Source organism: Acomys russatus, chromosome 4 (genome assembly GCF_903995435.1).
Source record: "Acomys russatus chromosome 4, mAcoRus1.1, whole genome shotgun sequence".
NCBI lineage: Eukaryota > Metazoa > Chordata > Mammalia > Rodentia > Muridae > Acomys > Acomys russatus.
Window position 1 is genome coordinate 16011595 of NC_067140.1, and position 256113 is coordinate 16267707.

The 256113-nt window shown below is 50.9% G+C and overlaps 3 protein-coding genes and 1 pseudogene across 3 annotated transcripts; 3 read left to right on the plus strand and 1 right to left on the minus strand.

Moving 5' to 3' along the window:
- The first annotated feature begins 18498 nt into the window (after positions 1 to 18498).
- LOC127188524 (60S ribosomal protein L7a-like) lies at positions 18499 to 19074 on the plus strand. The gene has a single exon (XM_051144961.1). The coding sequence runs from the start codon at positions 18499 to 18501 to the stop codon at positions 19072 to 19074; it is 576 nt and encodes a 191-aa protein (XP_051000918.1).
- An 8006-nt stretch (positions 19075 to 27080) lies between these two features.
- Prex1 (phosphatidylinositol-3,4,5-trisphosphate dependent Rac exchange factor 1) lies at positions 27081 to 179052 on the minus strand. Its single transcript, XM_051143817.1, has 40 exons — positions 178768 to 179052; positions 113636 to 113707; positions 110918 to 111040; positions 103350 to 103454; positions 97664 to 97765; positions 85746 to 85907; positions 82352 to 82485; positions 77346 to 77464; positions 75967 to 76116; positions 73985 to 74132; positions 67768 to 67868; positions 65242 to 65345; positions 65081 to 65130; positions 63159 to 63234; positions 59827 to 59899; positions 57165 to 57307; positions 55971 to 56063; positions 55268 to 55416; positions 53095 to 53180; positions 50648 to 50784; positions 50175 to 50280; positions 48086 to 48273; positions 47657 to 47818; positions 46879 to 47089; positions 46209 to 46485; positions 43825 to 44031; positions 42662 to 42750; positions 40782 to 40864; positions 40582 to 40672; positions 38189 to 38317; positions 37220 to 37261; positions 36152 to 36372; positions 34679 to 34778; positions 33728 to 33871; positions 33523 to 33637; positions 31998 to 32064; positions 30593 to 30765; positions 29617 to 29719; positions 29347 to 29414; positions 27081 to 27948 (listed from the first exon to the last, which is right to left on the minus strand). Exons 1-40 carry the CDS (start codon positions 178969 to 178971, stop codon positions 27906 to 27908), a joined length of 4950 nt encoding a protein of 1649 aa, XP_050999774.1. The 5' UTR covers positions 178972 to 179052; the 3' UTR covers positions 27081 to 27905.
- Positions 179053 to 209180: 30128 nt separating this feature from the next.
- On the plus strand, positions 209181 to 209658 carry LOC127188525 (60S ribosomal protein L32-like). The gene has a single exon (XM_051144962.1). It carries the CDS (start codon positions 209243 to 209245, stop codon positions 209648 to 209650), a length of 408 nt encoding a protein of 135 aa, XP_051000919.1. The 5' UTR covers positions 209181 to 209242; the 3' UTR covers positions 209651 to 209658.
- A 33992-nt stretch (positions 209659 to 243650) lies between these two features.
- Positions 243651 to 247123, plus strand: LOC127188526 (EKC/KEOPS complex subunit Tp53rkb-like; annotated as a pseudogene).
- Positions 247124 to 256113: the final 8990 nt, after the last annotated feature.

Consider the following 256113-nt stretch of genomic DNA (forward strand, 5'->3'; position numbering starts at 1 on the left):
TCCCCTAAGTTGCTTTTGGCCAGAGTGTCTCATCCCAGCAACAGAAAGGAAACTAGAAAAGTCGGCCTTTGTGTAAAGTTGCTTCGAGATTCAAAGACAGTCAGAAGACAGTCGCGGCTTTCAAGGAGCCCAAATACTGCCCCCCACCCCTCAGGCCCCATGCGCCCCCATGAAGCCAGTCTAAACTGCTCTCCATGATTTTCAAGAACACCTTGCAAGGCAAGGGCAAGCACCCATTTAACAGATGAGAAAACTGAGGCTCCGAGCGGAAAACAGAAAAACAAGCAGAACCAGTCTTTATCTTCTGCTTCTGTCATTCATAGTCCAAGTCACTCAACTCAACCTGTGCGTGAGTGGTACCTGCTCCAGGCACTGGGCAGGCGGGTGCATGTTGGTGGACAGATGTGCATTCACATGTGGAAGTGAGCGTGTGTGGACACAATCAGTAGGGCTGTGTGACCATGGCCTGTGTTTGTTCAGCACCTGCTAGAGGCTGGGCCCTCTCTTGAGCTCTTCTGATATGACTCTCAGGCAGTTCTGGCGGAGACAGGTCCGTGGTCTGGGAAAACGAGGGTCAGATGAGTTGAGCCACTGGTCCTCATCTTAGCCACACCACGCAGGCCACCTGGCTGAGTGAGGATGAGCCAGGAAGCAGAGACAACAGCAGTTCAGTTGTTGGCATCCCTGGAGCCAGCGGAGCCCAAAGCCCTTACTGCCAAGCTGAACTGCACAGACTAGTACACCCCCTCTTCATGTACCCATGAAGACTGACTTTCTGGGACGTTAGAGCATGCCAACCAACCAAGCTGAGTTCACCCCTGGTCACCTGGGCAAGCCACTCAGGGAAAGCTATGGAAAGGACAGCTTCTTCTTCACTGTCCTCTGTGTCCTCTGCACACGTAAGGACTGAGTCTCTGTGGGGCAGAATAAGTTGTTTGTCTTCTTTATTTTTAAGATTTATTTACTTATTATGTACAGTGCTCTCTACCTGCGTGTATACCTGCATGACAGAAGAGGGCATCAGATCACATTATAGATGGTGGTTGCTGGGAATTGAACTAAGGACCTCTACAAGAGCAGATAATTCTCTTAACCTCTGAGCCATCTCTCCAGCCCAAGTCCTGTTTGTCTTAAGTTACTCTGCCAGGGGTCTTGCGACAGTAACTGAAAACTAGTCATATCAACCCTCCCAAGCTAGAATGTAGCTGTCTGAGGCTAGGGACAAGGGCCACTACCTACTCTACACCAAGGGCCTTTTCTAGTGTGACAGGTGATCCATAGTATTCTCTCCCTCTCTCTTCTGGACACGGCACTGATTGCTTTCCACATTTGGTTCATAAGCCTATGTGTGGGTAGACACAGTGGGCCAGCTGGGCTCCACACTAGGGCTGAGCCCCACGTAGCTTCATCTTCTTGTTCTAAGGCCCAACCTGCCAAAGGCCCCGAAGGAGTAGCCCTGGCCCTGAGTAAATCGCACCACCTTACACCCTGTGTTTGAGGAACATACGAGAACAGGTGGATCTAATCAGGGGAACCCTGATAACCATGGGGCAGCAGGAGGAGCTCTGGGGGTGGCAGCTCTGGCAGGGTCCTTCCCCATCAAGGGAGGAGAGAGAGCAGCTGCCAGGCTGAGAGAAGCTGGCTGTGTCCTGGGTGCAGCCTGACCTATGTGGCCCCATTGCCAGATTTTGCACACCGTGTGGCGTGCTCCCTTCTGTTTCAGGCTCTCAGGCTTGGCTTCCCAGGCCTTTCCAGTGACTTTAGGCCTGTCTGTCCCAGCGGTCAGGGAGCAGTGCCTAGGCCTGACTGGGCATCAGGGAGTGGTGCCTACAGGGGCACACAAACTCGTGTGCACAGGAGGGGCTGCCAGGTTGCCTGGGGAAGCCTCTATGCCCTCCCCTAGGGGCTCTGACTGCTCACCCCCAAACCCCCTCTCTTTCTCGGTATTCAGCCTCCACATTTCTCATCTTGAACGATAGCAAGCTGAAGCACTTAATTTTCCTCCTCCAGCCCAATTAATATGAAAGTGCGCTGGGCTGACGCGACAGTGAGAGGTAGGTCATTTATATCAATTAGCAAAGCCTGCTCTGGGCACAGTCTCTGGGGACCAACAGCAGCGGGATGGTACGCTGAGGAACTGAGGCCCTAGGGGAGAAAGAAACAAGGAGCCCGGGTGCCCTTAGGGCTCCTCTCTGCTTCTCATTAAGTCTGTTTCTTCCTCTCTCATCCTCCATCTTTCTTCTTTTCCTTCTTCCCTCCTTCCTCTCATCTCCTTTTCCTGCCTTCCATTCCTTCTTTTCTTTCCTTCCTTCTTTTGTTTCTCCTTCCCTCTCTTCTTCCTTCCTTTTCCCTCCTTCCCTTTTCCTTTCTTCCTTCTTTCCTTCCTTCCTCCCTCCTCCATTTTCTCTCCTTTCTTGTCTCTTTCCTTCCCTCCCATCTTTCCTCTCTTCCTTCCTCCTCATCCTCTTCCTCATTGGGCTGTAAGCCACAGGCGATTTTTCTCAGTGTCCTTCACTGGCATTCCTGGAGACAGGGCTTGGCACGCAGAGCTCCATAAATATGCATCAAGTGGGAGACACCCTGTGCTCTTTGGGTCCTGGCAGGTTGTAAAGCACCTTGTCAGGGTCAAGGTTAGGGAACCTGGGGCAAAGCTGCAGAAATGCGGGTTGAAGTAGGGAGCAGGTTCACCCCACTGGCAGGGATCACATGCAAAGCTCAGTCCAATTCCCAAGCCAAAGAGAGCGGAATTTCAAAGCACCACGTTGAAGATGCCTTGTCACCCTGGCCCTGACATCTAATCAATGTGCTTTAATCTCGGGGCGGGCGCTCCTCATCTGAAGCATTGATGGGCATGCAGCAGAGTCGGCCAGGGGATTCTGCAGAGCCTGAGGCCTTGAGGGAAGAGGTGGACAGATGCATGACCAAACCACAGTGCAGGCTTCTGATTCAATGACTCCTGAGTCAGCCAGTTCAATGTGCGATTCTGTGGTGATTTTCATGAGAACGCCCCCCCCCCCATAGACTCATGTGCTCGAATGCCTGGTTCCCAGTGGGTAGAACTGTTTGGGAAGAGCTGAAAGAGGTGGCCTTGTTGAAAGAGGTATGTCACTGAAGGTGAGCTTTGAGGTTTCAAAGGCCCACTCTGTTGTAGTTAGTTTTCTCTCCGCCTCACAACTCACAGGGTCAAGTCCTATTATTTCCATTATGCAGGTGACAGTCCTGAAGAGCAGAGAGGGTTTTTTTCCCCCAAGGCCACACAGCTCTGACCCAGGACTAACTGACCCTAAGCCAGGATGGCTGGCCTTATCCCAGTGTTCCCAGGACCACCCCAGTCTGCAAACAAAACCCCACTGTGTGGACAGCTACAGAACTATAGGTTGCATGGTCCATGGCATGCAATAGAAACAGCCCTGGGGACTTGTGACACTTTCTGTAACCCGTAAAATACTGCAATTGTTTTGAAAACAAGAAGGAAAATGGATGGGAAATGGCCTGGGTGTGTGTGAGTCTCTGCAAACCCTACAGCCAGCAGAAACACGATCTGCAGGAGGCAAGAAGGAAATCAGGCTCGGCAGGAATTAGCAGGGGTTGGTTCAAACTTCTAGAGTCTGACCCCGGCTAGTGTATTGTAGACATATTTAAGTGCAGTACAGTTTTGGAAAGAAAGTTTCCTGGTGACAAATATCTCAATCCCACGTGCACAGCAAAGCTTAAGGCGTGACTGCATCAAAACTCCTTTGCAAAGTACAAGTGACCTCTACCATAAAGACGGGTTCCGTAGCGTAAGAACCTAGGATCTGGTGCAGTCTCCGTCACACAGTGTAGAGGTCAGCAGGCCTCCCAGTACTTGTGATGCCTCCCCTATGGGTGGGCTCGATTGAGTGAGAAACAATGCTCAAGATAAAGGTCTAGGGAGGGAGAGTCTGGGACAAATATTCTGGGGGATTTGGGTGTGGCCTGCCCTGCAGATAGCACAGATCACCAGGCCATTTATTATCCACTCTCAGCCTTCTGGGTGGAAGACAGGCGCACCGACCCCTTTTGTTGAAGAGACAAGCGGCATGTTGAACAGTCCTGGTTTCCCTAGTGCTTGTCTCTGAGCGCGAAGACCTTGTGCCCTCTACGTGGATAGAGCTGCTTCCACCAGTGCAGCCCCAGGAGCTTGGGAAAATGGGGAAAATAGGACTAGGCATCAGCTTGAGAGATGGCTGGCAAGCTCCCAGGACTCTATCCCAACCACCACAGGGAGAGGGGACAGCATGACATCAGTCACCTCAACCCACAGCCGTAAAAACAGAGCAGGGACTTCAGGGTTTGTGGGCCAAAGCTTACATCTGTGCTCCTGGATAGAGGGCTGCATGAAAACCCCAGTCTCGGCCCTGCACCCCAGTCTTGGCCCTGCACCCCAGTCTCAGGCCTGCACCCCAGTCTCGGCCCTGCACCCCAGTCTCGGCCCTGCACCCCAGCCTTGGCCCTGCACCCCAGTCTTGGCCTTGCACCCCAGTCTCAATCTCTGTCCCCCATTATCAGCCCTATACCCCAGTCTCTGCCATGCCTCTCAGCCCTGCACCCCAGTCTCAATCTCTGTCCCCCATTCTTAGCCCTACACCCCAGTCTCTGGCATGCCTCTCAGCTCTGCATCCCAGTCTCAGCCCTGCACCCCAGTCTCAGCACTGATCCCAATCTCAGCCCTGCACTCCAGTCTCAGCCCTGCACCCCAGTCTCAGCCCTGCACCCCAGTCTCAGTCCTGCACCCCAGTCTCAGCCCTGCAACCCAGTCTCAGCACTGACCCCACTCTCAGCCCTGCAACCCAGTCTCAGCACTGACCCCAGACTCAGCCCTGCACTCCGGTCTCAGCCCTGCATCCCAGTCTGTTTTAACCCTGCCCCAGGACTTGGCTATGCAACTTGAATCTTATCTGTGATACAATAGAGATTCAAACAGTTAAGTGTGGGATTTATGGTGTCCGGGTCTTAGATTTGAGAAACCTAACAGCAGACTTTCAGAATAATATTAGGGCAAGAAATGAGGTGAACAAAATGACGGCCCACAAGATCCAGGGAGCAGAGAGGGCAGGAGACAGAGCCAGGGATGCCCAACTTTAGGGCCTGTGAAGAAAGAAACAGCAGAATCCAGGCCGTGGGGCCTTGCCTGTCAGAGAGGGAAAGACAAAGTGGAACTGGAGGTCAGCACCAGGCTCAGAGAGCCCTAGTGAGCAGCCCGGGGTGGGGGGAGGGGGAGGAGACAGACATCTACGCTTTCCTGACAGTTTAGAGGCTCTTTCCCTACCATCTTAGGGGTTCTATTGCTGTGAAGAAACACCATGATCACAGTAACTCTTACAAAGGAAAAGACTTTATTGGTGCTGGCTGACATCTTAGAGGCTTAGCCCATTCCCTTGTGGTGAGAGGCATGGCTGCATGGAGGCTGGAGAAGAGAGAACACTGGGCCTGGCCTGAGCATCTGAGCCCTCAAAGCCGGCCCCACAGCAACAGCCCCATCCAATAAGGCCACAACTTCTCATAGTGGCACTCCCCATGAGCCCGTGCGTGCGGGCCCGGCCGTTTTCATCCAAACGACAACACGAATGCCAGTCATTGTTGGTTTCTTCGTTCATTCTAACCAGTTCTTACTGCTTTCTTTCTGTGAGTGCCATACAGGCTGTCGCTGCTGCCACAGGCCCTCCAGAGGTCCCCCGCCCCCCATGCCTGTCTCTCAGCCCCTTCTCGCTACTCCGTCAACCCTTTTGTCTCCTGTATGACCCTTCAGCTTTAGTTACCCACTCTTGTTACTGGGCAGATAACTGAAAGCTCACACACTGCCACCTCCCGCCCTCCCCCAGTCCCGCGCCTCCCCCCACCCCCAACACACACACACACACACACACACACACACACATACACACTATACAAAACAGACTCCTGGATCCCAAGACCAACAGAGCTAGACCAACAGAATAGTTGAAGCCTCCCACAGTGTGTGTGTATATGTGTGTGTGTGTGTTAGCTTTATTTCAGATTTTATACATTTTTACTCTTCACCATGCAGCCTGGAATTTACTGCCATCTTAAGAGCATCAGAGTTTAATTGCATTACTTTTAAATATTTACAGAGCTTTAAAGTTCTATCTTGGCTTTTTATGGCATGCGGTGACACTTACATTCTATCTGCGATTGCCTGACACCAAGTCCTTGGGAAGGGTTGGGGGAGCCCCCCAGAAGGCAGCCCTAGCCCGTGGGGGAGGTGAGCAGCATACTGCTGGCCCACCATAGGGAGGCAGCAGGACCAGATGGGATGGGACCTGGAGAGCAAGGGAGGCCTCCAGGTCAGAGGCAGGGTGGAGCCTTCCAGGGAAGCCCTGTGACATCGCTCCCTGGAGGGCAGGGCTCCACTCCAAAGCTGCACCATCCTGTGGTTTTTCTCGCTGTGTCTCCACAGACTCAGGGGGCAATTAAGAGGGGAGGATGGAGCCTTGGAGACAGAGTGAAAGCCTCCAAAAATGGCAAGGGAGGGGAGAAAGAGAGAGAAAAGGGTGGGTGGGGGAGGACTCCTCTAGACAAGCAGCAGGTTCTGAGTCTGCAGAGGCAGCTGGCAGCCAAGGGACACACCTTTGAAGCTCTCCCTGGGACCTGTGCTGCTGGAGGAGTCCCATTTCCTGCGAGGACCAGGTCAGGCATGTGGGAGCAGACTGTGTGATACGGGGCACACCGCTCTTGTGTTCGCTCAGTCAGTATCTATGGGACATGATTCAGCTCTGTGTCTCAGTCTTAGGGTTCAGCAGCTCATGTGCCAGCCAGGCAGAGGCTGAGCAAGCCAGGAGCTGTGCCCTGCGATGGAGTTGCACAGCAGGGAAAGCAGGCACCACACAGACAGGAAGGAATGTGGGCTTCTGAGAGGTTGACAGTGACCCTGAGACATTTCAGTCTCCTCCTCAAAGTGGCAGCCAACAACCTGGCCTCCCTTGCCCCCCCCCCCCCACTCCCACCCCAGGTCCATATGTCCAGGTTCTGGTCCTCTTGTCCCAACCTGCCCTTTGCTGCCTCAGTCTGTCTTGGCTGCACTATCTGCCTCAAGGTGGGAGGAGCCTGCAGGGGAGGAGCTGGGGGAGGAGCTCTTTGCAGAGGGAGCAGAAATTACAAAGGCCCCAGGACATGACAGCTGCTTTCCTAATGGTGTTGTGGACACTGGCTCTGAGCATGGCAGCCGTTACCATCTTCATCTAAAGTAGTTAGGACTGCGTAGAGGAGATCCTCAAGATCAAGGCCTGTCAACAAAGAAAGGGTTCAGGAGGGTCATCTGACCCTCACCTAAAATTCCAGCTACTTCCTCCTGCACCTGTCTGCCAGTTATGCACACTTCTGTCCCCGGAGCACATGGCCTTGTGGCCTCAGGAAGTGATGGTGTGCAGACACTATGCACAGTTGAGTCACTGAAGTTACAGGGAAGCTGTGGGGACGCTGCATCTCAGCTGGAGTGAAACTTTTTGGTGCTTTTCTGCTTTGGGGCACCCCACACCCCCATAACCTCTCATCCATTCTGCTGTAAGAAAGCCCAACAAAACGCTGTTTCGCCAAGTTGGATTTTGGTTCAATCGTTACTTCAGTTGGCTCTCTGGCATGAGTGGACATTTGTTTGTCCCCAGAAAAAGCTCACATGACAGGACAACAGAAAGACTTCCTTTGGGGTTCAGTTCCAAGTGACCCCCAAAGGAAGAAAACGTAAGAGCTGGCCACCCAACAACTGTACCTGTGACCTCCTTCAAGGGCTTTTACTGGGTGCACAAAGCCAGAAGCAAGGAGACCATGATGTGGGTCTCCCAGACAACACTGACAGTCACAGAACAAGGTAGTTCCAGACCAAGAAAGATGTGTGGCTCAAGCCACAGCCAAGGCCAGGGCTATGGTTTCACCTCAGAGACAGGACTGCAGTAGTTAGCAAGGTGACAAGGCCTAACTCATGTGTTCAGAGTCCTCTGCCATAGGAACAAAGGACAAAGCCTCACCTTAGAGGTGTCCGCAGTGACTCAGGAAGTGCCTCTAGCTTGGGAGGCTGTAGTTTTAACTTTTTTAACTAATATATTTTATTACAACTTATTAACCAAGTGTATGTCACTTATAACCTAACTAAGCAAAAGAATAGGAAATGAGGATTAAGGAACACAACAACAAAAACCGTAAGGATATCAGTTCTGAGGAACGATTCTCCTGGCGTAATCAGCAGGATTTCTTCTGCTGGAACCTGGAGTAACCAGAACCCAGAACCTCAGCAGGAGCCCAGAGCCCCAAAGCCTCCCCTCGAGCAGCTCTCTCTAGGAGCGTCTCAAAGTGGAGAGATGAACAGGCAAAACTATCCGAAGTCTCCAAAACCCCGCCTCCAGTTCTGGGCTCATTTATATATCTTCTCCCAGAGTCTGTTCACGGGATCTTTTCAGCTGGCAACAATCAAGCTCCCTCAGGAGGTGGTTGGTCTTCTAGGGGATTAACCTCACCTGTTCTCTCACAAGACCGGTCCAATCTCGCACTTGGGATCCTAAAAAACAGGTTCATCTCTCCTTCAGGGGGCAGGAGATGTTCAGCACACCTAGCTAGCAATCAAACACTAGGCACCACTCCAGGATATCCAGGTGGTATAAGGAACAAGGGAGGCTCCCACGCCTACCTTGAACAGACACTAAGCCAGAGCAGGCAGGTGTCTCTGTGTGCAACAATAGGCTTCCCAGGCATTTGAGCTCTCTGATATAAGCCAGAAAAGAGAAAACTGCATTCCTGGCTGACAGTGCTCCCACAAGAGCCATAGACCGTCTAACAAAAACCTTAACACCAAGCGTGAGAAACCCTCTTTTGAGTTGTTGGTCAGGATTGTCCAAGAGACCTCCAAAACATTACAGGCTATTGCTATTGTCCCCGGTTCCCTCTCAGAGAAGGAAGGTAAATCCCTATTGCTGGGGACATTATATACTTCAGACACGGGCCTCAGAGGACCAGAGCCTCCTCCTCCCTGAGGACTGGCTTTCATGGTACCAGAAGGAGGGAGACAGTCAACAGTTTTACCCAACTGTAACTCCTATGAACCACAACCACCAGCCCAGCGCACTAGCTCTGAGGGTGCAGCAGTGGCATGTGTAACTTGGTGGTATATCCAACGGCTCCATCATCAGTCTAGGACCCGCTCAACGAGAGGGAGAAGAAATGCTTGGTACTGGAAACCTAGTCAACTACGCAGGGCTAGTGAAGTCTTGGGTCTTTAATGAGAACCTACAAGCATCACTTTACTAAACCAGCATTGTTGACTTTTTGCCAACCTATGTAGATCTGTGTCTGCGAGACCTGGCATCTGAGGACCTAGAAGAATGGGTGGGGGCGGGGAACTACAGTCGGATGCTCTAGACAAGTTTATTTTAGTTTCAGTGGACTTCTATACACAAATGTAACAAAGAAAGCAATGACCCAGGGAAGGTTGTTTGAGTTCAGAAAAACATGATGAGAAAACAGGTAAATAAGCATCAGCAAGCACACACTAAATATTGACAGAGCAGCCCTTTCCCAGAGCTTTCTCAGGACAGAGCAATTTAAACACAATTGCCTGGTGTGCACTATAGATCTGGGAGAGCATGAGAGCAAGGCAGAAGGCTCCATCCAGATTCAGGGTGCACTGACCATGTTGGGTTCTATAGCTATGATCTGACATGCAACAGAAATAAACATGTCCTGTAAACTGAATGTAAAGGTTTAACACAGGAGGCACAGAGTCACATCCACGAACAATCCGGGGAATAAAATGCACCTGAAGTAAAAAGCCCTCTGCCTTTTTCCTGGAGCTTCTCTCACAGTTCCCCAAGGCATTGTGCACGGTGCGGCCACATTCCAAGTATTTGTCTTTGTACCCACTGCGGTAGTTTGAATGGCCCCCATAGGCTCAGGTGTTTAAATGCTTGGTCCCCAGGTGGTGAAACTGGGAAGGATTAAGAAGTATGGCCTTGTTGGAGGAGGTGTGTCCGTGGGAGTGAGCTTTGAGGTTTCAAAATCCCTCTCCAGTCCCAGTTGGCTCTGCCTCTGCCTTGTGCTTGTGGACCAGTGTAAGTTCTCAGCTACTGCTCCAGCACCATGGTCCCTCCCTTCCTCCCTCCCTTCCTGCCTGCCTCCCTCTCTTCTTCCCTCCCTCCCTCTCTGCCTGCCTGCCTCCCTCTCTTCTTCCCTCCCTCCCTCCCTCTCTGCCTTCCTGCCTGCCTGACTCACTCACTCACTCACTCACTCACTCACTCACTCCCTGCCTCTCTCCCTCCATGCCTGCCTACCTGCCTGCCTGCTTCCCTCCCTCCCTCCCTCCCTCCTTCCCTGCCTGCCACCATGATCCCCACTGTGATGACAATGGAAGCAAACCCTCTGGAACTGTAAGCCCCCTCCCAAAAAATGTTTTCTTTTATAAATTGCCTTGGTCATGGTGTCTCATCACAGCAATAGAAAAGCAACTAAAACATCTATGGATAAGTGTGGTCCTGCCCCCTCATCAAGGAAGCTTCTCTTTGCAACAGATAGAGAGCATTACAGGAAAACCACAGCCAATTAAAATGAAGAGCTGTGGAACCCAGGTCCAACTCCTACAGCTGCAACATAAGTCCTGCACCTTTGATTCAGTGAATGTTGTGGAAGGGGGCGAAAAGAATGTTAGAGCCAGGGGAACCGGAAGCTGGCTGTGAGAATGTATTTCCTAGAAATGTCAGAGAAGATACACCCATAAAGTCTCACACCAACATGACTGCCTAACTGTGGCCTGAGCTGATGCTAACAGGACCAGGGCAAAGGCCTCAACCCTACACAAAGAACTACAGAGAACTGAGGAATGCTGAGAGCAGGATTTCCCAGGGAAGAACACACCAAGTGGCTCAGTACCAAAGGGTAAGCCCTAAAGACATACAGACTGAGAGGGTTGTATTTATGTATTTAGAAATATATATATTGAGAGATATAGACACAGATATATGACACACATGCATTTTGTATATGTATATGCATATATAACAACAACCAAAGTAAAAGAGGCCATTAATTTGGAGAACCAAAAAGAGGGAGGGAGAGAGAAAGAGAGAGAGAGAGAGAGAACACTGCTGTACCCACTGTACCCTGTAACCCTGAGGCTCTGTAGGCCAGACCAGCCCCAGAAAGGACCTACTTGGCCACTCTGGGCTGCAGAAACCACAAGGGCTGCTTCCTCCCTAGAAGCTGGCCTGGCCCAGCTACTCTAGGTGGCACACAGCAGGCAAAGGATCTAGAGGTCCCATCCTCCCCTAAGGCTGAACTGGAAAAATCCCCATCACTTCTTGTGTCATGTCAGAGAGAGTCAGGGCAAAGTGACAGAGTGGAAGCTCTTGAATTGCCAGGCCCTTGGTGCACAGGGTGGGCCTCAGCAGGACCACTGCCACCAAAGCAGCGAGATCCTTGGGCAGAGGTTACACCAGAGCCTTCCAGCCCCGCCTCACAGGTGAGCAGTCAGGACAAGCAAGCGGCCTGAAACCAGCGCCCCTCCAGCAACTGAGCGCAAAATGGACCGAGCCAGACCTCCAGGATCCACGTGTCACGGCAAGGCAAGGCAACGGTTGAGGGAAAAATACCTGCTTTGCTGGGTTGTAAGTGCCATAAAGAAAAGGCTGGTAGGGTGGAGGACACAGCCCTGTCTCTTTGTACATGTACAGACAAGTCTACCACAGCTCTAAGGGGCCAGTGTCTATATTCATCATCAGAGTTCCTTCTATGTCCCCTCCTGGTCATGTCTGCAGGGAGTCCACCTAAGCCAGGATAAGGAGGGAAGGGAGCCTCTCAGAGCACAGCCTCGGAGCCTGGCTGTTTCCTGCAGACGCTACTCAGTCCCGGCTGTTGAGAAGCCAAGCACCGTCGCCAAGCCCCTGCGGTGGACTTTGGCCTGGTACTGAGATGTGCTGAGTCCTGAGCCCCCTGGGAAGGGCTGCACACAGATGGAGACAGGGGACCCCAGCCCACCCTCAGTTTTCCTGCCAGCCAGTCCTGCTGTGTGGCTGGGCCTGCCTGGGGTGGCAGCTCTCAGCACAAAGCCTCCAGAGCAGATGGTGCCCCAGCCCTAGTCAGGTCCCGCCTGCCTTTCACATGAAAATGGGGCCGGGGGGGGGGGGGGGGGCCTGGCCAGGCAGATGTCCATCACATCCCTTCCCTAGGCACTGTGACCTGAGGTCACATCTACACCTGGCAGCTGAAACAGCCACGGTCAAACAGCCTTTGCTGTCACCTCCCACCATGCCTCTGTTCCCAGCCCGCCAGCCATCTTCCTTAGCAGAATTGCAGTTATCTTTCCGCCCTATGAGGAGGTCCTGGTGCCTGCCTGGCTCCTTCCCCAACGCTTCGCCCTCTCAAACATCCCCTCAACACTGGGAAATCGCCTTCTTTCCTGGAGAGTTTCTTAGTTTCCATGTTCCCAGAAGAACATGAGCCTTAAGAAACAGAGAGCCTCACTAACTGTAGCCCCTACAGGGCTCTCATAGTTGCTACAGTGAGGCCTGGCTCACTGTCCAGTTGCAAACAACATTCATGTCCATTGAGTGAATGATAGGGATGTGGGTGGATGGTAGATACAGGCATGTGTGCATGGGATACATGCATGCATGCATGGATGCTTGGGTGGCTGCCGGAATGTATGGACCATATACAACCGTGGCCCTGCACATTGGTACGCATCCTCCACCTCCCTACTCACTCACACCGGCCATCTGAGTTGTGGTCATTGTTTCTCTAAAATGGAGATTTTTTTTCTCTCCAGCTGCAGGACTGGTCCTTCGTGCCTGTGTTGCTCTTCCAGAGATGCCTCACATCTGCCCACACCTCTATGAGGGTCCGGTACAACATGTCCTCAACCACTCCGTCTAAAACTACCAGACGCACGCACGCATGCGCGCACACACACACACACACACACACATGCACGCACGCACGCACTCCTGTCCTTTCCTACCCTTTCCACTAACTGTCATGGCTTCTGTCCTTCCCCCACCTAGTGCCTCCTAATGCATTGACACCACACTTTGACTGCTCCCTAGACCGCCTCAGCTTCAAGAGGTCAAGGGCATCATCTCCCCCCTCCAAGCTCACCACATGCCTGGCTCACAGAAGACAGTCAGTCAGTGCTCACTGTTACCTGGAGTCAAAGGAGCTGGGGCAGGTCAGCTGGGGTATACAAGGAGTGTTTCCAGAAAAACCTGGGACCTTTAAGTAGGGACTTATAGTATGTAGCGGGAGGGACCAAAGCTTGGTGGGAGAGGATTCCAAGTGCATACAGGATTCCATAACCACCGCCCAGAACATACACTTCAAGTGTTGTCTTGACTTTTGAGGCCAGCAAATGCTCAGATCTTAGGCCATATGACAACAGCCTTTTGAAAATTAACTCGATGTTTTATTCATCCTTAAATTCTTTAAAATTGCAAATCAAACAGTCACTGGTGCTTGGCTAGCCTTGGCTCTGGGCTCTTGTGTTGCAAATAACGGTGCTTTCCTGCATACCAAGCGGACCTTTCTACGTCCCAGGAAAATGAATCTCTTTTGGTGTTCATTGCTGCTAATTGCATCCACAACGGAGGCAGAGCAAACATCTTTCCTTCCTGATTTGCATTATGCAAAACCTTAATCTCCCCAAGTTTCCTAAAGCCTTGTGAATGATTCACAGCCTTCCAATGCCTGGAACAGCTCGGCTCAATCCGATCGGCCATATAAATTAGATTTACTGGGAGAAATAAAGGAGGCTTCGATACTATAAACTATTGGAAATGATGACCCCCCGAGTGTGGATGCCCCATAAATTTGTGTCTTGCGGGGGGGACAATGAGATTGCTGATCACACACACATTGCTGGATTTGTCTCTTTTGGGCTATTATTGACATGAAGAGGATAGTAGATTGCCATTGGGAGCCACTGTGCTGTCTGGGGGAGGGGCTGGCCCTCCCTGAACTGGCTAAAAGAGGCTTAGAGAAAGCCAACCGGAGACAAGAGGCCACAAACAGAGGACTAGTGGTCGAAACAAGAGCATGCCTGAGAGGCTGGTTTTGAAAACAGCTGTGTGCAGTCTGTGACATTGCGTAGGCGAACCTCCCTTCCCCCCCCCCCCCACCCCCAATCTTTGTTCCCTCACTTCCTGTTGGGGAAAACAAAACCTTCCAAACATCAAGGGCTAAAGACAGTCCCAGATGGAATCTCTGTTGGACAAGTTCAGTGTGCCAGGTCCCGGGGCTTCATTCTAGGAACCAGGTGCTAAGAACGCTGACCGGATGAGCCCCCACATGACAGCATCCATGGTGGTGCCTGGAGAGGGTCATGGTAACGTTAGCCAGATTACAGGCTCAGACCCATCACTGTGACAGTGTGCAGGTGTGCAGGCCTTTTAACAAGCCACTCCAGACGCCAGTGCCTGTTAGTGCCATGAGCATTCCACCTTGGCGACCAGAGGCACCAGCCATGACCGCGCCAGGTTCTGATGATGGGCATCGGTTCATTACCTCTGTTATTATTGTTGCATGGCATTGCCCAGATGCCAAAGCTGAGTCCTACCTTAGAATCTAAGACCACAAAACAGCCCTAACAGACACACACTCCATCTTCCATCCCTTGTCCCCTAGAGTGGGACCAAACAGGGGGAAGATGGATTTTCTAGTGTTTCTACTAACACCCATCAGCTGGGGGCTTCCACTCTGTACTGCCTTATGGTAAGATCAGGGTCTCTGCAGTCACAGTCCCCTTCCCCTGAGACCTCTCCTTGGCCTCTGCCACGTACCCCCTGCTGGCATTGCCAACAGGAGCCCGGAGGAAGAATGTGGAGTTGGAGGAGGCAGACAGGACTCAAGCTTTCTGTCTGCCTCTTCCTGTTTCTGCTAGTCCCATCAACACCACAGCAGCCCCTCAGACACCCCCACATCCCCAAGCCCAGCTATGAGACTTGTCAGCCCCACCCCCACTCAGTAGCATAAAGCCCAGTAGCTGTATCTGCAGCACCTCTGCAGTTCAGGGGTTGGCACGTTTCCTCTAAAAGTGTCGATAGTGTTCCCGAAGGCGTAGCTTGCAAGCCCCTCTCTGCATTGTATGAGGGCAGTCAAAACCAATTTCCAGACTCGGGAGCATAGCTGTGCTCCATGCAACTCCATTTACAAGCCCTCGGTCCAGCCATGGGGGATAGCTGCCTGAGCAGGAGGATGAGGGTCCACCTTTGTCTCAATGAGACACACTGTGTGCTTGCATCTTGCATCTTTGGGCTCCAAGTAGCCCCATGTCGTCAACACGGCAGGCCAGTATGGTGCTCACAGGATAGAAAAAGGAAGCCTCTGACATCTGAGAGGCAGCACAGGCTGAGGCAAGAGTGTGGGCTCGTACCTCTGGCACTATGAGCAGACACGAAACACTTAGATCTTATAAGCTGGTCCAGAGAGGACGATGCCACAGGGGCCCGTGAGGTGTCAGTGGGCGTGTTGATTGGTAAAAATAACACACCTGGAATGGTGGTACTAAGTGACTTCACCACCCGACTGGATTTAAAATCAGTCTCTGTGAGCCCTACACCTTTCCACAATCCAAACACACAAGTTAGATGGATGTGGTGAGGTATCTCCGTGGGGGCACTGGGCATCTACATGGGGGCACAGGGCAAGCTGGGAGCAAGTTGTCTGATGCACTCTGTCTCTGATACCTTTGAATGTCTTCCTTTACATGAGTTGAGAAACACTGTGATTCCAACTGACTGGAGCAGGCCACTAAGCAAGTAGACAGAGACAATTTCCCCTTTGTGAAATGACCGTTAGATTCAGGCAATCTGGGCCATTGAGATGACTTGGCTGGCAAAGGCCCATGCCGCCAAGCCTAATGACCTGAGTTTGATGCCCAAGGTTCACATGGTGGGAGGAGAGAACTGACTTCAACACACCAGCAGTGATGCCTGCACCCACAAACACACACACGTAATTAAATGTGATTTTCAAAAACCTGAAACCAGAGCCCCCAGCAGGTACCCCAGATAAACACATCCTCGGTCGCCTGAGACACACTGTCCTTTGGCATTCCACACAAGCTCCCCAGACTTCCCCATTGTAGACTGCAAAGTGCTGCAACCATTTCAATGCAGTCTCTACTCCCCCAAAGTCAGAGACTGTCCCTGTCCATGGTGCATGTGTCTGTGAACAGTGACAGTGAGTAGGGCTGGAAGAATGGACAGAGTTTCTTACGAGGAAGCCTTGCCTTTACCTTGTAGGGATACAAGAGGTGGCTGCTTCTACTTGACTCCTGGTCCATTTCCTATGTTCACGTGATTTCTAGTGCACATGGTGGAGTGCGTACTTAGTAGATGCACAGTAAATATTCCTTGTATGACTAAATATACTGTAAGGTTAAGAGACAGGCATGTAGCGTTTGTCCCCCTTTGTTTTATGTTGTTTTAAAGGAAGAAAATCTTAATCATTATATTTCACCAATAAAAACTCAGTAGGACAAAAGCCTACTAGCACAGAGAGGCAGAGAAAACACCCAAATGACCTTCCTACTCAGCTCACATGCCAGAGGGAAAAAACAAAACAAATCAAAAACCTTTCCTCCTTCTCCACACTGTCTTAAATAACTTTCAGCTCAATGTGGGATCGAATATCCTGCAAAAGTTTTATTTTAAATTTTTTATATTGTACTTTTTCATATGTTTTGGTGTTTTGGCTGCATGCATGTGTGTATGCCATGTGAGACCAGAAGAGGGCGTTAGAGTTCCTGAGTCTGAGAGTTACAGACAGCTGTCAGCTGCCCTGTGGTTGCTGGGAATTGAACCCAGGTCCTCTGGAAGAGCAGTCAGTGCCTTTAACCATTGAACTATCTCTCCTGCGCCTGTTTTGTTTTCAGATTTGCTCATTCATTTATTTTATGTATGTGTGGGTGCCTTCTTGAGTATGTGCACTACATGCAAGCAAGGCTTGCAGAGACCGGAAGAGGACATCAGCTTCTCTAGAACTGGAGCTATAGGCAGATGTGAGCCACTGTGTGGGTGCAGAGAGCCAAACCTGGGTCCTCTGCACCTCAGAGAGAGGTCTTTATCTCCAAGCCATCTTTCCAGCCTCTCCATTGTATCCATTTTGAAGTAGAGCCTTTTCCTCCATTAACCCTCACCGAAACAGCACTCGGCTGTGTCTGTCCCCACAGACATAGTCTTGGGCTTGACAGGAGCTGCTTAGCTAGAGGCCAGGTGATGAGCTGACACCCTACACCACCACACTTGGATGCAGCAGATGCTATGTGGCTGAATAAGAACGGCCCCCACAGGCTTATATGTTTGAATGTTCAGTCCATAGGGAGTGGCACTATTTGAGAGGGATCAGGAGGTGTGGCCTTGTTGGAGTAGGTGTGGCCTTACTGGAGGAAGTGTGTCACTGGGGGGTGGGCTTTCAAGTGTCAAAAGCTCAACCCAGGCCCAGTGCCACTCTCTTCCTGCTGCCTGCGGATGTAGCACTCCTGCTACTTCTCCGGCACCATGACTGCCTGCACGTCACCACACTTCCCACCAGGAAGACAACGGACTAAACCTCGGAACCCTAAGCCAGCCTCAATGAAATGTTTTCCTTTATAAGAGTTGCCGCGGTTATGGTGTCTCCTCTCAGCAATAATAGTGGCTAGATGGTGGCATGAATTCAGGTAGCCATTGCTTCTAGAGGGCTCTTCTAGAACCATTTGTCTCAGTTGGTGCTGGTCACATGTTGCCCTCTGTCTTGACAGTCACCTCTACCGGCAGATTTCTGCTGTAAATCAATGCCATTCCGGAAATTAGCAGTCAGCAGCCGCGAGCGGTTGCCACCACCCAACCCTGCCCTGCTGGTCTAGCCGTGGAGGCAGCTTCTTCCCCAACACCCACTATGACTCAGGGGCAGTGCAGATAACTGTCAGAGATCTGGGTGTGTTTGTTGTAGTACGAAGCCCATCAGTGCTAAGTCAGTTGCCACGCCCACCCTTCGGTTCCAGCTCAGCACCAAAGCAGCCTTGCGTGCCGTTGAGAGCTTAGGCTCCCTAACCCCCAGGACATGGATGCTGGTGGACTCAAGCCAAAGAGTCTCCACCTTGTCTGACCCCACCACATCCAGAGAAGTGTGCTTAACAACTTTCTCCAGTGCCCTGAAATGAAGGCCTTAAATAATTAACCTATAGTATGGCACACCCACTTAAAAGCTCATTAGGGCACCCTAAGTGGATCACAAGAAGGAAATAAAAGGACGATCATTTGCAATGAAATACATCATCATTCAACATGCAAATGAGCAGTAGCAGACACAGAGTCTTAGGCCCTGCTCACCCTGAGTAGTAAGTTCCAAAGGAAGAGAAGACACAGAAGGAAGGAAAATAGATGCCTCTATAAAATATCCTCCTCTTTCTCTCTTCTCTAGCCCAGCTAGATGCCCATGGGGAAGAAGGTGGCCCTGCCCCCCCGCCATCGTGAAGAAACAGGAGGTCAAAAAGAGGTCAATCCTATGTTTGAGAAAAGGCGCAAGAACTTTGGCATCGGGCAGGATATTCAGCCCCAAAGATATCTCACTCGCTTTGTTCAATGGCCCCGCTATATCAGGCTGCAGTGGCAAAGGGCCATCCTCTATAAGGGTCTCAAAGTCCCTCCTGCCAGTAACCAGCTCACCCAAGCCCTGGACCGGCAAACAGCTACCCAGTTGCTTAAGCTTGGCCACAAGTACAGGTCAGAGACAAAGCAGGAAAAGAAGCTAAGGCTACTGGCGCGTGCTGAGAAGAAAGCTGCTGGGAAAGGGGGTGTCCCAACTAAGAGACCACCAGTCCTTCAAGCAGGGGTCAGTACAGTCACCACCTTGGTGGAGAACAAGAAGGCTCCGCTGGTGGTGATTGCCCATGACGTGGACCCCATTGAGCTGATGGTCTTCCTATCTGCCCTGTGTGGAAAGATGGGGGTCCCCTACCGCATCCTCAAGGGAAAGGCCAGGCTGGGGCGGCTGGTCCACAGGAAGGCTCGCACCACTGTTGCCTTCACACAGGTTAACTTGGAAGACAAGGGTGCTCTACTAAGCACACTGGGGAGGTAACAGCTTAGGTCCTAAATCTGTGGCTCGCATTGCCTAGCTGGAAAAGGCAAACAATTCGCCGCTAAACTCAGCTAGATGTACACTGCTAAGTTTTCTGTACATAAATATAATTACAAAAGTTTTTAAAAAATACAATAAAATAGCATCCTCACAGTGGAAGGAGGGAAGTAACCCCTTCAAGTTGTCCTCTGAGCTCCTCACGGTACACACGTGCACACATGTGCGCATGTGCACACACACACACATATGCAGACACACAGATACATACATGGAGAGATACACAGGCACATCACACACACACACACACACACACACACACACACACACACACACCGAGACACACAGAGACATACCATACACATTGTCTCCAAAAGCTGACAAATCACAATTCTACTTTCTCTTCAAGCCACAGGGAAAGGAACCCACGTGGTTATGGAAGACGAGGCAGTGGAAGACAGCAGTGGGGGCTCTGAGGGGTGCCCTGGCTTGCTTACAGTGGTTATGGGCAGAAGCCTGATGGTCCCTGTCTGTCTCCGGGTATTGCTACAGGAGCAAGGTGGCCAGAGCTAGGGAATTAACCCCACTCAAGCCTGCACAGATCAGCCAATCTGAGAACCAGCTGCCCTGGACCAGTGCCAGCTCTCCCGGATGAGCTGCAGGCTCCTGCATGTGTCAAGTTCATTGTCCTTATTCTGGAATTCCCTTCTATTCTACTCAAAGATCATCCCCTCAGTGGCAGGTAAGGGCCCTCGCTCACTTCCATAATCCCCACAGTTTGCTGGGTCAAGACTTGGCACTTACAAAGTAACAGACCTGGGGCCGTAACATCCCTGTGAGGCGTCCATGGCGGTCCCAACTACAGAGGTGACTTGCCCAGTGGCAGACTCAGGGGAGGTGGCTGAGCAGATCTCACCACCCCTGTGCTGCCCTCAGGAGTGTAAAGGGAATCTTCTGCTTCAGTCAAGAGACATAGACAGGAGCGGGGTGTGGTAGTGCACACCTTTAATCCCAGCACCTGGGAGGCAGAGCAGGCGGATCGCTGTGAGTTTGAGCCCAGCCTGGTCTACAAAGTGAGTCCAGGACAGCCAAGGCTACACAGAGAAACCCTGTCCTTAAAAACGGGGGGGGGGGGGGGGGGGAGTTGGAGCAGACATTTATGTATCAAAGCAAACACAACAAAAAGGCACTGGAGTGGCTACCCCAAGGTTCAGTGTTACACATTGTAGGAATGTTTTCATGAATATTTATGAAGTGGGTGTCATATTCAGGTAGTAAGGTAAACCTTGGCCAGCCATTTTGGGGTATTTCTTCCCATGATCCTCTGAAAAGGCCCATAAGGAAGTATCAAATCCACTACCAGAGTGACAGTATGATGATGTCGGGTCGTTGGAGGACGGAGACCCTTCACCAGGCACACTGCACACATGCGGGCCAAGGTCCTGGAGAGTCGCCTTCTCATGTCGGATCAACCTAACAGCAGCTTCGTGATGCTTAAGCAGGAAGAGGAGGGCATGTCCAACTCCTCGCCAGCCCAGCATCAAGCACCCCTCCCCTGGATCTGGGGCAGCCTTAGCCGGTCTGCAATTCAATGCCTCCAGGGGCCCTAAGTATCCCGCCACCCTCATCATCACCTTACATTCTCATTATTGGGGTGATGTCCCTGGATTTAAAATCTGTGTCTCTAGACACTCCTTATTAAAACATGCATAGCTTGTCCAGGAAGAAGTAATACATATTCATCAGAATAAATAAATTCTCCATCAGCCCTCAGATGCGCGAGGCTGTGAGAGAGATGGTAAGTTTGAGCTGAATCTGCTCTTGGTGTCAGAGTGAGCTTTCTAAGTGTGTGTGTGTGTGTGTGTGTGTGTGTGTGTGTGTGTGACGCATCTGTCTGTATGGAGAATAGGTGCATATGTATGCATGAGTAGAGTATATGCATGTGTTTCTGAGTACTTGTTCATATGTGTATGATGCACATGCAGGCACATGCGTGTGTATGTGCACATGTGGAGGCCGGAAGTTGATGTCGAGTATCCACCTCTATTAGTTTCCACCTTTAGTTTTTGAGTCAGGCTCTGTCACTGAGCCTGGAGCTCACCAGTTCAGTCAGGCTGCCTGGCCAATGAGCTGAGGAGATCCACCAGTCTCCACCTGCCATAGCACCCATGGGGTTTGGGGGGGTTGGGGGGTTGGGGGGCTTTTTTTGTTTACAGTGGTGCTGGGGATCCTTGTGCTTGCATGGCCAGCTTGCCACCTCCCCGCCCACAGAGCAAGCAGTTGTTCCATCATTCATCCCCTTGGCAGGTACTGGAGAGTCCTGGGCTGGACGCTGCTTTGATCTGGCCCTGGCAGCGTTGACCTTTGTCCTTGTTTCATTTCTGCTGCTGTGATCAAACGCCCTGACCACCGGCCACTTGGGGACAGAAAGGGTTTACACTAGCTCACAAGCCCAGGGGATCCCCTCCATCGCTGTGGGGACGGCAGGATGGCAGGAGCTTAAGACAGCCTGCCACGCCACATCCGCAGAAGCATCACACCTCCGAGGGCCAGGGGATACTGAGACACTGGAGTGAGCTATGAAAGCGTGTAAAGCATGTGCAGACAGGAAGATGCACAGACACCCAAGATGCAGCGGTGCATGTACATGCACACACACACTTTCACCACACTCTTGCCCCTGTGTTCCAGTGAGGTCATGATACACTAGCTCGTATGATGGGCACAGAGTCCTCCTTGTGTAGACAAAACTTTGTGGAGCTGCAGTACAGATGGAGCACACATGCACACACACATGCACACGTGAGTCCATGGTGAGGCCATTATTCACTAACTGCGGTGACGTGCTCAGGGCCCCTCCTCTTCCTGCAGCAGACGGAATCTTCTGGAGCTCTATTTAGACTGAACCTGATTGTCACTAATCAAAAGAGCCCAGTTTTCTCTCCCTTCTGACAAGGAAAGTCCTGTGATGTCATCCCTGGTTCAGGAGATCTGGGAGAAGCAGCTGGGAGGAGGCATGAGGCTCCCGGAGGTGTCCTGGTGATCCCATGCCCTGAAAAGGAGAGCAGAGTGGCCAGTGTGCAAGCCAGAGAAGAAGCCAGCCACCACAATGCCCATGAGGGTCTTGGGCAACTGCCCTGTTCTCCCCCGAAGTTCTGTCTGTCCATGGTGGCCAGGCCACAGTAGCAACTGTGGCAGGAGCATGCTGCACCGGTGACATTTGTCGGTGCCTCAGGCTGGGCCTCCTCAGTTGGCCAACTCCTGAGTTCCCTTCAGCCAGCCAAAATCAAGGGTGGAATTCAAACCCAGGACCTTCTACTTTGTGCCAGGCTCCAACTCAAGTCATCTCATGCAGCCCGGGGATGCCACACAGGGAGGGCAGCATCAGACTTCACAGGCCTGTAATCCTGAGCTCCCACGCTGAGGGAAGGTGATGCCCACTGGCCCTGGTTCTGTGTGGCCCAGAACATTCCACACTGTGTCTTTGGCCTAAGAACAGCATACCCTAGGTGAAGCAAACCCACTGATCCACCCCACACAGTGCCTCACTGTGCGCAGAGAGAGAGAGAGAGAGAGAGAGAGAGAGAGAGAGAGAGAGAGAGAGAGAGAGAGAGAGAGAAATGTCACATAGGAGGTCAGCAGGGCCTCCCCTGTGTCAGGCCTGCCCAGGTGGGCCTCTTCCCACACACCTAATATTCAGACTTTAGTCATCTCTGAATGACTCCTGCAGCCACAGTACAGATGTCCAGCCACAGATCCAACAGGAAGAGCACTTCAGGGAAAACCAAGGCACACAGGAGTCAAGATGCTGGCCCAGACACCCTGAGCCTGGAAAGTCCAGTGCAGAGCTCCTGGGCTTCAGCAGAGGCCAGGCCTCTGTCACCCCTCCTTGACCTGCCGAGCATTTGGGTTCTCATTTCCTGAGCGCCACCAGGGTGAAGAAGTGTCACCGGAGCATGTCAGACACCTTTGCTCTCCACAGCCGGGCTCTGCCTGTCTTCATGTTGAAATACAAGATGTCCTGGGTCACCTTGTACCATCCATTCTGCTCTGGCTGACAGAGATGGGTTAGGACTCAGGCTCTGTACCCAGACACCAGGGGTTCAGCTCTTGACTCTAAGGCTCCTTAGCCATGGAGGTCAGGGCTGAGTTCTGTCACTGTCCCCACAGGGCCCCTATAGGGTAATCATGAACATTTACTGAGGGGATGGGTGCCATCCATGAACACTATGGCCAGCACAAATGGGTGTTCAGCTTATGCTCACACCCTGGTGTCTCCCGGGCTCTAGCAGGGCCCTGGGTCTACCTCATCTGCTTCCTGGAAGTAGGTGTCCCCTTGCCCCCCTGTCTCCTGGTCTCCTTGGGCCCTTTGACTCCTTCTGCTTGGCCTCAGCCATGGGGACAAGTCAGCTGCAACAGAGGATGTGTGGTGAGGGTAAAGTCCTCCTTACAGAAGGAGAAGGAAGGGCAAGCCATGGGGAGCAAGCCAGTAAGCAGCACCCCTCCATGGCCTCCGCATCAGCTCCTGCCTCCAGGTTCCTGCCCTGTTTGAGTTCCTGTCCTGATTTCAGTTGTTGATGAACAGCAACATAGAAATGTAAGATGAATAAACCCTTTCCTCCCCAACTTTTTTTTTTTTTTTTTTTTTTTTTTTTTTTTTTTTTTTTTTTTTTGGCCATGGTGTCTCGTCACAGCATCATAAACCCTAAGACAAGAAGTTTATTTTTCCCCCAGGACTCTTCATACCCGGAGCATCCATGCTGGGGGACGGCCTCTGTATCCCCTCATCTCAGTTCATCCTTCTGGGACTACCCTCACAGACCCACCCAAAGGCAGACTCTTAGTTGATCCCAGATCCAATCAATTTGATACTAAGATTAACCATCACCCTGGAAGGGTGCACCTTCTGTTTCTGCTGACGAGCCTGGCCCCTTTCCTTTGCAAAGTGACCCATTCAGGTCTTTCTTCTCCTATTCTCCTCTGTCCTGTTCTGGCTCCAGGCTTAAAGCCAGGCTCTCCCATGACGTATCTGGAGGAACTCAGTGAAACCCAATGGCGCTGGTGCTTCCCGTTAGGTCATATGCAATGCCCCTGCCTCTGACTTGGAGCTGCACCAGTTCACTCTCATTGTGCTGTTCAAGCTCATGTGACCATCTGTCCCTTAAGCCAACTGAGCCCATTTTTTTTTTCTCTGTGGGGTGGTAAGAGTGTCCTTCAAGGGAGCTGGAGAGATGGCCCAATGGTTAAGAACACTGACTGCTCTTCCAGAGGTCATGAGTTCAATTCCCAGCAACCACATGGTGGCTCACAACCATCTATAATGTGATCTGATGACCTCTTCTGGTGTGCAGGAGTACATGCAGGCAGAGCATTGTATACATAATAAATAAATAAATAGTGTCCTTCAAGCCCCCAAGCAGCATGCCTAATACACAGTGTCTGGGCATAACTCAGCATGTCACAACTGGCCCTTCAAAGACGCTGGACAACTGGTCTGACTGACTGGACAGGCCAAGGTTCCCTCTGAGGGACTGGCCATGCTCTCTCGCCACAGGTGGAGGTCAGGTGCAGAGAGAGACAGGGACATACTAAGTCACATGCTTCATGGGCAATCTCTACCTTCAAATCACTCCTAAACACCTCTCTCCCCAACGACCCCACTGCCTGGCCTCTAACACTGGAGCAGCCAGGGGATCCCTCTCGAGACAGCTTGGCCCACACTGCCACCTGGTGGACATAGTTCTAAGTGGTTCCAGGGGGGAAGGATTGGGTCAGCGGTCACATCCCTCACAAGCACCTCTGTAGTTGACAAAGGTGTTCTCCAGACCCAAATGAAAAAAAGACAAAAGGCAAAGGAGAGAAGAGATTGGGAGAGGAGACAACAGAAAAACATAGTGACACCCAAAGACCCACCACAGGACAAAGAGAATCAGAAAAGGAGGAAGAGAGAAAAAGAGAGGGAGGGGGAGAGAGAAACAGAGGAACCAGTGAAAAGATGCTTATATGGAGTTCAGCCTGGCGGCTGCTTCCCTTATCCAAACAGCCTCAGCCACACCTCTAGGCAGGCACTGCCCCCAACATGGGCACCTGTGGCACACTCCCTATTATGAAGAAAGCCCCTATTAAAGACCCAACCAGACAACTGCAACCTCTGGACATCCTGTGGTCTCTTGATGCCCCCTGCTGGACAAACTGGGCTCTGCATGCCTTCAGAAAGTTAGTTCAGGGCCAATCAGTGTCTCTATTGCTTGAAGAAAGAAACTGGGCCTCTCAGAGAGGTGGTGACAACCCTCCCAGCAAACACCCAGGGCTGCAGGGTCAGGGAGACAGGTAAGGGTGTTGACCTCCAAAGTCACAAGACAGGCCCTCCCAGCCTGCTAAGTCCCACCAGTCAGAAACCCAGGCGGCTGCATCCAGTGGTGTCAGGTGTGCCATTTCATGTTCCCAGTGGCCTTCAGAATAGACCAGGGACAGGTGCAGACGATGAGGGATTCATGAGAAATGGACACGGGTGTCAGCGTTCTCCAGTGTGTGGGAAATGGGGAAAGAGATGAGGAAGAAGAGGGAAGAAAAAGGGAAGGAGGAGGTCACAGAGGGCTGGCCAAAGCCTACAGGTCAAATTCAGCCTAAGAAGAAACAGACTTGGCTGGATCTAAAATCCTGGCAACTCATGAAGATGACCTTGGCCTAAACAGATAAAATACCACCAACAGCGTGGGACTCACCTGGGCCCAGGCCAGTGTGCAGCAGGTATATTCTGGTTGGCCTACGTCTAATCTGTTATGCCTGGCATATTTGTCGTCAGCTTGGATTCGAAGCCTCACTGTATTTTTAAAGACTTATTTATTTTTGTGTCTGTGAGTGTCTTTGCTTGCAGCGTACATGTGTTTACCACGTGTGTCCCTGGTGTCCAGAGGTCAGAAGAGGGCATCCCTGGAGCTGGAGTTACAAATGGTTGTGAGCTGCCACACCGGTCCTCTGGGAGAACAGCCAGTGCTCTTACTCCTGAGCTGCCTCTCCAAGCTATGATTGAGGATTTAAATTCCACTTCTGCTCAGATGCGATGGTCCAAGATACTGGGCAGACAATAGCTCTGTGGTGCTCTGCAGACTTGTCCTGGCCCCTGAACACATGGATAACACCCAGGACAGGGCAGGAAATGTCTAGAAAAATAACAATCACATTTTCCCACTATACAAAGTCAGGTTGGAGTTCAATATTAAGCCTGTTCGTTGTTGCACGGGAGCTGGTCTCCATTCCTCAGGAGGGAACCGAGGCACGGTGGTTAGTAAGGTTGGCGGCTCAGGGACAAGCAACAGCCAGAATCTAAGCCAGCTTCACGTAGATGTCTTACCTGGAGCCCGTCCTACACCACTCACCACCAAACAAGCAAACCACACCTTATCTGTATTATATACTGACTTTTAATAATAATAAAAAAATTTTATCATGAATTTAAAGAAAAGCATCTGTACATTTAAAATAAACCAGGCACGATGCCCTGGCCCTTGGGGCCCTTCCCCCACTCCCGTCAGCAGGGTTAACATACGGCCCTGGTTCTCTGGACAAACAAAACACATCAACAAAGATGACTCCATATCAAGAGAAAGGTGGCTCCTAGGGAGCAAGGAGACCAAATCCCCGCAGCCCAGCCTTACAGCCAGCCAGCGGTGAGGAGGCACCGCCCCTTTCCACCTACATGCTAGCATTTCCCTGTAGATATGTTGGGGAGCAGACAAAGAGCCTAGGGGGTCCCCACGTGCAGCCCCCTATTCAGAAGGTAGAACAACAGGCTCCTACCTTTCTGGTGCTCTGAGACGGCAACATCAAACAAATGACACAGCGTGCCTGCCACCTCTCAAACCCTGGTCCAGCCATTCAAACAACAAAGTCCACTGTGTCCAGATGCTGGGGTGCTGAGGCAGGGGAGGGAAGCAGTGGACCCCATAAGCCACATCTCACAACCTTACGGTTTAAAATGGAAATAATGACGTCTTAAAGTCTTTCAATAATTTAGTTTCTTTTGTTTTTTTAGTAGAACTGAATAAAGTTGATACTACTTTATATTGGTCCCATTAGGCAATAAACTTTTCTCTGAAATTTAAAGTGTCAAAGACATAATCATAAATCCTTAAGGGAAGGAGAAAACTCTTGACAATACTAACAGTAACAGTAAGGGAAAAAAAATATATATATAAACCACAGAGATGTCACATCATATAAATTAACATCAGAGCCAATCTGGTGCCCAGAGCTGGCAGCTCAAATTCCGATGGTGGTGGGTCATGTTGGAAGCCAGCAGGGCTCTCAAGTGTCCACGAGGTGATGGCTGCTCAGCCCGGCGTCCTCTCCTGGCAGAGGCCAGGCTGTCCAGAGCTTACTGAGCCGGTTAGTAAGGGGCAGGGGGCATGTCTGGAAGCTTCAGCCAGGACAGGAGACAGGCACGGTCTCCTGGAATGTGGCCCCGGGAGGAACCCAGGTTCAAAGTGCAGCTTTGCCATCTGAAGAGCAGGGTCCACCGGCCTCCACCTACCGGACCCAGTGACCTTTCCCTGTGTAGGGGACCTGGGTGAGTGCAGGCATCCAGGCCCCAGCTACATTCATGAGCTCCAGGGCCCCAAGCAGCCCTCAGGCCTTAGGCATACACATGGAGAATCCGCCAGCCCAGCAGGGAGAATATGTGCACAGAGGCTTGTCCTGGACGGTGGCAGCAGACTCAGCTGGGTAGATCTTGACACAGCTGTGGCAGAAGCCTCAGGTCACCTGGTGGCCGGTCCGTGTCCTCCCACATTGCAGGTGCAGAGGCAGTGGCCGAGCAGGGGACATGTTGGTGTTCAGAGGTCTCCATCCACTGGAGGCTGGCAAAGGCGGTACAGCCTGGTGGGGAGAGGTGGCAAGCATGAGGAGGGGCTGCGTGGCCGCCACATGTGGCTATTTACCCTTTTATTGGGACAAGTCATTCACATGAGGAAAAATACACGGACTGGTATGTACTGAAGCTGTCCTTGATACCTTGTACCCTTCTCAAGAGGCAGATGCTGTTCCTTTAGACCAGTGGTTCCCAACCTTGGGTCACGACCCCTCTCGGGGCCAACTATCACCTATCCTACATGTCAGATATTTATACCATGATTCATAACAGCAAAATTACAGCTATGAAGTATCAACAAGATAATGTTATGGTTGGGGTCAGCACAGCATGAGGAACTGTATTAAAGGGCACAGCATTAGGAAGGGTGAGAACCACTAATGCAGAGGCAGGCGGGGTGTTTCCAAATGGTGTGTGTATTTGGGTGCATACAGGGAACAGGCAGTGGGTGGCAGACCTAAGTTTCTCCCCATCTCACAGATTTGAGCCTGTCTGCTTGTAGCCTTGATAGCTCCTTGGCTTTAGAAGGCTGTGGAGGAAGGACACTGCCGGATCCCTTCAATGGAGGCTGGAGGCGTGTGTGCTGAGCTTCAAGGAGAGGGGTAGGGAGACCAGACAGATAGGGAGGCCACTGTGGTGAACTGGAGTGCGCAAGGCCATACTATGGCACGGTGGTGAGTTAAGTCTAAGCCTAGACTGTCGGGTCAGCATGCCAGCTCAGCTGTTAGTTGTGTGACCTTGGGCACGACACTGAATATCTTTAGGCCTCTGTGTGTGTGGCCCTCTGCCAATGGGGATCTCAGCAGGACCTCAGCTGGATCTCAGCTGGGTTCACCAGAGGGCTGCTGTAGGGGTGCAGCTGGGTTCACCAGAGGGGAGATGGCACCATAAAAGCATAAGGAACAGTTGCGAGCAAGAAAACATGGTAGACCAAAGGACATAAACAGGCTGCAGGAAGTGGACAGCAGCACACCAAGACCCTGACCAGGGGCACACCGGGGTTCTGTGGGACATTGTCCCTGAGAGACGCCACCTGAAGCTACCACTTCAAAAAAAGAGTTATTCCGAACTCCTAGGCAGCCATCGTACCAGAGGGCAGGGGCTGAGAAGTCACGGCCCCTTCAGGGCCTGTAGGCGATAGCAGCTGAAGATGACAGAAGGCTGCCACCACAGGACTGAAAGAATCACCACCAGGGGCGGGGGAGGGGCTCAAACACCACTCAGGGGCTGGGTAGGAAATCAGGCAGCAGGCCAAGGTATGGTTGTGGCTCTCAGAGTTGCCATGGTGAGCGGTGGCCCCACAGGACTCAGTTTGGTGTGAGATCATAAGTCTGATGCCAAGCAGCAGGTTTTGGCCTTCCTGGAGAAAGCACGGGGCTGGGAGGGGGTGGTGGGTGGCCACTCACCGTGGTGCACCTTGTGGCATTGGATCCTTAACGCGAAGGTTTTTGGCCAGAATCTCCACTCGGGGGCCCTAAAAGGAAAACCGGTGTCAGGCCTAGGTCCTGTAGAGCTCAAGGCTGGCGGGGGGGGGGGGGGCGGGGGCAGGGAGCGGGCTGGGTAACAAATGTGAACAGTTGAGACTGAGCAAGGTGTCTGGGGCTGAGGAGGGCCAGTCCCGAGCTGAACCCCAGCCCACGGGGCCTGGCCACGATGCCCACTGTGGGTGGCCTCACCTGCTTACGCATGATGTCTGTGGCCTGCATGACACACTTGGGCAGCAGCCCGTGACTCCGTGCCAGGATGGCTGCCTGTTCCAGGGACACGCTCAGGGTGCTCCTGCAGTGGGTGAAGAAGTAAGCAAGGACCACTTCCTGTGCACCATGGCCTCGCTTCCTCCCACTACCCTCAGATATCCTCTTCCTCTCAGGGAGGTTCCCTGGACTCTCCATTAAGTCCTCCTGGCAGCCATCATGCCTCAATGCATGCTACCCACAACCCCTGAGGGCAGTACCATGATCTAGGGGCTTCGTGGAGCTTTCCATGAGAGGCCAGAGCCCCAGGCAGAGGCTGTGGTAAATACCTGAATGAGGGATGGCCCTTGGAGACTCTCAGGGGCTCAGAGAGGAGCACAGAGGTGTGTGCCCTATGTCAACTCCTGTGACCGGATTGGTAGACAGATCTCTTGGATTCATAATCTGCACCTCCACGCAGTAACCCTGTGCCCTGTACCTCAGTTTCCCTAATTGTAACGCACCATGCCTCCCCTGCCTCAGTATGCCATCCTGGCACTGTAAGACACACACAGCAGTTTCTCTGGCTTCCACCTGCTGTTTTTCCCTCCTCCCTTCCTCCCCACAGTCCTGAAGACCACAGATGAACCCAGACATTGCTAGGCATCCCCAGAAGAGGAGAATGGCCCCAGCTCAGAACTCTGGGATAGCTTCGCAGTGGCTCGATAGTTACAAGCTACTGGCAGACCTGCTCAGGGTGTCTCCCTTCTGACTTGGCTAGGATCAGGACAGTGCACAACCATCTCAGGCTCACTGACCCGGGCCAACCCACTTCACAGACAGGTAGGCCGAGGCCCGGACCACGGACACTGAAGTGCTCAGATTTGAACCCAGCCCTCCCACCTCTGTGGGCGAGCCCCCAAACTCCCAGAGCCTACCCAGCCCAGCTAGGTCCTATCCGGCCTTGGCTCAGGCTCACCGCTGCATGCCGGTGCCACACATGGTGATCTGACACGCCCCCAGGCGATAGCAGAGCTCAGAGGAGATGGGGATGAGGCCGGCACCGAGGCTCCCAGCAGCACCGGCTTTGGGGTGCACGAATAACTTCATGAGGCGATAGAGCTCATCCAGAGCATTGATGGGCCGTATCAGCTGCAAGAGATGTGACACGTGTTCAGGGGAGGCCTGCGGCCCTGAGGCCTCCACTGGCCTTCTCTGTCATCCTTCTAATCCATCAGTGACACAGCTGCCTTCCCAGTACCCTTCTCAGAGCTCAAGGACCACCTGCAGCTCTCACTACCCTCTAAGTTGACATTCAGCTGTTCCTGTTTCAAGTCTAACCCTCCAACAGGGCTCTTCCCCTGCCAAGCCCAGCCCCACCTAAGCCTCAATGGGCAACCTCTTTTATCCTCCCTAAACCTGTCACAACTAGTTTAAACGGCCTCTCCCGATGATAAGCCTTTCCTTATGCTGTCTCCCTCAACAATGGACCATTATGACACCCTGGTCTGTACCTAACAAGACTACAAAATCCCCAAAGATGGTGCCCACACTCCTCAGGGCTCACAGCCTCTGGGCCCTATGGCCAGTTCCTCAAGGCCTGCCTAGACCTAGGGAACCAGGAGGCCAAGAGAGATGCATTGTGGGTGAGAGGCAGAGGGACAGAAACCACTCAGATCCATCCTGACACACTAGGTCCCAGAGCATTCCATTTCTTGTGAGCAGCTAGAAGCCTCTATTTTGTTGCTGTTGTCCTTAGAGGACCGACGAGGCACAAAGCTGGTAAGAACAGACAGGACACTTGTTCTTAGCCAGAAGGCGAAGAAATGGCAAAGCCTCTAGTTTTAGGTTTTTGGTGGGGGTTTTTTGTTTTTGTTTTGTTTTGTTTTTGGCTTTTTGAGACAGGGTTTCTCTGTGTAGCCTTACTATCCTGGACTCACTATGTAGATCAGGCTGGCTTTGAACTCAGCGATCCACCTGCCTCTGCCTCCCAAGTGCTGGGATTAAAGGCGTGTGCCACCATGCCTGGTTGAAGCCTCTTTTTTTATGGAGAAATCTGATTTCTAAGTGTCTGACGATGACGTGAGGCAAAAGCGACACCGTGTGAATCCACACCTGGTGTGGCACCCTTCACTCTGATCCTTAGGGGGGGTCTCAGCTCAGGAAATGTGACAAAGAAAGTATTCCTGAGGGAGACCCCCAAGGAGGAAAGGCCAGCAAGAGCATGTCACCCAAGAAGTCCTGGGAGGAGGAAGCAAGCTGGCAGGGGCTGCAAGGGCTGCAGGGGGCTTCTGGGCCTGATTCTGGTTAGGGCTGACTCAGCCTGCAGTGGCCCTGGCCCTCGTGTCCCCACCCCACCCAAGCTTCCATGAATAGCAGCACACCTGGTCGATCTTCACAGCTGTGGTACCCGCATCTGTAGGGAGGTTGGACCGCTCCAGGTAGAATGCCCTGGAGGAAACAGATGGGGAGATGGGAATGAGGATCTTGCGCACACACACACACACACACACACACACACACACACACACAAAACACACACACAACACACACATACACACACACACGCGTGCGCGCGCGCACTCTGCCCTGCCCCTGCCCCAGGTCCCAGCCCCTACAGGCCTGTATCCTGGCCAGACTCTCTGAAGGAAGTCACTGAGTACCTCTGAGGGGCTGCATGTGCCCACTGTCCTGCTCCTCCCGTAGCCCCAGGGAAGGAAGACAGGGTCCTCGGGGCTTCATGCCACCTCTGCCCGCCTGCGCTAGACAACAGCCCGCGCCCTGCTCCTCCATCCCCATTCCTATTCTCTCCTCTGAATATTGAGCAATTAGCACAAAGCTGTTGTGGGTTTACCAGCTTGTCACTCTCTAAATCCTTCTATACAGGGCATCAACCCTTTTAACAGAGAGCCTTGATCTTCTGTCTGTCATACACAGAGGGAGGGGGGGGAAAGCCACAAAAATTTCAGGAAGAACTTATCTTGGCTGTATGTGAATAAAACTTTATTTATACACAAGGGGTGGCCATATTTGTCGGCCCAGCCTTGACAGAACAAGTGTTCGTGAAGAACGGGACTGTTTCCCGAGTCCCAGGGCAGTGCAGGACCCACGGAAAGTCTCCATGAACACTCTGCACAAATGGAACAGGCGGCTAATCAGACAAGGGACAGGGAGATGGCAATGACAATTGTAAATCGTGTGGGTCTTATTGCTTAGTAAATTCACAGGAACTTCATTTTCCAATTTGCAAATGGTCAGAGAGGACCTGGGAAGAGAACGCCCCTCTCCACGGGAACCCCGGCCCCTATTCATCGCCTCTTCATACTGCAGGGAGGGCAATGAGACGGAACTTAAGTGAGGTCAAGGTTGGGAGTCTGTTTGGGGGTCCGGTGAAGGCGAGACTGTGGGTGTGTTGCAGGGTATGGCCAGGGGGAAGGCACGGCTGGAGGTGGCTGGAGTGGTTATGTCAGATCTCAGCTGCTTTCCTGGGCCCAGCTGCAGCTCCTCCAGACAATGTTCTGTCTCCTGCTCTTTCCTGGGCCCAGCCGTGCTTCCCCGGGACAACGTTCTGTCTCCTGCCTTCTCCCACTTCTCTCTGGAAGTGGTTCTCAGAGCAGGACCCAGTGCGAGGAGCCAAAAGACCCCAGAACTCCTTACTCAGTTCTTCCCTGCACAGGGAGGTATAGGCCAAAGAGACTGGGCTGGGCTCATTGGCTGGGTGACCTGGGGCAGGCTGCATGGGCCTCAGTATACTCAATTGTATAATGGGTTAGCAGTGACCTCTGGCCTCCACTGTACAGTGTGTTATGTGCTCTAGAGGATGATAGGCTCAACAGTGGCTTTGCAAGATGCTTCCTCACCCTGCAGGCAACCTGCCCCCAGCCACGCCCACCAGCCCAGGGCAGCTACCTGAGCTTCCTGTAATACTGTTGCACCTTCTCTAGGGACTGCGCGTTGATCTCCTGCTGTAGGTCTTCTGCAGCCTGGCTACCTGGGGGTGGTGGCCCTTCCACAGTCTCCAGAGCTGGGAGGGAAGAAAAGGGAGGATCAGTGCTGGGCCCCACTCAGGCTCAGTGGTCTTGCCTCCGCCCCTCCCCTCTACCTAGCTGCTTACCTTTTGTGAAGAGCACTGTGTGCAGTCTGAGGCTGGCCCCGCCCTCCAGGCGAGAGGGCAGCCTGGAGAAGTGGAAGCCGTCCAGGAAGAAGATTACCTTCAGCGCCTGCCGGCTGCCTTCGATGTGATAGAAGACGTTGGTGTCTGTGGAGGGTGAGACAGAGCAAGGTGGCTCACTAAGGAGGCCAGAGGGGAGCCTGGGCACAGCCGCACCAGAGCAGTGTAGGGCCTCCTTCCTCAGGGCCCAGAGTGGCACTGCAGGGGGCTAATCTTATACCTCCATCCCTCTTGAGTCAGAGGATAGCCTCAGACCCTCTTGTCTTTCCAGCTTTGGGATGGCATGCTGAGACATCTCTATGTTTCCACAGAATGACATCTGAGGCCTTCCTGCTCAAACATCCCAGAGGGAGAGCCTCAACCCCACACCACCCCCGTCACTCAGCCAGCCTATGATGATTTGCCCCTTCCCTACACCTGCTCCCACAGCCCCTGGCTCCCCACAGCTTTTACTCTTGGCCCTGACATTGACTCTGCTCCTGGGGAGAGCCTCCCCAAACCCATCCTGTGACTTTTTTGTCTGGCAGCTCAGAGCCCCTCTACCTGGCCAAAGCAGTTCAAAAAAACAGACCCTGTAGCTTATCAGCAGCCCTAAGGAAGAGCTGTGGCTAGCAAATGTGACTCAGAGCCCTAGGCATACCAGGCAGGCATCACTTATCAATCACGGCTTCTCCCTGAGTCCATCTCAGCCTGCACGTAGGTAGGTGCTGTCAGCTTAAGGTTTGGCCAGGTCTTATGTGGCTAATGCACCCCTCCTGTTTCCATGTGCTCTGAGAGGCACTGGGGTGGGAGGTTTGGAGCACTGGAGACTGGCCGTTTGGACCGCGAGCCTGCAACAGGAGAGAGCCAGCGTGGCTCTGAGCAGCCTGGGGAGGGAGGGCTGAGCTCACTCACTGGCCACAGAATTCTCATCCAGCTGCTTAAAGGAGAAGGTGACGTTGTCCAGCTCTGACAGTGTCACCCAGATGTCCTCCAGCGCCGTCCGTTCCTCCTTCTGCAGGGAGAGCATGTAGTGAGGGAGACCCAGATGCCACCCTGTCCCGAGATGCCCTGCTTCTCGCCCATAAGGCTGGGTGGCCTGTGGGTTGCCTGGGTGTGGCTCTACGTGTGACATCATGGTTCATCGCGCCGCCTGTCCTGTGCCCCTTATGGGTCAGAACTCAGCTCTGCCCCAGTAAAGCCAAACCAAGTACCATCCAAAACACAGCCTGAGCATCTGCACTTCCTTTCTCGGCCCTGTCCTCAAGCCTGCACAGCCCCATCCAGCAGCCGTGACCAAGCCTGATAGGCAACTGCCAGGACACACTAAGTTAGCCTCCCTCCGGCCTCCTAGCCAACACTCAATTCCAGTCATGGCCACTCCTCACCAGGGTATCTCAGAGGATTCCTTCCCCATCCAGTCCCCTAATTGGCTCTCCCCAGGGCTCCACACTTCCTTTTAAAACTTAGGCTGAGTTACATGAGCCCCCTGCCCTGTAGCTTCTGAGTTGCCTTTTACCTGCCCACCACCCCACCAACCTTGATTTCCCTGCCTGCCCCCACTGGCCACACAGGCCTCTCCCCAAGGCCTTTGCATGTGCTGTTCCTTCTTGCACATGCTTCCTCAGATCAACCCTGAGCTGGCTGGCAGAGGTCACAGCTCGAGAGCAGCCTTCCCAGAAAGTCTGGCTTTGACCACTCCTCCCTCCAGAGAAATTCCAAGGCCTAGGGCTTTCCTGAGTTACCTTTCTGCTTGATGCCTCCCTCCCTCCTCTCAGTCTACCTCTCTGGCTAAAAGTGAGCTACAGACCCAGCGGCCAGATCTGTGCTGGTGCCATCGGTGAATAAGCTGGGTCTAGTGGTCCATCCTGAGACGAGGTTAGTGAGGTTGGCATATTGGGAGGGGTAGGAGGTGGGAGAGTGGGAGATAATTTCTGGCCTAGAGGCAGATCTCAGAAGACCAGCAGCAGTGCTCATCAGTGGCCGGCAGGGAGCGCTCTGAGGCTGTGCTGCCCGTGGGCCACCTGTGGCAGTCTCTGGAGTTTCTATTGGATGCTGAGCCAGCACCCCTGTCCTCTACATGTGCAATAGATGAGAGTAATATTTTCTCCCCTCCCTGGACTACTCAGTTGCCACAACTCAGACTGTCACAAGATGCCTGCTTGTGGCTCAGAACCATGGGACTATGCTCTGGGCTAGTCCTTTTCTGTGTGTCTGTCTCCCTTCCCCAGGACACAGGGCACATAAGGACTACTGTTCATCCACAAATTCCCACCTATAACAGTAAATGCTCAGCAAATCACTACCATATGAACCCCTGGGTGAACAGGAGCAGAGAGTGCCCATAACGACGTTCCTCCCTTGCTGCCACCCACCCTGGCCACTTACCACAGTGGCTGGTGCCAACAGAGACTGACAGTGCAACAGGACGCCCGTGGCCGCCACCTGCTCCAGCCACTTGCGGCTGGCATCTCGGCTGCTCTCGTCATATTCGCCATTGTTGTTGTAGCGGTAGTCTAGGGCAGCCATCAGCTGCTCTGAGAAGGTGCACACAGCGGCCACCAGGGCCTGACAGAAGATAGCATCCCGGCGTAGCTGCAGCTCTGTATCTGTGGGATGTGCAGGAGTCTCTGAGTGGGTGGTGCTGTGCCAACAGCATCTCCACCCTCAACACCCACACCCAGGACCCAGCACACCCACAGGGGGACCCATGGGGAATTCTGAATGGACAATTCAGTTGCCAAAAACCAGTTCCACAAAAATAAATTCTTCAAAAGCAGACAGATCCACCCCAAATCTCCTATCCTACTGGCCAAGTGTCTGCTTCCTAAAAAAGCAAATGTGTGGTCCTTCCCAAGGCTGTGTCCAAACCCTGCTCCATCTCTCCTGACATGAGGTAGAGGACCTCTCAGCCTCAGTCACATGAACACTAGCAGCACTAAACTACATATTCAAGACCAGTCAGTCTTAAGAATGTTCTCCTCTGCCTCACCTCCCTTGTCTTGCCCCCAACTGGCATGATAGATGGACGAAGGACCTGGTCACCTGGGTGAGAGAAGGCGCATCTGGGACATGGACATGCAAGCACACACATGCGCATTCATACACACATTCACAAGGCCTCCTACAGCTGCACCCTCCACTCTTCCAGGGCTAGGCTCTACTAACGCAGGGCCTATCTTCCTCACCCTCCATCTTCTGCCAGTATCCCTGCCAACACCCGCCAAGCCTCGTATGTAGCACTGAATAGGGCTCCTGCGACTAGGCCCCCGCCTGGCCCCAGAGGAAGCAGTGACGTTCAAGCAGTTCCTGGTGAGGCTAGGAGCAAAGGCCGCCTCCACAGAGCAGATGCTGAGGGCCCCAGTGAGACGCCATTGACCAGCAGGATATTTCCTCAGCCTGTGGTCACAGCACCTGCTGTGACTCGCAGTGGCCTCTTCAGAGCCCTGTTCTCACCTGTGCATTTCAGCAGAGCCAGGAGCAGCTGGTTCTTTCCATCTGGAAGGAGGAAGGAGAGAGGAAGAGGATGATGAGCAGGGCTGGCAGAGGCAGCACACCAGTGCCTGCAGCACATGGGCTCGGGCCCTTCACAGATGTGGTGGTGCTTCTGCTGTGCTCAGGAGCAACAATGCATGCTAGGTAAGTTTCAGAGCCCCTGTGGGTCACATGGACCATGCCACCACAGGAATTGGCATGGAACTGACAAGGCAGAGTACATTCAAACCCTGGAAATCTCAAGCTTGAGAGAGAAAAATCTCATCCTGAGAGGGGCAGGAGTGTGACAGCTGCCTCCCGTGTCCACGCCTATCTCGGAGCACGTAAACCCTGACCCTTAACCAGGTGGTCACTGGTAGTCAGGCACATAGCTTGTCACCTGGAACCAGGGTAGCCTGGCTTGAGACAGCAGTGCCTTTGTAATTCCTCACTCGTGCTCCTGGCCCTGGCCAGGGCCCCTCTACCCCAGAGTCCCTGACTAAGGTACCCGAAGATTCAAATAGGTAAAAGATATGTGGGGTAGACACAAGTCCCCACTCAAGGGTGGGTGGCCACAGGGCAGCTGGCCACTAAGGTGTCAGGACATTCCCATACTGTTGATAGCTCAGACCAGTGAGCTCCAGTCTGTGACCTCAAGGACAAGGACCCAGATGGAATCCAAGTTTAGAAGCTGGGAAGGAAGGAGGCCAGCCTCTTGACGGCAAGAAGCCTCAGCAGGAATGGCCCATGTCCTAGGCTCCTCCAGCCACACAGACAGCCCGGGGCCTCACCAGGTCTGGACATCGACTAGGAAATGGCTCCACTGCTCGGTCCCTCCCTAGACTTGAGGACAGGGCCACATAGATGGGCCCATTCCAGACAATACCACAATCTATACTCTGAACCAAAGGCCACCAACATTTGTGACACCCAACCAACTGACCGACTGACCTTCCACATATCTCTGGATGTTGTCCACCAGGGTCCTGATGGAGCTGGGCAGGTTCCAGGGGTCCTCCTGGATGCTGATCTGGATCAAGTTCCGCCCACGGACCGTGCATTCTTCTTTCTGCTTGAACTCTGGGAAGGCAAAGTGGCAAGAGGGTGTGAGGTCAGGAGACAAATGGAGAATGGTGGCACAGATACCTGTGCCCTGTCACCAGGTAACAAAGCTCACTACCCTAGATCAAGGAACCTGACAGGACCAGAGCATCATAGTAGCACACACACAACAGACACCATTATTCAGTCTCCCCGCAGCTGTAACCAACCCAGCACAGACATTACTAATCGATCATGCCTGGCTCTCCTAGAGCCAGAAGCTGTTGCCACAGGCTCCTCAGATATTACCCTCATAGCCACAACCAACCGAGCCAGCAAATAAGTGGTAGCCCAGCAGCCTTTCCCTACATAAAAGCAGAAACCCAGGCTTGGAGCAGGGAGAGACATACCCAAGGTCAGGCAGGCAGGCAGTGAGGCTACCGGACCGTGCATCTGCCCTGGGCAGGACCAGTCAAAGGTCAGGCAGGCAGTCCACCCTGTCCATTTACAAGTTCAGGTTTCTGAGACCCCTGTGGTTGTTCCCTCTATGTGCCCTCTGCCTTCAGGGGCCCATCACTGAGACAGTCCAAGGGTCCCCTGATTCTTTGTCACTGCTTACCCTATGGGAAGATAGCTGCCTATCTGAACCCTGTCTCCTATACACAATGGTAACCCCAGAGGTCAGGAAAGCACTGACTCATCTCAAGGTCAGTGTCCAGAGTAGGCCTGGAATGAGCTGGAACCAGTTACTGGTGCCTTCCTTGATGGACAGGCAGATGGGTGGGGTGAAGAAGCAAATGTGGGTTTGTGGGTAGATGGTGACCATGGGTGGGTGGATGGTGGATGTGGGTAGTGGATGGTGGATGTGGGTGGTGGATGGTGGATGTGGGTGGTGGATGGTGGATGTGGGTGGTGGATGGTGGATGTGGGTGGTGGATGTGGGTGGTGGATGGTGGATGTGGGTGGTGGATGTGGGTGGTAGATGTGGATGGTGGATGTGGGTGGTGGATGTGGGTGGTGGATGGTGGATGTGGGTGGTGGATGGTGGATGGTGGATGTGGGTGGTGGATGGTGGATGTGGGTGGTGGATGTGGATGGTGGATGGTGGATGTGGGTGGTGGATGTGGGTGGTAGATGTGGATGGTGGATGTGGGTGGTGGATATGGATGGTAGATGTGGATGGTGGATGTGGGTGGTGGGTGGTGGATGGTGGATGTGTATGGTGGGTGGGTAGTGGATGTGGATGGTAGATGTGTATGGTGGATGTGGGTGGTGGATGTGGGTGGTGGATGTGGGTGGTGGATGTGGGTGGTGGATGTGGATGGTGGAGAATGAACAGGTAGGAGGATGTAGGTAGGTGGTGAAGGGAAGATACAAGTGCATAGACGGAGGGTAGAGGATGGTGGGTTGATGGACGGGCACAGAATAGGTAATGTGTATAGATGGATGGGTGGGTGGATGGATGGATAGATGGATGGGTGGGTGGGTGGTAGGTGACTGTACAGGTAGACAGGTGGATGTGAGTGGATGGGGTGGTAGGCAGATGGGTGGAGGGTGGATGATGAGGGAGGGAGGGTAGGTTGGTAGGTAGATGTGAGGGAATGTTGAGTAAGCAAGTGGATAGAAAGGGTTATAGTGGATGGATGGAGGGGTGGGTGGTGAGTCGGGAGATGTGTGTAGATGGAGGGTGGGTGGGTGGATGCAGGGTGAACGGAGAGTGAGAGAAATGCCTACATGGCCTGAGTGTGTGAGTAGGAGGGCTTGGGATGCTCACCTTTCCCCCTCCCCATCTTCAGTCCTTCTCTCCCTCTCTAGGAAGCTCTGAGCAGGCACCAGGAACAACTGTGTGCGGGGAACATTTTGGGGGTTGTTTCCACCATATTTGTGGGTTTGGTTTATCACTGATTAGTGAAAAGTTACATTGGTTTTTCAACTATATGGAGCTTAAAATGCTACTTGTGAAACTAAATTTCTAATAGGGAGAGTTTCGTTTAGTTTTTAAGTTACATCAACAATAAAACGACCACAAATGAAAATGATTAACATTGTGATGTGGGAGGATTCTGTGAACAAAGCTCAGTGAGGACAGCACGAGGACTGAGGCCACGCGCCACCCCTAACTCCTCACCCCACAGGCTGAGGAAAAAAAGAAAAAAAATCCAGCTACATCTGAACAAACACAGGAGTGCTCTGGCTCTGGCCCACAGGTTGGAACTGGCAGGATGAAGATTCCCCCCGCACAGCTGTCACACAGATGAGGGACAGAGCCCAGCAGACAGCCATGTCCATCGAAGTCCCCTCACCTTGCCAGCTGTGCTCCATGGGGAAATGCCTGGTCTCTTCAAACGCCCTGTTCATCACAGGCCCCTTGAGCAGAGCATGGATGGAGTCCACCTAGGGACAAGAAGCTCCCGTGAACACAGTAGGGGCCTGCCACCCACGGCGTGCCGCCCTACCCCAGGGTGATGAGGGTGATCCGAGGAACAGTGGGCAAAGGGCCTACCTGGTTAAAAAGATGCTCCAGGCAGCCGTGAAGCTTGTCCTGCTTGTCAGATGGGATGCGCATGTCACAAGGCAGCTCGTCCCCTGGCACAAAGGAGGAAACACAGGCATCAGGCATGCCGTCCCACCTCGACCCTTCCTGATGAGTTACCATGGCTACAGAGCACAGACACTTGGGGGTCTGTGGATTTGACATGTCTAGCCCCTAGCCAAGGGTCTGGGCAGTGCCCTCCAACCCTATGAGCCTCAGTTTTATCAACTGCAACTCAGGTCATGGGCACTGAAGCCGTGCGGATTGGTGGCAGGTGACGGCATCTATTCCGAAAGCCACAGAGAAGGACGGATGCAGCTCCCCCATCCATCACACAGCCAGTCCTTCCTTCCCCGGATTTTCTTTCTTTTTCAAAAATTACTTCAAAAATTACATTTATTCATGTTGCTGAGGGTGGCTGTGGAGCTCCTGTGGAGGTCAGAGGACAACTTGTGGGAGTCAGTTTTCTCCCGTCATCATGTGGGTCCAAGAAACCAAACATGGGTTGTCAGACTGGACAGCACTGAGACATCTCACTGGCCCCCTTTCTTGATTTTTCAAGATGGTCTCACTCTGTACACCCCGCCTGGCCCCTTCACTCAGTATGTAGGCCAGGCTAGCCTCAAATTTCCAGCAACCCTTCTACCTCAGCCTTCCTGAGTGCTAGGATTACAGGCACGAGCCACCAAGGCCACCTTCAACCCAGCTTCCCTCACAGGAGCCCGCTCCGCAGTGCTCACAGGACAGCCTTCCCGTCTACCACATAGCTCACACGCCACGCAAGGTGTAAGACCTGCCCTGGCCTCCGCTCCCCCTCCTCCTCCTTCTAGTAAACTGATGCAGAACTAACACTACATTTTCACGTGGAGACTTTAATGGACACACAGGAGAGTGAGATCAGACACGGCAGCCTGAGGCCCAGGAAGCTGAGAGCTCCTGGGGGACAGGTTCTCAAACCCTCGAGGGAGGTTTCAGTAATGTACTGTGTGGTCACAAAATGAATTTTTCCTTCTTTTTTTGGGGGGTGGTGTTGTTTTAGGGCTGGGGATGGAAGTAGCAACCTGCACATGCTAGGCAAGTATTCTACCCACAACATTCAGTGTTTTGTTACTATTTTTGTTTTTCGTTTGTTGCTGTTATTGTTGTTAAGTCTGAAGCAAATAGACTTTAAAAAAAAAAAAAAAAAATCAGCAAGTGTCTGGCTTTGGCTCAAAGCTCCCAGCATCATATACCACCTAGCTCATAAGGCAAGGCCAATGTTGGTCTAGTCACCTATCACCTGCCCACCTTCAGGGACCCACTCACTAGTGGCCCCCAGAGGAGCAAAGGCCACGGACGGGCACAGGAGGAGAAGATAGACCTCCACACACTGCTTTGAACTTTCTGTGCTGTTTGGATTTCAGCCAGAATGGTGCTTGTTTTTTAGGGAATTCCATCAGCGTGCATGACTTGAATGAGATCAGTGAGATCAGGTCTCCCCCAGGCACCCAGCATACACAGCAGTTCGTGTGTGTGTGTGTGTGTGTGTGTGTGTGTGTGTGTGTGTGTGTGTGTGTGTGTGTGTGCGCGCGCGCGCGCGCGCGCGCGCGCGCGCGCGCGCGCGCGCCTGTATGTGTTCACTTGTTCCATGTCCCTGACTCTTCATTTCACTGGCTGCTGCATCACCGGGACTTGGCTGCTCTTAGGTATACAGTAAATAATTTCTGGGAAACTTGTCCCATTCCATGACACTGTGGAGTGTGATAAAATACAGAACAGCCCCCCTGGGTCCCCGCTGTAACCTCTCCCTCACACCCTCGCCAGCAAAGCCTTTGTCCAAGGCCACGCTCTCATGGCCGCAGCCTGCTCACCTGAGCCCATCTCATCACTGCCCAGGTAGGAACTGTTGCTTCTCACACTGGTGTATGACAGGACGGAGTCACGATTGCTGTTACACTCACTGCAATGGGACAAGAGACACCCTGAGTCACCCTCATCCCAGATCCTAGAACCCACAACCTGGGATGTAGACAAAACACCTAGCCTTGGACAGATGCCCAGCTAGCAGCGTAAGGCCAGCGCAGCTTGGCTGGTGTCCCATGTAGGGTCAGAAACCCGTTCAGGTCTCAGCTCAGAAACATAGACGGGGCTTTCTTCACTGAAGTGTCTTAGTGTCCCCCAGGTTTCTGAGCACCTCATGGCTCTCTTGAGCCTGCACACCTGCCCACACCATACCTGACCAAAAAGAACTCAGCAGGATGAGGGAACAAGAGGCCACCTTGCAAACACTGCTCCAACAACTTTTTGACAAAGAAAAATCACACGTAAAATGAAAACCGAGAGGTGGGGGGAGTCTGAGACAGTGCCCCAAGGACACAGAGTGCCAAAGCAACCACAAAATGCTGCCATAGAGACACCGTTTAAAGTGGCCATGGGGACCAGGCAGATCTGGGGAACACAGGGAGGGCGCTGACATGAGGCGGACTGGCAACATCAACCCCTCAGTCCTGTGGCTTCAGCCTTTGCCCACACACTGCAGGGCGAGACAGATACGGACCCCAAGAGTCAGACACTGTGTGTGTGATTTTTCCACTGGGGACCCCACACTTCTCTGTGGTAGTGAGGGTCACCCGTCACAGCACAGGAAGCCCTGGTTTTGTCTGGTCATGATTAATACCCTGCTGGTACTGTCAGAGTAAATCTAACCCCAGAGGCAGGAAAACAAGAAAATGTCTGACTCCATGGATCCACAGAAGCACCACAGGCCACAGAACCCAGACTCTCTTCCAGCCTGCGAGTATATGAAGTAACACAGAGAGAGTGCAGTCCATGTGCCAGGCTGGAGCTCAGGGAAAGGGAGCCAAGCAGGCATTCCGGAGTGTTCTCTGAGAGCCTCAGATCCTCCCTGACCGTGCACCTCCCACCTCTAAACACACAGTTAGCCCCAGAGACTGACCCCACCCCCTGTATCTTGGAAAATTTCCCAGTCTTGACTTTCCCACAGGTCTGGTGGCCTCCTTTGGGTCGCACACACCTGTAGGAGTCACGATAGCTCATGGTGTCGTGGCCCGAGTCTTCCTGCTCATCCTCTGACACCTTGAAGCACACCTTCTTGATGCCGCCATGGTCAGTCCTGTCCACTTCGCTCTCCTCGCTGACCGGTGGGGAAGATGAGGTCTCCTCCACCAAGGGTGGGTCACAGGGTCCCCCCGAAGTGGGTTCTGTGATGGTGGAGAGGAGCCTGCCAGAGCAAGGGGAAGGCTTTGAAGGTGAGGACACAGGCCGGCAAGGCATCACCACACGGGGCTCAGCAAAGACCAGGCTGACTCCACAGAGACAAAGGAAGCTACCCAGCAGCGTTCTCCCTCCCTTGAAGTTCCACCAGCAACTCCACTGACCCCAAACGCTACCTCCTGCTGGACTCAGCTATAAACACCTCAAAGGCTGCGAATGTAGTATAGCTCAGAGGATAAACCCTTAGACTAGTGGTTCTCAACCTGTGGGTCACGACCCCTTTGCACATCAAACTATCCTTTCACAGGGGTTGTATATCAGATATTTATTAATTTTATGGTTAGGGGTCACCACAACATGAGGAACTGTATTAAAGGGTCACAGCATTAGGAAAGTTGAGAACCACTGCCTTAGACTAGGAATGGAAGCTCACCTGTAGTAGTCCCAGCATTCTGGAGGCTGGAGTATAGGATCAAGAGTTCAAGGCCAGCCTCAGCTACATGAGACTTTGTCTCAAAAGAACAAAATAGTAAAAGTAAACAAGAACCCAGAGTCCGCAGGTCAGAGCACCTGAGTCACAGCCACCAACTCCACCAAATGCAGCACACCATTGGCAGGTATGTCCACAATAAAACTTCATTTTAAAAGTAAAACAGGCTGGGCAGTGGGTGCACGCATTTAATCCCAGCACTTGGGAGGCACAGACACGTGGATCTCTTTAAGTTCGAGGCCAGCCTGGTCTACATAAAGCGAGTCCAAAACAGCCAAGGCTACATAGAGAAACCTTATCTCAGGGGGGAAAAAAAAAAAAAAAGAAAAAAGAAAAGAAAAGAAAGAAAGGAAAAAAAAGAAAGAAAGAAAGAAAGAAAGCACAGGCTTTGCAGTTAGTTGGGGTCCTACTGGCCCTCTCACACTGACATTTCCTAGGTTAGAGTCATGTTATTGCCTTCTGAGGCTCTGTTTCCTCCTCTGGGAAGGGGCTAATATCAGAATTCAAACACCAGGACGCTGTGAAGATGAAATATATAAAAGACACAGGGTATCGCCTAGTCCCTGTGAGTGGCAGGCCATTAAGTCTGCAAGAATTTTAAATAAATGTGTCCACTGTCTGGAGACAGTCTGGGCTGTCAACTGGAGAATACCATGGTCCTTGAGCAAGCAGAAGCTAGGCATGCTGCAAACATCCGACATACCCAGGAGCCCCACAACACAGACCCGAATTACCAGACCAAGGTGGGAAGAAGCCGTTCTAAAACTTGACTGCATGGCTCCCACTGCACCAAGCAAAATTAATCCCCCTTAGCATTATCTGGTACCAGGCTATGCACAAATGGCCCTGATTGGTTCCAAAGTGTTCCTTCCAAGTAGCAAATATAAAGCAGATCCTGGGGGCCTGGAGAGATGGCTCAACGGTTAAGAGCACTCATTGGTGGCTCTTCCAGAGGACCCGAGTTCAATTCCCATCACCTAGATGGCAGCTCACAACTGTCTGAAGCTCCAGATCCAGGAGATCCAACACCCTCACACAGACAAATATGCAAGCAAGACACCAACGCATACAAAATAAAGATAAATACATTTTAAAAAGAGAAAAAGAAAGCAGGTCCCTATATTGATGCAGACACTGAACCTGTTTCTCCTCCTCCCCCTCTTCTACTTCCTCCCCTTCCTGCTGCTACTCCTTCTGCCCCCCACCCCTTCCTGCAGCCCCTCCTCCACCCCCTTTCTCTACCTCCTCCTCTTCTTCCTGCTCCTCCTTTCTCCCCTGCATCCACAGCCTGGCCACGTACTTGTTATGTGCTATACAGAACTGCTTGTCCCTGATGTTAGCCAAAAGCAACTTAAGGTGGTTTAACCGACCTCTGTCCCCGCTCCTGAGGCTGAGCAGTGACTGGGAGCTACCCCTGCCCAGAGCTGGCAGCTGCTCTTACACCACAGTGTCCTGTAGTTAACAGGGACACCTTTTCAGCAGCCCACTTTGCTGCAGTGTCACAGACTTTAACCTCGTGAGGACACTGGCTGCCCCTCCCCCTTCCTGACAGCTGGCTCTCCTTAGGGAAGAAGGCACTTTCTATGGCCGCAGATGCTCAAGGCACCTGGTGGGGAGAGCCCGGGGAGGCTGCACAGGAGCACTGTGAGCAGTGACGTCCAGACTCCAGAGAGGACCCCGGGGCCAGGCCTTACCTATTGATCTGGGTGACATACTGCTTCATCTCCTTGAGGGCCACGTCTAGCTTAGTGAAGAGCTGCAGGTACGCATCCTGTATCTCACGGTCTTCCTGTTTGAGCAGGAAGCTCAGGCCCCGGTCTTGCTGGCTGGGGGCACCACTGGCTGAGCCGAAGCTGCTGTCATTGAGACCCTGGCCTTGGGAGTCGCCGTCTCCAGCAGATGAGCACTTCCAGGATGGGGCAGCCATGGTGGTGATACAGTGCTGGGTGTAGGCCATGGGGTTCAGGTGGCCTGCAGCAAAGGTAGGGGAGCTTACTCAGAAACAGGCCCAGACTTAGACATAGGGGACCCTGCCTACACCTCTGGACAGAGAGGTACAAACAGCAACTTTGACCTTTTGACACTCTTAGAGCACTATTGTCATTTGTTGACAATACATTTGAACTGGTGAGGTCTTTTCTCCTACCTAGAGTGCAGACATGATGGCAGGTACTCTGGCAGCCATATTATACATGAGAGACATCATGAAGGAGAAAGACTCAAACTAAAGATGGTAATATACAGAAAGATAGGAGCCTGCGTCCTTGATGACTAAGCGGCCACTAACCCCGCCCTGGAGGTAGCCTTGGACATTTTTCTGTAAGGTGAGCTCTAATACAATTTCTAATAGAAACATGTAGGTACCTTGTTCTGGGTCAAGGCCGATGAGGGAGGGTTTGCGTCCGAAGCGGATGCTGAAGGACCTGCCCACCGAAGGGGTGGTCTTGGGGTAGGACACTTCCATGAGGTTGATGTGACAGTTGGTGGGGCAGAAGTCCAGGCCACACAGCGGGTGGGGCTCCAGGGGTGCCTGCTTGAAGGGGGGGCTGACCCTGCTCTTCAGCTGGACTGCAAACTGAGAGGTGGGGACAAGGGAGTGTGAGGTGGCATCAGCGGGTCCTTGAATACCCCTGGAGCCACTCTGTCCTAGCCTAGCCTCGACATTCCCAAATCGGAGAAAACAGTAATAGCTGCAAATGGAGCGGGTCCTCTGAGTGCCTCTCAGGGGACAGCCTAGCAGAACCCGGGACACTGAGCACTGACATGTACTCTTTTCTCTATTTTAGCTGCTGTAGCGTCTTAGAAACCATGTCTCCTGGTCCTCAGTTACAGGGTTCAGGCATAGTCGCCTCCTCATTCTAAAGTGCTTGGGGCAGGGCAAGGCAAGGGACACTCGCAGAGCCTGGAGCACCCTGGGAGCCCATCTTCACAGCAGATGCTACAGCTGGAGCCACAAGGCCATCTGGTCACCCCAGGTGAAGGTCCAGCCTCAGAATGAAGCTGGGCTGCTTAAGCACTTGGATATGGCTGGGCCTCAAGTCCACCTGTATGTGGCCTGGCCAGTGACTGAGCCCATGAGGTTTAGTCTCACTCAGATGGAACTCAGCTGAGAAGCCGTAAGCAGAGCGTAGGCACCAAGTACCTCCTGGTAGCAGGCGATCCTCTGACTGATGCTCTCCAGCTTGGTGTCGCAGATGTTATGGAACTCATAGTGCGACATGGTGATGATGGCGCTACTCATGGCCATGAGCCGCCCACAGTTCTGCACAAAGATGCTGTCATCCACAGCAAAGGCCTCAAGGATCTGCGGGAAGAAGGACAGCCACTGAGCATGCCTGTGTACCATGGGGACATTGAGTCCTTTCCTGTGGACACCCTAAGAGATTGGGGCTGTGCCACACACCTATCTTCCCCAGTTCCATAGCTGATGACTACTGAGGTAAGGACTAGATGGGCTCTGGGGCAGATCGGAGCCTGACAGGGCCTGACAGAGCAGGGCTGGGGGTGGGACTGGGTACGGTGCAGGGTTGGGTAGGGATGGCTAGGGTGGGACTTGGAAGCAGGGTGATACCTTGGCAGCCAGGCGGAAGCAGCCTCGCGGCTCCACGATCTTCTCCAGCACATGGCATTTGGCCCCCGCCGTGCTCATATACTCGTAAACCACGCCGTGCTCCAAATGCACATTGTCCAGAGTCAGGCTGACCACAGCGCTGTCCTCATGCAGGCTCAGCTGGGGACCCAGGGACAGTAGGGGCAGGGCTGGAAGCCAGAGGGGCAAACCACACTGAGAACAGCACCGTGCCCTAGGCATTAGTTTGCCGCCAGCACCCCTGAGCAGGCCATGGCGGGGACACACACACAACTCGACTCGTTTGCTGGTACATGGTCCCACCGACAGAGGAGCCCCTCCTGGAGCTGACCCTAGTGCCACACTCCTAGTGGAGGCTGACCCCCACCCTGTCCCCTTCAGTTTCACAGACAGCTGGAAACAGCCAGTCTGAACCCCCACTGGATCCACAGATGGGAGGAGACAGTCTCTCTCTCAAGTAGATCCACTGTGGCCAGGGCCACCTTGTAAAGAGGCAGCTGCGAGGCTGAGAAGTGAGGAGCGCTAGACTGTGCCAGCCCTGAAGCTTGCTTGACCCTACTCAGATTTCAGTTTGCTGAGCCCAAACGTTCTTCTGTGATCCAGCTCCGGGAAGGACTTGTGTATTTAGGACACTCGGGGTGACCTCGGAAGAGGCGACAGCTGAGCAGACAGCTGAGTGAAGGGAGGGCAGTGGCCCAGGCAGTGACACAGTGAGAAGCTGGGGTAGATGGCAAACAGAACGCAAGTAGGAAAGGGGAGGGAGGTGGTCCTGGCCGCCAGGTTGGCCCAGAACCCCGGCTTTGAAGGCTGTGGTTGTAATTTCTTCTTCTCCCTGAGAAGGCCACCAGAAGTCTCTGTTCTCATTTCCTCAGAGAAGGGGGGGGGGGGATCAACCAGGGGAAGGACAGTGAAAAAGTTGCTGCAATGATCCTGCTTTAAAAAAAAAAATCCTTAGCCGGGTGTGGTGGAGCACGCCTTTAATCCCAGCACTCGGGAGGCAGAGGCAGGCGGATCGCTGTGAGTTCGAGGCCAGCCTGGTCTACAAAGTGAGTCCAGGATGGCCAAGGGTACACAGAGAGACCTTGTCTCGGAAAAAAAAAAAAAAATCCAGTTGAGGGCCAGGCGTGGTGGCGCACGCTTTTAATCCCAACACTCAGGAGGCAGAGGCAGCCAGATCACTGTGAGTTCAAGGCTAGCCTGGTCTACAAAGCAAGTCCAGGACAGCCAAGGCTACACAGAGAAACCCTGTCTCAGAAAACAAAACAAAACAAAACAAAATTCAGTTGCAAACTGAACTGGTATCAGTATAGATGATGGGGACTGGTCAGACCGTGGATGTGGGAGGAAAAGAAGGAGCGAGTGAGTGAGTGGACAGGGTGTTGCAGGAATAGGAAGTGAGGAAAGACTTAAAAAGAGGCCCGAGAATCTGGAAGGATAGAGAGAGACCAGGGGTAGGCTCTGGAGAAGAATCATCTTCAATCTGGGCCACAGCAAGTTTGTGATGCCCGTCAACAGCGAGCAGAGGAAGTGAGCTGACTGATAAGGGACCAAAGGTCCCAGAGGGGACCGTGACATGTTGTGATAGAACAGTGACCCACAGAAGACACACTCTTCTGATGTCAGCAAGGGAGAATGTGGGCCATTGTCGCACAACTAACTCGATGAGCCAATGAAAAGCAAACAGGAACAGAATCGTAAGAGCCCTTTGTGGGCAGATGGAGACCAGGTCACAAAGATGGTGAGCTGGGAAGACTTGGACCAACTGCTCTGGGCTATCAGCCAGCAAGAGAACCAGGAACCAAGGAGTGTGGGAAGCTTCTAGAAGCGGAGGCAAGTCAGTGGACTCCCCAGAAAGAAACACAGCCCAGTGAGATTCATTTCTGGGCTGCAAGGCCTCCAAGGTGAGCGACTGAAGACAAGAGTTCTACACTGCGATGATGGAGGTTACAATACCAAGGAGGTGGACCCAGCTGCAGTCCTGATAACCACCTGGGATGGAGACGTGGCAACACAGAGGGCCAGCCATCATGGGAGCCTCACACTGATGCTCCTCACATTCCCTGTCCCTTACCTGAGTCAGGCTGGTCATCTTCCTGGAGGTCGTCATCAGGGGCACCCTGGCTGGCCCGTGCCTGCTGGGCATCCTCATGGCTGTGGTAGACCCACCGGTACAGACCCTGCGAAGAGCCACTATCAAAAATCTAGCTTCACAGTGCCCAGAAAGGAAGGGATGGGCCAAGACAGGTGGTGCTCTAAGTCCCATCCATGAGGTCACCTCTGAAGAGACCTCCGAAATGTCACTCTGGAACCCGAGGGACCACTGACCACACTCACTCCTCAGCATGGAACATGGGCTCCAGATGGAAGCATCGGAGCTTGTTGCACACGGTGTACAGTACACACTGCAGTCACAACATTCCCATTTGTAAAGGGGCCTTTTCCCACCCAGCTCAGCAAGAAAACCTAGGCTGGGAGGGTTCCTGCTCAGCTCAGAGTTCCTAAGAGGCCTCCAAGATGGTGGCGCCTACTCTCCCGAGTGCTCACCAGGGCCTCCTCCCGGCGGCTGCGGAAAGCCTGGAAGTGTTCCAGGACTTCGAGGGCACCATCATTTGCCACGCTGTTGCCATTGACTTTCAGGACGCATTGTCCGGCACAGAGCCCAGCAGCCACAGCCTCAGAGCCTAGGGGACAGGAGCACTTGAAGCCAGAGCCAGGCAGAGGAGCTAGGTTTTGGTTACCTCAGCCTGCCAACGGCTGCATCCAGAGTTGTCCCTCCTCCCACCTGTCAACCGGAGAGCTGCCGCTGACAGCTGCAGTGTCCCCACTGCAGAGGCAATTAGCCCAATGTGGTGTCTCAGACCCCTGTCTTTCAGAACCCTGCATGGCCTCATAGTGATGGACTGAAGCCAGGTGGCAGAGAGACACCAATCAGGGCACGGGTTCAGAAAACCCAGGGCACAATACAGCTGCCCAACTTGAGTCCCTCCCTCTCACCTTTACCACAAGGCCCAAACAGTGGGTCTTGACCCTGGGTTCCTGTGGGTTAACTCACAGGTCTAGAAACAGAAACAAAAGGCCAGCTGCCTCTACCCTAAGAGATGTGCAGGCCTTGAGGACCTTGGCCAGTGCAAGCCCCAGTCTTAGGGGCTTCCAACGACATCTGCCTTCTGGCCTAAAATGCGCTACTTCACCTCGCTAGGCTTTAATGTCCTCGTCCATGAAGCTTGTGAGCATCTAAGGACTCTGGAGAGACTCCGGAAGTTTGGACATGGGAAATGGCTGGCACTTACTAAATGCTCGACAAACGCTGGCCCCGTCTTAGTTCCCACTGTCTACCTAAGGCTCTAGCCAAGGTCTCACACACACAGCCAAGCCATACCGGTGGCTGGACTCCTGGGTTGGTGCTGCTGAGAGGCTATGGAAACTGAGAAGTGGGGGGGAGGGAGGTGCCAGTCACTGGTAGTGTGCCTTTGAAAAAGACTGAGCTCCTAGCCTCTTATTCTTTCCCCTCTTTCCAGGCATGCCTGGGTGGCTTCGCTCTGCCGGATGCTTCTGCGGTGAAGCTTTCTCCAAAGGCCAGAGCAACAGTGCCTGTTGGCTTCAGAACCCTGAGCCACAACGAACTTTTCCTCTTTCTTTTTTTTTTTTTTTTTTAAAGATATCTTTATTTATTATTATGTATATGGTGCTCTGCATGCATGTACATCTGCAAGCCAGAAGAGGGCGTCAGATCACATTATAGATGGTTGTGAGCCACCATGTGGTTGCTGGGAATTGAACTCAGGACCTCTGGAGGAGCAGTCAGTGCCCTTAACTTCTGAGCCATCTCTCCAGCCCGAACTTCTCTTTCTACATCTACCAACTCAGGCATTTTCTACAGTCTTACAGTATCTTACAGGATACCAGCAACATCATGTCTGTCCACTAGATGCTATGGCACACCTTCCCTCACGGTGACAACCCAAAACTGCCTATAGACAATGCCAGGTGTCACCCAGAGAGGGAAGAAACTGTTCCCACTAAGAACTACCCTTTAAAAGGTGGCGCACACCTGGAATCCCAGCACTCTGGGAGGCAGAGGCAGGAAGATCTCTGTGAGTCAAGGCCAGCCTGGTCTACAAAGTGAGTCCGGGATAGCCAAGGCTACACAGAGAAACCCTGTCTCAAAAAAAAAGCAGAAAGACATATGTAATGCAACCCACTGAATAATTCCAGTTGCCTTCACTGACATGCATGTTTTGTTAATTGGTAGACATTAAAAGATATAGCTTCAGGGCAGGAGCGTTGACTCAGCGGTTACCAGAGAACCCGAGTTCCACTCCTAGCACCCACGAGGCAGTTCACAACTGTCTCTATCTCAATTCTAGGAGATGCAATGCCCTCTTCTGACTTCTACAAATAACACACACACACAAGGTACATGGGCATATCTGCCGGCAAAAATACTCACAGATAAAAAGAAATATAATTAAAAAATAAAATAAAATAAATATAAGTACAACTCTATAATAAAGTGCAAATGTTAAAAGGGAGGTCGGGAAGGATGTGGGGAAGCCCAATACCATGGGTGTTCTTGGCCACATAGACAAACAGAGCAGAGCCTTAAACAGTAGCCCTGCCCCACCCCACCCCCTAGAAAAGCAGCACAGACCATGGGGGCTTGAGACTGGTTGCCCATGAGCCCAAGTGGCACAGAAGTGATTTTGTAGGGCCCCAAATTCAGAGTTCTGGTGCTTTTGGGTTCCATGTCTGCTGGCAAGGGGACATCCAGCCCATCTGGATGACTAGGGCCTTCCCCACCCCCACCCCCACTCCCACCCCTGTCTCAGTCCCAGTGCAGCCCACATCTAGTTGTTCCCTCTCCCACTTGCAGCTGGCCTCTGCAGGCCTCAGCTAGAGGAATAGGTGCAGGGCTGCACTAGCACTGAGCATGTGCCTCCTTGTGCACACAAGGCAGCCCTAAGAGGCTTTGCACACCAGAGCCAGCTCACCTCTGCCCACAGCAAAGACACATGGTGGCGCTGCTCCTCGAATCTGGAAGGACAGAGCCTCTGGGTGGTCAGGGATTTTGATGGTCCTGGCAGGCACAGGGTCAGGGTCAGACCATCAGAAAGGGAGTGTGTGGCTTCCACTCCCCCAGGAGTCCCTTTCTACCACCACTCTGCCCTGTCTCCAAGAATTCTTGGAAATCAGCTCTGAAAGAGATGACACCTAAAATCACAGTCAACAGAGTCCCTACAGCACCTCGTGAAGAGCCAAAGGCCAGACACCAAAGCAGAGAGGGGCAGCACCAGCTGGGGGTGGCAGACACCAAGGAGAGGCACCGGCTGGAGGTGGCAGACCCCGAGGGGAGGCACCAGCTGGGGGTGGCAATGTTAAGGGGAGTCACCAGCTGGTGGGTGGCAGTGTTAAGGGAAGTTACCAGCTGGAGGTTGGCAGTGTTAAGGAGACTCACCAGCTGGGGGTGGCAGATATCAAAGAGAGGCACCCGCTTGGGGGACAGGGTTAGGGGTACAGGAATCAAGGGAAGGCACTGGCAGGGGAGTCTCAGGTGTCATTCATTCTGAGGTGGCAGAACCACTCTGAGGGCCTATGCTCAAAGTCTTAAGCCCTAGGGACTTCTGTCTCTGGCACCTAGCAGCCAAACCTTGCCTGTCACTTTTCCCCTAAATCTCCTCTTCTGATAGAAATAGAGTCTAAAGCCAGGCATGGTGGCACAGGCCTTTAATCCCAGCACTCGGGAGGCAGAGGCAGGCAGATCGCTGTAAATTCATGACCAGCCTGGTCTACAAAGTGAGTCCAGGACAGCCAAGGCTACACAGAGAAACCCTGTCACAGAAAACAAAATCAAAACAAAACAAACAAACAAACAAAAGAAAAAGAAATAGAGTCTAAACCAGTGGTTCTCGACCTTCCTGAAGCTGCGACTCTTTAATACAGTTCATGTTGTGGTGACCCGCGACCATAAAATTATTTTTGTTGGGGCTGGAGAGATGGCTCAGTGGTTAAGAGCACCACCTGCTCTTCCAAAGGTCCTGAGTTCAATTCCCAGCAACCACATGGTGGCTCACAACCATCTATAATGTAACCTGGTACCCTCTTCTGGCCTGCAGGTAAACAAGCAGACAACATTGTATATATAATAATAAAATAAATCTTTTTTTAAAAAGTATTTTTGTTACTACTTCATAACTGTACTTTTGCTACTGTTATGAATCATAATGCAAATATCTGTGTTTTCCAATGGTCTTAGGTGACTCCAGTGAAAGGGTCATTTGATCCCTCAAAAAGGTCATGACCCACAGGTTGAGAACCACTGAAAACCCTCTACAGCTTGCAGCCAACATTTGCCTCGAGTTAACAGGGACTAGTGGCACCAAATACTTAATCTTTTTTTTTTTTTTTAAAGATTTATTCATTTTATGTATATAAGTACTCTATCTGCATGTACACCTGCAGGCCAGAAGAGAGCACCATATCTCATTATAGATGGTTGTGAGCCACCATGTGGTTGCTGGATATTGAACTCAGGACCTTTGGAAGAGCAAACAATACACTCTTAACCTCTGAGCCTTCTCTCCAGCCCCAAACACTTCATCTTAAAATAGAGGTATGCCCACTGCACCTACATCTAGGCATGGCCCACCCTGACCCTGCAAGCTGCCACCTGCTTCCACCTGCGGCCCCAGGGAAGCAGCCATCCCCAGCAGCCATCCACACACGGGTCCTTCACCTCTCTCCCACCTGCTCCAACTCCTCACGGCCTCTGTTGCTCCCACATGCCTTAAACAATGTGACCTGGGGTCTTTGCATCCTTTAGAGCCCTTCAGAAACCTCTTAAGCCTGTCATCACTCTATTCCCAGTGGTGTCGCTCTGGCCACCGATTTTGTGCACACTCTGGCTTCCTTCTCCAACCTCATATTCACTCCCACCTGACTGACCACCACCACCAGCTCAACACACGCCCCTCACGCCTGTCCAATGTATGGCTGTTCCCTGTTCACTCCCCGACTTCATCTGAATCTATGGAAGGTGGGAACTGTGGGAACTGGGTCCCCAAGCAAGAGATATCACTCGCAACCCTGCACAGTAAGCACTTGGGACACCCTATTAGTCTAACAAAGGATGATTTGCTGAGTCGGCCTGAGGGTCACATTACTCACTCTTTAGCCTTGGTGGCCACCAGGAGGCGCAGTGGGCGTCGGGAGCAGAAGGACTGGTTAAGGATAGTCTCCACCTCAGAGAAGGGCCGCAGGAACACCAGGTCCTCGTTGATGGAGTAGACCTTCCTCCCCACCTGCAGGCCAGCCATCTGGAGGGACAAGCACATGTGTCACTGGCCTCCTCCGTCTTCACCGAGGAAGTTGGAATGTTCTAGAAGCACCAGGAGGCTGAGTGGTAAGAGGTAGGTGAGCCCAGGTCTCCTGGCTCTGAGCTGTAAAGGAAAGCCCCAAGGAGGCAAGGATGGGTGGCCATACCCTTGAGAAGAAATGGCCAGCGCCAGCCTTTGTGAGAGAACAAAGGTCAATGGGGTGGCGACTTTGTGACCACAAGAATGTGAACAAGAATGTGGAAAAAAAAATCAATAGAATTCAAGCCTTCTCCTTGCAACCCAGTAGGCCACAAGATGCCATAAACCGGGGGTGGGGGGGGGGTGGGGGGGTAGGAGACAGACAGTAAGAAACCGGTTTGGCTTTCTGTTTTCCCTGCACATCCCCAGAAGCCCAGCAGGTGGCGATACTGACACATGCCAGGAAGGCAGCCTCATTCCCCTAGGGGGAGGGGGCCCACCACAAAAGACTTGGAGAGGCCTCAAAAGACTTGGAGACACGCCCAGCTGGGCACTGGCCCATCTGTGGGTCTCACCTCTGCCAGCGAGCCCCTCTGCACAGACTTCACCACCACGGCCTTGTTCTTCTCCTCAAGATCGAAGCCATAGTCGTCTTCCTGAGGTGGGATCTGCAAACAGGAGATGCACTTAGGGAAGCCAGAGAGGAGCAACACCACCTGCTCCCCAAGTACTAGGAACCTACAAGTAGTTGAGGGCTGCACTGCCCACCACAGGAACTGAGTGAAATCAGAGTGTAGTGAGACACATAGTAGGTCAAAAACATAATTATGTCAAGTGTGGACGCGTTGCTCTCTCCTCCCCAAGGCCTGTGCTGAGCACCTATCTGCTTGCTTTTCATAGCCCATCTCCCCTCCCCACAGCCCAGAGACAGTCTCTCTGATGGCCCTCACAGTAACCCTTTGATGGAAGGAACAGGGTCTTAGTGAGAAACACCAGGAAACTGGGGTAAAAGGGAACTGGAGGGGACACTTTCTCTAGACCAGGACGGCCAGGATTGGGATTTGGAACATGTACACCCACACTCAGCCAGTAGGCACTCCACGGGTACTGGGAACACTACCGAGCAGCCCCACTCGTACTGCTGTCTGTGTGTGAAAGAGCCAGTCTACAGTGTGACGGGGACATCGCTCCAGGCAACAGGCTCAGCATGTGAGAAGGCCCCAAGTGATGGCCCCAAGGTAAGAGTGATGGGGTGGCTCAGGTAGAGTGACAAAAGCACCGCCCAGGAGACGAAGCTGGGGAGGCAGGAAGAGTCACTCAGGACAGACTATGGTGTCCACTTGTGGTGAGGTACACTGGAGGGCTTTAGGGACACCAGAGGGAACCTCTGTCCCCAGAGGTGCCATATGGAGGCTGGAGTGGCTATGGGCAGACTTCCTCCAGCTAGCTCACCATCCGCCCAGCCTAAGAAGTCAGGCTAGGTGGGCTAGGATGCCAACATTCCTGACATTCAAGTCTCCTGAATGTGGGTAGGACACAGACTCCTGAAAAAGTGACTGGCAAAGCACTGCTAAGCTATGGGTGTGGGCAGGGGCTCCTACAACCCCAGTGCATCATGGGGAATGGAGTCCTGGCTGGCACTGTGGCCTGGCTTCTGTGAGACTCCCGCTCAGAGCTGCATGGCCTCCCTGCTCCGGCCACTGTCTGAAGCTGCCCATTCACAGGCCACAGGAGAGTCAAGGAAGAAGCAGCCCTTAATGTGCTCCTACCAGCAGCCGCTTTGCTAGAATGTTCTCCACCAGCTTGAAGTCATTGCGAAGCTGTTTGTTCTTGCTGCTGGTCCCCTCCATCTCCTCATCAGCGTGGAAGCGGAAGTACTGTGACTCATCTTTGAATTCACTCTTCTCAAGAACTGTAAGCCATGGAGAGGCAGTACATGGTCGGATGACAGTGGCTCGGCTGCCTTTGCCAACCCATGGCCACAGGCTAGAAGCAGCCCCTGGACAAGTATAGCCTGGCTGAGAGAGCGTAGCCGGGAAGCAGAATTGTGTGCCAGTGCTAACGTGTGAACGCCACATGTAGGGTTAGCTATTTGACTCCTTCAAAAACATGACATGGCTCAGTGGTTAAAGTGCCTGCCACTCAAGCATCAAGTCCTGAGTTCGGATACACAGACACCATATAACGGCAGGTGCAGCACATGTCTGTAACCCCAGCTGTGGGGAGACAGAGACCAGCAGATCTTCAGAGCTGGTTGGTCATCTGATCTACCCAGTCAGATAGAGACCCTGTCTCAAAAGTTAAAGTGGGAAGCTGGAGAGATGGCTCAATGGTTAAGAGCACTGACTGCCCTTCCAGAGGACCCAGGTTCAATTCCCAGCACCCACATGGCAGCTCACACTTGTCTGTGACTCTAGTTCCAGGGCTTCTGACACCCTCACACATGTAGTAAAAACACTAATGAACATTTTAAAAAGTGGAAAGTGACTGAGGAAGATACCCAGTGTCCACCTCTGGCCTTCACATGAGTGAGTGCACCCACATGCATACACACACATGTACACCCAGGTCGGTTCCCAGCACCCATGTTGGGCAGTTCACAACCACCTGCAACTCCAACTCCAGCTCCAAGGGTCTGATACCCTTTCTGGCCTCCATGGGCAACTATACTCACGTATGTGTGTGGGCGCACGCATGCACATACCAAAAAAAAAAAAAAACTTTTTTAAAGGAAAGAAAAGAAAGAATAAAAGAAAGGCACATCAAAGTGCAGATTTGACGACTGTCTAAGACCAATGAGGCCCCAGGACGAGATAGCTGGGTGCTTTAGCCTAGAGTCCTCCAGACCCCACTCTCTTCCTCCTGCATGGAAACCACCTGGTTCTGAGCGTGTTTCTGGGCAACCTCCATTACCTCTTTGGAACAAACAGACACACAAATTGCTACTTTCATCAGAGCAGGGCAGCCAGGCTCCAAGCATCCTGCTTATTTAGCTCCCATTGTAAACACGGGATTAGAAGATTCCAGAGCAGTGATGGCCCAGCAGACACAGGGTGAGACTCCTGAGTCATCAGCCCAGCCAGGCAAGGCCCCACTTCCCTCTCCCAGCCAAGGCTGCTGCTGGTCTAGCTTTGAGAGGTTCGTACAGCCCTGGGTTCAAATGCCCCCATCTAATACTTTAACCTCTTTGCACTTCTATTTTCTTCTCCAGCAGAAGAACAAGAGCACCCGTCCCTGAGGTGGCTCTACAGGGGCAGTGTCGAGCCTCGGTTTCCCTGTCTGCCTAAGACCTTCCCTGCAGACACCCTGAGGCTCGAGGCTCAGTTCAGACGTGGCAGGAGGTGCCTTCTCCCCCTTCACTCTGTGCAAACCCTGCCCTTTGCCACAGCCACACCCCAACTTTTGGCCCTTTCCTATTTTAGCAGATATTTAAGTTTGTGGTAAGGTGCGGGGTAGCTATGCAGCCTGCAATTTCCCTCCCCGAAGGACCCTGAGGGCATCTCGGCTGCCCAAGTCCCCCTCCTTGTGCAGTCTCCCCAGATAGCTGCCTTCCGGGAACAAGGCTGAGGGGACCACAATTATCCTCACCCACAAATGAGAGGCTCCTGCAGAGGGCAGGCGGTAGGGCCAGTGCTATCGTAGAGTACAAACGGCTTCTGGGAAGGAGACAGGCCCAACGGGTAACCAAGCCTGGTTCCTTCTTGTGAGGAAATCGGAAGTAAAGGGGCAAAGACAGCAAGGCCTCTGGAGAAACCAGAGAAACTGAGGCCACAGGGGAGCTAAGTCTAGAAGGAATTGGCTAACATGAGCCTAGAGCCGAGCCACGGACACAGACAGGCAAATAGCCTTCAGCATGCTATGGAACCATGGCCAATATTCCTAACTACAGTTTTACTGGCACCTAGCCATACTATTCCAGTATTGTAGCAGCTGCTTGGCCCTTTTCAGAGCAAGTCCACTAACTCTTAAGAGTAAAGCAGAGACCTGGGCAGGGAGATGCCCTGGGGCCTGCCAGCATCAGTCTCCTGACACCAGCCCACACTTCTGCAGCCTGTATCTGTGTCCAGGCCTCAGCACCCCATCCCAGCACCTGCTCATCAGCATGCACAAGATGTGTAGGGTCTCCCTGATACACAAGGGGGTGGACATGTACATATATATGCCAGACCCTGAACCTTAAGCCCAACTGTGCTACAATGGGACACCACGCCAGACACACAGTGGCCATTCGCTGGGAAGGAGTCAGAACTAGAAGGCAGAACACAGTTTCTCCAAGAGGGGAGAGGTGGCCACCAAGGCTGATGGGATGCTCATGGGGGCATCATGCTACCTGGGGGCAGGGGAGGCCAAAGCATAAGCCATCAATGCTGACACCGAATACGCAAAGCTGGTTGTCCAGGCCCTAAGCAAAAATCTAGGCCCTGCACTTACCGTGGTGCATGAAACCGTTGTTGCATAGGCCCACACCCAGCGCCACAGCCTCCTCCCGTGTCTGACAGTCCCCCTGAAACGGAACAGAAGCAGGCGCTGTGAGGGGAGCCAGCACTAAATCAGCTAAGTGCTGCCCGAGACAGGCTACCACCCGAGATACACAGGCTGCATGAGGGCAGAGATTTTCATACTGTGTACCAAGTCTCCAAACACATTTGGAACTATTCCTAATTAACTCCTAAAAGGGGAGTTATTCTTTTAGATGATGCTGGCCACTTAGTAACAGTTCTTTCCTGATCCCTCCCTAATACTCTCCCCTCATTTCATAACAATCCTAGCAGTTAAAGTGGACAATGAGATACAAGCAGAACCCTGCAGTAAGAGCACCGCGGCAAACCTCCTGTGCCCATTGGTTGTCCCTTTCTTCCCAATTCACTCCCTGCCTGGAACAAAGGTGTGATGCCTAGTGCTTCTGCAATCATTCTAGACCACAACATGACCTCAGGGTAAAACACTGTAACGGCGGCAGTGCAGAAAGACTCAGAAAGTGTGGTTCTTAAAGACCTCATGAGACTGCCCTAGTTGCTCTGGGCCACCAGCCTCTGTGCTGCTCTCCCAAGAGACACAAATCCCAGATTGTTCTGGCTCTGTGCATCTGTAGACATGTCCCTGGAGTTAGAAATAAAGTCCACGGTGCCTGGAAATCCTGCAGGGGGCATCTGCAAACCTCAGGAAGGGGACACACCACTGCCCCTCCCACCAGGGACAAAGTCATGTGAGGAAGTGATGGTGAGGCTGTGGTGGCCTGACCTGAGAGAGGATGATGGCAGGATGGCAGAGATCTGATCCTTGTAGGTGCCACTGAGGCCACTAACTGTCCTAAAAGTCACCTGGTTCTGGATATGTGGCCTCTGACACAGTCATCTTTCACGTTGGGACTTGGCTGATCTCAAGGGATGAGGACCGGACCTAACTCCTGCTGTTTGCTCTCTTAGGGGCCTGGCTTCAGGGTTCCCACCTTCTCCCACCAAGTCACCTTCTCCTCATCCCAAAGTAGCATTTTTGTGTTGCTTGTAGCCCAAGGAATCTGCAGCTCAGGAGAGCTTTAACTCTGGAATCCCTCTGCCTCAGCCTGCCTGGAGGACAGCCACCAGCTATCACAACAGACTTAGAACCCAAAAATCTCCCTGCTAGCCAGGTTAAGAGAGGCTAAAACCTCCAGGAGGGAGCAGGGCTGGCAGACTCAGTCACAGCTGCTGGCTGGATCAAGGGCTGTGATGAAGGCACCTCACAACATCCAGGGGCCAAGCTCCCAGACACACAGGCAGCCAGCCCTGCCTACAGCCCTGACAGTACACTGAGGGGAAAGGCTGCCAGACGCCTACTAGCCAGGCCTGGCCCTCCTGCTGGAGGGTGGAGGAAGGTACTCCCAGCCAAAGGGGCCTGATTGCTTTTCCAGCAGCCAGGAGGCCAGGCACAGGACCAGGTGTAGGGATTCTGGCAGTGGCTGTGGGGCAGGTTGGGGACGCTAGGGAGGGGCTGAGGAATTCTTGGCATTAGTGCTTACTGTATTACTAGTTGAGGATCACAAGGAAAACAAACAGCTCCTAAGGGACCCTAGGCCAGAGGCAGGGGGATGACACAAGTGGAGTGAGGGCAACAGGAAGGGACACGCCACACAGCCAGGACAGCTGCCCCTAGCCACAGAAATGGAGGGAAGTGACTGCCAGTCTAAGTGGCCTTGACTGGGCACTTGGTCTAAGAGGACCAGCGCATTCTACTTGGCTTGCAATGCGCTCAGAACCAGCCTAGCCTGTCTGTCTTAGCCCCAGAGAGCCAAGGCAGTGGCCAAGAAGGCTCCTGAGGACACAGGGCAAGCCCAGGGTCATAGTGACAGGCCAGAGTGGCCCAGAGGAAGATAAGTCAGGAGAGGGAAGGGGGGCAGTTTGGACAGTACCCTCTAATTCCTCTGGTTGCTTCCATCTCTAACTTGGGAGTCATGGCGTCCCCTTAACAAGTCCCTGGGGTGGGGGTGGACGGTGTGCACACCCCTGCCTGGCACACAGCAGCACAAGAAAGCCACCACCATCTTGCCACCTGACTTCCCGGGGGAACAGTAGAAGCAAAGCAGGGCTGGATGCATGCAGGAAGGGTACGAGTGACTGAAGGCCACAGGTAAAACGTGGGCTACCTCTGCCCACCGTGCCAAACTATCTATTGTTCCACTGACTGATTCCTTGGCAGCAGGGGAAACTGAGGCACAGGAAGAGGGCTGACCCAGGCTTCCCAATGACAAGGGGGCCTTTTGAGGTGGGCTTTTCCCAGCTACCACGTAACAGGTAGAAAAACTGAGATTCCAAGGAGTAGTCACTGGCCCCAGGCTGTGGCTCTGCCACACTGCATTTATATGCGCCCCCTCCCTGAATGGTTCATGTGGCCCCTCCTATGGTTAATGTGCCCAGGCCCTCAGCAACACTATCTGCTGGGACCTGGTAACTGATACAAAGAGTTCTCAGGGTACCCCAACCACCCACCTTCTCTGTCCCAGTTGCTGGCACTGTCCCTGAGGTCCAGGAGGCATGGAGGAAGAAGGGCAGAGCATGTGTTTTCCCTGGTTGCCATTAGCCCACAGCTGGGTTGTTATCAAGGCGTCCCATCCCCCCCACAGCACTCCCTACCTGGCTGTGCACCCTGACCAAGTTATATGCCTTAAGCCTCAGGCTTCCCACCCATGACACTGGGACAGTAACCACATCATCTTAGCTTGTCCTGAGGGTCAAATAAGACAACACGCCATTGTCTGAGAGCTCACAGTTTGCCTAGCTGGGTACACCTGACCTTCATAGTCTCGACTCTAACGTTTCACCAAGCATGGGCCCCCATCTCCAGGCACCTGGGGGTGGATCCTGAGACATCTGGGGTCCCTCTCAACACTCCTGGTCTCGTCATACAGACCAGTTCACCCAACCAATGACACCTGAAGGGGAAAACTACAGACAGGGGAGAACTTGAGGCATTTCCTCCCTTGATGTTACATGAAATAAAAAGGCTCCATCTTCCCCGCTGCTTGCCTTTGAAGTAACCAATCAGAAGATTATACAGTAGGGTATCAGAAAGGCAGAAGGCTGGGTGTAAACACCAGCCCTGGGCGTCAGGATGCCACACTATGTAAAAGGGACAGCTACTACAGATTCCTCTTCTGTGAGGCCATCCTGTGGAGTCGCACTGTAGACAGAGGGCAGAGAGGAGCTGCGTCTGTCCCCAGCTATACTGCTATCCCCAGCTCCATGACTACTCTCAAGCCACACAGAGTGTGGGCTGCTCATGCTCACCTGTGCCAGCAGCCAATCCACCAGCTTGCTCCCGGGAACCACGGACTTGTAGGTCTTCAAGTGGTAATCCCGGTCCCTGGGGAAGAGGTGGACCATGAGTAGTGGCATGGGGGAGGGGGGAGGAGTAGCTTCCTGAAGTGCGGTCCAGCAGGAAGAGCCTCAACAGACCCAGGCACAGACCCTCTCCTGACTTATGGGCCAGCTGCCCACCAGCAGTGGAAGGAGAAGCCCGCAGGCTGCGGACACTCTCCAGCACAGGGAACTGCTTCCTGCACCATGCCTCTTGAGGCAGCTTCGCCTGCATGTAGAAAAGGGTTGTCATGGGGTGTTAATGCTACGCTGCGGACCATGAGGATCCCACAGCGCCAGATGTCCCCCACAGCCAGGACCTTTCCTAGCCAGATGTCCACAGTCCACAGCAGAGGATCTCTGAGTCTCTAAGGAGAGGTGAGGTATGCACTCCACCTTGCCTGCCTTTGGGCTGTGGACCTGAATAGCCAAGCTGCAAAAAAGCTCAGCCTTAAGCTGACAGAGACCTACAGGCCTGGGTGGAGCCGCTGACATATAGTTCGGAATTAAGAGGGGTCAGTTTTAAGGACCTGTCTCACCTAAGCAAGGACCCTGGGTAGATCCCCACCACTACCTAAAAAAAGCTGGAAGGCCCAGGGAAAGCCACTAGGGAACAAACAGGAAAGAGGCCACAGGGCCCAGGAGGAGGCTGGCCTCCTCTGTCACTACCTCCTAGAACTGGCACAGAGCAGCAAGTTAGGGTGAGTGAGGAGGCAGCGCCGAGGGTGAACAGTTCCCAGGGCCTTACCTCACAGACCACAAACAGGCTGGATGAAGTCCCTGAGACAAGAGTCATGCAGCCCTGTTCCGGTCCCTCCACGACTGCAAGCTGCATTATAGAGACTGCCGGGAGCCTGGGAGCGTGCTTCCCATGACTTTAACCTTCAGGGCACTAGAAGCACCAGGAGGTGCAAGCTGCTACTAGGCACATTTGGCTGGAACAGAAACAGTCATTTGACAAATACTGATCCAGTGTTGCTCCACTGAAGGCCAATGCCTTTCCACAAAGCCATTTGAAGTCATATGTAAGCCACCAATAGAATTAAAATCAAAGTTCCATTCAATTGAACTAAAATTCAGACTCCATCAGGCGTGGTGGCATGCCTTTAATCCCAGCACTCACGAGGCAGAGGTAGGTGGATCGATAAGAGTTCAAGGCCAGCCTGGTCTACAAAGTGAGTCCAGGACAGCCAAGGCTATGCAGAGAAACCCTGTCTCAATAAAATAAAAATAAAAAATAAAAAAATAAAAAATCTCAGACTCCATAGCCTGGAGCATTTGAAAACCTCATAGAGACAGGTGGCTCCTGAGAGGGTCAATACAGGCACAGAGCACCAAAAAGCACAGCTCAGACAGGAAATATGGAGAGCTCCTGGGTGGGGTGGTAGGGAGTGGCCGATGCAGGCTTGAGATAGAGCTCAGTGATGGAGCGCTTGTCCCATCCCAGGAAAAACAAAATGTAAAAGGCATGAGGGAAGCCCTCCTGACAGGGCGGCACTGGGGGGACAACGCAGGAGCTGAGGGTACATAGGAGCAAGCACCCTATAACAGCTGCGAGCGCAAAGGCCCTGGATACAGCCTACTTTATCATCTGCCTCAGACAGAACTAGTGAGGAACAGAAAGGTTGAGTGACTGCCCAACGTCACACAGCTGGAAACCAGCAGGAGGCCCCAACATTGGCCTGGCTATGCTGTCCCTCAATATGCTGCAGCACTTCCCACAAATTTGCTCACTTCATCCTGACAGACTGACGGAAGAGGTCGGTTATTAACCCTGTCTGATGGAGAAGGAGAGAGAGGCTCAGAGAGGTCAGGATGTGGGTGGGGATGCCATGGGGGGCAGGGGGACTCACTTGATCACGGGGGTGTAGAGGCTGTGCAGCCGGCAGTAGAGTCTCACGCCCTACAAGCAAGAGCAGGGTCTGAATCAGCCACACCCTCTGGACCACTGGGAGGCTGCAGGGATGGAGGGCCCAGCTGGCTTGGGGCCACAGGTTGAAGGAGGACGTCCTACCTTGGACATGATGTCCTCCAGCTCGCTGCGGGCCTTGTAGGTGCCATCGTCGTAGCGGAAGCGATACATCACCTGCTCGTTCTTGAACTGGTGCTTATCAGAGACTGAAAGGATCCAGACACTGATGAGTCTGGGAACGCCCTCTGCTTCCACCCTTTGGTCCCACAGTACATCGAGAGATGTGAGGTCCACGGCCTGTGAAGACCTGGCAGAGACTGGCAACCTAGCTAGCCATCTGTGGGTACCTCTGATTTGGCCCATCCTTGGAAACAATGGGAACCAAGCACTGCAGGGTAGAGACCAGCCCGCTGTGATCTTGACAGCTACCTCTCAATTCTGTTGGAGACTCAGACCCAGAAGCAGATCCTGCAGCCAAAAATCCAAAGCTCTAAAAACAAAGACTTTTCCCTCCCTTTCCTCCCCCAGGGACACTCAGTAGCTCCTGGCTGGCTCTGTGGGCCCACACAGCAGCCAGGGCTGGGCCACGGCGCAGTGTGGCAGGTCCCTTCTCTGCACAGCCAAGGCCATAGTCTCTATAGCCACTCTATAGTGACTCCTTTGAGCTCTCAGACCCCACAGCCAAGCCCCTTCTCCAGCTCCAAGCTGTCTGATCTCACTCCCTGTCCACCCAGGAGGCAGCCTCACTGCCTTCCTAGCACTCAGCATCCTCCCTGGGCACTTGGCCATAACACCCACCTGCTTCCCTCACTTGTAGGGGAGGCCTCACCAAACCCCCAGGTCAGAATTGACCTCCTCCACACTGATCGCCACTCCCTGCTCTCCCCAGCACCACTGGCACCATCTACTACCTTCTTCAGCTCCCCTCCAAGCACAAGGTCAACTTTTGTGAGGACAGGACTTTTTGCCTGCCCTCCTCACAGCTATGCAAGCTGTGTCTGCTGTAAGAAACATGCGACAAACAACTACAAATTAGCTAGTGCTTAAACGGAAGGCTTGCTCTTTCTGAAAGGGCAAATAGAAAATTCTACTCCCTGGCCACCTGCTTTCCTATGAGTCCTCCCATGCTAGTGCCCACGTGAATACTGATTCTGCCACCCCAGAGAAGCATTATGAGGCAGCCACAGTCCTGGGTCACTGTGAGAGGGACCAGGCCAGCAGCTTGCAAGTGTAGGAGCAGATTTCTGGGAGAGAGCAGTGTCACGACATTCAGCCTACCATGCCACACCTGCTCCCACTCACCATGTCACACACCTGCTTCCACTCCCATGCCACACACCTGCTTCCACTCACCATGTCACACACCTGCTCCCACTCACCATGTCACACACCTGCTCCCACACCCATGCCACACCTGCTCCCACTCCCATGCCACACACCTGCTTCTACTCCCATGCCACACCTGCTCCCACTCCATGCCACACACCTGCTCCCATGACACACACCTGCTTCCACTCATCATGCCACACACCTGCTTCCACTCCCATGCCACACACCTGCTCCCACTCCATGCCACACACCTGCTTCCACTCCCATGCCACACACCTGCTTCCACTCATCATGCCACACACCTGCTTCCACTCCCATGCCACACACCTGCTTCCACTCATCATGCCACACACCTGCTTCCACTCCCATGCCACACACCTGCTTCCACTCATCATGCCACACACCTGCTTCCACTCCCATGCCACACACCTGCTTCCACTCCCATGCCACACACCTGCTTCCACTCATCATGCCACACACCTGCTTCCACTCCCATGCCACACACCTGCTTCCACTCATCATGCCACACACCTGCTTCCACTCCCATGCCACACACCTGCTTCCACTCATCATGCCACACACCTGCTCCCACTCCCATGCCACACACCTGCTCCCACACCCATGCCACACCTGCTCCCACTCCCATGCCACACACCTGCTTCTACTCCCATGCCACACCTGCTCCCACTCCATGCCACACACCTGCTTCCACTCCCATGCCACACCTGCTCCCACTCATCATGCCACACACCTGCTTTTACTTCCATGCCACACCTGCTCCCACTCCATGCCACATACCTGCTCCCACTCACCATGTCACACACCTGCTTCCACTCATCATGCCACACACCTGCTTCCACTCATCATGCCACACACCTGCTCCCACATCCATGCCCCACCTGCTTCCACTCCCATGCCACACCTGCTCCCATTCACCATGCCACACACCTGCTTCTACTTCCATGCCACACCTGCTCCCACTCCATGCTACACACCTGCTTCCACTCCCATGCCACACCTGCTCCCATTCATCATGCCACACACCTGCTTCTATTCCCATGCCACACCTGCTCCCACACCCATGCCACATCTGCTCTCACTCCCATGCCACACCTGTTCCCACTCCCATGCCATACCTGCTTCCACTCCATGCTACACACCTGCTTCCACTCCCATGCCACACCTGCTTCCACTCACCATGCCACACCTGCTCCCACTCACCATGCCACACACCTGCTTCCACTTCCGTGCCACACACCTGCCTGTCCCCACTCCCATGCCACACCTGCTTCTACTCACCATGGTGGATGATACCGTTCTCCAACAGGGCTTGGCCCAAATTGACCCCTTCTTCTGTCTTGCTGATCTCACCAATTTCCAGGAGCCAGGAGACAAACTCACTGCCAGAAACGAAAGATGCGATGAGATGGTCCCCAGCCCTGGAACCAGAACCAAGCTGGCCTAGCCCTGACCAACACAGTAAATACAGGCCCAGCAGCCATAGCCTAAGAAATCGTGACAAGGCTTGTTTGTGCCTTTCAGGTGGCTAAAACCAATCACAGGTCTGCCTCATCCACTCATGAATGGAAGTTGGGTGGGTGGACGGATGAGTGGATGGGTGGCAGGCAGAAGAATGGATGGGTGACAAACAGATGAATGGACGAGTGACAGGAAGATAAATGGATGAATGGCAGGCAGATGAATGGATGAGCAGATGGGAGCATGTTTAGATGCATGGTAGCTGCTTGGTAGATGGAGGAATGAGTGTGGGAATGAATGAATGACAGACAGATGGGTGGGTGGGAGGATGATGTGCCGGTGGGTAGAGAGATGCTTAGATAGAAAAGTGAAAGGATAGACAGATGGTTAATGAATGAATAATGGATGGATGAGTAGGTAGGCTATGGATGGATGGATAGATGATGAGTGAATGGATGATGGACAGAGAACAGATGGTAGACAGGTAGTGGGTAAGTACGAGTAGGTAGACAACTCCATGCTGCATCTGTGGATGGAGGATAAGCCAATGGATGTATGCTGGGTTGTGTGGCATTTAGGTAAATGTAAAGAATGGACAGATGGATGTACCATCAGAGAGATCAATGCTGGATGGATGGGCAGATGTGGAGGTTGTGGGGGATGCTGAGAGCATGGTGGAGTTAGGGTATGGGTAGCTAGATGGGGGGTCTAGATACTAGATGTGTGTGTGTGTATATGTGTATGTATGTATGTATGTCGATGAGACACACAATAAGCAGGGGACAATCCCAAGCCTGGAAAGTGGACTGGAGAGTCAGGGAAGGCCAAGTGGCTCACATCTCATCCTCTCTGTCCTCGCAATGCTCCGATAGGCATCCCCATTACTCAGAAGGAAATTAAACTCTGCCTCAACTATCCCACACATCTACCCAGAAATATGTACCTTCATCAGCCACTCCCAACTCCACGCCTAGAACACCATCCCCAGACCAGTTTTCTCTGCTGAATCCCCATACTCTGTGCTTTAGATCCCTTGCTCTCTTCTCAAATCATAGCAGCAGCAGCACCAGCACCACCACCACCACCAGCACCACCACCCTAGACTCCATCATGCCCTTGGGCCTTTGCAATCGTTCTCCCGTCTACCTAGCAATGGCTTTCCCTGGCTCTTCTTTCCATGCGTCCTCTCCCAAGGGGCAACCATCCATACCACACCCAGGGAAGCCCCTGCCCAACAACCTGCCCATCCCAATTATGCTTCCTTTTTGCACCAAGTCCTCTGCAGTGATGGGCTCACAGATTCATGTGTGTGTTTATCAGCCCCCTCTCCACAAAGACACCCAGAATGTAACCCGTGGATGACAGGCGCTGGCCTTACTCATGGCTCTTTTCCATGCTACACTTTGAGGCTCGAGAGTCCTGCACTCAACAAGTGAAGAATGAGCAAGAAGGGATGTTCTGAGGTTGGCAGGAAGATTGGGGGCACAAATGAGACAACAGGCAGCTTTTCTGGCTCTAAGTGATGGCCCAGGGGTCAGACTCAGCCAGGCCTCTGAGGTCCCAGCCTCTGTGGCCTCTTGAGCTCAGCACAGATTTCAGCCCACTGGAGTCAGCGGAAGAGGGTGAGCCTGGAGCAGGCAGCGCCCACCAGCGTGGCCAGCAGTGCCCAGCCCCCTTTATGGAAACCAGCTGTCCCACCTCCAGTTACAGCAGGGAATGCTATTTTTAGCTTTTCGTGCTGGCAAAGGAAGGGCCTGCCCTTATGTAGGTAGCAGCCTTGTGAGGTATTCAGAAAGTCCACGAGGTGGGAAAGAAACAGGTACATTTCTGGCACCCTGTGTGGGAACTTTCCAGGTTCTGTGTCCCCTTAACCACGAACCCCCACACCCCCACTCCATTGTTCTCAGAGTCCCAACTCTCCAGGCAAGGCGGAAACTGCCAGCAATCCCAAAAGGCAAACAGATGTTGATGTGCCCACTCTCAGAGGCTGAAGGCCGGAGACCCAGCACAAGGCTGCTCACCAGCTGTCCTATCCAGGGCCACCTCTGGCAGGGATCAACAGCCTTGTGGCCGGAGTGGGAACAGGAAGTATCCCAGAGTGGCTGCAGGGGCAGAAAACAGGCAAGGAACAGAAGAGAGCAGTTGAATCCCACGCTGGATCTTGCTACCCTTTAGCTTGTGGGGCAAAGTAAAGCAAAAACAGTCCCTATCTGGGGAACAAGAGGCGGCCAGATGCAGCTGGACAGGGCGCAGCTGGCAACTGGTTTGCTTAGGGACGCCTGGAAGTAGTGGGTGGACTTCTTAATCCTGTGAAACTTTAAGCTGGGACCCAGGAGGGAAGCCAGATAAAGTTAATCTCTTCTGACGCAGAAACCTCGAACACTGAGCAAGGGGTGCTGGCCAGGAGTCGAGTGTGCCAAGCCAGTCAAAGTGGAAGCCATTGCTCAAAGAGCCCACCACGGCCCTGTGGGCCCAGCTCTTTAAGAGAGACGAAGAAACTTGATATTTCCTAGGAAGCTCCCAGCTGTTAAAATGCTGGTGTCTAACACACAATTTTCTGAACCCCGGCCCCAGGCTTCTACTTGTATTGGACCAGCAGGGTCTCAAGTGGAGGAGGGCTGTGCCAAGCTGGACATCAGCGTGCACGGAAGAAAGCTAAGATTTGACAGTAGCTCTGGGTTGGGTTATGAAGGACAACAAGGCCGAAGCTTCCAGGAAGATGTTGCTATAGCAGTGGGAGGCACTGAGACAAAGCGTGGGTGAGACCAAATGGAGTCCACTGACAGCTAGGCCATGGCAGCTTCCCTTTTCCCTCTTTCTTGCCCAATAGACACCGTTGACCAGTGCTGCAGGTCAAGGCCAAGGCTGGGTACAGAGGCAGCCTGGGCACATCTCTGCCACTCTTGCCACCTGATTGGATATTCCATGTACCACACAGTCCCCAGAACAAACATTTTTCTGCCTGTCACCTACATGAGCCAAGACCACCAGTGCCAGGGGACTGATACACAATCTGTGAGCCCCATGTACAAAGTCCTTGCCAATGTCCATGGTGATTTAGAGTTTTACGTGGGTGCTGGGTATCTGAGCTCAGGTCCTCCTGCTTGCACACTGAGACACCTCCCAGGTCCTGACGAGTCTTTATGCATTTTCTGTGGTTGACTGGTTACTCTTTGAGACAGGATCTTGCTAAGTCTCACAGGCCTACCTTGAACACTTACTGCTCATACCTCGGCTTCATGAGTGACAGGATTGCAGGTGCCTCTGTAGCTGGTCTGATCTCTGTTGCATGTGACTGTGCACACAGAGCTGCTGCAGCAAAGCCTCCTACTCCGGAGCTCCGGATGTGCAGATATTAACAAGCTCTCTCTCTAATCGCCATCAAGGGTGGCAGCAAATGCTTTTACCTTCCAGGAAACTTTCCCAAACTGCCTGACATACCTTGTCTTAAGTGGTCGCGAGCTCTCACAACCCATCTCTCACCCCTACTGAGCCTCCCAGAGCACCTAAAGCCTGACCCCTGACCCAGTGCCGCCAGATGCAGCATCACTAACTTCTGGACCTTGTGTCAACACTTGCCGACTCAGGACTCCTGCCACTCCAGTGCCATGGCTCACAGAAGCCACCAGACTCTTGCATCTGCTGTGCCCTAGCCAGGCATGCTGTTCCTCAGGTCTTCCTGTGGCTGATGCATCTCATTCAGGTCTTGATTAAAACGTAACCTCTGATAAGAGGACTATCTTACCCATCCTGGCTGAATCAATTCCACAACTCTCTGCTTCGCAACACTCCACAACTGCCTTGCAGCATTCAGAGGCCCAGTGGGTCCTTCCTTAAACTGTCCCCTTGCCTACTGACTGATTCCTGTAGGAGCAGTCATCTCCCTGTGGGCAGGAAGTTTGTCTGTTCACTTCCCTGCTGCCTGCTGGCAACAGGAAGAAAGGACGGACGGAAGGAAGGAAGGAAGGAAGGAAGGAAGGAAGGAAGGAAGGAAGGAAGGAAGGAATTTTTGTCTCTTTGGCTAATCTGAGGATGCTGGAAGGTTGGTGCACAGACACACACACATACACACACACACACACACAGAGACAGAGTCAGAGACAGAGACAGAGAGAGTATGCTCTCCCACAGTACACAGATTTTAATCACTAAAATGTAAAGTCTATTTGTTTCTGAGTAGGCCACAAACTGGCCACTTTACACCTGACCGCATGGCCCAGCAAAAGTCCTCACCGCTCTGCGAGCACCATGCTGAGCACCTCTGCATTCATGCTGCATTCCAATAGGGCCCTCCACCCTTTCTCCTTCCTTAATTATTATTAATTGAGACCCAGGGACATAACTCAGGGCCCAACATTATGCGAAAGAAGGTAGGGGAATATGACATGGGGGTCCCAGTCTGACTCAAAGCTCGGCCTTAAAATGTTATGAAAATAAACACGACACTCGGCAACCAGGGAGTCCCTGTCCAGTAGCAGACAGGTGAGGAAAAAGCAGGAACTGAGGAACAGTGAAAATGCTAGAGCGAGATTAAAATGAGCCAGGCACTGAGGCAGCGAAAGAGAACACCAGCTCTGGAGTCACACCGTCCTGAGTCCTGCCTCCCCACTGCCTCAATGTGACTGTGCACAGAACCCTGTCCTCTCTGTGCCTCAGTTTCCTCACCTTTAATATGGGGACAATGGCAGTGGCCTGCCTCATGGCAGTGTGTGAAATTAAAAGCTATGGCCAAATGCAGGTGCCATAGATCAGATTAAGGGCGGGAAGGAACTGTGTCCCAGCCACTTCTTGTTACAGAAGGCTCCTGGAGCTGCACATTGGTAGGGGAGGGGTGTTGAGGAAAGCCAAGCCTGAAGAAGCACATTCTCTTAACAGGAAGTCAGGTCCTCTGGGCCCGTGGCTACATGAGCTGTGCTGCTGGCTGGAGTACAAACGGGCAGCAAGAGAATCTTCTCTAATCCTTCCTGAGGAGCCAGCCTCAGAAGCCTTAATCACAGACAGGTTATCCCTTCCCTTCCGCTGGGCTGGCAGGAGGGCTCTCCGGTACACGCCCCCAGGCGGAAGGGGGAGGAGCTGCTAGAGAAAAGGTTCCTTTGCAGTGGAATCAGGGATTAGCAATGAAACAGCCTTTCCAGCCTCTCAAACTAGCTCCCACAGGCCTCCTGGGCCCAGTTCTCTCCTTTCCACAGAGCCTCAGAGAGGCAGAGCCAGGACTGCTGACCCCCAAGGACAATGGATGGAACAGTCCAAATACCCTGGTTTCCCCATTCCCACAGCCCCCCCACCTCCCTCACCCCTGCCCCCTCCCAAACCCACCCCTGGACTGTTTAACACCGGGCCTCAGGGCCTACCCTGGGCTATCTCCTAGCTCCACAGCCTCCGATGGGCAGCCAACCCCCATGATGGAGATGAATACACAGCAGGGCTTTGTGCTTTCAAACATCTAAAACCAGTTTCCTGACATCCTGCCTCCTGCCTTCCACGCCATCACCTTGATTCCGAGAATTCCCTACCCAGGGGCACCCACCTCTCTAGCAAAGGGCCACAGAGCCTCTGCTCGTCCCTTCCCCCACACTACTGGCCCACATTCCTCTGTGCACATGGTGGCCCACAGGACATCTAAATGCCTGTCCCACACATCAGTCCCCAATCTAGTCTTTTTCTCCCAAGACAATCAACATTATTTCCAGCCTCCTCCAGACTGTGCTGGTCACCGAGCTCCAGCCTGCCTCAGACCTACCCTATCTCATCTCCCTCGTCTTCCAAGTACAGCCCCAGCCGCCTCTGCCTTCCGTGGCAGAACAGAACAGAGATGGGCAGAGTGTGGCCAGCCCACCAAGTCGGTAAGATCCCAGATCCGAGGGAAAGGGAAAGGGAAAGGGAAAGGGAAGGGAAGGGAAGGGAAGGGAAGGGAAGGGAAGGGAAGGGAAGGGAAGGGAAGGGAAGGGAAGGGAAGGGAAGGGAAGGGAAGGGAAGGGAAGGGAAGGGAAGGGAAGGGAAGACGGCCACCTGGGATTGGGACGCAGAAGCCACTCACTTGCCAAGGAAGCACTTGGGCACAGTGCTGAGCTTCCGCCGGCGGTCTTTGATCAAGTTCACCTTCTTGCTCATCATCATATGGTACAACTTCTCCCCCTTCTCCGCAATCATGACGTACGCGTCTCGCTCCATGCCCAGCTTCAGGCCTGCGTGGGGACATGGTTGCCATGGTGGGTACAGAAGGCAGTTGGGGGTTTCTGGTATCCATGCCTCCCACCTCTCACCCTAGCACAGCCACAGAGCACTTCCTGACCCCTGGTCAATGCCACACACACACACTTGCCAGAGACTGCTCAAAAGGACTGAGTGGGGGACCCATGGAGGCTAAGTCCTGGGGTAACTGGTGGTACCTTAATTCAGAGCCAAGCTCCAAAGCCTTGTTCTAGCCCTCCATGCTGCACACACATAGCTCTGGCCCACCATGCCATATACGCTGGGCCCCATCCGTATCTGGACTCATGTGCTCTCTCGGACCCCCATGCCATCCAGACAATAATAGCAACTGTACATAGGTGCTTCACAGCCCCAGATACATGCCCCATGCCCCTCAGAAGAAGAGCCACGGGATTCCCATTTTATAAACGAGAAGCCAGGGCCCAGGGGATGCATGTTGCCTAAACAGAGGAGGTGGTACCAAGTTTTTGCCCCAAGATGCTTGGCTTCGGATCCCGATCTGGGCTCCTCGACCACAGACCACAGTGTGAGCCCGTCCCTGGGTGCCCAGCCCTGAGGTTGAACTTGAGACAGCATTCACTTCTAAGGACAAGGCCCCCTTCGACCACACACACCTCTTAATGACACACACAGTGCTAACCACCTCTCTTGATTCTAACCACAGAAGTACAGATCAGTCCCACCCAGTCAGGCCAACTCCCTGCCCCTACCCCAGTACCGACCCCACCCTGAGCAGTTTCAGAGGTTGAGCCCTTACCTAGCCAAAGGCCAAAGCCAGAGCTTATCTGGCCTCCTGCCATTTTAATATATTCCGCCTTGATATTTTAGATGGGGAACTGCTACCTAAAGGCTCCACTTTCTCTAGAAAACTAGAGACACTGCTGGGAACAGTGACTTGAGGGGTGTGAGGTGGGGAGAGAGGCAGATGGCCTGGACCATGTGTGTAAAGGGCTGGCTTGCAGGACCGTGATGACCTCCTGAACGGAGAGCGGCAGTGAGGGGTTCAGAGGTGGCGCCAAGGGTGTGATTCAGCACCAGGTGGGTGCAGAGAAAGGCAGACTCAAAGGGTGACCGGAGCCATGGCAAACGTGAGGTGTCTATGACGCATTTACCAGCTGAGGTTTCAGGGTCAACAGGATGTGCTTTGGGGGAAACTGAGGCCCAGTTTACTCCTGTGTCAAACCAGGAGTCGGAAGTAGAAACACATGTTGAGTTTGCAAGGCTGGCCAAATCCAAGGCCTTGGGCAGCAGGAAAGAGTCTACTGAGGCTCAGGTGTCTGAAGCAACTTGGCCCAAGCACACCCAAGGCCCTCAAGTTCCCAGTCTGGCAGGCTCTGTACAGAGGCTCAGGGCACAGACATAGCTCAGAGCCCATCCATCCCTGGTCTCTCACCTCAACCCCTGAGCTGTCTTTCTGTGAACCACCTTGGTGACTGTGTTCTATGCCTAACAGGCACCCTGAGGACCATCCCCCAGATTCCTTTTCTTTCTTTCTTTCTTTTTTTTCAGATTCCTTTTCAAGGGACCAGCAAACAGAAACTTGGGCAAGCGCCTGAGCAACAGGGGAAAGAACATGTTGTTTCCAGATGCTCAGGATGAGCAGTAAGCCACCTGGGGTCTGTGGTACAACTGACTGGTCCCTCCAGGTCCCAACACAGTCACAGAGGTCTCCACCTGTCAGGACATCTGCTATGTGTAACCCCAACTCTTCTCCAAGGGACGCAAGTCCCTGCCCTAGACACAGTCCTCCCCCTGGAAGATCCCCGCCATCCTCCTCAGCAGCCCGGGGCCCGTCCAGGCACTCACTCTCACGCTGTTCCCGCTCTCGGATCAGGGCGTCCAGCCACTTCTGCTTCTCCTCCGCCGTCTTGGCCATACACACAAACCACTTGTTCTTGGCCGTGTTGTGGATCTTCCAGCCATTTGTGACAGTGTAGCCATTGCTGTGATAATCGGCTGGTCAGGGGCAGTAGGCAAACGTTGGTCAGTACACAGACAACTACGGAATTCTCAATAGCTCGCAAAATAGCCAGGCTTGGGGAGCTAAACCCCCAACAAGTGCTCCTTCCTGGGTTCCTTATCATGGGCAAAGAAGTCCTGCACAGACTCCTTCCAACATCCTAGTAACACAGGTGTCCTGACCTCTTACGTAGGCACAAACGTAGTAATGGCAGGAGAGGCTTGCTCAGACCTCAGGAAGGCAACCAACCCTCTGTGAAAACATAATGGGGAAACAGCACCTAGGAATATGGGATCCCACCACACCCTGAATCTAAGGCAGGGCCTGCAGATGTGTCAGGGCTCAAAACCACATTAGAACAGGCTTCCACAGACAGGCTCATGAAGCATCTAGAGAGATCCCTGGTCCCAGCAGTGAGTAGCGGAAACTTCCCTAAGCCTGGCCGCCTGCCTATGGGTTGTTCATACAGAAAAAACTCTCCAGCCACAGCAATTAGACTCTACCCAGAGCCATGTGAGGCACGGATGCATCCCAAGGTCAGTACGCTGAGCACAAGAGCAGTGTAAACACAGGCAGGGCACTAGGACCACCTAACTATAAGCATAAAAAAGCATGTACACATAGCCACATACATCTAAAGCCACACTGACTCTAAAAACCAGAGAAATTGAAAGAAAAACTAAGGAGATAATATTTTATTTTTAGACAGTGTCTCACACTATAGACCTGACTGGCCTAGAACTCATTATGCAAATCAGACCAGTCTCAAACTAACAGAAATTAACCTGCCTCTACCTCTCAAGCGCTGGGATTAATGGTATGTACCACCATACACAACATTGTAAAGTAGTTTTAAACAGGAAAAAATAAAATAAAATAGCCTGCATTATAAAAGTACAGATGGTATGGGGCTACAAAAATGGCTCAGCAGTTAAAAGCAATGGCTGCTGTTCTGTATGACCAGGGTTTAGTTCCCAGCACCCACATGGCAGCTCGCAACTGTCTGTAAGAATAAAAAATAAAAATAAAAATAAAAATAAAAATAAAAATAATAATAATAATAATAATAGTAGCCACTTGGTGGAGATGGGGGTGGCACTGTTCTGAGTCCTCAGCTCCAGGGCTATATTTTAAAGTTACACTCAGCTATACAAGAAACGCTCCACATGACACACAGAGTGCCCGGGAAGGAGGGGGAGGGCCAACAGAAAGCAGCAAGGCCTACCTGTGCCATCCTCCACATTCTCCACTTCCATGACTTCAGTGTTGATCCGGCCCCTGAAGATGTATAGGGAGCCATTGATGGACTTGGTCCTCTTGGTCGATTTCTTGCTCCCAGTGACCCTGAAAGACAACAGAAAGTCAGCATTCCCTACAAGGGGCAGCAACACAGAGGGGTGCCCAGGGGCAGAAAGGAGCTGTGGGCTAGGGTAAGGAACATGGGGGCGGGGGTCTGCTGGTGGACAGGTGGCTCGGACGAGTCTCTTCTCTGCTAGTCATGGTTTCTCATCAGGAAAATAGGCCAATAGCTTTGTTGACCTCACAGATCAGCTCTTCAGTTAACAGGGACCTCGTGGGAGACCAACAGGAAGAACAGAAACACAGCACACTGGGCTAGGAAGCAGGAGGGGTGCCCCTGGCACCCATATAACAGATGGTACCTCCTAAATTGAAACGAGAATAATGGAAGGCAGTCAGCCATCCATCTACCCATCTATTTACCGTCTGTCTATCCGCCCAGCATCCATCTATCCACCCACCATCCGTCTATCCACCCACCATCCATCCACATACCTGCAATACATACATCTACCATCCACTTACCTACTATCCATACCTCCACTATTCATATAGCCGTCACACACGTGTGTGCACGCATACACACACGCATGCGTACAAACTCCATTTACTTATGATCTATCATCCATCTACTGACTCACCCAACCATCCATCACCCATCCATCTACAAACCATGTATCTATAATCTACCCACGCATCTAAATCCCATCCGTCCGTCCATTCATTTACCCACAAACTCATTCATTCATTCATCTATCTCATTAACCACCTATGTATACTCTAGCCCTCCCATTCATCCATACAGCCATTCATTCATCTACCTACCTTCCAGCCCAACTCCCCACCTACGTTATCCATCCGCTCACACAGCCATCGCCCCGCCCATCTCACTCACGCTTTCACCTGGGGGAACTCTGTTGCCCATACATTCAGTCGCTGCTGCAGTCTGAACATGGTACACTTCCCATCATCCACTGCCTTCTAAACCCTGATGTTAATTAAGAGTTAGGGGGTTAGGCCTTGAAAGTGGTCTGACCACAGAGGCTGGTGGTCTCACAAATGGGATTAGTGTCTTTTACAAAAAGGCCTTAAAGAGGTACCTCAACCCCCTCCGCCATGCCAGGACACTTTAGAGAGCAGAAGGAAGCCTTGCTGAGCACCAGCCCCCTGTGCCTTACCCTTGGTCTGTTTAGTTTGCATAACTGAAGAAATATGCCCTTTAAGATACCTGGTTAACTTGATGAGCTGGGGTGGGTGAGTGGGGGGTGGGGGCTCGCCTTTTCTGAGGAATAGGGGAGGGGACATGGAGGAGGGACAGTGGGACTTGGAGGAGAGCAGAGAGGGGGTTATAACCTGGATATAAAGTGAATAAATATATAAATTAATAGAACAGATGCCTGGTTAATATTATTTTGTTATGTTCTCCCAAACAAATTAAGGTATCCAACAAAAACCGTCTGGCCAGGGCTTCCTATGGACAGGGTGCCAAGTGAGGGCCCACACATTTAGCAAGTGCTCAGAAATGGCCATTAGGAGCCAGCCACTCTGCTAGGTGCTGGCTCACAGGAAAGCACATAAATCTTGGGGACCTTGTCTTCTGTTGGGGGAAGCAGTATAGAGCACAGAAACAGGCACCAGTCACAGTAAAGGCCCTCTGAGGCTCCTTGACCCAGCAGGTGGACTGCCTTTACCCCGAGCCTGCGAGGACTGTGACAGACCTCTTCTCCACCTGAAGTGAACGTACCACAGCTAGGTAAACAAGACAGTATGTGCACAGAACAAGCTGAGGATCCTGGACCACAAGGTGGCCAGACTTCCAAGGGAACGTAGCCGAAGGTGGGAGTCAAGTGGTGAGGGCTTGAGCAGCAGGGGATGTGTGTGACTGCCGGACACAGGCTCCATGGGCCTGCAACAAGGGACAGGCTCTGTAAGAGAAAGGGACTGTGTGCTTCATCAGGCACTGCCGCCTGAACTCTGCTTTATTACAAACTTACAAGCATGTGTCTATTTGTATATATGCATGGTGAACCCCAGTTCATCTTCCTGCTTCCATGTGCACATGGGTATGCATGTGTGTGCAAGTAGGTATCTGTGTATTTCTGTGTGCATACCTGTGTGTGCAGGTAGGGTGAGGAGTGGGAATGTATGTGTGTACATATGTGTATGAGCATGTGCATGCCAGATATGCGTGTGTGTGTGTGTGTGTGTGTGTGTGTGTGTGTGTGTGTGTATGCAGGTACAAAAATGCGTGGGAATGCATGGGTGTACATGTGTATGGACATGCATCAATTTTTACACAGTTATCTGCTTGTGTGCGTGAGCAGGTGTTTCTGTCTTGTCTGTGGGCACGCACGTGAACGTGTGCACACATATACATCCTGCCAGGTTTGTTTCTCAGAGAACCTCAACTGACAGAACTTTTGATGTCACTTACTGGCAATGAGGAAGAACTGAGGAGATAAAAGTTTGGGACAGGAATGTGGTCATAGAGAAGAGACCTAGCCCTAACCCTAACGTTCAGAATGAGCCTGGCACCATCCCAGCCACTTTACAGTGGCGCCTGGACACATCTTGTTCACTCTGTGAAACACACCCACGGGACAACAGTGCTTCAGCCCCATGTAACAGACATGAATACAGCACTGGGCCACACAGCAGCAGCTTGGCCTCTCAGAACAGAGTGGGAAGCAGTGGGGTATGAGACTCAGCTCCTCTGGGCCTCAGTTTCCCCCACTGTGGACCACCCCTTCCTCCTTTGGTGGTCAAAGGGAGGCCCTGTGCTTTTAACTTAACATGAACAGCCTATGTCACAGAATGTTCCACCCAGACTAGGACCAAGACAGCCAGCAGCTGCCCAGCCACATCAGGTACTTCCTGTGGCCACTCCAGTCAGTCAGGCTCCATCCAGTGGCACCTGACCCTGCCCACAGGGCACTAAGCCTTCTGGCTGTTAATCTAGAGGCGGGACCCTGGCCTCCTGCCTGGTCCTCTCGGGAGATGAATGTGCCCTTTCTCTTGGGCCAGCCCCATATGTCACTAAGGAGGGAGCGGCCTTCATAGAACTTAGTGTGGTCACAGGAAGGCCAGAGACAATCCCTGCAGACACCAAGATGGTGGAAATCACTGCTGTTCCTCCCAGGACAGGTGGCGCAGAGAAAGAAGGGCCTTGCAAGGAAACCAGGGGCTGGGAGTTGTCCAGAGTTGTGAAGGGACATTCTGTTTCCCAAACCCTAGTGCTCTGGGAAAAGTGCCTGTCTCTAGCAGCCAGGGCGGTGAAAGACTGGGGGTGACATTTCACAGCACCCTTAGAAGTGTCAAAGGAGGCCTCTGGGCTAGCCTCAGCAGGATAGGAGACATAAGACAGCAACAGAGATGATCCTTACAGAACAAGCAGGGAAACACACAGAAAAGAGGCAAAACATATCTACACTGGGAAATGACACAAAGGGAGACAGAGGCCTGTGCTGAGAAGGACCAACCCCCAGAACAGAGAAGATGGGACAGTATGAGGGGCCCTGTGTCCTAGGGCTGCCCACCGGTGGATGGTACCAGAAACCCAAGGGTGAGTGCAGGGTCACATTCAGTAGCATCCTGTGTTTTACAAACAAGGAAACTGAGGCACAGGCAGGAGGCATTGTGGAGCTAGTGAAGTGTGGTCAAACTCTGAACTAAACATACAGAGCACAGATGTGGCTCCTGCTGCAGATAGGAAACCGAGGCCACACAGGGCATGTGGAATGACCACCCCGTCCCCTGTGGACAGCTTTGGCCACCATGCCCCCTTGAACACCACAGTCAACGACCCTGACAATGACCAGCCCATACGCTGACCACTATCCACCAGGCCCCAACCTCCTCATACCTTCCCTGTTAGGGAGCCATCCAGCCATCGACCCAGCCACCAACAAACTTGATGCTCAGGCCCCACGCCAACATCAAACAAACCTGCGCCCACCCCACAGCCTATCTCCCCTCAGCTCAGCACCCACACTCTAGCCAACCACCTCCTAACCTCTAACCGGTCAACCACCACTCCCGCACCCCCTATCTACTCTCATTCCCTTTCTCGTCTCCAGCCTTGGCTACACCCTCATCTTCTCCGTCCCTCGTCCTAAGCTCAACAAATTCCTCATCCATTATCCTTCCAGCTTCAGCCTTTCCAACCTCCCTCTTTTTTTGTTGTTCTTTGGGGGGGATTACTTGTTTGTTTGTTTGTTTTTTCGAGATAGGGTCTCTCTGTGTTAGCCTTGGCTGTCCTGGATTCACTTTGTAGACCAGCCTGTCCTCAAACTCACAGAGATCCACCCACCTCTGCCTCCCGGGTGCTGGGATAGAAGGCATGCGCCACCACTGCCTGGCTCCAACCTCCCTCTTTTATCCCCTCCCAACTTCACTCACTCAACTTCAGGCTCAAGAGATCCCTCCTCCACTTCCTCCTCCACTCCCTCCTCCACTCCCTCCTCTATGCAAGCACCTCAGGATGTTGGGGGACTTCCATGACCGTCTAGAGCTATGCAGTGTTCCCAGGTCACAAGGAAAACATGACTGGGACCCTCTGTGGCATAAAGCTAATTCATGAACCACTTCAAAGGCTGAATGTTAATACGCATATGGCAAATTACCTCCTTATTACTTTCTAAAACTTATTCACAGTCACATCTAATTATAATTAGATACAACATGTGTCTTAGGTTGAATTCATCACTAAAATCCAGTTCACCTGTTTCTCTTTATCTTTCTTTTAAAACGTTAATTAACATATACAGCTTATACTCTACATTGATGTAAAATATCTCCCTGAATACTCAGAAGAAAAAGCAAAGCCCGGAGAGGAACATGACAAGCCTGAGGTGTCACCTGGAGGAAGGGGGATTTAGCGTCGGCCTGCCCCAGTGGGTCCCCATGGCAGCCAGCCCCACCCCAGCAGCTCACCTGGATTTCCGCTTGCAGTAGACAAGTAGGTTGTCAAAGAGAAAGAATGCTCTCTCCTGGATGTTGCCTGCAGAGATCTTCAGCAGGGTGCCCTGAAGGAGGAGCTGGGTGCAGATGTCTGTGAGGTTGGAGCCCTGGGAAGGCAATGGAGGGCAGGAATGAGCAGCTGGGAACACCCCTCTTAGTTTCTTCCCTTGCTGCCCAGGAAAAATACCAAATCAAGGGAGAAAGGGCTTATTCCAGCTGCATAGTTCATGGCTACTGTCCAGCGTGACTGGGTGGCCATAGAACAGGAGTCTGAAGCAGTTGGTTGTATCACATACACATTCAGAAAGCAGACAGCCATGGGTGCATGCTGCTGCTTAGCTCTCTTTCTCCATCTGCGCAGTTCAGGATCCCGACTGACCAGGGAAGGGTCCTGACACACTGCAAAGATGGATCGCCCCACATCTGCTAATCCAGGGCAACCTTAGAGGCATGCCCAGAGGCTGATAATTGTTCACAGATTGGAGGCTAGGAGTTATCCCTGTCTCCTAGGTGATTCTAGACCCTGTCAAACTGACAACGCTAACCACCAGGCACCCTTTTCTCCACAGCCCTAAGTCCTTCTCAGCCTCCACAGGCGGATCTCTCAGCAGACAGAAATCAACACAACTTAATGGATCGCTGTGTGGGCCACCTCCATCAGTGGGCTGCATGCCCTTTTACAGGAGACACTTAGGGGTGCAGGGAGCTGTCACACCAATTCATGTGGCTAAAAGCAGGTTCAGAGGTCAGCATTTAGCCCTACGGGGGTTGGGTTTTGTCTGGGTGTCCTACTGTCTGTCTTTCCCCGACAGGTCCAGCACTTCTGTGGGATGCATTGAGATTTCCTGCACCTGACGGCCTTCCCTGGGATGTGGTAGGGGCTCGGCAGATGCCATGTGGGAATGTTAGGGCAGGACTAAGGGAGTGTTGGGTCCAGCCAAGGCTGTAGGTGCACAGGGGGACAGCCTTGGGCATCACCAAGGACTGTGGGATGAGTGCCACATGTTGGAACAACTAACACAAGAGAGTGCGCTGAGCAGCAATAAGTTTGGGACAGAGAATCAGGAAAAGTGTTAAGGAGGGGATCCACAGACAGGGAATCCTCAGAGCCAACACCTAGTGGGTCTGTCTGGAGTCCTGGGAGGGCCATGCCAGGCCACACAGACCCCACGAGTTGAGGAGAGGGAGCTAGACAGAATCATGGCAAGCTCACAGTACCCATTGAGGTAGCCTGGATCCTTGCTCCCCTCAGTTCATCTTAGGGAGCGGGTTTCGCAGACGCTGGCTGCCTGACCAATGAACTACATTCCCCAGCTCCTTCAGTGCCAAGTATGGGCTTAGTGACCAGATCACACCAAGGAACAGGTGATGTGTCACCGCCTCAAAGACGGTTCCTAGCCCCTCTCCTCCCTCCCTTATCTCCTTCCACAGGCGAAAGACAGCCATCCAGGTAGGCAAGGGTGCTGGTGGTGCACATGTCCCAGGCACAGGAAGGAAACAGGCCTGTTGGAGCAAAGCCACCTACCTAGTCCAGCTGGCCACTGGCCACACATCCTCGTCTACACTGCCCACAAGCTGCAATGTGACCCTCCCACTTGGAGTCACCCCCTCAGCCCCGTGGCAACCAGTACATGCCAGTGCATGTCTAGATGCTTCAGGGAGCTGAGGACAGTGGCCTGTGACACAGTAGGAAGGCAGGCCACATGGCCCATACATCAGGCAAAGCCATGAGTGGCTTCTACAGCCAAAGGAGCCAGATGCCACCTTGCCTATTGATCTCACCAACCTACCAACTCAGGCCAACGACTGAAACCTCTATGCCCAGGAAGCTGGAGGAAGGGGGATGGGGGCGGAGGTTCTAATGCCATGGCCACCAAAAACCAGGCCCTCCTGTGGCAGCCCCTCCCCAACACAAATGGGAACCTTATCTCTCCCACCTTCCAACTTGATCAAGGCCAAACCTCAATGCCCATTCCAAAGTTCATCTGCAATGGACTCTGGGAACTAGGGCTCTCCCAGGGAAGATGGCCAGCAAAGGAGAGTATAGGGGACATGTCACCCTCTACTCTCTGAACAAAGGCCCAGTCTTCTCTGCAGCTGGGTCCTTGATCCAGGGTGGGAGAGTACAAAAAAAGAATATAAGTCCCAGACATCCGGGGCCACCCAGGGCCTGGCAGGGTGGTGGGGGAGGGAGTCTAAGACAGCAATGTCTGTCTCAGAACCTTTCATCTCAGCTCTTAAATGTCTCACTCCAGCTGAGCTGGCCTTTCATATTTGTTGTATTTTCCGTTGTCTTTCTGTAGACACATGAGAAACTTTCAATAGCGTACGGTGGAGGTAAGGGTTAAGAAAGTCAACTGGTTACAGGCTGAAGAGATGGGTCCGTGGCTAAGAAGGCTTGCTGCCAAGCCAGACAGCCTGAGTTCACGGCCCAGGTCCCACAAAGTGGAAGGAAAGAGAGTCAACTCCCACATGTTGTCCTCTGACCTCTATACGCATACTGTGTAGCACACTGTGCTTACACACATGCATACACACACAAATAAGTGTGATAAAGAAAGTCAGTTACATACACTCTGGAGCTATTCCCCACTAACAATCCTGAGTGCAGTAAAATGTTGCTCCTACCGATGCAGACAAAGGAGAGAATACTGAGGGTCAGAGGCGTTAAAAACAGGTACCCAACCAAAGTCACCTTCCTGGCAAGGATGTGTCAAACAAGAATGCTGACCTGGGTGGTGTGACAAGGTCTAGAAGCACCTTCTAGGCTTCCAGCTGTAAGGAAGTTTCTATACTGTTTACTGAGGTAGGAAGATCCACCTTAAACAAGGGCAGTATCATCACCTGAGCTGGTACCCAAACTGAGTGCAAAGAAGCAGAAAACGGTATCATTTCTGCCTGCTTCCTGTAGGTGTGATGTCACCAGCTGTGTGAAGCTCCTGCACCAAGTGATTTCTACACTGTGACGGACTGTGCACCCTCCAACTGTGAACCAAAACAAGCCCTTCCTCCCTTCAGTGGCTTTTGTCGGGAATTTGTCACAGTAACAGGAAAATAAATTAATGAATACGTAAAAAAAAAAATACGTTAAAAAATAAATTAATGAATATGTAAAAAAAAAATACATAAACAAGGGAGTGTGGCCCCTGGTGATGGGGCTAAGGACATGGGAGTCTCAATGGCAGGAACTGTGAGACACAGCAGCGTTACCCATTTTTCTATAGAAATTTGAAATCTGGGATTTATGTTTCAGTGAAAATCTACCAGGCCATTTGCAAGGAAACACAGGCACCAGGCTATGATCTGCAGCTGTAACTGGGGCATCAGCCCCTTCAGCCCGGGGCCCTCCTGGAGCCTGACCACACACCTCCCAGCCCTCAATGTGAGACTGCAGCTGCTCCAGGGCCTCCAGCTTCTCCATCTGCCTCTTGGTCTCATTGATGTTGGAGCAAACAGTCTTCATGGCCTGCAGGGCACTCTGTACTGCGGGGTGGTCAGGGTGCTTGCCGGGGGTCCTCTTGGCCAGCTCCTAGTTTGGGAAAGGACAGAAAAGAGAGTAATTAATTCAGGTATACCCTAGCCAGAGGTGAAGGCATGCTGAACCAGTGTGCCCAGGAGCTGGGGAGCAAAGCTCACACTTGCTGGCTCATTCATATGAGTGTCAGTCTTCATAGTGAGCTAACCAGATTTAGGGTCACCTAGAAGAGACACCTCTGAGTGTCTATAAGGGTGTTTCCAGAGAGGAGTAATAGGGTAGGCCAGCCCAAAATACGGGTGATGCCATCCCACAGGCTGGGCTTCCAGACTGAACAAATACGAGAATGGGAGCTGAGCCCCAGAATTCCCTTCTGTCAGCTCCCTGACTAGACAGGAAGAGACCAGCTACCAGCTAACGCCCCTCCCTGCCCCTGGTGGTCTGCACCCTAAAACCATGAACCATAATAACCCCTTCCTTCCTTATGTTGGTTGGTCAGATATTTCATTCCATGGACTAGAAAGGTTATCTGCAACATTCGCTGTTCACTAATTCTGTGGGTATCATCTGAATGTCCTTGAAACTAGAGTCAGTATACAAGAAAACAGACAAAAACACCTTGCCTGGTGGGTATCAATAGCCTAATACAAAAGATAGAGACCAAAAAGATGAAGAAAACAAAACAAACACAAAAACAAAAAAAACAAAAACAAAACCCCTCAAGTCTCTATTACAACAGCCAGCAGTAAGCAACACTGGGAGGAGCTGGAATAGACATCAGCATATGAACTTCAAACAGGGAGATTGGGGACAAACTGAGGGAACAATGTGGCTGACAGCAAGAAGAGCAGGTGCAAAGGGCATGTGCAGGTGACTGAGGGTTCGGGGAAGATGAGGAGACCAAAAGATAGAACAGGGAAATGGGCAGGTCACAGAGGTTTCTTAGTGAAATGGGGGGAGGGAGGGGGCAAAGTCGCCTCCCGGGGCTCATGTGATGTGTGGTGACCAGTTGCCTTACGTGCTCAAGGCTCACCTTGGGTTCAGTCTTCAGGACTGAAAGATAAATAAATGAATAGGTCTCTCCCTCAGAGGACACAAGACAGAGGGCATAAGCATCCAGCCATCAGGTACCATCAGCTGACCCTTGTCTCAGACATACAAAGGGACATTATCAAGGCTGGTGGTCTGTGCCTCATGTAGACCAGGCTAGCTTCAAGCTCACTATGTAGTCAAAGACTCTTAAACTCCTCATCCTCCTGTTTCTGCATCCTGAGAGCTGGGGCTGAAGGTGTGTGCCACCATGCCCAGTTTATGCAGTGCTCAGGGTGGAAGCCAGGGCTTCTTGTATTCTAGGCGACACCCTACCAACTGGCCTCCTGGCTGATCTCAACCAGGTGTGGTTAGTGAGGTAAGGTGGTGACGATGCTGAGGTGGCAGTGCCTGTGTCAGGCCCTGGCCTTCCTCAGCCAGGGCATCAGGACAGCATCCGAGAAATCTCCTAAACCAGACAGCCCAGGCTCTGTCACCTTGCACTTCTCTCTTCCCTGTATTCACAGTTAATGTCCCCTCCTCTCAGGCACTAGGTGCCAGAGTGGCTCTGCGCACTAACTGGATGGGCTCGGGCTGGTCCTTCCTCAGTTTCAGCATCACCCCCATAGTCCCCTAGCTGGGCTTGAGAGACAGGTTCCAGACTGTCTAACAGAGAAAACTACAGCAGCCAAAGCCATCGGGAGGAGGAGCTGGGAACCGAAGTCAGGCCACCAGCTTGTCTACAGACAGGATATCACAGGACTAACCAGAAACCAGCTGCACTTTGGTCAGGCCAGCAAAATCCCAGGAGGCCAGAATGGCCAGCAGCTCGCTCACAAGACAGCAGCTGTCTCCCACTCATTGCAGCCTGAGCTAGAAGTGCAGCCGCACCTCAGAGGGGTCCCTACCGGCAGCCCATGCCCAGCACCAAGTCAAAAGGAGGAGAGCTCAGTTCCCTTTCCCAGCTGCCTGCCCCTACGTCTATTTCTGCCTGAGGTCAGCAATGAAGGTGGGAACAGAAACCAAGCATAAAGGCCAGACTTGTAACTGGCGCAAGCTACAGGAGGAAGTGGAGATTTTGGTGTCACAGGGGAGCGTTGGCTCCACTCCACCAAGTTCCAAGAACCCTGCCCCAAGCCTTTGCACACATGGCTTCCTCCAGGCACTCTATTCAGACTCTCACAGGGCAATACCACACCGTGTAAGAGCAGGCAAGGGGTGCAGTGGACGAGAACTGAGCGGCGGGAGAGAAACCCACAGGTGCAGTCTGTTCACTGTCAACCTCACTGCGCACTCCTGGGGAAGGGAAACCTTCTGAACGCCGGAGCAGGACAGCTACACATCCCTGTGCAGTCTCCTCTACTGAGCCAAAAACCCAGTGCACTGGATTCCAAGTGGGAGAAGAGAACAGAGACGGGAGCCCCTGTCACCTAGGTCAGGCAATATACACTCGGGCACACTCACACACCACAACCAAACACCAAAAAGACAATCCGAGGCTGGGGAGGTTGGTGAAGCACGTGACTTGCAAACATGAGGACCTACTTGCATGAGGATCCCCAGAGCCCACCTAAAAAGCAAGGCGTGGTGGTGTGCACCTATCAGTCCAGAAATGGTGAGATGAGCAGTGGAGACCGGTGGCTCCCTGGAAGCTTGCAGGCCTCCAGCCTGGCCTACATGATAAAGACCAATGAGAGCCCTATCTCAAACAAAATATGGAAGGTACCGGATAACAGACACTAAGGGTCATCTTTTGACCTCCATACATACACCGTGCATCACACACACACACACACACACACACACACACACACACACACACACACACCCCAAATAGATAAATAACAAGGTAATTTTAAAATAGGTGAAGGGGGATGGAGAGAACACAATTGACACTTGGTGTTCTTCCAAAGAACCAAAGTTCAGTTCCCAGCACCCATACCGGATGGCTCAAATACCTGTAAATCCAGCTCCCAGGAATCTGGCCCCTCTGCCAACCACACTTGCATGCACGCATATACGTTCTTGTGGGCTCACGAGCGCGCGCACACACACACACACACAGAGACAGACAGAGAGAGAGAGAGACAGAGACAGAGACAGAGAGACAGACAGACAGAGAAACAAAGAAACAGAGAATATAATGCATTAAAAATAAAATAGGTGAAGCAAACCATCGAAAAGGCTCATCAGACACAGGAGGCTGCTCCACACCCAGCCACCTGTGTTTGATCCCTGAAGCCTATGACCTATATGGTAAAAGGTGAAAATTAGCCGGGTGTGGTGGCACACGCCTTTAATCCCAGCACTCGGGAGGCAGAGGCAGGCAGATTGCTGTGAGTTCGAGGCCAGCCTGGTCTACAAAGTGAGTCCAGGATGGCCAAGGCTACACAGAGAAACCCTGTCTCGAAACAAAAACAAAAACAAAAAAGGTGAAAATTCCCTGCCCAGTTCAGAACTCAGCTGAACTCAGGTTGCTCTGGGTGAAGTCAGAACAGAACCAGGTTCCAAGGAGTCAGAGTCCCATCCTGAAAGCCCAGGGACCCACATCCAAAGTGACACACCTGTGTAAATGTACAGGACCCAAAGAGCTATTTCTGAAAGGAACTCAAGATCTGTCTGCTAAGCATCTTGGAAGGGCTATGACAAAAAATCTACTGGGCCTCACTAGAGTTCAGAGGGTCAAGTAGGCAGATGCTGGGGACAGCAGCTGGGAGGAGCAATTGCATCCTTACGATCGCCAGAACTTTCCATGAGAAAGAGGTCTGCCTTATAAAGGAGTGAGCACTCCATCACCAGAAGCCTCAATAGATCCGGGTCTCATGTACATCACGCTACCCAAACAGTTTCCAGGACCTGCTGCCAAGCGATGGCCGCAGCCCACTTCCACCCTTCTCTGCTGCATGACCTTAACAAGTGAACTGATCTCTCAGAGGCAGAAGGTGCTCACAGAGAAATCAGGTAGCATCCCTGCTGACCCACCAGCAGATGCAGAAGCGAATGTAAGCTGCTTGGCAGACAAAGTGAGCACAATGTGTTTATCGCTGTTACCATTGTTTCCATGGTAACAATGTCTATACAGTAAGAATAACAACAAGGGTTGTTCAGATGGGGGTAAAGCAACAGCAGTAGTGAAGAGTGCTGACTCTGCACCCAGTGTAACCAAGCATTTCCATCCCAATAAAGAAACTGAGGCATGCTCAGTAGGACCTCTCTTGTCCAAGACCACAGACAGGAAGTGGGGCATGGTAGATGCTAACTATGGTTACGGGCCTCCTCCTATTTCGCTCTTACAAAAAGTGTTTGGAAGAGCCTGGCCCCGGGTGAGGGAGGGTAGTGGGCCACCACACAAGCCAGGCTGTGGCCCTCCCCAGCATCCGTTCCAGCCCGTGTGGTTTAACAAGCGGCCTGGGGTTCCTGGAAGAGAGGAAATAGGGCAGAGGGCCTAGGCGTCTGCAAGCCACCCCTTGTAATCACTTGTACCAAGATGATGCCCACAGGTACAACTCTGAGCACCTCCATCCTGTCCCCAAAGTAGGAATGGCCCTGCCACACCACGGCTACATAGTACAACCCAGAACATGAGCTTCTAACACCAGACCCAGCCAGGCAACAAGCAAAGATGGCACGCACCTGCTCGCTTGCTCAATGTCCTTGGAGCCCAAAAGACTTATGAGAAGGCCCACTATACCTGACCCTCTCCAGGCTCCCAGTGTGGGTCCACATCAAAGCCTCCACCTCAGGAAGCAAAGCCTTTGGCTGGGATTCCAGCTGGGAGGATCAGAAGGACAAGACTTCTTTTCCCTGAGGATGTGAGCCTCAGGCTGCTGGTGCCTGGGGCAGAGCCACCTGAGGGAAGAGCCCACTGAGCTGAAGGAACAGCTGGAGACACTGGCCTGAGGATGCCTTGCTGCAGCCCCAGAGAATGTTGTGGCTAAAGCCAGCCCTGCCGGGAGCCCTGGCTGTTTTCCAGTCTTCTGAAAAAGCAAGTTTAAGTTAGGTTTTCAATGTGTGGAGGTGGTTACTGACATAAAATGATAAATTAGGTTTTCAGTCACTAGTGGGATAGAGCCATCAAACTATAGCGTAAAGACAAAGCTGCATTTGACTCTGGGAGAGGCAACCTATCGCTGCCTGTACCCTGGCATTGGCAGATGCCTGAAAGCCAACACGAGGCTAGAAAGCCATGCCACCATCTACACATAGATAAGGGGGGCCTAGAAAGGAAAGGGTGCCAACCATAGGCTAGACCACACAGAGCAACACCTCCACTTTCTGGGGCTGAGTATAGAACAGGCCTTCCTACACGAGCTCTGTTCGCAAACGCCTCTGCACCAGGATTCTCTACCTAGTTCACAGAGCCTGGCGCACTCCAAACAGTGCATCAGGTGTCCCCTCCGGTAATGCTGAGGACAACAGCTGAGCACAAGTGGAGAACATCTAAGGGTTGTGGTGGCTTGAATGACGATGGCCCCCATTTGGCTCCTGTGTCTGAATGCTTAGTCATCGGGGAGTAGAACTGTTTGGGAAGGATTAGGAGGTGTGGCTTTATTGTAGAAATCACTGGGGAAGTGGACCACTATAGTCAGTCAGTCAGTCAGTCAGTCAGTCAGTCTGTCTGTCTGTCTGTCTCTCTCTCTCTCTCTCTCTGTCTGTCACCACACTGTCCACCATGGTGATGATGGACTAACCCTCAGAAGATGACATCAAGCCCCTAGTTAAATGCTTTCTTTTATAAGTTGCCTTGGTCATGGTGTCTGTTCACAGCAATAGAGCAGTGAGTAAGACAAAGAAAAGGAGGAGCTAGGGAAATGGCTCCATTTCAAAAGTGGGATCTAAGCTAGAATCCTCACACTTAGTAAAAAACAATCAGAGCCAGCGTGTTGGTGCATGTTTTAATTCTCAGCACTTGGAAGGCAGAGGCACACAGATCTATAAGTTTGAGACCAGTGGGGTCTACAAAATAAAAATGGAGACCAACAGATGAAGACATTAGACACTGACCTCTGGCCTCCAGGCACATGCATGTGAACACATACATACACACACCCACACTAATGAGTACATAATAACACACACGCACACACACACCATATACACACACCAAAAAAAGAAAAATGGGAAAAGAAAACAAGAAGTGAAAAACTTCTAGAAGAACTTGAAAAGATGCCCATCACAGCAGAGAAAGTCTTGACACAGACAAGCTATATGCAAACTCCATGCAAATATCTTAAGCAATTCTTCCGTGTGGGGATCCAGAGACCCAAGCCTCCAAGATGAGCCAAGAGACAAAAATAGTGATGTTGATGCTGGTTGGGCCTATTGTTGCAGGAACAAGGGATGCTGGCTGCTCAGGTCCAGTGCTGGCTGTCAGGTCAGTGTAGACGCACAGCTGACCTTCCCCAGCGTCCTCCCAAGCCAGCCTCCAGTCAGCATAGCTGTGGCTTTGCCTGCACTAGCCTGCGTCTCCACCTGACAGTGACCACTGGCCGGGGTACAAGGTGGCTACACCTTAGCAGGAGCACATGCCATAGCCCTCACCAGCTATGCCAAGGTCTATGCTACCTTAATTCATTTGGGAGGAGGAGGTTGTTGCATACATGCCCAGATCTGCAGGACATGGTCAGGAGATCTCCACAACCCTCTAGATCCCACCAGTTAGAGAACTGGAGGGCTCTACCACAATGGTGACATCTCCAGGTTCTACAGAGAAGGTGCTCCAGAGACAACAGGGAAACTGCCAGACACTGGCGACACTCCCTCAGACAGCTGCAGCAGGAGAAAAGGGGGATTAGGAAACAAGAAGGACTGAGCCCCAACAGCAGCATGAAAACCATCCTAGAGAGAGATGAAAAGAAACAACAGCAAAGGGATGAACAGAAGACAAAGACAGGACAGGACAGGACAGGCCCAGCTACTTGGGAGCTGAGGAAGGAAGATGGAGAGTTCAAGGCCAACTTGGTCAACTTTGCTGAGACCATGTCTCAAAATAAAAGAGGGTGGGGTATAACTCAGTAACCAGGTGCTTATCTAGCATATGGGAGGCCCTGGGTTCAGTTCCCAGGAAAGACAGAGAGGCAGACACACACACACACACACACACACACACACACACACACACACACACACACACACACACACTGACAGGTCACATCAATACACAGAATAAACAGAAGCAACTGAGCTAGGGTAATATCATCAGATCAGACTGTAAACATGGGCTTTCTAGTGCTTCTCAGGGCTTCTTAAACCTAAGGACAAAGACAGCTCAACTCTAAGAGGTAAAACACAGGCCAAAGTGAGTGATTCAAAAGGTTGAAGGAGACCTGTGTCAGTCAAAATAGCTCGTTAACTGAAGGATCTCCACTCGCTCTTTATACACCCTCTTTACAATAACTACGAATAGCACACTAACACTAGGAAACTGAGACACAGTGCTTCAGTCACTTCAAAGAGGCATCCAGCAGGAGCTGGGTGGGGGAAAAAAAATCCCATACCAGCCTCCTCCACGACAGCATCAGAGAATACTCTCCGGGTGAGACTGTGGCACGGGCAGGTGTTAGCACAAGTCCCCTACACACTGTCCAATCCACACCCAGCAAAGCAGGGTGGTAAACACCATCCCCACTGGGGAAGAAAACACAGACAGCAAACTCTCTGGTCACACAGCTAAAAGGAGGCAGAAGCAGGAGTCTGGAAAGGGTGATCTGAGCACGCCCCCAGGGAAGATGCTGCAGGACAGCACAGGAGGTTGTTTCCAGTGTAGGAGGGACGGGGAGCTAAGGCCCACAGCAAAGGCTGAAGGTGAGGGCAGCGAAACCTGCTGGAGCTGTGGCAGCCTCAGGAGAGGCAGAAGGCAGTTTCAGCAAGCAGCCAGCCCCGGGCAGGCTCCGCGGTGGAGCCAACAGGGCTTCTTCACCAACCCGAGTGGAGGGAGGAAGAGTGAGGAACATAGATGACCCAAGGTTTGGCCTGAGAAACCACCAGGATGAAGAGGCTGATTCCTGCAATGGAAACAAGAGGTAGGCTAGCTAGGAGGGAAGCCATTCTGAGGAATATGAGAGGCAGCATGCAGGAGGGCAGGAAGTGGGTGTTAAGAGCTGTAGATGGTCACAGCAGTGTCACTCCTAAGTGTCCACCAGCCAATGGATGGACAATAAGCTCAACTTATAGGGAATATTACTCAGCCATGAAAAGGAAATGAAGTATGAACCCAGGCCACGACGCGACGTGCATGATGCCAAGTGAAAAAAGCCATTATGTGCAGGGTTGAAATCTATGACTCCAATGTAGACCCACCGAGATCTGGGAGACTCAAGACTCAGGTGGGAGTCTGTTGCTCTAAGGCTGTACCAGTAGCCAGGATAGAGCAGAGCCACAGCAAGGGCCAGATACCATCAGCAGACAATCAAAAGGGCCAATAATATCAGCCAGGCTCCCATTAGGGACCTGCTTGCTACATATCAAGGCGTCACCCCAACTCTGAATCATCTCCCTGGAAACATTGATGGAAAACTCAATAAAGCTTGAAAATGCCAACTGTCTATCCTGAGCCCAAGCTGAAGAGCCAAAATAGAATGTTCCGGCTATTCTTAGGCAGTGTTCAAGTTCAGCTTTTGGGGCTGTTCCCAAAAGGCTTTCACTCTTGCCTATTCCTCCCCCACCCTGGGCTCCCCAACCCTACAGCCTGTACCATTGGGAATTCAGTGTGGGCAACAAGGAGGCTCATAGAACTGAGGACATCTGGGGAGCATGCTTGCATGGCTGAGGGGACAGGCTGGGGTCAGAGTCAGCTGCTGAGCTCACAGGGTCATCTTTTAGAATGCCCTGGATACTGTGAGCAAAGGAGGAACCCCCCCCCAGGAGGGTGTAAAAAAAGGCCCCCACTGCTCACTGATACAAATGTTCCAGTGGCAGGCGCCAAGGCAGGGACACTGAGCAGTTGTCTGTCGGAGCATGCATGTCCCCACAAGAATCTCAGGCCCTGCTGGCTGGTCCCCAGCAGTCTCCAGGCTCCCAATACACACAGCTGGAGAAGGAGGAGAAAGCAGCAGTGTGCACAGCTGTTGAAAGGGCAAGGCCAGACTGCCACCACTTCCTGTGGGTGCTTCCTGCAGAGGCAGCCAGTGGTTTGTCCCAGCTGCTTCCACCTTCCTAGGAGAGGAGCCCTGTGGGACTAAAGCCCAGACCCTGGAGAAAGGGAAGAGGCGTCAGGTCCACCAGGCTTTGAAGCTACTCCCTCGTGTCATGGAATCTGTTTCTCTGCAAGCTCCTGTGACCCCAGACTTAGTTAAAACCCAGAAACCAAGGGGTTAACAGTTTAGCTCATTTCTGGGGCTGCAAGTGAGGATTTTTTTTTTCTCAAAGGTCAGATGTTCAAGGCTTAGAACCCAGAAAAGCAGTCTGGCCACTGGGCCATGAAGGCATCAAGGTCCTCAGGCCTCATTTAGGGAACTGACAAGGGTTGCAGACTTCACCCCCAAGCATAGGGGAGACTGAGCTCCCAAACATGCTTCTTTAACAAATGCATGATTTTGGAGCCAGGGGTAAGACTCTAGAATGACACTGGTCAGCAGTGGCTCCCACGGTCCTGGGGCAGCCACATATTTCCCTTCTGTGTCTGACAGCCTCAACTGCTCTCCTGACTAAGCTGCAGGGAGTGTGCGCTCACTTCGTAACAATCCCAGAAGCACCACTGTCACAAGTTCTGTATCACAAAGGAGAAACTGAGGCACAAACAGTGGCATGGCTTACTCAAGAGCTGAGGCTAATAAACTGCACCCCTACAAATCACACACAGGCGGCCATGGATACAAAGCCCAGCGCTAAAGCAAGTCCAGCGAGATGCCTGGAACGGCCAGGGAGAGCACACCAGCTCCGCCGCCAGCAGCAGCCGCACCTCGAGCACACTCCGGTTTGTTTGGTCATTTGTTTTGGTTTGGGGGTTTCTGTTTGTTTGTTTCTCTGTTTGAAAGCTTTGCAAAACTGCAAGCCCATTCCTAGTTCACCAGTTGCACAAAGAAACTACTTGCCAGATCTGGCCACCGAACCCTGGTCTCACCAATCCTCTCCCTAAACCCAACAAGCTATGTCTGCCTGAGTACTAGGGAATTGGTGTGAATGCAAAACAGGGGGTGAGCAGATCTAGAAGCATCTCTGAAGATTCCAGGTCCACAGCCACCTGCAGCTTCTGAGCCCAGAATGTCCACTGCCTGTGTGGTCACCGAAGCCACAGGAGGGCACAGTTGAGCTTCCTGTGGACTCGGTGCCTCAGCTTCCTATTACAGCATAGTGTCCTCCTGGGCTGGGCTGGGGAGATAGTCCAGTCCTGCCGTGCAAGCACGGTGCCCTGAGTTTGAGCTTTAGCACTCACATAAAAGCCCAGCATGGTGACACATGGCTGCAATCATAGTGATGGGAAAGGAGAGACAGGTTCCTGGAGCTCAACAGCCAGCCAGTCTAGCCCAACAGAGCATCCTGGATCCCAGTAGGATGCTCTACCTCAAAAACAGGCGGACAGTTCCTGAAGAACATACCCAGGTTGGCCTCTGGTGTCCACACATACGTACCCCAACACGTACACCAGAATCATGAGCCCGACAACGCCAACACTTCCAGGGTCTTGTCAGCTCATATGCTTAAGGTCGCCCACCTTGTCCAATACAACGTGAAGGTCATGGTTTCCCCAGCACCTTTCTTACCCTCCCTCTGGTTCATGGAACAAGGAAATAGGTAATCCCTGTGTGTGGGTTCATGAATAAGACACCAGCAGTTAAGATTAGCCTACCAGCAAGGGGCCCAAGAGCCAGCTTTCAGACAGGCCTCAGGACAAAGGCAGGGTCAGCCGGCACCAGCCAACAGCCATCATTTGTAAGGGCTGGGAAAGCAAGACCAAGCAGCAGATGGGGACAGAGCCATGCATGCAGCATGGGACCTGCCCAACTGTCGATTCTGAAGCTGAGGACGAAGCTGTCTAGGGTGAGATCTGCCCTGCACTGCTCAGTCAAGGCCAGGCCAAGATGGCTAAAAGGGAAGGTGACAGCAGGTGCATGGATGGTTGTGCCAAGTCATTGCATGCCTGCCAAGAAGAGGCCAGGTTTTGGTGCCAGCCTGTCTGTCCCTCCTTGGGGCTGTGGCATATGGATTCCAGTGCCTGGCTTAAGGTTCAAGTCTGAGTAAAACATAATTGGTTCAAGAGCAGAGCACCTCAGCCAATCAGAACACAGTCCTGCTCTGCACACTGTCATTGGAGCAGAGCAGAACATGGCGGCCCATTTCAGCCAATCAGAGCATAGCACTACTCAGTGACTAGTGACAGGCTCAAGGGAAAAGCAATGGTCTAAGCAGGTTGGAACATGATCAGTGGTCCAAGCCAAAGTTTCCTGTGATTGGCTACTCTCAAACCACATGACTCAAATCCAAACCATTTAGAATATACCATTCCCATGTCCACAGATGGCTGGCTACAGCCAGAGTGACTCTCAGGTTGTCCATCAGAACTCCAAGAGAGACACTCACTGTCTCCTGCTGACTTTAAACTTGACAGAGTGTGAGTCCAGATGCCTCCAGCCATCTGCTGCCCCACAAAAGATAATGCTAGTTGTGGAAGCACAGAGAACAGCAGAGAAAGAGGCAGGAGCTGGTGTGAGTCTGGCCTGGCCCTGGACCAGCTCTGCCACGAGATGCCACAGCTCCTAAAAACTAACAGCTTCTCTTGTCAGTGGTAGCCTGGCAGGATACATCACTTTTGCCTGGGGACAGGAGGACCAAGTTATTCTCACCTTGAGCAGGAGTGGGTACTTGCAGATCCTCTGGATGGGGGACAGCAGGTAGCCCTCCAGAGGGATGTCCGTGGTCTTCCGGCCTCCCAGAAGCATGCAACTCTATAAAGGTACAAGAGACCATCATTAACATGGACTAAGGACCACACGGGAATATGGGAATTCTCGGAACGTGGTGCAGATAGGCACTCAGGAGAAGCGCAGCGATCCTAGGAGAGGCAAATTTTAGAGCCCTGCAGGAGTCCTTATGGGGCCACATGCTACAGTCAGGTGTTGCCTCATAGGGCCACACCACACATGGTAGTACCTCAGCAGTTAAGGTGGATTATAGAACTGCAAATCCAAAAACACTGACTGTAGACAATTTTGCCATTCTGGTCTAAAGAAACTTCTCTCATACACACACACACACACACACACACACACACACAGAGAGAGAGAGAGAGAGAGAGCATACATATATACACACATACACAGAGAGAGAGGAGACAGGAAGACAGGACAGTCAGACTGCCTTATTGAGGCTGGCCAAACCTAAGAAGCGCCCTGCTTGAGAAAGAAAGCATCTGCATTTTTGTTTACACTGATTTGTAGCAGATTCATACAACAGCACCCCAAACCTCAGGGAAGATGGGATAATCAGGGCCATGCACCACAACACAGATAAACCCCCAAACCTGCTGGAACAAGAAAGAAAACCAGAAAGTCATGTACAGGACAACCCTATTTATAAACTTTTTAAAGGCATGAAAAAGAAACGCAGCTGCTGGAGCTTTTTGTTTGTTTGTTTTTTCATGTACATGTATGTGTGTCTGCATGAGTGTATTCCATGTAGATGTCCATGGTGGCCAGAGCCTCAGATCCCCTGGACCTGGAATTACAGACAGCTGTACCCCTGGAAGACCAACATGAACTCTGAACAATGCCTCCAGCCCCTGAAATGGCTATTTATAAAGAACAAAGCAAGATTAAGCAGAGACAGCCCAGATTCCAAAAGGCTGGGAACTGAGATCTTACCTCTAAAATGGGGTCACGGTGGTGGCCCGGGAACGCCTATAAGCTGGTAGAGTCTAGAACCAGGACTCTACAACGGTTCCCGTACACACCCAGCTCAGTCTGGACTGATGACCTCAAAACCAGCAGCAGCAGCAGCAGCCGCCCTGCCTCCAAGCAGCACCCTTGCTTCTGCTCATTCCAGGCCCAGCCCACAAAGCCTTCTCCTGCCTCAGCGATAATTTTTTTTAAAATCATGGTCTGCATATATGATGACAGCCCAGAGCCTGACACTCAACCAGCCAAGACCTGGAAAATGCTACTATTTCAATTCACAGCTCAGGCACTGGAGTTTGGGGTGTCTAGCCTTAACTCCCTAACCTGTACACACACATAGGGATTACAGGTGTGCATGTCCCTGCGTGTGTGTATGCAGGCCAAAAGTCAGTATCAAGTTGTCACCTTCTATTCTATTTACTTATTTGAGGCAAGATCTCACTATAACATAACTCTGATTGTCCTGGCACTCACTATGTAGGCCAGGCTGGCCTTGAACTCTCAGAGATCTACCTGCCTCTGCCTCCTGTGTACTGGCATCAAAGATGTGTGCGTCACACCTGGCTTCCACCTTATTTTTTGAGGCAAAGTCTCTCACTGAGCCTGGAGCTCACTGGTTTGTCTAGACTGGCCAGTGAACCTCAGGGATCCACCTGCCTCCAAGTCCCCAGGGGTGACAGGTGTGTACCACCACACCTGGTTTTTCACATGGATGCAGAGGTCTGACTTCCTTTACTATCTCCCCAGTCCCTGTCAAGACTCCTTCCACCTAGTTGCTAACACAGTAGGCCATTTATTCCATGTCACAGGCAATGTCCTCCCCCTTTTGAGGGCCTTCGACACGAGAACTCACATTGTAGATGAGGGAAGTATAAACGTCATGTCTGAGGCGGGCGGTTCTAGTGCCTAAGGCCCACAGGGTACAATGTATACACACGTAGATGAGTCAGCAGACAAAGGAAGGACAGCACAGCCGACACCTCAGCCTTGCCTCTCTGCGGACAGAAATGAACCTGGACTCTTGGGAAACAGGACGCCCTCACAATTCACCATGATCCCAGCATGTCCTAGAGATACATGCACACAGCCTCAGGAATGAGGGTGCCGGCTGTCTCCCATTTCCCATAGGGAAACCATGGCACCCAGAGTAGGACAGAGAATCAGGGGTGCCCAGCTGCCCTACGGGCACCATCACAGGCTACCTTCTCTGAGAAGTGCAATTCTGCACCTTGGGTCCCGGCTGTGGCTGCTACGTGTCCTCAACCTCTCCATCCGTCCCTGGCACAGACGAGGGGACTTCGGCAGCTGGGTGATGCCAGATCCCACACTGTGCCTTTGTACTCTAAGCCAGCGCTTGCCACAAGCTGCCTGGGTGAAGTCAGTTCCAGGAAAAAGAGAACAGAGACCGAGGATAAGAGAAAAAATTTCCAGAAGCCAGGAGACTGGAAAGAAAGGGCCACAAACCCTTCAGATTCAAATAGGATGGCCATACCCACTACCTGTCCCATCGCTCCAAAACCCAGATTTTGTCTCGCTTTTCCTCTTTTTTTTTTTTTTTTTTTTTTTTTTTGAGATAAGGTCTCATGTACTGAAGGCTAGCCGTGAACTCATTGTTAAGAAAGGATGGCCTTGAGCCTCTAATCCTCCTACCTCTACCTCCTGAGTCCTGGGATTACAAGTGTGCAACATTATGCCCAATGTACACAGCGCTAGGTATGGAATTCAGGGTTTAGTGCATGCTGGGCAAGCACGCTACCAACTGAGCTACATCCCCAGCCCTCTTTTTTCTTCATTTCCATGCACTCCAGGCTCCAGGCTCCAGGCTCCCCAGTATGTCTCACCTCTCACATAATCGGGCATTCCTGCTCATCTGGCCTACCTGCTCCCTCACCACCTGAGGGCAAAACTACCTCAGTCCACCAATTGCTGTGGGTCCTGTGATACTTTTAATTGTCCACTTGGCGCAGCCTAGAGCCACCTATGAAGACTGCCTAGATCAGGCTGGCCTATGGGCATATCTGTAGGGCATTGTTTTGGCTATGCTAATTGACATGCAAAGACCCAGCCCAGTGTGGGCAGCACCAGTCTCTAGGCTGTGCCCCAGACCGCGTAAGAGTGGAGGATGTGAGCTTGGCGCTGTGTTCATTTGTTCTTTCTCTGCTCTTGACTGGGGCTATAATGGCACCAGCTGCTTCTACTTCCTCCTTGACTTCCCCACAGTGATGGGACTGGAATCTGGAACTGTCAGCTGAGGTACATCTTTCTCCCCCTTAAAGTTGCCTCTGTCAGAGTATTTTATCCTGACAGAAAAGGAAACCAGAATAGAACCAGTGCTCGTGCTGTCTTGGGGCCCACTGCCTCACTGACAGCCTGAGAGCAGCTCCCAGGCTTTCATTCTCCACAGACACCCGACCAAGCCCTGGCCCCAGACACTGGTGCCTCTGCCCCATTGTTGCAGTAGCTTTGAGGTGAGATGAGTGATGTTCCCCCCAAAAATGCCACATCCACCCAGACACCAGAATGTGACCTTATTTGGACACAGGATCTCCACAGGTATGACTGGTTACCTAGTGCCTCCTCACAAGAGGAGGGGACACAGGGAGACCATGGAAGAGGGTGGTGGGAATGGTGTGAGGGGCTCAAGAAAAGGACCAGCTGGGGCTGGAAGGAGGAGGATGGCTTCCATGGAAAGCTCTAAGGGAGCAATTCCTCAAACACACACCTACCATGGGGCCTTTGCACTCCAGTTGCTCTGTGTGGAATATTCTCTGGTGACAACCCCTGCCTCTCTCCCACCACATCTGCAGCTCGGCTTCACTGTCACCATGGATGCCATTATCTTAAAGACAAAACTAAAACGGCAGCCACCCCTTCCCTCCTGCATGCACCCTTCCCTCCTCGGCACAACACCTCCTTCAGGGAACTTAAGGCTACATAATACACCGTTTAGGATTCCCTGGCTGGGCTATCTCTGTGAAAACAGGGACATCTCCCCTGTCCACTACTGTGCCTGGCCAACACTGTTCCCCTCAAGATGACAGGCTCTCAACACAAAGCCACTGACTGAATTCATGAGCCAACCATTTAATAGGAACAAAAACATATAAAGTCAAAATCGCCAAGTCCCTCCGCAAGTGAACAGCCATCTCAGAGAGCCAGCTTGTCTGTTCCCAATGCAGTCACCTCCCATAACACCCATGACAGCTCTTTTGCAGGTGGCCAGAAGCTGTGAGATGCCAGCAAGGAAGGAGACAGATGGCACATGTACAACACGCCACACTCCTCCCTGTCTACACAGCCCCCGGGCAGCTGCTGCCAGAGCGTGGCAACCTGGCCCACCAGGAAAGCTGCCTGAGAAGAAAGGGGGGGACCTCTTCCTTTACAATGCCCCCTCACTTTCCTGGTTTCTTCCTGCCTCCCAGGACCCCTTCAGAGGCAGGGAACATCCTCCAAGGGTGGGGCCTGGGTAGCGGGGACTAGGGTAGGACAATGTTGCTGAAAGGCACAGACCAGGGTGGAGAGTGACCTCCCTGTCTCTGTTTTATGAACACAAGAGCAAAAAGCAAAGTTCAGAGTAGGGAAGGAAGGACTAGACAAAAAAGCTTGAAGGACTAGACAAAAAAGCTTGAAGGACTAGAGACAAAAATGGAAAAGTCGGCCAATTCGTCTCCCTAGATGCTCACTGGCCCTGGAGGCAGTATGAACTGGCCACCGAGGGGAAACATGGGCAGTGTTCGCATCAAAGGCCTGGGGAATGCTTGGCAGGGGGCTTGTGCACAGAGGAGGAAATGATGGCTCAGGGGACCTGTGGTGCAGTTTAGATCCCCAGAGCCTGGCTCAAGCTCCTCCACCATACCACCCAGCTGTTGACTCCATGCGCTGAGCTCTGTACTCCCATGGGGAAATGGCAGCACAGGGTGTCCCTGGCCAAATGTGCAGGTACTCGGAGGTCAGAGTGTAGGACTGCTGCCCTGATGAGCACCCTTTTTCTTTTTCTATTGTTTATTTGTTTACTTTTTGCTTTCAAGATGGGGTTTCTCTGTGTAGCTCTGGCTGTCCTGGAACTTGCTCTATAGGCCAGGCTGGGCTGGAGAGATCCACCTGCCTCTGCCTCCCCAGGAGTAAAGGTGTGCGCCACCACGGCTTGGATGACAAGCTCCCTTTCTAAGCACAGATCCTGAGAGATATTTGGCATCGTGAAGTCCCCAAATCTACTGCTGGCAAAGATGCGAGGTGACTAATGTCTTCTTTAGCTGGTCACAGGGCTAACCAGAATAAAGCCTACCTTTTACCAAGCATTGTGGTATGTATCTCTTATCCCAACACTATGGAGGCTGAGGCAGGTGTCATAATAGTGTGGGCGACAGAGTAAGATCCCATGTCAATAAGTGGGAAGCAGGGCAAACAAAATGGCTCGACAGGTGAAAGCGCTTGGTGTACAGCCTGAAGACCTGAGTTCGATCCCCAGAACCCACCTTGATCCCTTACATCACTTTAGAGCAGAAGTTGGCAGTTGACTCTAATCTAGCCATTGTCTGTTTTTGTAACTATCCCAGGAATTCCCAGATGGGGGCTGTAGGCAGTTCAGGCAGGCTGGGGATGGACAGAGCAAGTAAGGGGGCTGGGGGGCACTCACCAGGAGGAAGGCACGCACAGCAGGGACCTTGTTGAGCTCCACCAACAGCCGCAGGGCCTTCTCATGGTTGCTGCAGTACTCCTCATACACACAGAACTTGTCCTTCTGCGAGACAAGAGCAGAGCTGTGAGATGCAGGACATAGGCCGAGGCAGGAGGATGGGACAGCCTAGGGTCTTCCGGTCAGGCCTCCAGATGAGGTAGCTCTAGCTTGCTTTGGGACCCGGTTCGGTTGCCTCACGTGTTTCTAGAAGCCTGAATGGCTTTCTGGGAATAGGGTGCAACACATCTCAGGGGTCCAGGACATGGACTAAGCAAGGGACCCCAGGCCTGGACATGAGCTCTACATTTATCACTGTGACCCTGAAGTGCCCCTTGTCTCAGTGTCCTCAATAGCGAGGTGGTCCTAATAAATGTTGGAGTTCTTACAGCAAAAGGCTAACTCTGGTGACCTCTAAGTGACCCTGAGCCCAAAGTTGGGACTCCTTCCAGCCCAGAGGTCACGAGAGCCCCTACTCATCAGTCATTTTTCCAGACCTGGACACAACACAGCCCTTTTAGCAGGAATCTTTGAGCTAAGCATTCTTCAACCCAAAAGGGTCGCAGAACCAGCCAAACCCCAAACAAGGATGTCCTGGGGAGGCCCCTGGGGGATGGAGGCCTGCAGAGTCTAGACCTCAGGTAGAGGATGGACCAGAGACCCTAGGAAACTAAGGAAGGAAGAGGTGGGTCTGCAAGGCAAGTGGCTCATCCTGTTTCTAAAGGGGCCCCACTGTCCATGCTTCCTACAGAGGGTACAGGAAAGAGGAAGCCAGAGGAGCAAGAGGGGGGACCATTTCCTCCACAGACGCCTGGGAGGGAGACAGAAGAGGGAAATGAAGGAAGGACGGGGGTTTCAAGATCAACAGAGGCCCAGCTTGCCACACTCACGCCGGCCTCCACAGATCTGAGCACACATCCTGAGGGTCAGCACCCACAGCCAGAGGGATGCGCCAAGCGCTGGGTTAAGGCCACTCTGCTCTCTCGACAAGTGTGGACAGTCACCTCCCCATAACCTTACAAGGTCAGTACTGACCCATCCACCCAAAAAGCAAGAAAAAAAAAATCATCACACAGGGCCTGATGGGGCAGAACCAGAACCTAAAAGCTCATAGCCCTCCCTTGCCAGCACCTTCTCAAGGTCATAGCACAGGACAGGGATGGTAGCTGGGGGCAATGTCCAGGGTTCTAAGTAACCCCATAGCATCATGAGAAGGCAGCAGTGATGCTAGCCAGGCAGCTCCGCCTAAACCTTGGGTTCTATGACTAACAGGTTCCTGACACCAGGATAGACTGACATGTGTGAGCTGAGGGGAACAGCCTATTTCAGAGGGCGGGATTCCTCCTCCTTTCCCTGGTTTTGGGACTCCACTCCCTAACTACTTGATGGCTATCTTCTCGAACGCAACACTGGTTGATTGTTGAGTCTTCCCTTCTGGTTGACATAAATGCTTCCTGTCATTCTTGCCAACCTACATTTAACCCTTTCATCCAGGACCTTCTCCACTGGTGAGATCTCCCTCTACCAGCACAGTTCCATCTCCCTCCCCGTTTCACTCATGTTTGAAATCCTAGCACTGTGTCTCTGACCAGCGCTGATGAGCTGCTGGAACAGATTCCACCAATTTCATCGAGTCAAACCTTGCCCTGGTGGACGTCCCAGTGGGTCACTGACTTCTATTCTCCCCATGGGAACAGTCCATTCGCCATGCCTCCAGGATGCTCTGGGATGCCTTCTGCAGAATTTCAAATCCCTGAGCCCTCATGAAGGGCTGTTACACGCCTCTGCAACCAAACTTGGACGGATCCAAAAATGAGACCTTTTTAGTTACTGCCAGCAATCGAGTAAAGTGGAAGGAAGTTCCCCATGTTCAAGTTTTTTCTCTTCCTTGCTCCAAAACTTCTGTCTCTGTTTGCTTTCCCAAAAGTTTCAAATGTACACCAAAGGGAATTTTCTCCCTAGCCTACTAACTTTGTTTTCTGCCCATACATATGTTCCAGCATCCTGCCAGATTTCCTACATCCAAGACAGGGCCAAAGCAGCTACCCACAGGTGCTCCAGTCCAACCTCACAGACTGCGCCAGCTGGACCTGCATTGCCCCTCCTAGCCATAGATATCCTCAGACCTCGGACAGCAAATACAACAGCCTGCTCTTCCTGGACTTGGCCAACATTTCAGCCTTTTGACCACCTAGCACCACCCCAGTGTCAGCAGGAAGCAGCCAAAGATGATTAATTTCTTCATCCCGTATCCATTTATTATCAACAAAAGGCTAGAATGATGTGCTTCAGACCCCAGACAGACAGCTCCAGGTTCTCCCAGCATTCCCCAGTCCCCATCTGCTGCAGAACATGGCTGGCATGCCCTGAACTTTCCAGGGCAGGGGCTCTTCCCTCCCCTTCCCCATACAATCTGGACATTTTGTTGCTGTTTCTCTTCTCCCCTCCCCACTACGCAGCCGCCAAGAGCTTCCAATGAACCTACATTTATATACTTTAACTCACCTTGCATGAAAACTAATCCAACCAACATCCTCATTTTTTTAATGTCAGCATATAAGCAGCTTCACAAGCCTGCCTTCAGGTTGCTTAGCAACCTCTGACACCATCACTTGCCTGCTACCAGGTGTGGGCCCAGGATAAAAAAGACAAACCCACCATCCCTCGCTCATTTACTCTGGCTCTCTTACTCTTGCACTTTCTCTAAGGGCACCCCCTTTTCTGTCTCTCTCTGTCACTGTCTCTCTACCCTCATGGTCCAGTCAGGTCCCAACTCTTCTCTATCCCCTTTCTCCCCAGATAATCTCTTCATATTTATATCTGTTGTGAGCCATCTCATTTTTAATATTTAACAATAGTATTCTGGGAGAGAGATAAGGCCTACCTCATGTACCAAACACCAGCTGGAGACCAAGTATTTAAACATATGATCCTGTGGAGGACATTTCACATTACACCTTCCTGACCCTTACTTTTGTCTGTCAGTATCTCTGTGGGCCGCACAGGCTCAACATAATGAAGTGACACTTCCCTGTCTACCTCCATCTACCCGACCAGGAGTCAGGCCAGAAGACAAGAGAAGGTCTGGCTCTTCCCACACGCCAACCACAGTCAATGGCAATGAATCTGGAGCTTTCTGGCAAGCACTGAGGACTTCTAAGGACTCAGAGACAGGACACTGATTGATTAGTAATGTCTGCCATGGGTGCAGAGAGGGAAGTAATGGATAGGATACTCTATCTCTGACAGTCTACAAGGGCACCCCTTCCTCAGCCTTCCAGAAGGGCAGGGCTCAAACTTGCTGCCTAGAACAGCCAGGAATAGCAAGTAGCACTGTGGTGGTTAGAGTAAGAACAGCCTCCATGGGCTCATAAGAATCAAATACTTAAGCAGAGGCAGGCGGACTGCTGTGAGTTCGAGGCCAGTCTGCTCTACAAAGCAAGTCCAGGACAGTCAAGGCTACACAGAGAAACCCTGTTTCAAAAAAAAAAAAAATCATCATCATCAAATACTTAGTCACACTGAGTGGCACTACTTGAAAGGATTAGGGGGCGTGGCCTTGTTGGAGGAAATGTGCTGCTGGGGGTGGGCACTGAGGTTTCAAAAGCCCAAGCCAGTCCCTATGTTGCTCTCTTCCTGCTGCCCGCAGATCTGCATGTAGAACCCTCAGTTACTTCTCCAGTACCACGTGTGTCTGCAGCCTGCATGCTGCCATGCTCCCCGCCAAGGAGAAAATAGATGCAACCTCTGAAACCATGTGCAAGCCCCCATTAAACAGTTTCTTTGATAAGAGTTACTGTGGTCATGGCATCTCTTCAGAGCAATAGAACACTGGCTGAGACAAGCACACTTCCCTCCTCAGTCCCAGCAGTTGAGTCACCACTCGCTGCCCAGCCACTGTTCAGGCCTTGGTCTGCAGATGATAAAGCCCTGCTCTGACAGCATCGAGTCCCCGTGTGTAGCCTGTTTCTTCCCGACGGGCAAAGGAGGTAGGTGTCTGCCGGGAAGGAACAGACATACACATGGCTGTACACACAGTGGGGACATACAGCTACCATGGGAGCCTTGCAGATTGTCACAGCTATGAGAATATCCAGGAGAAGATACCATCAGCTCCAAACCACAGCCAGGAAGACCTACAACGGGGCAAGGGCAGGAAGCAGCTGAGTCATACAGACGGACCCTGAAATGGAAGGGAAGAGACAGGCTCCACCTGCAAGGGTCCTCAACCTGTCACCTGTTCACACATTCTGTAGGCAAAATGGGTCCACCAGATTCAAACTCACCACCCCTCAGCCAACCACAACTCTCAAAACAAAACACAACATCCTGGGCTTGGTTAAAAGCTCCACCGGGCGTGGTCCATGTTGTCCCACTTCTCCACACAGCCTTAGGGCCTCCCTCTGCCCTTGACCAACCAGAACACCTCCCTCAAGGCCACGCTACCTCAACCCGAAAGAGTGACACTCAGGATAGGCCCAGCTGAACTCCAATTTCACATGCACAACTGGCCATTATACAGTGCCTGTCCCCAATACTGCGCGTGACACTAAAGAGACCTGGATGCTTACCTGAAAAGCCAGCCACCCTATGTCCTATGTTCCTGTTTGCTATATCCAGCAACCCAGACCATAAGCGGCTCCCAGAAACACCCTGGTCACTCAATGACGCCTGCATCTCATATCCATCTGAAATTATCTCTGTCACTCTTCACACTGCCTGCCTAACAGGATGCCAGCAGAAGAGAGCGGCTCTGCCCTGCCTAGTGCCACAAGCTCACACTGATGTGCCTGGCACCCAGATTTCTACATGTGTTTCAGGAGTCAGTGTCACTTTCAAAAGTGGCAGATCCCAGCATCAGAATGTCTCAGGCCTAATCCCAGGTCTGACACTGACTAGTTACCTAAACATAAACTGTAACTCGGTCTTTCTGGGTCTCTGTTTCTCCATCTATGAAATAGGTAGTGGCAGTAACCACCTTCAAAGACTACTGTGAAGTTTTGAGACACAAGAGTCCCACTCTTTAGCCCAGGCTAGCCTTAAACTCACTTCATACTCCAGGCTGGCTACACACTTGAGGCAATCCACATGCATCAGCTTTCCCAGTGATGAGAATACAGGTGTGTGGCATCTCCTTAACAATCCTGCAGTTTTAGCAAGCTGGTATGCATGGAGCACTCAGAACAGCACCCTGCACAGAGGAACGGGTCACTCAGTGCTGTTGATGAAAATTCAATACACAGTGGTTGGCTTGGGGGACTCCAGTTCTTTCTAAGGACTGAATAGGTGGCAGGAAGATCTGTGCCCTGATCAATTCCTACTCCCGCAGCCTAGATGCTCCCTTGGGTTCCCAAGGAGGTAAGGGATGAGGAACAAAACTGGATGTAGCCTTTGGGGCTAGAGTGGATGCCATGCCGACCCTGTGGGTCCACCAGTCACAGCATGGTGCAGTCCCCTAACACTGACAACCAAATCCCCACTCAGAGTCCCAGGTCTAAGAGAATGACTGCCTGCCCCAAAATGGGACCCCTTCACTACCACTGTGCACAGCCCCCAAGGCTGCCCTGATTCTGGCACCCTCCCAGATGGGACCACCTTAGGTCTAGACAGGTGTGACGCTTGATCAACTTCATCTGCTGCCCCCATGAAGCCACCTGCACACCTGCCTCCAGCTACTGTAAAAGTCCCAAGGCATCGTGACTCACCCCTCCCTCCCGGCGCATGGGGGCAGAGAGGGTGACAGTGCTACGTTTTAAATTGAAACATGATTTGAAATTAAAAACACTGACTCACGTTGAACAGCCTGGAAGCAGCAGCTTTCTCAGCTGCTGGCACGGCCCCAAGGAGGAGTTCAGCCAGGTGTGCCGGCAATGTCAGCGTCTCCTCCGTCCTGTTGTCTCTATTTTTTTTCCCATTTTCTGAGACACAGCCTAAATAGCCCAGGCTGGCCTAGAACTGCTCCCCCTACCTCAGCCTCCCTCAGCCTCTCAGAGACTGAGTTTACAGACCTGCACCCCACACAGACCTGCCTTGGCCTGAGGCAGGCAGGTGAGTTTCTGGCAGAATGCATGAACAGAAGCTTCCCACTATGCAGGCTGCCACCTGAGCACCTCCTGTCTGCAGTAACAGCCACCCACTGCCCCCTCCAGCAAGGACACTACGCACCCTGCTAAGTATATTTACTCAAGGAAAGAATTTCTGCAGTAACCCCAGCAGGCAGCCACAACGGAGGCCTCAACCTCAGAGCGTGACTCTGCAACCTGAGGAGCGCTGGCTGGGTCACTGCTCACAATCCAGTTCTGTTGTCACTCACAGGGAGACAGCCTTAGGTTGGCACTTCCTCTGTCTGCTGGCCCATGTATCGGGAAGGTGAACTTGGGCTTGTCTCTTATTCCTGTTCTCCTTTTTTTTTTTTTTTTTTTTTTTTTTTTAATTTTATTTATGGCAGGGTGTGGTGGCCCCACCTTTAATCCCAGCACTCAGGATTGGACAGATCTCTGAGTTCAGAGCCAGCCTGAGCTACACAGCAAGTTCCAGGCAGCCAGAGCTACAGAGTGAGACCCTGACTCAATATAATAATAATGATGATGATGATGTGTATATGTGTGTCAATCTGTGTCATAGCATGCATGTGGAGCTCAGAAAACAATTTACTTGAGTCAGGTCTCTCCTTCCCCCACATAGGGATCAAACGATGGCTACCAGGCTCGACAGCAAGTGTTTTTACTTACTGAGCCATCTCACCTGCCCTGTAAGGACAGAACATCAAGTGAGCCATAAGATCTCTACCCCTGTGTGACCAGCACTAGAAAAGGGGGCCTGCCAAGGGGACAGCTTAAAATGTTCTAGGTTCTCAACCTAACGCTGCGACCCTTTAATACAGCTCCTCATGCTGTGGTGACCTCTCAACCATAAAATTATTTTCATTGCAACTTCCTAAATATAATTTTGCTACTGTTACAAACTTCAATGTAAACATGTGTTTCCCGATGTTCTCAGGTGACCTCTATGAAAGGGTCATTTGATCCCCAAAGGGGCCATAACCCACAGGTAGAGAACCACTGTTCTAGACCAACAAAGAGACTGGCGTGACTGGGTGAGGGATTAGGTTCCAGGAAGTGGCAGGCCTGCAGGGATGTGGGGGTTTTATTATGGGGAAGTGGAGCCATGGAGAGTTCTAGAAGAAGGGAGAACCAACCAAGTTTGTATTTCCAAGGGGTCTCTAGCAGCTCAGGAGACAGTTTCCAAACTCTTCACCCAGGGTGGAAGATCAGCAGCTACTGAGGCCCAGGGTGTCATAGTAAGTCCCCAAAAGCCTAGAATGAGGCCCAGCAGGCTAAGGACAGGGAACTCTGCCCAAGTCCATGGCCCATAGACTCTTGGGAGGTAGCTGGGAGAGCTAGACCACAGGAATGGGCACGCGGAGGCCACGACCGAGCTGGTGCTGACTGAATGCTCAAACTCAGGTCCTACAGTTAAAAGGCAAGCATTCTTACCCACTGACCCATCTCCCCGGGCCCCATACTCACAAATTTCAAGAAAACATTCCCAAGTTCGTGCTGAGATTGAGGCTCGGGGTGCAAGCAGTACTCCAGAGCAGCCAGAAAGTCCTTATGGACCTCCAAGATGTCCTCGATGTTAGAAAAGAGGACCTAGACGGAACCAAGAGGCCAGAGTCAAGCAGGGCTTGGAGGGAGCAGGGCCCTCCCCAGAACAGCCTGCACCTCAGGGTGATGGGCAGGCATCAAAGGGTGAGGTTTCCCTGGGCCAGGCAGCTGCTGTGGGCTACAATCCTACCAGCAGCTGCGGCGCAGGCCAGTGGTACACCTGGGCTGGATTGCCACATTGGTAGCATCCAATCTCCACAAGCAAGAAACCATTCCTGGTCCCCGCTTTATCCCTACGAACTGGAGGTTCAGAGAACAAGAGTTGACATCCCAGCCAGCCAGCTAGCCATGGCAGTGCCAGAGCATCACTCTCTGTATGCAAACACTGCCATACCTGGAAGCTTCAGACATATCTAGCTACAGGGCAGCATGCATCAACAAGAGCATTTATGTGGCTCTGCTCCCACAATAGTGCATGGTGGAAGGAGAGGGCCAGGGGACCAGAGCCTACATCTCCGTTTCTGCCATGCCTAGAGCAGCCAAAAGCCTACTCCCTCCTCCACTCCAGTGGGGGCTGCTTGACACACAGAGAAGGCCAGGAGAATCATGTGACCATCATTCACTTTCCCTATGGCCATTAAGTTCACATGGTTGAACCTGGTTATGTTGAAGGTAACATTCTAGACCTTGCTGTTATATTTACTTTGTTTTCACAAAGTTCCAAGACATCTAAGGTTACACAGAGAAATCCTGTCAAGGAAAGGAAAGAAGAAAGGATGGGAGGGGAGGGGAGGGGAGGGAGGGAGGGGAGGGGAGGGAGGGGAGGGGAGGGAGGGGAGGGGAGGGGAGGGGAGGGGAGGGGAGGGGAGGGGAGGAAAGGTTGCAAAAATAAAAATATAAAAAAAAATAAATAATAAAAAATACCTGTCTGTCCCTTGAGTGTATACCCAAAAGAAACCAGAAATGCCTGCTCAAAAGACATACACAGAAATGGTAATAGACCCAGAGAGGAAACAGCTCAAACATTAATTCCTAGTTGACTAGACTGCCACGGTCACAGTGTGGAATATTACAGAGCCAGCGAAAAGCATGGGCCAGGACTACACACTGCAATACCAATAAATCCCACAGATGTACGATGGCAAAAGACACCAGACACAGAAGACACTGTCACAGAAGTTTAGAAGTTTAAGAACAGGCAGGAGAAATAGGGTTGGGTGAGGCAGTGCAGACCTTTGAAAGCTGCAAATGGTAGGCAGGGGCAGGTGGATCTCTTGAGTTCAAAGCCAGCCTGGTCTACAGAGTGAGTTCCAAGACATCTAGGGTTACACAGAGAGATCCTGTCAAGAAAAGGAAAGGAGAAAGGACAGGGGAAGGGAGGGGAAGGCAGGAGAGGACAGGGGAGGGGAGAGGAGAGGACAGAGGAGGGGAGGGGAGAGGAGAGGAGAGGAGAGGCGAGGAGGGGAGGGGAGAGGAGAGGAGAGGAGAGGAGAGGAGAGGAGAGGAGAGGAGAGGAGAGGAGAGGAAAGGAAAGGAAAGGAAAGGAAAGGAAAGGAAAGGAAAGGAAAGGAAAGGAAAGGAAAGGAAAGGAAAGGAAAGGAAAGGAAAGGAAAGGAAAGTCAAAGCCAATCAATGGCAGTGGGAGCCTCACAGCTGTGCTGGGGAGGGCTGGCTGAGAGGAGCAGTGAGCATGCTGGGTATGAAGCTCCCTGCCTTCACTGCAGGACCCAGGTGTGGTGCAGGCAAGCCCTCAGGACTTGTATCCCTTGTTGGGTGGAGGTTAAGACCTGACAAAAGGCAATTTCTTAAAAACTAACAAGGCTCAATTTTAAGTGATAATAACAGCTTCCAAGCTCTAAATAGTGTGTGATAAATCAATATAATGAACTGTAGGTGCTCAGTGACTACCTGTTGAATGAATGAAGAAATGAATGAAGGAGTGAAGGAAGGAAGGAAGCACATAGGTCCCAGCAAACAGACATACCTTCCCCATCTCTGCCATCTCACCCCCCCCCCCCGCCCGCCCCGCACCAGCTGTGCAGCGGCATTGCCTTGCAGTAGAGCAAAAGAGCGGGCTTAGAATTATCAACATTTATGTGACTGGCAAGAGCCAGGACATCAGGCCAGGGTCATCCTTGGCCATATCTATGGTAAATGCTGGGGACTTCAGATGCACATGTCCCCTTGTATCCACCTCCCCCTGAACCAGGCCATTCACGACACAAAATAAAAAGGTTTCTAGAAATTGAGGTCAGAGTGCTGGCCAGGACGGGCCTCAGAGGCACACAGGCAGCCCATTGATACTGCCCAGACTCCCCAGCGCCACAGCCAGAACGAAGCTGGCCCAAAGACTCCCGGGCCTGTCTGATAGCTCCTGCCCACTGCAGGAGTATGAGGGGAGCAGGAGGCACCAGGCTCCCAGGACACTTGGGAAGGGATTTTCCAAATGCACCAAGCTGGACAGGAGGCACACTGAGTCTAAACTGGAGAACAGAACCTGGGGTGCACCCTCCCCACTGCCAGTGGAGTCACTTGTTCCAGGGCTGCTGAAAGCAGGCCAGGAGTGGGGTGCCAGTGAGTGGGGTCGCCTGGAAGGAGTAAGGCCAGCAATAGCAGCAGCAGCAGCAAGGGCCCCCTCACCTTGACATTTTCCTCTGTGAGACCCTTCTCCACAGAGTCTGCCACATTCTGCCGGATCCGCTGCAGGAATGCCTGTGAAGACAAAAGCAAGTGGGGATGAGTGGCTATATCTCCGATCCTGGATGCTCCTGCCAGAGGGACATGGGTTCAAATGCTGCCGCCCAGGATCTGAGAGGTGGCACAGTCCAGGTACAGGGACAAGGACTTAAAAAGCTCCTCTGCTGAAAGGCTATTTTCCTGGGCAACCCAGGAAAACCGTGTGTACACACACACACACACACACACACACACACACACACACACACACACACACACACACACACACACACACACTCCCCCCTCCTCCCTGCTGGTCAGCCAAAGGCTTACTGAGTATCTACCTTATCAGCAATGCTGTATAACAACACAAAGCCCACACCCCACAGAAACCAACAGCCCAAAGAAACACACTCATACTTGCTTCTTTACCCAAATACCTCACAGAGCGCTCAACAATGACAACCTTTCTGTGGTGTTTTCCTTTTTATGCTTTAAGACATTATATGACTTAAAAGAAAAAAAAACATATATATATCAAGAACATGATGCATCTCTTTTATACCCCAGTCCTAGCCACTGAGGCCCTCACTGTCCCCCAGGGTAACTTCAGCTCCTGGTATCTCAGAAGGCCACATGTACAAGTGTGCACACACAATATTCTCATTGTTTCTTCTCTTTAGCACACTAAAACTGCAGCACACAGGATACTCCAAGCCAACTGGGCACTATTGTGAGTACAGAGTCACTGCCTGTCCTCTGCACATGGGGCCAGGTGAGAAGGTGGCTGGCCAGTGTTACAGATGTGATGATGGGGATGGGAGGGGCTGGTCCTGAGATGATAGTCCAGGCTAGACAGGCACCCTACCACTGGGCTGCATCTCAAGACCAACCCTCCTTTTCTGAGGAAAACAAAAACAAAAACAAAATTAGGAGTTTTTACATGTCTCCCAATTCACTCTCCTTTCCTCTCTCTCTCCCTTCCATTCTTCCTTATATTTTGACCTAAAACGCAATCCTCCTGCCTCCACATGCCCAGAACTAGCATTACAGATGTGTCTTTTGGAGTGCAAGAGAAAGGCCCTGTGATTGGGGGGAAGTAGATGTCATAGGTCCACTGTAAGAGTGGAGAGACCACAGGGCGAGGAGTCAGGCTGTAGAGCTTGAGTAGGAGACAGAGAGAGAGAGAGAGAGAGAGAGAGAGAGAGAGAGAGAGAGAGAGAGAGAGAGAGAGAGAAGAGGAGATGCTACTGTGGAGGCCACAGGGTGGCCAAGGATAGGAAGGATATGAAAAGAAAGAGACCCAAGCAAGCACCTAAGGGAAACTGAGGCCAGTCCCCCCAAAAGACTTCCGGCTCAGGACATGAGGCCTGGCCCAGGCTGACTGGGCAGGGGTCACATAGAGACCCCTGGGAAAAATGAGTTCATGGGCTTGTTCCAGCCCAGGGGACCCAGTCAGCTATCAACCTGCCACATCTGGTTACAGCGAGGGCCCAACAGGACTGAGCCAGACAAGCGTGCGGTCTCCCTGCCTTGGGTTAATTGAGAGTGTGTCCCATCCCACCACGCTTGTCTAAGGAGATGTGCCAGGGAAGTGGCAGGGAATGTGCTAGTCTCAGGGGAGGCAGAAACAGGCAGCCGAGGAGTGGCTGGCCCTTCAACTCTGCTGTCAGATCCTTTTCTGTCACCTAGAATGATACCCATAAGGTCCTTGTAAGCAGGGCTTTCATGCCGCAGCACAGGCTGGTGTACGTGGACAGGCCACATGTGGAAGGCACCTTTGATTCCACCCACAAGCCAAGGGGCCATGGGTAGAGCTGGACTTTAAATGCCATCAGTTTACTGATGAGCCTGGGTTTACAGTTCCGCCTGGCTCCAAGGAGTACAGAAATCAAGAAGCCCATCTACCAGGGCCACATGACCCTCATGGTCCCTCAGAGTCCCAGCCCGCCTAGTCAGTGACACCTCTGCCTTTAGGGGTTTAGGGCTTCTTGCCCCTCAAGGTCCCTTTAAATGTACAGACCAGATCTAGTCAAAGATCAGCTTAACCCTCTGTGACTCCCACCTATGAAGCTTAAGACCTTGACTTAAAAACCACCAAGGAGCCACACTCACAACCCTCAGTGAGGGTAACACCATCCATGGGCTGGGGTGCCAGACTGAAAAACCACCAGAAAGGGAGCTAAGCAACAGTATTCATCTCTCTCTGCCTCCTCACAACAGGTGCAGTGTGACCAGTCCTCATGCTCCTCCCACCATGCCACACCCACCATGATGGACTGTGTGCCCCTGAACTGGGAGCCAAAGCAAACTCAAGTTGTTCTGGTCAAGTCTTGCGTCTCAGCAATGAGAAAAGCAACTAAGACTCCTGTGTTTTTTTAAAGTCCAGATCTTCTGTGGCACTCCATCCTCCCACATTGGAGTCACACTCTCAAGCCTGTTCGTCCTGCTGGTGTGTTTCCCCTCCAATTCGGTCCTGAACCAGCTCTATCTTACCCATCAGGCTTTAGCACTAATCACCTCCTCCAAAAAGCCCTCCTGGCCTTCTGCAGTCATTACTCCTCACCTTGAACTATTAAAAGCTTGAGCTCAAATAACATACAGCAGCGTTTTTAAGAGTCAAACTGGCCACAATAAAACGGGAGTGGGGCTAGGAATCTTAACTTTTACAGAGGTCAGGTATAGAAACCACTAGGTTTTGGCTTAAACCACAGATCTTCCTCCATCCTGCTGTGTGATCTCAGGAAAGTGAACCAGCTTCTCTGAATATTAGTTTAATTTCCCCAAATATGAGGATCAGTGTGTGTGTATGTGTGTGTGTGTGTGTGTGTGTGTGTGTGTTATGCATATGTGTATGAGAATATTGTGTCAGAGTGCTCAGTGTGCGTATGTGTGTCTCAGTATGTATTGGACTGTGTGTGTGTGTGTGTGTGTGTGTGTGTGTGTGTGTGTGTGTGTGTGTGTGTTGTAATAGGATAAAGAAATGGTAGGTCAGGAAGGCAGGGACTTCACATCTTTTCTCACAGTTGGGCCCACATGGCAAAGAGGAGTGCCTGGCCCACAGTACACACTCAGAAATCAAAGGCAAGCATAAGGGGCCTGACACAAGGCTGGAGCCTCAACTCAAGTGCCTGAAACAGTTGAACTTGCTTTTTGAAATGATATAGTCGGAATAGTTGCAGGCGGGCAGAGGTTCCTAAAGGATGCAGCTGCCAAACCTGGGGTGCCTCGGGAAGCCAGTCTCCAGCCACCCAGGCAGACAAAGGTATCCCCGCCCAGCACAGGCGCCCAGGCGGGCGGGCAGGAAGCATGAGTGCCACTGGGCTGACCTAGATGCAGCTTCCTGTCCCGGTTTCTTCACACGAGCTGGGCTACTGCTATTGTGCTGAGACAATGAGAGGCTCTGGCCACCCACAGAGGACGTGCACACAAGCCAACATGACGGGCACTGGGCACCAAGAACAGCTCGTGACCCGGAAAGAATGGGCCAGCAGGAGCTCTAGGCCCAGGCACAGCAACCCAGCACCGCCACCCTCCAGGTGATGCTGGCATCCTCTGTACTGGTGGGGCTGCTGAGGGAGCCTCTGAATGACTCTGCCCAAGGCCTGATGGCAGTGGAACACTTAAGATGGCTGCAGTTCACATCTTGGGGACCTCCCTGAAACAAGACATCATCCTAAGATGCTCCCTGTGGCTCCCCAGGGCCCTGTCTACTGCTGGACCACCCGGTCCCTCAGCATCCATCCAGACCTCTCTTCCCAATAATGACAGCAATTACTACATACATCAAGGATGCAGGCTCGTCACTACACAGCCTAGGAAAACTTTAGCCATGCAGGGCTCCTCAAAGGCCAACGATGGAGCCAGGAGTGGTGGAACAGGCTGACCAGCTATGTTTAGAAACTTGGGGTACTGAGAACAGTGTATATCCTGGTCTGAGCCGCAGTCAAATGACTGAGAATACAGGGTCCCAGCAGCATGCACAGGATGAGTCTGTGTTAGTCATCTGACTGTGTGCCTATAAACCCTGGAGCAACAAGGCAGCTCACCTCTGCAGAGGCCTCCTCAGTGTGCGGAGCACGCTGGGAGCAGCAAGTCTCAGCCATATCTGGAAGGAGCTGACCCACAGACATAAAGAACCCAACCAGGACACACTCTCCAGGGAAGTGGGAGATGGTAGAATAGAAGCTTGCTGGAGACAGAAGCCCACAGTCTACGTCCTACTCTCCTGCCGCTGTAGCAGACATCACTAATCAATCACACTTATTTTTTCCTGCTCAGCCACAGTTCTGGGGACTTTGAATATTTGTACATCAAGAGCCTTGCTTCCTAGAGCCTCCACCTCTGGTCCTATTGACCAGAACATATGCTCCCATCTCCCCACATGGCATGAGGCTTGGGTGGACCACCAGGTGACTCACCCCACAATGCAAGTGGCTGTCTCCCTCCACACTCCCATGCTTTCTGGTAGGCCTACTCCCAGCTAGGCCACTTCTCTGAATAACTTAAGTGCGGTTCTTGGGGACCATGGCTGCTCCTTTCCTTGTCGAATCACAAACATGAGGGACTGCCATACTACCAGTAGTGCACCAGTGTCAAGTGTCCTACTGTCAATAAGGCCTCCGTGAACACATCGCCAAGGTGCAATGTGGTGAGTTCTTTGGGAAAGTAGCTCCATGTGTCAGGCTCGGCGTGTGAGTCCCCTTGGGGACAGAGAGGCTGCTGACTCAGGTGTGCAAACTGCTCCAGGGTAAAATGGCTAAATGAAGATTAAGGACACTGACTCTGACTAAGGAGGGTCCAATAAACCTACAGCTCAACTGAGCCAAGTTCAAGCTGTGTGAGAGAGCTCCCCTGACCCCCACACCCCGAAGGGGGCTCACAGGCTCTCAATGGTTCACACACCAAGGCTTCAGATGACAAGGGAGGCTTTCCTGTCTGTCAGCTCTAGAGATGAGGTGGCCTGAGTCCTGGAGATGAAGAGACAGCAGCGTGCCTGAACCAAAACCACAGAGCAAAAGCCTGAACAGGGACAGTGGCTCCCACATACTGTTGGGACACACAACGCATGTGTCTTCAAGGTCCCCAGAGCTAGGACCCAACGAGAGGATAGGCATGAGAATGAGGTCTCCCACAGCTGCAGGGCCAAAAGAGCCTTTCTCAGAGGAGGCTCCCATCACAATCCAGACAAAAGCCTGACGTGTAACCTTGGGAGAATGGGATCTTCTGCTCCCATGATAACCACTCAGCCCCAGCCTCACGGCCTCCTCGAAGCCTATCTCTACCAAGGCCTTGTCACTCGCTGTCTGATATATCCTGCCTTTAAGACACTCCCATGGGAGCCGTGCATGCTTGTAATCACAGCACTCAGGGAGGTAGAGGCAGGCAGATCTCTGTGAGTTCAAGGCCAGCCTGGTCAACAAAGTGAGCCCAGGACAGCCAAGGCTACACAGAGAAACCCTGTCTCAAAAAGCCAAAAAGAAAAAGAAAAGAAAAGAAAAGACACTCCCATGGTCAGAATGACTGGATAGTTCAAAGAATGACTGGATAGCTCAACTGATAAGCCTTTAGACTTTGAGCCTAAAGGTCCAGGGTTCAATTCCCTGCTAACTCTTTGGGCTGGAAAGATGGCTCAGAGGTTAAGAGCATTGTCTGCTCCTCCAAAGGTCCTGAGTTCAATTCCCAGCAACCACATGGTGGCTCACAACCATCTATCATGAAGTCTGGTGCCCTCTTCTGGCATGCAGGCCTACATGCAGACAGAACGCTGTATACATAATAAATAAATAAATCTTAAAAAAAAAAAAAAAAAAAAAAAGACACCCCCATGGTCAAGTGAATGGGAGGCATCCCTCAGAATGGCTGGGACTGCATGGATGTGCCATCACTAGCAACCTATCTCTGAACTCCAGGAGGAGTTCGGCTCCAGGAGGGAAACCCTCTCCTATGTGCCCATTTTACAGAACAGGGAAACTGGGGGTGCCCAGCTATAAAACGTTCATTCAGAGCCACAGGGCTAGGATGTGGTGGTCCAGCATGGTCATGAGAACACAGCCCAAACAAGCATTTCCAGTGTGTAGCTGCAGGCCACAGATGGCCCTGGCTTTCAAAGCAGCCAGCAGCAGCCAGCAGTTGCCTGGGGACCCATACCATCTGTCTGGAGCCACGGTCACCTCCCAGGGAGGTTACATCTCTCCCTGGAGATGCAGAACAGAGCGGAGCCTTGCACTCAGTCCTCGAGACAGACAATGGCAACTTGAGCTGCTGGGAGACAGGGACCGCCGTCCCCAAGGATACCCACACCTCGGCTGCAGTGACCTCATCAACATATGGTGAAACCTGAGAGGGCTGGGGGGGGGGCACCCCATATCACACCAAGTACATAGAAAACAAGATGCCCATGGGACCCGGTCCCCACTGTGATCCGCTGGCCAAGGGTCTGAGCAGGGATCACAGACCAACAGTACCCTGTAGGCAAAGTCAGAATAAACTATCCCTTTAACAACAGTCAGCAGAAGGGCTGCGCAGCCTGCTCCCTACAGACCCCCTTAGCCAATCATGGGGACGTTCCCCCCTCCAAACACCCAATGAACCCCACAAAGGTCCCAGTCCTATTTACCACCCACTCACAATCCTGGTTTGGATCCTAGGAGGATCAGGGACTTCACGCATAGCACAAAGATATTACTTCCACGAGTGACCTGCTATCCCATCACTCCAGATAGCAGTGCCTCCTTCCCCCACCCCAGCCCAAGACAGCTATGCAGTACAGACTTCATGACACAGAAGTCCATTTAATGACCTGGAGAAAAGTCACTGATGATCCCTTAGCCAGGACAATGACCGAGGACAGGGGAGCTCACAGGGTCTCGGCTCATTTTCGGCTCAATAAACTGCCAGAGCCTTACACATGTGTGAATGGGACCAGGCAGGGCCAGGAACAAACGCTGAGCAGTGCAAAACGAGCTGCAAAGGTCTAGCTTTGCCACTGACTCTCCCTGCCCCACCCCCACCCCAGGCCTTAGTTTCCTCCTCTATAAATCAGGGAAAGAATGAGTGCTCTAGCTGCAGGGAGCACTTCAGAGGCCGGTGCATGACACACAGGAGTGTAGCAGGCACATAAAATGTACAAGACAATGGGAGAGTGGGGGGGTGGGGGGGCCACAGCCCCATCTGCAGACTACAGGGTCAACAGGGAGCAGGAATTGTGTGGACAGGCTCTGCCACTGTGTTTCCTGAGAAAGCTTCAGACATCTGTCAGCCACCATTACAGAGCTAGACACCCAGTGTGGCCACGCCACCAGCACAGACACACACACCCCATCCTTTGGGTACTTGTTTGCAGGACTGGACACTGAGCCTAGGACCTCATCGCGCTAGGCAAGCACTCTACCCCTGAGCTACACCCCCAGCTCTCCATGCGGTCTTCATCTTGTCACGATGTAATGGCTACTCTACTGTTGACTGTCAACTTGACAAGATCGCCTTAGGAGACAGGTCCCTAAGCATGCCCAGTTGAGGGCTTACTTAGGTCAGGCTGAGGTGGAAAGACCAGTCCTGAATGTGGGGGGCAGGCACCATTCCACGGACTGGGGTGCTGGACTTAGAACTTGTAATCTTCCTGCCTCAGCCTCTCAAATAGCAGGGATGACAAGCCCTTACCACTAGGCCTGGACTATTGGTACCTTTTGTAGTCTGTGTTTTTCAACCTGAACTTAGATACATTTGTCTCCCCGAGTCTCCTACAATGACAGAGGACAGTGTGGCCTGTCATCAGCAAGAAAGCCATCTGCCACACCCTGCAGCCCCACCTGTGCCCAGCAGACTGTCCCCACTGCCCTATCTCCCACCACTACCCCGGCCTTGGGAATCACCCAGCACCTCTGAGTCAACGCTGTCTCTTTAGCAAAGGTGACCTGCTCGCTACACGACAACTTCCTGGAACCAGTAGGCTGGCTGTGCGAGCAGACAGGCAGTTGCTCAGAGGACATACGAAGGGGGTGGTTGGGACAAGCTGTGTGAGAGGCTGGTGTTGGAGGGACGAGGAGCTCTGTGAGGATCTGGGGGAAAGGGCTTCTAGGCAGGGGCCCTGGGCTTCCTACAGTCCTGTCTAAAGCACCTGCCCACCCACTGTTTTACTTCCTCTACAGCCACGATGGTGGACAGCCCCACACCAGGGACGCTACTTGTGTTCACCTAGCAATCCACTGGTTTGTCCACTTAGGCTGCTGTGGTGTATAAGAGCCTAGGGTGAAACCCTCAGCACTTGTGTCAGACCTGTCAGTTGATCACGCAGCCCTGTTATCTCTCAGCCCCTCCAGGCCCTGAGGAGAGACGCTCACTCCGTACCCCACCAAAGAGGAACTTGAGGCAAAACCCTGAGTTGCTACAACCTGTTGTGAGCCACGCAACTGTGGGGGAGGGGAGGCCACAGAGGGGAAGCAACCTCTCCCACATAGCCCCACCCATCCCTCCCCTGCCAGTCCTCACCCAAGGCTCACTCATCACCTGCTCTACCACACACTAGCCATCCTATAGCAACCCACACCATTCTGTTGGGCCTGCAGAGGGCTTTGTGCCTGAGTTTGAATATCAGATACCCCATTAGTGCCCCAACCCTAGCTTCTTTTGGGAAAATGGGTACATGGATCTTTAAGTGTCCATAAAGCTGTAGGTAGCTCCAGGGCCCCTGTAGCTACCACCTTCCCCCAGGGCAAGCTCTCTTATTTTCCCATCCAGCACACTCACTACTGCCTTCCCTTTCCTGCCTACAGCAGTGGGCATGAGTGTGAGACCCTCTCCTGCACACGGACATAGCTTCCCAAACCCACACCCAGGGCAGACATCACTAATGGAGCACAGACCGGTCTGTGCCTGCTAAGTTTCCTCATTGTTATCCCCCTAGATTCATAACCTACCATGAAGTCCCTCCGACTCAGACCCCAGCTCCTCCCTTTTCCTTTGAGCTCTTCAGTTTCTTTTTCCTGTGAACAATAGGGTCACCACAGTTGGATTAAGACAGGGGTTCTCCACCACAGATCCCTTGACATTTGATTGTTTGGAGTTTCTGCAGAGAAAGGGGTGGAACCCATGCGTGGGGCACACTGCCCTGATAAACAGCTGGGCAGATCTCTGCAATGGGGGCCATCTGGTAGCTTCCATAGCTTCCTGCCTCTAACTAGACAACCAAAGCTGCCTCCAGATATTGCCTAGGTACAAGTCACGGCCAGCTGACCCAGCTAACACAACTGCCACTAAAATGTACATCTGGGCTTCCAGTGCTAGTTGTGCCTCAGCCTGCTGTGTGTTCCAACAGCCTTTCTGGGCCATGCCTCCCTTCTCTGAGGAATGGGAACAAGGAACAGTGCCCTCTCTCCATCTCAGCTCCCGCCTCTGGGAAGTAGTGCCATTGAGTGACTGCTTTTCAGGAGACGAACTATCCTTGCATCTGGCACGGTTGATGATGGCCAACTCTGACTGCTCAAACCCAGGAGCAGCATACTCCCCCTGAGTCCAGAGAACTGTGAGATGCAGAATACAGTGCTACACTGTCAAAAACAAAAGCCAGGCACCCTGCCTGGAGAAGACAAAGTGGGAAAAAGTGCCCTGAGAGCCTCCGCCTTGGCCATAGAAGCCTGCATGGCAGGTGGCTGGGAGCAAAAGTGACAAGCCCACAAGGCAGCAATGCCTGGGAACAGGCCTGATTTAGGTGGCATTTCCTGCCAGAATGCAAGGACAAAGCAGGGCCAGTCACTCAAGGACCTCAGAGTACAGGGCGGGGCAGCTGGCCTCCTGGGTCCCACAACTCCTGCACTTTGGGACAATGGATGGGATGTGCTATTCTCAATGGTGCTGACACTTGACATCTGAGACAATAGCTCTGGGACCCCCACACACACCCAGGTCCAAGGGTTAGCTCTCCCTCCCCCACATCTCCCCAAGCAATTGTCCCTGGACAGGCTTTAGTCCAGCCCCTCACTCTAGAAGGTACTGGGGAAAACCAGGAAACAAGGCACAAAAGAAAGTGGTGCTCCAAACCGTACAGGAGGGGGGCAGTGGCGTACAGGAGGGGGGCAGTGGCCCACGAGGCTGGAGGCTTTCTTGTTTGTTCTGTGCAGCAGCAGCTGTGACCCTGAGGAGGGGATTCCAAGGCAGCCGAAGCTCCTGGACACAGGGCGGATCTCAGGAACAGACCCACAGGGTTTCTCTGCTGCCGCTCGCACATGAGCAAAGCTGCCGAGGCTTCCTTGGCACTACCTTCTTCCCAGCCTCACCCCACTGCACAGAAAAAGAGTGGGGCTCTCAGTGACTAAGGTCACAGTTCTAGAACATCCTGCCTAGTGGACTGAGCTGAGATCCAACCTCTGGGCTGTCCAACATCCAGGCAGCGGCCTTCTGCAGCGTCCACTCTGGCCCAGTCTCATGTCCCAACTGTCACTCATGTCCCACTCCTGAGTCCTCGTGGTAATGGCATATAAAAGCTTTTTCCCCAGGCTCTGTAACAGGTTCTTTGCCCCCAGGGTCTACACCAGCCTAACCTTCTACAACCAGGTGAAGCGAAGGACACCTTTCAGAGGGGATTGAGGGGCCCAGAGACTGCTGTCATCATGGAAGCCTCAGGAAAGCCCACTTGGACCACTGAGGCAGGCTGACGGTGAGATGGAGGAAATGACCTTGAAATAGAGGGTGCACCTGGACTGTCTGTGGGCCCAAGGTCATCCAAGGACCTGGAGGAATGAGGCAGGCAGGAGATCAAAGGTCAGATGCGGATTTGGCCTAAAGACACAAACTGTGGACTGTGAGCAGCTTCTAGACCCTGGAAAGGCAGGTCACGGGCGCCCTCCTACCCTAGAGGCTCCAGGAAAACTGGACCTACTGACAACTTGACTTCAGCTCCCAGGGCACAGTTCAGACTTCTGACCTCTTGTGCTGTGCAAATAAGTCTCTGATGTCATAAGCATAAACTTTATGGTGACGTTACAGTCACGGGGAAGGAAGAGCATGGAGGTGGATGGGAGATGGTTGTGGTGCAGGCCTTTAACCCCAGCACTTGGGAGGCAGATGCAGGTGGACCTTTGTTAGTTTGAAGCTTTTGTTGAGGCCCACTTTTCTTTATTCCCAGCCCATTTTGACTTTAGTAGGATCCCTTCTGCCCAGTAAAATGATTTTCTGTGACAGGGTTTGAGTTTAAATACAACTTGTTCAAGACCAAGCGTCAAACCTTTTGTATTGTTTTGTTATATTTTCTTGGTTTTTGTTTTTTTTTTTTTTTTTTTTGTTTCTCAAGACAGGATTTCTCTGTGTAGCCCTGACTGTCCTGAAACTCTGTAGAGCTTGCTAACCTTGAACTCACAGATCCTGCCTCTGCCTCTCAAGTGCTGGTATCAAATGTGCATACCACCACCACCTGGCTCAAACTTCTCTTATCTTAAAGCACATTCTTACACAGAGAACCTGGCAGGCCTGGTCTACAGAGTGAGTTCCAGGCCAGTCAGGGATACACAGAGAAACCCTGTCTCAGAAAATAAATAGATAAATAATATTGGCCAGCAAACAAGGAAAAGGCTGGTGTGCCAGTGAGGTGAAGGCAGAGATGGGGATTCCCCACAGGATGAGACCAGCGTTGGCCATGGCAGAGTGTTTACATCTCCGTTCACCACACGGCCACACACATATGCTTTACATTAATAGTATTACCAGGCTCACCTGTGCCAGCTTCACATGAGACGCACCCACACAGAACAAAGACACTGCTGCTGTGTGTCGCTTCCCCCCAGCAATGGCCACCACAGTCTCTCAAGCCTTTGGCTCTCTCTCTCTCGCCACCATGGAACATAACGTGGCAGACACCATCTCAAGGCTTTGCACTGGCTAGCCCCTCTGTGCGATTCTAGGCACCAATCTTAGTTCCTGCTCAGGTTTTTGTTTTTGTTTTTCAAGACAGAGTTTCTTTTGTGTAACAGCCTTGGCTGTCCTGGACTCTCTTTGTAGACCAGGCTGGCCTCGAACTCACAGAGATCCGCCTGCCTCTACCTCCCAAGTGCTGGGATTAAAGGTGTGCGCCACCACACCCGGCTAGTTCTAGCTCAGGTATCGGCTCACCAGAGACCCTTCTCCATCTTCCCCCCATGCCGTCCAACCATCACCTGCTAAGCCCTTGCACTCTTCTCGGTATCGTCACGTCTTACTCCCCAGTACAGTGAGGAGGAAGGCTTTGGTCTGACCGTGTACTGCTGTACCCTCCACACCCAGGGAGGTGAACCCTAGTAGGGGTTCCGCTTTGATTTGGGGTTTGCTATTATTATTGTTTCCCTGGCTGGTCTCGAACTCACTATGTAGACCAAGCTGGCCTTGAACTCACGGAGATCCCCTTGCCTTTTCCATCTGAGTCCTGGGATTAATGCCGTGTGCTGATATGGCTGAACCTTAAACCTTATCATAGCCTTAAAGGCTTATCATAAAATAACATTAGCAGTTCCTGAAATTCTATAAAAGATAAGTATTCTCTTTTCTTCCTTTTTATTTTTTGTTTGTTTTGGTTTGGGGTTTTGTTGTTGTTATTGTTGTTTTGTTTTTGTTTTTTGAGGTTTTTGAGGTATGGTTTCTCTGTTTCTCTGTCCTGAAACTCACTATTAAGACCAGGCTGGCCTCAAACCCAGAGTTCCACCATGTCTGCCTTCCAAGTGTTGGGATTAAAGGTGTATGCTCCCACCACCCAGAATTTTCTTTTTCCATTCAAAAAGTATAATTAAAGGTTGGGCAGGTGGCTCAGTAGGAAAAGTAAGGGCCTGAGTTCAAATCCCCAGGGCCCACTTAAAAAGCTAGATTCTGTAAGAGTCTATGTAACCCCAGGAGTGAGGTTAGGAGAAACAAGAAGCTCCCAAGGATTTGCTAGCCAGCCAGACTAACTGAAAGAGTAAACTCCAGGCTCAGTGAGAAACTCTGTGTGAAAAGCTAGTGACAGAGGACTTGAGAGAGGCCCTGGATGTGAGCTTGACATGATGTAGCTAAGCGGGAACAAAGAGAAAACAAAAACAGGAGCCTCCAAGCTGGACCCTAAATGAAACTGAAGAATCAGCCTGTGGGCATCGAGGGAGACTGCTCCTGACACAGGACAAGCAGCAGGTGCAAAGGCACAGAGGCAGTGGCAGCCCGCCTGCGGTGAAAGTACAGTGAGGCAGAGCTACAGGGCAAGAAATGAACCCAGAAACCCAGCAGGAGCCCAGTGTGCAGCACCTCATGGGCCAACAAAGGGTCTTTGACTTTCTTCTGGGTAAGGTGGGAGTCACAGAGAGTTCTAGGCAGGCAAGGGACCAGGCTAAGTGGCGAGGAGGGACTGGGAGGAGGTGGGAGACGATAGCAGACTAAAGAACAGAGCCCGTGTGATTTACCACAGTGGAATGTGGGAGAGGAGAGGGGCACGAAGGCTGGCTCCTGGCCTCTGGCCTCCAACGCAGTTAGGTCAGAGTCACTTTTACAAAACCAGGGCAGGCTGTGGTTTGGAGGGTATGTGGTATGAGAGTCCAATCTGAGGCATTCTTCAGTCTGGCGGTGGAGACAGGCCCCCTGTCAGCAAATGCTTGCCTAAGATCGATTTGGCTGCAAGCATGCTTAGAAGAGGTTTGAGCAAGGGGACTCAGCAGGCACCATCAGGGCAGGCTGTGTAGAGGAGCCAGCTGGCAGCTGAAGCCAGGAGACCAAAAGGTAGACTGGGTAAGCGAGGAGCGGGGTAGGGGTGGGGGTAAGAACTGCTACTAGGGCTTGTTCTCTGCCTTCCCCATTGTGCCACTCCCTGTGCTCCATCCAGCATGGATGAGGCCCAAAAGTAAAGGCAGGTAGCTTCCTGGCTTCAGAGCGCCTCATAGCATAGAACTAGGTTCGAATCCCAGAGCTGTCTCTTCTATGCTAAGGGACCCTAAATGCTAGCCTTGTCTCTCTAGCTTAGCTCCTGCCCCAAACAGAGGGTATTTAGGTCAATATCATCTCTTCCCACACCCAGCCTCACACGGAAGCTGGAGCGCCAGGAGCAAGTTTAGCCAATGGGCTAAAAGGATAGGCCAGCCCAGGTCCCAGTACAGGCTGCGCTGCTGGGATTTTCCATGAGGGTCAGAGTAGGGCTCAAGGGAAATGTGCAACCTCCTGCTACTATCCAAGAGGTTGGCACTGTGGTCTCAGCCCTGGGGACAGAACTTGAGCAAGATGCAAAACTTTCACTCTATAGACAGGTACAAAGCAGAAGAGGGACAGAACGAAAGAGGTGCTGCTTTCGGTGCTGTGACCAGGAAAGACCCCAAAGAGACCAAAGAAGGGAAAGAAACCCAGCAGAGCAGTGGAAAGCCCAGGCCAGGCAGCAGAAAAGCAAGTGCAGAAGCCCTGTGGGAAGGACCTGCTTGCCCTGTGAGCAGGGCTGGCAAGCAGGACCGAGGGGCAGCAGAGGGCACCAGGAATCCAGTTCAGGAATGAAAGCAGATTTCAGACCATGTGGGGAGGAAAAAGAAGTCTATACTAAACAGCCCTAAGGAAGGAGGCTATGTTCCAAATGGCATGGAGGGGCCCCCAGCAGGGAAAAAAAAATGCCCCCAACCCTACTCAGAGTCCTCAGTGTTCAAGGCAGAGCGTACCTCCCACCTTGGGCAGAACCAATGATCCCACAGCAGTAAACAGGGACCCAGCCCTCCTCCCCCACCCCATGAGCCTTTCCTGTCTCCATCTATGGAATGAAGACTGTCCATCCTTGCTTGGATGGGGGTGTCTAATGAGCAACGCTGGAGCTGGGCCATTCAGACCCCAAGCTCAGGGCTGCTCAGACATCACCACCCAAAAGCTTCCTAGGCTACAGCATCTACTAGGACAACCATGTGGGCCCCATGTGGGCCCCACTCTGCAGCAGCCCCATACAGGCTATCTGGCAGCCAAGGGGTCTAAGGAGGTGGCACCCGGCAACCAGACACCTGCCTAGCAACGGTGTGATGGGATGACAGCTGGACTCCATGGCAACTGCAGCTGGGGCCCCAGAGGCCACATACGGCTTTTGGAGGGCACGGGAAGGGGTTCACAGACTCAACTCTAAGGCAGCAGGGCTCACAGGGCCTCACAAGCACAGCAGGTTCCAAAATGCAGGGCACAGAGCATGGGACCAGGCTGAGTTGCATGCCTCATCTCGGAGCTGTGCAGTATTGGGCCTTCACGGTCCACGTGGCGTCCCTCTGTGGAATGAAGACCAACACATCCAACCCAGGGACAATGTCCCATCTCCCTAGTAGCACGCGCGCGTGAGCACGCACGCGCCACACACACACAAAACCAAAAAAAAAAAAAACAATGCCAGCAAACACAGGCTGTAGATTCTGAGAGCCAATATCCCATTTAACTCTACCAACAACTTCCTGTGGTACAGACATGGTAACGTTAGTGCTCTATGCCAAAGACCCGCGGATAGGCCTTCCACCAGGGGCTAAGCAACGCCACAGGTAAGTCCTGGTTGACAATGGCAGCTCCCATCGTCCTCCTCTTCCTCTTGGCTGTCCACATTCCACGTCCCACAGCCAAGACACCCAAGGAGTCCCCAGGACTTAGACGCCAATGCTGGTAGAAGGCATGTGATTAGGGACCGGAAGAGGCCCAGCCAGGCTAAAGACAAGAAGGGGGGACAGTGGAGACAGCAGACACTGGTCTGAAAGGGTGGCCAACCGCTCTCCAGTCCATCAGGCAAAAAGATGCAGAGAGGCAGCTTCTTCATAGGATTTTCCAACTTCAAAAACCCCTTGCTAGTTAATATTATAAAAATATCTAAGAAAAGGCAAAGAAACTAGAAAAGCTGAAATGATTTTGAGAAAGAACACTGGGAACTCCCACGGCCCAATCTTCAGAATGACTGCGGAGTCATAATAATTATGACGGCACACGGTACCAGGGGAAGGGCGTGGGTCTGTGGAAACGAGCTGACATGTACGCAGCCTCTCACAAGGGCAGGATGCAGCTAAAGCAGAGATGTGGAGGGAAGCCAAGAGAGAAAGGGGGTCTTCAACAAACAGTACCCCAGCAAACAGACACAAGGTGCAGCGTAATGAACCTCCCCCAACGACATGCTTCACAAAAGAAACCTGAGAGGGACCACACGGGCCAGGGGCATGACTCAGTGAGCAAAGCGTTTGCCACACAGCACGAGGACCTGAGTTCAGATCCACGGCACTCAGGTGAAGAGGCAGGCCTGGTGGCCCACGCCTGTAACTCTAGCACAGCAGTGCATAGATAAGCAGGTCCTGGGATCTCGCGGACCAAGCAGCTGGCCAAAATGACAAGGTTTGCGTTCAGGGAGAGAGACTCTCTCAAAAAATAAAGTGGAAAGAGATAAACTAAGATAGTCAATGTTGATCTCTATCCTCCTTAGGTAATGCAGAGGCAAGCATCCCCCCACATACATGTACATATACCATACACATATACACATACCACCCATGGCACACACATACTACACACTACATACATACACAGCACACACATTCAATCACACATTTAAATGCAAATTTTAAAACTATGAAACTTGAGGAGGAAAACAAATGGAAAATATCTTTGTGGCTTGAGGTTAAGCAAAGTGACATCAACGTCACTTGTAAGTGACATTCAGAAGTACAGAGGAAGACAAGTGCTAAATCAGCACAGAAACTGTTTTCAGCTATGCAGAAGGCACAGCTAAAACAATGGAAAAATAAGCTAGGCATTGGGGGCAAATATGCATAAATGACGTTCTGGCAAGGGACTTGTCTCCAGACTATAACCCTAGCCCCAACAAAGCAACCAAACAACCCAGCTTTTAAACTAGTTTCTTATGTGACTTCTCCTGGGGTTACACACAGAAATTTCTACCACTCCAGACAGGCAGCCACAGGCCAAAGGAACACCTCACAACCTAGGCCCAGCCTGGTGAACCAATGAGTTTATCAGAGTTTGGTCCAAGAGCATGGTGACCTCCAACACCCATATAATGCAAAATCCCCATCCCATGACAACTCACAGAAACTGTACCACAACAGTCCTCATCCCAGCCACCCTCCTATCTCTGTGTGCTGTAGCACCCCAAGACCACATGCATCAGAAGGAGGCAGGACAGAGCCATGCCTAGAATCTTGGAGGTGGGTCTAGTGATCCTCTCTGATCTCATGATGGCCTTGTGCAGGCAGTCACAGCTATTAGAGCTTCTCCCCCCCCCCCATTGATTTGTTTTACTTGTGGGGAGCATGAATGCAAAGGTGCAGCTGTGGAGGTCAGAGGACAGCTTGCAGGAGTCTGGGACTGACCTCAAGTCTGGAGGCTTGGGGACAAGTGCCTTTGCCCACTGGGCTAGCTCACCAGCCCCAGCTACTCTGACTCCAAGATGGCAGCAAACATGCATATCAGGCCTGGAGGTCAAGGTTCTCACCTCACAACATGAAAATTGTAAAAAGATACGTGAGTAGAAAGCGGGCACATGAAAAGCACTCAACACCGTCAGTGAGGGAGCAGCCAAGGGAGAAGCACAACCTGGCGCTTCTACACGTCTGTCAGAACGGCTTAAAAAGCAAATTGACAATGCCAAGTGGTGTCGAGGATGTGAACCACCATCCTCTCAGATCCTGCTAGTGGGAAATTAAAGTGACGCGGCACCTTTGCAAAGCCACCTGCAGCTTCACAAGCTGCTAAGCACGCTTTCTTCACAGCCCAATAGCTGCACCCTGGTGTTTATTCTGAATAAATGTGAACTCATGTCCACTTGTGAGCTGCGCATACACACTTAGCCGAGGATATGCAAGTCAGCCAGTGATGGAAGAAGACACTGTGCCCTTGGACAGATCGAGAAAGTAAACACATTGAACCATGGGATGTTGTCAGCTCTAAAAGGAACACTCTTGACACACAGAGATGCTGGCTGAACCGGAAAAGCTTTACTGAGACTCAGAAGGCCGTATACCACACAAGTCCCCTGGTGTATAGGCTCTTTTTCCCCAGCTCAACATCATCCTCGGTGAAGCATATATGTTCTAGAAAAGACCAAACTACAGGGCACAGGAAATAGATGAGTGGCTGTGGGGGTGGTAACAGACCAGAGGGCATGGCTCCCCAGAGGCAACAGGAGGTTTGTGGAGGGCAGAGTTGCTCTGTACATGGGCTGCTGTGGGTAATAGCTCCATGCATGTGATACACACACATACATACATACACACACTTTAACCCAAAAAGACATCGTTACTATTTGTAAATTGTAAACGTTAACTATGTTTAAAATATCTCATTCTGGGCTTTTCTAGATACACAGATACAGTAGTAAGCAAAGATAAACATAATCACAAGTACCCCTGTGTGCTATGCAGGAGCACCCGGTAAGCCAGGAGCACACAGTCGCCTTGATCTTGGTTGCTAAGCACCTCAGGGATGAGCTGGTTACATCACTAGGGCAGGTGTGCCTAACAAAGAAACATGGAAGGGAAGTGAGAGGAGAAACAGTGAGTAAAACCCAAAGAGCCCTTGGGCCAAGGCAAAAAGTCCAGATGCTAGAGTCAGGAAAACACGAACCAGCCCAGAAGAGCATACAAGGTTGACGCATTCTTGTCAAACAAGGGCTAGGGAAGGCAGGCCTGAAGGGGGAGTTGTCTGTGACAAGGGTGGAGATCTAGTGGATTCATGGCCGGATGCTGGGGAGCCAGAGTGACGGCAAATTCCTGCTGTGAGCAAGGGTGAGAAAGGAGTTACCTGTGCGGAGAGGGGCAGGCTAGGAAGAAGGGTGCTGAGGATTGGCTAAAGGGCAAGTTTGAGGCCTCAGATGTACCCAAGACAAAGACAAGAGAGAGGGGAAAGAGAGAGGAAAAGAGGGAGTGAGGGAGGGATGAGTCATGTTCTGGCCTGTTGTAACCCAGCTGCCATGTTGTCCTTCCATGGACCAGTCCATCCCTCCCCACACTGCCTCACTTGGAAAAACATCCTTCATCCAAGAATAAAAGAAACTCCAGGAACTCAGCCACTCTCTGGAACAAAGGCTCCAGCTGACTCAGACGTTTCCTCCAGGGTGACAAACTCAACCCTCAGTAAGCCCTCTGGGGCAGGCATGTGACTGGAAAAGGGCAACTCCTGGCACTCACCACTAAATCCAACACACAGGCACCAGCTCAGGCTCCGAGGGAGGCTTGGGTGATCGGGGCGTGGGGGCGCACACCTGTAATCCCAGGAGGCAGAGGCAGGCGGATCTCTGTGAGTTTGAGGCCAGCCTGGTCTACAAAGCGAGCCCAGGACAGCCAGGGCTGCACAAAGAAAATGGGGATGGGGTCGGGGACGACTCTGAAAATCGCCCACACTTTATCAAACATAAGCCATTTCTACCCCTGATGGCTCTCAACCCAGTGGCTGTTGAATTCGCCGGTTCCCTCCAATCAGCAGAGCAGCAGGTTGAGTTTCTGCAAGGGGCTGCCAGTAAGGCTGCATCTTTCCACTTTCCCAGCAGGTGTGGCGAAAAGGATGGTGAAAGCTCCAGCTTGAGACCAAGTCACTTGCTCGCACCAGCGTCCCTTCCTGCTGCCAGAAGTCCAAGAGCTTTCAGGGAATCAAAGTCACGTTTGCTGGAGAAGCCAGCTGACTACCCTGAAGACAATCCTAGCAGGAAGGGAGCGATGTCACTAGCGGCTGCAAGTACTGTTTGCAAATCTGTGTTCTCCACTAGTGCGCACAGAATCTGGGTATGTTTGTGACAAAGGTGGAAGGAAGGCAAGGGCAGGGGTGGTGCAGGACTGAGTCCAGTGGCCAGCTGGGGACTCTTGCACTCCATGCACAGAATCTGGCTTCCCATCCGGTCTCTAGACTGCTTCAAAAGAAGTTGTGGGGGAACTGAAGAGATGGTTCAGCAGGTAAGAGCATTGGCCTATCTTGCCAATTGGGGGAGGGGATAACTGGGACAGACTAAAAGCCCTTGAGGAAATGGCCATCAAATCCCTCACTACAGGCCAGTCAGATGGCCCAGTGGGGAAAGGCGCTTGCTGCCAAGCCCAGCAACCTGAGTTTGGTCCTCAGACCCAGTGGTGGAAGCTGCTCTCTGACTCCAAACACAAGCAATGATTCAAGTGCACATTCACAAATAGAAGGTAGGTAGATAGGTAGATAGATAGATAGATAGATAGATAGATAGATAGATAGATAGATAATAGATAGATAGATAGATAGACAGGCAGATAGATATGATAAAAGAAAAGACCTTCTTGCAATGACTCTTATCAAGGCACTATGAAGGGCAATTTCCATTCCTGTGCTGCCCCACGCTCTCCTGCAATGTCATAGGAGAGGTTGGAGAGATTGCACATCCCCAAGGGACACTAATCAGCACTGATTCTCCGCTAATTCTATGCAAAAGTGCCTCCTCCTCCTAGACACCACTAATGGCAGCAAGAGACCCTGCTGTTCTTAGGACTTCGGCTTTCTTCCTCAAGGTGAAGGCCTCACGGGAGCCCTCCCCCATCCAACTTGCTGGGCCCCACCCAGACCTCAAGCACTCCCTCCTTAGAAGCCCCTCCCCTGAAGACAAAAACTTGACTTCCCTCAGGCACTGGGAATCCACCAGAAGAGTCTGAAGTGTGGACCTCAGCAGAGAAGCTTATCCCTTCCCAGCCTCGGCTGAGTGACCCCGCTCTCAGCTCCCTGCCTGCAAAGCCATTAGGTGTACACTCAGATGTTAGGATACATAAGTCCATCTCAGGGGAGTTCTCAGCGTGATGACTGCTTTGACTGTCAATCAACTCCTTGCCCAGACCTCCTGCAACCAGGCAGCTGAAGGTAGCAGCAGGCAACAGCATGCAGACCCTGTCCCTATCCCTGTGTCTGGTGACAAGACCAGGCAAAACTCTCCAGAGACCTGCACCACTATCTGCTCTGCCAAAGAACCTGCCTTCAAGGTGCTCCAGTCACCAAACTCACCACCCTCACCCAGGCTTTCAGAGCACAGGCCAGGGCATTCAGCTCAGGCTTCTGAGACTGACTCCCTCCCTCCCGGGACCCCAGCCATTCCCCTGGCTGGCTTCTCCCAGCTTTCATTGCTCAGAGTTAATCAACCAACTCCTTCTCCTCACTGGACAACAAACATCTCGAGCCCGCTCGCCTGCATCTGTCTATCTGTCTGTGTCTGTGTGTGTTGTCAGTGTGTCTGTGTCTGTAGGACCTCAAGTGTCAGCCCTCATTCTCCACTTTGTTTGAGACAGGCCTCCGCTGTTGCTGTTTTGCAGCTGTGTATGCCAGGTTAGCGGCCCCTCCCCACAGCTTCCACAGATTCTCCCAACTCGGCCCCACAGACACTCACGCTACAGCGGCTGGTGTTTACAGCGGCCCTTGGGGTTTGAGCGCAGGTTCTCAGACTCCTACCCACTGCACTATCTCCACAGCCCATCCTCAGACTTTTCCAATCTAATGCATCAACAGGAAAAACAGGAATTGAGAGAGAGAACAGGAAGAATGAAGCTTTCTGAGGACAGAGCGGGCTGTGAAGAGAGAGGCCTGACAGGGCAGGTGGTGGGAGCTACAGCAGCTGGGACTAAGGGGCCCTAGGGACAGGGCTGCTCCAAACAAACGGAGGGGCAGGAGGGAGGGGCCAGGTGGGACCCAGGAGCAAAGGCTTGCAAGTAACTCTCTGAGGAAGGAGCCTGGGGCCACACTGGAGGTGGCAGAGTTAGAGGTTGGACCCTTTGCAAGGACCAATGAGCAATGACTACCCAAAGCTCCACTCTAAGCAGATTCCTCCTGCAGACCCCTCAGCACCTGGGGCCCAAGGTGTAACAAATGATGAAGGGTCTGGCAGAGAAGTGAGGCTGGGGAGGAAGAGGAGAGAGGTGTGAGGGAGAAGAGGGGGAAGATAGGGGCAGGAAATGGACAGGTGAGGGGCAGAAAGGCAGGTCACTGTGGTGGGAGCGGGGAGTATCTCTAGCTGATGACCCTGACCTTTCCTGCCCCTCTCCCACAGTATACTTAAGACCTCAGCAGCTAATTGAGTACTGGATACTGACAGCCTCTGAGGCTTCCTCACTCCCTGGGCCTCACTGGGGTCCAGAAATACCCAGCAAAAAGCTGCACAGGGCTGGCAGAAGGCCATTCCCATGGCCTCCTTCCTCACCATGGTGACGGATGGCAGGGCTTGCGCTGCCATTTCAGCCCTGGACCCTCCCTGAGGAGTCTGGGTACATTCTTCCTTCCCATTCACCCTGGAGACAGACTCCAGTGCTCCTGTCCGCTTCTAAGCCCCACTCCTCCGCCATTTGTAACCTTGTGAACATTAACAGTCTTCCAAATGCAGTGAAAGCCAGTTCTGTGTGTCCAGGGACATTGGTCCACACATTGTAATAATTTTTATCTCACAAGTGTTTGAAGGGCTGGTGAGATGCCTCAGTAGGTAAAGGCACTTGCTACCAAGACTGACATGAATTCAACACCACCACCCCCATCCCACAGAGTGGAGGGAGAGAGCTGACTCCTGCGCGCGCGCGCACACACACACACACACACACACACACACACACACACACACACACACACGGGAAAAGTTTGAAAATAAAACAACGGATGCAGAGCATCTCAGATTAAAGCACTGAGGATGCTTGAGGGCCCGCTGGCAGCCATGGCTATGATTCTCAGGCCCTGCACCTTCTAGCCACTTCCTCTTCTTACTGCTCCAAAGTACAAAATTTATACGAGAGAACAAACTGCCTGGTGGTGATGGCGCACACCTTTAATCCCTGCACATGCGAGGCAGAGGCAGGCGGATCTCTGTGAGTTCGGGGCCAGCCTGGTCTACAGAGACACTTCAGGACAGCCAAGCCTATGCAGGGCTACAGAGAACCCTGCAGAGAGAGACAGAGACACAGACAGAATATTAATCTTCTTATAATGGGGGATGGGGGTGGAGAGTCGGGGTAGGGGCTAAGGGTTTGGCTCGGTGGAAAGGGTGCCCGCCATCATGCAGGAGGCACCACATAGACAGGAGGGGGCAGCCAGAGCGTCAGGTGGTCAAGGTCCAGCCTTAGCTACAAAGCAAGCTTGAAGTCAGCCTGGGCTAGAGACTCTACCTCAAAGGGGGGAAAAATTTTGTAATTGTAAGGATTTTATGGGCAGATATGGAAGCTGGGAGAAACCCTGAAAAGGCCCCTAAAGGAGAGCTACTTGCAAATGTTTTTTTTTATTAATTTATTCAGATGCAAATATTTTAATAAGGAAAAAGGCCCAGCAAGTCGACACCCAATGGTACATTTCTACAGCCCAATTTCAAAGAAGGATCAAAACACATCTTTTCCCAGACATCACAGATGACAAGTGGCCACCAGATGCTGGGGACAGGAAATACGGCTATGGTTTATTTTCTTTGTTTTCAAAACTTAGCAATGCCATTAAAAAAAAAAAAAACTGCAAAGAAAAGTAGAAACAATGGAGGCTGTGGGTTATTTGGAAGGGCAGGGGGTGCATTCCTTGTAGACTGCTGTAGGCTTGATGTCGGACATACCTGAAGCCAGTACCAAAGGAGAAGAGACCCAAACAGAACTTCCGGTCAACTTCCTGTATCTGAGAGGCTGTGGGAAAGTTTCTGGGAGCCAAGAACCCAACACCTGAGCCCAAAGAGCTTTCTTCAAGGCACAGGACACATGTGATATGTGTGATGCAAGTTCATCCAAAGAAACACCATGAAGGCCACCTTCAAGTGTCCTTTGGAGTCTTAGCTGCTACCCCAGGGCTTAGACCCCAAAAATCCTAGGTCCCAGAAGCACCAGCCTGGCTATGAGAGAAGGCACCCCACCTTTCATCACACACTTCTATTCCTCCTCCAGGGTGAGTCTCCTCATGCTGCCACGGGAGCCACCCAGCACCCCCAGATCCTGCACACCTGCAGTTCATGTTCTAGCTTCAGGGACACCAAGTCCACCCTGTTTCAGCTGCTCTCGTCTGGACTGTCATCAGTCCCTCACACAGAAAGCCACCAGCCAAGGATTCAATGGGGTCCTGACACTGGCGCCTGAAGTCCAGCTGTGCCCACCCTTCAAATCACCTGTGCATTCAGCATGGATAAGGAAGGGTCCACTGTCCACAAGTCTCATGGAACTGCTCCTTCGGACCTCCACCCACTCTGCGCTGGACCAATGAGCTCCAGGCCTACACCGCTCCACTCAGCAGGGCTGGTACGGAGGATGGTGTGACTTGGACTGATGCTGCTGCTGCTGCTGCTGCTGCTGCTGCTGCTGCTGGAGGAAATGGTGGTGGTGGTGGTGGTGGTGGTGGTGGTGGTGGTGGTGGTGGTGGTGGTAATAACAACTGTAGAGGAATTTTAATTCAGATCATGGCTGCTCTGGCAACAGGTCACATCCAAAGAACCTTCTAGGTCTGTGTGAGCTGGCTGGAGCACAAAAACTACTTTAATCCAGGAGACAGAGGCAAGCAGATCTGAGTTCAAAGCCAGCCTGATATAGAGCAAGTTTCATGTAAAGAAGAACTTCAGTCCAGTTATGTGGTAAATGCCTTTAATCCCAGTCAATGGAGGTAAAGTTAGTCTGTAGAAGAAAGCACCCATGTTTGGAAGTGATGTTTGAGTGGCAGAAAAAGTGACGAATCAGAGAAAGATTTGACAGAATAGGATCTGCCCAGCTCTCAATGAGAACAGGAAGGACAGAGAAGCTGCTTAAGGGAGCAACAGAGAATTAGAAAGAGAGCAGGCAGTTTTACCAGCAGAGTTTTACAGAGAGAGGTTGAATGAGAGACAAGCTAAAGACAGGTGAAGACGAGAGTCAGAGAATGAGAAAGAGCCAGGAGATTAGAAAAGGTTGCTGGAGTTAGAGAGACTCAGAGGACGAGAGAGAAGCCAGATTGAATAAGTCAGCTGGGAGAAGACTTTGAGCCAGAACAGCTGAGCTGAACCAGCCAGCCCAGAGCTCAGAAAGAACAAGAAAGGGTAAGCTCATTAAGGAGTATCAGAGGCTGAAAACATTCTAGGCCTAGGTTAAATTGGATGGAAGATAGACGCTTCCAGGACTAAGCCTAAGTTAGCAGACGGAGGGAGTATGCTTCCGAGACAACAACTGTAACAGTCCAATAAAAGTTCATTTTACCAGCAGTGGTGATGCTGGTGATGACGACTATGAGGATGAGGAGAGGATGAGGTGGTGCTACTGCTGATGATGCTGATGCCGTTGAAACTGACAGTGCTGATGATTCTGCCTATGACCACAATACCATCAAGAGCTTCCTGGGCTCCCAGAATAAACATCAGCCACACCCCAAGTGTCCTCACGAGGCACCTCATTTAACAGGCCATTCCCAAAGGTGAGCATTTCCTTCATGCTACAGGCAGGGAGGCCATAAGAAACAGAAATGTGGCCTGCCCAGGATCACACACCCGATCTTGGCTAGTCCTCTGGTCAGCCCTCCCCAGCTACCTACAATGCTGATGCAGCTGGTACTTGTGAGGCCCCACACAGGTGCACCCCTTACTACTTGTTCCCCGTTCAACCGGCTCCAACCTCAGTACCCCCAGGCTCTTCAGCTCTTGCCCGAGAACTGCTATTTAGTTATTCCCAGAATTTTAGGTGCCAGCACCAACAAGCTAGGCTCAGTCACTGGTCCCTAGCAGACACAAGTAATAGTGAAAAGACAAGAAAGGATTTATTCATTTTGCGTTTAAAGACAAGAGGTCTACATAACTAAGCAGTGCTGGTAGAGGTGTAGTCCTGTCCAGCACTGACTCATCTTTGTCTTGGCTTTGAAATGCTCTCCCAAGAGGCAAGTTTCTCCTCTGGCTGTCACCAGGTCTTCAGCCTGTCCCTTCTCCAAGCGTGAGATTCCTGGGGTGATTTTAATTCTTCAGGGCCTATGTTTGAATGCCCTGGTATCGGAAGTGTCTCAGTTTAGAATGTCGCCTCTCCTGCAGCATGGTGACAGAGTCAAGTTCAGGCTTTAGCCTCTGTCATACCGCATCCCTCTTCACTCCTTCTACCCCAGCATCTTCTACCCCACTGGGGCCCAAACGCCATGCTTTCACCTCCCGCGCCCTTGCCACAACACGGCACCAGCCTCACCAGCCTCCACGCTGGTTTCAATAGAACAGAAGGACCAGCACTCGTTCCTTCCGCCACCTGTAGCTAACGCTCCCCCCTCAGACCTCAGCTTGGCGCCAGCCCCAGTCTTCTTACGCGCTCTATTCCAACACCACTCTCTGTGCGGCCACACCTCCCTCGGCCGAGAGAGCACAACTCACTCCTCTCTGTGCCTCTCAGCCCACCGACTGTCTTTCTGTATGTTGTCTTGCTTGTTTGCTGTCTGTCCTCACCCAGGACCTTCAGGCTTGGCCACTGTCACAGCACCTTGTGACCACAGCACCCGAAGGTAGGTGCTCAAAACGTATTCATGAATGAATAAGTAAGCAAATGCATGAATGAATGAATGTGTGAGTACGGAAATGAATGAGTAGGCAAATGAATGACAAGTGGGTAAGTGAATGAACAAATGCTCCAGTGCATGAATGAGTGAGTAAATTACTGAGTAAATGCATAAAAGAATGAATGTGAAAATGAATGACTGAACAAGTACAAGAGTGAACAAATTTGAGGGATGGATGGATGGATGGATGGATGGATGGATGGATGGGTGGGTGAAAGTGCTGCAGTGTCTTGATCCACTCAAGGCTCCTCTAACTCAGCCTCCTTCATGCATGGATCTGTCTCAGTAGATAATTCTGATCCTCAAGAGAAACAGGACCAGGGTAAGCCCAGTATTCAGAAGTAGCTCTGTTGACCCACCATGACCCATGGTGCATGGCTCCAGGAAGGCAGGTGGCATGGCCACCTAGGGAGGCCTCCTTCTTGGAGCTGGGGCTGCAAAAGCCTAGCTCTACCTGGGACACAGCCTGAAGCTCAGCTCACAGAGCCCGACCCTGGGGATAGGGATGGGATAGAAAGGACAGTGCTCATCCTCAGAGTGGGACAAGGGTAGAGGCCACAAGACTGATTCCCTCAACTCCTGTCCCTCCCTGATATCCAACCATCCTTCAGCTCCAATTTCACACCCCCCAGGGAACAGCCAGGTTTACTACTGCCTCCTCTGAACCACAACCTCATCTTCTACCTGGCTTTGTGCAGTACCTCCCCTCACAACCGACCCGCCCATCTACATAGTACCAGAAGTCTTTTCAAGACAAACTCCCCTTCCTCTGCTCAACACACACATAGCCCAGGGGCTAGCTTTCCACATATCTAGAGAAAAAATATATATATAAGCCACAGTTCCCACATCACCACATGTCCCCACTTGACTCTACCACATACTCCCGCTTGTCAGGCCCTCCAGCCTCCTCACTCTCACCCACCTTGCACCCCAGGGCCTCTGCACTCACCACACCCCCTACACTGGCACCACAAGGCTGCTCTTTTCCCTTTGCTCACTGACAAAGCTAGCCCTTGTGAGGCCTGCCCTGACATCCCAGGCTAAGGCAGTCCATAAGGATCTGCCTCTGATGCTATAACCCACACTCAGAGCTTCAGGTATTGCTAGCCCTAGTCACAGTCTGAAGTGAGTCCTGCCTCACTTCTTCAGTCTCTGCCTGCCTCCCATCCAAAGCTCCTCAAAGGGAACCAGGGGTGAGAACTCTGTTTCCCAAGATAGCAGTACCCAGCTCCACCAGGAACTTGAAAAATATTTGGCAAATCAAAAAGGAAAAAAAAAAAATCCTATTTTGGTTCAACGTCACCCTCGGGCCAGAGAGTTCTATGGTACCCTCACAGGGTCCTGTAATGAGAGCTGTGCACAAGGCACAGGGCTAGCCTAGCCACACGTGCTCTCACGGGGGAGACCACACCGAGGGGCAGTCAGGGCACCTGGACCTGGTGCAGAGCTGGCAGTCTTGCTTCCTTAGCAGTGGGCCCTGCAATGCTGGGGAGGGACAACCCGGCAGCAATGCTTGCAAATTCATCAGCATCGATGACTATCACACTAAATCCAGAAGCTCACGAATATTGTTAAGATGGGATAAAGGTTTCAAAGCAGAGGGAGTTCAGATTCAGTAAAAATATCAGAGTAAATAAAATGGTGGTTAAGCGGATGTCATGAAAATTCACAGGGCTGATACTACAGTGAGTAGACTCAGAAAACACTGATTGCATGGGTGGAGGACAGATGAATGGACAGCGGATGGGTAAATAAATGTGTAAGTGAGTAAAGGGTGGATAGAGTGGGTCGATAGATGAGTGTCAGGATGGAGGGAGGGTAGATGAGTGGATGGATGAGATGTGTGGAAGGATATATGGACGGGTGCGTAGATGGCTAAATGGGCATGTAAGTGGCTGGGTGGTTGGGTGGGTGGGTAGACATACAAGTAGACAAGAGAGGTGAGTGGGTGTGGGTGGATGAGTGAGTGTGTGAATGGATGGATGGATATACAAGTGGATGGAAGGGTGGGTGGGTAGATGGACATACAAGTGGATAGATGGACCGGTGGGCAGGGATCTGAATAATGGAAAAGTAGCAAAGTGAAGAAGGTGGAGAATAGAGGGGAAACATGGGCCCAGCACACAGCCAGCACTCACAAGCCCAACAGCAAAGGGGCGGCACAGTGCTGTAGTCACACGCACAGGCCCTGTGTGGGCGTCTACCTAGTTCAGCCTTTTCCTCATTGAGGGACTCTGTGAGGACATGATACAAAGCCTCTGGCTCAGGGTCCTTGCCAGCAAGGCAGGAGTGAAAAACGAAAGCACTGAAGTACACAATGCTGAGGACCAACAACACACAGCCCTCACACCCGACTCATGTCATGATGATCTGGTGACCCAATGATGGCCGAAGCCAGCCTGGGACGGGGACAGGAGAAAGCCCCAGGCTAGACATGCCTGCTCAGAAGCAACAGGAACAGCTCATTGGCTCAGGCCTGTCATCCCAGCTACTCCAGGCTGAGACAGGAGGATAGTAAAAGGTCAGCCTCCAGAATGAGCTCAGGGTCAGTGTGGGCAACTTAGTGAGATCCTACTTCAAAATAAAAAGTAAAGAGGGGACTGGGGCACGGCAAAGCCCTGGATTCGACCCTCAATGGGGGCTTGGGGGCGGGGCAGCAACACTGAATTGATATCCCCCAGAAGCTCTGTGGAAAGAGGGAGAAAGCGGGGAACAAAAGGTCTCTGTGGTGAAGGGTGCTCATGGAAAGAGGGGAGAGAGTGGCAAGGTAATGTAAGATCCTAGGACAGAGGGCGGGAACTGGGGAGGAGAGTGGGGAGGCTGAGAAGGTAGGCAGGCCTCTGCTGCACTGGCTCTTGCCACTTTGCTCTGTCTCAGACTCCACAGAGCTTGGGCCTAAATGACATGCCTGCCGTATACTGGGGAAAAGAAACAGAAGGTGTAGGCAAAGTCAACCGCGGTGGCCCACACCTGTAGTTCCAGCACTCTGGGAAGCAGAGGCAGGTGAATCTTTGTGAGTTCAAGGCCAACTTGGTCTACAAAGCGAGTCCATGACAGCCAAGGCTACACAGAGAAACCCTGTCTCAAAAAAAAACAAAAAACAAAACAAAACAAAAAAGCCAGAAGATGTGGGTAGCGGAGAAAGGCTCTGGGGCCTGTCTGGCAGAACTGGGGAAAACTGATTCCCTTCATCCAGCCAGAGCCCAGCGCCTTTCCTACAGCCACTCCAGCAGCTGGGGGCACTCCCAATATTCACAACTGAACCCTGGGGTCACATAAACATTGCCCAACCAGCCTAGCTCAGGTACTTAATTCCTCCTCACACCACCTCCCCTGTCCCCTTACCACCCAGCTGAAACATCCCTGAATGCCCAGGGACCTGTATTCTCTGCCCAAGAATCCCAAGGTACATTTATTTCTGGAGATGTGGGAAATCAAGCTAGGGGGAGTGGGTGTGGAGCCGGAGCATATACACGAATAATCAGACACTCATACACAGGAGACACACATGCAGCTAACAGCCCCCACCCTAGCAGGCTCTTACTGTGCAGTGCCACGTGCACGCAGGAACCCCACTTCCGCACAGAAAGACAGTGCACATGGGAGACTAGCCACCTTGGCACCCCTTCTCCCTGATGGTAGGCAGCCTGTGCACGGGCATACTAACAGCCATGGCCAGTGCCTCTGAGCTCTCTCTGCGTGCCACACAACTCCAGAGGGGTACCACTCAAGAGATGGGGACACTGAGGCACCAGAATCATACCGCTGATGTCATACAGGAAGCATTCATGATTTTAGGACCTGAAGAGGTGACGACGGATCCCCAAATGACCTCACTCAGTGAGGGTCACCTTAGAACAGAACAGGAACAGGCTCAAGCTAGAATTATGCTGCACCCCCAAAAGAAGAGTCCCTGATTCAGTCAAGGCCCTCGCCTAGCAGAGCACCTCCCTCTTGCCAGCAAGTCGCCAGAGGGCAGAGTACGAGCTGGCAGCCTGTGTGGACCACAGATGTGTTGTGTTTGGCTCCTGAATTGTTTGTTGCAAATGTGACTGACTTGCCAGCTTTTAAAAAGCAAATGATTTCATACCAAAAAGTTGCATTTCCGGCTGTTGGAAATCTTTTGCAATGCTAAGCTTGTGAACTGTGGCTGTAACCATGGCTGGGAACTGTGGCTCCGTCTTGAAGCAGCGCTTCATTCCGCTGCGAGAACACACACTCTCCAGAAGCCCCAGATGCACGTGCATTGGGGACACAGGCTCTGCAACAAGGCTGCCAGGCCTAACCAAGCTCTGCTGTTTCTTGGCCATGAGACTTTGGGCAAGTCACGTCATGCTTCTAAACCTCAGTTTCCTCATCTACAAAACAGTGGTCAGCCCACAGGACTGGTGGCTGTGCCCCGTAAGCACACAGTGTTAAAGAGAACTCTGGTCTCCCCAGTGTCCAAGCCAAGGCTCAATTCCTCTATCATATCAAGAACTAACACACAGGTAGCACCTATCTCATTTGACAAATACACTATCCAAACTCAGTCCACCCCAAAACCTCCAGACCACACCTGCGTGTGTACTCAGAACAATGAAAACACTGATGTGTAAATGCCACACACAAAGGACGCTCACAGCAGAATTTCTCACAACAGTGGAAACCCAAATATCAACAATTGAGTGAACTAACAAGATATGGTACATCCATACACTGGAATATGACTGAGCCAGGAAAAAGAAATGAAATTCCGACCCTTGCTGTAATGACCTCTAAACACATTATAAGTGGAAAAAAAAGCCAGACACAAAGGACCACATCTTGTGAGATATCATTAACATGTGATGTTCCAGCCAGATAGAGAAAAATTAGATCTGTGGTATCCATGGGTGAGAAGAATGGAGTGGCCATAATAGGCTTTAGGTAGATTTCCAAAGTGATTAAATGTTCTGGGATTGATCCAGGCAGTGGTGACACACACCTTTAATCCCAGTACTCAGGAGGCTGAGGCAGGATCTCCGTGAGTTCAAGGCCAGTTGGATATTCAGAGTGAGGAGTGAGTTCCAGGACAGCCAGGGCTACACAGAAAAACCCTGCCTGAGTGGGGGTGGGGGTGGGGATCTGGGATTATGGGCCTATAAAATGGTTCAGCAGATAAAGGTGCTTGCCATCAGGCCTGGCCACCTGAGTTTAATCCCCATTACCCACATGGTAGGAGAACACTATGCCTTTAAGCTGTTCTCTGGTCTCCACACATGCACTCACATAAACAAAAAATAAACAGGTTAATAAATGCAAAAGAAAAATTTAATGTTCTCAGATTAAAAAGCAGGGTGGCTGTGGCACTCTGTGGAACTACGAAAAGGAAAATCTACTAGATAGAGTGAGTTACACAGAAAGGGTCAACTTCATGCTACGTGGATTCTATTCTCAATAAAAATGGGCTGAGAAGGTAGCTCAGTGGGTAAAGTACTTGCCAGGCAAGTGTGAAGATGTGGGTTCAAATCTCTAGAACACTCTTAAGCCAGACACAGAAGTGCACACCCATAATCCTGATACTCCCACATGGAGACAGAATTCCTGAAGCCCTAGACAGTGGTGAACAAGAAATCTGGTCACAAACAAGGTGAAGACACATAGGCACATCTGGGAGACAAGTGTTCTATAACCTGTTTTATACATTAGGAAATCAAGGCTCAGAGATTTTAAGGGGAAACGAGTATTTTCCATAGCCACTCTAATACTGGAAGTGGGGCAAAGGAGAGAGGATAGGGTCATATGGTTTTTTTTTCCTCAACCTGGATACCTAACCTGCTGAGCTGTGGGCATTAGGGTCTATGACCCTTGCTCAGGAAAGTCACTTTCTCTCAAGTGAGGGTCAAAGGCCACACTGGGACACCTCTTAAGCGCAATCTCACCAACATCTCCAAAGACCCCCCCCCCAAGAGCAGCACTCTAGGTGGACACATTACTTATTTGCAGCTCCAGAACAGCTGCGGCCATCGATAAATGACCTTAACGACCCACAGTGGGGACTGTCCTTGTCAAGGCAGATGGGAAGAAAGCATGTAGGCTTTCCTAAGAGATTAAGACTGGGTCAGATGTCAGAACACAGATTCTGCAGCCCCCCACCCCCACAAGGGTCTGCCCAGGGCTTTCCCATGAGGTAATCCTTACTTGCCAAAGACCCTTCAGGACTAGAGAATCTTCTCAAAGCCCAGTGTGTCCCTCACTCACCAGAAAGACTCTCCATGGGGCAAGAGGACTCCCAAGAGACACCCCTTCCCCTTAAGGATGGCTGGGGATCCCTGCACTGGCACAGGGCTACAGATGAGTGGCTCTAAAGCAAGGGCCTGCCTCTGAGCAGAGAAAGGGGCCTGGATGTCAGACAGGCAAGTCTCTGAGCGGACCCATCCTCAGATGCAGGAGCCATGTGTGAAGTATTGGGACCCAGCCAAAGATGGGGAGGCACCGAGAGGCGCAGCGGGTAAGGAAGTCCAGTGTAGGCTGGCAGAGCCCCAGAGCTGAGGAGGCTGTGCAAAAAAGGAAGGGGAGGGAAACAGACCAGCCAGAGACTGAAATCAAGAAGCAACCTCAGAGAGAAGGAAGAGACCAGAAGGTGGAAGCCCTATCCAGCAGCCCCTAGCAGTGAGGGTGGGAGGTGACTCCCAGGCCAGAGCTCCCAGGACAGCTCCGTGGGAGGAGGAAGCTGCTCCAGGCTGGGGGCTGGGTCTGAAAGTGCCAAGCAGCCGGCCAGGTTGCCATGGCCACAGAGACAAAGACAGGGACTGAGGAGAGGCTAGGACAGGGGCCCCAAGAGGGGCCTCAGCTGCTGGTGGTCCCTGGGGAAGCCCAGCTCTCTGTACTAGACAGGAGTTCAACATGGCTGATGGGCAAGCACCCTTTCAGGAGGGCATGCAGGTTCAGTTCTGTCCAGGCGCCTGCTCCATGCGTCAGGACCTCACCTGCCTGAGCCTCGATCTTCTCCGTCTGTTCAGTAGGTGGAGACCCTCAGCTGTCCCAGCTTCTGGGGGACAAAGAGCAGGCATGGGAGGGACACAACCAACTTGGCTACCGATCTGTTTCAGGTACGCTCTTCCTGAGACAAGCTAGCTCCCAGAAGAACAGCTTTCTCTCTTTTAACACCTAACCCATTTGAGACTGGTACTTTTGTAAAATGCAATAAAAATGAGTTACCAAAAACACACAGTCAAAAGACAAACTACAAAACTAATGGTTTCTAAGCTCTGGCTGCAACTGGCACAGACCTTAAGCTCTGGCTCTGACTTCTCACTGCCCACGACCCGCAATGTTCACCTGATCAGGGGACTGTCAGAGCTCCCTAGGACAGGACAATCAGTGGACCTACAGCAGTAGCTCTCAACCTTCCTAACACTGTGACCCTTTAATACAGTTTATCATGTTGTGGCGACTCCCCCAACCATAAAGTTATTTCATTGCTACCTCATAACTGTAATTTTGCTACTGTTATGAATCACAACATAAGTATCTGATATATGGAATATCTGCTATACAGGATATCTGATAGGCGCCACCACCCACCTTCCCCCTACAAAGGGATTTTGACCCAGAGGTTGAGAACCACTTGCCTAGAGGCAGCATGACAGAGAATTCCTCCCCCCCTTTTGGTTCTTCAGAGAGAGTTTCTCTGTGTAGCCTTGGCTGTCCTGGACTCACTTTGTAGACCATGCTAGCCTCGAACTCAGAGATCCGCCTGCCTCTGCCTCCCAAGTGCTGGGATTACAGGCATATGTCACCATGCCCGGCTGACTTGAACTCTGTGACTTCCTGGCAAAGAACTTAACATCTTTGTGCCTCAGTTTCCCTATGTGCAATGGAAAAATAACATGAGCAGCAGCGTCTCACAGGTGGTTCAGCAGCAACTCTATAAATTAATCATGAGGACTCTTGAGTGCCATCCTTGAGGAACCAGAAACCCTCCCATACCCACTGTCATTGTAAAATACCATCAGATGTCGGGTGCTTCCACGGCTGCAAATTTCCCATCTCCTGACCCTCACTCACTGGTCACTTTCTGACACATCGTGTGGGCGTCTGACGTCTGACATCCTGCCTCAACACTACCTAGAATGTTAGGCCCAGCTGATTTTGGTTTTTGGTTTGTTTTTTTGTTGTTGTTTGTTTGTTTGTTTGTTTGTTTTGGGGTTTTTTGTTTTTGTTTGTTTGTTTGTTTTGCTTTTGTGAGGTGTATGTGCATGTCTGTGTCTGTGCCTGTGGGGCGGGAGGTTGGGGGGGCGGTTGTCAGGGAGTGTCCCTGTCCCTGCAGATCTGATGGATTGATTTTCTGGGCCATCTCCCAGACTAACTAGTGTTTTTGAGCCAGGGTTTCACTGTATATACCAAACTGGCCTGAAACCCATGGCAATCCTCAGGCTTCAGCCTACCAAGTGCTAGGAGTACACCATGCCCAGCTACCTACCCTATCTAGTTTGTTTGTTTTTTACTGTTATACAGAGTTTATTAGATAAGCATTGGGGGGGGGGGAGAGGAAAGGGAGAAGGGGATACCCGAGAGAGAGAGAAATAGAGAAAGAGAGAGAGAGAGAGAGGAGAGGTAGAGAAGTAGAGAGAGAGCCACGTGGAAGTGTCTTTTATACCCTATCTAGCTTTATATACAAGTGTATCTTATATAAAAATGGTTATAATAATTTTTCAGTTAAAAGACACAGAGGGATGTGAGGGTCATCTGGTGGGAACCCCACTGATCATCAGAGTTGATTTGGCTAGACAGTTAACTGGCAGATGTCCCTCCCATCCCCCCCCCCCTCCATGTGCATCCCTCCCACCCCTGCGCACTTGTCAAGGAAGACAACCTGCCCAGACAGAGGGCCAGTCTTGGGACACCGGAACACAGGTAGCTGCAATCCCACTAATGCTCGATGGCAGAAATCAGGGCTGGGGCTGTGACTCAATCGGTAGAGGCTTCCCCCCACCCTGCCCAACATCCAGGAGGTCCCCAGCACCCCGCCAAGCAGGTGCGGTGGTATACAACCTGTAATCATAACCTACAACCTAGAATCCCAGCAGGAGGATCAAGTGTTCAAGGTAATCCTTGGCTATGTGGTAAGTTCAAGGCCATCTTAGGCTACACGAGATGCTGTCTTGAGGGACTCTAAAACAGCAAGTCAGAATTGTGGGTACTGGAGGAACAAAGAGAAGGGCTAGCCTATTGGCGCTGGTGCCCCTCCCTCCCAGAACTGGAAACCAGTTATATAGACATTGTGTCAGAAGTCTACAAGCCTTACTTAACACTACATTTTGCAAATAAGATTTTATTAAAGGAGCCAAACATTTAAATGTTATGGAGAAAAGGGAGCTAGCCAGCTGATCAGAGTGGACAGTATATATGGACAGCCCCCAAATTCCATCACTCCCCCTTCCCAGAGAGAGGTCTCCACTGGGGACGAAGCCCCCTACTGCTCCCCAAGAAAGCAACAAGTGAGAATCAAACTGGCCTTTGTGGTTGGATCCAACACAACAGGACAAAGAGCCAAATGAGGGGCAGAGGGGGTACCCCAGCCCCCCAGGACACTGAAGCCCATTCATGTTGGAGGCTGGCCACTTCCCCAGGGAGCTGGGAACAATATTCCCTTTTACCACCCTTCTTGTCTCCTACTTCCGCATTTAATTGCAAGTTCATGGGTATTAAGTAGCTCACACAGCTGACCCAGCTCCCTCTCCCGGGCCCCATCCCCCCAAAAAGAATGGCACAGCATGGCCTCTGTTCCCAGCCCCTCTGTGCTGTGATCTTTGCCCAGAGATGAGAAAACAGCCACCCCAAGACCCCACTTTGTCCCCAGACAGTTTTCTCACCTCGCAAGCCAGGCCATCCTGTCCTCCCCATTCCAGATCATAGGTGCCTCAAGGATGGCCTCTGCTCTGAGCCTTGCATGCTTCCTTCACTCCTCACAGTAACCTGTAACCCCGCTGACCCCTAGGGAAACTAGGCAGCCAGGGCTCCCAACAGCAAGACTTCTCACCCAGGTTCCCCTTCCCTAGGCCACCTCCTGGCTCCCACCTCAGCAGGTAACCAAAACCTTGGATCAGCTCTTGTTCAGCTTAGCAGCCCTTAGGGCAGTAAGCCATCCTCCCATCCTTCCCAGGCCCACCTCCACCCTGACTTCTGGGTTTCCCACCTCCAGAATGTCCCCAAGCCCCTCTCTCTCTCTCTCTCTCCTCTCTCTCTCTCTCTCTTTCTCTCTCTCTCTCTCTCTCTCTCTCTCTCTCTCTCTCTCTCTCTCTCTCACACACACACACACACACACACACACACACCTTGAAAGTCTCCATCTTCACAAAGTCTTCCAGGTAACTCCCCTCCACAGAGAGGCCTCACCCCTACCCTTCTTTTTCCCTTCCAATCTGCTCCCCCACACATCCCTCACCCCCACCCCACGACCAGCTTTGCTTAGTCTCCTGGTCACCAAGACACCTGGTTCAAGGTGCCACCAGACCATGCTAGATTCTGACTGACAGTACCCCAATAGCCTTGTTGTTTTTCTAGTTCGGGCTCCTCACTTGACCCAAGGGGACTACAGAGACTCACAAGGTAGACCGCCCCCGCCCCTTCTGCCTGCTTAAAGCCCTCACTGCATCTATTCTCACCCCCAACTCCACCAGAAGTCCTGTTCCACCTCCACCGCAGGCCCTGAGCTGCTGGCCAAATCACTGGCCTCATCTCAGACTCAAGCCCTCTTGGCCTGACCACCCGCAAACTACAATGTCCTCTGAGGAGGGGCTTACGGGTGGGGCTACCAGTCCCCAAAGCACACCTGGGGCCAGCAGGGGCAGAAAACACTTAGGCTCCCAGCAGGTGATTGACTAACACTTGTCAGGATTAGGGAACTGGAAACAATTCTTTGTTTTCAGGGACTGCCTGGGAACTTCCTCACCTTCATTCTGTCAACAGAAACAAGTCGCTGTGGAAAGCAGTCATTACTCCATATATATTTATTCCACAGATTTCTCAAGAACCTGTACCCAGTTCCCAGGGGCTGGCTGCATGGAACTACCTCATATCACAATCATCTGACAAAACAAACGGAGAGATCTGTAAATTCCTCTGTCCTGTACACTCCCGAGCCAGGGCAGCTCCTGCAGATCCCAGGAGACACTCCGAGCTGCAGTGGCACTGCCCTGGAGTCTGCACACAGCAGTACCACCTGCTCAAACTGGAGCTTTTCAGTCTAAGGACCACACTTTCCCTAGCGTGTACCCAAATACAGAGGGGGCCCTGGCACCCTATGTGCCTATAGGCAGAGCTCTACCAAATGACTTTAGAGAGGGCCAGAGGGGGTGAGTGAGGTGGGCCTTGTCTAGCCTTCTAGGAGGGGTGGGGGACCCTGCCCTAAACTGTACCTTGCTGAGGCCTGGCTCCTGCTGGACACCTTCAGCCACAGACAGCATTCCCCTCTAGTCTGCCTCTGGGTCAGGGGCCAAGTCCCACAAAAGGGGGCTTGCACTTTGATGTGGTAGAGGAGGAGCCAGCCTGACTCAGGGGTCTAGCCAACAGAGGAATGGAGGTGGGGCTAAAGCAGGCCTCACCAGGGCAACTAGAACAAAACTATCCCACTAAACCCCCCATGCCATCATCTCACGGAAACCACACACTGATCCTCCTGTCAGTCCCCGTTAATGGGTAGAGAAACCAAGGCACAGAGAGGCTAAGTAATATGTTGTGGGTTACACAGCTTCCCAGAGTTGGACCCAAAGCCAAGCTTGTCTCTCACTGAACCTGAAGTTAAGCTGGCAAGTTCCAGCTCTACCATCCACAGCACTGGGGTTACAGGGACATATGCAGCCATGCCTGGCTTTTTATGTGGGTGTGAGAGACTCAAACACAGGTTCCCGTGCAAGCACTCTCACCCACTGAGCCATCTCCTCCACCCTAGATATGGAAATCTTGAGTCTTAAAATCAGGACAGAGAAACCAAGATTGCTGTAGTTGAAACACTTAGACTTCAAGAGGTTCCTCTGTGACAGGACCCTGAGAGAAGACAGGGGTCCTGAGAGGGTATCACAGGTGCACTAACAAGCTGAAGCGGGAACAGAGAGAATGAAGGGGGGCTTCCCTGAGAACAGGAGTATGTCTCAGACCAGCAGCATCTTGTCTGTCCTTATCTCCTAAACCCTGTTAGATACACAGGTGGTCCAGAACCCACAGTAGTACAGAGAGTAAAACTGAGGTGTCCCAGCATGGGCCCCAGCTTGAGGAAGACAGGCATGGCTGGTCTTCGGGGCACCCCTGGGAACCAACAGGCTCCAGTTGCCCTGGTGAAACCAGCTTTAGCCCCACACTTCCACAGAACAGCCCCTCCAACCTACCAGAAAGAGTGGGGACCAGTCAGGGCCTCCAGAGCGTCCTTTCTCTCTCTCTTAGCCCTGAAACAAGATCCACGAGGCCCAGAGGTGACATATGCAGAAAAGGGGGGGGGGGACACCCGCCAACAGTTATGGGAGTGACAGACTCCCTGTGAGCCAAGCCATCTGGAGGCCCCTCATGATGAAGGAAGGGGACCCAACAAGACTGAGGTAGGGGTGGGAGACAGGCGAAGCTGCCTGTCATCAAAGCCCATAACTCCCCTCCCCCATTAGCAACGCTACCCATTTCAAACCCCTTTCCAGAGCCCCCAGTGTTCCCAGTTTCTGAAAGTGGAGCCTTAAGTACTGTCCTGGTACAAGCAGTTTGGGAGGAATTTGGGAAGAGGTAGGTGGCCCAGCCTGGCCAATCAGCACAGTGCTACACGGTGAGCGCGCGCGCGCATGCGAGCGCGCACACACACACACACACACACGCACACGCACACACACAACGGTTCTATCATGGAGGGACACAGGGAGCAGGCAAAGGAGCTCCTGGATCTGGCTGTGCCTGAGGCCCAAGTGTGAGTCAAGTGGACACACGAAACCTTTTATTTGAAGACTGGGTTGGAATTTCTGCAAACAGTCCCTCTTTGGATACCCATTCAAGCATTTACCACCGCAAGGTGTCATAACAGCCTGCATGCCCTGTCTCTTCTAGACAAGACACACACACCATGGATCACCTCTGATCATGGAAAGGGACAGGTGACAATGACCAGAGGGGGAAAAAGACAAGACCTACACACCTACACAACAAGCAGAAGTGCTTGAAAGAGTAAAGACAGAACACAGGCACTAATGCGTCAGAAAGGTTGGGGAGTGAGTCTGGAGAGGACACGGAGAAGCAGACAGGCCAGGGAGCGGGGTACCCCCGGGACTTCTGAGAGCAGGATACCCACAAGTAAGACGCCTGGCAGAGACCTAAAGGCGAAGAATGTGTGGGTACCTGAGGAGCATTTCAGACCAAGGATGAGTTAAGGCCCTGAGGCAGGAGGTGTCAGCCATTTGTGCAGATGAGGTCAGAGCAGTGGAAACAGAGTAGAAGTGACCCGGTAGGGCAATCGGGGTTGCAACAAGACCAGGACTCCATGCTGAGTGAGTCCCTGGAGAGAACTAAGTGTTAGGGCTGGGAACGGAAGCCAGGTAAAGGCTACTGCCACCTTCCTGGTAAAGACAAAGAAAGCTAAGGCCATAGCCATGGGGTATGGCTGAGGCAAGAGGGAAAGAGGTGAGGTGAGGCCAGACTGTGGCTGCTGTGGAGATGAAAAGGCAGGCTGGGACAGGCTGGAGAGGAAGAATGGACAGAGATGCCGAGGCTAGCGGGGCTACAAGGATAGTGGGGGAAATGGTGGCTCTCGGTGTCTGCTGGACACCCAAACAGACCTGTCTGGTGTCAGTCATCTAAATAGAGCGGCCCAGGTCGGCACAGAAGTTAGTGTGGGAAGATGTAAATCTGGGGAAAGGTTAACCAAGGACAATACCAGCCACAGAATGCAAAAGAGATGAGGACCTGAGAGAAAGCATCATCCTATCTCCCCGTCACTAGACTTTCACAACCCCCAGCCTCCTGTGCTGAGGGAGGGATGTCAGGACCCTGCTCCCACACAGTGACTTTCTACAGACATGCGATTTGCCCTGGAGAGAGAAGCAAGGTGGCCATCAGCTCTCTCCCAGCCCTAGTGCAGAGGACCAGGACAGAAACTAGGACCAGGGGGTAGCTAGCTGGGCTGGTAGGGACTGCAGATGCTGTGCTGCTATCTGCCTGGAGCAGCAGAGACTCTTCCCGCCACCTTCCAAGGCTACCAAAGACCTGACAGTGCAGGGTGGGAAGGTGTCTTGGTGGGGGCACTATGGTGACTAGCAGGAACCTGTACAGCCAGGACAGACAGGGACTTACACAGGGTGTCACTGTCATCTTCTCTGAGCACTCCGTCACACACCACAAGCTCCTGGCTGCTGCACTTCTGACTCACAGCTCAGCATTTGAGCAATGCGCCCAGGTTCAAGTCCCAGCTACAGCTAGATAACAGAAGCCTGTAATGGGCTGTGATACCTTGCCAGTCCCCATCACCTCATCTATAGGGAGTTGTTCCACACTAAAGTACTCTAGTTATCAACTGTCACCTTAGGCAAGTGACATCTCTCAGCTCTAACCACATGTACTGGTAAGAATATGGTGGCACACACTTTTAATCCTGGTAGGCAAATCTCTATGAGTTCAAAGCCAGCCTGGCCTATATAGTGAGTTCCAGGCCACCAAGGCCACATAGCATGACCTCATCTCTTTTCTTTTCTTTTCTTGCTTTTTTTTTTCTCCTGGTTTTTCCAGACAGGATTTCTCTGTGTAGCCTTGGCTTTCCTGGACTCGTTTCATAGACCAGGGCACAACCTTGTCTCAAACAACCAAAAAGGGCCAGCCTTGTTGGCCAGACCCTTCCCTGTGGGTCCATGAGGTGTTTGTCTGTTGCACGCATATTTATATGCGGCATAAACATGAATGCATGTGCACACACATGCTGTCTTAGTTTGCTTCTGCTGCTGTGATAAAAACCACAGGGAAGCATCTATTTGGCTTAGACATCCACATCAGAATCCATCACTGAGGGAACTCAGGTCAGGAACCGAAGCAGAGGCCATGGAGGGGCACTGCTTGCTGACTTGCTCCCCAAGGCTTGCTCAGCCTGCTTTCTTGTATCTCCGAGGACTCCCAGAATGACACCATCTCCAGTGAGCTTGGCCTTCCCACATCAATTATCAATTGAGAAAATGCCCCACTGACCAATCTTTTTTGGGCATTTTCTCAATTGAGAGTTCTTATTCTCGAATGATTCTAGCTTGGATCGGGCTAACATAAAACTAACCAGCAAAGAGACAGAAGTTGGTTATCGGCTCTTCTTCTATTGTTCCACTCGATCCACCAAGGCAAGGTCTCAATGAACCCAGAGCCCACCGGCCTGAGTCTAGCCAGCCCACTTGTCCCGGGATCTTGTCTCTGTGTTTACAGGTAGCCACTGCATCTCCCTGGGGGTTTTGTAGGTTCTAGGGATCTGAATTCTGGTTTTCATGCTTGCTCAGCAAGCATTTTACCTGCTGAGCCATCTCCACAGCCTGATACCTCCCACCATACCTGTGCTACCCACCAGAAGTACCCAGTCCTGACAGCCCAGTGCCACAGCATCTCTGTATGTCCCCTGGTAGGCGAAACAGGTCTCACTTGGGAACAATTGTGCACTCGCTCATCACCATGGTTACAGAGGCCCATCAGTGGTTTATAGAACCCAGGGCTGTATTCTGGGTATTCTCTAAAGGGCCTTTCTTTTTCTTCTGGTTTTTTTGGCTTGTTTCTGTTTGTCCTGTTTATTCTAAACTACAGGTTTGGCTTGTTATCCTTAGTAATGCCTATCATTAATGAGTCACTTGCCATCCGCCCAGCAGCAGAGTGGACAGCTGCTGCAATGCTGCCCTGGTCCAGGCGGAAGGTGGACAATGATCAGAGGAGGGAGAGTAATTGTTGTTGCTCCCACTTTACAAAGAATAAAGCTAAGGCTCAAAATGATAAACAGGAGTTGGAGAGATGGCTCTGTCAACAATTACCATGAGAACCCAAAGGAGAGGTGATTGACAGATAGATGGACACATAGATGCCAGATAGACAGACAGATATGCCTTGCTCCCAAGTCACATAACTGGATATGAAGAGAAAGATGAAACAAGTTTCCATACTTTGGGCCTTTAGTCTGCAAAGTTCTCTAACAAGGGACCATGAAGCGCCCTTAAGACCCACTATGAGCCAGGCTCTGGGCTCAACATCTGCAATGTCAAGGTCAAGGGGTACCAGACAAAAGGTTCCATAGGAATGGTGTGATGAGGCGGGAGCAAGGAGGGCCACAGATGTCCAGGGTGTGGGAACAGCTCCTTGGAAACATGCAGAGTGGATGAGAACCCAATGGGCCAATCCCTATCCACACATGGATGGGACAGAGAAGGGACCATCCCGAGCAGCAGCAACATCCCAGCAGAATGGGGCTGAGGATGGAGCTAAGCTGTGCTGAGGCAGGGCCAGAAAAATTAAGGGCCACACTGGGTACAGTGAAGGGATGGGAGCGAGAACAACGGAAGGTACCCAGCAGAGCCCGCGACAGGGTGAAGATAGCCTCGATCTCGGCACACAACAGATCACAACGCAACTGTCTTTTATGTCCCTGACCCTGTCAGACTAGGGGCCCCCGCACACTACCATCACCTGCTGAAGCACATGTGTGCCAAACAGCAGTACAAGAAATCCAAGCCTGCCTCAGGCCTCAGCGTTTCAAAGAAGAGCCTGGTACACAGCCTACAGTAGCTTTCTTCAAGCTCTTATGTGCTGCTATGGCTTAAGTTATTGTTAATGATTCCGCACTCATTTGAAAAATGTCTTAGCTATAATTAATGTAGTAGTGCAAAGATGAAGATAAACCTCTCCCCATTCTCGGCCTGAGGCCACCTACGGTGGCACCCTGGTGCCCGTCCTACAGTAGCTTTCTCCACGTTGTTATGGCTTACAGTGTTCTTTTCAAGAACAGCCTGCTACTCCATCTCCTCCAGCTCCCGGATGACCAGCATGTGTCATCTCAGACTGTAGGTTAGGCCTCAAGCCCATCCCTCTCAAAAGCTTCAGTCACCACCCTGGGTGCTGCTGGAGGCATGGCCCAGCAGAAGGAAGTCAGCTCTCTGGACACTTCACTGCAAAGAGATTAGGGCCCAAGCCCCTCCCTCTGCGCTTCCTGGCCACCCTCAAGTAAGCAGGCTTCATCCACCTGTTCCCACAGCCATGGTGTACTGCCTTATCACAGGCACAAAGGCAACTGGTCCAACCAAACACTGAGACCTCAGAGATCATGACCTAAAAATGCACCTTGCTTTCTTAAAACTGACTCTCTCTGGTGCTTTGTCACAGCAACAGAAAGCTGACTGACACGTTCACCCAGACAGCCTTTTTGTGCTTTCTTTCTTTCTTTCTTTCTTTCTTTTTTTTTTTTTTTTTTTTTTTTGGTTTTTCGAGACTGGGTTTCTCTGTGTTAACAGCCTTGGCTGTCCTAGCACTCTCTTTGTAGACCAGGGTGGCCTTGAACTCATAGAGATCCACTTGCCTCTGCCTCCTGAAGCTTGGCTAGCTTCTCACATGAAGATAAGGGGTTCAAAATCAGGTCTTTGTGCTTTCAAAGCAAGTGCTCCTACCCAATGAGCCACCTCACCAGACTCACATGCTTTTGGGGTTTTTTTACCCCTTGATTTTATTCGAGATATTCCCAAGGGAACAGAGCCAAGGGTGCTGAGATGTTTTAAAGACACTGCCAAGCTATTTTAACACTTGTGCTGCTCCGCCTGTCCCCTGCAGCCATGCCAGCCTGGTATCACAGCTGCAGTGAACGCATGAAGTATGAAGGACAGAAGGTTGACGCTGACACGTGGCTCCTCGGCAGAATGGCAGCTCCGCATCATCCTCATTCCACGACAAGCCAGTCTAGAGCATGCTGGCTAGGCACTAGGGTGCACACCTGCACTCCTAACTCCAGCAGGCTAAGGCAGTGAAAGGGTTTGAGGCCAGCGTGGGCGACACAGCAAGACTCTCAAAACAATAAATAAATAAAGGGGGAGGGGGCACTGCTAGGAGAAGGTAGCTCAATGAGGGAGCACTTGTCTAGCATGTGCAAACACTTAGGGTCTATCCTCTCCTCCGCCCCACCCCCCAAAAAAGCACTAGGGCACAAATAAAAGCAGGGGTAGGTGGGGAATACGCCACACCATTACAGGGGCCCGCATGAGATAGGATACCTTAGCCCAGCCCCTCCCACCCTAGCAAGCTGGCTCCAGAGTCTACTCTGTCTTCATACCCCCCCCCCCCACTGGAATGATTTCACACCCGGGCAGGACAAAGATGCTTTTGTCACTTGGAGAGGGAGCCAGCACTGCTGCCGGAACATTCTGGGTTCTGTTCATTCAGATCTCTGTGTGTGGGGAGGGGAGGGGAGGACAGAACAGGATGCTTCCCACTGGGGCTGACCTCAGGCTTGGACTTCTCAGCAGGCCTGGAGAAGGCTCCAAGCCCCTGCTGATTTTTCTAGTTCGCTCCACAAACACTGGCTGTGAGCTCAGGCTGGGCCAGGCACTGGAAGCCATCTTCACACTTCATCCTCCTCCAACCCAAGAATGTAACACTACTGACACACCATTCGCAGATGCAAACAGGGCTGATAGGACCTGGGTCACACAGCAGCTAGTGAGCGTGTGACTCTGGACAGGTTACAAATCCTTTTGCTGATGATTAGGTGACAGGGAAACATCTTCTCACTTGGTTCCTGGGAGGCCACTGTGCTTGGAGCATAGCATGTCAGACCTGTGACCACAGGTGCTTATGAGATCCATGGAAAGACCCACAACGGTTGGAAGAAAAGACTATGGCTTTGAACATAAGCAGGCAGATGGCAAGAGAGCTCCAGAGAGGCAAGGACTTCCAGGCTGAGCTAGCAGCCTCAGCACCCGGACCCTCTCTGGTCCCAGTGCTCTGGAGTCTTCTTTCGAGGAACCGCCCCTCCCCCACCTCCAATGGGTAGAGGGCGGTCTTCATCTGAGTCACAGTGAAGCATCAGACATGGGCACAGGACCCTGCAGTAGCAAATCAGAGCTCATCCAGTTTTATGAAATTTAAAAACTAAGATGCCAGGCAACAGATATTATATTATATGAAGTTCATTACATGAGCATGGAGAGAGAAGGAAGGGGGAGGGGTACCACAGAGAGACAAAGACAGAGGAAGAGAGAGGAGTGAGAGAGAGAAAGGTAGGAAGAAGAGAGGTAAGAGAGGTGAGAGAACGCTGGGCGTGGTGGCACATGCCTTTAATCCCAGCGCTCGGGAGGCAGAGGCAGGCGGATCGCTGTGAGTTCAAGGCCAGTCTGGTCTACAAAGGGAGTCCAGGACAGCCAAGGCTACACAGAGATACCTTGTCTCGAAAGACCAAAAAAAAAAAAAAAAAAAAGAGAGAGAGAGAGAGAGGTGAGAGAGAGCCACAAGGAGGGTTTGCCCTTTTATAATCTTAGGTAGGGCCACACCCAGTGGGAGATAGGCAATGACATCACAGGTAGGCAGACTGAAGCAGAATCCTAACACCCAGGACATGATGAACCCTTCTATAACTCAGGCCTCTCAGTTCCTGGTTTTTGTTATTGCTGTCTGTCTGTCTGAGACTGGTTCTACGTAGCCCTGATTGTCCTAGAACTCACTCTGTACATTAGGCTGGCCTCAAACTCACAGAGATCTACCTGCCTCTACTTCCAGAACATTATGATTAGAAACGTATACCACCATACCCCGCTTAGTATTTGTAATTACATTTAGAATGAATGAGAGTGTGTGCGCGTGCGTGCGTGTGTGCATTGCACACCCTTGCAGGAGTGGGTTCTCTCCTTCCAATATGTAAATTCAATAAATCAAACTCAAGTCAGCAGGCTTGGCAGCAGGCACCTTTACCTAAGCCATCTTGCCAGCCCCCAGTTCTTGTTCTTATTGAAGACAGCTGGGATGGGCTTGTCTGTCACTTGCCACCAAAGACAGACAGACAGCTCCTGCTGGTGGCTATTGTTTCAAAAGCACTGAACTAGGGAGTGCCAAGGGCAACAGGGCCCGTTTAGAAATAATGACAACACCTGAGGGGAACCCTCGCTTCCTCGCCAGATTCTCTATCAGGACCTCCCCAGCGAATACAGAACAGTAAGTAGGACAAATGGAGGTGAGAGCATCCTGTGCCACAGCTGACACTACACAAGAAGCTGCCCACAGGCTGCAGCAGTAGAGGCTGGGCCATAGAACCCACCCCTCTGGAGACAACCTTCTCTCTCTTCTCTATTCAGGAACCGAGAAGGACCACCCAAGAGCTGACAGGCACCTCTACCTCAAATACCCGTGGCCCACCAAGAACAGAGGAGACCAAGGAATGGTCCCTCAAAACAATCTGCCTCTCCTCAGGAACATCCATTCCTCCTGTGTCTCAAAGAAGAAAGTTGGAAGAACTGTTCCTTTATCCTCTTAATAATTCGATTAAAAAACAAAAAACAAAAAGCAGGGTAAATGCAGTAACAACCAAAAGAGATATTGTTAGTGCTGGGAGAGCAATAGGGAAAAGTGAAGATTGTGGCAAACTAAAGCCTGTGCCCAGCGCTCCCTGCAGGAACCTGAACTGGATATGTAAGCCATAAAAATAGATTATTTTTTAATCAAAAAGGAAACTTTTTTTTTTTTTTTTGGTTTTTTGAGATGGAATTTCTCTGTGTAGCCCTGCTGTCCTGAAACTCACTCTGTAGACCAGACTGGCCTTGAACACACAGATCAGCCTGCCTCTGCCTCCCAAGTACTGGGACTAAAGGTGTGCACTGCCACTGCCTGGCTCAATAAAATTTGCTTTCAATGTTGGCAAGAAAAAAATCTAAAACACTGTGCAGCTCAAAAGAACCTGATCTGGCCTGAAGAACCCTAGTTTGTAGCCTATGTTCTAATAATGAAGGATGGGGGACAAGGGGAACCTCTAATTTGATCACAGCTCCTTAGTCACACTGAGACCTGACCCACAGTGTCACCCCAACAGTGACTTCCTACAAGAAACACACAGCCCAGCTTCCCACCATAGTCACTAAAATCAAAGACACTGTTTCCCAAACACACAGTGGATCCAACTCAGCCAGAGGTTCAGTCATCCCCGACTCCTGCCCCACCCCCCTTGGTACTCAAAGGCACTTGGCAACAGGGTTAAAGCAGACTGCCATCGTGGGAGTCAGGAAACATGAGTTTCAGTTCCATCTCAGCCACCAACTCATATGGTAACCCTAGGTCACTGAGCAGCTCTGTACCTCCGTTTCTCTTCCTAGAAAAGATGAAATCATGGATGAGGTGCTGTGTCTGCCTCAGCGGGCCCTGATCTCATTCTAAGAATCCAGTGTTCCAGTGCCAATGCATAGTATGCAAGAGTGTCCTGTTAAACTGTCAAAGAGCTGGCATGGGCTGGAGAGGTGGCCTGGTTAGTAACAAGCTTGCCTTGTAAGCACCAGGGCCTGCGTTTAACCCCCAAAACTCATGTTTTAAAAGCTAGGTGTGAGGCCAGACAGTGATGGCACACACCATTAATCCAAGTATTCAGAAGATATAGGCAGGCAGATCTCTGAGTCAGAGGCCACCCTGGTCTACCTAGTGAGTTCTAAGACAGCCAGGGCTACGTAGAGAGACCTTGTATCAGAAAGAAAGAAAGAAAGAAAGAAAGAAAGAAAGAAAGAAAGAAAGAAAGAAAGAAAGAAAAGAAAGAAAGAGAAAGAGAGAGAGAAAGAGAGAGAGAGAAAGAAAGATGTGGTGACCAATTTTGCCTTCTAGCACTAGAAGACAGAGAGAGGAGGATCCCTAAAGCCCATTGGATAGTCTGCCTAGCCTGGAAAATACCTGAGATACCCACCATCCTCTGGTCTACACACACATGCATGCTCACAGACATGCGACCGCACGCCTGCACTTAAACAAAGATACATACGGCTGCTGGTTCTGAATAAACGAAAACTGCCCACATGCCCAGTGTAAGAGGAATGGCTGAATAATAATACAAACTTCATTAGCATGGTGTTATATACCAGCATAATCATTTTATTATGATTTACAGCTAACATACAGAATGCTTACTGTGTGGCCACACTATTCCTAAGAGACTTGAAGGTCCTCCCTGGTCTGCCTCACCCCCATCAGTCCTCGGCATCATCAGGACCAGGTGAAACAGCAACAACTGGTCACACAGCCAGTAAGAGGCCAGGGCCTGAACTGGACGGTGAGGACCCACAGTCCTCTGTCTTTCATTAGGTGCCATCAAGGGCCCTGGGGACGAAGAGTTCTTCGTAGCAACACACAAAATTTCGTCTAGGACAGAAGAGGCAAGACACACCAACATGTATGAATAACTGGACATAAGAAGAAAGGGAAGGGGCTGGAGAGATGGCTCAGTGCTTAAGAGCACCACCTGCTCTTCCAAAGGTCCTGAGTTCAAGTCCCAGCAACCACATGGTGGGTCACAACCATCTCTTACGTAACTTGATGCCCTCTTCTGGCCTACAAGCAGACAACACTGTATACACAATAATAAATAAATCTTTAAAAGAAGAAGAAGGAGGAAGAGGAGGAGGAGGAGGAGGAGGAGGAGCAGAAGAAGAACAGAGTGAGCCACATCATCCTCTTAGGGACCAGAAGGGAAACACCAAGGGGCCAGGAATCTGTCTATCCATCCTACACTGATGCAGCCAGTGTCTAAGACATCACCAGGCACACAGCAGGTGCTCAAAAAAAAAAAAAAAGTAAGTGTGACTAATATGAAGGACCCTAAGAAGCAGAACCAGAGGCCCATTTTACAGCTGAGGAAACTGAGGCACAAGAGCTAATGGTCCACAGGTCACAGAGGCAGTCAGGGACAGCACCAGGACAAATCTCAGTGAGGAGTTTTATAAGAAGGGCCCCCCCCACCCCGCCCCATGAGTTGCCAAAGTGGAGCTCAGGTGCAGAGCACTTGCCCCCAAAGGGAGAGGAAGAAACAGCATCCTAGACGGTGGAGTGCAAAGGAAGGCATCCTAGCTTCATCTCTGTTGCTGACAAAAAGCAACTCTGAGGACAGGGGGTTTATGTGACTTACATTCCAGGTCACGGTCAGGAGCAGGAACGTGCGTGCAGGCCTGCTCGCTATTCCACACAGCACTACCTCTGACCAGGGAATTCACAGCCAAAGAAGCAGAGCAGGACCCATGAGGTTGGGTCGGGGAGGGGTATTCTGCTAGCTGGCTAGGAGACAGGTTTATACTCAGCTAGCTGTCTTACACAGCGCAGGACCACCTGCCTAGGGCATGGTGTTGCCCGCAGTGGCCTAGGCCCTCCTACATCAATTAACAACACAATGCCCACAGACACACCCACAGGCCAATCTGATCTAGGGCAATTTCTAAACTGAGATTCTATCCCAGGCAATTTCAGGTTGTGTCAAATTGGCAATTAAAGCTACCAGAACAGGGAAAATGGGCAAAAGGGGCACTGGGGAAATGAGGGGAATTTGAGGTACTAACTACAGAGTGGACAGTTCAGTATCAAGATTAAATTTCCTGCCTGTGTACTGAGCTGTGGTTACCTGGGAATATTTCTGTTTGGGGAACTCAGGCTTATATATTTCAAGTCCACAGTCACTCCCCCAATGGAGAGTGACCAAGCAATAATAAGGATGTGTGTGTTGGGGGTGGGGCTGAGGAAGAATAAAGAAGCGTTGAGACCCCGTGTGCAGACACGGCCAGCACACCTGGCTCAAGTGCTAACACCTGTGCTCACAGCAAATGAAACATGTCCCCAGCCACGCTGTGCAGATGTGGGGAGCTTGCCTTTGCTGTGGTACTCCTCCATGATTCTATGAGCCACCCCATCCACAGCTACCAACCTCAGCTGGCGGCCAGGACTGCACAGAGTGCCTGAACCTTCTGACAGCCAGGTGTGGTGAAGTGAGAAACCAAGGAGCCCAGTGGGGGACTCCTCCCGCAGCGTGCACACTCCCACAAATCATAGGCGGGAAGGCTTCTTTCACACTGTGTGCCATTTGTACCCCTTCTCACGCATCCACTCCTTCCTCTACTACCAACAGGTCCCTGTTATGCGCCCGACACCAGGGATGTGCCAATGAATGACATGCCACAGCAGACAGGATGTGGAGATTCTGAGGCGTGAACACACAGGTGACTCCTGGCTGTGTGGGTCCCTAGAAATGCAGTGATGTGGAGAAAACAATAAAGGGACATCAGAAAATGAGCCTGGTGGGGACCCTTGAGGCAGAGCAGGTGGCAGTGCTCCATGCAGAAAGAACAACAAAAGAAAAAGACTCAGGCTGGTCTTAAGGACTCAGCAAGACTCAGCAAGGTCATAAGCAGAAAGGAAGCTACTGGGGCCAGAGCAGGGTGAATGAATAAAGGAGTGGAGTAGATCCTTTCTTCACCACACTGAGGTGCTAAGATTCAATTCACCTCCACTTTCCATTCCTTCTACTTCCAGCTGAGTTGGGTTTTTGGTTGATTGGTTGGTTGGTTGGTTTTTCAAGACAGGTTTTCTCTGCGTAGCCTTGGCTGTCCTGGACTCGCTTTGTGGACCAGGCTGGCCTCAAACTCACAACAATCAGCCTGCCTCTACCTCCCCAAGTGGTGGGATTAAAGGTGTGCACCACCATGCGCGGCTAGGAACCCTTTTTCAAACCAGAAGGATGAGTCAAGACACTGGGTCTAAAAATCAACCTTGTCAATCATCAAAATAAACATATGTGAGCTAAACTGTATAATTAAAAAGCAGTGGCTGTTGGAATGGATTTGAAAAATCAGGCCCAACTGTACAGTGCCTGTTAGAAATGTGCTGGAAGGCAGAGGCAGACGGATCGATGTGAGTTCGAGGCCAGCCTGGTCTACAAAGCGACTCCAGGACAGCCAAGGCTACACAAAGAAACCCTGTCTTGAAAAACTTCAAAAAAAAAAAAAGAAAGAAAGAAAGGAATATACTGGAGATAAAAAGACACAAAGAGACTGGGACAGGGTGTAGAAATCAAAGAAAAAGTGGTAGTCCATGGTAACAGACAGAATAGGCTTCCAAATAAGGAGTGTGGAAGGGGTAAAGAGATGTGTTCCATGATGACAATGGGGTCATCACTTCCTCAGGAAGACAGAACAGCAAAGTCACAAAGCACAGAACAAAATGCACATGGTGAAAACTGAAAGACACATGTCCATCCTCAATGGTGACCACACCCTTCTTGGTGATCAACGGAGCCTGAGGTACTGAAACCAGGAAGGCTGCAAAAACCCAGAACGCCACCTCATCCTCAGACCATCAGCTCAACATGGCAGAACATATGTTCTTTTCTGATGCATCTGGAAGAGTTGATCAATCAGTCAGTGCCTAGGCTGGGTCACGGAGCAAGTTTCATTTCAGTACAAATGGTTCAAAATCCCCAGTGTACACTCTGAGCACTGAATTCAATCAGAAGTCACTGTGGGTTAAGTTGCCTGGAAAAGCCCCAATATGGAGAAACCAATGCAACCGGAATAGCTTCCTCAGCTCTTATCAATCCACAGAGGAAGAGCAGATGGCATCTGAGGGTAAGGGGACAGTCAGGCAGCCACCCTACTACCCTCAGGTCTGAGCCTAAAGTCCCCAGTGGAAGGGTACCGTGGGCAGGGCTCATCTCTACAGCCTTACAACCCAATCGGCCAATATTACAGAAGATTCTGAATATTCAGCACCATGTTACAGAGGCCAGGTTATACTGGGAGAAAAAAATGTGATGATGGTCACCGCAGCCAGGAGGGAAATTGGAATGTCAGGTCTATAAAAAAGGAACATGAATTCTACCTACAGACTAACGCAGAGCACAACCTAGGGGCATGGCATAGCAAGGGAGAAGTAGCCTGGAACCCTCCCAGGGATAGCCTCAAGGTGTGGTTCAGCAATACTTGCCTAAAATTCCTCAGTGAGGAGCTAGGACTGGCTCAATGGTAGAGAACTTGCCTAGCATGGATGAGGACGCATGCATGCATTTGTGGCGTGTGTGTGTGTGTGTGTGTGTGTGTGTGTGTGTGTGTGTGTGTGTGTGTGTAGCAGTGGAAGCATAACTCATGTGGTAGAGCCCTTGCCCAGATTCAGCCAGTAGGTACACGGCTGTGCTCAGTGGTAGACAGCTTGCCTGTCACATCCAAAACCCGGTGTGCACTGCCATCTCCTCACACAGGAAAATAACAATAGTAATACTGATGAAGCTAAGCCCCTCCCTCCCCATCCTCAGATGACATCCCAGCCCTGGCTGACACCTGTACTGCAGCTTCAGTATGATGCATCCGACCAACCTCTGACCCACTGAAACCCTAGGAAATACACAGGGGTGGTTTTAAGCCACTGAACTTACTGTAACTCATTAACAACAACAGACCGAGCATCTGTAGGACCTGACAAGTGACCTCAGCTCTCAGCAGCAAAGAGCAGCACTCCAGCCCCGCCCACAACAGCATGGGAAGGGGAGCAGTTTTGCTGTGTGTTTGAGGAAAATACCCCTCTTTTCAGTCTTGGGGGTCCCTTGGAGCAGGAACTGGGGAACAGCTTCTCATTCCGCGGGCAGCTATGCCAGCCAGGTACTTGTTCTCAGAGAGCCAAGTGCTGAGGGCCATAAGCCACCAGCTTAGCATGGGTCCTGCTTTCCTCAAGCTTCTGTCCTCCTGCAAAGAGGAGGGAAACAGAGGAAACAGAAAACATAATCCAGAGGAAAGAACCACCTCCAGGCACAGAACTGAGCATCCTGAACGATTTCACAGGCAAGGGAACCAAGGCCCAGAGAGGGATGACTTCTTGCCCTAAGTCCACACAACCCCAGAGACAGGGATAAGTCTGACTATGACGGACTGGCCCAGACCTTGGGATCTCTTAAGCAGGATGCCATACAGTAGAACGTTCTCGTGCACCAAATCCCCTCAGCCCACACCCACCCACACATAACTTTGGCTACGTTAGAAAACACTAGACTGTTCTAATTTCAGGTTCCCAAAGTCTACACAAAAATACCAGCAGTTACATAATCCAAACCCACCATATTATGTAACAGCGCAGGCGTGTGTGTGTGTGTGTGTGTGTGTGTGTGTGTGTGTGTGTGTGTGTGTGTAGAGGCAAGGTTTCCATTCAACAAAACTTTAATGAGCATCTACTCTGCACCAGGTGGCGGTCTTGAAGGAGAGAGAAAGGAGTGAATGAAACAGAGAAATACTCCCATCTGGGTCCAGCTGACATTCTGGGGAAAGGGAAAGACATCACTCGTTAAATAGAATACCAGAAGTGTCAGCCACTGGGGAAATCACACAGGGGAAAGAAGAGGCAAGAAGCGGTGAGGTGGGGTGGTGAGAGGTCAGACAAGACCTAGGGGAGATGAGGGGGTTGAGCAAAGGCCTGAAAGAAGTGAAGGAGTGAGCCTGGGTCGGGGGAGGGGCCTAGGAGGAAAGTATACCACATAGAGCAAGTGCAAAGGCCCCAAGGGTGGTACACATGGTGCACTTGAGAAAGGACGAATGAGATGTGAGGAGGTGATAGGGCTAAGATGAGAATTGCACAACTTCGCCGACAAGCTCAAAACCACAAGCTGCACACTTGGGGTGGGGGGGGGTAATGGCACCTGAATCATATCTCAATTAAAGAGAACTGCTTGAGAAAGAGGAGGGCTGAGGCCACACAGCAGCCCTTGCAGGATGATACCTTGGTGCCGAGAAGCCACCTGAGGTTCTGGCCAAGCCTCCTGTCCCCAGAGTCCCTCCCCTGAAGTGGGTCTGAACACCACCAGCCCAGGGGTTCACACAGCAGCGAAGGGGTGGGGGAGGGGAGCAAACCTCAAGACAAACACAAAGGACCTGCTATGACACTAGGATGGCTGAGTGCAGGGTGGGGTCCAAGGTGCCACTAGACCGTTTTGTTTTGTTTTTTAAATCAGGCAACTAACTTCCTGAGCAGAAAACAAGGCTGTGTTCCTCTGTCACAGGAAAGCTGGGCCCATCACACACATCATATTCTGGTTTAAGAGGCTCAGAAGGCAAGCCACCAGCACACCTCATCTTCACACTGGCTTCAAACAGCCCAAACTCCTCCCCCCTGTGCCCCCTTCACAACCCCTGTGACCTGGCCAGACCCTAAAGGAAGCTGAGACCTGGCCAAGAGAAACACCTTGGGACACACAGCAGCCTGAGGGCAGAAGGGGTGTGACTGGAGGAGGCCAAGTGTGTCACCTACCTCCTAGATAGACACCCACAAAGGAGGGAAGAGGCTCCACAGACCTCCACACAAGCTGCCTTCTACCACACCCCCACGGAACACTATCATTGACTCAGACGCAAAATAAGTGTGGTTGAGCCAGGTGATGGTGGCACTCGCCTTTAATCCCAGAACTCAGGAGGCAGGAGCAGGCAGATCTCAAGGCCAGCTTGGTTCAGGTTGGCCAGAGCTACACACACACAAAAAAACCTGTCTTGAAAAAGAGAGAAAAAAATATATATATATAGTGTGATGGTGTCGACAGGAGTATATGCAAAGTCAGAGATAATCCTGCAGTGCCTGGCACACAGTAGGGCCTCTTGTCATTACTCCAACAACTCATCATTTTCAAGTGTTCTCTTTCTGTGGTGTTTGAGGACTCTGTGAGACAGCAGCCTGTCCATCATGTCCCAGGCATACACCAAGACCCAGCATCAGACATGGAACCTAGTACATACTTTGTGTCCACTGGCTAAATGGGAAGCGAATTCATGAAGAAAAGCTCTCAGTAGAAGCCCTCCATATTGGTCCTTCAAACAGTAGAAGACAACCTTGGTCCTTCAAACAGTAGAAGACAACCTAGGCCCTAAGGCTGACAGCCACCTGCCAACACCAGTCTGCAACAGTCTGGCACTCTCAGTCGGGAGTCAAGAGATCCCTGTCAGTTCCACCCACGTTAGGGAAGGAACCAGGCCATGGACAGATAGACTGAGTGCCAGCCACAAAACAAAGGAGAGTAAAGAAAGCACACAAGCCGGGTGTGGTGGCACATGCCTTTAATCCCAGCACTCAGGAGGCAGAGGCAGAGGCAGAGGCAGACATATCACTGAGTTCAAGGCCAGCCTGGTCTACAAAGTGAGTCTAGAACAGCCAAGGCTACACAGAGAAACCCTGTCTCGAAACCCCCCCCCCAAAAAAAGAAAGCGCCGGGCGTGGTGGCGCGCGCCTTTAATCCCAGCACTCAGAAGGCAGAGGCAGGCGGATCGCTGTGAGCTCGAGGCCAGCCTGGTCTACAAAGTGAGTCCAGGATGGCCAAGGCTACACAGAGAAACCCTGTCTTGAAAAACCAAAAAGAAAAAGAAAAAAAAAAAAGCACACAAAACTTCCTATGCTGAAGGTCCCTCCCCACCCCCCAACTTCCATGGACAACAGGGAGCCTGCAGCCACCAGTGTAAACCCAGCGAGCACTGGGCACCTTCCCGAGGGCAAATCACTGAGTGCACTGCAAGAAGCCACACTTCATAGATGGGCAAACCAAGGTGCAGGGTTACACTCAAGGTCACAGGAGCAGAGCCAAAAGGTGAGCCTAGACCCTGAGTGGGCGCTCTTATTCATAAGGAGAGAGAGAACACAGGGGTCACACCGCTGGGTGAGAAGCGCAACACACTAAGTCCTTACACACACACACACACACACACACACACACACACACACACACACACAGATACATGTGCCATTGGTTCCCATACTGCTACTGGTGCATGTGAGCACCCAAAGGTTGGAAGCCAAAGCTGGAAGCCAGAGAGAGCCCAGCCCAGTGGTTCTTATCAGGAGGCTCTGTTCACACTGCCCCCTCATGAGACATCTGGAGAGCTCTGAGACTTTCCTGATAGTGAGTCCCCACTGGGCAGTGGCTGTTCCTAGCATCTAGCTCGCGACAGATGACACTAACAATTGCCCCACAATGCACAGAGTGTCCCCACTGTGTAGGACTCCAGCCCGGAGTGCCCTGTCAGCAGATGGCTCCTCTGGGACTGAGTTGACAGTCCCCCAGAGCTCTGGGGCTAGAACCCTGGCTAACCCCAAGGCCACTGGCCCTCACATGGAGCACAGAGCATAGCTTCTCACCTATAAACAAAAAGCTCAGCCCATGCCCCACAGCTTGCTCTCTAGCTGGCAGAGCCTTCTGAAGACCAGCGTAAGGGCCCACTCTACCCTGGCTCATGGCTAGGTAGTGAGTCCAGGGGACACCACACACTTGGATCACAGTAAGTCCCCTCTGTCATGATTCTACCCAGAGAGCTGCCTTCCAGGAAAACAAAAAGCAATCAACACATGCTATCTGATGCTGGCTGGGCTCCACTGTTCCAAAGACACCCTTCAGAGGGAAGAGCCTGAGAGAGGCACACAGGCCAGCAGGGCCTGGCTCCTTGGCCTGGTCAAGGGAGCATTGCCTAGTAGCCCTGCCCTGAGGTCGCCCAGGCCAGGAACAGCAGCACCATCCATCTCTCCTGGAGTGACAGGATCCATGGCTACCAGGACGAGAGCGTGAGGACAATGGTGAATGAGTTTCCTGTGTCTGAGGAAAAGCCATTCATTCATAGGCGCAGCCGTCCTCTGAAGGACAAGAGCCGCATGTGCCCTGTTGGCAGCTGCACTCCCAGAGCCCGGCTCACAGTCTGGAAGGGGCAGCAGGCGTCTCATAAATACCTGCGTGCGGAGAAACACAGTCAGTGCCCACATTCCCGTCTGTCCAGGGCTCCGCTTGCCACGACCATGGAAAAAAATGGGGCTACCAAACCTTGACGCTTGAGATGTTATCCCTAGGGTTCTCACCAAGGTCAGAGATATGGTTCGGTGGTACAAGACCTTGGGTCTCATCCCCAATATACAAGCAATTAAGTAATTTAGTTGGTAGCGTACTTGCCTGACATACAAGAAGTCCGGAGTTCGATCCCCAGCAGTATATAAATGGGTTGCAGTAGCATATGCCTGTAATCTCAGCACTTAGAACAGGAGAGAGGAGGACCAGAAATAGCATAGCAGTCCCCTCCCAGATTAAACCATTCCATCCTTCAGAGGAGCTCCTTAAGCAGGGAGATAACAAAAAAAGGTAGCTTCAAGAACTCCCTGAAACTGAGCCAACTTACTAGGCTCCTCCCTGCCAGAGTAAGCAGAGCCAGCTGCGAAGAAGACTCTGAGACCAGACCAGCTGCCTGGAAGAAGCAGAAACCAGCTTCTTCTTTCTTCTGAAAGAGATTTAGGGCATCCGAGGCACCCGGAAAGGACACTCTCCAACCTGTGGAGCTAGCTGCCTGAATGCTTGCAGTGCATTCCAGGTTCCCAGCTTTTGTCGACTGCCACCCATGCTGGGGCAGGCTTTGGGGATGCAGCTGTCTTTGAGTCATTTCTGCTCCTTTAAGTCATCCCTCACCCATATTCATGTAAGTAACCCCAATAAAACTCATTGGTTCACCAAGTTGGACTTTGGTGGTATCTATACTTTGATCTATCTTGGGTTCCCTTTGTGGGGTGAGTAGATGAATGTGTTTCAGCACCCCAGGAAAAATCTTGTCACACAACATAATTGGTGCCCAAACAGGGACATGACAGAACCAAAGATGAGTTGAGGAGGAGTGAGTGCATCATCCTGACTGCGGACAGTAAGGGATGCAACTGAGGCTCAGAACCCTGAGGGGGAACCCCAATAGAGTCATCCTCTCCTGTATGGTGGAGGTTAGTGTGCCTCTGTGCTATGACAACAGTTGCATGGTCCTTGGTAGTGACACATGAAACTCAGGCTGAGCCATCAGGATTGGTAGTGTCTGTGGGAGGAAGCAGAGGATGGCAGTCTTAGTCTGTGTGGCACGGGGAGAAGCGCGACTGCTTGATGAGTGTGGTCCACCATCTAAATATGAACTGAACACAGTTAAAAGCTTAGAAGAAATCTTGCAGTCTTTGCAATTAGCGCATAAACGTTGAGACTATCCGCAAGCAACGGCAGAGGTTGCCTGGCCTCTGATGTGTACAGTTAGAAATGCATGCCCTAAGGCTGATATGGAGGCTGAGAAGGAGCTTGTTTGTGTAAAGGAGCAACTGCAACAAGGAAGGGAGATGTGGCTAGCCATGTTAGCCTCTGCTTTGGCAACTGAATTAGGTAAACAAGAGGATGAGAAAAGAGATGGTAGAAGCAATCAAATGTACCCTTCAAGTCCAACCTTTAGTAGAAAAAAAAAAAATCTGTAATACAGAATGCAGATGGAGGCATTTAACCATGGTCCAATGGAAAAAAAAAAAAAAACATGATCAGAAAATACTCGTCACTTGAACCGCTGGAATTAGGGAAGACTTTTAACTAAGCAGTGAAAGAGCTTGTGGCTTATGAGGCTGTGGGACATGAGAGCAAATGGAACCGGTCCGGCTGTTGTAGACACAGGAAAACTGAGTGATGTGACCTCTCATCCCACCGTAAGGCAAAGGCTGCATGACCTGAGACAGCGTCAAGGAAACCAGTCCTGACGGACCGGTATACCAGAGCCACTATGAACACTTGGTTATCTCCGTCTGAGGTCCCCACAGCAGGGGGACCATAGAGGAGGCATCAGGCGGGCGCTATTGAGAGGATTAGGAATAAGAGGAGCTGTGTTTGATCCCCAGTTCACTGAGTCAGATAGAAGTGTGTTCAGAGACGTTAAAGAAAGACCCAGCAGGGACCTCGAACTGGTATGGAGCAAGCATTAGTGGCTTTGAGGGGCCTTCAGTGGAGCGAGATTTTTTTTTTTTAAGATTTATTTATTATGTATACAGTGCTCTGCCTGCATGTATACCTGCAGGCCAGAAGAGGGTATCAGATCATACATTATAGATGGTTGTGAGTCACTGCGTGGTTGATGGGAACTGAACTCAGCACCTTTGGAAGAGCAGTCAGTGCCCTTAACCTCTGAGCCATCTCTCCAGCCCCGTGGGGCAAGATCTTTCTAAAGTAGGAAAGGCTTTTGGCAGATCTCAATGACTTAAACCAGCATGAGAGCTCACTAAGTGATGAAGAGAGAGCATCCTAGGAACAGTAAAAAGTAAAGCAGAGGAAGAGGTCTGTCTGGGTTACTGGAAGACAAATGTGGCAAGATTTCTATCAAACTGGAATTCTAAGGAAAGGACTGGTATAAAGGCAAACTGCCTGCTAAGGGGCTTCTGGGCGGCTTTAAAGCCCGAGGGGCAGAGCTGGAGAGATGGCTCAGAGGTTAACAGCACTGGCTGTTCTTCCAAAGGTCTTGAGTTCAATTCCCAGCAACCACATGGTGGTTCCTAGCCATCTGTAATGAGATCTGGTGCCCTCTTCTGGCCTGCTGGGTCACATGCAGGCAGAATATTGTATAAACAATAAATAAATCTTTAAGGGGGGAAAAAAAAAAGCCCGAAGAGCAGTTCACAGAAGACATGTTCTAGAACAACACAGGTGAAGACAATCAAGCCTGTCCCAAGGGTGGGTAATTATCACCCCCCCAACCTCCCGACTAAGGAGGGTATATTTACCTAGGTATATTTATACTAGGGGTGGAGATGTTCTTCCCAGTCAGGAAATCCCCCAACAACCAGGTATGGTAGATGGAGTGCCAACAGACACAGCTACATCCACATTGCCAACTCCGGGCAGGAAGGACGTTAGAACAAGAGGAAGGGGTGGAGTGTTGTGTAACAGTCTCCTCCAAAATGAAAACATCTCATTCAGCATGGGGAGCTCCTTAGCTTAGCAGGGAGGTAAACAACAAAGTCACTTCAGGAACTCCCCCGAAACTGAGCAGACTCACTAGGCCCCTCTCTGCCAGACAGGCTGCCTGGAAGAAACAGAAACCAACCAAGCTGCTGGAAGAGGGTTAGACCAACTGAGGTACTTAGAGGGACATTCCCCAATCTGTTGTGCTGCCTGCAGGCTGTGCAGTGCACTCCAGGTTTCCCGGCTTTTGGGAGCTGTCACTCATGCTGGGGTGGGCCTTAGTGATGCACTGTCTTTGAGTTATTTCTGCTCCTATAAATCACCCCTACCCATATTCCTGTAAGTAGCCCCAGTAAAGCTCACTGGTTCACCAAGTTGGACTTCGGTGGTGTCCATACTTTGGTCTGTTGTGGGATCCCTATCTGGAATGAGTAGATGAGTACATTTCCTCTCCAGGAACTTTTGTTACATGACAAAGTCACCCTCGGCTGCATGTCAGGTCCACTGTCAGCTTGGACTACATAAGATATTTTCTCAAACACAAATAAATTAATTTAAATTGGGGAGCTGGCAAGATGGTTCAGTGGGCAAGGATACGCTTCCAGGACTAATGGCCTTAGTTTGATCCCTGAATTAACATGGTAGGGGGAGAAAACAGATTGCTTCACACTGTTCCCTGGCCTTCACACATGCACTGTAGCACGTATGTGTATGCACACATGCATGCACATGTGTACATACACACATACAAATAAATAAATATGATGAACTTCTAAACTAAATATTTGAAAGTTTTCATTGACTTCTGGTCCAGGCTCTCTGTCCTATGCGTGTGCAGGTGCACATGTATGTGTATATGTGCATGCAATTTTTTTTTTTTTTTTTTTTTTTTGGTGTTTTGACACATGGTTTCTCAGTGTAGCCTTGGCTGTCCTGGACTCACTTTGTAGACCAGGCTGACCTTGAACTCACATCAATCCTCCTGTGTCTGTCTCCTGAGTACTGGGATTAAAGGCGTGCACCACCATGCCCGGGTTGCATCCACATGTGTGTACAAGAATATAGAGACTCAAAGTTGATGCCAGTTGTGTTCCTTGATCTCTCTCCTCCTTATAGACCAAGGCAGGGTCTCTGGTCGAGCCCCAGCCTTCCCTCTGGCTAGTCACACTGCCCCAAGGATCCCACCTCCACGAGCACACCTGCCTAGCTTTTATGTGGGTTCTAGAGAGCTGAACCCTGGTCCTCACACTTGCAAGGCAAGTGCCTTCTCCACTGAGCTCTTTCCCCAGCCCCACAATTACTGTTTACATGCCCAAAGCAGAACTGCTCTGCACACACTTCCCAGCACCCTACTTTTCCAAACACAGGCACTTGAAGAGGCCCAAAGCCACTAGGTACTTGTTCTGACTGGATGACTGCAGAATCCAAAGTGTACCCTGTACCCCAACCCAAGCCCTTCTCCCTAGGGTAGGGCTAGGAAAACAAGAGCTTTAAAAAACAAAACAAAACAAAAAACAAAACAAAACAAAAAACCCAGGCAGTGACTATGCAAACCACAATTTCTTGTTTTGGTGAGCAGACTCCAGAGAGAAAATCTTTAGTCTCCTCCCCCAAAAAGCAGAACCACCAGATGCATTCTGGGAGCTTTGTGCCCACAATCCTGGCTTCTTTCAAGGACCCCAGCCAGGGCGGTTCTGAGAAGACCCTCCGGGTGCCTAGTAATGGCAGATCTCTGTCCTTAGCCAAGGGGAGTCCTTGGAGTAGGGCTGATGGACCCCACCAGATCTCTCTGCCCACTGTGCAGTGTCTGCCTCCTTGCCAGGACTCTAACCAATCCAACCAAGGAACAGGGGGTGAAAGACTCACTCAGCTTCTTCCTTTGAGAAGATTCTAAGCCCTAAAGGGACATCACATCTACCCCAACCCATCTACCCCAACTCTTGCCCCAAAACACCAACGTCAGTCTCCAACCAGCTACTGTGTATCAGGCGGTAGGAGCTAACTCTAGGTCCATTCCAGTTTCATGACAGCCCTAACAAATAGGTACTATGTTACACACCACAGTACAGATGTAGAAACTGCGGCATGGCACAAGTTGGTCTATGGAGGAAAGCCCATGTCTGGCCTAGCTCAAGAGCCCCACCTTCACCATCAACAGACTCAGAGCAAAAGAGGACACAAGCTACCAGGGAGCTCTTTTCAACCTGCCGCCTCAATTTCCTCATCTGCCAGGGGCATACCAAGAGCCCCCTTCTCAAGTTGGGTTAAGTGGCTGCCACATGTAAAATGCTGGACAGTAAATGACAAGGGTCAGCTCCTACATGATGATACCTGTCGTGTTACTGTCCCCACTGGCACTGCCCAAGACAGGCCAAGACCTCACAGCTGAGACCCAAGGTTCCCAGTCAAGATCTGGCCACACCACACCTCACTACCCCTAGCATGGTCACTCAACCTCTATAGCGGCCTAAGATGTGTCAACATCTTCACAAAACATCCCTGCCTCTTTCTGCTCCTCAAACAGAGGTCCTAGGAACTCCCTAGGAGATGAGGAAGGGCTCAGCCCAAATGCAGTGTGGACACACTGAAGGAGCCCCAAAGCCCCAGGAGGGGATCAAAACAGACCCATTGGTTTCTGTGGCTGGAGTTTAGAGGTCAAAGGGGAACTCACTGAAAGTCCCCAGGCTTTCTCTTGCTGAAGACTCAGACCTCACTTCCTCCAGGCAGCCCCCTGTGACCACCCTGCTCTGTGGAAGCTGAGCCTACCACCCTACCCACCTCTAAGATTACTTGTAACATAACTCATAATTCCAGTTGATATTTGCGGAGCTAGCTGCCTGCAGGCAACGCTTGGAGGGCTCTAGATAAGTTACAAACACACAGAACAAGATCTGTTATCCTCTTCCATTTTACACGAGAATCCACAACCAAAGATATCAAGTCGGCTTGCCTAAAGCCACAGATCCAAAGGCCTCACACCACACAGTCTGGTTCTGAATTTGAAGCTACTGTTTTACTATTTGTTTATTTGGGGGGCGATATTATACCACGGTGTGGTCTCAGGGATCAAACTCAGGTCCTCAGGCTTAGGGACAAGTGAAGTGCCTTGAACTCTCTGAGCCACCCCAGCAGCCCTAAGTCTGGACTTTTTAAAAACCCATCTTGCCATTGTAAACTACACTGGCTCCTCCCTGAGAGCCAGGAGGCCGGGAACCCTTCAGTCAGGGTGCACAAAAGCTGACAAGTTGAGGTGGGGAGAGCCCAGGAGAGCTGCCGGTCTCTGTCTCTGCTCCTGCTGCAGGCAGGCAAGCCTTGGTGGCAGAGATGAGCCTGCAGCTCTTACTCCAGGCTTCCAGTACTAAATGGTCTCGGGTTGCCCGAGGGCCATTCCCCAGAGGCCAGAGGTGGCCTCCGGGGCTCACAGGGCAGGGCATGCCACTCAGGTTACACAATCAGTCCTCCACTTCTGCCACTGGCCTGGGGACTCAAGTGAGGGCAACGCAGAAAAAGCGGCCTGGGGTCCCCTACTCTTGTACAGGTGGGGAAACTGAGGTCAGCAGAGGTGGCCCCGTGTGCTCCAAGACACATCAAAGTCAGCCTGGCTCATCTCAGAAAGCCCCAGTCTTACATATGAATGGCTGTCCACAAACGACAGGTGTCCTGGGGATGACATAAAAGCCAGAGAAAACTTTTTTTTTTTTTCGGTTTACTTCTAAGAATGTGGACTCCAGTCAATTTCCATTATCCTAGCTCCCCAGACTCTGCACACGGACAGTTTAAAACCCCAGCTGACCCAGCACAACAACCAGGGGTGCACATGGGAGGGGGTGTATTTTTCCCCATTAATATAAAAACTGGTTTACATTTCCTGTTTCTTTTTAAGGCTCTGAGAGGGGGAAGTCAGGAGTTCCCTAGAATCTGGCATTGCTCAGCAATGCCAGAGTGGCTGCATCTTTCATTTAGAAACTGTCAGCTTCAAGCTAGGCGATTTCTCTCTCTCTCTTCTCTCTCTTTACACTCTTTCTCCCCTCTCTCTCTCTTTCTCTCTCTCCTGTGAAAGGAAGAAATGGGAAAGAAAGCCAACCCTGTCTTATCCTTTCCAGAAGGATCCCTGGGCCAAATGGCTTTCAATGCCTCTACACATTTTGTACTCCCTCCTCCCTGAGTAGGAATCCGCCCCCCCCCCACCTCACACAGACTTCCCTGTACCCCCAGAATGTCTCTTCTCCCAGAAGTAGAGAGCTACAGTGTGGTTCAGGGGTCTCTGAAACACACACACACACACACACACACACACACACACACACACACACACACACACATACACATACACACACCCCTTCCTGAAGCAAGGTTAAGACTTCCTCCAACCCAAGAGTTAAAGCGGCCCCAGCAGGAGGCACGGAGATTAAAGCCCTCGGGTCTCCCAAACCAACCCATCCCACCCTCTCCTGTTTTCTCACTTCCTAGGAGGGTAGGGAAGTGGCCCCTTCCTCATTCTCATTAGAGACACCAGGGCAGTTTACGCACCGTGGTTTAAAGCCCCTGCGGTGCTGCCCTGAGTCACAGCCCTGCATCCAACCCTACGTAGCCAGCTGTGCAATCCAGAGCAAGGGACTTATCCTTTCTGGAGGCGAACTCTTCCCGGGTCTTAAGGATCGGAAAATATAAGCGCGGTACTGATGAGCCGGGTAACGGCTCAGCCTGCTGAGACCCATGTAAGGTGCGTGGTACATGAGCGCACTCCGATGCTGTTTTGCAATCTAAGGCTGTGTCTCCGCAATTCGAGCTAGGGGCACGGCTGAGGAGCGCAGAGGGCCCTGGTGCAACTAAGAGTGTTCAGAGCCCCTGTCCCGGCTTTTCTCCCTACACCGGCCACCAGCGGGGCCCCGGGCAGCGGCCGCGCGGATGTAATCATTTTCAAACTATGCACAAGGCGAGGAGCTTCACAGACAAAAGCGCAGCGCGGGCCGGCCGGCCACAGGTGGCGGGAGCTCACCGACTGCAGGAAACGCAAGGTGCCCACGTAGTCGCGTTCGGTGCCCAGGATCTCGTTGAGGACGCACAGACGGAGGCGCAGCTGGCGCTCCGACTCGCGGGCGGCCGCGCACGGTCCGGAGCTGGGGCCGCGAGCGTCGGGCTGCGCACCGTCTCCGCCTGGGTCCCCGCCGCCGTCTCCGCTACCGCTACCGGGCGCCTCCATCGCCGCGCGGCGCCCGAACTTCCCGCGCCGAGGTCGCGCCGCGGCTCAGGCGTCCGGGCTCCTCATCCCGGACAGGCGCCGCTCAGCGGGGCCCCGGCAGGAGGAGCGGAGGCGGGACCTGGGCGGAGCCATGGCGGAGAGGGGCGGGGCCTTGGTGGAGGAGACGGGGGTGGGGCTAGGCGGGGGAAGAGGCGGAGTCAGCCAGAGAGTGGGCGGGGGGATGGCCTTGTTGAAAATAGACGGGACGAGGGCGGGACCTTGTGAGGAAATTGGGCGGGGACTAATGGAGACTAGCTGGAGCTGGGGCGGAGGTTGGTGAAGAACTGGGCGGAGCCTAATGGGGGATTGGGCAGAGCCTCCACCCCGCTGCCAGGGAGCGTGGGCTAAGGGCAGATTCAAGCGCTCACAGCACAGGCAGAGTTCGGGGCAGCAAGAGTTCGGGGCTGTAGACGCATCGCCCTGGACGCACCTCTGGTCGTGGCTCCGCTAAGTCCATTCAGCAGCTCTGCGTGAGGACTCATAGGTCCTCGCGCCACCCACGCTTAGGGAACACTTTGTGGGTGATCCGTAGGGATCGGACCAGCGACGACCACGCTCTTCCAGGGACGCCCTACTGACCTGGCCACTTGCGTCCTGGGCCTGTGGCGACCTTGAAAGGAAAACTCTGACTGCATCTTTTTCTGCTCTTCTGTTTCTCTCTCGTCGGAGCTCTGCGCCTGCTGCCCTGGCGCTCTCCATACCCAAGCAAAGGTGCTCACTTGGGTGAGCGCTACAGGAAGCCCGGTCCCCCGCCAAGATGGGAACCCTGCTACCAGCCAGCTGCTCCGTGTGACCTTGATCTTGCAAACGCTCAGCTCACGTGCTCATTTCCCTTAAAGAAGAATGTGGACCCTCAAGAGGCACTGGGACCCCGAGTCAGCTACTGGCGTTCAACCCTTCACTGGTGACCATGGTTGGTGTCCCCCATCTAAAGCTCCTCCGTTTGCCTCAATAGAAAGAGAAGAACAATAGTGCCTTGCTTTTAGGGACCAGCATAAGGCTGGGCCGTACTTCCTGGGATGTGATTTTAACAGCCTAGAAAGTCTATCTCCACTCTTAAGTATTCCTGCATTTGTCAGCTGGCCTCGTGACCCTGGCCCCTGTCTAAACCGCATGTTCAGTCCCTACCTGGCAGGTAGCTGATCTATTGTCTCCTGTGGAATTTAACATAACTGTCCCTCTGGACTGTCATCATCTCTGGGGCAGGAGCATTAGGAGCATATTAACCTATTTACTTCCCTTCAAGATGCCTAGAAGAGTTCTCTGGGGCCTTGGAGTAAAATTGTCATTTACCCAAGGATAGAAGAGAGTGGTAGCTGCTGCCACTCGTGGCCTTGTTCTTCTAGAGCCTTTGGGCCCTGTGACATTTGACGTGGGCTTTGGCATGAGCATGGCATCCTGGATAGATGGAAGTGAAGCACTGAGCCTGTCAGCTGTGGGTCATGGAGTAATGTCTCTGAAAGGTCGTTAGCCTGTCATTCCTGAGCTGCCCTGGCATAACCCTGCTTCTGTCCATAGAAGCATCCCACACCTTTCTGAGTTTCAGTGGCCCCTGTCTTGAAAGTGTTGCTTACTCTTACTCCCTAGCTGGTGGCAGCATCATTGTGCCAGTCAAATCCAGCTGGCTAGGTGACCTTGGCCAGGGCACCTCACCTCTGGGAAGCTCTGTTTTTTTAATCTGTAAGATGAGAGTCTGAGGGAGCAAACCCAGGATGAGTGACATTTGGGATCAGGGTAGTTCTCTGTTGTAGGGCATAGCAGCACACAAGTTGCCCACAGAGTGCCAAGGGCACCCCATCTGCAGCCATGAGCTGTCAGTGTCTCCTAAGGTAGCCGGAGAACCATTGAAACACACCACACAGGCAGCTGGTATACAGTAGGTGCTCAGTGAGTGACAATCTCCTTCTCCACCTGTGACCAAGGGTAGCCTCAAATGCACAGGTGGTACCCTCCACTCCTCTCTCACATCCTCCTCCTCCCTCTCAGACTTCTGGGATACGTCTCTGTGTCTCCCCACCCTGGGACAGTGACACTGCCTAGCACGCATGTCTGAGTTTCTTGTAGATATTTGTATTGCTTTGTTGGATTTTTTTTTGTTGTTGTTGTTTTGTTTTGTTTTTCGAGACAGGGTTTCTCTGTGTAGCCTTGGCTGTCCTAGACTCGCTTTGTAGACCAGGCTGGCCTCGAACTCACAGCGATCCACCTGCCTCTGCCTCCCGAGTGCTGGGATTAAAGGCATGCGCCACCACTGCCCAGCTATCAGCACAGTTATTAATAACAAACCAGTTTGAACCACACGGCCACCGTCATCATCTACACGCGCACGCGCGCACATACACACACACACACACACACACACACACACACACACACTTCTTTTTTGTTTCTGAAACAAGGTCTCAAATACCCCAGGCTAGCCTCAAACTCACTATGAACACAAGGATGACCTTAACTTCGGATCCTCCTGCCTCCACTTCCCGAGCGCTAAGATTATAAGTGTGCACCACCGCACCTGCTTTAGGCAGGGCTGAGGCTAGAACCTGAGGCTTTGTGCATGCTAAGTAGGCACTCTGTCTACTGAGTCACATTACCTGCCCCCAATGCAGACATCCCACAGGGGTGCTGATACCCAGAATACCACTTTCCCAGAGAGCAAAGCTGACCTGCTCGCATCTTGAATTCTGCAATGGGCCTGCCAATGGCTTCCACAGATGTAGGGCCACACATTTACAAGTCTGGCTCCCCACCCCACCCCAGTTTGTTTCCTGGATCTAAAGCTCGAATTAGGACTGCCAAGTCCAAACCCAGATTTCCAGCAGTGCCCCGTGGCAACTTTGACAAGGGCCAGCAATTTTCTCCATACAAACAGCCACACCCTCTTCAAATACCACTTTTGCAGCAGCTGGTTACCAAATTTTGAAGGCAAACCTAGTTCCTGGAGCCTTTGTTGAAAAGAGAGTGGTTTAGGGACAAAGTTACCTTTTCCCCCCTTCTTTTTGGCTGTGCTGAGGCTGTCCTCGCCCCTTATTCAGGCTGGGACCCCAGCCCCATCTCCGATGTTTCTGGTCTGCACTATGCAACAGGCATTACTAAGACGTGCATCCGATTTGCCCCCTTTCCCTTTGTGTGGTACTGTCAGTAACATCCCTGATTCACAGGTGAGAAAAAAGGCGTTGAAGAAGCCTGAACTGGGTCACTGTGTCAGTTGGTTCGTAAGCTTGTTAATGTGCAAAGTCACAAATAGTAAACTTTTTATTTTCAATAGAAGCTTATATTGGGCATGATGGCACATTCTTTTAATCGTGTGTGTGTGTGTGTGTGTGTGTGTGTGTGTGTGTGTGTGTGTGTACACATACACATATATATATGGACACGCTGGTGCGGGCCTGTCCTTGGGAGTTGGAAGCAGGAGGCTCAGGAGTTATCCTCGTTGCATAGAAAGTGCAAGGCAATGCGGGACCCTGTCTCAAAAAAAGTAAATAAATAAAACTAAACAGAAGGTTATGTTTCTGCCATGCCAAGAGCACCCTAAAGCAGGCACTGGGGACCCAGCTATGGGGACCCAAGCTCCCAGTAGCCATGAGTATCAAGCTGGCCAGCAGAATACCTCAAACCAATCAGCACGAAAAAATTCTGAGAAAGAGGTCCTCAAAGAAGCAAGCCAGAAGCCTCTCATGTGCCTACCTCCATGAACTTGGCCACCAGGTGTCTGAACCCACGTCCATACCACACCACCTCTCACCTCCTAGATGCCGCCAGTGGCCTGTGGGAAGCTCGTGACTTCTGTGCAGGAACATTACCAGCAAGCCAGTGTTAGCCAGACAGGTGAATTGATGGATGAATGAATGAACGCTTGAATGAATGAATGAATGAATGAATGAATGAAGTTGGTTTCCAGCTTGAGAGAAATCTCATCCAGAATGTTTGGCACAGAGAGCAATGAACCTCAGTAAGGTGCCCACTAGCACCAACACTCTTATGTCTGAAAAGGCCAGTAAAGCAGGAGTAGATGCTGCCTGCAGCCCAGCATCAAGAACATCAGGTGTAGAGGCTGGAGGCTGGACTCTCATGTTCAGGGAACTGCAAGAGGGATGGATCACTGTAGGAGGAGCCGCGAGAGGGAAAGGAGCCAGGTATGAGCACTGCATGATCATAAAGACTTGGACATCTGGGACTGGGAAGCTGCCTCGGTTGGCAAAGTGCTTGCTTAAGCAACTGGGAGGACCTGAGTTCAGATCCATAGCATCTGTGTAAAAGCCAGATATGGAGGTGCACACCTGTAACCCAACGTTGGGAAGAAGAGACAGGTGGATCTCAGGGACTGGCTGGCCAGGCTGACTACCTGGAATGTCATGTCAGCTCCAAGTTCAGTGAAAGACTCTTTCCCAAAAGGTAAGGTGGAAAACAATACAGACATCTTTATATCCATCTTTGGCCTCCATACATGCCCAAATGGACAGTGTACCGCAGACAAGCTCTCACAATAGAGCAAGAGTGACCTTGACTTCTCTGAGAAAGGTGGAGGCCACGGAACTTCTCAACAAAGGAGAGTTATGATGTGACCTAAGTTCACAGGGTCCCTCTGTGGCTCCGTGGGTATAGGCTGATGGAGCCTGAGATCACAAGAGGGCGATCTGGGAGAAGGACACCAAGATAGTCCAGGCAGCCAGGCGTGGTGGCACACGCCTTTAATCCCAGCACTCGGGAGGCAGAGGCAGGCGGATCGCTGTGAGTTCGAGGCCAGCTTGGTCTACAAAGTGAGTCCAGGATGGCCAAGGCTGCACAGAGAAACCCTGTCTCGAAAAGCCAAAAAAAAAAAAAAAAAAAAAAAAAGATAGTCCAAGCAAGAGGCAGTAGTGGACAAGAGTGGCACCAGAGGGGACAGAATGGAATGCTTGATTCTGGGAATGCTTCAAAGATAGAGTGGACAGGATTTGCTGAGAATCTGGGGGTGAAAATTAGAGTTAATATGACTCCAAGGTTTCAGGCTGGACCCCTGGAAGATTAACATGGGAATAGAGAAAATTACAGTGGGGGGAGCTTAGACAGAGAGGATGCTGGGGAATCCAGCTTTGGACATCTTCAATATTGTAATGGTTAACTCTCCTTTCCTGGCAGTGGTGGTTGCACACCTTTAATCCCAGCACTCAGGAGGCAGAGGCAGGTGAATCTCTGTGAGTTTGAGGCCAGCCTGGTCTACAGATGGAGTTCCAAGACAGCCAAGACTGTATAGATAGAACTGATCTCTCTTGAAAAACAAAACAGGGGCTGGAGAGATGGCTCAGTGGTTAAGCGCACTGCCTGTTCTTCTAAAGGACCCAAGTTCAATTCCCAGCACCCACATGGCAGCTCACAACTGTCTGTAACTCCAAGATCTGACACCTTCACACCAATGTATCTACATTAAAATTTAAAAAAAGAAAAGAAAAACAAAACAAACAAACCGAAACATAAAAGTTAACTTTCCTCATTGCAGCAACCAAAACCCTGACCAGAAGCAGCTTAAGGAGTGACAGCTTATTTTTGGCACACATTTTAAAGGGGCACAGTTCATCATGATGGAGTTGGAGAAAACATGTATGGAACATGAGGTTGCTTGCTCACATCTAGGCAGATTCAGAAGCAGAGAAAGGGGACACTGGTGCTCAGCTGGCTTTCTCCTTTTCTCCTCTTTATCCAGTCCAGGACCATAGTTTATGAGATGCTGTAGCACATCTGAGCATGAGAATTCTTTTGTCAGTCAACCTTCTCTGGAAACAGCCTTAAAGGAGTATCCGAAGGTAAGCCTCACCGGTGCTCATTTGTAAAACAATCAAGTTGACAGTGACACTTAACCTTCACAAATCTATCTATCCCTTAGAAACTCAATACTCAACACAGGATGTCTTAGAAGCACTAGTAGTAGTAGTAGGTGGTGGTGGGGTGTGTGTGTGTGTGTGTGTGTGTGTGTGTAAACTTGCCATGGTATACATGTGAAGGTCAAAGCACAACTTTCAGGAATCACTTCTCTATTTTCACTGTAGGTCCTGGGCATATCCAGTTTAGGTGGGTGAACTTGCACACCAAGTACTTTGCCCACTGAGTCATCTTACCAGCCCAGCTCATAATTTTTGTTTTGCTTTGTTTTGTGTTTTTTTGTTTTTTGTTTGTTTGGTTGGTTGGTTTGGTTTGGTTTTTCAAGACAAGGTTTCTCTGTGTAGCCTTGGCTGTCCTGGACTCACTTTGTAGACCAGGCTGGCTTCGAACTCACAGGACCTCCAGCTCATAATTTTTAAACCATAAATTTCCACCTCTGATCCCCACAGGGTCATGGCCATCTCACAGTGCAAAAGATACTCAGTCCAACTTCAAAATCCCCATAGTCTTTAATAGCCCCAACCTTCTGAGGCTCAAAGCAAACTCTTGTTAGCCCCTGTAAGTTTAAAAAAATCAAGAAACATATGTCTAGTATACAATGTCACTGAGTAAACATCAGTCGTTCCAAAATGGAGGGCTGGGGCACAGCCAGGAAAGATCAGCTCAAACAAGATGGAAGCCCAGAAGAGCAAACACCAAATAGCCTGTAGCTCCATGTCTGGCACCTCAGGCTCATGAGGGAACGAACCACTGGGCTCCAATGGGCTTGAGTAACTTGCCTGTCCAGCTCTGCCACCTGCAGAACACACAGCCTCTCTCTTGGGCTGGCTCCATTCTGTGCCTACAGCTTTCCTCAGTGTCTCTAAGATCCCTCACTTTCAGAGCTTCCTGCAGGATTCCTTGCAGGAGTTCTGGCCCTGCTGTGTATTGCCTGGCCCTCGGTGACTTTCCAGAACCTTGATGCCAGCCTCCCTGGGTCCCGTCCCCCCCCCCGCCCACCCCCCCACTCCCCCACCCCCCCACCCCCGTTTTACACGTCTGTACGACTTTTGCAGCTGAACCTGGAAAAGCACTTCCCTAAACATCTGCTCTCCTCTGGATACCTTGAAGGCCTTTTCTTCTCCCGGACTCTCCTTTCAAATGAATTTGCATTGCTACGCCCTGGATGTTTCTGATGAGCAACATCTCACCTTAAGGCACCTTTTCCTGTACAGAACTTGAGATTTCCCCTCAAGTATACCACTCATTAACAGTAACAACTGGATTCCTTGTCCTGTTTTCTCAACCTTGCTAACTCCACTCAGCAAAGTTTTCAAAACTTTGTTTTTATTTTTTAAATCTCCTTTTGTTTCACCTTGTACTTTTTTTTGGGGGGGTGGGGTTGTTTTTGTTTGGTTGGTTAGTTTTAGTTTTGGGTTTTTGTTTGTTTGTTTTGGCTTTTCTGGTTTTGTTTTTGTTTTTCAAGACAGGGTCTCTGTGTGTAGCCTTGGCTGTCCTGGACTCGCTTTGAAGACCAGGCTGACTTCGAACTCACAGCGATCCACCTGCCCCTGCCTCCCAAGCACCTTGTACTCTGTTTAACATTATAAATCTGACTAAAAGACATAAGCTATAACCATACCACCCCCTGGCTGCTTTGCTATGTTGACATTTCCGCTACCAAATGAATTAGTCTGTTACTTTTTAACTAACCCTCCGCAGATTTTAAGGACGTGGGCGGAACATAGCCAAAGTCTTTGTCGGACTGCTATATGTGTGGTCTCTAGCGGGATCCCTCCTGGGTCTGTTTCCCTCTGAGGCCACATGAAGACAGTCGTTCCTATCAGCATTCTGGTCTTCTGCACTCAGGCCAGAAAGGCCCATGAGGCCGCACACAGGACTCCAGGGTCTCTCTAGCCTACAGTTCTAAATTTGTCCACATTCTTTCCCAAACCAGTTGGTCAGGTCATTCATCCTACAACAGCGTTTTCTGTGTGAGCTGCTTTGTGCTTGGACAATACACCAGATAAGAAGGCTTTACACAGCCGGGCGTGGTGGCGCACGCCTTTAATCCCAGCACTCGGGAGGCAGAGGCAGGCGGATCGCTGTGAGTTCAAAGCCAGCCTGGTCTACAAAGTGAGTCCAGGATGGCCAAGGCTACACAGAGAAACCCTGTCTTGAAAAACCAAAAAAAAAAAAAAAGAAGAAGAAGAAGGCTTTATTTGGCTCTGGGTTCGAAAAGAATTTGATCCATGGCAGTAGGGGCGGCACAGCCTCTGGTGCATGAGTCTGTTGGCTCACATGGGTGGGCATGGGAAAGCCAAGGCCGGATTGCTGGTACAAAGCGGACTTTCTCCCACGTTGCGCTTGGCACATTAAACTCATCCCCTTCGGAAACCCCTCCTCCCAGGCACGCCCAGCGTGTACCTCTCTAGTATGCGGGGCAGTTTTTGATCCAGTCACGGGGACGATGAAGCTTGACTATTAAAGGCGTCAGTTTAATTCTGTCACGCACAATTCTGAGGCTCAAGGGAGGCACGTTCAGGGTGAGTGACGGTCAAAGCTAATGAAGGGGGTGAGACAGCCCACGGAAGACAGCACAGGCGCACTTAACCTGGAGGCCACATGAAGATTAGAGGACTTGCGGATGTTCATTCTCTTTTTCCACCAGTGAGTCCCACGGGTCACCAAGCCATCTTGCTGGCCCCGAAATAAAGCTTAAGAGAGAGGGAAAATCATGTGACATGTCAATACATGTATGAAGAGTTGAGAGGCAGATGGCAAGATTGTGGTGGCCAAGGGCACACACTTTGAGGGTGTGACAGTGTTAACTCTGAACTTGGTGGGCCTCCGGGCATGACTCGGGGGTGTATTTTGATTATATTAACAGATTTTTGGAAGATTTGTCTTAATTGTGGATGGGACCATTCCCTGAACAGGAGATTCTGAACTGCATAATATCCAGAGAGCCATCGAAGGACCAGTTTGCGTTAATCTCTGTATGACGATAGTGGACCCAACTGTTTTGTGCTCCTGCCATCTTAACTTCCACTTCATAAGAAACTATACTGTGGGGAGGCTGGAGAGATAGCTCGAAGGTTAAGATCACTGGCTGTTCCTCCAGAGGTTCTGAGTTCAATTCCCAGCAACCACATGGTGGCTCACATCTATAATGTGATCTGGTGCCTTCTTGTGGCAGGTAGGTGCACATGCAGGCAGAATGCTGTATAAATAATAAATACATCTTTAAAAAATAAATTAAAAAAGAAAGAAAGTATACATTGAACTGTGAGGCAGAACAAACATTTCTCCCTTAATTTGCTTTTGTCAGGGAATTTTATCACGGCAACAGATAAGTGACTAAGGCAGATGGCAAAGCCATTGACAAGAAGTCCAAGGACATGCAAAGTGAGCTTGGTTTTTGTCTGAGGCTGGGAAAGGTCTGGGATTCAGATGAGCCTCTGAGACATGGTACAGGGCTGGAGGTGTGCATGTGCACTTCATGTGAATTCACATTACAATGATCCATTACATTTGTGTTCTTTGTTTTCTTTCTTTACATTTATTTAGGAAGGAGGGTGTAACACAGTGTGTGTGAAGGTCAGAGGACAACTTTGGAGAGCCACTTCAGTTCTTCCACACATCGGTCCCAGAGACCACACACAGGTGGGCAGGCCTAGCAACAAGCTCATTTACGCACTGAGCCATTTTGCCAGCCCCATATCCTTTTAGCATTTTTATTTAAAGAAAAAGTTCTCAGCCAGGCTCAGTGCGTGCCTTTAATCCCAGCACTTGGGAGGCAGAAGCAGGTGCATCGCTGTGAGTTCAAGGCCAGCCTGGTCTACAAAGTGAGTTCTAGGAAAGCCAGGGCTACACAAAGAAACCCTGACTAGGAAAAAAAGAAAGAAAGAAAGAAAGAAAGAAAGAAAGAAAGAAAGGGCGTTTTTTCCCTTTCCCAATGTAAAAATGCCCCAAAGCCTTAAAAATAAATACATATATCCTTGGATTCTTGCTCTTTAACCAAATTATTTTCATTCCGGCTATCTATACACTGCAGAAATAACTACCGGTCCAGGCAAGCGGCTGCCGGCTCATCATAGTGTCCCTTATGCTAACCCACATAAGAAAGAACCTGAGTCCCACAAGTCAGCAAACAGTTAAACACAGTACAGTAAATTGCAGCATGGAAACTCTTCAGCCACTGGACCATCTGCTCAAAGAATACCTAGTGGAATGGGAAAAACAGTTGTGAGAAATGGAAAAATGGGAAAAGAATGAAAAATATATGTAATAAATAAATTATATGAAGACTGGTCTGTACACACTATATATCCAACTAGAAAAGACAGTGAGGAATGCTAAAATAAATAAATAACAAGAGGGGGGAATGAGATGGTTCAGTGGGCAAGGGGGTTTGCTGCCAAGCCTGATGGTCTGAGTTCTGTCCTCAGGCCCCACTTGGTAGAAGGAGAGAATTGACCCCTGCAAGTTGCCCTCTGACATCCACATGTGTGCTATCACACACACACACACACACACACACTAAAATGTTTTGTTTTGTTTTTCTTTAAAGAGCAGTCACATCTGTAGAGTGGATTATGGGTATTTGTTTCTTCTTTATACAATTTCTCAAGTTTTCCATGATGGACGTAATTTTTATTCTTCATCTCATTGCTTCTCCCTCCCCTCATTAACCTTGACCTTCCTATATTTTGGGCAAGCCTCTACCACTGTGCTACACCTAGCCCTCTCCCCTGCCTTTTTTTTTTTTTTTTTTTTTGCTTTCTTATGTTCTGTTTTTCAAAATAGGGTTTCTTAGTGCAGCCCTGGCTGTCCAAGAACTCACTTTGTAGACCAGGCTAACCTCAAACTCAGAGATCCACCTTCCTCTGCCTCCCCAGTGCTAAGCTCAAAGGAATTTAATAGCACCACCAGACTTCTCTGTCTTTTGATTGGGCATCTGCTGAACCCCTGCCCTGCTCCAGCCCACCACCACAGGTTGGACTATAGCCTTGGATTGGTTTGTTTTTCACGTCCTGTTTTTGCCTTTTCCCATCTCCACTCCTCAGAGTCCCATCTCCTCCACAGACACCCACTCGAGTGTATTTAAAGCATGTTCTTTCTGCCCATCTGCCATACATTTGTTTAGATATATGTGTACTCAAACAGGCATAAGGGAAAATACAAAAGCGAGAAAGACCTAATGCTGGGCTGTTTTCATGTGTTTCTGTTTCTATGTCAAAGATGCAGCACCGTGGTCCTTTCCTTTTTCTTCCTTAGTGTCTTCTCTCTTGTGTGTCTGTCACCTCTGTTCCTGTCTGTGAGCATCATTTAGGGTTCCATAATGGGCCTGAAACACCTGGTACAACCATTCTTTTGTTTAGCACACCTAAGGACTACATCTCCCAGAGTCCCTTGCAAGTATGCAGAGCCACAGGCCTGTCCTTTAAGTTCCTGGAGGCCTGTAGTGACCTATGTGCCTGGCCCTCTAGGATAAGGCCCTGAAGCCTTCCCACATACTCTCCATCTTGCCCTTTTGCTGACCTCCAGAAGCCAAGGGTGGGGCCGCAGCAGCCTCCTCGTCTGAAAGGATCTCACTGAGGTGAGCAAAGCAGTCACAAGCCAGTTGGGTGCCTAACCTTGGTCACAGTAGGTCAGGTCACCCTCAACCAGAGAGCTGCGCTCTGCACTTCCCCTCCCCAGTGCTGGAAGCAATGTTTCCTGTTCTTCGTTAGATTGCCTCCCCATATAGCCTCCCCGTGTCTGCTTCCCTGTGTATGAGTGAGCAAGTACCTTTAGCCCATCCACGGGAGAGCAAGGTGGCCCTCTTTGTGTATAGAGTACACCCACCCGACCACAGCCTGGCACACTCGGGAAGCCCTGCAGGCAGGGACTGGAGGGTTCCGGGTTTTGGGTTGCCTTGTGTGGACATGTGGTTGGTGAGAGACCGTCGATGGCAGGCATTCTTACCCACACCGTTCTTATCTCCTCTATGGCGGATTGGAGGCCACTAGCTTCCATGAAGAGCAGACAACAGGCCATTCGCGTTCCATGGGTCTTCAGTCTCTGCTCCTCTGCTCTATAACTTAGCTCTGTCGCATTAAGGGCGATTGGAAATGAATGGGCATGGCCAGCTTCCAATAAAGCTTTATTCACAAAAACAATGCCCAGTTGTGATTGCAAAACTCTGTGTGTGTGTGTATGTGTGTGTGTGTGTGTATGAATGAGAGAGAGAGAGAGAGAGAGAGAGAGAGAGAGAGAGAGAGAGAGAGAATATCTCCCTCTCTTTATATCTTTATGGAGACCATGTTTTCCTGGTCTTAGCTGCTACTAAGCATTTTGGATGTTGTTGTTGTTGTTGTTACCTACACAAAAAGTAGCCACACAGAGCCCAACACACTCTTTATCCCATCACAGAATGAATGAATGAATGAATGAATGAGAGTAAACGAATGAATGGATCTCATTTAGAAGAGGTCCCCTGTCCACAACCTGAACAACAAGCCTCTGTGCACCAGGAGAGTCCAGCCCACGATAGAGAATCATTCCTGCTTTGTGGAGACGACCCACTCTCCCCACGCCCAACCCACCACACATCAGCTGAAGGTTTTGCTTTCCAAATTCCCCAAACTAACGAAGGAGGACAACCACAGGGGGCTGAGTTCTCAAAGGGAAACTACTCCGAGTGACGAATCCATCCTCCAAACTCCCGGCATTTTCATTTGTCCCAGCAGAAATGAGGGTGAGTCACGGCTCTTTGCTGGAGAAGAGTGTTTTCAAATGCATCCTTGTGTGTCTATCTCCTGCCTGCAGACCTGGAGGTCCGGGTGCTGCTGGCAGGGGGCTAACAATTTCAGCTGCAACGACAGAAGCTGTCAAGTCTTGCTAACCAGACTTCCCTCCCTATGCCACCAGCATCCAATAAATAAAGGAGAGGCAAAAATTTGTATCTGGTGGAGGATGTGGGGACATATATTGGCTCAGGCAGCCATGTTACATTCTCCTATGCAAGTTTTTCCTTTCTTCAGACGCCTGCCCTTCATTAACCTGATCCTAAAGCCCGGCTCAGAAACTACTGTGACCTATGAATCATATGACCTGCGGACCACACAGCTGTCCTGGTGTGTTCCGCCACCGCCGCCTTTCTGCAGACACAGTCCAGGCTGACTCCTTCCAATCAACTCCTAGCTGGCTTTGAGGAGGAGGACCGTGAGGTCATTTCCACGTGGCTATGTTTTCTCGCTCCAGCCTGGTGTGGCAGACACAGCTGACTTGGAAATGATGAAATCAGAAGTCAGATCAGCACTTGGCCTCTGGCTGGCTGTGTGACTTCATGTCTGGGGCCTGTGTTCCTGTGTGTATAAATGGGGACTGATCATCACGGTAATGGAGCAGATGCAGGTTGTGTCTCCTGGGCAGGCCACTGACTAAATGCACTGCGTCTGAGCCCCAACACGGAACCTGGCCTGAAGGGACCTGCTGCCTTGTGTGTGTCTCTCAAAGGCCTTGTGCTGGAATCTTTGTCCCTAGGGCGATGACAATGTAAGAAGAGGTCATTTCCAGAAAACCCTGTGCTCATGCATGGACTGATAATGTTCTTGTGGGAGGAGCCTAGACCACAGACTGATTTGTCATAAAAGTTCAATGGCAGGTGGTAGCACAGGCCTGTAATCCTAGTACCCAGGAAGTGGGGACAGGACAATCTAGCTACTTAAGGAGCTCAAATCCATTTTTTTCTCCAAAACAAAAAACAAAAACAAAACAAACAAAAAACAAATAAACCAACAAATAAAAAACAAAAACAAGCTGAGCATGGTGGTGCAAGCTTGTAATCCCAGCACTAGGAGACAGAGGCAGGCGGATCACTGTGAATTCAAGGCAAGCCTGGTCTACAAAGTGAGTCCAGGACAGCCAAGGCTACACAGAGAAACCCTGTCTCAAAAAACAAAACAAAACAAAACAAAAACAGGCTTGGGAGATGGCTCAGGGGTGATGTCCTTGCCTGAGGTTCTGACTTGGGACCCCTGACACCCATGTAAAAAGGCAGGTGTGGCCATGTACATTTATAACCCTAGAGTTATGTGAACAGAGACACAAGGACCCCTGGAGTTTTCTGATCAGCTAATCTGACAGAATCAGCGAGCTCCAGGTTCAAGGAGAGATGCTGCCTCAAAACAGAAGGTGGTAGGCCCTGGAGAGATGGCTCTGCAGCTCAGAGCGCTTGCTGCTCTTGCAGAAGACCTGAGTTTAGTTTCCAGCATTCGAGTCAGGCACATCACACCCACCTGCAATGCCAGCTCGATGGGATCTACTGCCCTCTTCTGACCTCTCTGGGCATCTGTCACACATGGCAGATACACACACACACACACACACACACACACACAGACATAAAGCACATTCAATCCTTCCTGATCTCCTGGGATGACACAGCAGTGAAGTCCTCTCTCAATACCAGCACTGTCTGTTGGTGGTTTTTTGTTTGTTTGCTTTTTGAGTTTTCCTGACAGGGTTTCTCTGTGTAACAGAGCCCTGGCTGTCCAGAAACTTGTAGACCAGGCTGGCCCTGAACTCACAGCGATCTGCTTACCTCTGTCTTAAAGGCATGCGCCACTGGCCTGGCTTCTCTGTTACTTGTAAATTGCTCTGTCTCTGGTGTTCTGTTACAGGATCAGAACACAGACCAACAGTGCTCAGCAAATGTGTGTTGGATAAATGAATGGATGGCTGCCTCCTGTACCGACTGGCCTGATCTCAAGAAGATCTATCATCCTGTGGGAAGATACCTCCAAGGTCAATACTTGGTAGCCTACATCACCTTTCTTACTACTTAGCTTCTGCAGATCCTAATGATGAGACTGCAAAAATGCAGCTCAAGGCAGGACCGGCAGAGGAGGGCATTTATTGACCCATCTCAGTATGTATCTGGGTTCAGGACCAGGTGTCCACAAAAACTCCCTCTTAACATAGAAAGTCTGGCTAGGGTTGCTTCATGGGCAAGTCCCCTAACTCCCCGCACCCTTCTGTTCCCTGGGGGTGAGGGACTGAGAGCCTCCTGGAGCCAGGCAAAAGCAAGGCACATAGGAAGGCTCCTCCAGCCACCCTCCCTCCTCATGCCCCACCAGGTACACACGACAAAGGGCAGCTGGGACCCACTGCATCTCTGTTGTCCTCCTGCTGTGGACAGAAACTGGAAGTGAGACACCTGTGACCTCCCCAACCTGGAGGTGAGCTGTGGAAGGGGAAGATGGAATGAGCTTGTCATCCCAGCAAGCAGGAGGAGGTTGAAGCAGGGGCATTTCAAGCGACCGACCAAAGTAGGCATGGTGGCACATGCCTTTAATGCAAGCTCTGGGTAGGCAGAGGCAGGCATCTGGGGACTGCACAGTGAGAGTCTGCCTCAAAACAAACAAACAAAAAGGAACAGTGGTGGGGGTGTGGTAGGAGGGTATTTTGTCCCTTCTGATTCCTTCTTCTGCAGGGGGAAGTAGGGGGGGGAGAGGGAGTGGGGGGGGGGGGGGGGGGCGGGGTAGAGCCGGAGTTCCAAAGTGGCTTCTGTCTCTATGGTCTCCTCTGGGCTTTCCTGAACATCTTATATGTAGAGGTGTCCCTGCTGTCCCCCAACCTACAGCATATCCACTGTTCACGTCCCCTGAGCCTCGTCCTGTCTCCTAGAACACCCTGGCACTGTGCCCGTAGTGGGGGCCAGGGGCTAGCTCTGGGCTCTCCCTACCCTGTGCCATTCTGCAGCCCACACTTCCAAACTCCAGGGCTCCCGCAGAACTTCTGTGCAGTGGGCCAAAGCTGGCCCCACAGCACCTTATAGCTGCAGGTGGAGGCCCATGGCCCTGTGGGGAAAAACCAAGGCGTCTGACCTTTTTCAGGATGGTGGGGTTTTTCTGAAAATACCCCTGGGTATCTTCCTGCCCCCTAGGGGCTGCAGGTCACCTCTCAGTTCCTCATCAGCCCAGGGGACCTGGTAGTGACAAGAAAGTAAGGGACCTAAGGAAAGTGCCCTGTCCTCCAGGGCTGGAGATGAGGCTAGCAGAGGCAGGAGCTCTAAAGCAGCGGTTCTCAACCTTTCTAAGAGCTGTGACTCTTTAATACAGCTTTTCATGTTGTGGTGACCTCAATCATAAAATCATTCCATTGCTACCTCACAACAATTTCTTACAAATACTTTATATAAATTTGTTACTGTTATGAATTGTAATGTAAATATTTTGGCGCTAGAATTTTGTTGAAAGGGTCGTGACCCTCTGGGTGAGAACTGCTGTTGTAGACCAAGCAGCACTCTTAGCCACTGGGCTGTGTCTCCGGGCCTTCGGTTTTATTTTAATTTAAAGACAGTCTCTCTCTGTATTCTAAGCCATTCTAGAGCTCACTGTGTGGCTTGAACTCACGGCAGTCTTGCTTTGACCTCCCAAGAGCTGTGGTTACAGGCAAAAACTACCATGCCTAGCTCTTGCGAGAGTGCGTGCACGCTTGCGTGCATGTATATGTGTGTGGTATGGAATCCCCTGGAACTGAGTGATGAGAGGGTTCCGTGCTGCCTGACATGGGTGCTGGAGCCAAATTCAGGTCCTCTGGAAGAGCAGCCAGGACTCCTAACTACCGACTAGCTTCTTTCTCGTTTTCCTTAAAAGAAAGAAAACCAAGCAGTGGTAGTGGCGCACGCCTTCAATCCCAGCACTCGGGAGGCAGAGGCAGGCAGATCTCTGAGTTCAAAGCCAGCCTGGTCTACAGAGCAAGTTCCAGGAGCCAAGGCAAATACGGAGAAACCTGGTCTCAAACAAACAAACAAACAAACAAAACCAAAAAGGAGAGGAAAGAAAGAAAGAGGGAAAAGTTATTTCTGCAGAGACTAAACAGAAGATACAGAAAAGCATCCATGAGTTCTTTTCCATAAACACGGAGGCTGCATGACTTCAGAAGCTTTTTTTCCTGGTCTCTGGAGGCACAAGTGTGCATGGTTTCAGAATCCTTTCAAAACCCGAGAGGCAAGGAGAAGAAAGACCCACGCCTACAGCACGCACAGCCTGCCGAGGCTGCCTCTGCCAGCCCTGCAGCTGTTGCACTGGTTTGTTACTAAGGTAAGGCTCACTTGCAGTGAGATGGGCAGGTCTGCAGGTGTAGTTAGAGAGTGTTGACGGATTCCCGGGACCTTATGTGTATGGCCCTCCGAGCAAGCTCAGACTATTGCCACTGTCCAAGAAATCCCCCTGGGGTCTCCTTCCAGCCCTGCCTAAATCCCCACAAGCATCTATCCTTCTCATATCTGTCACCATAGATTAGTCCTGCCTGTCACATAATTAGAATCACATGGCCCAGCATGCACTTTCCGCCATCTGGTTTCTTTCAGTCCCGAGTAGCAGAGTAATGCGTGTACTTTTTTCTGCAGTTGTGGGGCTCGGTCCTCTTTCCTACTGAGTTGTATTCCTTCAAGCAAGTGTCAACCATTTGCACTGGGGTGATCTTTTAGCTTGCTTCCACTTTGGGCTGGGCCAGATACTTGTAAAGTATTTGGGTATTCACAGCATAGAGAGTTTTGTTTGTCTTTCTTTTCTTTTCTTTTAATAATTTATTTATTTTTACATGCATTGGTGTTTTGCTTGTATGTATATCTGTATGGGGGTATCAGGTCCCCTGGAACTAGAGTTACAGTTGTGAGCTGCCATGTGGGTGCTGGGAATTTAACCCAGATCCTTTGGAAAAGTAGTCAGTGCTCTTAACCACTGAGCCATCTCTCCAGCCCCTCTTTTCTTTTTCTTTACTATTTATTTGTTTGTTTGCTTGCTCACTTGCTTTGAGGCAGAGTTGCATTATGCAGCTCTTGGCTAGAACTCACTATGTAGACTAGGCTGGCCTTGAACTCACAGAGATCAACTTACCTCCGCCTCCTGAATACTGGGGATTAAAGGTGTGTACCAACACAACTGGCTAACTTTTCATTTTTCTTGAGCAAACACTTAGAAGTGAAGTTCTCAACCTTCTTAATGCTGTAACCCTTCAACACAATCCCTCTTGTGGTGACCCTCCAACCATAAAATTATTTTCTTTTCTTTTTTTTTTTTTTTTTTTTTTTTCCAAAACAAGGTTTCTCTGTGTCCTAGATTTACTTTGTAGACCAGGCTGGCCTCAAACTCACAGCGATCCACCTGCCTCTGCCTCCCAAGTGCTGGGATTAAAGGCGTGTGCCACCATGCCTGGCTCAATAAAATTATTTTCATTGCTTCTTCAGAACTATAATTTTGCTACTGTTATGAATCATAGTGTAAATGTCTCTGTTTTCTGATGGTCTCAGGCGACCTCTATGAAAGAGTCTTTCAACACACCCACAGGGGTCATGACCCATGGATTGAGAACCACTGTTTTGTATAATCACCTGGCACCCAGGATCCCCAGGTCCCCACAGAAACACAGTGTGATTGGAAGAGAGTATCCACACCAATTGAAAGCCACCTCCTGTTATAGTCTCTCCAGCTATGACATACTGTTCCATTACCTACCTCTGATCTTAGCATGACTAGGGAGAAACCCTGGTGCTGTGAGCAGTGTCCACCCCAGAGTGAGCCACCCTATAAACACTTGGGAAAGAATATTACACATGCTACCCTATAGCTTACTGTGTGTATGTTTGTGTGTAGGTGTGTGTGGGTGTGCATTGCTATGCAGGTGTCTGTGAAGGTGATTATGTGTGCAAATGTGTGTTAGTACATACAGGTGTATGTGCCCCTGGGTTAGTGTGCCCATGTGAGTTAGTGTCTGTACGGGTGTTTGTTAGTGTGGTCACATGAGTGCTAGTGTATATATACATGTGTGTACGTGTGTTTGTGTGAGTGTTGGTATGTGTGCACATGTGTGTTAGTATGTGCACACATGTGCATATATGTTTATGTGTAGGATCCAGAGTTCAAATGTCTTCCTTAATCTTTCTCCAGGGATTGAACTCAGGTCAACAGGCTTGGCAGCAAGTACCTCTTACTGAACCTGGAGCTGCATTTGGCTAGACTAGCTGGCCAGCAAGCCCATGAGTCTTGTCTGTCTGTCTGTCTCAGGCTCCCCAGTGAGCCTGGCATTTCTGAGGGTTCCGGGAATCACACTCATGTGCTCATGACTGCTCAGGAAGCACTTGACTGACAGAGCCATCCCCCAGCCCTGAGGCTTTGTTGCTCAGGATAAAAAGCTCTGCCTGGAGTTAGGGGAAATTTTTGTTTCAAGGGAGATATCTCCTGAGTCAGTAGGAACTGGGGTGGGGCTGGAGTGGAGGCCAAAATGTTGGCATTTTTGATCCCACCTACTACCCTAACCTTTCCTGCCCTGCCCTTCGTGATGCTGACCTGCCTGTCTACTCCCACCCCCTCTTCTTCTGGGGGTCCCAAACTTTGGCCACCAATCAAATGTAGCCCTGCCACCAGTTTTATGCAGCTTGTGAGCTAAGAATGGCTTCTACATTTTCAGATGCCTGAAAGAAAAATTCAGAAGAGTTTTGAGACAAGAGAACACAATATGAAATTCAAATTTCTGTGTCCATAAATAAAGTTTTATTGGCACATGGTCCCTCGCTTACCTACCATCTGGGACTGTCTTTTCACTAAAAGGGTTCAAGTGGGCATTTGAAACAGAGACCGTGTACCGGCAACATACAACATACAAAATATTTGATGCATGGCACCTCACATGAATTATGTGCTGAGCCTAGATCTAAATCCCTGCTTGGACTGAACCAAAACCAAACCAGCATCTTTTCTGACCTTGTCTCCACTGTGACTTTCCCTTGGTTCCCTGAACCACATGAGACCAGTAACCAACTCATTATCCTAACCTATGACCTGGCTGTCACTTGCTTGCCACATGTTTGTCCTTCTCTCCCTTAGGGACCTAAGCCTGCATTGAACTGGTTACCTATTAGTCATGAATATTGATCTGGTTACTTTATTTTTTTAATATTTTATTTAATTTTAATTTATGTCCGTTTGTGTGGGAGTGTCAGATCTTGGAGTTACAGACAGTTGTAAGCTGCCATATGGGTGCTGGGAATTGAACCTGGGTCCTTTGGAAGAGCAGGCAGTGCTCTTAAGCACTGAACCATCTCTCCAGCCTGATCTGGTTACTTTAAATATATAAATACTGGAGGCTACCCACCTGTTGTCCACCCTGAGCACCGTTTTCTCACCGATGCAGTGAGAACCTTGATCCCCAAGATCTCTCATCACTGTGCAGACCTTACCAGGCTGCGTGGGATTGCCCTCCTGAACATTAAAAAAGACCTTTGGAGACCAGGTAAGTCACAGACTCCACCTCTGCAGGCATGGGAGCCCAGTTATTGGCTGCCCCCACCAAGGCCAAGAGCATCACAGCAGCAGGAGTGTGTCCATAAAGGAAGGGGCTTCCATTCTTGAGGCCAGGGAGCAGAGAGGGGGGAGGGAAGGAGAGGGAGAGAGAGATGGCAGAGACAGAGAGGCAGAGAGACAGCCTCCCAGCCCATAGTCTCCCCTCCACATCACATTCTTTCCTTCAGCTAAACCCTGCCCCTAAAGCTTCCTGCTTTCCCAAGGCAATGCCACCAGCTAGTGCCCAAGCTGTGTATGGAGGTCTTAAAAGGTTCTCTCAAAATGTGATGGGAGTGTGTACTGACTGATGTGCTCTGGCATCAATTTGCCTGCACCTGCCAAATTTGTATATGCACCTAGCTCTCAGCTCATCGACCCCAGTGTGAATACAGGTCCTTTGGACATCATTTTAACATGTAGACTCCAGGGCCAGGAATGTCACTAGGTTGGCAGAGCACTTGCCTAGCATGCATGAGGCTCTGGGCTCCCATCTCCTAGCACTGCATAAACTGGGCATGCCCGTGGGACATAAAGTCCTAGCATTCAGGAGGTAAGGACAGGAGGGAGATCAGGCATTCAAGGTCCTCCTTAGCTACCTAGTAAATTGAAAGCCAGCCTGGGCTACATGAGACCCTGTCTTGAAAAGAAGAAAGCCCAACCCAGCAGATCTGGGGGCAGGGCAGAGCCATTAGCACTGAGGTTCCAGCAGATCTGGGGGCAGGGCAGAGCCATTAGCTCTGAGGTGCTAGTAACTCTCCCAGATGCTAGTTCTGGGATATTTTGAACAACCGCACTCTAGACCCAACCCCCAGCCCAACCCCCAATGACTCATTGTGCTATAGCCTGTAATTTCAAGTATTGGAAATAACCTAAGTGTCCATCCATGGGGGACCAGTCACAGTATGACACGAGTCCCTACAAATTCAGAGCATTACAGGCCTTGAAGAACATCCAGGCCAATGTTTATATATACCAGGATGGAATGATCACTAGGACACACACATACACACACACACACATACATATTTAAAGATTTGTTTATTTTTATGTATACAATGTTCTGCCTACCTGTGAAACAACACAACAATGAGGAACAGAATGGTAAGTGTTACAGAGGCAGGGAAGAGACGCTGCTCATGGTCACATGGACTTGGAGAACAGAGTCACCAGCAAAAGACAGGGGCCACTGAGCACAGAGTGTGTGAGTGGCCAGGAGAGAGGGAGCCACCATACTTACTCAGATTTTCAATTCTGTGACTCTAACACACCTATTCAAAAACAAATGAGGGCTCAGGGGATGCAGTTCTTTGGTAAAGTGCTTGTCTGACAGTCACAAATCCCTGAGTCTGATCCTTAGCACCACAAAAATCAGGTATAGTAATGCAAGCCTGTAATCCCAGCATGCCAGGACTCTAGAATAAGCTGGGCTATATCACTATATCACACACACACACACACATACACACACACACTCACACACACACACACGCATGCGCACACACACATATAAAAATAAATTATCAACCTAATTATAATGGCATACAAATAAAGTCATACCACATGTAGCCCAGCTGACCTCCAACTGGCTAACAGCTGGCCTTAAATCCCTGATCCTCCTGCCTCGACCTCCCAAGCATTGGCATCACAGGCCTGCACCTTATCACCAAGCCCCACATCACACCATCTAATAATGGTCTGGTGAGGAGTAACCACTAGCACAGCTGGACTGCCGTGTCCCAAGGAAGGTCATTGCCCATGGCCACCCCTATGTGCACAGTCCATGCGTGAGATCTGAGGACAGTCGGCCCCTGTGTTTGAGGAGCACACAAGCTTGAGCTCTGCAAACCCACTACGGATCCTTGCGAATCAACAGAGTGAGACCAGGCTCAGCAGGCAGCAGTCATGAACCCCCGCTTCAACCAAGTAGTGTGGCTCTGAGTGACAGAATCCCTCACCATCTGCCCAGGGCATAAGGTGAGAGCTCTACAAGGATGAGTGGGGGTGAGGTGGCCCTAGCCCAGGCTCCCAGGGCCCTCAGGATAAGCGTGGAAGACGGAAACCCAACGCCTTGACCTTTGCTTGAGGCAGCTGCTTGGAGAAGCATAGCCCTGCCAAACTCCGCCGCCGCTCTCCCATCTGCTCAGCTGTCAGGCTTGAGTCACAGGCAGACAGCAGCACATGACCTGGGTGTGGAGCTACCGCGAGAACAGGGTGTTGGAGGTAGGGAGGAAAAGCCGACAGATGCAATCATACCTCCTCTTCCAGGAAGCCCACAGGGTATATGCAGGCTTGTGTGTAAGGAGTGGCAGAGAGATGTATTCAACACGCTCAAAAGAGCGCCACTAAAATAATTAGAACATGCCAAGCACTGCACATGCTGGCCTCCAACCTCACCTCCACAGAGGCTCAACTCGGTGACCCTTCCCCCATCCTAACTAACATGCAGGTAGACATCAGATATGTCCCCTCACCTGAAGTCACACAGCTCAGGGTCAGACAAATCCTACCCCAAAACCCCTTCTCACCTCTCAGCCCCGGAAAGGACGACAACATTGAAGTCTTCCCAGGCCTTCCCCAGGATGCCCCGAATGCTTTGCTCACTGGTTCGGTTAAATGAGGTGAACAATGAGATTTCTGGACTTGATAGAAAAAAATAAAGTCCCTCCTCCTCCTGCTTCTCCTCTGCCCCCTCCTCCCCCACCCACTCTTTGTGTCTGTGTGTACTTGTATGGAGGCTAGAAGTTGACATCAGGTATCTTTCTCCATCACTCTGCACCTTCTTGTTTGAGGCAGGGTCTCTACTGAACCTGAAGCTCACTAATTCTGCTGGACTGGCTGGACCAGTGAGCCCCAGACGCCTCCTGTCTCTGCTGGGGTTTATAAGTGTGCACCACTGTGTCCGGTTTGACATAGGTGCTGGGGTTCAAACTCACTTGCGCAGCAGGCACTCCACCCACTGAACAATCTTCTGAGCACCTCTTCTTAGTGGTTGGTTCCCCTCATCCATTTTCCGCTGTTTCTGTGAGAAGGCAGGCAGCCCTCTGGACACAGTATGCGGCTGTTCATCACAAGGAATCCACTTTGTTCTGCTTTAAGGAACTTGGTTTCTGCTGAGAGTCACACAGAAGAGGTCCACCGTGGCCCTGGGCCTACCCAGTGGCAGAAGGGACAAAGGAGGTGTGTCTTTCTTTTCTTTTCTTTTTGGTTTTGATTTTTCTTTTCTTTTCTTTTTTTGGTTCTTTTTGTTTGGTTGGTTTGGTTTTGTTTTTTTCGAGACAAAGTCTCTCTGTGTAGCCTTGAGTGTCCTGGACTTGCTGTGTAGACCAAGCTGGTCTCGAACTCACAGCAATCTGCCTGCCTCTGCCTCCCAAGTGCTGGGATTAAAGGTGTGCACCACCACGCCCGGCCCTTGTTTTGTTTTTTCAAGACAAGGTCTCTCTGTGTATCCTTGGCTGTCCTGGACTCGCTTTGTAGACCAGGCTGACCTCGAACTCACAGTAATCCGCCTGCCTCTGCCTCCCAAGTGCTGGGATTAAAGGCATGTGCCACCACCACCCGGCCTGGAGGTGTGTCTTTCAAAGCCACTTTCACCTCTGTATCCCTTGGGAACTGCTAGGTGCCTGCTGAGGACTGGGGACAGACAGAAGTCGTCCTACAAAGCAGGTGTGGTAGAGGAGAGCCTGGAGAAGCAGGAGGCTAGAGAAGATGGGTCCCTGAGTAAGAAAGAGCGCTTGCTACTGAAATAGCACAGAGAGAAAAGTCTAACACCAAGCAGCCAGGCATGGTGGTACACGTCTGTGATCTCAGCACAAGGGAGATGGAAACCAGAGGATCAGGAGTTCAAGGCCACCCTCGGCTACATAGCAAGTTAAGAGCAACCTGGGCTACAGGAGACCCTGTTCCAAATAAAGTCTCTAAAAACATAAGGAGTGGGAGTGGAGTCGGTGGAATGCTTGCTCGGCATGAAGCCCTAGGTTCCATCCTTGGCACCATGTAAACTAGGCACAGCAGTAGATGTGTTCCTGCTTTAGGGACGGGGCGCAGGGAGGGTCAAATAGTTATTCTAGGCCATCCTTGACTAAATAATGAGGTTTTGTTTTTGGTTTGTTTGTTTGTTTCCCCAAGACAGGGTTTCTCTGTGTAGCCTTGGCTGTCCTAGACTCACTTTGTAGACCAGGCTGGCCTCGAACTCACAGAGATCCGCCTGCCTCTCCCTCCCCCCAAGTGCTGGTATTAAAGGTGTGCGCCACCACGCCCGGCTTAAAGAATGAGTTTGAGTTGAGCCTGGGCTACATGAGACCCTATCTGAAAACAGAGGAGCTGGAGAGATGGCTCAGTGGTTAAGAGCACTGGCTGCTCTTCCAGGGGACTCAGGATCAATTCCCAGCACCCACATGGCCACCCACAACCATTCGTAACTTCAGTTCCAAAGGATCTGATGCCCATGCTGGCCTCTGTGGGCACCACACCCATGTGGTATGCATGCATACACGCAGACAGAATACTGATACACATAAAAATAAAGCTAGAAAAGAAAAAAAAAATATATATATATATATATATTGGAGGGGGTTTTGGTTTTTTGAGACAAGGTCTCTCGGTGTTAGCCTTGGCTGTCCTGGAGTCACTTTGTAGACCAGGCTGGCCTCGAACTCACGGCGATCTGCCTGCCTCTGCCTCCCGAGTGCTGGGATTACAGGTGTGCACCACCACACTCAGCTTTCATATATATATATATATATATATATATATATATATATATATATATTTTTTTTTTTTTTTTTTTTTTTTTTTTTTAAGTTATTAGACGCATCTGTGTGTGTGCAGAGAGGAGTAAGAGAGGAGGCCTGGAGAGGTTTGAGAAGAGAACCTTTGTAGTGTGAGGACCCTGGGAGAGAGTATCCCAGACTGACGGGTGTCATGCAAAGGCCAGGAGGTGGAAACCAGGGATCTGAATGAGGAACTGAGCACAGAGAGACAGTCAAGATCAGCCTTGCTTCTCACCTCTCTTTACCAGGCTGGAATGAGAACAGAGGCCTGCTGTCCTGCTCCCCCTCCGAAGCTAATGAATGGGAAAGTGCCCAGGGAGGCTGAGCTGGGCCTGGAGGAGTGTCAGTAAGGAATGCACTGGCCAGCCTGTGCTCCGGGCACTTCGGGACAGCGTGGTTTCTCCTCCCTTCTGGCAAGTGAGTCCACATCAGTCTAAATGCCAGGGCTGAGAAGACATGTGCCCTCTCATTTGAGGGCAGGAAAATGCAGAGCCCAGAGCTGGGAGGAGGCCCGTCTCCGGTCACAAAGAGAGTTCTGGATAGAGCCAAGTTTTCCAAAGCAGACTGAGGCTGTGACAATATTGATCCACTCTCTTCCCAGGTGGAAAAGGGCCTTTGTCCTTAAGAACCTCCCATAAGGGGGTGATAAGAGGGTATAAAAGGGTGAGGCTATTCACCCCGTGGGCTGGCTGGGAGATACCAGCAGGGTAAATTCTCTCTGAGCTGTGGTTCAACCTCTCAGGTTGTCATCCTCGCTCTTGTTTTGTTTTGTTTGGTTTGGTTTTGTGGTGCTGCCGTGGAACTCAGGACCTCACAGGAGCCAGGCATGTGGGCTCCCCAGGAGCCACGTTCCCACCCCACTCCACCCCCACCCTATTCCTACCTAACTTCCTTTTTAAAAATAATTATTTATTTATTCACTCATTTTTTTATGTATATAGGTGTTTTGTCTGTGTGAGGGTGTCCAATTATGAAGTTACAGACAGTTGTGAGCTGCCATGTGGGTGCTGGGAATTGAACCTGAGTCCTCTGGAAGAGCAGTCAGTGCTCTCTTCCGCTGAGCCATCTCTCCAGGCCCCCACCTAACTTCCTTGAGTCCACTCAGTTTAATTTAGGAGGCAGAGAAGAAGCTGGACTCATGGCCCTGACCCCAGATGAGGAAGCAGAGGCCCAGAGTCATTAAAATTCCTAGGGTTCATGGGGCTAGTCTTTCTTTTTCTAGAAGAAACTGACTATGAGCATAGTCAGGAATGGTACACACACCTGTACTCCCAGTACTTGGAAGATGGAGACAAGAGAATTGGGAGTTCAAGGTCAGCCTTGGTCACATAGTCACATAGCAAGTTGGGATTTGAGCTTAAGCTGGGCTACAGGAGACCCAGATTGAAAAAAAAAGAAAAAGAAAAGAGAGAGAGAAGGAAGGAGGGAGAAAGAAAATATCATAAACAAGTTAATGAGTTAATATAACAGGCAGGAGTGTTTCAGAGCTATGAGTGAGTTCGAGGCCAGCCTGGTCTACAAAGTGAGTCTAGGTCAGCCAAGGCTACACAGAGAAACCCTGTCTCAAAAAAACAAAACAAAACAAAACAAAAAGATAAAACAGAGGTTTGTAAGAACTTAGTAGAGGTCGAAGAAGGGCCCTGGGGAGGTGACAACGCAATTGTCATACACACAGCAGCCATACTGAAAGCCAGGCTAGAAGATGGTTCCAGTGCAAAGGTCCTGTGGTAGGGAAGAGCTCGGTGCTGGAAGGCTAGAGCACATCAGGCAGGGAGGTGGATCTGGACACAAGATCAGTGAGGCCAGGCCTGAAGGCCTAGCAGGCGGGTGGCGTGCATGGCTCCCATTCCCAGGCCAGGGCCACACAGCCTGGCTTCAGGACTAGGGACAGATTGAACTTCAAGGCTCGCTCCCCTGTGGCCCTCCTAGTGTCTGCACACCATGGTACTTCCTCCGTCAAGTTCCTGCTTTGGCTTGGTGGTTTGTGACTCCTCCTGGCCTCCTGCTGTCATGTGACTCCACACTGACTTTCACAAGCCCACTGCCTTCCTCACTCTCCTCACACCCCTGTAGCTCTTCTTCACCTTGGCTTCTGAGAGTCCATATCCACTATAGCGGGGCACCGGCAGATGGTGGGAACAGGAGCGAGGACAGGGGCCAAAGATGTGGCTCTGTGGTGGATGCTCACCAGGGTGCATGAAGCCCTTTGGTTCCATTCCCAGGACCACAGAGACGGGGTGTGGTGATGTGTGCCTGGAATCACAGCTCTGGGGAGGCAGAAGTCAGAGTTCAGGATCATCTTCAGCCACTCAGGGAGGTAGAGGCCACCCTACGCTTCCTGGGGCCCTGTCTTAAAAAACAAGAGAGAGGGAGAGCCAGCCTTGGGAGTGACTCTGACTGCACTTTGACTATAAAAGCAGAAAGAACTCAGGCCACATCTGGCCTGCAGATCTTATCAGCCTGTCCCAAGAGCCCTGTGCCAGAGCCTTCGGTCTTCACTCCTGGTCTCTGAGGTGAGAGACAGGCTCCAGCAGCGAAGCTGAAGGTAGCTGGCAACTCTTGCAGCAGCGCCATGAGCTCACACAGCACCTTCCTTGGTGTGATCCTTCTTAGATTCAGGCAACTGAAGTCTTCCTGATATGCACATTTATGCTATGTGATATACACACCTACTGTGTGCTCCCTCATAGTACCAAGTACAGTTGGAACTTAGCTTTCTAGGTCAGATGAGAATAAAAATTAGAAAATGTGGTGGGTAATTGTTGTAATGAGTGTTTGCAGGCCAATATAGTTGCTTAGGATAGAAACAAAAGCAAAACCAATGTGTGTTTGTCTCATCAGCGGGTTTCAGGGTGAGGCATGTCTCCCACCCCCAAACCCTAGGAACTACTTCATGAAGAACCCAACTTACTTATCCCTCTCTCACCTGTTATGTTGCCTGCCGCAAAACCCAACATTGGGTGGGCGTGGTTCAGTATGACACTAGCCTAGCATATGGAGGCCCTGGGTTCTGTCTCCAAGAACACAAGGGGGAAACTAACTCAAGGAAACCCCGGGGCACAGAGTGGGGGAAGAAGAACCTTCATGCAATGTTGGAGGAGGTCAGGGTGGGGGTGAGGTAAGGGCATGCAACTGCAAGAGCCAAATTACAAGAGAGGGCCTCAGAAACTTAAAAATAGAGCTGACACAGCAACATACACGCACATACATACACACACACACACACACACACCCCACCCAGGTGCACACCCAAAGGAACTGAAAGCAGGCATCTGAGCAAAGATTTGGACCCGTGTTCAGAGCAGAGGCAAAAGGAGAGAAGCCACCCAAGGGTCCATCAACAAAATGGGATATTCTATATAGGAAGACTATCAGTCACCCTTGAAAAATGAAAGGAAAAATCCTCCCACAGGCTACGGTGTAGATAAACCTGGAAGGCCTGATGCTAAGTGAAACAAGGCTGTCACAGGCAGACAGATGAAGACACGGCTGGAGATAAACAGCCTGGGTGGGGAGCTTGCTGTTAATATGTAAAGTTCTGGTTTTGCAAGATGAGGCATTCTAAAAGTGCCCAACACTTACTGTCACTGGGCTGCCAAGGGAGATTACCTTGGTGGGTAAAGTGCCTGCCATGCAAACATGAGGATGCTAGTTCAGATCGCACAGCTTAAATAAAGGTGAGTGCTGGAATGGGTGCCTCTAATGCCAGTGCTGGGAGGCAGAGGCAGGAGCTCTGGAGCTCTGGCCAGGCAGTCTGGTGGAATCAGAGAGCTCTGGATTCCGTGAGAGACCTTTCACAGGTCACTCTGTTTCCACTGACCTCAGTTCCCCATCTTTAGAACTTGCCCAGGACTTAGAACCATCAAGGCCCTGGCATGTCTCTAGACTTAAATAAAGCCTGGGAAGCCGGGCATAGGTGGCACATGCCTTTAATCTCAGCACTCGGGAGGCAGAGGCAGGCGGATCACTGTGAGTTCGAGGCCAGCATGGTCCAGGACAGCCAAGGCTACACAGAGAAACCGTGTCTCAAAATACCAAAATAATAATAATAATAATAATAAAATAAATAAATAAATAAATAAATAAATAAATAAAGCCTGGGAACATCTCACTGGAAGGCCCAGCCACTGATGCTGTGTAGCTTGAAGTCTACATCTGGAAGTGCTAGGTGAGGCCCGTGTCCCAAAGCTGCCTGAAACTTCCCTCATAGGCCTGACCTTCCCTGCCAGGACTTCATATGTGGCTGAGTATTCCTGCATTGGACAAAATGATGTCACCAGCATCATTGACAGCTCAGTCAGGGTCTTATGGGTGGAGATTTCTTTAGAAACACCTGGGATTTTCTGCTCAGGGCATTCTTTTTTTTTCCCCCCCTCAGGCTTCATTCTCATAGACTTTACAGTCTCCTCCAAGCAAGGAGATCCCCACTGATACCCCACAGTTTGACTTTATTCTGTATGCTTGCTGGAATACCCGGGGAGACGGGGGAGGAGTTCTCTGATCAACCCCTGGACCTTGCCCTAGGGACTTCCCACCAATGATCTCCCTTCCAGCCCCATCAGAAAATCAAACTACCTTTACTGGGACTTGCAAAGTGCCTTAGTCAATAAGGGGCTGGCCACACAAGCTTGAAGATCTGAGTTCTAGCCCCAGCTCCCATGTACTCCCAGCTCTGGAGAAGTGGACACACGAGGCTCTCTGAAGCTCACGGACCAGCTAGTGTAGCCAATCCCTGAGCTCCAGGTTCAGTGAGAGACTTTAAAGCAAAATGTAAGGTGGAAAGCAACTAAGAAAGATACCAAACATTGACCTCTGGCTTCCATGGGCTTGCACACAGAAACACACACACACACACGCACGCACGCACGCACACACACGTACACACTCACACATGCACAACGTTTCTTCACTTTTAGAAAACTGTCCTTTCAAACCGGGAGATGGTGGTGCACGCCTTTAATCCCCGTCTTGAAAAACCAAAAAAAAAAGAAAAGAAGAAAAAAGAAAACTGTCCTTTCTTTTGTTTGTTTGTTTGTTTGGTTGGTTGGTTGGTTTTTCAAGACAGGGTTTCTATGTGTGTAGCCCTGACTGTCCTGGACTCCAGGGCTGTAAACTAGGCTGGCCTCGAACTCACAGAGATCTACCTGCCTCTACCTCCGGAGTGGTGGGATTAAAGGCACGTGTCACCATGCCCGGCTGAAAATTGTCCTTTCTAAAGCCTTAGAATTCTCCCCAAGTCTCTTCCTTCTTCCTCGGCGCTGTCTGCGAGGTGGCTGCCATCTCCTTTGCGGCATCATGGCTGCCCTCCGGCCTCTGGTGAAGCCCAAGATAGTTAAAAAGAGGACCAAGAAGTTCATCAGGCACCAGTCAGACCGATATGTCAAAATTAAGCAAAACTGGCGGAAACCCAGAGGTATCGACAACAGGGTGCGGAGAAGATTCAAGGGCCAGATCCTGATGCCCAACATTGGTTATGGGAGCAACAAGAAGACCAAGCACATGCGGCCTAGCGGCTTCCGGAAGTTTCTGGTCCACAATGTCAAGGAGCTGGAAGTGCTGCTGATGTGCAACAAATCTTACTGTGCTGAGATTGCTCACAATGTTTCCTCCAAGAACCGAAAAGCCATCGTAGAAAGAGTGGCACAGCTGGCCATCCGAGTCACCAATCCCAACGCCAGGCTGCGCAGTGAAGAAAATGAGTAGATGGCTGGAGTGCCTGTTTTTATTTGTGTTTAAATAAAACCACAAAAACTGCTAAAAAAAAAAAAAAAAAAAAAAAAAAAGAATTCTCCCCAAACACTAAAAAGAAAAGACAGATGCTGGCATTGTACCCTCCTCTCTCTCTTCATTATAATTTGATGGTCACCAATGCTTTTACTAACCACTTACTATGTGACGGGCATACTGCTTTGTTTAACCCTCACATCAACCCAAGGAGTCAGGCACTGTGTAAGCCCATATTAGAGAGGAGAGGATAGAGGTGGAAGCCCCATGGCAGGGTGGAAAGGCTGAGAGAGCCCATGGCTCAGAAACAGCACCTCCTCTCCCTAGGCCTCAATTCTGCATGGAGCGCCTGGCAATCCTATGGCATGTGTGGCTCATTCTTCCTAAGAATCAAAGGAGGGGCTGGAGGGATGGCTCAGAGGTTAAGCACATGGACTGCACTTCCAGAGGTCCTGAGTTCAATTCCCAGCAACCACATGGTGGCTCACAACTACCTGTAATGTGATCTGATGCCATCTTCTGGCCTGCAGCTGTACATGCAGGCAGAATACTGTATACAAAACAATAAATAAATAAATCTTTAAAAACAAACAAACCAAGAATCAAAGGAATTGGAGACCTCTATCTGCTGTAAGTGGTTTTAAGAAACAGTTAGTGTGAGCCGGGCGTGGCAGCGCACGCCTTTAATCCCAGCACTCTGGAGGCAGAGGCAGGGGGATCACTGTGAGTTCAAGGCCAGCCTGGTCTGCAAAGAGCCCAGGACAGCCAAGGGTAACAAAGAGAAACCCTGTCTCAAAAAAACAAAAAATAGTTAGTGCAAGCCCGAAGGTCATTTTGTGTCTATATGTGCCATTTAGATCTCTAGAAAAATTGAAAGTGTTTCTAATTCCCCGAGGGAAACTTCCTGCAGCACCACGGATGGCTGGTTTCAATCAGTCAACCACTGCTACCTTGGCATTGCCTCTGCTCACACAGTCTATGGCTGTCACCAATGTGCTGTCACGAAGAACAGTTCCCTGTCCTTTTACCTGCCCATCCTCCCTCCCTGCAGATGCCTGACTCCCAAGGATTTCCTTACTGTGACCTGCCTCACTGAATTCCTGCAGGAAACAGGTTTGTTTGTTTGTTTTTCAAATTCCACCCACGTACTGAAAGGTATCTTGGGTGCTTCCAAACTTTCACTATTATAAATCAGGGTTTATTGTCTTTGTTGTTTTGTTGAAACAAAGTTTCTCTGTGAAGGCCTGGCTGTTCTGGACCTCTGTAGACCAGGTTGTCCTCAGACTCAGAGATCTGTCTGACTCTGCCAGCCAAGTGCTGAGACTAAAGGCATACACCACCACACTCAGCTAGGGTTTGTCATTTTTTAAAAATCACTTTCTCTTCTAGAAATGACACCAGGTCACTATAGATTAGAAAAATACAGAAGAGCACAGAACAGAAAATTAAAATCCCCCACCTCTCAAATGCTTCAACCAAAACTGAGGAGGTGTGTGTGAGACTTCATCCATCCATTCATTCATTCATCCATCCATCCATTCCTCCTGTGGCTGCGTTCAAGCACTGTCCAGGGCAGGAAACATTTCTCAGAACTTCTCTCTCTTGGGGGTTTCTCTGTGTGGCCTTAGCTGTCTTGGACTCATTTTATAGACCAGGCTGGCCTCGAACTCACTGTGATCCACCTGCCTCTGCCTCCCTTAGTGTTGGGATTAAAGGCGTATGCCACCACTGCCCAGCTCTAAAATTCAGTTTTTTATAATTATTTATTTTATTTGCATTGGTGTTTTGCCTTACATGTGTGTCTGTGAGAGGGTCTCGGGTCCTCTGGAACTACAGTTACAGACAGTTGTGAGCTGCCATGTGGATGCCAGGAATCAAACTCAGGACAAAATCAGTTTTTTAAAAAGCATATTATTTTCCAGGTGTGATGGGACACACCTTTAATCCCAGCACTCCAGAGGCAGAGGCAGGTGGATTGATGTGACTCTGAGGCCAGCGTGGTCTACAAAGTAAGTTCTGGACAGCCAAAGTTACACAGAGAAACCCTGTCTCAAAAAAAAAAAATAAATAAATAAAATAAACAAAAACAAAAACAACCAAACAAAAAGCGCATATTATCTATGCTAAAAGATCAGAGCAAAATCAGAATGAGAAATGTCCGGTGAATGATTGCCAGGCAATTTTCCAGCTGTGATTTCTGAGCTAATGACGACTTGCACCCTAAGTTCAAGGCTGTACTGCTCATGACGGTCACATACACAGGAGCTGGGTGACTCCCAGGCCCACAGAGCCAGAACTCTCACTAAGAAATTGTCCACCTGCACTCCAGGCAAGTTCATGTCCAGGTGTTTGACTATAGCCCTCATAAGTGCCAAAGGTGACCAGGGCCAGAACTGTGGACTCTACCCCCCTGGGCTATGCAAGGGATAGATGGAAGTGGGGGGTGACCTCTCCCTGGGCTGGGGGCAGAGCAAAAAGCAAGATTTGAGAACTCTCTCCATAAGAAGTGAGGTGGTGGCTTTTAGCAGCTCCTTACTTAGGGTTTAAAATAGCTTCTGGTTAGAAAAAAGAAGCAAAAAAAAAAAAAAAAAAAAGAAATTTAAGAAGAAAGAAAAGGGAACTCCCACTGCCACCCACACAGCCCACCATGAATGCAGGGTTCTGCTCCGCCCCAGCCCCCACCCACTGCGACTCTGCCCAGATGATGATGGGAGAACCACTCCAAGAGTAAGGAAGGCCGGGCATGGTGGCGCAGGCCTTTAATCCCAGCACTCGGGAGGCAGAGGTAGGCGGATCACTGTGAGTTCGAGGCCAGCCTGATCTACAAAGTGAGTCCAGGACAGCCAAGGCTACATAGAGAAACCTGTCTTGAAAACAAACAAACAAACAAACAAAACAACAACAAAAGAGTAAAGAAGAAGTGGTGCCCTGAGCCACCGGGAGAGCTTCCACTTCAGACTGCTCCCTTAAGGAGAGGCTCAGAGAGAGCAAGAGGCCCGGTGCAAGCCAGCCACTTGTGGGCAAAAGCAAGCAAGCATGACAGTGGGCACAAGAGTCTCAGACTGCAGCCTACTCTGGCTTCAAACTTGAACACACAGAGTATGGTCAGCAGAGCCACGCTAAGCCTGGAGGGAACGAGATCTGATATTTTTCAGGAAAAGCTGGGGCACCGTGTGAACACTCTGATGTGCACAGTTGCGGTATGGAGTTCCACATTGCTGTGCCACGCAGAGAAGCACCACTTGGCTAAGGGCATGTGTGACAGTGTACCATCCCGGCGGGACTGAAGATATCCTAAAGAGACACTTTATGCTATGGGACCAGTGTTTCCCTTTGGCTATCGAACTATGGATACCATGGACTCCATGAAACCTGAATTCTTCCAGGAATCTTACTTGGGAGAAGGTGCGCACTGGCAGAGGAGCTTGTCTTCCGTAATACTTCCCACAAATCAGACAGGAACCAACCTTGGTGGCTCCTGATGGGCGGGGCCAGACCTTGGCCTTAGCTCTGCAGACTCTTGCCCATTACTTACACCTAACCCTCACATTGGGACCCCAAGGAAGAACTTGTGGGGGGGGCAGGTCACTAGATCTCTTATTTATTCCTTTCCCAATGTGCCACACTGGATAAACCTTCTTTTCCTGCCTTTCCCTGCAACTTGTCTCTTTAGGCAGCATGTTAGGGGCGTGGAAAAAAGGTTTAGTCAATGTGGTACGTTGGGAAAGGAACAAATAAGCAGGCTTGGGCCCAATAACTCTGGAGACGGCTATGTGTTCCTCTTCACTTAGCCCAAGCAAGCAAAATGATCATGACAACAAAAACACTGGGTGTCTTGAGGACACCAAGAAGTGTTGGAGACTGGGGACACTAAGGAGTACTGGGGACTGTGGGTGGCCTAAACCCACACACACGGCAGCCACCACCCATCCCCATCTGAGGGCCCTGTTATAGTACAGAATGCGTCATACTAAAGAGTCCCCCACGCTGAGGCTGTTACCTGGTGAGCTCCTGCGGCACACACCCTGAGTGGCAGGTATTAACGTCCAGTCAGTGCTGTTCCTCCCTCATACATGAGGCCTCTGGGTGAAAACATTTGCCGGTCTCTTCAGTAGCTAAACAGGATTCAAACCCAGGCCTTTCCCAAAACTACCTCCAGTTAAAATGAGGCTGCCTGTGCCACAGAACCTATCCCCAGAGTTACTCATTAACCTCTTCAGTGTAACCAAATACCTCCAAAGACCACGCAGAAGCAACTTGAAGAAGCAGGTTCACAGCTTGTCTACATGGGGCCAGCTAGGAAATGCTGAGGGGTCTGGAAGCACAGCTGACCTTTCACCCCCTCATCCCACCCCTATGGCTGCCTATCTCTCCATCAGGCCCCAGCTCCAGAAGGTTCTACAACTTCCCCTAAACTGGAATAAACACAGGAGCCAGTGGTGACATACTCATTCAAACCATAATATGGCTCCCTATCCCTTCTTTAGGACCCCAGAAAAGGGGCGCAAACATGCTTGCGTGCATGTGTGCGTGTGGGTATATGTTTACATGTATGCAATAGGACAGGGCAGTGTGTTTGTGGTGAAAGTGTGTGTTTACTGTGACCAGGCCTTTTGTTAGGTGCTCCGGGAGACCTGACAGGGAGGGGGAAAGATGCTCTTCACACTCTGCCAGGGCTGAGGAAATCAGGAAATGAGGAGCTCCCTTCGAATGGTCAGATGACAAAACAGGATCTGATGGTTACAGTGGGGCAGTGGCAGGAAGTGTCATTATCTGTTCATCTAAACTGAGCACTCAAGAAAAACTCAGGCATCACTGTGTCCCTGCTCAGGCTCTGGGGAGGCCACCCATGCTAGAAAGCGGTGGCTATGGGGAAAGATGCCCAATGCCATGCTTATCAGGAACAAGGGGAGGGGTCAGTACAAAATTGGGGTGTCATCTAGACTGGTGGGGGGTCAGGGAGGACTTTGTGATCGGGGGGGGGGGGCGGGCAAAACCTGAGGTGAAGTAGATGAAAAATGAGAAAATCTAGATTATCAAAAAAGAACTGCTAATGAGAGACCTTTGAGGTGGGGGGAAGGGGAAGGGAGAGGGAGGGGGAGGGGGAAGGAACTGAGCACCACAGGAAGGGACAGCAGCAAGGGCCAGGAGGAGCATGGGCTGGGGGGGGGGGCGGGCGGCGGGCAGGGGGGCGGCAGAGGAGGAATCGGGGCAGCAAGCTAGGGCTTGAGTTCCAAAAGAGTGAATGCAGAATGCTAGCCACAGCTGATGCCCAGGGTCATGGCACATTTATGTGACCACAGGAAGGCTGCTTTTTCCTTTTTTATATAGGAGGGTGAAGTCACCAGGGTTTGCTTACAGTTGTACAGCTGGCATCCCAGTACTTAGGAAATGGATGCCGGAGGATTACGGAAAGAAAAGTTATCCTCAGCTACGTAGTAGCACATTTGAGGCTAGCCTGAGCTATGTGAAACTCTAAAGCACAGAAAGAAAAGGTAAAGGCCGTGTCCTGCCTGGCTGGGGAGACCCTGTCCTGATGAAAGAGACTTGTACTATGGAGCCATTAACAAGGTGGACCCCAAAGAATTAAAATTGCCCTGGGGAGAAGGCCGCCACCTAGAGGGGTTGCTCCCAGGAAGAGATTGCACACAGTTCAGACAGCTTATTAAGCCACCTTGCAGAGGAGACAGTGGTGGGTCAGTGATGAGAGCGGCCAGGTTTTGATCAGCCTGCTCTGTTATGGCCTCCCTCAGCTTAAACATAAACTTGGTGTCAAGCCAGAAGATAGACTTGGGATGGGGGTGGGGTCCCTGACCCCTTCATTTGCTCTTCTTCCAAATGTGGCCAACACTAAACCACATCTCTTTTTTTTTTTTTTTTTTTTTTTTTTTGGTTTGGCTTTGTTTTTCACTCTTGTTTGTCTCTTTGAATGACACGCTGAGGATGCGTGGCTGACTAGGGCAGCCTCCGTGAGTCATGTGTGGACTCTGGTTGCATTGCGTCACCTCAGGTATGAAATTGGGAACTCAGAATTTAGCGGTTCGGTATGTACGGCGGTTCACTTCTGTCTTCCTAGAGCTTGGAAGGCGGTGAGAATGTGGATGCTGGGGTTCAGCTGTGCTCGGGACACAATCTGTGCGGCAGCCCCTCCCTTCCCACAGACACCCTGCTGACATGTTGTCTGGGAGTCTCAGCTAATAGGCTTTCCTGAGCCAGGACCTCTCACCTGGGAAGTGGCTCACAACAAAGGGGTACTGGTAATCAGACATGTGGCTCCCACCTACTCCCCTGCCTCCTGCCTGGGAATCAGAGAGCCTGGCGACAGCTTGTGCTGTGACACCCCCCCCACCCCCATCCCAAAAGGTATAAGAACAGATCCCGTTTCTTGTCACAGCCTCTGATTGCACTCTACAGACTGCTGTGCTGTCTGTCTCTGCTGCTGGGGTCATGCTGTTGCTTGTCTGTTTGTCCATCGCATTAACACTTTTTTGTTTGTTTGTCGAGACAGGGTTTCTCTGTGTAGTTCTGGCTGTCTTGTACTTACCTGTAGACCAGGCTGACCTCGAACTCGGAGATCCACTTGCCTCTAGCTTCGGAGTGCTGGGATTAAAGGCATGCGCCACCACTGCCCAGCTTGGTATTAACGCTTCTAATGAACTCCTTACTCCCCAGCATTCCATCTTGTAAGAAAAAAAAAAGAGACAGAAAGGCAGACAGCCTCCATCTTTTCAACAGGCTGGGGCTACTTTACTGGAGCAGTGAGGGGGCCCCAACCTTTCTTCAGGATGAAGGTTGAGGGAGTTGGTGGGCCTGGGGCACGTGTGCGTAGAGAGCTACCGGGGAGTTACAGCTGCTTTTTTGTGGCTTGACTGTTTCTACAGGTGAAGCAGACCGGTGGGGGTGGGTTGCGGGTGAAGAGGATGAGGGGGGGTGTGCCAAGCACCTCTTTATGTCTAGGAGTTATTGCCCATAAGGCCTGACTCAGTTCCTCGTGACTTGAGGCTACTAACCAGCACATCTCAGTGTCCCTTTTGGGTGCCATCCAAAACCTTTCAGGAGGTGGGCGCAGGAGGCTCCCCGAAAGTTGCAAATCAGTCTGAAAACAAACAACAAAAACTAGAATTCAAGGTTTGGGCTGGAGATAGAGTTCAGTGCTAGAGCGCTTGCCTTCCCAGCCTCCTCGGCGGCGGGACCTGTAATAACACAACCTGAGAGGCCCTAAACACAGAGCAAAGTGTCCCACATTAGGATGCAGGGCAGCGGGAAGGAGGGGGAAGGTGGGGATTTGGAAGGCCTCACAAGGTGACAGGTAAACTAGATCTTCTAGGGAAGACTTGGCTGAGCAAGGGTGGGGGAAGGGTGGGAAGCGGGTGCATTGAGGGTGATGGAGCCTGGAGGCCTGGAGGCCTGGGACACTGGGGCAGTGCTCCTCCTTCAGAAAGGAAGCCGAGGGAAATAGCAAAGGCAGATGGCAGAAGGCCACCCCCTGTGCCCGCTCACCTCAGGGGACTAAAGTCAGTCATTCTGGACTCTTTTCACTCTTTCTCCACACAAAGACACACCTTTGGGGAGGTAGAGATGGCAGATGGGCCACCGATTTGGTAATCTTATCCCTCACCTGGAGGCAGGATACCCTTCACTGGTTGCTACGGAGACTAAGGTTGGAACCTACTTCCTCAGGTGGGTAGGATGGATGTCATTGAGGCCTCTGGAGACTGTGGGATCCACCCTGCAGGGGACAGACTGGAACTCAAGGCAACTTGAGAGATAGATGGCTGTGGTTGCCAGGGGCTTATCTCACTAAGCCAGCTCCTCCTGGGAACCAAGAGGAATTAGAGCCTGACTTGTTTTCGCTTTTTTGGCTCCTGGCTGGCTGTCGGCAGGGGTCTGCTCGGTGTGTGTGTGGGGGGGGGTAGGTGTGCCCGAAGACTGGGAGACAGTCAGGTCTCCCTCCTGACCTGGGTCTTTAACATTACCTTGTTGGACATTTTGTCTTCAGGCTAAGCGGTGAGTACTGCTTGGGGAGCACTCACCAAACAGTTCTGTAACAGAGTATGTACACGTAGGAAGGTCTAGAAAGGAAAGTACTGTCTTTCCTATAAAGAAGCTGCGGCCTATGCTAGGAAGATGATGGTTCAGCAGGGAAAAGTGTGGAGACTGGAGTTTGGCTCCTCAGCACCCAGGTAAAGAAATGCCAGGTAAGTGCGGCGACCCTCTTGTAACCCCAGCACAAGGGAGCTGGAGATGCAACCGCTGGGCAAACTGGCTACTTTGTGATTCCTGAGTTCTGTATCCAGCAGAGAGCCTGCCTCAGCAGATAAGATAAAGTGACCAAGGAAGCTACTGGACACCCACCTCAGACAACACCTGTGCACACTTGTGCAAACACACACATATACACACACACACACACAGAGAGAAGGCTAGTGGGCACAGAAGTATTTTGTTTACAAGAGCTCTTTATCTCTCTCTCTCTCTCACTCAGATGAAGCTCCCTGGGAGCCAGACCATCTCAGTCTCCAAGTCCAGAACTGTGGAGAGCCGTGCTAAATTCTACCATGTCAGAAATCCCGTGCTTAGGCTGCACGCTGTGACCTTCCAGTTGCTGAGGTTTGCCAGAGGAAGTCTTTGTGTTCCAGGCCATCCTTGGACTGTTTACCTTTGAAAGAAGTAGGGAAGTCCCTACTGAGAAACACCTAGAGGGTTAAGGAAATCCTTTCAGAGAGCTACTCAAAAATAAGAAGTTCTTACAGGCTACTGTGTTCTTGCCTTGGGAGCTAGGAAGAAAGGGATCAGAATAGATCCTATTGACCTTGCTATATAAAGTCTTACGCGTCGCCATTAAAGAGAGTCTTGATCAGAAATTTCCCGTCTTGACTTGTTATTTCTCACACTTCTGTACCCTACTTTCAATCCCCACTCCCCCTTTCAGGTGAAGCCTGATTCGATTTTTCCACTGGCCAGACACGTCACAGAACTAAGTAGGAGACAGGGGTGGATGAGCTGGGCATGGTGTCATACTCCTGTCGTGCCAGCAGAGGCAGGAGGATTGTCAAGAGTGTGAAGCCAGCCTGGGCTACACACTGAGGAAGGGAAGGTGGGAGAGAGGTCCACTGTCCAGATCATCTTACTGAGAACTTTGCATTGTAGGAGAAACAAAGTTCAAAAAGAATGCATTGAAAAGTGAGGGGCTCAGGCTGGGCTGTAGTAGCACACACCTTGTAATCCCAGCACTCGGGAGGCAGAGGCAGGTGGGTCACTGAGTTCAAGGCCAGCCTGGTCTACAGAGTAAGTTCCAGGACAGCCAAGGCTACACAGAGAAACTCTGTCTCAAAAAATCAATAAAAAAGAAAAAGAGAGCAAGAAGGAAGGAAAGGAAGGAAGGAAGGAAGAATGAGGGGAACAGGGAATGGGACAGCCTGAGTTCAAACCCAACATCCACATAAACCTGGGTGTACAGTGCATGCCTTTAATTCCAGTGCTGGGGGGCTGCACACAGGAGGATTCCCTAGAACTCACTGACAAACCAGTCTAGCCAACCAGTGAGCTCCAGGTTCAGTGAGAGACCCTGCTACAAAAAAATAAGGTGGAAAGCAACTGAGGGAGACACGCAGCTTTGACCTCTGGCCTCTACATTGATGCACACACAAATGCACATATTCACTGTGCACAAAAAACATATGCATGCACATGTGTACACCAAACACACATATACACAGTGAAATATATTGAGTCACAAAACTGAGAAGTGAGAGCTGAAAGGACTTCAGACACGACTGGGTCCAGGAGTCAAGCAAGTTATGCTTTTTCCCTTCTGCTAGTAATGTTGGCTTCACACCCAAATAGAGTCTCTTTCCATGTAGCTGTTGATAGTGAGGTCTCTTAGCAGGGACAGCAGATAGAATTCCTTTCCTCCCATAGTTTTGGGGACAGAGCTTGTCCTGGCCACAGCTGGAGTAATGTGGGCTTTTACCAACTGGTGGTGGGAGGGGCAGCAGATGGGCAGGTCTGTCTGAGTATCTGTTCATTTCTCCCTTGCTACCAGAACAAACACAAAAGCTTAGTGGTCCAGTTAAAGCATTTTACTGAACAATCGAGCTAGAATAACCTTTTGGGGGCTTTTTTTATCTTTTTTTCTCTTCCTTTCTTTCTGTCTTACTTTCATGTGTATATGTGCATTTGTGTTTGCATGTTCCTACGTGTATAAGTGTGTGTGTATGTGTGTGTGAGTTTGCATGTTGAGGTACAAGTTTGAGAAAAGGTCTCACCAGGTGTGGTGGTGTACGCCTGTAATCTCAGCACTTGGGAGACAGAGGCAGACAGATCTTTGTGAGTTCAAGGTCTACAAAAAGAGTCCAAGACAGCCAAGGCTACACAGAGAAACCCTGTGTCAAAAAACAAAAAGAAAAAAGAAAGAGAAAGGGTTTCATTGAGAAAGGTTCTCTCAATCAAACATAGAGCTCATTGATGGGGATAGTCTTTCTAGGCAGATTGCTGGGGAATCCTGTCTCTGCTTTCCCTTTCTGATACTGGAGTTATAAGGAAGTCACCATGCTCACTGGCATTGCATGTGTTCTTGAGGTGCGAAGTCCAGTCCTCTGGTTTGTAAGCCATCTCCTCAGCCCTTGTACTTTGAGACAGTCTCCTGTAGCCTAATCTGGCCTTCAACTCCTCACATAGCTCAAGCTGGCCTCAAACTCCTGATCCTCCTGCCTTCGTTTCCAACCTTGTACTGCCATACCTGGTTTAGAACTTTTGTTGTTGTTGTTTTCGGAGACAGGGTTTCTCTCCGTAGCCCTGGCTGTCCTGGACTCACTTGGTGGTAGACCAGGCTGGCCTCAAACTCAGAGAGATCTGCCTGCCTCTGTCTCTCAATGAGTGCTGGGATTAAAGGCGTGCCATCACTGCCCAACTTGGTTTAGAACTTTTTTTTTTTTCGAGACAGGGTTTGTCTGTGTAGCCTTGGCTGTCCTGGAGTCACTTTGTAGACCAGGCTGGCCTCGAACTCACAGAGATCCGCCTGTCTCTGCCTGCCGAGTGCCGGGATTACAGGCGTGCGCCACCATGCCCGGCTGCTTTAGAACGTTTTAAAGATCCCATTCAAACCACTTCACTGTTCTGCTCTGCTGAAGTCTTCCCTTTGAGAGTCCTACTCCAGCGGGTCCTGTCTGGCCTGGCCCCCCACGCTCTGCTCCTTACCACTCTGCTACAGCATGTGGTTCTCACGTATCCACAAACAGCCGGGCAAAGCCAGACCATTGGTTTTCTTCCTAATAAAATGGGAGTATCTCACTCACTTGTCTGCCCACATTCCCAGAATTCCCAGGTTTTCTAACAACTTAGTGACACACTCCCCCTGTCCACCTTGTCTTCCAGGAAGTATTAACACACTTTGGATCTAGAGATGAACACGTGACCAAGCCTGGCCAATGAGAACACACAGCAACAAGTATTCTGAATGGCTTGTGTTTGGTTCAGGGGAGGCCAGAGCTGGGATTACTAGGAAAATAAAAGCTCTGGGCCCAGGGATGTGTTTCAGTAGGTAGAGGGCCCGTGTTTAATCCCCAGCACCATGTAGACAGGGCACCGTGGCACACCCCTGTAATCTCAGGAAGCAGGAGGTAAAGAAATTTAAGGTCATCCTTGGCTATATAGCCAGTTTGAGGCTAGCCTGGGTTACATGAGACCCTCTCTCAAAATAATAACAATAAGTAAATAAGTAAAAGACTCTCTATGCTGAGAACACTGAAAGGTGATGAAAGCCTTTGCCACATGGAGAGAGCCACCTCGGGGGAGGGGCAGAGCCAGGGATGAAGAAATAGAACTCTGGTGACAGCTTTGAGACCATGGATTCCGCTGTGCCTGAAGCCTGCTGGAATTTTTTGTTGTCTTTTTTTTTTTTTTTTTTTTTTTTCCTGAGACAGGGTTTCTCTGTGTAGCCTTAGCTGTCCTGGACTCACTTTTTTTTTTTTTTTTCCTGGACTCACTTTGTAGACCAGGCTGGCTTAGAACTCACATCGATCCGCTTGCCTCTGCCTCTGCCTCCTGAGTGCTGGCATGCACCACCACGCCCGGCCTCTGTTGTCTCTCTTAAAAAATTATTACATTTTTTTATTTATGTGTGTTCCAAGGACAGTGCACACATGGGGGTTAAAGGAACAATTTGTGGGTCCCATGGATCAGACTCAAGTCATCAGTCTTCGTGGCAAGCACCCTCACCGTCTCACTGGCCCTCTGTTCTCCATCTTGGTAGGGTCTCTCCTTTCCTCAAGTGAATTTGAGATGGGTTTCAGTCTTTTGTAACCAGGAGAACCCTGTCCAGGACAGCCCAGCAAGGGTTACATGAGACCACAAACTACAAAGTGTTTAGCCGGAGCACCCCTCCCCCCGAATGGAAGTCATTATTATTAATATTTTATGATTTCATCTTCCACACAGAGACTCAAATCTGTTTCCACTTTTAAAATGTTTACTTATGAAAAACAAAAAGTTTGGACACTTGTGGGATTGGGGCTGATTCTCACTTGATGACAGTGTGACCACACAGGTTATTCGGATCCTGAAATATTCTGTGACGGTGGACTCTGGCTGAGGCTTGACTCAGCCCTGTTCTAACCACCGTCTACCTCCCTGCTCTCCAAGATGTGTCCAACCAATGATGAAGTGCCTAACAGGTTAACACAGGGCCCGGCAGAGGCCTCCTGGTCTTCCTGTCCATGCTACCTGGATGTGTTTGTATATGTGTGAACACATTCGTATGTGCGCAAGTGTGAGCGTGTAGATGTGTGTGTGTTTGTGTTTGATCCGTATAGAAAAAGCAGAATTTGGTTTCTCTTCCTCAACTGCTCTCCACCTTATTTGTTGAGATAAAGTCACTTACTGACTCAGCTAGACTTCGTGTCCAATGAGCTCCAGGGGATCTGGGGCTGAAACCCCAGACCTTGTGCTGTAGGGCAAGTGTGTTGCTGACTGAGCTGTCTCCCCAGCCCCCATGAGGAGTGTGTTTAAATTCATCTCTGGTCCAGCTCTCAAGGTCCTCAGAAGGAATGAACACATTTACATAGAAACATTGAACTAGCAACCGTTCCTGTGCTGCAGCTCCTGCTGGTCATGAACCCCTGTTCACTGTGGGACTCTCCAGTGATGCTTAAAGACTCCAGAGTCCTGATCGTGCACAGTGGTGACAGAGCCATGTCCAGCCCCGAGGCCCCTCCGTGTCACCGAGACACTGAGTGGTGATCTGATAGTCTCTGTTTTACTGCCCACTGGCTGGCTGCCCTCATCCATGATGGGACATATGGTCTGCCTTTGTTCAGCTTTTTGAATTTTAAAAACTCACTCTGTTGCAAATTGGATCCCCATGTGGTGCCCATCTTGGGGTAATGAGCGGCGGATTTCCTTTCTCCTGCAAACTCCAGTTTTGCGACTCTCGGGGCACACTGTCACTCTCGGTCTGGAAGCGTTTTCTGCTGTCAGTCTTTGAAACGCGAAGCCCAGGGCTTGATTGTATAATGCAGTTGTTCAATAAATTATTTAGTTTAACTCTAAGTCTATAAAAGGCTTAAATGGGTTATAAAATATATATATATACACACACACACATATACATAGAGGGAAATCGATGTGTGGGAGAAGTTAAAATAGGAGAGCTGGGGCTACTATGTTCAGCTGTTGCTAAGAGAGACCAGAAGTCAAAGAGGCCTTAACATCACAGTTGTGCATTTTTCTCTTGCATAAATTAAATCTAGAGGGAGAAATCACAGCAATACCACAAGGTCGAGTGCACGGTTAAATCCTTCCGTTATTCTCAGAAGATGACATCACCATTAAGTCCTACCTCATACCTCTACAGGGCGATGGCTGCTCCAGCAATTGCAGCTACCTTTCAAGCAGTAAGGAAAACCCGAACCCTTACCATCCCAGTTTTCTTTTTTTTTTTTTTTTTTTTTTTGTTTTTCGAGACAGGGTTTCTCTGTGTAGCCTTGGCCATCCTAGACTCACTTTGTAGACCAGGCTGGCCTCGAACTCACAGCGATCCACCTGCCTCTGCCTCCCGAGTGCTGGGATTAAAGGCGTGCGCCACCACGCCCGGCTTACCATCCCAGTTTTCAAAGGGACCTTCTTTGTTCTTCTTTTTTTAAGATTTATTTATTTTTTTACTTATTGTTTATACAGTGTCCTCCCTGCATGTACCCCTGCACACCAGAAGAGGGATTCAGATCTCATTATTGATGATTGTGACCCACCATGTGGTTGCTGAGAATTGAACTCAGGACCTTTGGAAGAGCAGACAGTGCTCTTAACCTCTGAGCCATCTCTCCAACCCCACTTTAAGGACCTTCTTAAATTGTTTTAGCCCCTAAACTTCGATGCATGTGTGTACTTATAATTGCTCAGAACTTAGTCTTAACTGCAAAAGGAAAAACTGAGATGAAGCCCAGGATCTCAGCTGGTTCACAAGACTATCTTCCCTGGGGACCTTTAAGGTCTCTGGCTGCCCGTTACCAAAGGCAAAGCGATATATATCCCAAATCCATTACACAGGGAAGATAAAGGTGTCATTTGCCCAAAGCAAGTGTTGGGAAGGAAACTGCCCACCCCCTCTCCTACCCCCCCGCCACTCCCACCCCCGAGGCTGAGTGAGGAAGACATGGCACTGGGGAGCGACATTCACGCAGCATGTCTGCAATTATGAGGTGATGCCATACTGGGATTTACTTCAAAAATTCAGCTCGAGGGAGTGGGTAGATTGTAGCTGAAGCAGATGGGCAGCGGCAGCCACCAGACTGAGCAGTGAAGGGCACGGGCTCGCCTGGCCCTTGCCTTCATTTTGCCATATAGTTCACTCTGTTCTACAATAAAAAGTTCAACTACGCAGCAAGCTCTTTGCTTTTAAAACCTTCTTTTTCATAAGCTTGATTTGAACTCAACTGACAAGAGGTTTCTGTCGTGATTACGCTCCCATATTTTAGGCCTTTTAAAAATCCACTTTCCTTATTTATTGATGTGTTTTTAACTTCTAACTGGAGATGCCACACATACCTTTATGTTCACTCTTGGAAAGGGCACCACCTGATGGTTCCCCACAACCCAATTTTAGAAAACTCCTGTATGCTCACTCCCAGGAGCTCTCTGCCCCTCACACTTTTCCACACTCAGCTGGGGCACCCACACACACAACCCCACTCCCCATTCTCCACTCCATCCCACCCCCAGAGCATTTTTTTTTTTCTCTGTAGAGTTCTGGAATCCTGGCTTTGTGCAGCTGCCTCCTTCCTTAGAATAATGCTTTCAAGGTTTGTTGCCTTACAGTGTAGGTCAGTGCTCCCTGCCTTTCACAGCTAAGTGGTCTTCCGTATCCACATTTCTACTGTTTAGCTGGCAGGTAATGGGTGTGTGGGTAATATCACAAACCTTCATAGGCAAGTTGTGTGTGTGTGTATGTGTATGTGTGTGTGTGTGTTCTGAGACAGTCTCACCATATAGACCTAGCTATCCTTAAACTCACTATGTAGACCAGGCTGGCCTTGAACTCACAAAGATCTGCCTGCCTCTGTCTCCTGAGTGCTAAGATTAAAGGTTTGTTGTTGTTTAAACTTTAGACAGCTTTAGCCAATCTGTGGTGACATACACCTTTAATCTCAGCACTCAGAAGTCAGGAGCCATCGAATCACTGGCCAGCCTAGTCTACAGAGTGAGTTCCAGTACAGCCAGGACTACATAGTGAATCCGTCTCAAAACAAAATAAATCAACACAACACAAAAACTGCACAGCTTCTCTGACCAGTTAGTTTGCTGTGTTTATAAATCCCATGGGTCTCTGATTGGGAGCTGCAGGATGGAATGTTTTCAAAAGTACTCAGCTGGAGTGTTTGTTTTAAAGCCTCTTTGGATGCAGGGATTTCCTATAAGGCAGCTGTGAGACCTTCCTATGCAAAAAGTTTCAAGCAGCCTGCTGTGGAATGACCACAACAATTATCTCCCAAAGCAGAAGGAATAAGATCTAGGGATTTTCCATTGATAATTTTGTTGGAATAACACGAGGCAAGTCTGGCTGCCCTAACTGCACACCTGGACAAAAAGCCACAGGATACAGAGTCAGTCCACCTGTGCTGGGCTCTCATGCCCACTTTCACCAGTTGGTCAAACTCAGGCAACTCCCTCAGCCTCTTTGTGCGTGTGTTACCTCATCCATAGAATGGAGATGAGGTGGGAGATGGCTCAGCAGCTAAGAGGCCTCACTGCTCGCTCCTACAGAAGACCTGAGCTCTGTTCCCAGCACCAACACAGGGCAGCTCCCAGCTGACTGTAACTCCAGCTCCAGGGAATCTGATGCCCTCTTTTTGGCCTCCACAGGCAACCGCACTCATGTGACACACACGCACACACATAAGTAAAAATAAATAGATAAAGTGGAGTTAATTAAGTAATCCTTCCCATTAGGATTCGAGTCTGGAATGCCCTCACACACACAGGCTCATGTGTTTGAATACTTGGTCCCTATCTCGTGGCACTGATTTGGGAGCTTGCAGAACCTTTTTGACATGGAGCCTTTTTGAACCTTTTTGACATGGACATTGGGCTATAGAGGTAGAAGTTGAGGTTTACAGGCTGACCCTGCTTCTGGTCCAGCCCAAATACAACCTTATATAACAGGCTCCTACAAACGTGGGTGGAGCACAGGGGTGGGGTCAGCGGAAGCCCCGCCCCTTTCCAGATCAGGCATTCAGTGAACTGGTGCATCTCCCAGTGGGGTTTCAGGGAACTGAATAACACACAAAAAGGTGAGGAGGGGCTGGGGAACAGCTCCGTGCTGATGCACTTGGGGACTTTGGTTCCCTGAAAACACAACGGAATAAAATCCAGACCTCACAGCCAGGAGCCTGACTTTATCTGACGTCATCAGGGCTACGGTAGCCCACCTGCACCAGGTGGATACCGCTCTTGGAGCGACCTGGTGCTGTGTCGTTGTTTGCACCCCAGGCCCTGAAGCAGTAGCTGTGTCTCCTCACAAGTGCATGGTAAATATTTCTGGAATAAATAAATACTTACCACTTAGGGAATGGGTGATCGGGAAGAAAGGCATGAGTGTGGGGTGGCTTTTGCTACAAGATGCTGTCTGATGCCACTGAATGCTGCTGGGCCTGTGGAGCCCCTGGAATGCTTTTCCTTGCAGGCGGGATACAGAACCATAAAAGTCACTGAAGAAACCCATTTGGTGATTTTGGTTTTGGGGTTGCTTGTTTGTTTGTTTTTTCAAAACAGGGTTTCTCTATGTAGCCTTAGTTGTCCTGTACTCTCTAGGTAGACCAGGCTGGCCTTGAACTCACAGCGATCTGTCTGCCTCTGCCTCTGCCTCCTGAGTGCTGGGATTAAAGGCCTGCATCACCATCACCTTACTAGAAGCTTCTTACATAATGCATATCTGTACCATCCCACTCAGCCAGCAGTTATATTCTTTGGCTTGATATTTATGCCCTACCCACTACCCCCGCCACAAAAAACGAGAGCCTGGCAGTGTGGTGGATTCTGAAGCAGAAAGATACATATGTGTAGCCACTCACTGACAGTGGCAGCTTGCCATTATACATTTGTTGGAACCCATAGAAGTCACAACTCCGATGCCCACTTTGGCAGCGTGCACACTAAAACTGGGACAATTCAGAGGAGAGTCTCATAGTCCCTGTGCAAGGATAGATAGCAGGTACATCTAGGAAACTGTCCACATTTTTTAAAAGTTATTCATTGTTTATTTTGTTCTATGTGTCTGGGTGTTTTGCCTTCATGCGTGTGTGTGCATCACATACATGAAATGCCTGTGGAGGGCACCAGATCGCCTGGAACTGGAGTTACAGAAGGTTGTGAGCCACTGTGTGGGTACTGAGCATTGAACCCAGGTCCTCTGGAACAGCAGTGAGAGCTCTTAGGGTGAAGCCACCTCTCCAGCCCCAGCTGCCCATGTTTTAACAAAAGGATACATTATACTGAATGGACCTTCACCTACACACGGACTTTCAGTGACTACATTGTGTCACTGTGTGATCTTCCTGTTCGTGGATCTCTCTAAGGTTTAGGTTTCAGCAGTGGAGTGGCATGTGTGACTTTCTGGACTGACCATGAGCCTAAAGAAAATCGGCTACTGAAAATGCACATTGGCAGAAGTTCCAGAAGCCTCTAGAATCTGGCCAGGTGCATGGCAGCTTTTGCTTAGCCTCCAGACACTGGTCATGTCGAGACAGAGCCTCTCACTTCCTTCCCCCTAAACTGAAGCCACTTGCTCAACACCAGAAAAGAGAAGCCAGTTCCACCCCCGTGCTCAGGACCTGTCTTCTGTGAGCCGACAGCCTCAGCTGGCCATTGCTCAGCTGGATCTGACCCCCAGAAGCATGTACTGAAACGGTCATGTGACCTACAGCCTGTCTCCCCGGGGCCTTGCCATGGAACATCCAGGAAGCTAGGCCCAGCCAAAACCAATCCCCAAAGGGACAGACTCTGGGCCAGGACTTCGGGAACAGACCCAGATGCTGGCTATTTGGTTCTGCCCCAGGCTGCACTGGGCTGCACGGCGGTCAGTGCACATTTAGACGGGTAAAGGCTAGAAGTGAGGGACACACCTTTTAAACACAGAACTTCCCAGAAGCTGTTGAAGGAGCTATTATCAGGCTCATTTTATAGGGGAGGGAGCCGATACACAGACCGGCTAAATGAGCAACCGGAAAATTATCCAGCTAATGGATGTCAGGGCTGGGTTACAACCCAAGACCCATGGTGCTGGTCACTGCGTCACTGTGCCTCCCTGCTCACAGCACCGTGCAGTTCGCAAAATCCGTTAGGTATGGAGCATCTCTCTGAAACCTCGGTGAGCTTTTAAAGCCAGACACAGATGCACAGGTACCTCTGGGTGGACAAGACATGAGAAACAGCCCAAGGCCAGATGTGGCAAAACTCAGCTGTAATCAGCTTTTGGGAGGGGGAGGCAAGAGGACCAGGAGGAGGTCCGTATCATCTTTGTTTACACAGTGAGTTCAATGCCAGACTGGGCCACATCAGACCTGGTCTAAACAAAACAAAACAGAACAAACAAATAAGCGTTGGCAACAGGTATAGTAGAAATCACCATAGAAGCTGGAAAAAACGAGAGAGAAGGCAGGTGATTTACCTAAAGTCACATGACAAACAGCGTGGACTTTGGAGCACAAGTCCTGATTTCAAGTCCCAGCTCTGCTTTGTATTGCCTGTATAGCCTTTGGAAAGTTAACCCTTCCACGTCTCCTTTATCCCATCTTTGAGTCCCGAGAGGCAATATGTGGAAAGCACTCTAGGGTCTTGATTTAAAATGTTAGTGCTTTCCTGGGGTGCATCCATTTTGATTTCTACAGGTATATGTGGCTCTTTTTAACAGATGTTGCCGTGTTGTACCGATACCTCACGTGAGGTCTGGCCCCTCAGGGAGACGTTTGCATGCAGGAGGCTCAACCCACATAGTCACTGCTGCTGTAATCCGGGGCTAACTGCTGCTAACTGCATGGCAGCAACTGTTGTTGGGAATCGAATCGTATTCATAGGTCTGCAGAGTGGTTCAGTCGCTGTGCTGCTTTGCCTGGTTTCAGCCCTCCACCCTTCATAGAACCCGGTTTGGTGGCATATGTGCCCCAATAACCCAGCACATGGGAACGGAAGCTGGAGAATCGGGAGTTCAGGGCCAGCCTTAGCTACTTAGTGAGATCACGCCCAGGCTAGGCTATGTCAGATATTGTCTTAAAGTCAGGAGGCAGGGGAACTTTATAAATAAGGCTGGAAAGGCATCCCTATGGCAGGGCACCAGGATCCATCTGTAGCTGTCTCCTTAAAACGTTTTCTAAATACGTCCCATACAGCAATGAGAAAAGCCAGAGAACCACACTGGACAGTGACAGAACTGGAAAAAAACCTCAGCATCTAATGCAGACAAAAAGTAACGCCCCAAACACAGACAGAACCACAGGTTTTGTTTGGAGGGGCATGGAGGGTCTGCCGCTGGCTTGAAAGCCATGCTGCAGATTCGTGTTATAAAGAAGCAAACGCCCAGATACGGCAGGATGGGAAGGAGAGACCCAGGCAGCTCACAGAGAGGGAAAGCAGATGGCTGAGGGCACATGAGATGCCTCGGCCTTGAAGGTTGTGAAATCCACATTGTGGAAGTTCACGTTGTCACGCGTCAGCGACAGCTAGGAAACAAGACCGTAAACTCCAGTAAGCTGACACCATCTCTTGGTGGGAAATTTTGGGTTTTATGAAATTAAAACTGCAATCCCTTCAGCTGTGGTCTTTCTTCCCCTCACCCTACTTTCTCTTTCTCTCACCCCTTTAAAAAAAAATCTCGGGCTGGAGAGATGGCTCAGTGGTTAAGAGCACCACCTGCTCTTCCAGAGGTTCTGAGTTCAATTCCCAGCAACTATATGGCGGCTTACAGCCATCTATAATATGACAGTAAATAAATCTTTTTAAAAATTTAAATAAATAAATAAATAAAATTTCTGAGGTGGGAGCTGGAAAGATGGCTCAGGGGTTAAGAGCACTGACTGCTCTTCCAAAGGTCCTGAGTTCAATTCCTAGCAACTACATGGTGGCTCACAACCATCGATGATGAGATCTGGTGCCCTCTTCTGACCTGCAGGCAGAATACTGTAATAAATAAATAAGTCTTAAAAAAAAATTTTTTTTTTAGGTTTACTTTATGCATTCAGGTGTTTTGCCTGCATATACGTCTCTGTAGGTCTGGTGCTTGTGGCGGTAGGAAGAGGGTGTCAGGTCCCTTCAGACTAAAGTTACAGTTTTGAGCCGCCATGTTGGTGCTGGGAACAGAATCCAGGTCCTCTCTAAGAGCAAGCAGTGCTTTTGACTACTGAGCCACCTCCCAGACTTTGTTTCTTCTTAAAGACAAGATCCCAGGCAAGCACGACAACACACATTTTTTTTTTTAACTTTTTAAAAAGGTTTATTTATTTATTATTGTGTACACAGTGTTTCACCTGCAGGCCAGAAGAGGGCACCAGATCTCACTATAGATGGTTGTGAGCCACCATGTGATTGCTGGAAATTGAACTCAGGACCTTTGGAAGAGCAGACAGTGCTCTTAACCTCTGAGCCATCTCTCCAGCCCCAACAACACACATTTTTAATTCAAGCACTCAGGAGGCAGAGGCAGGTGGTTCTCTATAGGATTTGGTCTACATATTGAGTTCCAGGCCTGCCAAGACTACCTAGTCAGACCCTGTCTCAAAAACAAACAAACAAACAAACACCCCCCAAGCCAAAAACCCACCAAACAAACAAACAGGGTCTCATGTAGCTCAGGTTGAGGTCAAACTTGCAATGTAGCCAAGACTTGAATACTTGGCTACTTCACCTCCTGTCACCCTGGGAAACATGAACACTTAAGTCCTGCTTATAGTGACTTTGTGATGACAATAAACAGAAGACATGCTAGGTACCCCCAAAGTGACAGCTGACAGATAAGCTACAGTATACCCAGGTATGAAGTACAAGCAGCTGGGATGTTTTTGTTGTTGTTTTGGGGTTGTTTTTTGGGGGGGGGTTGGGTGTGTTTTTTTAATATATTTTATTAATTTATTCATATTACATCTCAATTGTTATCCCATCCCTTGTATCCTCCCATTCCTCCCTCCCTCCCATTTTCCCCTTACTCCCCTCCCCTATGACTATGACTGAGGGGGACCTCCTCCCTCTGGTAAATGCTCATAGGGTATCAAGTCTCTTCTTGTTGTTGTTGTTGTTTTTTTTCCAAAACAGGGTTTCTCTGTGTAGTCTTGGCTGTCCTGGACTCCCTCTCAAGACCAGGCAGACCTGCCTCTGCCTCCCAAGTTTTTGTGTTTTTTTATGGTAGATATTTGGGCCAAGGAGGGAAAAGGCCGAAGCAGGAGAGAAGCTGTCCAACAGCTCCAGGGCACCTCTGCTCAAACTCTCCCAAACACTCACTTTGGGTGGCACTATGCCACAGGCCAGGGGAGAAAGAGCCTTGAGAACCTCTCTTGGTGCTGGGACCTTCTACCTTGCTCTGCACAGGCCCTGCTAGCCATCCCTGGAACTGCCACCCACACATCCCCTGAGAGAGGGAGAGAGAGAAAGAGAGAGAGAGAGAGAGAGAGAGAGAGAGAGAGAGAGAGAGAGAGAGAGGGAGGGAAGCACAGCCACCCCTGGGGGCCTGAGCAGAACAGGCCTGCCAGGTAAGAATTTGCTTCCTTCCTGCAATGTGTAAGGGCAGCCTGCTGCTCCCACCACTCTGGGGCCCAGCTAGTGTTCTCCAAATCTGCCCTTCCCTTTAGGAGAAGGTGAGCATCCTTCCTGATTGCCAGGTGCTGCATCCATGCCAGGGTAGCGCTGTCAGACAGTAAGCCCCTCCCTCTCCGGTTGACAGAGACCCCCAGGGCAGTTCCTCTGAGCTCCTTCAGCTTCAGTCCCAGCCCCTTTAAGCAGGGATCCCTTTCCCCCAAACAGTCCCAGCATCTCAAACTCAGCTGCCCTGGGAAGTGAGTCTTGGTACTGTCCAGTGGCTGGTAAAGGACACGGGGTCGGCCATATTTCTACTTCTAAATCTTCTGGAAGGGTTTCAGAGGTGAGAAGGTTCCTGGCTAGGTGGGTTGGCCTGCAGTCTCCTGCAGTTCACACAGCCCTTGGTTCGAGTCCCAACTTTTAACACTCCTCTGCTGTGTGACTGTGGGAATTCATTCTGTGTCTCTGAGCCTTGACCAGTCTCCATCTTTACAACCCCCTGCAGGGTTGTTGCACTTATCATATGAGCTTGCACTCAGCTCCCTGCAGAGGGCCCCGGCTTGAGGAGGGACCCTCCAAGCATGCCATTCTAGAAACAGAAAGAAAGGCTTCCCAGAAAAAGTCAGTGGGGAATTGAAAGGACAGGGAAGGAACAGGAAGTGCTGAGTGTGGTCAGTGACGGCTGTGACAGGGGAGGGGACCTTCGGGAGGGGGGCTCTCTCCAGGGAGGGCGGCTGCCTGCTGAGGACCAAGATGTGCATGAACAGTGGAGGGGATGGGCCCTGGAAAGAATGTGGTCTGTGACAGTGTAATCCTGGGTGGCTCACTTCCTTTTAAGTTCCTTGAGTTTGGAGCTGGTATCCAAAGCACTCTCCACACCGTGTCACCTGTGGACACTTCAGAAACCAGACAAGTCCCCTTCTGTGGCTGTCCTGGATTGGAGCATTTGGCCACCACATCCTTGGTTCCTGTAGACACCAGCAGCTCCCCCCCTCTCCCCCTTCCCCCTCGTGCATGACAACCAACAGCAGCTCTGAAAGGAGGTTCTCCTCGTGTTGAGAATTTGGACTCTAAATCTAATGAAGGCCCAGTCAGTGTGGGCCCATAAATGGCAGCAATGCTACTGTGGATGGCAGTCATGAGGACTGGCCTCCTTTGTGGCACATTTATTGAGCATTTGCTGTGTGCTAACAGCTGTGTATGCTGCATGCATCAGCTGGTCCAGCCCCACAGCCCATCCTGCAGGGCCAACACCAGCAGCAACACTGCCGTATTTATCCTCAGGAGATGCTTTCCAGAGTTGAGTTTTGAGCAGTAGCAGCTCCCCGGGGCTTACAGAAAGCAAAGAGGAGACAGCTCCAGTGGAGAGTCCATAGTTTTGAGGGTACTTAGCCAGTGGTGGAAGGAAGAGAGAGAATGGGGTTACGGGGGTGCTCATCTCTTCTCTGGAGGGATGGCTCAGCAGTTAAGAGCACTGAATGCTCTCCCAGAGGTCCTGAGTTCAATCCCCAGCACCTACATGATGGCTCACAACCATCTGTAACTGTAGTCCCGTGGGATACAAGTCCTTCTTCTGGTGTGCAGATGTACATGAAGACAAAACACCCATATACATACAGACATCATGCATACATACATCTAAAAAAAAAAAAAAAAGCCTGGGGTGGGGTTAGAGAGATGGCTCAGAGGTTAAGAGCACTGACTGTTCTTCCAGAGGTCCTGAGTTCAATTCCCAGCAACCACATGGTGGCTCACAGCATCTATAATGTGATCTGATGCCCTCTTCTGGCCTGCAGATGTACATGCAGGCAGAGCACTGTATACATAATAAATAAATCTTAAAAAACAAAAAACAAAAAACAAAACCTGGAGGGGGGCGCCTAGAGAGATGGCTCAGCAACTAAGAGTCCTGGGTGCTCTTTTAGAGGACCCAGGTTCAATTCCTAGCATCCATATGGCATCTCTCAAACCTTTGTGACCTAAGTTCCAGGGGATTTGGAACCCTCACAGAGACATACATGCAGGCAAAAACAGCAACAACAAAACAATGCACATAAAAACAAATAAATATTTGACTCAAGCAAGGCAGTGATGGTGCATGCCTTGTAATCCCAGCTCTCAGGAGGCAGAGGCAAGCAAATCTCTGAGTTCACGGCCAGCCTGGTCTACAGAGTGAGTTCCAGGACAGTCAGCGATACACAGAGAAACTCTGTCTCAAAACACACACACACACACACACACACACACACACACACACACACACACACACACACTCTTCTTCTTCTTCTTCATGCAGACATGTGTGTACACAAATGTGCATCATGTGTTTAGGCATCTGTGCATGGGCAGATATGAGCGTTTATGTGTGCATCTGTGTGTGCATGTGCATATATGAGCATTTGTGTGTGTGTGTGTGTGTGTGCTTCAGTAGCTGCTGTGTCACAGCTCTGACACACATTCAGCCGTCCATCTCCTCTGTTAGGCTCTTTCAAGTTCCAGCTTCCATCCCACGACCCCAGGTTAGCTCTGCTTTGCAACTTCTCTGTGGTCTCTGACACCCACCTTACCCCAACCTTCCCCACCTGAGGGCAGCAGTGTCTTTCCACTATGGCTATTCAGCTGGTAGGCAAACTGTTTGCCTCACTTCTGCCACCCATGGGACAACCCCTGAATTACACCCTGCCTGCTGAAATACCCACCGGGGTTCGGCTTCTCTGATTGGATACCTGGTCATTAACTAGAATTTGGCTCCATGGGAGATGATAACAAATCAGAATGAACTCTTGGTAACATGTGGAACAGAGCACCCAGCCGTGGAAATGCATGTTTGACAGCCAGGACTTTTGACTGCAAGTGACAGAAGACCTAACCCAATGGTTTAAAAAGGAAAAAATAATTAGTGTTTGTTTGTTTGTTTTTTGAGACAGGGTTTCTCTGTGTAACAGCCCTGGCTATCCTGGACTCGCTTTGTAGACCAGGCTGGCCTCGAACTCACAGAGATCTACCTGCCTCTGCCTCCCAAATGCTGGAATTAAAGGCGTGCACCACCACACCTAGCCGTTCAAGACATTCTTGGCCCTATAGTTTCCTAACCACACTGTCCATCTCTGCAACAGGTTCACCTTCCCCCAACACTCCACATCCATTAGGCCAAAGATCCTGATGCTCTTCCTAACCCTTTTAATTCTAATCAGGCCTGGAGAGATGGTTCAGCTGTTAAGAGCACTTAGTGCTTTTGTAGTGGACCTGGGCTCGGTTCTCAGTACCTACATAGGGCAGCTCACAGTCACATGTAACTTGAGCTCCAGGGTAACCAAGCACCCTTTGTAGTCTTCTCCATCCTTGGACACAAACAAGGCAAATTGTGTTTTCATACCTGTGCCCAAGACTGCGCTTTGGCTCAGTGAAGTTCTGCTACCATCTGCTGGGCACAGCTGCTCCCCCACACAGTTCCTCCACCACCATGGCACCACAGATGCTTGCTGGGAAGGCATCCTGCTAATTGAAGGTCAGCAGCAGGCCAGGCTCTCCCCGATAGATGGCTGTAACAGGCTCCGCCACAGCCAGGACAAGCAGAGATACCTCCAAACACAGTTGAAAGTCTCCAGGGAAACACAGTGCCATGTAGCCACAGAGCGGTCCCTTCTGCCTGTGTCCCCTGTGTCAGCATGCCTCCTGGAACAAATGAGGGAATGAATGAACAGACAGGAGAATGAAGGAATGGCTGGCTGCGTGCAGTGCCACCACCAACATGGTGACAACATGCACTTCAGCAGCCCCATAAGTCGAAGTCCTCTGGGTCCCCAGGGCACATCTGAGAAGAGGAGCCTCTTCCCCAGCGTCAGACCACAGGATCTCCCTAGACAGTAGGTAGAGTCAGGGCTGTGCAGACACGATGACACCAGCAGGCGTACAGTGACCCAGAAAGCCAGCCCAGCCAGGCCATGAGGACACTTTATCTAAGGAACAGGCAAAGATTTTAGAACCTGTGAGCAGCAGGGTTTGCTTTTCAGGTTTTTTTTTTTTTTTTTTTTTTTGTCTATATTATATTATTATTGTTGTTGTTGTGTGGTGTGTATACAGGCATGTACTTATGCTCATGTGTAAAAGAAGTCAACTTTGGATGTCTTCAACTTACTTTTTTTATGTTTTGGTCTTTTTTTTTTTTTGGTTTCTCAAGACAGGGTTTTTCTGTGTAGACTTGGCTTTCTTGGACTGGCTTTGTAGACCAGGCTGGCCCCAAACTCCAGCGATTTACCTACCTCTGCCTCCCGAGTGCTGGGATTAAAGGCGTGTGCCAACATGTTTTGGTCTTTCGAGCAAGGTTTCTCTGCATAGCCTTGGCTGTCTTGGACTTGCTTTGTAGACCAGGCTGGCTTTGAACTCACAGAGATCTGCCTGCCTCTGCCTCCCAGAGTGCTGGGATTATAGAAGTGTGCCACCACACCAGCTCTCTTTTTTTTAGTTAGGATTTTGTTTTTATTTTATGTATATTGGTGTTTTGCCTCCAAGTATGTCTGTGTGACGGTGTTGGAGCCCCTAAAACTGGAGTTACAGACAGTTATAAGCTGCCAGCTGGGTGCTGGGAATTGAACCAGGGTCCTTTGGAAGAACAGCCATTGCCCTTAACTGCTGATCCATCTCTCCAGCCCCAATCCAGTGGATTCTAACGTCAACTTTTCTTTGTGGTCTGTCTGTGCTAGGCTTCAAGGAACAACAGTCTCTCTAGCCTTTTGGATGTCTCAAGGCCAGTAGCAAGTCCTAAAAACAAAGCACATGCCTGGAAGGCCAACCTACTTTTTATATGGGTAAGTAAAGGCTTAGGGCAAAACGAAGAGTGATATTTGTACTATTGGAACATTGTAGTACACACCTTTAATCCCAGTACTTAGAAGGCAGAAGCAGGTGGATCTCTGTGAGTTTGAGGCTAGCCTGGCTTACAGTGTGAGTTCCAAGACAGCCAAGGCTACATGAGAGCATATCTCAAAAAAATAAAAGAAAAGAAAAGAAAAAGAAAAAAGAAAGAAAATATTTGTACTAGTACTTCACAATAAAAGAATATGTAAGAGCAGGGCATTTGGGAGTCAGAGGCAAGGGGATCTAGAGGGCAAGGCCAGCCTTGGACACATATCTTGAGGAAAGTCAGACTGAGGGAGAGCTTGTCTCAAAAGATGATTTAAATAGAATCTCCTCGTAACCAGGCTCTTCTGTGTCTCGGGCTCACCTCAAGCTTTCTGTGGAGCTAGAGATGACCTAGAAAGTGATCCTGCTTCCGAGGTCCAGCACTGGGATTCCAGGCCTGTGCCTTCGAGACTAATTTTCTGGGAAGTTGGGGGATCAAGCTCAGGTCTTCCTGCATGCTGAACAAGGGCTCCACCAACTGAGCCACATCGCCAGCCTCTACAATAGAATGCTTTAAGTCCCACCAATATCACTGCACTAATGGAAAATGAAAATGTGAAATAGCACTTGACATTTATAAAACTGCCGCCACACGACTGTGTCTTCCCTAAAGTACCCTTTGTAGGAAAAACAACAAGAGGCACATCTTCACGGACTATAGCTACTGAGAGTGGGGCGAGGTGGGTGACACCCCGGCTCTAAAGAATGTGAGGTGTAGCCGGGCGTGGTGGCGCACGCCTTTAATCCCAGCACTCGGGAGGCAGAGGCAGGCGGATCGCTGTGAGTTCGAGGCCAGCCTGGTCTACCAAGTGAGTCCAGGATGGCCAAGGCTACACAGAGAAACCCTGTCTCGAAAAACCAAAAAAAAAAAAAAAAAAAAGAATGTGAGGTGTAGGAAATAGTTCTTGCCTTCAGGCCCTCTTCAGTGTCTGAGTAGGGATAAAAAGCCAGGATGGCATCTTTCAAGAGAGAACAGGAGACAGTTCTGCATGCAGTGTTGGGACCAGGGATCCGGCTGGCAGCAAGGCTCCCTACAGATTCGGACGGCAGAGATGGACTCCATGCCCACAGTCTGGGAGATAACTTAGCAGACCAGAGAGGACCTGCAGCTCCTAAGGTCTTGGGACTTCTAGAACAGACTGTTGCCAACAATGTATTCCATTTGGGACATCAGTGAAGACAGTGGGGGTTTGGCTCCCTCCCTTCAGTCCAGTGAGCTTACAAGGCTTCAACTCAAGTCCCTTGCAGTGTAGATGGAGGAGGGACTTGGCAGGGCTTTGGAGTCACTCTAATAAGAGGACAAAAGGAAGACACATTGGTGCAGCTGACATTCCAAGGGACATGTACCTCCCCTCAAGTTCACAAGTCCCCTTGGAGGTATGCGGTGGGAGGCAACTGAGACTGACGTCATGGTGAGGGAATCAACCTCCGGTTTTCCAGGGACCTGAGGATGGGGGGAAACAGGTCACTGCTGATGCACAGGTATCCTAGAGAAAATACCAGTACCAGGATCACACTTCGTGGCTCCTCACCTAAGGGTAGGGGCTCAGGATCACTAAGTGTCCGTTTCCTGGACTGTGAGGTAGGCTCAGGCACCAGGAGAGATGTGGTTCTGTGTACTGAACAGGTCAATACCACACCTCTCCTCACACGCGATGTGTGACGTCAGATTTCATTCTGGTTCTTAGAATGGCGCTAAGAGAATAAAGCCAGAACCTACAGCTCTTTTTATAAAACCAGATGGGGAGCTGGCAGGAACTCCATGGCACTTGCGCCCTCTGGTGGACACAATGGAAATGACATTGAGGTGGCGAAAATGGATTTGGTGGGGTAATAGCTTCCTTTCCTATTCTAGCCCTGACAAAGGTGAGCTCTGACAGTGCTTCTGGCAGTGCTTATGCGTACTTTTGGGCCAGAGTCTCGGGCCTCCTTTTCTGGAGCTTTTCTTATGTCTCATGTACTTGGAACAATGGGTGGGTGGGTGAGTGAATGGGCAAGGAGATGTGTGGATAAATGGACAGAAAAATACATACATGCTGGATGGATAGAGAACAGACCTATCTTGCCTTGGGGAAGATCCCCAAATCCATTCATGCTCCTAACTGGGTGGAGCCCATCCTAATGAAGCTTGCCTTAACCACACATTTCAAAAACACTGCATCGGGGACTGAAGACGCAGCTCGGCAGTTAAGAGCACTTGTTCTTGCAGAGGACCTGTGCTCTGTTCCCAGCATCCACCCTGCAGCTACCAACCATTTGTAACTCTAGTTCTAAGGTCTCCAATACCCCCTCCTGACCTCTTTAGGACACGCTACACATTTACAAATGCAGGCAAAACAGTTAAACACATAAAATAAATAAATCTAAAAAGAGAGAGAGAGAGAGAGATTTTTAAAGTCCATTTTCAAAGGGTTGCAATGATGCAAGGGCAGTCACCCAGGCAGACAGGCTGGCTGCTGTCCAGCGCAACAGGAGAATAAGGAGAGTCTGTGTGTGCTGGGGAGGGAGCAGACAGGCTGCTGGAAAGTCGGGCATGTACCCAGACACCAGACCTTCAGGACTGCTGCCTTGCCATGTGGAGACATTCCTCAGGAAGGCAGGGCCCAGGAGAGCCTGTGGGCAACTCCACTACTGGTCAGCTGCAAGGGGAAGAAAACAAGAAAAAAAGTGCTGGGTCCTGTCTCCTGGGAAAGCTGAGGTGCTCCCCAGACTCAGCCTAGCTTTCCAGGATGCCAGGGACCCAGGTGCCTTTGCTGTTGCCTCTGACAGCGACTCGTGTTTAAATGACAGGACTCATAGGTGCCGTGTGGCTGCTGGACAGAGGGTCCTAGGGCTAGCGTCAGCTGTCTCTTAATGTCAGGCAAACTGCTTATAGAGTCACTATACATCCATTATTGCAGGGCAAGGTGTGTTAGTTATTTTTGTGGCTGTGACCAAATTACTGAAAGGACCTTAAGAGAGGAAAGATTTATTTTGGGCTTATAGTTTCAGGGGATACAGTCCACCATGGTGGGGAAGGCACCCAAGTCAGGTGGGGCGGGGGTGGGGAAGAGGGGAGGGAGCAGCATGGTGGGAGTAGGCCAGCATGGCGGGAGCTCCTCTCATATCCTGGAGAATTCCAAAGCAGAGCTTGGCTGTACTGCACTGACTTCCATTAGCTAGGCCACGGTCCTAGGAGTGCTGCAAACTCTCAGAACAGTGCTGACCGGGGACCAGTGTTACAACATGTGAGCCTGTGGGAGTTTTTTTGTTTTGAGACAGGGTTTCTCTGTGTACTCTTGGCTGTCCTGGACTCGCTTTGTAGACCAGGCTGGCCTCGAACTCACAGCGATCCACCTGCCTCTGCCTCCCAAGTGCTGGGATTAAAGATGTGCACCATCACGCCTGGCTCACTTTTTTTTTTTTTAAAGATTTATTTATTTATTATTATGTATACAGTGCTCTGCTTGCATGTACACCTGCAGGTCAGAGGAGGACATCAGATCACATTATAGATGGTTGTGAGCCACCATGTGGTTGCTGGGAATTGAACTCATGACCTCTGGAAGAGCAGTCAGTGCTCTTAACCACTGAGCCATCTCTCCAGCCCCCACATGTCACTTTCATAGCACATACTAGTATTGACCAAACATAACTGTCATTTGTCTGAAATTCTTACTTTGTTATGGAATAATTATTAGATTCTAGAGGGCTTCTCTACCCCCAGCTAGTTCCCAAATAACAGAGATAGACACCTTTTAGATTAATAAAAGCTTTAAATCACAGTATCTGGGCAGGTATGAACCCTCTAAGCTATTTTGCTATTCCGCAGCTACACATCCCAAGTTACTTGGTATATTGTTCCTGCCCGGGCTGCTCCTGTTCCATCAGGCCGCCGTCATGGCCACGTGCTCACGGTCCATACTGCCCCATGGCGACTTCCTTCTCCCTGGTTTCCTCTCCTGCCTTTCTCTATCTCCTTGTGGTTTCCATCTGAGACCCCCAAGCCCAGGAACCTAAGCTCCTCCGACTTTGCTTCTGTCCAGTTACAGGCTTCTAGCTATTTTTATTGACCGGTCAACTTTGAATTGGAGAGCAAAGTTTACCCAGCAAAAGCTGGCGTTTGTGAGAGTGCACTAGGCTAGGTGGCAACAAGCTCAGACACCAGACCAAGCCCCAGCATGGCTTACTTCTCCTCCTTCCATCATGGGTCTCAGGGATGGAAACTTGGGTGAACAGCCTTGGTGTCTGAGGAGGGTCTCGTGCAGTGAGATCTGGTCCCCACCCTGCCGTGGGTGGGCATTGTTATGAATGTTGAACCATCTTCTGTAGTAGGCAGAGTTTAGGCTCCGGGGCTGGGAGTGGAGGGACCATGAGGATGGGTGGAAGGGAAGTCACCATGGGGACAGGCATCTTGTGTCAGCATTTCAGCATCCTCCAGGATGAGTCCCGTAAGAGCCCATCCAACTTTTCCAGTGTCTGGTTCTTCTGTTCTGAAAACATGTAATTTCTTTTTCTTTTCCTTTCTTTTCTTTTCTTTTTTTTAAGATTTATTACATATACAGTGTTCTGCCTGCATAAGAAGAGGGCACCAGATCTCATTATAGATGGTTGTGAGCCACCAGGTGGGTGGTGGGAATTGAACTCAGGACCTTTGAAAGAGCAGACAGTGCTCTTAACTACTGAGCCATCGCTCCAGCCCCCAACATATAATTTCTTACAAGTAATATATAGCGCTACAATTCCATATGCATGGAATTACAGTGAGAAGAGATCAGTTAAAGAATTTTTTCTCTCTTTGTATGAGCAAGAGAAAGACATTTGTCTTTTTTCTTCTCTTTCTTTCTTTTGGTTTTTTGAGACAGGGTTTCTCTGTGTAACTTTGGCTGTTCTGGTCTCACTTTATAGACCAGGCTGGCCTCGAACTCACAGCAATCCACCTGCCTCTGCCTCCCTAGTGCTGAGATTAAAGGTGTGTGCCACCACGCCCGGCCGACATTTGTCTTTCTATATAAGCTAGTTTGGACTGTGACTAGACTGCAATATAGATCTCCACCCATGTCATAAGAAAGGATGGCATGTGCTAAACACTCATGAGGATTCTGTAGCCAACAAGATTTGTTAGCTATGCAAAGATATTTGTGTCTCAGCCACTTTTTTTTTTTTTAAGATTTATTTTATTTATTGCATATGAGTGCTTTATCTGCAGAAGAGGGTATCAGATTACATTACAGATGGTTGTGAGCCACCATGTGGTTGCTGGGAATTGAACTCAGGACTTCTGGAGGAGCAGGTGGCGCTCTTAACCACTGAGCCATCTCTCCAGCCCCCTCAGCCACTTTCAAGGCTGTCCCCAAGTAACAGGAACAGCCATACAAGTTACCTGCTTTGTTGCTGTGTTTGTAGCCAAGATCTGTAGGAGGCCTCCTTCTGTCAAATCTGATCCTTACTACGTTGGATGGTATCCAAAGCATTTTTTTTTTTTTTTGGTTTTTCGAGAGACAAGGTTTCTCTGTGTAGCCTTGGCCATCCTGGACTCACTTTGTAGACCAGGCTGGCCTCGAACTCACAGTGATCCGCCTGCCTCTGCCTCCCGAGTGCTGGGATTAAAGGCGTGCACCACCACGCCCAACTCACCAAAGCATTTTATTTCCGGTTGACCTAAACATGAAGCCTCTCTGCCAACGTGACATCACCTTTCGTCCTGTAGTTTGAAGCCAGATAAGAACAGACGGGTATTTCTTGGTTTTGGGGTCAAGTAAGGGTCAGGGTGTGTAGCCTTTTTATTTTATTTTATTATTTTTCAAGACAGGGTTTCTCTGTGTAGTCTTGGCTGTCCTGGACACACTTTGTAGACCAGGCCGGCCTCGAACTCACAGAGATCCACTTGCCTCTGCCTCCTGAGTGCTGGGATTAAAGGTGTGTGCTACCATGCCTGGCTTTGTTTTTTTGTTTTCTTTTCTTTTCTTTTCTTTTTTTTTTTTAAGATTTATTTATTATTATGTAGACAGTGTTCTGCCTGCAGGCCAGGAGGAGGCACCTGATCTCATTATAGATGGTTGTGGCCCACCATGTGGTTGCTGGGAATTGAGCTCAGGATCTCCGGAATTGCAATCAGTTCTGTTAACCTCTGAGCCATCTCTCCAGCCCATAATCAGCCTCTTATTTAGTTCTGATAAGCCCTCGATCCACCAGAACCAGTCACCCTCATTCTGAAGATGAGAGATGGTGCTGGCTACTGCACCAGTTAACACAGATGGGTAGAAAACTCTGCCTAACGTGTTCTTCCCGCTCAGATTACAAAGCTTGTTTCCATAGATTGATGAGTGAGGAGCACAAGTTCAAAGCTAACCTGAACTACACAGTGAGACCCTGTCTTAAGAAAAAGGAAAGGAGCCAGGCAAGGTGGCCCACGCCTTTAATCCCAGCACTCAGGAGGCAGAGGCAGGTGGATCGCTGTAAGTTCAAGGCCAGCCTGGTCTACAAAGTAAGTCTAGGACAGCCAAGGCTACACAGAGAAACCCTGTCTCGAAAAACAAAAAAGAAAAAGAATCCTAGTAAAGGAGCACGGCATCCCCAATATTTTAAAAGGATGCCAAACCCTAAGCATCATCAAAGGGCTTCAAGAGAGAGCCAAAGAGAGAAAAGCTGTTGAACGGAAGTTGATGAGCGCTCAAGGAGTTGGACGAGATGCTGAGGGAAGGGCCAATTTGGGTGTCCATAACCGACAGGCCTAGCCATTCCCGCAGGGCGGAAGTGTGCTGGGGGCGCGGTGTTCTTCCCGGAAGAGGCCGAGGGATTTCCGAAGCGAGAGGAAGCGCCTGCCAGAGTCTGAAGGAGCCGAAGGGATGGCTGGCGTGTCCCGGGAGCCGGAGGCGGAGGGGGAGGCCGAGGCGCTGGCTGCGGCGCGCGAGCGGAGCCGCCTCTTGCTGAGCGGCCTGGAGCTGGTGCAGCAGGGCGCCGAGGCTCGCGTCTTCCGCGGCCGCTTCCTGGGCCGCGCGGCCGTGGTGAAGCACCGCTTCCCCAAGGGCTACCGGCACCCGGCGCTGGAGGCGCGGCTCGGCCGGCGGCGGACGGTGCAGGAGGCGCGCGCGCTGCTCCGCTGCCGCCGCGCGGGTGAGGCGGACAGGACGGGGCGCGGGAAGATGGACGGGTCGCGGCCGGACGGACCGGCTTCCGAGTTCCGGAGGGACGGGACGGCAATGTTGAAGAGCTCACGGCGTCGCGCGGGACGCCATTCCGCACGGCTCTGCAGCTGTCTCTCAACTTGTCGTTTTGCACTGGGATCCTCAGTTTCTCCACTTCTGCCTTTTCCACTCGCTGCAGTCCTCTCTCCATTTGGTAGTTTTAAAAGCAGCAGGTGTCCCGACAAGCAAGTGTCTGGAGCCAAGCCTCTGAGCGCTGCTTCCCCCATGGCCCTTTTGTGAATTGCCTTGCCTTAATCTCTTTATAATGGGAAATCATAGTGGCGATTGTATCTCAGGGGTGCTGTGACTGTTAGCGAAGGCATATACACAGGTTTGTATGTTGACATGACATTGAATAAGCGTCAGACTTCATTATCTCGGTTTGTTTGTTTTGAGACAGGGTCTCATTGTAGCTGTGGCTTCCCTGGACCTCACTAAGTAGACCAGGCTGATCTCGAACTCAGAGATCTGCCTGCCAATGCTACCAGCTTTTTATTATTATTATTTTAAACTACACTTTTTCCCCCCGCCAAAAAGCTCTGTCCTCTAGAGAAACTTGAGACCCAAAGAGGGAAAATGCCCGATATTCCACAGCCACCAAGTTGCCTGGCTTTGTAGCTCAGAACTGCCGGCCTTTTACACTTCTGCAGGTTTCTCCTTAGTGGTTGATAGGAGCCAGGGGGCTGGGAAAACTCAGCAACGAACAGGTTGATAGTTTTCTGCCGTAGTCTGTTGGCTTTGTTTCTTAACAATTAAACTTTATGATACAACCCAACTAGCTTGCACAAGAAGGAAAAAAGGTTAAAGGGACAAAAGAGTGAACCTTCCAGTATCCGTTCCACCGGACAGGTCCTTAGGTGTCTCTCTGGCCTGCGTGTTGGTCTGGCCTGTTAGCTGCTCCACACACGCTCAAGCCCGGGCTGAACATGTTGTTCTCTCCTCCCCACCTGCCTGAGTCACGTGGGAAGGGTGGTCTCCTTCTCTCGTTGAGGGTCAATTAGAAAAACAATAGCCCAGTTGGGGTTCCCAGGTCTGCTTCCTGAATTCCAGGCCCAGGATGGCTCCACTCAGTCTGTCTCAAGGTATTCATGGGGTGCCCCAAGGGTAAAGCCCGCCAAGACTGCTTCCACCTGTGACAAAGCTTCATCTTTCCCACAGTAGTCATATATTCTGTTTTGTAAGACTGAAACCTTGAGTCAAGTTGGACTCTTCAAGGTTTTTCCTGTCCCTGCCACACACACACAGTGATCTGATATCTGTCTGTCCTTGGTTCAAGCTGGACCCTCTAGAAATTTACATGCTTTGACCTTAATGGAGGTCTTTTTTTTTTTTTTTTTTTTTTTTTTTTTTGGTTTTTTCGAGACAGGGTGTCTCTGTGTAGCCTTGGCCATCCTGGACTCACTTTATAGACCAGGCTGGCCTCGAACTCACAGCGATCCGCCTGCCTCTGCCTCCCGAGTGCTGGGATTAAAAGCGTGCGCCACCAGGCCCGGCTTTAATGGAGGTCTTTAAGGGAGGACTGAGTAGGCCAACTTTTACATTTTCCCAGACTTTGGCCTTAATGGGGATCCTTAAGGGGGATGGTTCCTTCAGTTTCACCCTTTGTAAGGTTTTTCTTTTTTTTTTTTGTTTGTTTGTTTTTTGGAGACAGGGCTTCTCTGTGTAGCCCTGGCTTTCCTGGAACTTACTCTGTAGACCAGGCTGGCCTCGAACTCACAGAAATTCTCCTGCCTCTGCCTCCTGAGTGCTAGAATTAAAGGCATGCGCCACCACTGCCCGGCTAGCTACCTTTTGTAAGTTTCATCAGAGGGCGATGGTGGCTACCTGGAATCTCATTGACAGGTCTCTAGTTTCTAGGAAATTGTCTTGAACGTGGTTGACATTCAAGAGAGACTCCTGGAGTTCACTGGAGGTATTGTTACCACGTGACAGTTGGGGAAACTGAGGCATGGAATATCTAACGGGGCGGGAGCTGGGATTTGAACCCACGCAGCATAGAGTCTGAGATGACATACTCTTAGCCTCCTGCCTGCATCCCTGTCAGGTAGAAACTGCTCAGACTGGAAGATGCTTTCCTTCTGGCTTCCTGCTTTGTTTGTTTTTTTTTTTTTAGGGGGTAGCAATGAATTCCAGCCCTAAGGAGGCTTGAGAAAGGAGGAGCAAGCTTTGACAGTTCCAGACTCAGCCTTAAGTCCGGAAGGCCTTAAGCAGGGCAAGCTTCTGGATGAGTTGTCTCGTTCCCCACAGTATTCCTAAACCCTGTTCCAAAGCCAGCAGATTGGGACTGCGTCCCGCTGTGCAGCTGAAGCCTGCCTTCCTACAGAGCGCGCACTAACGCGGGTGTCCATTGCAGGGATCGCTGCCCCGGTTGTCTTCTTTGTGGACTATGTTTTCAACTGCTTGTATATGGAAGAAATCCAAGACTCCGTGACTGTTCGGGATTATATTCAATCCGCTATGGAGACTGAAAAGGACCCGCAGGGCCTCCTGGGCTTGGCCAGGAGAATCGGGCAGGTTCTGGCTGGATTGCATGACCAGGACCTCATTCACGGGGACCTCACCACCTCCAACATGCTCCTGAAGTGACCCCCAGAGCAGCTGCACATCGTGCTCATCGACTTCGGCCTGAGCTTCATGTCAGGACTGCCGGAAGACAAAGGCGTTGACCTCTATGTCCTGGAGAAGGCCTTCCTCAGCACCCACCCCCACACCTAGCCTGTGTTCCAGGCCTTTCTGAAGAGCTACGGTGCCTCATCCAGGAAGTCCAGTCCGGTGCTGAAGAAGTTAGATGAGGTGCGCCTGAGAGGGCGAAAGCGGTCCATGGTCGGGTAGCACAGCGCTGTGATGCCTGGCTCACGGCGAAGGATGCTGTGGATGCGGCTGGACCATAGCAAGGCTGTGGGGTCGTTAAGTGGTCTGTGATCGTGCTGTGCCACCATCGTCCGTGGCTCACTGTTCTCAGGGGTTTATTGTATATAAGGTTTGTGCTAGGCAGAACTGGGTGAGTAGCCCAGGCTGGCCTTGAATTCATGGCAATCCTCCTGCCTCAGCTTGCTGGGAGGAGGTCATAAGCCACCATGGCTTTGTACTGAACATGTAAGAAATGAAACAACAGCTATGACTGTATTTATATCTTATATTTATTTTGTGTGTGTGTGTGTGTGTGTGTGTACATAAGAGAACAACTTATGAGAGTCAGGTCTCTGGTTCTACATTGTAGAATCTACAGTATGGATTCCAGGTGTTGAAGTCAAATGATTAGGCTTGGCTGTAACACCCTTTATCACGTAGCCATCTCACTGGCTCACAGAACAGTGTTTATGTTAATGAGTCGGATAGAGATGGGACTTGGGGTGCTGGCTGCTGGGGCTGAGTCTGGTTGAAGCAGGAATGCAGAAGGCTGCTGCAGCTCCTGGTGCACATGTCCTGTTGTTTGGCAGAGCAGCAAGTGTAGCGGGACTTTCTTAGACTAGCCAGGGGATGAATAAAGACATGGAGACGTATAATTATTTATAAAAGCTTAGTCATGGTAGCTGGGCAGATTCTCAGCTATTTTAACCCGACAATTCCTGGCCCCAGAATGTTCCCTCCCGTATCTGATCCTTCTCTCAGAGACCCTCTCTCAGCCCGGAAGTCTCACCTTCCCTTATTAAGCCAATCGGTGGGTGAGGGAGGAAGAGTGTTTACAAAATATGATACAGGTGCTGAGCCACAAGAATAGCAATACCAAAGTCTGGGCAGTACCCAGCTCTCACCGGTACAGCAATGAACATTGAATATACAGAGAAAACTTTCACAGAGTTCCCCAACAAGCAAGTGCTCTTAACTGCTGAGCCATCTCCAGCTTCCTAAAGAAATTTTGTTTTTCTTTTTCTTTCTTTTTTTTCTCCTGAGGCAGGGTTTCTTTGCATAGCCTTGGCTGTCCTGGACTCACTTTGTAGACCAGGCTGGCCTCAAACTCATAGAGGTCCACCTGCCTCTGCCTCCCTGAGTGCTGAGATTACAGGCATGTGCCACTGTGCCTGGCTTGTTTTGTTTTTTCCAGGCAGGGTCTTTCTGTGTAACTTTGGCTTCCTTGGAACTCTGTAGACCAGGCTGCCCTTAAACTCATAGATCAGCCTACCTTTGAACCTCTGCCTCCTGAGTGCTAGTATTAAAGGTGTGTCCCACCACTGCCCAGCCAAGACATATTTGTTAAAGATTTATTTATTTATTTATTTATTTATTATGCATTGCTTTGCCTGCATGTGCACCTGTACAACAAAAGGCACCAGATCTCATCATAGATGATTGTGAGCCACCATGTGGTTGCTGCGAATTGAGCTCAGGACCTTTGGAAGAACAGCCAGTGCTTTTAACCTCTGAGCCATCTCTGCAGCCCCAGAAATGTTTTTTTAAAAATATTTTTATGTGTGTATGTCTCTGGGCATATGTATATGCGGGTGCCCAAAGAGAACAGCAGAACCTCTGTAGCCCAAGTTACAGTCAGATTGAGCTGTCACATGTGAGTGCTGGGTGGTCCTGTGTGCTGGTCCTGTGGAATAGCAGCACACCCCCTTAATCACAGCCATCCATTCAGCCTGTCGATAAACACTTCACCAGTATCAATATCCCTGTGTTCCTCAATGGAAAATGAAAGGACTACAGAGTTGATTAGGTCTACAAAACTGTAGCTCATGGCTATGTTTCCCCCAGAATGCCATGAAATGGGAAAACCAACGAAAGGCACATCTTCGAGAACTATAGTCTATTTAGAGTGGGGTGAGGTGGGTGACACCCCAGCTTTAAGGAATCTGAGATGAGAAGGAAACAGGCTCTGAGCAGGATAAAAAAGCCAGGAGGGCCTCTTTCAAGAAGACTGGGAAGCTGGGCATGGTGGTGCACTTCTTTAATCCCAGCACTTGGGAGGCAGAGGCAGGCAGATCTCTGAGTTCGAGGCCAGCCTGGTCTAAAAAGTGAGTCCAGGACAGCCAGGACTACGCACACAGAGAAACCCAGTCTCAAAAAGCAGAAGCACAAACAAACAAACAAAAAAGACTGAGAGAAAGCTGGGCATGGTGGCACATGGCTTTAATCCTAGTACTCCAGAGGCAGATCTCTATGAGTTCGAGGCCAGCTTGGTGTACAAAGCAAGTCCAGGACAGCCAAGGCTACACAGAGAAACCCTGTCTCAAAAAAATAAAAAGTCTGGGAGAGGACAGGAGACAGTTCTGCACGGGGATTGGGGGAAGGGATCGGGCTGGCAGCAAAGCTCCCTACAGATTCGGATGGCTAGAGATGAACTCCACGCCCATAGTCTGGGAGATAAGTTGGCAGACCAGAGAGGACCTGCAACTCCTACAGTCATAGGACTTTTGGAGCAGAGTCTGTTCCTGCTAATGTATTCCATGTGGGGCATCGGTGAAGACGGTGAGAGGTTGGCACCCTCACCAGGCGAGTGGCTGTTCGGAGATGGGCTGAAGAGGCTGACTTTGCTTAGAACCGTGCTCATCTGAGCCTGAGTCTAGAGTGCCTTTCAGAGGTCAGCTTCTGTGTCCCCTGGCTTGGTAAACCACCTATACCAAGTGGATCTTCCTGGTCTACTGAGTGAGTTCCAGGACAGCCAGGGCTACACAGAGAAACCCTGCCTCAAAAAACAGACAAGAACAAAACTGCACTGAAGGTTTGTTGAGGGCAGCTGAGCAGTGATGTGGGGACAGTCACCCAGGCAGACAGACAGGCTGCTGGAAAGTCGGGCATGCGCCCAGACACCAGATCTTCAGGACTGCTGCCTTGCCATGTGGAGACATTGCTCAGGAGGGCAGGGCCCAGGAGATCCTGTGGGCAACTCCCCTACTGGTCAGCTGCAAGGGGAAAGCTGAGGTACTCCCCAGACTCAGCCTGGCTTTCCAGGATGCCAGGGACCCAGGTGAGTGCAGGACATTTCTCCTTCAAAGTATAACCCCTCTTAGCAAAATGCACTTGTTTCTCTGAAACTCATTTACACATTTAGTCACCTTAGGAGGAGAAAGCAACAGAAAGGGGAAAAGAATATGCTTCTTGTTGCTGTAGCTAAATAGGAGGAGGGTTTATTTGGTGCAGAGGCTGAGAGGATGTAGTTCATGGTGGGAGGGAGCAGTAGCAAGCTCTAGCGAAGGGGATGAGGCTTCTGTAGCTGGAAGCAGAGAGACGGAGTCTGGTGCCCAGCTTGCTTTCTCCTTTACATGTGATCGGGATGGTGCCACCAACATTTGTGTGCGTCTTCCTCCTCAGTTAAACCTTGCTAGAAATGTCCTCACAGGCACTCAGAGGTGCGTCCCTTCTTTCATTTTTGTTTTTGTTTTTCGAGACAGGGTTTCTCTATGTGTAGCCCTGGCTGTTCTGGACTCACTTTGTAGACCAGGCTGGCCTCGAACTCACATTGATCCTCTTGCCTTTGTTTCCCTGAGTGCTGGGATTACAGGCGTGGGCCACCAGGAGGTTAGAGGTGTGTCTCTTTAAGAGATGCCAAATCCAGTCCGCTTGGCAAGGAACAGTGATTATCAGGGACAAAAATAGAGCAAGGAAAAGATGGACAAACAGCAACATGATCACAGATGCACGGAATAGGAAAAGGCAGCCCGGAGAAGAGCCTGGGAGAGAAGGAATGCTGGGAGGAACATAGCCTAGCCAAGGCCAAATCAAGGGAAATTCACCCACAGTTCTCCAAGAGCAAAGAAGTCATTGTCCACACACAGGGAAGTCCCACTTCCAGAAAGTGTTCAAATAAAACTGCTGCTGGCAGGCCAGCCAGATGGCTTCAGCCAAGCCTGATGACCGTGTTATCAGAGGTGACTGGGCTTGTCGTGATAGAGAAACCAACACCTGAAAGCTGTCTTCTGACCTCCATGCCCACCCATGAGGGAATACACACATGCACCCACACAGAAAAGACATTTACACACGTGCACCCATACAGAAAAAAAACATAACATACACATGCACCCACACAGAAAATACATGGTTTTTGTTGTTGTTGTTGTTTGTACAAAAATTGCTGGAGCTTTGGTCACTCACACAAGATCAAGCCAACTAGAGTAGTCGATATTCCAGGAGGTGACACTGGTTGAACTCAGTGGATTACAAAGAAAAAGAGGATAAAGTAAGTAGAAGTGGGTATGATTAAGATACATTATGTATGTTCTGGCTAAGATTTATTGATTTATTTATTACATATACAGTGCTCTGCTTGAATGTGTGCCTGCCCGCCAGAAGTGGGCACTAGATCACATTACAGATGGCTGTGAGCCACCATGTGGTTGCTGGGATTTGAACTCAGGACCTCTGGAAGAGCAGTCTGTGCTCTTAACCCCTGAGCCATCTCTCCAGCCCCTGTTCTGGCTAAGTTTTATGTCATCTTGACACAGGCTAGAGTGATCCCAGTTGCGGTGGAACCTCTACTGAGAAAATGCCTCCATTATATTGGGCTGTAGGCAAGCCCAATATTTTCTTAACTAGTAATTGATGCGGGAGGGTACAGCCCAACATGGGTGCACCAGCCTGGACTGGTGGTCCTGGGTTCAAAAACAAAGCAGGCTGAGGAAGCCATGAGGAGCAAGCCAGTAAGCAGCACCCCTCCATGGCCTCTGCACCAGCTCCTGTCTGTGCCACCTAGGTTGTGGCTTCCTTGCAAGCTGTGATGGCTAAGCGGTTTTGTTTTGTTTTGTGTATCACTTGTTTGGGGCTTTGTTTTTTGTTGTTTTTGTTTGAGACAGGGTCTCTCTATTATGTATCCTTGGCTGTCCTGGAACTCAGTATGTAGACCAGGCTGGCCTTGGACTTACTGAGATCCACAAGCTGCTGCCTCTTGAGTGCTGGGATCAAAGGCATATGCCACCATATCTGGTGTCTGACTGAATCTGAAGTCTCATTGGCCTTGGTTAAGTCACCCGAAGCCATTCCTTGCACAGAGTCCTGACTGGGTGTCTGGTGTCCTTCCTGGGCAAAGACATGGGGATTCAGCTAACACATTGCAGAAACACTCCTTTGAAGGTGGCATCTGATAATTCCCTAGTGTGTCTGGACTGGTCACTCTAAAGTAACTTGGTGTGGACAAAGACAAAGCTGTATTGTGTTTAGAACTTTAGCAAGTGTTGCTCATTGTTGCAAGAACACATCCCCAACACCCTTACCTTCTTTGTGTGAGTTGCCAGAACACCCCAATCAGGCTGCACAGTGAGTTGCTTTGAGGGCTGTTGTAAAACTCACTTCTGTTTCTCACTAAGGCCATGTCAGGGGCCTCTGGGAATTCACCTTCCCAAGAGAACTTCCCACAATGCCTCAAGTTCCCAGCCCATAGGAAGTATAGGTGTATTTTTTTTTTTAATTGTTTTCTTTTTTTATTTGGATTTTTTTTTTAAAGTCAGTGTCTTGTTATATAGCCCAGGCTGACTTCAAACTTGCAGCAGTCCTCTTGCCTCAGTTCCCAGAGTACCAGAGTCATAGGTGTGAGTTACCATGTCTGATTTTGTATTTATTTATTTATTTATTTATACAGGGTTTCTATGTGGCTCTGGCTGTCCTGGAACTCAGTCTGTACACCAGGCTGACCTCAAACTCACAAAGATCCACTTACCTTTGCCTCCTGGGTGCTGGGATTAAGGCATATGTTACCATACCCAGTTATTATTATTATTTGTTTGTTTGTTTTTGAGACAGGGTTTCTTTGTATAGTCTTAGCTGTCCTGAACTCGTTTTGTAGACCAGGATGGCCTCAAACTCACAAAGATCTACCTGTCTCTATCTCCCGAGTGCTGGGATTAAAGTTGTGTGCCACCAAGCCAGGCTATTATTAATTTTTTTGTTTTTGTTTGTTTGTTTTTGAGACAGGGTTTCTCTGTGTAGCCTTGGCTTTCCTAGACTCACTTTGTAGACCAGGCTGGCCTTGAACTCACAGCGATCCGCCTGCCTCTGCCTCCCAAGTGCTGAGATTAAAGGTGTGTGCCACCACCACCTGGCCTATTATTAATTTTTTAATCTCATCAACTTGCCCACTCTCATCAGTCTTATCAAGTTGAACTCACTCTCCTTCTGTCTGGACTCTGAATAGCTTAGCTGGTGTCACAGATGTGTACCACTACCCCGCTCTGATGCATAATTTTAAACCACTAGATATTCAGATCATTTGTTATATAGCCATAGATAATATGCTGCAGAGAGACACCATCCTTTTAAATTAAGTGCATTGCCAGTAAGAAATGATCAGGATGATGTGGAAACAGGTGGTGAGGAAGGGGCTTCAGGCAGGGGGTTAGAGAGGCCCCTGTTGGTGACACCGAGCTGAAAACAGAATGGCAGGAGGGGGCTGGTGGCATGCTTGCAATCTCAGCAGATAGCACATATATCGTTTTATAACCAAAGGCCTCCAGTAACTATTTTGAAGAAGAAGAAGAAGAAGAAGAAGAAGAAGAAGAAGAAGAAGAAGAAAGAAGAGAAAAGAAGAGAAGAAGAAGAAGAAGAAGAAGAAGAAACCAAAAAGAACCCAACTCATAGATAATAGCATCTTCCTATACTCATAGTCTTTTTTTTTTTTAAGATTTATTTATTTATTAAGTATACAGTGTTTTGCCTGAACGTACACCTGCACACCAGAAGAGGGCATCAGATCTCATTATAGATGGTTGTGAGTCACCATGTGGTTGCTGGGAATTGAACTCAGGACCTTTGGAAGAACAGGCAGTGCTCTTAACATCTGAGCCATCTCTCCAGCCCTATACTCATAGTCTTAATAAATGTTAATGAGTCTTACAAGATGAGTCAAAAGAAAGCACTGTGTAATTTACTAATTTTATTTCAATAGATAAACAGGCACAGTTACACTACAAGGCAAGATAAAGCTGCCACCCACAGCTGCTGCAGCTACACATCCACCAGTCCTGCACCAGTTCTTAGTAGGAGCAGTGAGGCCCAGCGTTCCGGGTGGCACAAGGATTAGAATCTCTGACAGGAAGCATCTTAAGGGAGGAGGGGTTTGTTTCAGCTCACAATGTGAGAAGGGCTTACAGTCCACTGTGCTGGGAAAAGCTTGGCAGCTTGAGCATATGGCAGCTGGTCACATCACATCCTGTAGTCTACAGTGGAGAGCAGACAGGAAGTCTCTAAAACCTCAAGGCCTGCCCCCAGTAACCCACTTCCTTCAGCGAGGCTCCACCTTGTAAAGATTGCTCAACCTTTTGAAAGAAATGGGACCACTCGAAGCATGTGGTCGTGATCATTGCACGTTTAATCACAGCGGGTGCTAAGCATTATTTGGTGAGATTCCAGACAAAATTCAGGTTCCCTTGACTTACGATGACAGTGTATTGCTGGAAAACTTTTTAATATTAAAACTGTGTAGTTTGAGCATGGTGGTGAACACCTTTAATCCCACCACTTGAGGGAGAGGCAGGTGAATCGCTAAGAGTTTGAAGCCAGTCTGGTCTACAAATCCAGTCCAGGACAGCCAGGGTTCTGTTACACAGAGAAACCCGGTCTCAACAAACAAACAAACAAACAAAAAGCCTGTGCAACTGGGAGTAGTGGAACAGAGTTTAGACATAATTACATGTAACCCATATTAGTTGAGGATGACTTTGAAACACACTCTCTCTCTGTCTCCCTCCCTCCCTCCCTCCCTCCCTCCCTCCTTCTCTCTCTCTCTCCCTCCCTCTCTCTTTCTCTGGTATCCCAGCTCTTGGGAAGTGGAGGCAAGAGAAGCAAGAGTGCTAAGTCAGCTGGACACGGTGGGCATATGCCTGTAATCCCAGCACTCTGTAATCCCAGCACTCTGGCAGGAGATCTCTGTGAGTTTGAGGCCAGCCTGGTCTATAGAGTGAGTCCTGGACAGCCAAGGCTACACAAGGAAAGCTACACAGAGAAACCCTGTTTTGAAAAAAAAAAAAAAAATAGATGAGTTCAAAGTCATCCTCAGCTACATTGTGAGTTCAAGGCTAATTTGGGTCCCATGTAACTGTGTCTAAACATGGGGGGGGGGCAGAAAAATGCTGTGCAAAAGATACCATGTGTTTCCATTGCCCAGCCATATGGTACACATGTGATCCTTGCTCCTATGGGCTGACCCAGATCTGGACAGTACTTGGCCAGCATTTCCACAGTCCAGCCTATAACAATAAGAGTATTTCCCCAGCAAAATTGCAAAATGCCAGCCGTGGCACAGACCGGCAGCCCCAGCAACTCAGGAAGCTGAGACAGGACGTCACAACTCCGGGCCCACCTTGAGTTCAAGGCCTAAGTAACTTAATGAGAACCTGTCTGGAGAGATAGACGGCTCAGAGGTTAAGAGAACCTGTCTCAAAATAAAATGTGAAATTAGGACTGAGGGTGTAGCTCTGAGGTATATACTTGCATAACATGTGGCCCTGGGTTTAATCCCCATTACCACACGCCCACACTTCAAACAACCCCAAGGAACTTGGTCTTCATACAGAAGATTTTATTGAGAGCCACGGGAGCTGCCAGGCAGTGGTGGTGCACGCCTTTAATCCCAGCACTCAGGAGGCAGAGGCAGGTGGATCACAGTGAGTTGGAGGCCAGCCTGGTATACAAAGGGAGTCTAGGACAGCTAGGGCTATCACAAACAAACATGCTCATGTGCCTTTCTTTTTTTTTTTTTTTTTGAGACGGATTTCCCTGTGTAGCCCTAGCTGTCCTAAACAAACAAAGCTGAACCTCACAAAGTGGCCAGTCAGGAACTGTCTCTCCTGTGACACCAGGACTGTGTGGATGCCCTATGGTTGCTGACAGGGATGCAAACCCCAAAGGGATGGATACAGTGAATATACCTCTGGCTTCTCCTTCACCTCTGTTCTCTCCCCACAGCCTTCCTTTCCCTCCTCTCTGCCAGCATGTTCTTTCCAGATTTCCTCACCTCCGCCCTTTCTCCTCCCTCCAGTACCATCTTTCTCCACTTTGTCTCCCTGCCTTCTTTTCTGTTCCCCTCTGCTCTGCCCTGTCTAATAATCTCTTCCTGACTCCTCTCTTTCTCTTCTCCCTCACTTCTTGGCTTTGTCCTCAGCCCTGGTTCTCACTTCCGTGAACCTCCTCTTTCTTCTCCCGTTTTCTCTGCTCTCCCTGGGTCTCCCTCCT

What these genes read in the sequence shown, in the direction of transcription:
- LOC127188524 (XM_051144961.1), top strand. Translation starts at nt 18,499, where the DNA reads ATGTTTGAGAAAAGGCGCAAGAACTTTGGCATCGGGCAGGATATTCAG.
- Prex1 (XM_051143817.1), bottom strand. Translation starts at nt 178,971, where the DNA reads ATGGAGGCGCCCGGTAGCGGTAGCGGAGACGGCGGCGGGGACCCAGGC. An exon ending in CAACGGTTTCATGCACCACG is followed by an intron (nt 57,308 to 59,826) that starts GTAAGTGCAGGG and finishes CATGGCTTACAG; the next exon opens with TTCTTGAGAAGAGTGAATTC. An exon ending in GCCGCCGGGAGGAGGCCCTG is followed by an intron (nt 50,281 to 50,647) that starts GTGAGCACTCGG and finishes GGCTCTTCGCAG; the next exon opens with GGTCTGTACCGGTGGGTCTA.
- LOC127188525 (XM_051144962.1), top strand. Translation starts at nt 209,243, where the DNA reads ATGGCTGCCCTCCGGCCTCTGGTGAAGCCCAAGATAGTTAAAAAGAGG.